This window comes from Zootoca vivipara, chromosome 1, assembly GCF_963506605.1.
Source record: "Zootoca vivipara chromosome 1, rZooViv1.1, whole genome shotgun sequence".
NCBI lineage: Eukaryota > Metazoa > Chordata > Lepidosauria > Squamata > Lacertidae > Zootoca > Zootoca vivipara.
The window spans coordinates 18751058-19039415 of NC_083276.1; the positions used below are offsets into that span (position 1 = coordinate 18751058).

General features: G+C 43.3%; 5 protein-coding genes across 10 annotated transcripts; 1 reads left to right on the forward strand and 4 right to left on the reverse strand.

The window, feature by feature from the left end:
- Positions 1–76241: 76241 nt before the first annotated feature.
- On the reverse strand, positions 76242–121651 carry PAPOLA (poly(A) polymerase alpha). Of its 2 annotated transcripts, none has more exons than XM_035106498.2 (22): positions 121411–121651; positions 108589–108762; positions 106480–106546; positions 105908–105989; positions 104224–104333; positions 103878–103931; positions 102439–102550; positions 101342–101431; positions 101106–101244; positions 99564–99636; positions 97828–97948; positions 96720–96804; positions 92012–92065; positions 90465–90584; positions 89212–89321; positions 87208–87329; positions 85594–85736; positions 84356–84453; positions 82699–82919; positions 80715–80777; positions 79139–79216; positions 76242–78492 (listed from the first exon to the last, which is right to left on the reverse strand). In XM_035106498.2, exons 1-22 carry the CDS (start codon positions 121416–121418, stop codon positions 78397–78399), a joined length of 2220 nt encoding a protein of 739 aa, XP_034962389.1. In that variant the 5' UTR covers positions 121419–121651; the 3' UTR covers positions 76242–78396. The 2 variants fall into 2 exon arrangements, with proteins under 2 accessions (XP_034962389.1, XP_034962381.1); XM_035106490.2 differs by having other exon boundaries at positions 84356–84456; positions 121411–121650.
- Positions 121652–124368: 2717 nt separating this feature from the next.
- Positions 124369–146581, reverse strand: AK7 (adenylate kinase 7). The gene is made up of 18 exons (XM_035106554.2): positions 146312–146581; positions 144454–144639; positions 143328–143436; positions 142402–142496; positions 141930–142040; positions 141144–141227; positions 138729–138817; positions 137044–137134; positions 135640–135717; positions 135111–135260; positions 134091–134219; positions 131844–131994; positions 131474–131602; positions 129143–129211; positions 128708–128905; positions 126881–127101; positions 125265–125423; positions 124369–124512 (listed from the first exon to the last, which is right to left on the reverse strand). Exons 1-18 carry the CDS (start codon positions 146414–146416, stop codon positions 124474–124476), a joined length of 2193 nt encoding a protein of 730 aa, XP_034962445.2. The 5' UTR covers positions 146417–146581; the 3' UTR covers positions 124369–124473.
- A 13-nt stretch (positions 146582–146594) lies between these two features.
- On the reverse strand, positions 146595–154037 carry GSKIP (GSK3B interacting protein). Of its 3 annotated transcripts, XM_035106582.2 has the most exons (4): positions 153861–154037; positions 152870–152897; positions 150403–150661; positions 146595–148570 (listed from the first exon to the last, which is right to left on the reverse strand). In XM_035106582.2, the coding sequence occupies exons 3-4, from the start codon at positions 150658–150660 to the stop codon at positions 148409–148411; spliced, it is 420 nt and encodes a 139-aa protein (XP_034962473.1). In that variant the 5' UTR covers position 150661; positions 152870–152897; positions 153861–154037; the 3' UTR covers positions 146595–148408. The 3 variants fall into 3 exon arrangements, with proteins under 3 accessions (XP_034962473.1, XP_034962464.1, XP_034962458.1); XM_035106573.2 differs by lacking the exon at positions 152870–152897 and having other exon boundaries at positions 153861–154036; XM_035106567.2 differs by lacking the exon at positions 153861–154037 and having other exon boundaries at positions 152870–153715.
- Positions 154038–155008: 971 nt separating this feature from the next.
- ATG2B (autophagy related 2B) lies at positions 155009–197044 on the forward strand. Of its 3 annotated transcripts, XM_035106531.2 has the most exons (43): positions 155696–155828; positions 158465–158494; positions 160507–160669; positions 161018–161170; positions 162069–162171; positions 162854–163016; positions 164012–164191; positions 165455–165551; positions 166597–166779; positions 167106–167260; positions 168802–168913; positions 169934–170195; positions 171989–172139; positions 173662–173757; positions 173906–174094; positions 174666–174939; positions 175640–175742; positions 176893–177088; positions 177428–177570; positions 178907–179058; positions 179327–179499; positions 179715–179865; positions 180822–181021; positions 181116–181196; positions 181504–181610; positions 181780–181872; positions 182359–182426; positions 182969–183045; positions 183329–183499; positions 185307–185448; positions 185839–186041; positions 186729–186955; positions 188082–188190; positions 188568–188762; positions 189119–189220; positions 189698–189776; positions 189912–190116; positions 191292–191361; positions 193077–193159; positions 193784–193905; positions 194021–194175; positions 195226–195375; positions 196088–197044. In XM_035106531.2, the coding sequence occupies exons 3-43, from the start codon at positions 160642–160644 to the stop codon at positions 196316–196318; spliced, it is 5934 nt and encodes a 1977-aa protein (XP_034962422.2). In that variant the 5' UTR covers positions 155696–155828; positions 158465–158494; positions 160507–160641; the 3' UTR covers positions 196319–197044. The 3 variants fall into 3 exon arrangements, with proteins under 3 accessions (XP_034962412.2, XP_034962402.2, XP_034962422.2); XM_035106521.2 differs by lacking the exon at positions 158465–158494 and having other exon boundaries at positions 155009–155828; positions 168805–168913; XM_035106511.2 differs by lacking the exon at positions 158465–158494 and having other exon boundaries at positions 155010–155828.
- Positions 197045–217248: 20204 nt separating this feature from the next.
- On the reverse strand, positions 217249–240836 carry BDKRB2 (bradykinin receptor B2). Its single transcript, XM_035106595.2, has 2 exons — positions 240723–240836; positions 217249–218793 (listed from the first exon to the last, which is right to left on the reverse strand). Exon 2 carries the CDS (start codon positions 218771–218773, stop codon positions 217655–217657), a length of 1119 nt encoding a protein of 372 aa, XP_034962486.1. The 5' UTR covers positions 218774–218793; positions 240723–240836; the 3' UTR covers positions 217249–217654.
- Between the last annotated feature and the right edge of the window lie 47522 nt (positions 240837–288358).

Sequence of the window (288358 nt, forward strand, 5' to 3'; positions counted from 1 at the left end):
TATGTTACTTAATTTCCGGTTGGCTATGGAGGCATACAGTTAAAAACATTTAGGGATGGGAGGAAGACAGGATGGACTGTAGTGGGTCATACTCTACAGAGTTCGTTCAGCCGATAGGTATAATTTATTTGCATGCATTCATTTGCTTACTTACATTCTCCTCTGTATAGAACTTGGGCACTGAAGTAGGGCGATTCACACATTTTCTGTGCCTGCAAACACACTCTAATTGCTTTCATTAAATATCTAGCCACATGGCCAGACTCCAAATGTCAAACTGGGAGGGGGTTAGGTACGCAATGATGCACAAATCAGGTGGCTGGTACTAAGGCACCCTAGTATCCTGTGTCTGGAACAGAGGGCTTTTGCAAGACAGCATAGCTGCAGACCATCAGACTTGTTAGGAGACACCCCTTGCCCCATTCCGCTACCAAAATGACAATGGTTTAGCAATCAATCCCTCTTCAAATGGAACTGTGGGAATCATAGCTCTGGGAAGGGAAAAGGGAGCTACTAACAACTCTCAGCACTTGTTATTTTTTAAAATCAAACTATGCCTCCTAGAATTGGGGGGGGGAGGCACACCTGTTTAAAAGGGGTGTCATGGCACTTTAAAAGTAGGGTGCAATGTGGCCTGAGCCTGTACCTTTAAGCATCTGTGCTACCAAGGACTCAGTGCGGACTGTCTATATCTTGTCTATATCTTGAGTGGGAAGTTGGGTCGCCTGAGGCCCAGAGATACCCCTGATCTGCCTCATGGTCCCGCAGCAGAGATTGTGATGCTTGGCTCAGGGAGCTCCCTCCAGGTCATTCTCCGAAGAGGACTCCTTCAGAGGGGAAATGACAAAAACATCTGGGGGCCACCAGGTTGTTGAAGGCTGTCCCAGAAGTTCAAGGGAAGCCACTACACATTTAAGGTGGGAAACCAAAGTGCAAGAAAAAGCAAGGAAGCAACTTTTGACCTCAACATTTGACCTTTTTTTTTTACCTGGGGCTTTTAGCATGCAGATCATGTGTTCTACCACTGAGCTGTGATACTTCCACTTCTCCTTACTCCTTCTTTCATTGAAGCCTCTTGGACTAGGCATGACAAGTTCATGCCACCAAATTCGCTGTCAATTTCCTAAGTCTTCTGTTCTCCCTCTTCTCATCCCCAATGGACATGTACTGGCAGGTGCTGAACGAAGAAAAGCCAATGGGTGTCGCGTGACAAGCCTATCTTGATTGTTAGTTCACACCAACACCACCATCATCCAAGCACCTTTTCTCTTGGCTTTTCAGCCTGAATGAAACTCTTTAAAGCTGCTGCCGAAAGAGATCAGCTTTGGAACAAGAAGTTGGAATGTGGGCTGTTTGTCTAGGCAGCTGAGCAGAAACATCTCAAAGAACTTCCGAGAGAAGCCAAGTGGCTGACAAAGGAGGAATGTGTGCCATTCCGTTGACTCGAGAAGGGGAAAAAAAATAAAAATATTGGCTACCCCTGAAGGCTGCATACATGAAAAGTGGGGAACCAAAGCCAGATATAATAAAGGGAAAGTGTTATGTCAATGTGATCCAGGGATCAGCTGGAATCTTCATGCCCAGTCTTACAATACCATAATGGAAAATCTGAAATGTAGCATAACAATTAAAAGAATTACAGTGCAACTCAACCAGTTCAGAAATAGGCCCTGCTGAATGCAATGGGGGCTTATTTTCAGGATTACAGCCTAGGTTTTGGTTCAAAATTCACTTTAGTGCTGAGTTTACTGTCTTAGGCAAACCACCACCTCTCAGTGCAGCCTTCCATCTGTCATATAGAGATGGTAATCACATTGGCCTGCTTTGCAGGATGGTTATACAGGTTGTAGAAATAATGTATGTGAAGGATTTATTTATTTAATGCCTCTGGATATCCTGATTTTAATAGCCCATCGTTTTGTACCCCAACATTTCGTTTACCCTTCTGTTTCTGGGAATGTAAGTGAAGGGATGGGGTTCGAATTTTAATATGAACCTATCTAATTTGCATTTCCCAAAATTGTATGTGAACCACAACTGCTGTCCTTTGAGATTAGTACTTCTCTGGATTTGTGATACATTCCTCCAACCAAACAGAACAGCACCCAGTAGTTCCTTAAGCTTTTTGAAACCAGCCTTCTTAAAGTCTGGGGTGCACGTCCAACTACACTCAGCTTTCCCTTGCCTCTGTATCATGAAACCCAAGAGGACATGATCACTTTCCCCAAGGTTCCCTGCACTTTCACTTCGTCAACCAGTTCTTCCATGTTGGTGAGGACCAGGTCCAAGAGAGGTGCTCCCCTTATTGCTTCTTCTACCTTCTGGGAAATGAAATTGTCAGCGAGGCAATGGAGGAATTTGTTGGACCTTACATTCTTGGCAGAGTTTGATGTACCTTCAGATATTGCTGGACTACAATCTTAGACCTTTGGGTCTGCTGGCTGGGGCTGATAGGAGTTGGAAGGCAACCACACCTGAAGGCCACAGGTCTCCCATCCCTGGGCTAAATAGTAGTCTGCAGAACAAGGCTATTAATGGCTGCTAGCCATTGTATGCTATGTTCTGCCTCCACTTTTGGAGGCATTATGCATCTGTCAGGTTGTTGGACAAGATGGGCCTTTGGCCCGATTCAGCAGAGCTCTTCTGAAGTTCTTATACTCCAGCAGCTTCAAATAGAGTGGTGCATGCTCTAGTTATCTCTCGCTTGGACTACTGCAATGCGCTCTATCTGGGGCTACCTTTGAAGGTGACCCGGAAACTACAATTAACCCAGAATGCGGCAGCTAGACTGGTGACTGGGAGCGGCCGCCGAGACCACGCAACACCGGTCCTGAAAGACCTACATTGGCTCCCAGTACGTTTCCGAGCACAATTCAAAGTGTTGGTGCTGACCTTTAAAGCCCTAAACAGCCTCAGTCCAGTATACCTAAAGGAGCGTCTCCACCCCCATCGTTCTGCCCGGTCACTGAGGTCCAGAGCCGAGGGCCTTCTGGCCATAGCTGCCAAGTTATCCCTTATTTTAAGGGATTTTCCCTTATGCTGAATAGGCTTCCTCGTGAGAAAAGGGAAAACTTGGCAGCTATGCTTCTGGCGGTTCCCTCGCTACGAGAAGCCAAGTTACAGGGAACCAGGCAGAGGGCCTTCTCAGTATTGGCACCCACCCTGTGGAACGCCCTCCCACCAGAGGTCAAAGAGAACAACAATTACCAGACCTTTAGAAGGCATCTTAAGGCAGCCCTGTTTAGGAAAGCTTTTAATGTTTGATGGATTTCTGTATTTTAATATTTTGTTGGAAGCATAGCTGCCAAGTTTTCCCTTTTCTCACGAGGAAGCCTATTCAGCATAAGGGAAAATCCCTTAAAAAAAAAGGGGATAACTTGGCAGCTATGGTTGGAAGCCGCCCAGAGTGGCTGGGGGATACACTCTTTGTATCTCAGCCATTGCCCTCATCTGTGAACAAAATTGCTTTTCCTCGAGTGGAAGAAGAAGAAGAAGAAGAAGAAGAAGAAGAAGAAGAAGAAGAAGAAGAAGAAGAAGAAGAAGAAGAAGAAGAAGAAGAAGAAGAAGAAGAAGAAGAAGAAGAAGAAGAAGAAGAAGAAGAAGAAAGTATAAGGCACTGGGACCTAATAACATGTATTAGCAGTCTCTGATATTAATAGCGCAGGTTGTCACATGATGCGACAGTGATTAAAGTGGGCATGGACGGAGGTCTCCCCTTCTCCTGGGAGTCTCTCTTCCCCCCTGCAAACAGAAAATAAACACAGCCCTTCCAGAAGCTTAAATGCCAATAACTGTGAAATTTTGATTAAATAATAGATATGTGTTCTGAGGCACTTCTTTATAGCATGTGATTAAGAAAGATAACTAGACATCCTTACAGCTATAATGATAATAATTACCACAACACATAAAGTGTAGAATATGACACTAGAAAGGCCATCATTAACCTTTCCAAGGGTTATTTTTTTGGTGTGCTTTTTGACACTACGGACAGGAGCTTCAATAGAGCTAAAAGCAACTTATAGCCATGGTTATATATATATATATATATATATATATATATATATATATATATATATATATATATGGGGGGTGAAAAAGCCCAGCCTCCTCTCTAATACTTTAAGGGCAGGAGATGAATCTTCCCTTTCAAGCAGATGTTTGTTAAAGATAAGACATAGCGCTTTATATCATCTAATATAAAGCGGATTGTGGTAGGGCTGTTAAGAAATTTAGCTTAGGGTTTGGTTTGTGTAAGGCCACAGCTCATGCTGAGTAATGGGGGGCGTGTGTATGCAAATTCCTTGGATCTGATTGGTTGTTGGGGCCTCTCTTAAAGCTGCGTCCACCATTTTCTGGTCACATTTTTGCCTGGCGTTTGAACCCCTCCCACCCGCCCTTTCTTTCTTGCAGGTTAGCACGACATTGCTATTGCCTTCGGGGCCGCCTGTATTCAGGGGTCAGTAGGAATTTTTCCAATTGGCTGATTGGCTGTGCCTCTTGGTTTTCGCCTACTGCGCTAGCAAATTGTCACAACTTGTTAGGTTGGCGGTTAGGCTTTTGGTTGGTTAATCGGTTGGTAGAGGGGGTGGCACACGGATGCCTACCCTCACCTCCGTTTGCTCCATATAGAAGTATTCCGTTAAAGGAATCTCAGGGCTTACACTCTTGTCCTTACCATCCCGCCATTGGCGGGAATGGTGGGCCCAATTTTAAGAGCAAGAGCCTTGAGGAACATTCTTGGTGAAGGTGAGGAGGGAATGACTGGGCGCAGCCACCTCCTCACTCCCAGGTATGTTTACTTGACTTCCATGCGGAAGTCGGAGCAGGAACTGTCCAAGCGGACAGTGGTGAGTCCTGTCCTATGGTGACAGCTGATGTGAGTCCTGCCACGTGGGCAGATGAGGTGAGTCCTGTCCAATGGTGACAGCTGATGTGAGTCCTGCCACGTGGGGCAGATGAGGTGAGTCCTGTCCTAAGGGGACAGCTGATTGAGTCCTGTCCTGGATGGACAGATGGGGATAGTCCTTCTTTAGGAAGGACGAGTGAATAACCAAAAGCCTAAGCCAACACTCGGATTAAAATTGTGTATTTAATAAAGTTGTGGCCCTAAATTATTTGCCAAAAACCAAACCATAATTCTGTTGTCAGTTGTGAGTTATTTAAGGTAATTTTCTGGGAAGCCTCGACACACAAATGGGCAGTTCTTATAAAGCATTCTTTTTATTAAGATTTCTGCAACTGTTGGTAATTAAGAGAACTGACACAATTCTTCCTTCTCTTTAAATGTTAGCTCTGAAAAACAGGCCTGTGTCCCAGAAGCAGGACTTTTAGACTCGCAACGAGCAAGGAAGTTATTGGGGCCAAATATAGCAATTTTGTGTGCATGTATGCCTGTGATTTTATTTTAAATGCATGCCTTGGAATGCGCAGTGATAATTGAGATAAAGACATTTTTACATAACAATAATAATTTTTAAAAGCCCACATATATAATTAGACTCATCAGAGGTTGGTTGGACTTCTGTGCCAGATTTTCAGTGCCAAAACAGAGTTGACTGCCATAGGGTGCAGGAAAAAAGAACAAGTGTGGTATATTGGTTAGGGCAGGGGGTCAGCAAACTTTTTCAGCAGGGGGCTGGTCCACTGTCCCTCAGACCTTGTGGGGGGCCGGACTATATTTTGGGGGAAAAAATGAACGAATTCCTATGCCCCACCACCAATAACCCAGAGATGCATTTTAAATAAAAGCACACATTCTACTCATGTAAAAACACACTGATTCCCGGACCGCCCGCAGGCCGGATTTAGAAGGCTATTGGGCCGGATCCGGCTTCCGGGCCTAAGTTTGCCTACCCATGGGTTAGGGTGCCAAGTTCACAGTGGAAAAAAACTCGGGTTCAAATCCCTTCTCAGCCATGGAGATTGCTGTTAATCTTGGGCCCCCAGTCACTATCTCGTGGCTTAATCTACCTCACAGGGTTGTAGGGAGGGGGGAAAAACAGGGTAAGAGGAAGGACTGCATGTGCCCTGAATTCCTTGGAGGAAGATATCTTTGAACAGCCCACATAGCCCAAATATCTTTGAAAGTGGGAGGGATACAACTAATCTCTTTCACGTTATTATATTAATTGAATGTGGCAATTAGGGGAAAGGGGTCTTGGTATATCCCTGGCAGTGGCCTGCTTTTGGCACATCTCAAATCAGATTACCAGAAAAGCCATCCCAAGAGAGAATCTCAATGATAACAAAGGGAGCATCCCTCAGAATAGTTCCGTTAAAATCAAATCTGCAAAGCTGATATTGTGGTTTAAAGGTAAAGGGACCATGGGCGTAGGCAGGGGGGGCAGGAGGGGGCCTTTGCCCCCCCCCTAGAAGCAGGGCCACTGGTGGCCAGCCTGCCCCGCTGCCCGCCGCCGCCCAGTGCCATCTCCCTTCTCCCTTGCTGGCTGTGGGGTGGGTGGAGGGAAAGCCCCAGAGCGGCTGGCTTCCCCTCCGCCCGCCCCACAGCCAGCCAGGGAGAAGGGAGACGTCCCTTATAGCCAGCTGGCTGTGGGGCGGGTGGAGGGAAAGCCAGCCAAATGCTTTGCGCGGCTCTGGGGCTTTCCCTCCACCCACCCCACAGCCAGCTGGCCACAGCCAGCTGGCTAGAAGGTACGTCTCCCTTCTCCCTTGCTGGCTGTGGGGTGGGTGGAGGGAAAGCCAGAGGGGGAGGAGGGGATCGGAATAGCCCGATTTTGGGCTGATCCTGGCGCTCCCTCGCCCCTGCCGATCGCGGAGGGGGAGGAGGGGGTCGGAGCAGCCCGATTTTGGGCTGATCCTGGTGCCTCCTCGCCCCTGCCGATCATGGCTTTCCTTGCCCCACTGTGGCCCCTCCCCCGTGCCTTGGCCCCTGCCCCTTGCCCCCCAATTTTGATCCTGGCTACGTCTGTGAAAGGAACCCCTGACCAGTCATGACCGACTCTGGGGTTGCGGCACTCATCTCGCGTTATTGGCCAAGGGAGCCGGCGTACAGCTTCCAGGTCATGTGGCCAGCATGACAAAGCCGCTTCTGGCGAACCAGAGCAGCACACGGAAACGCCGTTTACCTTCCCACTATAACAGTACCTATTTATCTACTTGCACTTTTGACGTGCTTTCGAACTGCTAGTTTGGCAGGAGCAGGGACTGAGCAACGGGAGCTCACCCCGTCGCGGGGATTCGAACCGCTGACCTTCTGATCGGCAAGCCCTAGGCTCTGTGGTTTAACCCACAACGCCACCCACAGCTAAACTGCACATTTAGAGCACTATGAAACCACTTTAGAATCATAGAATTGTAGTGTTCGAAGGGATGCCAAGAGTCATGTATTCCAACCCCCTGCAGTGCAGAAATCTCAACTAGATTATACATAAAGAATCATGGACACTGTAGTTTGTTAAAGGTGTTGAGAGTTCTTTGAAGACCCACTGTTCGCTTCCCAGAGCTCTAGGTTTGCCAGGGAAGAGGGGCTGATTGTTGACCCAGTGTGAGTCAGTTGTGAAAAAGTAAAATTCCATTCTAGGAATCATTAGGAAAGGAACTTTAAATTAAAACAGCCAATAATCACAATGCCATTATACAAATCGGTGGTGATACTCTATAGAGTTCTGGTCATATCATCTCAAAAATGATGTTGTGGAGTTTGAAAAGGTTCGTTAAAGGCAGTGCTTTTTTTCTTTAAATTTTTTTAGGGGTATTCTCATTTTGACTCAAGAAAATAACCATTTTATAGTTCAAATCTGGAAAAATAAATACAGTAAATGCAACAAAACTGACCAATCACCATGCTAGATTCCAACTCCTGCTTCACACATTAAACGCTCACTTCTGTTTGATACTCAGGAAACACTGTGACAGGGAATGAGGCCACTATCGGGGGTAACAACAGAACTGATGATTCACTGTGCTAGAGAAGAAACCATTCCCCCCCCCCCCACGTTAAATTTACAAAATGTTTAGGGTATGTGTACCCCTGCGTCCCACCAGAAAAAAGCACTGGGTAAAGGGCAGCCGAAATGATCAAGGGAATTGGAGTTATTCCCCTATAAGGAAAGGTTTCATCATTTGGGACTTTTTAGTTGAGAAAAAATGGTGAGCAAGACATGACTGGGCATGGCATGGGTAAAGTAGATAAATGAATATTCTCTTTCTCTCTCATGACACTAGAACTCATGGCCATTCAATGAAGCTGAATGTTAGAAGGTTCAGGACAGATAAAATGAAGTACTTCTTCATGCAGCGCATAGGTAGACTATGATCGCTCTCACAGGAGGTAGTTCACCAACATAGACGGCATTAAAAGAGGATTAGCCAAATTCATGGAGGAGAAAGCTATCAATGGCTACTAGCCAGGATGGCTATGTTCTGCCTCCATAGAAATGCTACTGAATACCAGTTGCTGGGAAACAAGAGTGCTCTTGTGCCCTGGTTCTGTGCGCAGTTTCCCCACAGGCATTTAGTTGGCAACTATGAGAACAGGATGCTGGAGTAGATGGACCATTGGGCTGACCCAGCAGGCTCTTATGTCTAAACATGATTTCAAATTACACTGCCGTGGCCATAGATCAACCAACCAATCATTTTATATGGGCTTTAAAAGGTTGTGGAGTAGGAGAGACCACCAACGCACGCTATGACCACAAAACAATGCAGCCAAGAGAGAGAGAGAGAGAGCGGCAAATGATTTCAAAATCTCAGTCATAAATCATTGTAGCACATCTATATTCCTTTGGTAAATCCACTGGTAGGTAACCTCAGTCCCTGTAAATCAGGATTTGGTAGCTCACCACTACAAATTAAGAGGCCCTTTGTGCACCCAGGGATGCTTTTGATACACTAGAAGAGTCTCTCTTGCATGGGTAGAAATCTTTTGGCACGAAAACATGGAAATGCTCTTCCCCTCCGTTACGGCCTGACAGCATGATGTACAGCATGTGGGGAAGCCATAAATCGTAGGTCGGGCCTGTGTGGCAACGTCCTCTTGTAAATAACGTAAGAGAGCCAATAATGTGTGTGGCAGAGAATAGCACTTTTAAAATTCCCTAATTAAGGCAGATCGAAGTAAACCCAACTAAGCCAAGGTTTCTTCAACAGTTTATTATTGAAAACACAATTAGCTGCAGGCACTCTGAGGAGCTTTGTGAAAATCAAAGGCTGTGCTATAACTTGAAGTAAGTTTTCAAGTCACCGACTCATTAATACTAGAGGAGGTCTGCATGGCTGCAAGGCACTGAGTCAGAAGGGGGGGGGGGACACACAGAATGGCTGCTACAGTATTTGGGCCAAAATACAAATGATGAAATAATCATGCATCTAGCATTTGGCAGGCTACTGCCGTCTCTAACCTCCTTCTTGGCTTACATACAGTTGTGAGACTTACTGGTATGTATCAGCACAGAAAGGTTATTATGGGTTTTTTTTGCCGAAGCCCAAAACCATTCCCTAAAAACAACTCCCTGCTCCCGTACACATTCATTTCATGAGCCTAGTATGGGGTAGACTGCCACTGGCTACGTACGTGGCTAGGAACCAGGTTCTGCTCCGCTAAAGCAAAGGCGAAGAATCTGCACTCCTCTAGGTGTTGCTGAATGGCAGCTCCCATCATCCCGTTGACCATGCTGGCTGGGGCTAATATTGGTCCAACAACATCTGGAAGACCACAGGTTAGCCATTCCTGCACTACAGCTGTAAGAGGGGACGACAGGTAAGCCTCCGGGGAGGTTGTTCTGCTTCCAGGCAGGGCTAGGACAGTTCCAATATAACAGCTGTTTGTAGTGCTGCCCAGAAAAGAGACCCAACTCCAACTCAAGCTTGAGTCCCCAGATACAAGGCCCATCATCCTTGATCTCCAGTCCTGCAAGCTAGAGATGATGGACGTTGTAGTCAGTCCAACAACAGCTGGGAGCCCAAGTTTGAGAAACACTGATAATCGCTTTGAGGGCAGGAAGGTTGGAAGTTCTTAGTGAGCAGAGGTGGTCCTGTGAGCTTGCAGAACAAATTAGGTTTGACAACTTCCAGGTTCAGAAGCAGTTGGAGTTCCAGGTGCCCGGGAGCAATTATAGGAAAAGTCTTTAGTCATCTGATCCCAATATGTAGAACGTTGTTATGTGTTTTAATCTGCTTTTTGTTCACTGCTTATCTTTCTATTTTTAAAATGTTTTAAATGGTGGTTTCTAACTGTTTTCATTGAATATTTTATTATTATTTTCTCTTTGTAAACTGCTTTGAGGGCATTTTAAAAACAATCCAGCGGTGTATAAATCTACGGAATAACTAACTAAATAGAAATAATCCAACAGTGTAGGGTCAAACTTTCAGCTCAGAATTGCGGAGGGGAGAAAGTGGTAGCACAGTCACTCTTCTGTACACAAAACACACACACCCATCAGCTAAAGGTGTGGAGGAAAAGGATGCTGGAGAGGAGTGGGCAGCAGCGGGTGCAGGTGGCTACGGGCAGGTGGTGCACTCATCAGAGACTGGGTCTCCTCCCTGAGGTGACCATCTCACCTGATGTCATCTCACCTGGGCAGAGGAGGAATGGTGGAGACCTCCTCCCCAGCCTGACCATTCCAGAGAAGAAGGAGGCAGTTCAGAATTACAACAGGGGTTCAGAGGCAGATGAGGGGGAAAGCTGGGAAATAATGGGAGAGGAGGAGGAAGAAGAAGAAGCACCAGGGGAGGTACAGCTGACAGACACAGTGTTTTTTGAAAGCATTCCAGCACACCCCACTCTCCCAGAAAATGGCGAGCCTTGAAAGTAGGAGAGCAAAGAGCTCAAAGGCAGAGGGCACGTAGCAGCAGCTGTAGAGGAGACGATGAGAATAATGAATGAGGAAATGGGAGAGATGGAGGGGGTGGGGTTTTGCTCAGAGCAACGCCATTATTCTGAGAGGCCGCATTCCTAAGCCTTTCTCTGTGAATATTGAATAAAGCAGATGGTAAGAACTTTTCCTTGTCTTGTCCGTTCCTGGCAACCTGCCGTGGGGGTTGGTTTCTCTGCTGCCTGACACCTCATGGGCAGGCCAGCCTTGGGGGGGAATAATCAAATGACAGAACAGGACGTCACTGTTATTGAAGGCAAAACCACATGCCCTGGTACTCCTCCTCTTAGGTGTTCCATATGTGCGAGGAGCCAAAATGTTACAAAACTTCAAATTGCCTCTATCAGGAAATATGACAACTCCCATATTGGAAGCTTCTTCTTCTCTTTTTTTTTTAGTTATATTCCCTCCCCACCCCTCTTCTAAGCAGAAACATCCTTGCCATAACAACAAATCTTCTAGGGGGGGGGGGGAGTCTTGCAGGGATGACTAAGTTGCATCCGTTCTCCCAGAGGTATAATGTATACAAATCAAATCAAAATATAAATCATTCCACCCTGTTGTGGTTTATGCACAGTTTCTTTTAATAAAATATGCAAATATTTTGCAGTAAATTGATTTCCCAGTTTCAGTTCTCTTATCTCCGTATTTATTATTCATGATCTCTCTTCTACTCCCCTACTTGAGCAGAAGGGGGGAAATGAGGTGGGTGGAGGGGGTGGAGGGAGGAAATCTGCACAGAGTTTGCTAAGCTTTTAGGAACTAGCTTTATTATTGTTATTATTAGCACAATTTTATACTCCTAGGAATGAAAGATAAATGTAGATATTACTTCTAATTTCAGCCAAAGCTACGAGGTAATACAATGACACCCTCTTTTAATGCAAATCGCTGCAATAAATGGCTTTGTAGCCCATGCACTTGGCTGCCTGGCAAATTGCAATGGAAGTTTGAATTGCTGAGCAAAATGACTGTTGTTTAACCTGTGAACAAGCTGGATATTATTAGTACTGTTGCTCAAGGTGTATATACATCAGTGCTGCAGAGAAAGAAACAATCTGTGAACCTACAATTGTTATGGTAAAATACTGGGCTGTGTATATACGTGTGTGTGTGTGTGTGTGTGTGTGTGTGTGTGTGTGTGTTTTTTTGCTTATCTGCTTTTCTATAAGATGTCTAAGGGAGATAAGAGTGGCCACATGTCTGGTTTTACAAAGGATAGTGTCTCCACTAAAGGGATGTCAGAGGACAGGCGGTAAGTGCATTTGAACCTGGCTGGGTTCAAGTGAGCAGATAACAAGGTTTAAGGTTTTTACTGTGTCCAGTTCTGTGCGCCACAATTTAAGAAGGATATTGACAAGCTGGAACATGTGCAGAGGAGGGCAACCAAGATGATTGAAGGTCTGGAAACCAAACCTTATGAGGAACGGTTGAAGGAGCTGGGTATGTTTAGCCTGGAAAAGAGGAGATATGATAGTCATATCCAAATATCAGCCCTGAGTGCTCACTGGAAGGACAGATCGTGAAGCTGAGGCTCCAATACTTTGGCCACCTCATGAGAAGAGAAGATTCCCTGGAAAAGACCCTGATGTTGGGAAAGATGGAGGGCACAAGGAGAAGGGGACGACAGAGGACGAGATGGTTGGACAGTGTTCTCGAAGCTACCAACATAAGTCTGACCAAACTGCGGGAGGCAGTGGAAGACAGGAGTGCCTGGCGTGCTATGGTCCATGGGGTCACGAAGAGTCGGACACGATTAAACAACTAAACAACAACAACATCCAAATATATCAAGGTCTGTCACGGGGAAGCTGGAGTTTCCTCCTGCTCTGGAGGGTAGGACCCAAACCAATGGCTTCAAGTTACAAGGAAGGAGATTCCAGCTAATTCATCAGGAATAACTTTCTAACAGTAAGAGCTGTTCAACAGCGGAGTGGTCCCCCTTGGGAGGTTGTGGACTCTCCTTCCTTGGAGGTTTTTAAGTGGAGGGTAGATGGCCATCTGTCATGGGTGCTTTAGCTGAGATTCCTGAATTTCAGGGGGTTATATCAGATGACCCTTGGGGTCACTTCCAGCTCTATAATTCTAGGATTCTAAGAGTGCGGGAAAGTTTTAAGCCTAAGGGCTGCATTCCCTTGGGTGTAACCTGCCATGGTCCATGTGCCAGACTAGGCAGGGCCAAAGGCAAAATGTGAGCAAGACCAAGGATGAAAGGAATGTTTGCACAATTGGCTGCCTTCATCCTCCATCCCGACAAGACCTCACCTGGAGTACTATGTCCAGTTCTGGGCACCACAGTTCAAGAAGGATACTGACAAGCTGGAACGTGTCCAGAAGAGGGCAACCAAAATGGTCAAAGGCCTGGAAACGATGCCTTATGAGGAACGGCTTGGGGAGCTAGGTATGTTTAGCCTGGAGAAGAGAAAGTTAAGGGGTGATATGATAGCCATGTTCAAATATATAAAAGGATGTCATATAGAGGAGGGAGAAAGGTTGTTTTCTGCTGTTCCAGAGAAGCGGACACGGAGCAATGGACTCAAACTACAAGAAAGAAGATTCCACCTAAACATTAGGAAGAACTTCCTGACAGTAAGAGCTGTTCGGCAGTGGAATTTGCTACCAAGGAGTGTGGTGGAGTCTCCTTCTTTGGAGGTCTTTAAGCGGAGGCTTGACAGGCATATGTCAAGAATGCTTTGATGGTGTTTCCTGCTTGACAGGGGGTTGGGCTGGATGGCCCTTGTGGTCTCTTCCAACTCTACGATTCTATTATTCTATGATTCTAAGTAACAGCCATCATCACCATTAAAGAGCATCTTGAAAGTCATAAAGACAGGCCCAGCTCAATGCAAGTTGCAATCACTTATTCACTTATTCATTGCATTTTTAGACACTTTATACCAAAAAAGAGTCTCCAGGTGACCCAATTTCCAGGTAAACCAGAACATTTAAAACAATGTATAATGATACGTCATATGCACTCCACTAAAAGTTAAGCACTGCCCAAGAGGCCAGCTTAGTTACCAAAGGTGTTACTGAATTAAAAGGTCTTAGCGTGACACTTAAAAACTTATCATGTTTCTAAGGTTATGCCCAAATCTGCTTTCTTGCAATTTCAACTCCCTGGGCCTTCCATTTCTACCAGCTCTGGTGAGCTTGCTGTGGTAAAGGCTCATTTCAGCTGGGCATTGGTGCATTACGGTCGATGCAGTAATCCCTGGGTCAGGAACATTTTCTCCTTGGGAATTTTGATGTCACAGCTAGAGGGAAGAGCTTGGAAGCTGGACTATAACAGCACTTCGCAGGCACAAAAACAGACTGCCAGAAACACCTGCAGCATCCCCTACTAAATGAAAGCAGGACGGGGACTTTTTGGTGGCAGCACCCTAAAGTGTGAAACTACCTCCCAAGAGAGGTTAGACCCTTCACTTCTCTGATGTTATTTAGGCAGGTGGCTAAGACATTTAAAAAAAAATCTGTCAAGCTGTTAAGGTATTTCAATCTTGATAACAGTAATGTTGCTAGTTGTGTGTTCAGACTCAGAGACATCCCTCCTAAATAAACACACATTTGACAAAAAATTTAGTTTTGGTTTTTGGCAGAATTTAGGCCATAACTTTATTGATTACAGGAAAGTGAGTGGTTGCATAGGTTCTGGTTCGACTAGCTCCCTACACCGTTGCAGGTAGCGCTGACCCAGAGCTCTATCATAGGTCAGCCAAGGGTGAACACCTGAGATAGATGAAAATCCCGGGAAGAGACTCTGTTCACCCCCCAGATGCTCCCCTGGATTCAGGCATGGGCACAACCCCCTCTCGGGGGTTGACCAAACCAAGTTGAGTCCCTGGATTCCTTTAACGGAATACCCTTCACAAAGGGATGGTGAGACCGTTCTCCCATCCTTATCACCTGAACCAGTGCCTATCCGCAACCTTACTGTTGGGTTTTTTGAGTAATCAAATTGCACCTGAGCCAGTCTGATGTCAGTACTGTCAGTTTAAGAAACAGGTGCCGGTGTTTTGTTCTTAATTGCTCCTAAGCGTGGGCGTACTCTGTGTGTATAAGGCTCTGTTGCGAAGCAGTTTCTGGTTGGGAGTTTGGGGAGTATTGGAGGTTGGGAGTGTGAGTTCACTGATAAAGCATGTTTGGAATTAGTTTAAAAGGTCTCTGGGGGAAGATTAGTTAATAACCGAGAGTTCTGAGTTTGTTTGCTTAAAATTAAAGTTTAGGTTAGAAAAGCCTTTTGTCTCCTGGTGACCTGCTTCAGCCAAGTCAGTTTTTGTTGCGCATTTTTCTTTGGACTCTGCAGGAAGCATACTTTCATGGGTCATTGATAATTGGGGTGTGAGTTTTTCTTTTGCACCTTTTTTCAGTTTCAATACTCAGTTATTTCTCAATACTTACAAGTTGTGACGATTTGCTACGCGGCAAGCAAATGGCAACAGACAATCAGCCAAGTGGGGAAAATTCCTGCTGTGCCCCTGTCCCAATGACAGATGACACATGACAGCGTAGCAAGGTCAATTGCAAAATACCCTAAAAGTAGGGAGAGGTGGGTGGGTGTTCCGATGCACGAGCCGAAAGAGGAAGCTCTGGGTCACGTGCAAAGGTATATATAGGTTCCTTGATCCATTTAGCCTGCGTCCCATTGGCCTGATTGAACCCAGCAACTGTCAGGGAAAGGTCCTACTCACAAGTACACCCCTGGCAGAGACACATGCCCGACTGGCATGTTCCCTGTTTCCTGGGCGATCGTTCAGGGGCTTCCAAGCCTTCCTCAGCCCTCGGACTTCCAGTGATTGATGTGGGAGTACATCAACACACTCTTAGCATCTGCAGATACTTGCACAGTTGCGTAACAGACCACAGCAACTCAGCAGTCTGGCTAAGCTAGTTTATTTACACATAAACAGGCATGGAACATGGCTCCCTCACTCTCTAGTATCACCCAGCAGAGAGAAGAAACAAAGGAACAATAGTTCCACTTCAGGAACACGTGAGACAAACATCCTGTCTACGTCACTTCCACTCTGTGGAATGAAAACACATACTCAGTCATGTGATACACAATAAACCCATGACTGCACATGGGGAATGACTCTCCCAACAGCAACACCTACCAATCGGCTGTTGTGGCTATCCAATAGACCCACCCACAACCAGGAGGTCAGTCTCCAGGTCTCAACGCAACACATGCCCTCTTTTAGGGAGGGCACGCTCTATTCCATGTCTTTACTCTGTAATTGTACTGAAATTTAATGTGTTGCTAGTACAGAAACAGTTTGTGTAAATAAAATTAAAATAAATTGTAACTTTGTTTGGATTTAAATTGAAAGTTGCTTTTGGTGCCAATCATGGCTGAAAAGCAGGGCATTTATTTATTTATTTATTTGATTGATTGATGAGATTTATTATGTGCCCTTCACCATAAGGTCCCAGGATGTCCATATACAACCATATAATCATTACAACACTAAAATCCAATAAAACAATCTAAAACAAACCAAATAATACACAGTAATACACAGGGTTCAGGAACCATGCACAAATGCAAAAAGTCAGGAAGGCCCTTTAAACAATTTGTAAAAAAACACCAAAGCTGTTCCCCTCACTCTCAGACCACCTCCACGTGCTCAGATCACCTTCTTCTTGCTTTCAGACCATGTTCAGTCTCCAAGTCTTTTGACTCTCTGACAAAGCCTGAACACCCTCCCAGGGTGAGTACAATGGCTGGCAGGATTGCCAACTGTTGTTTCCCTCTCTCCCTCCTCCTCCTCGCATTCTTCCACTGCATATTTTGATTTCCTCCATTCCCCCCCCCAATTTATATACAGTGGTGCCTCGACTTACGAATTTACTCCGTTCCGAAGGCACCTTCGTAGGTCGAAAAATTCCTAAGTCGAAAAGCGCCATTGGAAACGCAATTTCCCATAGGAATGCATTGGAAACGGAAAAATTCGTAAGTTGAAAAATCCCTATCTAAAACCGCCACGGTTTCCGTTTGGATGTCGAGAAATTCGTAAGCGTGCGGTCATTTGCCCCACTCATAAGTCGAAAAATTCGGTTGTCGAGTCGTTCGTAAGTCAATGTACCACTGTATTTGTTTTTCCACTGGCTGCATAAGGTTGCATGATCGTGTAAGAAATGCGAGCATGTGTTGCAGGCTTACTGTACATCGAGCAATAGAGGTCACACACAAATTAAATGTCAAAAGACTAGAATAAAGACAATATAATATACAGCAGGGCATTTTTCAGGGGGGAGACAGTTCCAGCACCTCTCAGGAGGGCACCATTGCAATTCTAAGAGAATGAGGGAGGTGTTCATGGTGAGTTCCCGCACCTCTTTTTCTAGAAAAATAGCACTGATATACAGTACGGTAATAATAACCCTCTTCAGAGCAGAAGCTGTCCATGCAGGGCTGGAAAAATACTTCAAGTTCCTTAAGTGCTGGAATCAAATGTAGAAAGGGGACGCTTGATGGAGCTGGTAAAGTATTTACATCCTGAGATGTCCGCATGAAATTATCAGGATGCCAGGTAAGCAAATATAGAAATATTGGCATCAGCCTATACCATCACTATTCAAAGCAGCAAACAGTCAGTGCTGTCTGCTTTGACAGCAACCACCTGACTTCTTAGAGATGTGTGTGTTCGTTTCAGATTCATTCTCCCCATCAGTGTTGACCATCTTTGTCAGTAGATGACCAGTGGTGAAGCAATAAAACTGCTAGCCCATTTGCCAAGCTAAGCAGGATCCGGCATGGTTTCATATTGGATGGAAGACCACGTGTTGAGATCCCTGCATTGAAAGGGTTGGGTCAGATGGACCCTCGGGAATACTTTCCAACTCTATGAGTCAATGTGAATCTGACCCACCACTGATCTCAGAATACAAAGCCCAGGGGGTACCTCTGTGAGGGCCACTACAAAATACAGCGATGGCTTGTCAGCTTGCATGGCTATACAAGAGGATTAGCCAGTGTGGCATAATGGTTAGAGTGTTGGACAGGGACCTGGGAGAGCAGGGTTCAAATCCCCACTCAGCCGTGATGCTCACTTTGGGCCAGTCACCATCTCTTAGCCTAACCCAGGGGTCAGCAGACTTTTTCAGCAGTCCACTGTCCCTCAGACCTTGTGGGGGGCCGGACTATATTTTGAAAAAAAATATGAACGCATTCCTATGCCCCACAAATAACCCAGAGATGCATTTTAAATAAAAGGACTCATCTACTCATGTAAAAACATGCTGATTCCCGGACCGTCCGTGGGCCGGATTTAGAAGGTGATTGGGCCGCATCTGGCCCCCGGGTCTTAATTTGGGAACCCCTGGCCTAACCTACCTCACAGAGTTGTTGTGAGGATGAAATACAACGGGGAGAAGAACCATGAACACCAGGGGTCAGTAAACTTTTTCAGGGGGGGTGGTCCACTGTCCCTCAGAACTTGTGGGGGGCTGGACCCACCCCCTCCGAAAAACACCCCCCACCTCCACTCACGACGACGACGTAGCCACCTCGTCTTCAGCAGCGTCGCTGTCTTCCTTTGCCTCAGCCAGGGGTCCGCAGGGAGCTTCCTGCAGCTAATCCAAAGCCTTGTCAGTGTCACGGAAGTCAGTCCCCACGCGGCGCGGCCTCTACGCCGCGCCAGTTTAATGCAGGTGGCAGAGTCCGCAAGGTTCACAGGCCGGATTAACGAGCCCAGTGGGCCACATCCAACCCGTGATGTACACCATCTTGGAATATAAAGGTGGTATATAAATGAAAAGACCCTGGTGTCGGGAAAGATTGAGGGCACTAGGAGAAGGGGACAACAGAGGACGAGATGGTTTGACAGTGTTCTCGAAGCTACGAACATGAGTTTGACCAAACTGTGGGAGGCAGTGCAAGACAGGAGTGCCTGGCGTGCTATGGTCCATGGGGTCACGAAGAGTCGGACACGACTAAACAACTAAACAACAACATATAAATGAAATAAATAAATAACATTCATAGAGGATGAGGCTATTAGTCAGTGGCTATTACTCGTGATGGCTATACAGGCAATCCTTGTTTTGCGTGGTGGTTACATTCCAGACCCCTGCTCTCATCAGTGGGGCCCCATGTAAAGTGTTCCACCCTGCCCCCTTTCCACCCTTTCAGTAACATTTTTGTGATGTTTTTTGAGGTCACTTCCAGGTTCGGCGCCATGAGTACACGCACGGTCCCGCGCCATTTGGATGTGAGTAAATGGGTCCTTGCCTGTACTGCCTCTGGCATTACACATATCATGTCTCCAAATACCAGTTGCCGGCAACTACAAGCACTCTCATTTTACTTGTGGGATCTCACAGGTATCTAGCTGTCCCAGTGCTGGTGCCAGGCTATTTTGTGCCCTAGGCAGGGCTACCTACTTGCACCCCTGAGTTTTTTTAAAAACTTGAAGATCAAAAACAGATGCCTTGCAGAAAGAAGAAGAAAAAGGAAAAAACTTCGAGGCTGCTAAATTTATTCAAGAATAAGTAACGCAACCATATTTGATTATCTTTCTCAAATGCAAAAGAAAACGTTTTAGCAAGCAAACTGTTTTAAACAGTGCTATTTTTCTAGAAGAAAATAGAATTGATCGCCGAAGAATTGATACTTTTGAATTATGGTGTTGTAGGAGACTCTTGAGAGTCCCACGGACTGCAAGAAGATCAAACCTATCCATTCTGAAGGAAATCAGCCCTGAGTGCTCACTGGAAGGACAGATTGTGAAGCTGAGGCTCCAATACTTTGGCCACCTCATGAGAAGAGAAGACTCCCTGGAAAAGATCCTGATGTTGGGAAAGATGGAGGGCACAAGGAGAAGGGGACGACAGAGGATGAGATGGTTGGACAGTGTTCTCGAAGCTACCAACATGAGTCTGACCAAACTGTGGGAAGCAGTGGAAGACAGGAGTGCCGGCGTGCTCTGATCCATGGGGTCACGAAGAGTTGGACACGACTAAACGACTAAACAACAATTTTTCTAGAAAAAGAGGTGCCGGCACTCACCATGAATGCCTCCCTTGTTCTCTTATAATGGCAACAGCGCCCACCTGAGAGGTGCTGGAACTGAGTTCCTGTGAATTCCAGCTGGGGAAAAAGCCCTGATTTTGAATAAAATCTGCCCCATAGGCAACCTAATGATAGCACCAGGCCTGGGTTGACCACTATGAAAGTAGGATGTTGGATTAGATGGGTCTTTTGTATGATCTTCATATGTTCCTCATTGTGATGGGGGAGACCCAGCTGTCAGGCTCTTTACCTATCCAGATGTATTTATTTTCCCTTCAGCTTTGGTATCACTGTATTTTGAAAAATAAGCCAATTATTTATTTTTCTGCTACCAGTACACCTTGATTTACTAGGCACCACCCTCAAACTCCATGAGGCTCCACCTTCTGACCTGCAAAGAAATCATCAGACTCTTCCTCTGGCCAATCGAAATCCACATTTTAATCCACTGATCCACCCAATTTTGCCCACTGACCAAATGTTTTTAGAATTGCAAGTCAGTGGCCCTGATTAGAATTAAGGAGTGTTTTCCAAATGTTGCTCAGCAATCTTGGACATACAACCCTCATTGGATTATATTGATCATGTTTTAAATATATATTCTGCTGGGTTGGGTAGTCAGGATGAATTGCCACACTGAAAGGAAGATGAACAGATTATTCTGCACGATATTAACACTTTTGCAAAATTGAGGGGTTTTTTTGTTATTGTTTTAAAAAATCTACCTTTATCTTCATATGCACCCAGTAGAATTACCAATGCTGTCTTTTGACAGGGCATCTGTGCTTCAGCAGGCAGAAATCCAACAGATAAAACTTTTAGCATGGAGATGAAATGGTAGGTAAGGATTCGCCTGCTAAATTTTTGCATGCTTCTATAGTTACTTGAATCCTAACCCTCCCTGAAATAGGCAACCCTCGCACCTCGTGATTTAAGCTTTGTCAATATACAGCTAATAACAAAGTCCATCTTGAGCCTCAGAGTCAGCTATTGTTTCTTCGTTTCACCAACTAGTGGTAGTGTATGGGGTTTATTTCCCCCCTCCAAAAGATGCAGATTAAACTTTAAAAAAAATCTCTCCCAAGAAAAAGTCTGCTTTAAAAAAAATAAAAGTTTGCTCATGTTGCAAAGCACTATCTGTTAAGTCCTCCAGCTAGGCTAAAAGCCTATCCCACTGCTCCTTGGGATTCCTAGTGAATTAATAATGCTGCTGATGAATATTCAAAAGTAGGCAGCTATTGTGCCTCCAAGCACATAATTAATTATTCATTACACATTTTTATTCACTGAATTAAAAAACACAGGGTGCTCTGGGAAATGAAGTGTACTTCACTGCGGGGGCATGAAATTCTACACTGTCCCTTTAAGGATTATTACTCTGTATTTATGGTTGCCAGGCAACATAAATGCTGGGCAATTAGATCATGTGTTGTCCCTGAAGACTGATGGGATAATAAGCAGTAGTCAAGTATTAAGTTGACCTAGTAAAGGTCCCACGCGAATAAACCTGGGGCCAGGACCACAGCTGGCATCTTTCAAATAAAACTTTTGCATTGGTACGGTACGGTGGGGTTGTGGTTGTTGTTGTTAAGTGCATTTGGACAGGAATGTCACATCTGGGAGGGAACAGGGCAGCTGCAGGTTTCGGATTAACAGGGCTGCACCCCAGTGCAGTAGACACCTGGTCACCTTCCAGCCCAACGAACGTGACACCTTCCAGTGCTGGGTCAGGCGAATTATGACTTTTTAGAAACTGTGACTGGAAAGAGATCAATTTTCTGGGTTCCCCTTTCTTCTCTCTCTTCCCTTCCTTGTTGTTGTTGTTTAGTCGTTTAGTCATGTCCGACTCTTTGTGACCCCATGGACCAGAGCACACCAGGCACTCCTGTCTTCCACTGCCTCCCGCAGTTTTGTCAAACTCATGTTCATAGCTTCAAGAACACTGTCCAGCCATCTCGTCCTCTGTCGTCCCCTTCTCCTAGCACCCTTCCTTAGCATCCTTTTATTTATTCTCTTGCTGTCTACCCAATGGCGCAATGAGTCCGTGCGCCTGGCTATTAACCAGAAGGTTGGTAGATCAAGCCCACCCAGGGATCGGGCAACCGTGGTGTGTGGTCAGTGCACTGGGGGGGGACTAGGCTCGTCCCCTAAATGTTCCCCTGGTGCCTCCTTCTCGAAGCCTGGGAGGCATGTGCCTGGCTTAGGGTGGGAGGCACAATGCTCAAGCGCTCAACAACACGCGTGCAACCTGTCCTCCCCCTTGCCCTCAGAAGCTGGTGCCTCTGACCCCAAATGTTCCCCTAACTGGTGGGCAGTATTCCAGCATTGCAGGGGTTCCGACTAGATGACCCTCCAGCTCTGCAATTCTTTGTTTCCAGCACTCCCTTTGTTCCCAACATATAAATGAAACAGTGTGTTGAAGATAAGATCTCTCCACCCTGCAGCCAGGCCCATGGCAAATCTAAAAAAATGTCGTATAAACACTGACAACTGGGAAACACTGGCCTGCGAGCGCTCCAGTTGGAGAACGGCCTTTACCAAAGGTGTCGTGGACTTTGAAGGTGCTCAAACACAGGACGCAAGGGAGAAATGTGCTAAGAGGAAGGCACGCTTGGCAAATCCACACCGTGATCAACTCCTGCCCGGAAACCAATGTCCCCACTGTGGAAGGACGTGTGGATCCAGAATTGGCCTCCACAGTCACTTATGGACCCATTGTTTAAGTGTTTAAGGAAGACAATCTTACTTGGATACGAGTGATAGAAGAAGAAGAAGAAGAAGAAGAAGAAGAAGAAGAAGAAGAAGAAGAAGAAGAAGAAGAAGAAGAAGAAGAAGAAGAAGAAGAAGAAGAAGAAGAAGACGACAGTTTGGGGCATGTCCAGTGAGAAAGAAGACATGCCTTCTGCACCTTTGATAATAATGTAGAATGAACACTTCTAGTAGGTGTAGCTCAGGCTTGGGGCACCTTTCTCAGCCTGAGGGCCATGTTGCCTTCTATGAAACCCTCCAGGGGCCGCATGCCCGCGGTTGGCTGGGCCTGAGGCAAAAGTGAGCAGAGCAGCAAGTGCCATTTTTAGCTTTCTACAGCAGGCTACACACACTCAGACATCCCTTCCTGTCCTCTCCTCATACAAGCAAGAGGCAGCTGGGGGTGGGGTGGGGGTGGACTCTAGCAGGTCTGGTAGAGGTTGTGACTGGGGAGGAGATGGAGAGAGTCCAAAGAGGGCAGGTAGAAAGGTGTGTGGGGCCGCATCTGGCCCCTGGGCTTGAGGTTCCCCATCCCTCTTTTAGCTCCCACCTGCAAGGTTAGGAGGCTAACAGTGTCTATTTACCAAGACGCTGCTGTAGAGGTGGCATTGGGGGGGCGAGCTACCAAGGAGGCAGCAGATCTGTTCTCCAAGGAGTGCCTCACAGCTGTCATTGCCACCACAACAGCCTTAGTGGGTGATGGAAGCTGGATCTGCAGGATCTGCTGCCCCTGTGGATCCTACGCAGGGTTGCCCTTAAAGCTGACCCAGAAACTCCAGCGGGTGCAGAATGCCGCGGTGAGGCTCCTTACAGGGTCCCGGCCGCGGGATCACATTCATCCAGTGCTTTACCAGCTGCACTGGCTCCCGGTGGAGTACAGGATCAGGTTTAAGGTGCTGGTTTTGACCTTTAAAGCCCTATGCGACTTGGGACCCTCGTACCTACGGGACCGCCTCTCCTGGTAGGCCCCGCGGAGGACATTAAGGTCCACAAATAATAATATTCTAGAGATCCCGAGTTATAGATGGCTAGATTGGCCTCTACTAGAGCCAGGGCCTTTTCAGTACTGGCCCCAACCTGGTGGAACGCTCTTTCCCAGGAGACCAGGGCCCTGCGGGATTTGTCATCTTTCCGCAGGGCCTGCAAGACAGAGCTGTTCCGCCTGGCCTTTGGGTTAGACTCAGCCTGACCCCTGTGTTTTCCTCCCTCATGGCTTGGATTTATGGACTACTTGAAATGAGGCTGCACTTTAAATTTTAATACTGTATTTTAATCTGTATTTTAATTAATTGTTTTTATGTTTTATTGTAATTCTGTTGGTGTCAGCCGCCCTGAGCCCGGTTTTTGACTGGGGAGGGCGGGGTATAAATAAAAATTTATTATTATTATTACCACCAAGATGGTGGCCTCAACTTGCCCCATGGGTGGGCCATCCCTGGAAGAAATGCACTGTGCGCTGAGGTCACAGCAGTGGGTAAATCACCCCCCTACATGTTCTAGGGAGAGAGGGGAAGAATGTGACATGGGAATGCCATTTTTGGAAGCATCTTCATCCTTCATCAGGTGAGTTTTACCGGGAGAAAGCGGTTTGCTTGCTCCCTCCTCCTTCCCAGCAATACTTTTTGCCAGTCCTTTCTCCTTAATTTCAGGTCTATCTCTTTCCTCCCCTAACTATTTGCAAGTTCAAGCACATTCACGTTACTCTATTCCTCCCACCCCACCCCCAACGAAGAAAGCTAAAGTCAGTTCCAGTATCCCCACTGGTGACATGAGATGATAGTTTTATTGTACTTTTAGATCATTAATTTTGCAGAGGAAAATGGGAAACGGGGCCTTATCTCTGTCTGCAGACACTTTGCTATGCTAGAGCATGAAATAGTTCACAGTTGGAGATACAGTGATGCTTTCTATAGTTTTGTAATATGAGGCAATAATAATAATAACAATACAATTCCCAGGAAGTATTATATATCCCTTAGCGTGAGAGGAAACAGAGGTCTTATCAGAGAAAATGCTTGTGCTTGTAGATGTAGGCTGACATGAATTCAATGGCAAGAACAGGGGGGGGGGGGGAGAGAGAGACTCCAAAAGGCAAGAAGGTACAGCCATTCTGATTTCACCAGCCTGCTAGTAAGTTCAGCTCTTTGCTGCAAAGAGGGGGGGGGCAATATATTTTGAATGTGCATAATGTATTCTGAGTTCTTTTGCCTCCTGAAAAATAATAATAATTGAATGGGTGATTTCCATACGGTTTTTTTGTCCCTTGTGGTTGCTAGGCAGGTGTTCTTTATTAATTTGAAGTGGCCATGATTACTTTTGCCACTTCATATGGCAACACAGCATTGCAAAGCCAAGCGACAAGATTAGAAGAACCATCCGCTGTAGCTGTGGCTGGACTGTTTCACTTCTGATCACAGGTGATGGAGGGATCACACATTTGAATGCATCCCTTATGGGGTTTTTTTAAAAAAAAAATATTGAATTTTGCGTTTTGTCATAATAACTTCAAATCAAATAACCAAAGAAAAACAACCCCCCAATTTCCCCCTCCTGCCACAACTTCCCTCAACTTCCTCCTCTGGTTTTTTTTTAAAAAAAAACATACCATCTTTTCCTGCTTGTTTTGTTATCTCTTAATATAAAGTTCTTTAGATTCAGTGTTGTTTTGCTCTTATCATCATAACATCATCTTTGTAATTTCTATATTCATTTCGATAATAGTAAGTGTTTACTCAAATCCTGCTAGTGAGTCCAACATAAATGGCTCCCAGTCTTTTTTAAATTCTCTACTGTCCCTTATCACAGGTGGCGCTGTGGGTTAAACCACTGAGCCTAGGGCTTGCTGATCAGAAGGTCGGCAATTCGAATCCTTTGCTCGGTCCCAGCCTCCTGCCAACCTGGCAGTTCGAAAGCACGTCAAAGTGCAAGTAGATAAATAGGTACTGCTCCGGTGGGAAGGTAAACGGCGTTTCCGTGCACTGCTCTGGTTCTCCAGAAATGGATTGGTCATGCTGGCCACATGACCTGGAAGCTGTACGCCGGCTCCCTCGGCCAGTAAAGCGAGATGAGCCGTCTGTGACTAGACCTAATGGTCAGGGGTCCCTTACCTTTACCTCTATTGCCCCTTATGTGACGACAAAACACAAAAAACCCCACACTTTATGGGTTTTCTTTTAAAGTCCCTGTACTTAGAAAACAAGCATATCTACCATATTTTTCACTCCATAAGACGCACTTTTTTCCTCCTAAAAAGTAAGGGGCAATGTCTGTGCGTCTTATGGAGCTGATCCTTTAAAAAATGGGGCTTTCCCCCTTTCCTCCTCTGAAAAACAAGTGCGTCTTATGGTCAGGTGCGTAGTATGAGGCGAAAAATATGGTATTCCCTTGACAGAGCTGTTTTTTTGTAATCTTAATAAATCCATTCCTGTAATACCTAATAGGAAAGCTTCTGCTTTTTTGGCAAATGTTATTTTAAACATCTTCTTCATTTCATTATAAATCATTTTCCAATAATTCTTAACAATTTTGCAATCCTACCAAATATGAAAAAATGTACCTTCTATTGTTTTACATTTCCAATACTTATTTTCTTTAGTTTTGGACATTTTTGCTAATTCAACCTGCATTAGATGCCATCTACACATCATTTTCATATAGTTATCTTTAATCGCCACACACCGAAGCATTTCTTCCTGTGCCAAACAACTTTGGAAACCCTGACCATCTCAATAATTTTCTGCAGCAGCATCTTTTCCCTTGACAGAGCTCGGAGAAATGGAACACCATAGCAGTGCTAGAGAACAAGGCCTTTTATCAATATCTCTAGATCTTTTGTGCTATTGTGCCCGACACACACACACACACACACACACACACACACACACACGGGGGGGGGGTGTCCTGCAAGTGAGATGAAGCGTCTGAGAATGAAGGGCAGACAAATTACCTACATCATGTGTGAGATCCAGTTCATGTCTTTGTATTCCCGTTAGAGGGCAGTCTCCAATAACCTCACTTCCGTTTGTTCCTCAGGCAACAAGGCCAGGTCCAAGCAGACCTGTCTGGCAAGACCTTAGGAAAAGTGTGTGAGGAAACAGAGCTCCAAGGAGATGTAGCATGTCAAGAGATAATCACGAAAGGATCAGGGGGCAGTCAGCTCCCCCTCTCCCTGTGTAAGGGATACTTCTCAAGAGCCAAGGTAATGGATTCCGTACCATTCGTAGGCTGGTATTTCAGCGCCGTAACCTGCCCTCTCCACACTGCTCAGCATGGGGCTCTGAGCGTTAGTCTCTCACTTTTGACCCTGTGGGTATTGTTCTACAGAGAATAGAGTTATAGGAAAGAAAGGTTGCGTGTTCATTGGTGGCAATAATTTGCTGCTATAAAACTGAGGCAATCTGCCTCGTGATTCTTGCACACATATAAGCATTAAGGAACGCAGTAGACAGAATGCATTTGCGCTGGTGCAATTGACGCAGCGGGTTCTACTGCTGCAATCCAGTGGCTTTTGTTTTTTCAAGCTTCTGGTTTTAGGTGGACATTGAGATAAGGTGCGAATGGAAGTGAATTTCTTTCCGCTTTCCCTCATGCTCATTTTCACATAAAGAACTGAGACACATACAGACATTATATGTGAATGGCAAAGACATATGGATAGCTGCCCTTCATGAAAGGTTTGAGAGAACCTGCATGTGTAACGATACAAACTCAATAAAAAAATTCCTTCAGTAGCACCTTAAAGACCAACTAAGTTTTTATTTTGGTATGAGCTTTCGTGTGCATGCACACTTCTTCAGATACACTTGAAACAGAAGTGTCAGACCCTTATATATATCTCAAAGCAGCTATTTTATTACAGAGAAATTTCAGGAACAGAGTGGAAAGAGAAGTTGCTGAATTGGAACTCATTACCAAGCTTAAAACCATGGATCCACCTGGGATGAATAAAGACATCGGATTCTTATCTCATTATGCATGATCAAGCTTTCTTTAGCGCCTCAGCTCTTGCTCCCCTCCCCAGGACTAATTGCAGTCATCAGCAGTCGTTAACAGCCATCTACAGGTTTACCACTCCCATCAGTCCATCACCCATTCCCACCCACCCCCACCACCCTCTGTATATATATAAGGGTCTGACACTTCTGTTTCAAGTGTATCTGAAGAAGTGTGCATGCACACGAAAGCTCATACTAAAGGAATTTTTTTTATTTTGCTTTGACTCAGACCAACACGGCTACCTACCTGTAACTAGATACCAACTCAAGTGTGTGATATCCGATTTTCTATCTCTGAAGAGAAAGATAGAATGGCCACTACAGGCAAATCTATTTAGAAATACATTTATTTAGCAATATAAGCTGACTTGCTTAAGCCCTGCAGTTCCCTTCATTGCTTTCATGGGTGTGCTTGAGAAAACCTTACAGGCCTCAGACATCCCTGGAAGAAGAAGAAGAAAACAACAAGGAGAATAAGTGGGGTGGCTGCCATCCGGCAGAATCACACAGGCACTTCCATTGGCTTCAGCCTGGCAGCTTCACCTGCTAACTTCAACTTGCCAACTTCTGCAGGTTTCATCTACTCATGAATATCCACCATTCACACCACACATTCCCACACAAACACACAATTTCACCCTTCACACATCGCAATTTCCTTTCGCACACCAGATTCACGCGCCATTTTGCTTTTCGCACATCACGTTCATGTGCATGCAAGCATCATTTTGCTTCAGCCACATTCAAAACCTTCCCGTTTCTCACACAAGCATAGGCCAGCCAACATCCATACAGAACACTAGCAGACACATTCACTCTTTTGTGGGTGCTAGAGGACCCAGGGCCCCATGGACCTATGATATATGATATGCAACCTAACATTCCTCCGCCACCAGAGGACAGCTGAAGGCAACCAGCCCTTTATACAAGCCCTAATAATTTATTACAATTCCAGGACCAAGTGGACAAACAAGACAGAGAACAGAGCGAGGGAGATCAAAGAGGCATGTGCGTGTTCAAAGTGAGCATAATTAGCTGTTATTCCCTCAATCTCTGAAAAGTTCAGAGTTTCACAACCGACAGAATTGATCTGCTGTGTGTGTGTATATATATAGTTTAACTTCACTGGAGGCTACAGGAGACTCTCAGCATCTGACACACAAGAAAGTTGCTCTGAATTCCTTCAGGCATGTTGGAAAGCTGTGCTGATTTGAATTATGTGAGGGGCCTGTGGAGCATACATATGCCTTCTTTTGTGGAAACGTACGGTATTTCTTGGAAATCTAACTTTACCTTCCCAACCTGGATTTTGCAAGTAGGACCAGAATCTAGGCATTCCAGTACAGACTGTTTCGGTTCATTTGTAGGAATGGAGATTTATAAATTTCCCATGCATGGGAATGGAATTGTTTATTGCAAGTGGGACCTCCAACCAAATGTTGCAGTGCGAAGACTTCAAGATTTCAGCCCAGCCAGCCATGCCCTCTTCCAGAATACCATTTCATTCTCACTCCCCTTGCTTCCCACCCCAACAATACTCAGCCTTCATTCCATGATCACTGATGCTCAGTCTTCACTGGGCTGTTGTTGTTGTCTTTGCTGGGGGTGGGGTGGGCTTCTTCCATGCTGAGGGTGTCTCTTTTACCAGGTATTTCTTGGGTTTCTGCAAGTCTTTGTCTGTAGAGTTGGAACAGATGCAGCTGTAACGTAGGGCCTGGCTGTATATAATGGGTTGTTTGGGATGGTAGCTAGAAGCATGTAGATATGTTTGTCGTCAGTTGGCTTACGGTATAAGGTGGTGTCTATATGCCCATTCTGTATTTTTATACCCTGTTCCCCCCCCCAAAAAAAAGCCGTAGCAGGATTTCTAAGCATTTGCGCAATATAAGCCATACCCCGAAAAGAAGACATAGTGATCGGCGCAGTTCTGGAGGGCGCCAAGGAAGAGGCGAGGCTGGACGCGTAATAAAAAAAGAAGACATCCCCTGAATATAAGCCATAGTGTGTCTTCTTGAGGAAAAATAAATATAAGACAGTGTCTTATTTTCGGGAAAACATGGTAGTAGTGTCCAAAAAAATGCATTTCTTGCATAGATTGGTTCATTGTACCAAACAATCCATTGTATATAGCCAGGCCCTACGTTACAGCCGCATCTGTTCCAACTCTACAGACAGAGACTCTCACCTAAGAGATCTTCAGCAACCCTTTTTAGAACTAAAATATCCGCCTGATGAAGTTAAACAACAGATCAACAGAGCCAGACTGATACCCAGAGAGAACTTGCTGCAAGACAGACCCCCAAAAAGAAAATAACAGACCACCACTAGTTATCACATACAGCTCCCAAGTTAAAACAGTACAGCGCATCATCAGAGATCTACAACCTCTCCTAGACAATGACAGTTCTCTTTCTCAAGCTCTGGGAGGAAGACTACCTACATTGCCTACAGACAGCCACCAAATCTTAAACAACTCCTCACCCACAATAATACCACCACCAGACTTAACATGGACACTGGTACCAGAGCCTGCAATAAACCCAGATGCCAACTTTGCTGCCACATACACTCAGACAACACCATTACTGGCCCCAACAACATCAAACATACCATCTCTGGACTATTTAATTGCTGGATGGCCCTTGTGGTCTCTTCCAACTCTATGATTCTATGATCAAATGCCAACAGTGCCCTTCAGCTCTCTATATTGGACAAACAGGCCAAACCTTATGCCAAAAAATAAATGAACATAAATCTGACATCAGGAATCACAAGACAGAGAAACCAGTAGGGGAATACTTCAATCTCCCAGGACATTATATACAAGATCTCAAAGTAGCTGTCTTATTACAAAAGAATTTTAGAAATAGACTGGAAAGAGAAGTTGATGAATTGCAACTTATTACACTACTTAAAACCTGGTCTGAATAGAGACATTGGACTATTATCTCATTATACACGATAAAGCTATTTTTAGCCATCTCACCCCTTGCTTTTCCTGTAAGACCAATTGCAGTCGTCCACAGGTTTACCACACCTATCAGCCAATCACCCATTCCCACCACCCTTCTGAGTAATACCCCTCTCCACTCTCCCACTATATATAAGGGTCTGGTGACTTCTGTTTCAGTATATCTGAAGAAGTGTGTGTGCACACGAAAGCTCATACCAATGACAAACTTAGTCAGTCTCTAAAGTGCTACTGGAAGGATTTTTTCTATTTTATTTTTATTTTGTTTTGACTGCAGACCAACACAGCTAGCTACCTGTAACTACTTCAGTACTCTCATTTTTTCCTATCTTAAATTCTGTCCTCCGTATTTCTGCACGCTCACTTTCTTTTTGTAAAACTCCTGAAATTTCACCAACATTTCAGTGAAAGTTTCTCCTACTAAACATATTTTTGTGTACAGTTTTGACAAATATACACAGTTTGGCCAGCAATTTCCCTCAATATAATGCATGCTATTTCCCCATGTTTTTATACACATGACTCGACTGGAGAGCTGCATTGCAGAATTCAGAGAAATGCGAATTTTGCACCATTGCTGCATCTCAGTTTGCATATCGTTTCAGAAAATGTGGATTTGAACAGGTCCACCTTTAATTGCAAATGGAATCCAATTTCTCCCACATCCCTAGGAAAGCATTATGTTTAGAAACTCCATTGCCAAACTTGCAAGCTATTCTAACTGGATTCATGGTACATTGCATATTTCCTGTTGCTGGCATTGCCAGAAAACTACTATGGTATAACTTTGCAGCTGCAGGTAGAATGGAGGGCCGACTCTATCGTCATCTTAATATGTCCATATTTTCTTTGGAGCAATAATTAAAATAACATATTCACCAGCTGGTTTTTTCCCCTAGATTTAATCTGCTCAGGCTCTGATTTGCATATTAAAAGCACTAATTAGCCCCTCAGAGTGTCTGAGCACGAATAGTGCAATAACTGGTCATGTAGTCACTAGAGACCACCTTTTCTCCACCCCCCTCCCTGAAACTCCCCTCCTCCTTCTCCCTGTTCTTTTGGGACAAACTCATGTATACACAGCCTCGGTCTCTGGATGGTAGTAATGGCCGTGTGTAGGGGGTTGTCAGCTTTGTTTTCCAGCATTGAGGGAGTGTAATGCCGGATTGCTTCATTCTTGTCTTTCTTCTTCCCTTTGATGTGTCGTGTTTGATCTGTTGGCTTGTCTGTCAGTCCGACACATACACAAACATTCTCCATTGACTCAGACGCGTGAGAACTGCAGAGCGAAGGAAACAGCCATTGGCCAATGGGAGCAGTTGAAACTCCCTCCCACCTGTCCAGTCCAATGCTCATTGGATATCCCTCTCCCAGTTTTGATACAGCATTCATTAATGTGTGTGTGTGTGTGTGTGTGTGTGTGTGTGTGTGTGTGTGTGTGTGGCTATAGGGGGCAATAACTTCATCTTCTCAGCTATTCTTCTTGCTAAGGTTAAAAACAGGTAAAGGACCTCTGACAGTTAAGTCCAGTCATAGACGACTCTGGGGTGCTCATCTCGCTTTACAGGCCGAGGGAGCCGGCATTTGTCCGCAGACTGTTTTTTTCCGGGTCATGTGGCCAACACGACTAAGCCGCTTCTGGCGCAACGGAACACCAAAACCAGAGTAGCGAATGGAAACGCTGTTTACCTTCCCGCCGGAGCGGTACCTATTTATCTACTTGCACTTTGACGTGCTTTCGAACTGCTAGGTTGACAGGAGCTGGGACCGAGCAATTGGAGCTCACCCCATTGCGGGGATTCGAACAGCCAACCTTCTGATTGGCGAGCCCAAGAGGCTCAGTGGTTTAGACCACAGCGCCACCTGTGTCCTTGCTAAGGTTATCCCTAGCTTATTTTAGGGATAGTTTAATTGTCTATGTACGTCAACTTGGAAACCACAACGCTTCCCCTAATCCCCAGTGGCCTCCTGGACCGTTGGAAAAATTGATGCAGTCAACACTGAAGTGAGACGCTGGTGACTTTTGCTTCCTTTCATTAGACAGCTCCCTGATACAACGTTTTGACTGCACTCCTGAAAACCATTCAGATGCTATTCTGGATCGTGGATCCATGTTTTTTCTTTTTGGGAAGGTGTGAGATGTAACCTTAGAGCATCGTGTAAAATGTGAGCTGATCTTGGCGAAAGCAGTTTCTGCGATCTTTCTCAGAAGCGACATCTGGATGTTACTAGCGTTCATGCTAGATGGCTTTTGTGAATGCTAAGAAAAGGACAGCCTTTGAGCTGTAGAAACCTGCCAGACATATCCCCAGCCCTAAGTCTTTGCTTGCCTGTAGATAGGAAGAAGGAACGGAAGCTGAGAGACTTCACACACCGTACCTTTTCACACAAGGCATAGTCAAAGTATGGAACTTGCTCCCACAGCAGGCAGTGGTGGCTTCGGAGAGGATTTGACAAATTTGTGGAGGGGAAGGCTATCAATGGCTGCTAGCCACTATGGTTGTGCTCTGCCTCCACAGTTGGAAGCAGTGATGCTTCTAAATACAGTAAGTGTTTTGCTAAGAGGCTTTTGCCTCTTGGAACTGAGACCCTGACCACTGAGGGAACCCCTGGAGCACGACAAAATGAAAGCCATACATTGAACAGATATAAAGTCCTTATATGGTTCCCCGCAGTGTTTATTTCTAGACAAAGAGGGGTTGGAACTGACCCCTTCCCTTGTTCTCTTAGAATGGCAAGGGCGCCCACCTGAGAGGTGCCAGAACTAAGTTCCAGAGAGTTCCAGCTGGGGAAAAAAGCCCTGATTCCTAGTATCTCCAATTAAATCTCTCAGGTAACAGATCTGTGCAAAACTCCTGCTTGCAGAACTGATTCTGCAAGGGATCCACGGCCATTCTATTCCTCCTCCTGCTGCTGCTCATCCTCCTTGTTGTCACTGCCTGTTTACCTGCTCTCCCCAAGCACCCTAGCAATGACTAGTGTGATACATCTGAGCAGTGGGTGTCTAGCCCACGTCCCGTTGGTCAGTTATATGGATTGGGCCCAGAGGAAAGGGGAAAGCAAGTGGATAGTGGCGCCATCAAGAGAGGGAAGGCTCACTGAGTGCAACTTGTACAGACACACACACACACACACACACACACACACACACACCAAAAACCTTGGAGCTCTCTCTGCCTGCTTGTGACCCTAGATAGCCAACACTTACTAGCAATGGCTGAGTTAAATGGCACATCCGACTTCCTTGGAATTGTCAGATCCTTTGATCTTTCCACGGCAATCTCAAGAGCTGACCTCAAAAGTGTATGCAAAGGTTTCATTAAGTTGTCGTCCTGCACCTAACTCGCTTTTACCTTCTGCAAGCTGCTGATTTCTTGGTGCAATTAAGATGTTGCTTGAAGGGGCCACAGCGCCTTGGGGAGGGAGGGGGTACGGTACCATAGAGGAAAATGCCAGATGGCAGCTATGGAGGCACTACTGGGGGTTGGCCAAAAGCTGGGAAGGGAATTGTCTTGGCTTCCACTCCATCTTTGCCAGCTCCTTTCTGACTCACACTCTCGTGTTGCTCTTTCCAAGAAGTCTTCCCTGGGGATTCCAGCACGTTACCTAGACGTCTGCAAAGATGCAGGGAAGGATCCAGGGGGAGACAATCTGCCCATAATGCTCCTAAAGGTGCTTCCGGGGAAAGTGTTTTGAGATCGGGCGGACATACTGCAGGGCACAGAGTCCTGCTGTTGTGATATTAGCACCGGGGGGGGGGGGAGGCTTTCTGGCAAAACGAAGGCCTCAGCTAAAACAAGTTCTTGAAAAAGTAAGGTGTTCCTCCGGAAACATGAGATTAGCAATCAAACTGAACCAGAAAGAGAAGCGTGCTTTGTAATAAATCAGATGGTGGGCTGTCAGGTTTGAGAGATTTGGGAGGGATGGCGGTTTCTTATTCTTTCCTCATCCGCACACCTATCCAACACAGAGGCAAGGGCACCCGAGGGAGCAATATACCTTGTTCCACAGAACTCAATGGGGAGCCTTCAAGGACTGCAACATGAAATGTAAAAACCCATGCCCTGCCTCTCAGCCCAACTTGCAAAATATAATAAACTAATATTAATATATCAGTGGTGCCCATAGCTGCCAAGTTATCCCTTTTTTTTAAGGGATTTTCCCTTATGCTGAATAGGCTTCCTCGCGAGAAAAGGGAAAACTTGGCAGCTATGGTGGTGCCACCACCTGGGAAACTATGCATAGGGCAAAAGTAGCAAGCAGTTGAAAAAGGAAGTATAGTTAAACTAGGGTATGCTACTTGGAAGCCAGATCTGCTGCCTCCTCTACACACACACACACACACACACACACACACACACACACACACACACAAACATTGGGACCTCGACAGTGGACTCTGGCAAATAGGGGTGGCAGGTCTCCTCCTACCCCTAGGGAGGAAATAGCAGTGGCTGCCCTCTGGGGTCTCCAGTGGTCTGCAACTGCCCAGCATGATTTAGAGCAGGCATCCCCAAACTGCGGCCCTCCATATGTTTCGGCCTACAACTCCCATGATCCCTAGCTTAGAGGACCAGTGGTCAGGGATGATGGGAATTGTACTCCAAAACATCTGGAGGGCCAAAGTTTGGGGATGCCTGATTTAGAGCAAGCCCCCCCCCCCATGGTTCCCACTTCAACCACTAGGTAAGGTTGATTTGATTCCCCTCCCTTTATCCCTGATGCAGATATTCACTGACCCCCTTATTCCTGACGTAGCTCTTCACTCATCTCTTCTTCCCTGGCCACTGTAGGTGTGGTAGAGAGTGGTGGAAGTGCCATTTTGTGGTTCGCCTCGGGTGCCAAAATGCCTTGGGTCACCTCTGCAGTCCAAACCTCTCACCTTCCTGTGTCTGTTCCCCACCCTCTGCCCCCTAGAATGAAAGAAATCAAATCATACATCTCCAATAATTCATTTGCTCCTATGCGCTTGTTCCCGAATGTATGGTTCCTTATTCATGTCATGCGAATGAGTCGCTGCAGATCATTGGGTGGCGCAGGTGCTTTTTTCCAACAGTCTCAGTTCACATATTCAGCTGCAAGAAACCAGCTACTATTATCCACACAAGTTACTCAGCCAAATTATTCCACTTTTTTTGTGTTCGAGCATTCCCTGAAACCCCACCGTCGTGTTTTGGCAGTATCTTACTCTGGGGCAACTGCATTGTACCTCGTAAGCTAGATTCTTCCTCTCAGATTTGTTGGCATAAATCTACTGTCATTCCATTAACTCCCAATGGAGTCACCCACACAGATGTAAGAACTGAAGAGAATATAGACTACGATGCATCATTACGCTGTAGTATTTTTCCGCTGCGGCTTTTAATCTTTGTAGAACTGACAGCTTCTCTTTCACTCTCATTCTCTGGAGTGGAAGCAACCAGTTGTGCTACATTGTGCGCTGGGCTTTAGAATTGCTGCAGCTGCTAAGTACAGGTTAAGAAGGTGTCTCGGAGTGTAATAGGCAGGGCATCTTTTATCTCTTGTGCATTGGGGCCCTGGCTCAGCAGCTTACATTAGGAACCATGACAATTTTAGCAAGCTTTGAAAGCCATGCCATACTTTACCAAGCAGGCCAAAACTCAACTGCTCTGCATTTCAGTAGCGGGGAAAAGATGTTTGCTGAAAATAATTGGGCCTGGCAGCTTTGCGTTTGTTTCCAAAAATAAAACCAGTAGTTCCAAGACTCCCTGAATATTTGGTTGCTCAATAAACCAGTCACATGCCTGGATCTTGTGCCCAGTAAATCTGGGATGAGATTTCTGTCTATGTAATAAAAAAAACTACTGCATCAAGGTGCATTATTATTATTATTATTATTATTATTATTACAAATTATTCTAGCCTTTATTTTATTAGGTATTTATTAATTAACACCGTTTGTTGCCTAGGCAAGCCCAATCTACGTTACCCTATGCATGCTGTCCTCCAGACTACAATCCCCATCTACCCCAAACAGTGTGTGCTAACTGGGGCTGGTAGGAGTTGTACTTCCAAACATCTGGAGGACATCAGGTTGGCAGAGACTGGCTTACACTACTCCTATGTGGATAATGTCATTATATTGTTTCGCCATTAGGTGGCCCTGGACATAGTTGTATGTAGGCGGAGTCTGCTGGGTCTGGTCTTCTTGGAGAGAGGCATTAAAGTTCTTGTTTAGTTTCCTGACTGGTGTGCCCACTAAGCCAGGGGTAGGGAACCAGAGTTTGCCTTCTCCTAGATGGGCTACCTTCCCAGGTTGATGAGCAGAGGCTTGGCAGGCTTGTGATATGCTGAGACTGTGACAAACCTACTAAGGATTGTCTTCCTACTGTGGATTGAAAGCAAGTCTTACCATCTGCTCAATACCTTCTAAAATATTGTTGGAGACGCCATACTAAAAAGCATAGATTTGCCAAGTAGGATAAAGAAAATGGTAAGTACAGAATAAAATACGTCGGAGACACACTATCGTACATCAATGCATCATAATTGCAATTTGAAACTCTAAATAGAATCAGACAATAAGATGTTATACCTGTGAGGCAAGAAATGTATATTTAAGAGATAATACATGCTGGAGGAAATAAGGTTTTGCTAAAACACTTCTTGAAAAAGCACTTTCCAGTGTTACTCTTTGTGTTTGTCCCAAAATTATGGTCATTGTAGTTGACTAGGCTGCCACAATAAGATTCTCATAATAACCTTCTCTAATATTCTCTCATAATAACCTTCTCTAACCTTCTCTTCTGTTTCTAGTGTATCTGAAGAAGTGTGCATGCACACGAAAGCTCATACCAAAATATAAACTTAGTTGGTCTTTAAGGTGCTACTGAAGGAATTTTTTTATTTTGCTTCTCTAATATGCTTCTTGCTTCTGGACTTAATGTTTGAGAGACAGAACCATTCCCAATGTTACTTTCCTGAAATCATTCCTTTATAAAGAAGCCTGCTGGGAGGTAGGCAGAAAATGTCCAAAGTGGAAGGTTTTTCAGTAAGAGTTCTCAGATACACACAACTGGCAGACTAAATAGTTATGAGGAGTAGACCTTTCTGACCTTAAAAGGACTCATTTTTTTGTCCATTTTCTTTCCCAGTTCCCAGCACATGTTAATTTATGATATTTTGAGATCACCCACAAGGTTACTGGGTTGTTGTTTAGCACAACAGTAGTGTAGTGAATATTTCATTTTAATAAGACCTTATATGTTGAGGTCTTTTGTGATGTGATTACTACCTCGGGATAAATGTACCTAATTTCATCAGATGAAGTCACATTCAAATAAGATGCTAAACTTACCACACAGAGGCCTTAGCATATAAAAAAGGAACATGAAAATCAGACCTTGAAGATTCAAGTAGGGGAAAATATTGTTGAGGGGCATATCTTTATAAACCTGTTTAACAGTTGTTCCCTCTCTTCAGGGATTCCGGATGCCGTAGTTTCTATTAGCTGGGTGAGAAATTAATTTTGATTTGAACAAAAAATTTAAAAAATGTCATGCTACAATCCCCCAACATTCTTTGAGGGAAGCCATATCTGTTTAAAATATGAAACCATACCTGAGAAACACACTGGTAAGTGTAAATGATAAGTTAAAAGTTTACATAGTGGGTTTGGGGAGAAATAAATGATATCACAAAGAGTTATTATCCTTTGCCTCGAGGGGAAATGGCAATTTTTTAAAGTAATGTGCAAAGTGCCTTCTCCTGCTAGTTAATTTGTTTGAAAGAGAGGCCTGCATGGAAGCAATTGTCCAAGCGCAGACAGCCAAGTTTCATCTTTGGAACGGTACCACCCTCCTTTCGCGTGCCACATTTAAAAGCTTTCGCTAGGCCTAGTCTTCTTTCCAACTCCTTTTTTCTCACTCCTCCACCCCACCCCACTTCCAAGAGAGACAAAATCTGGAGCGGTGGGTTTGCGTCTGTCTTTTGGCTCCAACCCCAGATAATGTGGAGCTCCTGCCGCAGACAGCATCGCTAGGTGTCATCTCCGTGTGGATTGAGACCAAACGGGAACAAAAAGGCACTTGGGCTTCTTCCTACGGTTTTTTTTTAGAGATCACACACGTCCCCCACCCCTTACTTTAAAAAAGAAAGAGAGAGAGAGGTGCATATGTGCTCATAGAACTATCTGCACAGGGCCTGTGCCGCTCCTCTTCACACGAACCCTTTGCCCTCTCCACGCCCCACTTTGCAACAACAACAGCAACAATCAACCCCCAAGGATAGCTCACATTTCTGACCAGATTGTGCGTAAAGGTTCCAACAGGCGCCTAGAAAGTCATTCCAGCAATTAAGTGTTGGTAGCGATTCCCCCCCTTCTTCTCCCCCTTTATGAAGGATATGCCCCACTGTGCAGGGTATTGCAGCCACCCTCCCTGTCAGGCCGTTTCACAGTAGCATTGTGGCGCCATGGAGAGGAGCTAATTGGATTTGTTGTCACCTCCCGAAGCTGCCAGGAGCTCACGTCTGCTCTGGTTACAGATGAAGACATCACGGTGACAGGCTTAGAGATGGCTCAGCTGGCATCCTACGGACACTAATAGAGCCATGTTGATTTAATGTCCGAGCGGAGAGGTGCGGACAAGCTGTTCAAGTTTTCCATTCCAAACAAAGCAAAGATCTGTTATATCAGTCATTTGAGGATCAGTAAATAAACTTCCATGCGTGCGCCTCTCAGTTCCCAGGCACCTAACAGCACTCCGCAGGATGACAAAGTATTTTAAACATTGAGACTGTACTTCCTTCCTCTTCTCCTTGTCCTCCCCCCACCGCCCAGCACTCAGTAACCAGAGTGCTGTCTCTATGGTTTATATTGCCCTGAGGGAAATCAGTTAATTCCTCCATACATAAATTTTACTTAACTATGTAATTATGGATGAATCCTATTAGTCTTTAAATTGCTCACTAGTTAAAAGGTGTGTGTTTCTCTCTCTCTCTCTCTCTCTCTCTCTCTCTCTCTCTCTCTCTCTCTCTCTGTGTGTGTGTGTGTGTGTGTGTGTGTGTGTGTTTTCTCATATGGAATTTACAGATCATCTTCACTTAAGAAAGAATTAAAAGCCAACTTGTGGTTTTATCATCCCCCCACACACAAGAAAACAGTACAGAAAAGAAAGCTGTCACCTGAACATTTTAATATATTCCACATGCACAAAGTCAGGAGGTTGGTGGTTCGAATCCCCACAACGGGGTGAGCTCCCGTTGCTCAGTCCCAACTCCTGCCAACCTAACAGTTCGAAAGCACGTCAAAGTGCAAGTAGATAAATAGCGGGAAGGTAAACAGAGTTTCCGTGTGCTGCTCTGGTTCGCCAGAAGCGGCTTTGTCATGCTGGCCACATGACCTGGAAGCTGTACGCCGGCTCCCTCGGCCAATAACACGAGATGAGTGCCGCAAGCCCAGAGTCGGTCACGACTGGACCTAATGGTCAGGGGTCCCTTTACAAAACATCTCTGAAGTGGTGGGTTCCTCTTGTTCCCATTTTTATAGGCTGTGGTGTTATGAGTTCTGGACCAGGATTCAGAGCTGCCTGTGCATGGTCGTAATGTACTTCTATGTGCACACAGAGGTAAGAGTGGAGAGGAAAGGGGGCGATCTCCTTTTCCTTTCCAATGGCAGCCCCTTATGCAACATGTTTGAGAGCAGGAGTGCTAGCTTGGCCCCACGACTCTGGACGTCCAGGACAGTGGGTGTGTCAGGAGTATGGGCAGGAGTCAGGCTCTGGGGCCTGTAGTGCTTTGCAGGACTGGGGCCTGCCTCAGCTTGTGCTGGAGAAGCAAGGAGTGGTCACTCAGGTGAGGTCTCAGCTTGTGCTGGAGAGGCAAGGAGTGGTCACTCAGGTGAGGCCACTTGATACCTCACTGCACCTGGTGGCAGGAGCTGGGAGGGATAAAAGCTCTGCATTTCCCTTCAGCTCTTTGTCACAGCAACACTATCCCTGCCTGGTTGCCTCTGGCCTCTTGCTCCTTGCTCCTTGGACCCTTGCCTTGTCGACGCCTTGCTCCTCGGCCCTTGGACCTTTGCCTTGCCGATGCCTTGCTCCTTGACTCCCAGGCCTTCGCCTCTGCCTTGCTCCTTGACCCTGCGACTGCCTGCTGCTGGACCCTCAGCCCTGCACCTGCTTCTACATGGTGATCTTGCCTCTGGTCCTGACGTCCCCAGTCAGGGCTTCAACCGCCCGCTGACCGAACCGTGACAGGGTGCCATGCAGCATACATGGCCCTGGCACCAAAAATTGTGGGTGCCCAGCCCCTTCACGGGGAATTTTGTGGATGCTTGGGCACCCAAGGCCCTGGGGAGTTGGCACCTATATTTGAGAGGATCACTTGATTTTGGGGACCACAGGTTGCTACCAGAAGGAGAAAGCTGAAAAGCCTTCATGTACATGTGAAACACTACTTGTGTAATGCAAAGGGAAGTAAATGGCTCAGGAGCACAATACCTCAAGGAGTACCTCTCTCCATATGAACCTACCTGGACCCTGAGATCATCCTCTGAGGCCCTCCTCCTCATGAGGTCCGCAGGGTGGCAACACAAGAACAGGCTTTCGCTGCAGTGGCTTCCCATTTGTGGAATGCTCTCCCCAAGGAGGTTCTTCTGGCACCTTTGTTATATATCTTTAGGTGCCAGGCAAAAACGTTCCTCTTCAACTGAGCCCTTAGCTGATTAATATTCTATGGCCTTTTAAATGTGTTGGGGGGTATTGGTTTGTTGTTTCTGTTTTAACTACAGTCATACCTCGGTTTACAACCACCTCGGTTTACAAACACTGCAGACCCATCTGGAACGGATTAATTCACTTTCCATTACTTTCAATGGGAAAGTTCGCTTCAGGTTAAGTTCACTTCAGTTTAAGTACAGACTTCCAGAACCAATTACACTCATACTTCAGGTTAAGTATGCTTCAGGTTGAGTACTCCACGGACCCGTCTGGAACGGATTAATCCACTTTCCATTACTTTCAATGGGAAAGTTCGCTTCAGGTTAAGTACGCTTCAGGTTAAGTACAGACTTCCGGAACCAATTGTGGTTGTAAACTGAGGTACCACTGTATTTATTTCTGCTCTTATCTCATGTTTTTATCCTGTGAACCACCCTGAGATCTTTTGACAAATGGTGGTATATAAATCTAATAAATAAATAAGTAAATGAGAAGGCATAATTTTCTGCCCTGCATTCATCACAGGCAGCACTGCTTTTGTTCCACTGCATTTCACCTATCACCAGAAATGACGTTATTTATTTCAATATCCACTGTGATGAAATTATGTATGTCATTAACTTCATAAAGTACAATTTCATTAAGTTATTCAACTCTATCCAAGTCAGTGCCAAGGAAATTCAATGCAAATGGAGGGGGTCGGAATGTAATCAATTACGTATCATCTGTGGAGGGAAAGCAACAACAGCAAATACTGAGCCTATTTGCCAGAATGAGTTCCAATCCAGACAAGGGACATATGCAACATTGGTTCTGAGTCACAGGGCCAGCCCAAGACATAGTACCTAAGGCTTGTCAAGTTATTTTGACAGCCGAAGCACAAAATCCCACAAGCACCTTTTTCTGGGAATTGAAATATAATAATAATATACTAGCAATTTGCTGCCCTTTCATGACACTAAAAATTTGCTGCCTGAGAACTCTGCTTCACTCTGCCTAATGATGGGGCTGGCCTTGCTAACACATGGTGTCAATACCAGTTCGGCCACTTATACAGGTTAATGATCAATAAAGGTCAGCTGGAAATGTAGGTAACACTAATTGAGACTAGTGTTCTACCTGGGAGGCAAAAAAGAGGGGGAAGGAGAAGCAGCTTGGGGCACAGAGGATGGGAAATATGTTGTAGTTCAGTAGCAATAAGTAGTCATGGCCGCTGCTGTTGTTTTAGGGAACCAGTGTATCACACGCTAACACCTTTTTCTCCGTCAAAGGTTGCCTTCAGATGTCAGTATTTTGAAGGAGAAATTCAAGCACATAACAGATATTTAAAGGTAAAGGTACCCCTGACTGTTAGGTCCAGTTGCGGATGACTCTGGGGTTGCAGCGCTCATCTCGCTTTACTGGCCGAGGGAGCCGGCATACAGCTTCCGGGTCATGTGGCCAGCATGACTAAGCCACTTCTGGTGAACCAGAGCAGCACACGGAAACACTTTGACAATGACACTCACACAACCTTGCAAGTGGCAAGGTTTTTAATCTCTGTTCTCTCCCAAATGCGACGAAATGGATTATTGCACGACTAGTGAAGGTTTATAATATTTTATTTTACTGTAAATTTATGTTTATTTTAAAACCATTTGCAATGACTGTGGTATGCAATATGATATTCTGTTGATGTATCTATTTTGTAAAAGTTGTCATTTATGTGTTTTATTTGTATGGGCCTATGGCCGTAAATAAATATCTGAATCTGAATCTTGCACTTTGACGTGCTTTCGAACTGCTAGGTTGGCAGGGACTGGGACCGAGCAACAGGAGCTCACCCCGTTGTGGGGATTTGAACTGCCGACCTTCTGATCGGCAAGCCCTAGGCTCAGTGGTTTAGACCACAGCGCCACCTGCACTTTAATTTACCTTTCTGCAATTAAAGTGGATTAAAGCACTCTGTTGCCCTACTGTAACAAATCCTCATATTTGCGACTGGGAGCGGCCGCCGAGACCACATAACACCGGTCTTGAAAGATCTACATTGGCACCCAGTATGTTTCCGAGCACAATTCAAAGTGTTGGTGCTGACCTTTAAAGCCCTAAACGGCCTCAGTCCAGTATACCTGAAGGAGCGTCTCCACCTCCATCATTCTGCCCAGACACTGAGGTCCAGCACTGAGGGCCTTCTGGCGGTTCCCTCGTTGCGAGAAGCCAAGTTGCAGGGAACTAGGCAGAGGGCCTTCTCGGTGGTGGCGCCTGCCCTGTGGAACGCCCTCCCAACAGATGTCAAAAAGGAAAACAACTACCAGACTTTTAGAAGACATCTGAAGGCAGCCCTGTTCAGGGAGGCTTTTAATGTTTAATCAATTATTGTATTTTATTTTTCTGTTGGAAGCCGCCCAGAGTGGCTGGGGAGACCCAGCCAGATGGGTGGGGTATAAATAATAAATTATTATTATTATTATTATTATTATTATTATTATTATTATTAATGTGTATGGTGTGGGTAGGTGGGGGCAGGTGTGAATGTGTGTAACTTTTTGTAGTTTGGAGTGACAGAGAAATGTACTGAAAAGTGTGGGGTGGCTGAATAATTACTGGGAAGGCCTATAACCAACATGCAAACAAATCTAGGTGAATGCTCATTTTCATTTAACTTCCTTGCAAACAGATCAAAATTAACACACAACAAAGACGTCACATAGTCTAACCTCCACATAAGCTTTGTGCAAGAAAATCAAGACAAATGCTCAATAAGCAAGTGATCTGGAAGAGACCAGTTGGGGAGGGAAGGAGAGAGGTAATCCTAAAGCCCCAAACCCTTGGAGAGGTTCAACCACATCAAATGCCTAGTGAAAGAAAGAAGGTTTTGTTTTTTTCATTCATCTTGAAACCACAAGCGAAGGGTCTGAACAAACCTTGCTAGGGAATAAATTCCACAGCATTTGCACCACAACCAAAAGGGCATCCCAGGCAGTCATAGGTCTGAAGATGGCAACACGAAGAGCATGACCTCAGATGATGAGTATAATGACAATTGCAAGTGCACCAACCAGAAGATTCAATTTAGACTTTGATTTGAATTTTGCAAAAAATAAAATAGTCCCCTTTGGTGCTTCAGAAGCTGTCTGGTTTGGCTTGGGGTCTGAGGTCAAGCCTACATTCCCTACCACAGTCACAAGTAGAAAATCTAAGAATGACTATGACTTGTTTTCTTTTTGACAGAAGCGGATGAACCTTTCAGACAAGATGAGCTATCTAGAGTGAATGAGTCAACAGTGTGATGCAGCAGCTAAAAAAGCCAATGCATTTCTGGGCTGCATCAATAGGAGTATAGCATCTAGATCAAGGGAAGTAATAGTAGCACTGTATTCCGCTCTGGTCAGACCTCACCTGGAGTACTGTGTCCAGTTGTGGGCACCACAGTTCAAGAAGGATACTGACAAGCTGGAACGTGTCCAGAAGAGGGCAACCAAAATGGTCAAAGGCCTGGAAACGATGCCTTATGAGGAATGGCTTAGGGAGCTGGGAATGTTTAGCTTGGAGAAGAGAAGGTTAAGGGGTGATATGATAGCCATGTTCAAATATATAAAAGGATGTCATATAGAGGAGGGAGAAAGGTTGTTTTCTGCTGCTCCAGAGAAGCGGACACGGAGCAATGGATTCAAACTACAAGAAAGAAGATTCCACCTAAACATTAGGAAGAACTTCCTGACAGTAAGAGCTGTTCGGCAGTGGAATTTGCTACCAAGGAGTGAGGTGGAGTCTCCTTCTTTGGAGGTCTTTAAGCAGAGGCTTGACAAGCATATGTCAAGAATGCTTTGATGGTGTTTCCTGCTTGGCAGGGGGTTGGACTGGATGGCCCTTGTGGTCTCTTCCAACTCTAGAATTCTATGATTCTATGAAATTACAGCCAAATAGTTCAATATATTTTCATGTAATTATAGTTGCAGTGATTTTTCTGCAAGGAAAGGGTGGGTAAAGAAGGAGTCACTTCATCTTACCCGGTGTTTTGTGGATGATTGGTCTGTAAAAAAAACAGGCATGAGAGAGGTGCTCCTTAGTGAGAAACAAGCAAAATTTCAGACAAATTGTTCTAGGGGCTTTTGGGCTAGGCACTTTTAAAGTAGGTTGGGAGCAAGAGAGAACTAAAAGGTGCTTGCTTTTCTGGATTGGAGAACCCAGGTTAAAAAAAATCCCCTCTGATTACAAGCTTTACCTGTCAGTTGTAATGGACCATACCCTCCTCCTGCTCCCCACTCTGGGATTCGTTCTACCTCACTGACACTATTGAGAACAGAAAATCAGATGACCACTGCACAGCTCTGGCAGATGACAACCAAACCATCTCTCATCAGCAACTGGCCAAATCTGTTTAGTGAATTTCCTCCTCTCAGAGGGATCTTTGACAGAACTATCATAACCCTATCATTAGGCACTGTGGGGCAACCAGCTCAAACAGGATATGCAGTGGGAACGCAGCAGCAGATCCTGTCAGTTGCTCCTGAGCGGCCAGCTAGACCTTTCTGTTGGATGGAAGAGCAGTGTGTGTCTTGTGGTCTGCTCTGCACCTAGGGTTTGATTCGGTTTGCATTTAAAGGCAAATCTACCATAGAAACACTTTCCAGAAGAATATGAGAACTGAAACACAACCACCTTTCAGAATTCCACTCACCCAATTTTTGCAATGCCGTTCTCCATTTATAAAAAGTGCATATATTAGGGGAAAGTGCGCACAAAAATGAACAGATTAGTGAAAATAACATGCAGAAATGTATTATTTTAGAAAAATCGCTTGCAAAAATGTGCAGTCAAAACCGCATGCAAATTGGGAGAAATCTGCACTAAAAAATAATAATCACAGATTGCTGCAGAAATGTCGAGAGCTGAATTTAAGGTTGGAAAAACAAGAAACTAAGAGAACAGAAATTGACAGATCCTTTCATCCCTTAGCCTACTGCACTCAGGCATGGCAGAGGACAAGCCCCTGTAAGAAAGAATATGAGCCAGCAAACAGGGAAATGATTTGCTTGCCAAGGCTGACTGCCTCTTGCTCTACCTTCCTACACTAGGGCAATGAGAAATTCAGAAAAAAGGAAAGGGGAAATATTAAACGCAGACAATATTTCTTGGCTGCCTAATTGAGAATCAACAAGTCAGCACCCAAAAGAGCTACCTGTGAAATCCTGTTGAAGGTATTTGCCAATTTGCAGTCAATCATTTGGCTATATATTTTGGTAAGTTGCTTGGGCACCTATGTGTTTGAACATCTTATATGATATTGCAACCAAATTCTGCATGGCACTCCTGATATCAAGGAGCACATTTTCCCCCCTATGTTTGGATAGAACCGGATGTCATTTTTAACCAAGTTGGCAGACTGAACCTTCCAAAACTGCACTGCTTAAAACCAGTCAGTTTTGAAAGGCTCAGTCTCCCATCTTGATTCAAAATCGCACCTAATTGCATCCAAAACCTGTTCCTTGATCTCAGGAACCATGACACCAAATTTGGTTATGATATCTTAAGAGGAGTCGAAATGCATAGTGAGCAGCTTTCCAAAATACTGTTACAAAAGTTGGATACCACCTACAGTTGCTTCCACGTTGTGGCAAGATTCCAGGAGGTTCCAGTCACACACCCAGGGTCTGTGTTCCTTTGGAATCAAGACATGCTGGAGACTATCGTACCTTTAAGAAACATTAATGATTCACATATTTACACCTTCAATCTGCACAGAGGCAGTCCAGATCTTACAACATGGTCATCTCAATCAGAGCTTGTTCCACACAGCAGTGCAGCACTGGAGTCCAAGGAATCTCTCCCAGCCAGCCTTCAGCCAGCCTGCCCAAGATGGATCTCAGTCTTTTCCCCCTCCCTTCTTCTCCCCAGCACACCTTGCTAAAGACATTCTTTTCCTGTCACCTCACACCCAATTACCCTGGCAACCTTCTGCCTGCCCAGGCCCAAGATTCCTCTTAAAGGGGCCATCAACACCTTTTGTCATGTTATCCCAGGTGAGGCCCTGGCTTGGAAAGAAAGCTTAGCTTGTATTTTTCTGCCGGCCTGCAATCTTCCCTCCAATACAAACAATCAAATTCCTACTATTTATTAATTTTTAGGGTTTAGGGGTCCTCCCCAGGCTATAACAATACATAGCAGACTTGTTCCATTGCCTTCAACAGGACTGAAGATAGCCAACTTTCTCTTGGTTGGGCTCATTTTCAGTCACCAGCCCAAGGTGGTAGAAGGAATCCCTTTTAAGATACATTCATCTTCTTTGAAACCATATGGCTGGCCTCCCCTCCATTGCACTCCACTGCAGAGTCGCTACAGAGACCCTTTTCCCCCACTCCAAGACATCACACAAGCCTTCTCAATTGTACAGAATTGAACACACAAGGAATAAGACTGCTAACCAGCCATGTATGCCTTTTGTTTCCTTTGCTTTCAGCAGTTCTGCAGAAACCAGCCAAAATCTTCCCTGGCCTTCTGTGTTGGCCTAGCGTCTGTAGCACCAGAGAGTTGGCAAGGCAGCCCTAGCAGTATGGCCTGTGTGCCCTCTCTGCAGAAGCAAGCGGTTTGAGTCCAGAACGAGACTGGCATGCCTCAAGCCTACACAGTTTGCTCCTGATGGGCAGGAATCGCTGAAGAATCGCTATTAGAATGGCTGCCTCAAGAATGAAAAGACACAAAGACAGTCCTTTTTCTCTCTTTTTGGTTGGGTGCGGGATAAAGTTGTCTTTTTGAACTCTTTTCTTTCACGGGGCCTCCTAAAAAGCACTGGAGGGTGCAACCTTCTCAGACTAGATTCTGAGCCTACATACAAGCCAATCTAATTGGCTTGTCAATAATTCCAGGTACAGTGGTACCTCGGTTTTCGAACATAATCCGTTCCAGAAGACCGTTCGAGTTCCGAAACATTTGAAAGCTGAAAACTCAATACGGAAGCCTCAATACGGAAAACTCAATACGGAAGCCACGTGGCATGTTTGACTTCCAAAAAGTGTTTGAAAACCGAAGCATTTACTTCCAGGTTTACAGCGTCCAAAAACCGAAACATTCTTCAATGGAGACGTTCAAAAACCAAGGTTCCACTGTATAAGTAGGCAACATTTTAGTCACAGTTCCTTAGTACGTTGGTTCTCAAACTTTTTTCCCAGGGACCACTTGAAAATTGTTGAGAGTCTTGGCAGACCCCCTTCATGATTTTTCAGCCTGCTGTAGCAACTGTAATGCACTTTGCTGGGTGCTGTACGATTTTTAATTATATTTTTATTGCCTCTTTTATTTCCTACATTGTATTTTATGGTATTACAATCTGCATGCTGTAGAATTCAAATCGTAATGCCATAAAATACAATGTAACAAATAATAGAATCGTAGAAACGCAGGATTGGTCATTTAGTCCAACAACCTGTAGTGCAGAATCACAGCTAAACCATCCCTGACAGATGGCTGTCCAGCCTCTGTTTAAAGAGAGTCTCGCACCTTCCAAAAACGCCCGTTCCACTGTCAAACAGCTCTTACTGTCTGAAAGTTCTTCCTAATTGGAACCTCCTTTCTTGTAACTTGAAGCTATTGGTTCGAGTCCTGCCCTGCCCTCGAGAGCTGCAGAAAATGAGCTTGCTCCTCCTTCCAAGTGACAGCCCTTGAGATATTTGAAGATGACTGTAAATAAAGGAAGAAATAAAATAAAGAAAAGAAGAACTAAGGATGCAATTGAAAATCAACAACAATATTTAACGTGGACATGCCACGCGCCACCAAAATGAATCTTGTGGACCACTGGTGTCGGCAGACAATAGTTTGGGAGCTCATGCTACAGTACAAACTGGTTGGTGTCATCTCAGATGTCTACAGTTTTCTCTATGCCAGGGTGGCCCTTAGCATATTTTTCTTGTTTGTGTGTGGCCTTCATCCTAACTTCAAAATCACTTTGCAAGTCAGTTTTCTGGTAAGAGGAACCTGCCCTTTCACTGGAAGGAATAGGAAGCAGGGAGAGGGGAACAGAGAGAGAAAAAATAGAGTGCCACCTACTTTTAACCCTCATCTTGCCTGCTGGTGGCTTTGGTCCTGCCCACATTCAGTATGTGGCCCCTAACAGATTATCCTGAGGAAATGTGGCCCTTAGCAGAAAAGGGGTTGCCCACACCCCTGCTCCAGGTGATACAGATTTGAAGGGGACCCCTCTAAACTCTAGAAATTGATAAATGGTAGGATTTTGATTAACTGGGATATGGAGGAAAGTACAGTGGTACCTTGGTTCTCAAACTTAATCCATTCCGGGAGTCTGTTTGACTCCTGAAACCTTTCGAAAACCAAGGCACAGCTTCCGATTGGCTGCAGGAGCTTCCTGCACTCAAGCGGAAGCCTCATTGGATGTTCGGCTTCCAAAAAATGTCCGCAAACTGGAACACTTACTTCCGGGTTTGCGGTGTTTGAGAGCCAATTTGTTTGGCAACTGAGCCATTTGAGAAACAGGGTACAACTGTACAAGCTGCAGAACTGTCCCAGACAAGGAATCCCTGGGCTGCCTTATGCAAACCAGTCTGGCTGGCCTAGCAAAGGGCAAATCTGTTGACAAGATAAAAAAAGGTTGATGGGTCATCTGAGAGGAATCCTTTAGCTTGGGGAGACAGATGTTGCCAAGGTGATGGGTGTGTGTGTTTGAAATGACGGGAAAAGAGAGTTTTTGAGCAAGGGTTGCTAGGAAGAAGGGAGAAGAAAGACTGGCATCCATCTTGGGCAGGTTGGCTGAAGGCTGGCTGGGAGAGTTACCTTGGACTCCATAGCTGCATTGCCATGGGGTACAAGCCCCTCTTGAAATTTCCATGCTGTAAGATCTGGACTCCCTCCACGCAGACGGAAGGTGTAAATAGGTGAATAAACCATATTTCTTAAAGCTATGACAGCCTCTGCCATGTCTCAGCTCTCCAAAGGAACACAGATCCTGGGTGAGTGCCTGTAACTTCCTAAAATCTTGCTACTGCTCGGCAGAGAGAGAGAGAGGGAGGCACCCAACTTTTGTGACAATATGTTCAGTCACTGGAGGTGCATTAATATGGAAATCTAACCTGTATGGCTGGTTCCTCCAAGAATGCAGAGCATCGTGGCAGCAATTTCATGGCAGCTGAAAAGGGAGCTACCATATTGAAGAAAATCCACTCCTATGAAGCTTGGTCTTTGTGGAGCACATTGTAGTGGCTTGAGTGGCCCATGTGGTTAGAGTATTGGGGTAGGACAACCCAGAGACACCCAGAATCAAATCCACACTCAGCTCTGAAGCTGACTGCTCCCTCGCTCCCTCCCCCTCTCTTCCTAATCCACCTCACAGGGTTGTTGTGAGAATAAAAAACAGGAGGAAAGAGAGCTGTATGTGCCCCTTGGAGGAACGGCACCTATTAGCTCCTTAAGTCATTTTGGCAAGCCACCACATCTGCAATATGGAGTGTACTGGCCTGCCTCAGAATCCCATTGTAAGGATTAATGATATAATGTATGTCAATAGTCTCCTAATCATCTATAGACGGGACAAGACACAGGCTACTTTCTCTTCTCCAATGCATCCTTGTGAACAGCTGGGATACGGTTAGCACAGAGTGAATCTTAAATGTGAAGCAGCCAGTGTCTCTTAAACAAGTGAGTCTGGAACGGGGAGGGAAGATTCTCCCAAGTTAAATTTACTAATGGACAACTAAAAACTATACAGTGGTACCTTGGGTTACAAATGCTTCAGGTTACAAACGCTTCAGGTTACAGACTCCGCTAACCCAGAAATAGTACCTTGGGTTAAGAACTTTGCTTCAGGGTGAGAACAGAAATCGTGCTCCGGCGGCGCGACTGCAGCAGGAGGCCCCATTAGCTGAAGTGGTACCTCAGGTTAAGAACGGTTTCAGGTTAAGAACGGACCTCCGGAACTAATTAAGTTCTTAACCAGAGGTACCACTGTACTGCTTATGAAATTTCAACGACAAACGATACCGTCAAAAACATGATAAGCTTCCAAATTGCAAAAGCTGTTCCATTCCTTTGATAAGATGTCTTATTTCACCTCATTATTTCATTACATTTTCTTTTTCTGTTGTTATGCAAGGGTCATCTTGCAGGGTGGAATGATGACTATTATTTTTCAAAAAAAAAAAAGGAAAAAAGCACCAAACCTCAAATGTACATTAGGGCTGGCCTTTAATTGACAAGAAATTGTTGCCATTTAGTCCTAGAGGGGAGTTCCTAAACTGAGCAGTACAAAGACAACCTCAGCGACTTCTCCATAATTATAGACTCAGTTCCCCTTGTAGACTTGTTAATTAAATATCCACTCCTGATCATCAGAAGCACTCCATGTGCGTGACCTTCATAGGAGAGTTTGGGGAGTGCTGCTGAGTGGTATGTCCGTCACCTGTCTGAGCCAAACTTAGCCTTTGCCTCTGAGCTGCTCCAACACCCTCAGACATTCACCAGCGTTCTAACCGCTAAGAGGACAGAGGCAGTCAACCAATGTTAACAAACAGTACAACTGATAGTGAAAGGTGAGGTTGACAGGAATGGGGGCAGGGAAATGTGGCACTTGGGACTGGGTGGCCTCTGTGCACATGTAGTTTTGGACATGGGAGGGTAGCAGAGTCCATGACACAGGGGAGCTAAGGAGACAAGAGGGAAATAGAGAGGGCATCTAAAGAGGAAATGTTATATTGGTGCAAATGAAAACAAAGAGAGGAAGAGGAGCTCTGGTGACCTCTAGGTTGGATTCCTGCAGTGTGTTACACGTAGAGCTGGCTCTGAAGACTGTTTAGAAACATCAGCTGGGTGCAGAAGCCAGAAGTCAGGATGCTTCCTGGAGCAAGACGACGAAGGGCGGTAATAGTTTAAATAAATAAATGCATAAAACATTGCACAGGGTCAGGGAGCCAAAGAGGGGTTTTCAGCATTCTGCTTTCAGTAACAGTCCCCCACACCACCCAGAAAGTCTCTGTGGGGCCTGAGTTAAGCGACCTCAGTCAAACCAAGAGGAAGTTTTTGCCCATGTTTCTGTGCATGCTGTAACCTAGCATATGATTTTTGTACACAACTTGCCTGGAGAACTTGCGACGTCCTATGGAAAAGAGGGACATTCTGGGATCAAATCAGAAACTGGGATGGCGTCTGTAAATCTGGGACTGACCTGGAGAGAGAGAGAGAGAGAGAGAGAGAGAGAGAGAGAGAGAGAGAGAGAGAGAGAGAGAGAGAGTGTCTGGATAGAAACCAATGAAGTGTTAAACTGATCATGCCTATGAAAGTAAACTACAATAGGTGGCAAAAAACAACCCAACCCTCTCTTACTTTAACTTGTTTGTTCCTCTGTTGGTTTCTGTTGGCTTGAGTGGAGAGCATTTCTGCTTTCCGAAGTGCACAGGCGCTTGGCAAACCTCTGCTCTCTATGCTTTGCTGAACTCCTGAACACAGATGTCCCATTTGTGTTTCATTAGTGCATCAGTCTCTCGGAGGCTTCCGATCTCTGCACCAGGCGATAATTACCTGGCTCCAGCCCATAGCCTCACCAGCTGGCCGGGGAGCTGCTCTGCTCAGGCCAGGGCCCTCTCTGCTGTCAGCCCTTTCCAGTCAACTGGACAGCTCAATCAGCAGAAAAGATCAAATATGGCTCCCCCCCCCGCCCCACTTCAAGCTCAGCCAGCATCATTTTGGTCTGATCTGACAACGCATCTCTCAAAAGACACACACAATTCCTAAAGAGATATTGGGGATGCATTTATATGGATATGGCAACCTTATTATTATTATTATTATTATTATTATTATTATTATTATTATTTAAAAAACCTGTGTTGGAAGGAACTCCATTTATTACCCTTGAAGCATCTGACATGAGCAAAATGAATGGGAAAGGGCTATTCATTCGCACATCTCACAGCTAAACTATGGAACTCACTGCCACAGGATAGCCACCAACGTGGAGGGCTTTAAAAGAAGGCTGGACAAATTCGTGGAGGAAAAAGCTATCAATGGCTGCTGGCCATTGTAGTTGTGCTCTGTCTAACCACAGAGGCAGTAGTGCTTCTGAATACCAGTTGCTGGAAGCCATTGGGGATGGAGGGCTGCTCTCGTCCTTGGGTCCTGCTTGCCGGTTTCCCATGGAGGCATCTGGCTGGTCACTGTGCGAACAGGAAGCTGGACTGGAGGAGCCATTGGCCTGATCCAGCAAGCTCGTCTTATGTACATTTATTGACCTCACAGTTAATTAAAGTCTTCCGGGCTGCTCACACTGAGTTTGAATAATGTACAATGAATACATCAATATATTAAAATATTATTTTGAAACATTACCAGCCAGTCAGTTCCATTTATTGGCACCCACTGGAAATAATTTGCTATTTTCTAAGGCTTTGTTTGCACCAGAACCAGTCTGATTTGGCAGGGTGGGGTGGGCACGGGGACCAGAAAGGTCTGAGGTGGGGAGGGTGGGGTCTGGGCACCCCAATATTAATGGGGAGACATGCCAGTGTGAATCCACATTTTGCTCCATTGTGGACAAGCCTTAAGGCTAATTCTAAGGGTAATTTCTTTTAGGGTAGTGACTGGGAGGGAAGGGTTAAATACCCCCTGGTCATGCACTGTGATTGTTCTGTGCACTGCCCCACACACTATTTAAAATATATATTTAAAATCTCCGGCTGCAGTTGCTATTCCCATAATAGAAGCAAGATCTTCGCTTCTTTGCTACTAAACTTGAAAATTTCTTGGACATGTTCCCCAGTGGGAGCTACCATTTAAATTTCCCACAATGCCCTGGAGTTAGGAGCATCATAGGAAATGTAAACAGCAGCCCACTGCCCACTGAGTAAGCCCATCAGGGGCTGCATTGGCATAGGATAGAGACCACCAGGAAGCAGTTTGCTAACGGCTGACCTCTGGCTCCTTCCTACGCCTCCTTGCTGTGATGTGTCTTCCCGAAACACTCAAGACTATTGACCTTGGACCTCTGCTTGATCTTGGCTTGCTGAGACTACGCTGAACCTTGAACCCTGCTCTCTTGGGTAAGTGCTTTGCTAAAAGGCTTTAACATCTTGGGACTGAGAGCACAGGGACACCCTCTAGAGCAGACATCCCCAAACTGCGGCCCTCCAGATGTTTTGGCCTACAGCTCCCATGATCCCTAGCTAACAGGACCAGTGGTCAGGGAAGATGTCCAAAACATCTGGAGGGCCGAAGTTTGGGGATGCCTGCTCTAGAGCATGGCAAAATAGAACCCATACAATCCTGGAAATGGCCCTGACCATTGGCAGAGGTGGCTTTAGGAGGACACTGCAACAATGATGTAGAATGGAGCATGAGAGGCGGGGGGGGGGACCAAATTTAGCATCTCATAGGATGCCACTGAAATTTGAGAGCCCCAAATCTGCCACTGCCACTGGCAACCAATTTCTTAGCTACGGTGGTACCTCGGTTTAAGAACAGCCCTGTTTACGAACTATTCGGTTTACGAACTCCACAAAACCGGAAGTAGCGTCCCGGTTTGCAAACTTTACCTCGGTCTAAGAATCGAAGCCGAAGGGTGGAAGGGCACCAGCGTCGGGAGACCTCATTAGGGAAAGCGCGCCTCCAATTAAGAACGGTTTCGGTTTAAGAACAGTAATGGATTAAGTTCGTAAACCGAAGTACCACTGTGTATGGTCCTTTGATCTGATCCAGCAGAGCATTTCTTGCATTCTTACGGCCTAATGGAATATATATATTTCCCCCTGCAAATGCATTCTGGCAAATATAAGTACAGTGGAACCTCGGTTTATGAACACCTTGGTTTATGAATTTTCGGTTTATGAACACCGTGGACCCATCTGGAACGGATTAATTCATTTTCCATTACTTTCAATGGGAAAGTTCGCTTCAGTTTATGAACGCTTCAGTTTATGAACAGACTTCCGGAACCAATTACACCCATGCTTCAGTTTATGAACGCTTCAGTTTAAGTACTCCGCGAACCCGTCTGGAACGGATTAATCCACTTTCCATTACTTTCAATGGGAAAGTTCGCTTCAGTTTATGAACGCTTCAGTTTAAGTACTCTGCGGACCGTCTGGAACAGATTAATCCACTTTCCATTACTTTCAATGGAAAAGTTTGCTTCAGATTATGAACGCTTCAGTTTATGAACAGACTTCTGGAACCAATTGTGTTCATAAACCAAGGTACCACTGTATATCCATTGCTGATATGTGCTGAAGACTTCAGACAGATCCATCTGACACCCTAAAATTCCCTAAAGGGAACATGCTTTGATGTCAACATATTTCAGTAATCTAGGGAAGCAATATGTGCAAGAACTAGACCAGAACTTAATTTGACACCAATCCTGTGGCAGTGTTGGCTGCTGAAGAGACAAGCCACTATTAATAATAATAATAATAATAATAATAATAATAATAATAATAATAAATTTATACCCCGCCCATCTGGCTGGGTTTCCCCAGCCACTCTGGGCGGCTTCCAACAGAAACATTAAAATACACTAATTTCTTAAACATTAAAAGCCTCCCTAAACAGGGCTGCCTTCAGATGTCTTCTAAAAATCTGGTAGCTGTTTTCCTTTTTGACATCTGATGGGAGGGTGTTCCACAGGGCAGGCGCCACCACCGAGAAGGCCCTCTGCCTGGTTCCCTGCAACTTGGCTTCTCGCAATGAGGGAACCGCAAGAAGGCCCTCGGAGCTGGACCTTAGTGTACGGGCAGAATGATGGGGATTATGTTTTTAAATTATGTTTTTTTTAAAAACAGCTTGTCTCTTCAGCATTAGGAACTGGGTTCTGTTAAAATTAAAGAAGCTTCAGGCAGCCAAGAGCACAAAACGGAGTGCAAATAGTAGGGGCCAGTGTTGTGCAATTCTATTGCTCCCTCTAATAGAGTCTTCATGCAAAACAGAAGTTTTAGCATGTTTTGATGAACTTCAATATTTGCAAACTTTTTTTTTTTAAAAAAAGGATGGTGGCCAAACCCAAGGCATGCCAGGGGCCTGCTTGTGAGCAAAGACAAATGTCTGCCACTCCTCTAAACGATAAACTTTGCATGAACTGGCCAGGCTGCCAAAGAAGCGGAGGTTAGGCAGGAAGCTATTTTTGTGCCTCGCGCCATAATTTATTTAGCGAGACAGGCTGCATTTCAGATCACATGAAAGCAGGTCTGCGTATCTATTCTGCATGAGAAACAGCAAATGAAGAATACAATAAAAAAATGGAATTCTGCTTTAGGATGTTCCAAATCCTGTGAATCACAGATTTGCCCGTTTGGCTCAAGGCCAAGGGGAATTCGCTGGGGGGGGGCTGTGTCCTAGTACAGCCCACAGTTGGATGCTGCCCTTGGCTCTCCACTGGGGGGCGGGGATTGGTCCAGCACCCTGAGTAGCTCCAGGTGGCTAGATTTAGGAAGGTTTTTAACTTCCCACGCTGCCCCTGACCTAGCAGGATTTTTAGGATGTGTCCCTATATTACACAGGATAGTCCTCTATTTCAGAGATAGGCAGGCTACTCTCAAGAACTGGAAGATCCACCATCCAGGACCTCATGCAAAAGACATGCGCCTATAATTAAAGACTTCTGAGCCCAGGGGTTTGTTCGGAGTATTAGGGTTGAACAGAATTCACAGTGCTTCTCCCCCCCTGCTCCCCATTATGATGAGATGCGCGGTAATCCTATTTACATTACAGTTATTATTTCTAAAATTGCATCTGTACATATAAATTAGCATGTGCAAATCTGTGTGTCCTTTTCCAAATGCGTTGCAGCTGCCCATCGTAATGGCTTGAGACCTTTGGCCGCATGCAAAGTAGGGCTCAAAATAATATTTCATTGACCCATGGATTTCTCCTTGCTGAATGGAAATGTTCTCTCCCTCTCCTCCATCCTGCACATTCCTTAAATCTGTTCTCGGTTTCCCCCCAACCCTCCAAGCAGATTTAGGAACATTGTGAGGGATGACCAGGGAGTGAACTGTGTTGCACTAGTGCTAATTCTTGCAGTGGTACAACAATTTAGGTGCCTACCAGCCTTCATCTGATACAGAACGCAGCCAGCAGGATGCTGGTGAGATCCAGGCATTCAGAGCATACTGTTATCGGCTGCATTGGTTGCACGTTCATTTCCATGCTCAATTGACAGTGTAGGTGCTAACCTTTAAAGCTCTAAATGGCTTGAGGGCAGCTTACCTGTCTGAAGGACAACCTGCACCCATACAAACCTGCCTGGGCCTTGAGATCAGCATCAGAGAACCTGGAGAGCAGACCCACACCAATGGCTTCAAGTTACAAGAAAGGAGATTCTAACTAAACATCAGGAAGAACTTTCTGACAGCAAGAGCTGTTCGACAATGGGATGGCCTCACATGGGAGGTTGTGGACTCTCCTTCTCTGGAGGTTTTCAAGCAGATGTTGGTTGGCCATCTGTCATGGATGCTTTAGCTGAGATTCCTGCATTGCAGAGAATTGGGCTAGATGACCCTTGGGGTCCCTTCCAACTCTATAATTCTATGATTCTAAGATCTGTCAGACTGGCTGGCAATAGTTGTTGTTTAGTTGTTTAGTCGTGTCCGACTCTTCGTGACCCCATGGACCATAGCACGCCAGGCACTCCTGTCTTGCACTGCCTCCCGCAGTTTGGTCAAACTCATGTTCGCAGCTTCGAGAACACTGTCCAACCATCTCGTCCTCTGTCGTCCCCTTCTCCTAGTGCCCTCAATCTTTCCCAACATCAGGGTCTTTTCCAAGGATTCTTCTCTTCTCATGAGGTGGCCAAAGTATTGGAGCCTCAGCTTCACGATCTGTCCTTCCAGTGAGCACTCAGGGCTGATTTCCTTAAGAATGGATAGGTTTGATCTTCTTGCAGTCCATGGGACTCTCAAGAGTCTCCTCCAGCACCATAATTCAAAAGCATCAATTCTTCGGCGATCAGCCTTCTTTATGGTCCAGCTCTCACTTCCATACATCACTACTGGGAAAACCATAGCTTTAACTATACGGACCTTTGTAGGCAAGGTGATGTCTCTGATTTTTAAGATGCTGTCTAGGTTTGTCATTGCTTTTCTCCCAAGAAGCAGGCGTCTTTTAATTTCGTGACTGCTGTCACCATCTCCAGTGATCAAGGAGCCCAAGAAAGTAAAATCTCTCACTGCCTCCATTTCTTCCCCTTCTATTTGCCAGGAGGTGATGGGACCAGTGGCCATGATCTTGGTTTTTTTGATGTTGAGCTTCAGACCATATTTTGCGCTCTCCTCTTTCACCCTCATTAAAAGGTTCTTTAATTCCTCCTCACTTTCTGCCATCAAGGTTGTGTCAATAGAGAAAGCGCCTTTTTCAATAGTGGCCCCATTTCTTTGGAACTCTCCCCAAGAAGAAGTGTACACCTTTGTTCATTAGCAATGAATTTGCTTCAAACTGTGTTCTATTAAAAGTGATGTAACTTGTGTTTTTAAGCTACTTTAAATTGCTGCCGTTTTTGCTTTTGTGATTGGCTGTTGTTGTTGTTGTTGTTTTACTGTCTTTCAAAAAAGAAAAAAAATATTGCTTTACGGTTTCTTTCGTAACCCACCTTTGGAAGATTTTGCCCAGAAAGGTGATGTATGAGTGATTTAAACGCACAAATAAATAAATACATTTCCTCTTGCTGTCCTGCTCCATCCCTCAAACTGCCAAGAGGTGCTGTTGCCAAGGCACCTTTAGAACTTAGAGAATCTCACCAGATATTGTAGACTCACCTTCAAACCTGTCACTGCAGCCACATAGGTTTTTAAGAGAGAGAGAGAGAGAGAGAGAGAGAGAGAGGAGCAATGTTGAGATATTCATTGATCATTTCAGATTTCAAGTACTGAATTACCAAGGCAAGGAAAAGATGGTTGTAGCTGTGTGGCTGGGTTATTTTAGGGAGGTTCTGTCATTGGTGTAAGTTGCTTCGAGTTTCTATTTTGGAAAAATAATTGTGAGGATGATGATGGTGATGGTGATATATGGCTCAAGGAGGTGGAGGGGGACCAAGGAGCAGAATACAACCTTTTCCTCATGCTCATTAATCGAGATCTGTGTCCGAGCAGCGTGCTGACATGTAGTCAAGAGAGAAAGGAATGCATAATTTCTTTCTTGCCGAAAAAAACGCATTGAGGAACCTTGTGAAGGTTGATCTGAATAATCTCGCTCAAAGACAAAATAGAGAATCGGTACTATGGGAGCGTAAGCTCTTGTGCTATTCAAAAGCTCGGAGAGAAAAAGAAGGGCGAGGGTGAAGTTCAAGGCAAGAACGGAGTAGAGTCATTTCTCCCTGCACAATCGCAAATAAAATGAGTCTCGACTTGGCAGGATTAAATTAAAGATGGATCTTGTGCTTGATGATAGTTTGATAGAACCAGGGTTTGTAGTGCTTGTATCATGAACAGAAGTGGGTCTCTCTAGTGGCCAGCTAGTATTTTCTTTATACTCAAGCGTTTACTACGGCACACAAATGTTAACTGGTTTTTTATCACATGTTCATTACCATATCTTCCTCTGTTACTTTTTAAATGCTATTCAGGTAAGCCTTGCCAGAAGAGGGTAATTCAAGCGTCACCTAACGACTGCGCGTTGCCTTCAAAGGGGATGGCGTTTCCTGAAAGCGCCTGTTCAACTTTTGATAATGCATTCTATAGAATATCGAGATGCTTTAAAAAAAGAAATAAACATTTTTTTAAAAGAAAAAAAGAAGGATTTGATATCTCTTTTTAAACAGCACGGCAGATTGGAATGTAATGCCAGGGGCACAAGTGAAAGTTTAGAAAGGCAATTGAAACTACCTGCCACATAATGCAAGCTAAAGAAAAGCTTTTTAAAAATGTGTCCTCTTTACTAGTGCTGTTGACACCATATCCTTTGCTATAAATAAAGGGTTGTCCCCGTCCCCCGTCCCCCCCCCCCCCCGGCACCATGAAGCAAGTTAAGGATTCTTGAACATGGAGATTTTGTACAAACACAAATAAATATGTTTTAACCTTTAGGGCCACCTCTCTATTCATTTAATGATTTGAAGAGAAAACTAAATTTTGATTTATTTATTTTTTTGCCAATTAAGAAGGGACTTCAAGAGCCAAACGTTTTAGTAAATAACACCAAGTTTGCAATGCTATATTCATTCACCTGAGTGACGATTCCCGCTGAAAAACAATGGGGTTTACTTCTGAGTAGGTTGCGCTGTGGGGGATTTTGGCATTTGGGAGGTTAATTTTTCATATTTAAAGTGTACAAAAATCCTAAGTCTGCATAGAAGCAATTTGGAGAGGGGGGGGGAATCAGCAATTGGGGAGGGGGTGGTATTGGTTATGCTGCACTAGACATTCCGTACTCAGGGGATCAATTATAAAAACACTCGTTCAGCTATTTCTATTCAAATGAACACCTGAAGAGAAGGTCTCAAATGGTTTTAAAAGTGTGTGGATATTACTGGATAAATGTTAGCCCAATAAAAGAGATCATCATCTGCTATTTGTGTGCATTTAAGTTGACACTAAAAAGATCTTTGTGGAAGAGTACAGTTTCTCTCTCTCTCTCTCTCTCTCTTTTTGTGAGCGTGCATCTTTTATCTTCTATTCCCTTAACAATTTGGGAATTGAAGAAAACGTAGCAGATGAGCCGTTCTTTAAGATTAAAGGGGCAGCGTTTAGCTGAACACACCTGAACGAGGAAGGAGTCGATTTCCTTCGACACTTATAAATATGGAATGATGCGCTAGGAGGCAAAGTCACGAACCCCTAATAAGAATTCACAAGCCTGTGTTTTGAAAACAGAGATTTGCATTTACCCTGAGGTCACAGAACACAGGCCATTCAGAGTCAAAAAATTTTACAGGCCTGCTCTTCCCATCCCCATTGGCCCTCTCCAACCCGCTTCGAAATATTTTCTTGCTTTGTGGGTAAAATATCCAAAACAAAAAACAAACCCAGAACAAAACAGGAGGAGGAGGAGGACAGTCCTACAGTACCTTCTGCCTTCAGTTAGGAACAATTATGGGATGTAACATACCAGCGTAATGTATGTTGCATTGTTCGCTCGAAATGAGAAAGTCGCGGTGTGTCAAATGAATATACCACTAAGATCCTGGAACGCAGGCGTGAAAGTGGGCCACAATGTAAAAATAAACAATTATTTGGCACTCGGGAGGAACTAATAGAAATCAATTGAAAAGACGTCATTTAAAAAACAACAACACACCAGTAAGTATGTTGGGAGCAGTGCTACAAACTGGGAAGGCAGGGGAATAAACGCACCAACTACAGTCTCGAAAACATTAAGGCCGAATACTGATCCGTCATATAATCGTCACAGGATAACTGGAAGAGTTATGCAGGTTTGCATGCTCAGAGACAGCGGAGAAAGGGGGATACACAGGCTCCACCCAGTATTATTAACAAAAAAATAATCTAGCATTTAAGCCTTTGCTTCATCGTGTGAAAGTATGCCCATTAAAATTGTTAGGCTGCAGTCCACTGTGCCAACATTACTGGGTGTTTCATTCCAAGTAGACATGTACAGGATTGCACCGTACAACTGCTTGCTACATCACAGCCACACTACCAGAAAATAAGCCAGCATTGTGGATTCGAGACTTTATGTAAAGAATCAGAAGATTTATTTACAGGTTTTCCTGGAGAACGGCATACCTTTTCAACTCACACCTGGAGAAAATAAAGTAAAATATTCCCATCCCAACCCTCTCTTTTTAAATCTCAGATCTCTCCACACTGGCTTAGCCCCACACAAGAAAAGCCAGCCCAAGCTGAGCAAGCCTTCTAGTGATTTCACTCCCTGCTTGTCTATTCGATCTATTTCTTACACAGGTGTCTTTTGGGTGCATAGCTGCCAAGTTTTCCCTTTTCTCGCGAGGAAGCCTATTCAGCATAAGGGAAAATCCCTTAAAATAAGGGATAACTTGGCAGCTATGTTTGGGTGTATGCTATAAAAAAAGAAGAGGAGGAGAGAGGAGACTTCAGTACAGAATAAAAATGGATTTGTACATACTGTGTCTGCAAATTCTGGGTTTCTTAAAAGACCAGAAAGCCCCCCCCCCCGGTGCTACAGCATCAAAGATGCATTTTTAAAAATTGCTTTTTCTTAATCCCACAATATCATCACTTTACAAACTGGGGTTTTGGGGGGTGGGTGGGGTGGGGTGGAGATCAGGTGTTGTTGTTGTGGTTGTTTAGTTGTTTAGTCGTGTCCGACTCTTCGTGACCCCATGGACCATTCCTTAAATAGTACCACTCCTTAAATAGTATTTTGAAATAATAATTAAAAAAAACACCCTAAAAGCAATCAGCAATCTTCGTTTCCCCCCACTCTGGTATAGAAATTGTGAATGTAAAAGCACTGACGTAGTGACCAAGATGTTTTTATGTATGTATATCATGCATACGCAGACCTATACAGGGAGAGGAGGACACACACACACACACAAATACACTGCCCCTTCCTTCACCCCCCCCCCTTTTTCCATTGCTTTCACAGTTGTGATGTGAGGAAGGGAACAAAAAAATTACTCCAAATGATAGCAGCCGTCAAAGAGCAAGCTCTGATTTCAGATGTAACAGTGACACCTGCAGTCGAATCATATTCATTGATGCTCAGATATTGATGCTGAAGCCCGTGCCATTGCATTCAGCAGGGCACTGCTGCAGAGAGGATTGTGCTGAAACATCGAGGTTCCTAAACTCTGCTGAAGAGGTGGGCAAGGTGTGAGCATACTCCCTGCATCAATGCCTCAGCTTGATCTACTCGCTGCCCCCAACTTTCTCAAGTTGTTTCTAGAAAGGCACAGGCTGTAGGTTGGTTCTCTTAAAACATAAAACTAGTGGTATCAGAAAACGAGAGGGTCACCACCTATGGTGGAAGAACAGCAGCCTCTTCTTACAAAATACATTTTACCTACACTACCCAACCACAATGCTCCATAGATCAGGACCAGTCTGGACAATTGGCAATTCTGTAAATGTGTGTGTATGTGTTTAAAGTAAACTGCATTTGCAGGAGTTGCTTCAGCTCAGGACCCTGGCATGGTAGGGACCTTTAAAGCCCTAAACGGCCTCGGTCCAGTATACCTGAAGGAGTGTTTCCACCCCCATCGTTCTGCCCGGACACTGAGGTCCAGTGCCGAGGGCCTTCTGGCAGTTCCCTCGCTGCGAGAAGGCAAGTTACAGGGAACCAGGCAGAGGGCCTTCTCAGTAGTGGCACCCGCCCTGTGGAACGCCCTCCCACCAGATGTCAAAGAGAAAAACAACTACCAGACTTTTAGAAGACATCTGAAGGCAGCCCTGTTTAGGGAAGCTTTTAATGTTTAATAGATTATTGTATTTTAATATTCTGCTGGAAGCCGCCCAGAGTGGCTGGGGGAACCCAGCCAGATGGGCGGGGTATAAATAATAAATTATTATTATTATTATTAGGAGTATTTCGGGGGAGGCCCTAGAGGGACTTGATCCCTTTGCTGCCTACTGTGGTCCCAGTGTTGACCAGGGCTGGATCTACACAGAGAAGAGAAAAAAACCACCCTATAAATAAGTCAGAAATTTGATCGTTATAGCAGCAACAAAAACACCTATGGAAAAACGCATATAAAAATTTCCTGCTCTCTATCGCCATCTGGCGTCGCATGTTTATAATGCATTCAAATCATTGTTTCTTTATTTCTGCATTGTTTCTGCAGATTACTTGTAAAAAGCAATTGACAAAATTGGCATCGCATCTAGTTTTGGCCCACAGAGGCAGGACACAGGATTTGCACTCAGAAGGGCTCGGGTTCCAGTTCCTCGGTCCTCCAGCTCAAAGGATCTCAGACAGCAAGGCTGGACACGACCTAAGAACTTGGTGATTTTCTACCAAGCCGAGTTTTAAAAAAAAGGACTGGTGTAGATGGCACGACTCAGCAGAGCAGAGCATTGGTGGGGATCCTGCAGGCAGCAGGCCTAATCCAGCCCGTTGCATCCCTCAAATGACTCACCGGGCCTGTCTCGGTGAGCCCCACCTGCTTGCCAGTCATTCTACATCCTCTTTATGAAGACTGGGGATAAGACCTTGAAGAGCAGGTGGAGGGGGTCTCTTTATCTCAGGTCTTAGCTCTAAGCACGGCATTACTAAGATGGGAGATAAGAGCAAAAGGCAGCACCTCCACCTTCCCCAGTGCTGGAGTGGGGATAGGGAAAAATGCAGCCTTTAACTCTTACCTCCAATCTTAGCGCTGTAGGGCTTTGCGCTAAGATCTGGAGATTAAACCCCTCCTAAAGAGCAGGCAGAGCCATCTTTCCAGTCACACCTGCCACAGTGCTGGAGGGGAGAGGGCTGGAAATGCGGTGTTGCTTTTTGTTTTATTTTATTCCGCCTTGCCCCACCCCACCGCATTGGAATGTGACCCCCATCCAGTAGACCCATCACGTTCAAATCCTGAAGTAGCCCCCCCCCCCACCTGAGCTAAATGCAGTGGTACCTCGGTTTGCAAACGCAATCCGTTCCGCGGAGGCGTTCGCTGGCCGTGGTATTCGCTCGACGAAGGCACGCTTCTGTGCGTGCGCAAAGCGCCGATAGAGCACTTCTGCGCACGTGCTGCGCAGATCGCGTCTGCGCATCCAACGCCGCAGAATCCAGATGTAAACACTTCTGGGTCCGCGGCATTTGTAAACGGAGGTTTTCGTAAACGGAGGTAGTCGTAAACCGAGGTTCCACTGTATTAGGACAGCGATGAAGACATAGGGTTGAGCTGCATAGTTCTTGTTTTTGCATTTTGGGTAATGTGTGTTTCTTGGTGTTATCGTGGCAAGTATGTAACTCTTTAATTCGCTGCAATTGATGGGGCGGGAAGGATTTTGTTTTTAATTGTTTGCGTATATTTTGCTGATATGATCTCATGGTGTTCTACCTGAAATGGATTCAGTTTGTGGAGGCAATTCCTTAAAACTACAGGAGGGGTAAGAGCTGCTACTCTCGGGTCCTTTTTGTGGGCTTCCCACAGGAATCTGGTTGACCACAATAAGAACAGGATGCTGGACTAGATGAGTTTTAGTGGCTATTTGTTTCTAGTCTGTTGTGATAAAGAACTGAACAACAACAAAAAATCAAGTACTGGAGATTGCCTTTGCTTCTAATAAGGACTTTTGTCAAATAAATTTTCAGTCATCAGAAACTCCCTCTAGGATATCAGAAATGCACCTATGAAGTTTTTGCAACTTTCTAAATTCATTTAAATTTAATTGGTTGATTAAGGAACAGATGATTCACCAAATGAAAGCCCATTAACTGGTTGCCAAACTCACTCTCTCTCTCTCTCTCTCTCTCTCTCTCTCTCTCTCTCTCTCTGTGTGTGTGTGTGTGTGTGTGTGTGAATGGCAGCTTTCCCCTTCAAAATGCACACAGGGTGAACGGCTGGAAAACGTTCCGCATTTTCAAATGGGAAAGCCATGGCTTATATACCAATGCCCCCTTTTGCTACCAGATCTGCCAACTTTTGGACTGCGCCATTCTCAGCTGCTCCCTCTACAACCGTTTGTGGGTGATAATGTTCATCTGCAGGCTGCGTGCAGCATTTCGGCAAAAGAGCGTGTCCCACAACAGCGGGCAGTTAACAGCGCAAGAGAAAGCCAGGCCAGTTGTTCTTCTTGTTGTTGTTGTTTTCCTGGTCAGCTGGTGGTTGTATTCATGAAAGATGCTATGCCTGGATTTTGTACTCAGGTATTGGAACACCTAGTACAAAATGGCTTGTACAAAGTGGCTCTCAGGAGAGTCCAGGACCAAAGGGTTTATTGTAGTTCTTTCCCTTTCTGCATTACTATAAAGGCCATTGCTAGGGGTCCTCTGCATCATCTGAATACGAACTAACCAGGGAAGAGAGGGGCGGGGGGAACCCTTGATCTATTATTTGTCTTCCCCTTCCCCTATTACTATTCTGCTTCATCACACAGCCTGCAAAACAGAATAAGCCGCCTGCCATGGTATTACAAAGGAAACCCTAGATCGCCGCCCCCCTCCAAGAAATATGCATATTATTGCGTTGCTGCTGCTGCTGTTGTTGTTGTTGCCATCCATCTTACTGACCCACTTTCCTGAAAAGAAAGTTCAAATATAATCTCTCTCTCCCCTCCTCCTGCCACAACCTGCCCCCCCCCCCCCGGCGCTTCTCCTCCTGAAAACTTTATGAATTTGGTGCTCTCCTTGTGGATTTGAGCTGCAGTGCTCTGATCTGATTCCTCCTGTATGCAAATGTCCCCCGCTCCGTGTGTGTGTGTGTGTGAGAGAGAGAGAGAGAGAGAGAGAATGTACAAAAAGATTTCTTTATAACTTTTCTCAATATTCTGCTGATTGCCAGCTCAGTAGCAGATGTGCTGTGCTTAATGGTGCATAGACAAGAAGCATTCCCTAATCCCTAAATGAACTTCTTATCTCTAAATATATACAAGATAAGCTATATAAACTCCATTTAGCTACTATGCTATTAAATCTACCAGAACTGAAAAGAGAACGAATATTGTTAAACCAAGCACCTGTTAGCAGAAAGGCATTAAAACAAAAATCCTCCAAATACAAAAACAAAAAACCCAACCGAATAACAATGCCAACAAATCGAAATTATTTAAAAGAAGTCAATGCAGATAGGATTGTTGATGCTCTGTGGGCATGTTTTGCACTTCAGCTAATGGAGAGAGTGAACACAGGCTTGTCTTTCCAAGCACAGGAATGAGGCTCATTGGCCCATTGTGAGATCCTAGAACAGTTCTAGAACAGTTTGTTTGCAGCCCAGAACAGTGGATGGAACCAATGCACTCAGGATAAAAGCAAAGCTGTGTTCCTATTCCCTTAACAAATCTTGAGAAAGTATCACCCATGATGGGTACTTGCCCAGTCGTCAATGGGTATTATTTATTTCCTTACACCCACAATTCCGCTTTCCTTTCATAATGGAACCCAGGCTGCATTCATAAGGCAGCCTCTTCCATTTCGTCGGCGTTTCCCTGACGCTTTGTTTCTGCATCGTATTTGAGCTTCCACATGGCAATAAAACAAACCTTTGGAATGCTAATTTCGCTGTGGTTCCTGCATTGCAAGGGGTTGGACTAAATGATCCATCCGATTCTACAATTCTATGATTAGGAAATACAGCACTCATTTTCACCTTATTTGATGCCCTGGAAAATCATGGGAGTACAGTGACAAAATTTGGGTATGAAGTTCTTTCCAAAAGAACTGAACTAAAGCACCAATCCCCATGTCTGAATGCAAGTCCAGTTTGACATGCATGTAGCTCTCCAGGCACTGATGAAACTCAAACCAGCTGAGGTTCAGCAAAGTGGTAGCTTCACACATCTTCAGAAATTCCCCTGCGTATCTCACTGTAACACTCCAGGATACCGGCCAACCAGTGGTTGGAGGTGCATGTTCCAGAAAAGGTGGGGCAGCCAAGAGACAGAGGAAGCTAGTTGCCTGATACTGATAGAAGGCCATTGATCCATAGAGTATTGTCTAGATCAGGAATGGGGAACTTGTGGTTCTGCAGATGCTATTGGACTCCCATCTCCCACCTCATCTCTATCCATTGGCTATGCCGACTGGGCCTGGTGGAAGCTGGAGCTCCACAAGATCTGAAGAGCCAGTTTCCACATCCCTGATCTACTCACCATTTCAGACAGGAAATGTCAAGGGTTGAACCTGGGAGCTTCTGTTTGGAAGCCGTGTGCTTTTACTGCTGAGCGATGGTCTGTAAAATGCTGAGATGTCTTTATGACCTGAAAACAGGGACGATGCATGTACAGGACTTTTGTAACCCAAGAATTTTTTTTAAAAAAACACATTTTTTAAAAATGCTGAGATGTGACAGAGAATGGCCAGTTCCAAGTATAAACACATGAATATTTTTTTAATTAAAAGAGAGAGAGTTGATAGCTCAGACTCCAGCACTCTGGTCTTATACTCTTTCATTTCTTATTAGGAATACTCTTACTACTGCTATTTCCGCTATGTACTGTACTTAGAAACCCAGTTCAAATTACCACAGTTATCCTTAGGAAGGAGCTATGTGTCCTCAGTTTTAAGCTCCCCCAGAGCACATGCACACAAATCTCTCTCCCTCTCCACTTCCCTCTGGAGCCATCTCGAGCAAGAATGCAGCCCTAAACATTGTTATTAAAATCACTTTCATTATTAATTGCTATAATTTATATTCCACTTTTCTTTCAGAGATATTAAAGATTATGAACAACAAAAAGCTTATTTTAATATTATTATTATTATTATTATTAATTATTATTATTTGTTAGAATCCATGGACAAGATGAATCTGAGAACAAGAATTAACCTACTCAAGAAAGAAGAGGAAAAGGAAAAGCTGCAGAAACACCAGCTGTCAACTAGTAGGAGGCAAAGTCTTATTTATTATAGCAAAATAATAATAAATAAATAAAAAGAAAAATGTGCACCCCACCCTCCAAGGCGAGTCCACTGTAACTTTCCAACCTCCCAAAATTTCAGCCTCTCTTGTGATGGTTTGACCCCTTTCCTTTTTAACAGTACAATTTCTACAAATACCTTCCATATATCCTCAAAATCATTTCTCCTGCATATTCCCCATCTTACCTTAATAACACATGTTAATTTATCATTAATAACTATATCCCAGGAAAATCTTATTTATTTTGTGTGTGCGTGCGTGTTTTTTTTTAAAGTGTGGATCACACACACACACACACACACACACACACACCATATCTTGAAATCGTTCTTACGCTACTTCAACAGCCATAGCTTCCCCAAAGAATGCTGGGCAATGTAGTTTGTAGGGTGATGACCTCACAGTACTGCAATTCCCAGCACCCTTCTCAAGCTGCAGTTCCCAGGGAGTCTCCATGATGATTAAAGTGGTTTAAGAATGTGGTTAAAAGTGGTTTAAATGTATGGTGTGGTTGTGACCTTAGCCAAAAGGTGAGCAGTGACAGGGCCAGGCCTCTTTCAGGACGTGGGAGGTCTCCCCCCCCCTGCCCACCGCCCACTCCTGCCTCAGAATCTCCTATGAAGTACACATGCAGTTTTTGTTCCAGTTTCGAACACTTCCCCCCTGCTCCAGAAATTAGTGAACGGGAAGACAGAGCACGGTGGGTTGAGAAAACACCCATTGCTTTCTTCTCTATCTAGGGCAGCCTGGTGACTCTTGAATTCTGACACACTGGACTTTGCTCTCCTCCTTGGTCATCCTGCAGGGAAGGGAGATGCCTCTGCTCAGCTCAGCCAACAGGATGAAGTCCATCTGCTCCTTTCTTTATGGGGAGAAATGGCTTCCCTGCTTTCTGCCCCAGAAGTCCCAATGGGCCACTATTGGATAGAAATATGATACAAGTGCCCGGGTCCTTATTTTCATCTCTACAAGGCTGCAACCTATGAAGTTCCTCTTTGAATTATAACCTGGACCGCCATGTCAAGGATGAGCAATGGGAACATAATGAAGTGAATCCTGAATTGAATTGCATTCTACTCAAGAGGAGACCTTCCTTCAGACTGGAATGGGATTCTCCACCAACAGGAGGTAGTGATAGCCAGCAATTTGGGATTGGACACATTCGTGGACAGAAGAGGATTGGACAAATTCATGGAGAAGAAAGCTCTCAGCCAGGGAATGTTCTACCTTCAAGGCTGGAGGCAACATGCTTTTGAAACCCATTTGCTTGAAACTACAGGAAGGGAGAGCGCAGCTGTGCTCAGATCCTGCTTGTGGCCTTTCTACAGGCATCTGGTTGGGAATTTTGAGAACAGAATGCTGGATTATATGGGCCACCGGCCTGATCCAGCAGGCTCTTCCTATGTTCTCATGAGCAAAAAAGATGGAGGTTAGCAAAGACTGCACAGAGGTGCAGGTTTCAGCGTTTAGCAGCGAAACCTGCCGCACACCTGCCCACATTATGCTCGGCTTGCGTCTGGGCTATTGTATTGTCACCTTGGATAAACATTTTTAAAATGTGCCGTGTTTATGAGGGGAAGGGGAGGGGAAAATTCCCCTCCCCAAACAAAGAAAAGCCAACATTTTAAAAGAAGCAGCTTATCCATATGCAAATGTTTTGCGATTACTCCATAGAAAAGCTGTGTCCTAGTTTTTGAAATATATATTTCACTTTATGTCGCACAGCTGGGTTTATATTGGCACTTGTGCTAATATGCAAAATACAAGTCTCTTGCAATTCAGAAATGACTCTCTTTATGAAATGCCAGGAGGGCACCTGCTTTCTTTTGAAGGCTCGATCGTGCCAAACGTTGAGCAGCCATTTGTGGCCAACTTCCAGCTCTGACCACATAGCTTTAGCGGCGGTGCGCCAGCTCGAGACCAAAGAATGTTTACTTCCATTGCGATGGCCTGGTCAAAAAGTTTCACACATTCCGCGGAAAGCCTTCGATAATTAGACATGGCGTATTGAAGAGAGAAGGGTGTCGGAGTCGATTGTGTGTGGAGTAATTACAGAGAAGCGCCAATGCGCCTCTTGCATGCATGCACACACAGTGTCCCCCATCTACAAAATGCAAAATGGTCCTCACAGACAGCGTGTCAAGCAATTTCTGCAGGCCACCCCAGACAAGAAAGACCACCAGATTCGCTTTTATGTCTAGACGGAGGAGTAGGAAGCTCCCTACACTGAGCAGAGACTCTCCAGGATTTCTGGCAATACCCAGAGACGCCAGAGATTGAACCAAGGTGATTTGCTCTTACTGAGCCACAACCTCTTCCTGTGGCTTGGCTGCACTTTGGGATATGCCTTGGTACTCGTTCTCAGCTTTCAGAAGTGAAGAGAGATGCCCCCTCATCGCTTGGAAAGTGAATACTGCTACAGCCCTCACATACCGTCCAACGTTTGGAAACCACAAACCGGGAGGTACATTTTCTGACACACTCTCCCGAGCAAGTAATGGGATCCACGTCTCGATATCGCCGCCCCCCCCAAGCTTTCTTTTGAAATGAGAGAGCAGTGTGACATTGCCGCACTCAAAATGGCCACAGGATTCTCACATGAAAAACCGGTATGTCCCGTTTCCCCCCTTGGCAGGTATGCACTCACTCTGCCTGGACCAGGCATGTCCAAGTCTGTTTCGGGGGCCTAATCCGGCCCGCCGGTTGGTTTAATCCGGCCCCTGTGGCAGTAAAATCCAAAAAAAAAAAAACTCAACAACTCCAAAAAAAAAGCTCAAGAACTTCCATCCTAAAAAAGTCAACAACTTTGGCCGGCCCCCACAGCCCTTCACTTCATCAAATCTGGCCCTCTTTGAAAAAGTTTGGACACCACCGGCCTAGACCTATGTTGTTCATTAATGCAACAGCCTGCGGAATCAGACCAATGGCCCACCAGGTCCAGCATTCTGCTCTCACCGTTTTGTTTTATTTTATATTAATTTTTATTAGTTTCCTTTATCAGTCCTGCATCTCCCAACATCTGGCTTCATTGGATATCCATGGGTTCTAGAGTTATGAGGGAGAAAATCTTTATCTATCTGCTTTCTCCATGCACACTTTTTATAAACTTCCAGTGTGTCTTGTCTGCTCTTATTGACCTTTTCTTTATAGAAAAAGTCACAAATCCTGCACTTTCCTCACAGGGGAGTTGGGTAACTACTCTGTGCCCCCCATGCGGTCAGACTACAACTCCCATCACCCCATGCTAACATGTGGAGGGTCACAGATTCTATATCTATCTATAAATATATTGGTATTCTATTCTGAAAACACCAGGTTTGCCCAGAATCTGTTGGGTAGAGGTGATGTGGTTCTGGCTACATAAATGTGAGGATAGGAATTAGTATATAAGATCTGATAAAACACCCGGACTTTTGAGTGCCAGGTGCACTCATGAGAGCTAGAAACTGGATAATAATGATCATCTCAGGCTTGGAAGTGTTTTGCAGAACACCTGGGGAATGCCACCTCTCTCACTTCAAAACCCACTTTTATTTGTGAAACCTTTTGCTCAGTTCCCAAATTCTATTACAACTCAGCCTGTGCATATTGCTTCCCCACTTGCTCATGCCTCCTTTCCCCTCCACTTCTTCCGTTATTTCCCTTGTGTTGAATTTTAGATTGTAAGCTCCTAGGGGGCGGGGCCCTGTCCACTTTTACACCGTGAAGCGCACGGTGATCATGCAACCACAGTATCAGGAAGCCGAATTCCATGTTGCCCATGGCTTTCTGCATGCAGAGAGCCCTCCTCATTCATATGCACGGAGTGATAAACTAGCAACTTTCAAGGAGGGAGGGAAAGAAGGGAGAGAATTAGGGATTCCACGTCCATTTCGGTGCACTTTCCTGCCGCTGACTCCCTGGGTGACCTTGGTCAAATTGCAACCTCTCGTATCTTCCTTTACCCATCTAATATGCATCTAACTCCAATGGTCCAATATTTGTTTAGCTCCTGGGGCTGTTGTGAAGCTTAATTAATGTTTGCCGAAAGCTTTGAGATCAGATGATGGAAGGTGCTTATATAAAGTTCAAAATATGACAAAGACAATGGAGGGGTTTGTGTATGTGTACCAGTGTGAAGGCGGGCGAGTAGGAATGGCGAAGTGCCAGAACAGTCGCTCGGACAAAACCGCTGCTCATATCAGGGTTGTCCATATTTCGGCACCTAGTTTTATCAGTAAAACATATACAAAGTTGTTTAAATAAAGACTCATACATATTCAGCTGTGTACAGAATCAGGCATTTATAGATTTTGGGACAGGAAGATACGGGAAGAAGCTGGGGACAAACCTACAGTTGCAAATACCAGCAAATATGTAAAATGTCAAGGAGGGAAATGAGGTTCCAAAGAGTTAATGGCAGCAGGCTGAATCTTCATTGCTTGATCTCTTTTCTTCTTTAGCAGAAACCTGGGATAGACTGGTATGTCAGGAACATCCAAAGAAGCACTTTGTAAAAGGTAGCAAAAATGTAAATATATATTACAATGCCCTGGCGTTTGCATCTTTGAAAATTCACGACTTACCTCAGTGGTGTGGAACCTGTTCATTTCCAGATGTTGTAGATTCCCATCAACCCTGACCATTGGGCATGCTGGCTGGAGATGCACTTCATTGGCTGCCCAATTCAAAGTGCTGGTTTTGAGCTATAAAGCCTTAAACAAACAGCTCAGGGCTGCAATACCTCCAGGACTGCCTCTCCCCATATGAACTTACCAGATCTCTGTGGTCATCTTCTAAGGGCCTTCTTCGCGTGCCTCCTCCACGAGTTGTCCAGAGTGGCAACACGAGAACAGGCCTTTTCTGCAGTGGCTCCCCTTTGTGAAATGCTCTCCAGGCAAAAACGTACCTCTTCAACCAGGCCTTGGGGTGATTAATATTCTATACCCTTTAAAATTTGTTTGTGGGAGGGGTGCAGGGGGTTATTGGTTTGTTTTGATCATTTTTATGGTGCATTTTGTGTTTTTATTTTGTATTCTTATGCTGTGAACCAACCTGCAGTAAAAATTGTTAATAAATGCTAATCTTCTCTGTATTGTTCCAATTTTTAGTATATGTGCTGTCGAAATGAGCGCTCCAAATTTAATCAATAAAATAATAATAATAACAATAATAATAATGGGAATTGGGAATCCAGATTCCTAATCCCTGTTACAAATGGATTTCAACTTGGTCAGTAACACCTGTGTTGCTTTTTAACCTGCGGATCTCATAGAATCCTAAAATTGTAGTTGCAAGGTACCGCAAGGGTCATCTGCTCCAACCCCCTGCAATGTAGGAATCTTTCGCCCAATGTGGTCTCGAACCCACAACCCTGAGAATTAATTAACAGTCCCATGCTCTCCTGGACTGAGCTATATCCCTGTTCTTTCAAATCAGGCTTGGGGAACCTCTGTGGCCCTCCCTGTTGCTGGACTCCCAACTCCCATCAGTCCCAATGCAGAGTTGGAAGGGGCCACAACTCTGCACCCCCCTCACCCCCTAGCTATACCTCTGGATTTATGTGCACAGATGCACTGCCAATTAGCTACATTTAAGTAGTAAACTGCCTACTTAAACACCTCTTTTGACCTCTCCCCTTCCATCAGCCCTTTAATATCTGTTTGTAAAGTGTACTTGGTGTAAAGTTCCACATCTTTACCATTCCTTAATTTTTCTCTTTCCTAATTACAGCTAAAAACTCTTCTCCCGGTACAAATTCTTTCATTATTTTTTTAAAAACAACAATTTGCTAGATGTTATGTCTCCACAGACTAATTAATGCACAGCTTTTGCATCCGTCACAAAACAATTTTACTTGAATTCAGCTTCTTCTCAGTTTGCCTTTAAAGTTCATTTTGTTATATATTTATTGAAACAGACAGGGAATTCCTAATGTACTTAAAAGCAAATTAAAATCATTTCCCTGTAGTACCGAATGCTTGGAGAGTATGATGCACGGATAGAAAAAGGAAAGCAGCCAGCTCTGCCACGACCTAACCTTCATCTAAGTGTGAGCACCAAACATGGCGGAATTTAGTATCAACAAACTGACATGCCTAAACTTCATTAAGGGTTTAAATATCAACCAAAACAGATGGGACATCCAGCAGTGGTTCACTGTGTTATCTTTTTATAACAAGGCATAGACTCTGAAGTTTGATATCAAAGTTGGCACTATTCTTTTGGTGATGATAGTGACAGATGTTTGATGCGTATAGATTTCAAATACTAGTTTGAACCTTCTCAAATTGCATCTGCTTCAATCAACAAACTTGTGATAATGTTGTTTCTGCTGAATACCAAACTAATGCTTTAAAGATGATTAAAGCAAAACTAAAATAATTGTTAATAGAGGAGGTATTCTATAACAGGAAGAACAGAGTGACTTTAAATCTTTGAATAATTTGCCTGATTTGGTAAGAAAGCCAAGAAAGAAGCATGCTTCAAGGTAATTCAGTTTTTGGAGATTTTTACACACATAAACTCTCCAAATGTACACTTAAAGAGAGATATGTGGTTTTTAAATATGTATACACCCAGTGTAAAAGATGGAATTTTTCCACTGGTACTAGTCAGGAGTAAATGAAAAATGCACTGGAACTTGGTAGTTCCCCTAAATAAATATATTTAAAATCAAAATTGAATCAGATACAAAGAACTACAGGTGGTGCTTTTTTGTGCAACTGTGTTCATAGGTTTCTCAAGGCGACCCGTCTCAACTCCCATTCACCCAGCTTTCAGAGACATTCTCGTGTAGCTTCTGATGCTGCACAAAAGAACTAATTTTTTTTTGGGGGGGGGGGGGAATCCTGGAACAGGGCAACTCGGTTCTGTGCGGCTTTTATAAATTTACCCAAGAATGGCCAGCTAATTTCAGGTGCAACCATACAGTTGATGGGATATTTCGATGAAATACTGTTTGAGGTTTACATTAACACAGCTTGTTACTTAAAGTGATTGCACAACAATTAAAAAAAATCACCTGTTTTATTCTGGCCTAGAGGCCAATGGGCAATTTAAGTTAAGTGAGGCACTGTTTGTAGCAGTTCTTTGTTATCATTTTGAGTTTTAAACCACTGAAACAAAAGAAAACACTGCCATCTGCTGGTAATAAAGCAATTAACAATGCTTCTCCCACAGAAGTACAGTACAAAGCTACATTACTGATTGGTTCAAATACAAAAAAAGAAAGCAAGCTTTTTCAAGCTTAAAATTAAATCCCCCCCTTCAATTGTTTGTATTCATGTGCTTTCCCCCTACTCTACCATGCAAGGTTAAGTTGGACACTATGTGATAATATGTGGTAAGTACCCTATTGTTTGTCTTTTGAAAAACTAAGTAGGCCGGAAAATAGCAATTTACCCCCCCTCCCGCCTTAACAGACTCAAACTGAGCACACTGTTAATTGATGGTTTTAAAACCGGCTTCTATTTACTGAATACTTTTCTCGGCATCGTTCTTTTCACATAGTTTTCCAACTAGCAAGAGACAATTAAGTCAATTTGACCATTTTGAGACACCACTATTTTACACGTTCGGAAGAAACCAAGCCACGGTGGGATTGTGCTGTTTTTTTATTGTTTTCCATGGAGAAATACATCATCTGTTTACAAAATAGCTCTTGAAAAATACAAGGAGTACAGATACTATAAAACAAAGCAACTCCAGTCATGAGACACCTACGTACATCATGCGAAAGCAACAGTCTGATCTCCAGGTTATGAAAACTAGAATTAAAAAGTCACTATACAGAAAAGATTCCAAGTTCCCAGCTTGGCAAAACTTGGGTGCAGATACATGAAACGTTTAATAAAATGAAAAGGAAAAAAAAAAACCTCATGTGTAAACAAAACGAGACTAAATTTGTGCCTGGCAAGTTCGATCTAAACTCCATAGCTACACAAAATACACAGACAGTTTGTACACTTCAACTGTTAGTTAAACCTTTTGGACTGGGTCCCAGGGGAGAGGGAGGGTGCAAGGTAATATTACGGGAGCAAAGGTTAGGTCACAGGAGGCTGTACAGGGCGATGGCAAAAATTTTGTATACTAGGTATCGTAGACAAAAGGGCAGAAAATAAAATCTTGGTTACTGCACAACTGGGGAGGTCGGGAGAGTAAGCTGCAATCTCTTGGCTTTGGAAAATTAACTTATGGGGGGGGGGAAGGGGAAGAGCAAGTAATTTTACTTTAACATGGAAATGCACATGTAGGAGGATTGAGCACAATGCAGGGAAGGAAGTCATTAAACATGCTGATCAGAAAATATGGGAAGAGCAATTTAACCATCCCCACTTAATTTTGATTGAATCAAAAGTTATATATAGCTTGTTATCTCCATCTGATAATCACTGGCATTCCTCACTTTCTGCTGCTTAGTCACGTGAGATTTTCATACCTTTTTAAACAAAGTTGCCGCTAGTCATTTTTTTATAGCTCTACAGAACAAAACGAAGACAACTGGGCAAGGAGAGCTTTATCAGGTTTTCAAGTGTCTGCTAGAATTGTGATTTAAAAGAAAACGCTTAGAATGTAAAAACTACTTTCAGGTGAGCTATCTAAAAATAAAATAAAATAAACTTAAAATCCTATAGGGTAAGAAAGATCTGCCTTCATATATATATATATATATATATATATTTAAAATTTGAGATGTTTGTAATGCAGACAGGACTTTTATGGAGTGTACAAAACTCTTATATTTAGTGATGAAAAGGCCATCAAGACAGAGTTAAATGCTTCACAGGCACACTTTATTTACTCCATTTCAGTCACGGGGGGCGGGAGGCGGGGCACTCGTGCCTGAAGGGCTACAGAGTTATAGAGCTTTTGTAACCACCATCATGACCAGTTAAAAGAAATACCAGCATTTGACGGATGACATTAGTCCAAATTTAGGCATACAAACTGAAACACAAGTTAAATGCAAAAGCTTTTCTCTCCCCCCCTCCAAGAAATATGATGACAGGTACAGGAAGAGAATAGGAGGGGATCTGATTAGCTGAATGAAAAATTGTTTGCTTTTTGATAGCTGATTTGTATGCACCATAAAATAATCCTATAAATAAAAAATAGACCACTTCTTAATCATGCCCCACCAAATACCCAATTCTTGTTTTCTCAAACTTATAACCTCAAGATTTGACATTTTCTTTTAAAGTTTTACTCTGGGTTATTGGTAACAGAGCTAGATACAGCGCATACTTCGGTACACAATGTAATCGGGCCATTCTCTAATTTGAAGGTTGTAGATATTGAATAATATCTTCAATAAAAAATAAAAAACTATCAAGCTGAAACGCTAAAATTAGTCATATTTCAATAAAAAAGTACATAAAAGTGCATTTTAAGGGATTCGTTTGCCAGTTTAAGCTCTATTTGTGTGTGTGTGTGTTCCAAACAATGCATCAACATAAATCCAATCAGTGTCAAATATGGCTAGAAATAGTATTCCCATTCCTTTTGAAAGGCAGTAATCCTTTGAAGTATTCAATGTAACTGTTGCTAACACATTTAATAGTACTCCTGACTTCACATACTAACCTGGACTTCCAGATCAAGTGATTATAGCCCAGCAAGGGAAGTGCAGAAAACACACCTCAATCCATCTGTGTTCACATTCTCGTCTTGCACTCTCTGTTCTCCATTTCAGCATTTAGAAGACAATAGGTTGAATTGGCAGATACTGTTTATGGACCCCTGAGGTTGGTTTTATCGATTCAATCTTAGTTTTATTGAATTTTTGATAACCGGAATAGGGTTTGCAGGGAGAGCAGGAATATCTGAAAGGTCTGTACTGGGCATTTTCTGATGGAGTGGAAAAGTGAGAAAAAAGTGTTAATTTCAAGCACAAATGGAATTAGGAACATGCCCAACAATGCCAAGTGTGTTGCATTATTAAATTCTCCCACTACCATAGTGGTTTCAGTCAGGCAATACACCCAACCTCTTTATTTTGGCTTTGTAGGTAATAAAAATAAGGAGGATTACATAAAATTTACATGTCAATGTCTGGGTCTTAAACTCGTGGTCCTTCACCCTTCCTCTCTTTGCCATTTGGGTGGGCAGGGGATCCTGGCACAATGAGGAATGCCGTCAATCTACCCTTCTGCTAGGATGTCTACAAAGGCTTGAGACGTCAACTGACATGCTATGGGGAATGCATGAATGCTTGCAGGTGGAGCCATAGAGCTGTAGGGTTGGAAGGGGCCATGAGGGTCATCTAGTCAAATCCCCTGCAATGCAGGACTCTTCTGCTTGAACTCATGGCCCTGAGATTAAGAGTCTCGTGCTCTACCAACTGAGCTATCCAGGAGGATAGCAAACAACAGCTTCTCATCCGTGGCGGTGTGGAACAGGTCTCTGGACCACTTGTAGTATCCCCAAAACTCTACCTATCATGGAGTTATTAATGCCTTGTGCGATTTATTACTATGAAACGAAACTCGAGTACCTGAGGGGCTTGCAGTGATACTGTTGTCTGAAGGGTTTCTGGTTGAGAGGCCATCTCTGAATCTGCATCAAGTGCTTCCTGAAAAAGGCAGAAACAAAAATGGTATGAGCAAGATCCAGCACTAGACGTTTTAAGAGTTGATGCTGTAGCACAGCTGGTAGCACACAAGCTTAATTATCACACAGTATAATAATAACAGTGGTAACGCAGCATCTTCCACAAGCACTTTCCTTCGTTAGAGGCTTTTAAGCAGAAGTTGGAGGGCCGTCTATCATGGATTCTTTATTTCAGATTCCTGCATTGCAAGTGGTTGGGCTACATGACCCTAGGGGTACCTTCCAACTCTACTGTTATTCACTTAAAATGCAGAACATGCTCAAACCTAAGTTTGGAAATAATAGTATTCCCCCCCCCTACACTTACTGCTGTATTTTACTCTGTGTCCTGTTTATACACTACTATTTCACCCCGTTTAATCTGCAGGGTGAAGGGGAAAACAGTGATTCTCTCATATTCCCTGGCACTGTGTGTGGGGAGGATGGTGCCTTTGAAAAGGGCAATGCAGTGGTACCTCAGGTTACAAACACTTCAGGTTACAGACTCCGCTAACCCGGAAGTAGTACCTCGAGTTAAGAACTTTGCCCCAGGATGAGAACAGAAATTGTGTGTTGGCGGCGCGGCGGCAGCAGGAGGCCCCCATTAGCTAAAGTGGTACCTTAGGTTAAGAATGGTTTCAGGTTAAGAATGGACCTCCAGAACGAATTAAGTTTGTAACCAGAGGTACCACTGCATGAACTATTAATGCCAAGGAGGATAGAAATAGTTACACACTATTCCGGGGATTTTCCATACCACCTATTTTAAGCATTCTGGGGTAAGTACTGTAAACTCCTGCCTCTCAGAAGTCTTCCAGGATTAGGTTCAACAACCTATTGCTGGCCAAGTGCAAAACAACAGGCAACAATTCAGCAGTAAAATGTCAGTATCTACACAACACGGGTGCTCCAAACAATCAAAAGCTTCGCGTTGCATCTTAATGACCAACAAATTTATCATGGCACAAGATTTCACGTTGAGAGATGCATGAAGTGAAATCTTAGTTGGCAGGTATATAAAGAACAAAATTTTACGGTGGGAGTTGGATGACAAAAATGATTACAGCTTAAATTTATATTAAACAGGCACACTTTTAACAGCAGAAGATTGGTGATAATTGCTGAGATGACTGTATTAATATCTGGAGGGGGCAGCGAACCATTTGCAAGAAACAATCAGAGATAGCACAGAAACCACAGAATCAGAGTACTGTATAGTGGTACCTTGATTTAAGAACAGCTTAGTTTATGAACAACTTGGATTAAGAACGCTGCAAACCTGGAAGTGGTGTCTTGGTTTGTGAACTTTGCCTTGGAAGCAGAACATGTTCCACTTCCTCTTGAGTGTAATTTGAGTGCCCCACTGCTATGGGAAAGCACGCCTTGGTTGAAGAACACCTTGGTTGAAGAACAGACTTCCGGAATGGATTAAGTTCATAAACCAAGGTACCACTGTACTACAGTTGTTATGAGAAGTTTACCTTAGTTTCTGTTTTATCTTGATCACTCGTATCAAGACAGCTAGCATCTTCATTCACTTCCTCCTGTCAGAAAATAGAACAAAAATTAACATCTTGAAAAAAGGACAGCGGGCCATGATGCAAGACTAACCTACATGGTTGGAATTGGAGAAATGTCAACTGAAGAGGATGAATGGGAGGCAACTTTCCTGTCCCCCTCCTGAGAAGCCGCTCCCAAGGCATAAGGATGTGGATTCCCTGAATCGGATGGAAAGTACCGCATACAAGATGACTGGGCGTATAAGACGACCCCCAACTTTTCCAGTCAAAATAAAGAGTTTGGGATATACTCGCCATATAAGAAATACAACCCGGCATATAAGACGACCCTCGACTTTTGAGAAGATTTTCCTGGGTTAAAAAGTAGTCTTATACGCAGGAATATACAGTATTTCTGATCTTAATTGCTAAAAATCTGGGAGAAGTGCTTTCCATTAACTAAGCTGTGGGAAGTTCCTCCACCTGATTTTTCTCTGATCTCTCACTGCTCCCTGTGCCTGTGTGCACCCTCTGACTTTTGGGAGGGGCTTCTTGAGGACAGCTGGTGGCAGTAAAGTACCCCTCTGCAAACATTTTTCCATTACTGACTGGAACTTTGTCAAAATATAGCTTTACATATAGAGACATAATTGGAAATAATAATAATAATAATAATAATAATAATAATAATAATAATAATAATTTATTTATACCCCGCCCATCTGGCTGGGTTTCCCCAGCCACTCTGGGCGGCTTCCAACAGAAAAATGAAATAAAATAATCTATTAAACATTAAAAGCCTCCCTAAACAGGGCTGCCTTCAGATGTCTTCTAAAAATCTGGTAGCTGTTTTTCTCTTTGACATCTGATGAGAGGGCGTTCCACAGGGCGGGCGCCGCCACTGAGAAGGCCCTCTGCCTGGTTCCCTGCAACTTGGCTTCTCGCAATGAGGGAACAGCCAGAAGGCCCTTGGTACTGGACCTCAGTGTCCGGGCAGAACAATGGGGGTGGAGACGCTCCTTTAGGTATACTGGACCGAGGCCATTTAGGGCTTTAAAGGTCAGCACCAGCACTTTGAACTGTGCTCGAAAACGTACTGGGAGCCAATGTAGATCTTTCAAGACCGGTGTTATGTGGTCTCAAGTAGATTCAAATATTTTGTTGGAGTCCAAGAACAATATGCTGAAGGAAAATAGTTGGTAGCAGTATTTCATACAGGGAAGGCTTGCAAAGAAGGATTTTGACAGATGGGCAGCCCTGCTACTGTCAAACATTCAGCATCTTAATGATGGCATTTGAGTGACAAGTACATGATCCCACATACCTGTAGGATTTGGCCTGCAAGGCTGGTCCTGATTAGGATCTGCCACCCAAAAGGTTCCCCACCCTTGCCCTAAATCCAGACTAAAGCCAAGCAAGTTCTTTCATCTCAGCAAGAGGCCACCCCCCAATCAAATACAGGTTTCATAAAATGAGCGAGTCTGACCGGAAGTGTTTGACAGACAGAAACATCCAGAACTGTTTTACTGAAACCTTATCTTCTGCAACAGTAAACTATTCAGATGTTAAGCTGTGTGTTGACTGGAACTGGGAGCAACTTTTGCTACATGGGTATCTCCCAACACAAGTTGTGTGCAGATAACACACACATCCCTCTCACTAACCCTGCTAACTCTGGAATCACCTAGGAATCTTCCACAGGATGTCTAAAATAACTGGAAAAAGCAACTTGTAGTGAGAAGGCTGAACTGTGTAAAACCTTTTGCTTGCATTGCATGCTAATTCCTATGTTATTTTCACTTGCATTGAATTGTTCAGAGAAATCTCATTGGCTGTCACAGGCAACCAATGAATTCACCACCTATTAACAACTCTGGTCCCAGCACCGAGGAATTAATCCTATAGTTCTGGTACCACTTCTTGGCAGCATACACAAAAAACTCAAATCAATAGTAAATAAAATTACCTCTTCAGTCTTTATTTTTTTGGGAGACTCTTCTGTATTGGGGGATGATGTCCTCTTCACACCTGCTACAGGGCTAGTTACTTTCGTTGTGGTGTTTCCTGAAGGTCTCTGTGGTTGGTTGACAAGACGGGTTGAAGAAACTACTCTAGAGATGGTAGGCTTTGGTGGTGTAGAGATGGCTGGCTGTGTGGCAGTTTGAGGAATGCTTTCACTTGAAGAACCTTGGGAAATATATTGTAATGATTACCATGAAATCAAATATTCAGCATGTAATCCCGTGAGCAGGGCTGTACATTTAGAACTAAAAATAAATAAATCAAGAGTTCTGTGCCTAAGCAATTCAAGTCCTACACTGAGGAATTTTGTGGCCTGGATAACTTTCTCCATAGTTTTCATATTGTATGTTATTTGTTACCCAAATTTGCTATTTTATACAATTTATTCCAGCTTTCCAAATCATGAGGCTGAGGGACACTATGGGTCATCCTCAATCACCGATAAACTTATTCAACATACCTCTCTGGCACCTGAGATTTCAACAAGCATTGCTTGCACACTTTAAAACATATCTTTATGTCTCAAAAGGCTACCAGCTCTCTTTAAAAACAAAAGAGTCCAGTTTCTCAGGAATCAACATTTTATACTTCTTTTGCACTCCCACAGAATCACCAACATATGTACAGCTCTGCTCAAAGACATTTCAGTTTTCAAGGTCAAACTGCATTCAACACGAACAATAAATGGCTACTTGGAGGAATCAAGTGTTTATGTAATAATACTACAAAACAAGTGTTTATGTTTATCAAGTGTTTATGTAATAATACTACAAAACATGGGTTTCAGTACTTAATCTTGCCCTTGGGAAATCTGGTATTGCATTAAAAACGGTTCTAAGCTTCTTTATTACTGAGCTTTAATCAATGACTGAAGGCTCAATGGCCATGAGTTCTGTCTTTCAGTGCTCAGAGCTCCACAGCAGGAAATACTGCCATCTGAAGGCATGCAATACATTGATTTTATAATTCACAGTATTTATGCTGAGTTTCAAATTTGGGGGTCCTTGGCAGAGCTCTCAATGCCATGACAGAGAATTCCTAATATTGATGACCTGACATTATCAAAAGAATAACTTTGTTTATGTTACTGTCTAAAACAACTACCATATCACATTCCCTAGCATTAAGATACTGACCAGCACTGGACAGCTGGTTAAATAATGGATTATTATTCACATGTTTTATTACATGCACACTCTAGGGCAGGTTAAGATTTTCTGTTTCCATATTGCCAAACTATTTTGGGGGGTGGGAGGGGGGGGCAACAAGGACAATAAAGCTGGGAAATAACTTCAATATTGTCAGAGGAACAATGCCGCTTAGCTGCAGTGCAAACATTGTGTAACCATATTGTGAAGAGCACAAACACCATTTTAAAAGATTCTGAATTTCCAAGAGTAATTCTGCTGTTTGAATTTTGGCTGCTTTATTAGCATGTAATTTCACAATACAAGTTGCAAAGTATATGACAATATTTGTACTGCAAGTAAGTTTCTGCTGAATGGCAAATCACCAACAATTTTAAAGAGAGGAAAAAATGACTTAATGGACAACCAACTTAGAAAGGTAATATTTGCATAGTATTATTATTATGTTCCTACCCCCTGAGCTTTCACTGGAATTTGTTTGTGGCACAGTGACTTCAGAAGCCTGTATGTTGGTCACAGATGCTGCCGTCACAGCTGGAGGAGGACTGCTTCTGCTAAAATATTTTTTTTGAAAAAGCACAACACATTCATGAATTAAAGACAGCCTACACAACTTGCAACTCACCAAGTCAAATAGTTCACCAGCACCTAGAGAGCCTTGATAAGCCTCCTGGATTTACTATCTCCCTAGGGGTGTACCAACAGGGTAGCTGAACCTGGCAAGCCAGAATACATGGCTGAGGGGCTGCATTCAGCTTGGTGGGCCACAATCTGTACATGCTCGAATCACAATTATCAGTATCTAAGTTTCAATCCATCAGAAAGCTTCAACGTGGTGAAACTGTTCACATACACCATAGCGCCTCCACCTGTGAGACAAGGACCTGGACTTCAAAAGCCTAGGCACGCTGTTGCAGCAGAATCCACGCAGCTTGAGTGACCACAGAGAGAGAGAGACATGTTGGCATATTTACAGGCTTTATTAAGCATATCTCAGGTGTGAGAAAAAGATGTCTCCTCTCCTTCGTGATCAGGGCAGAAGGCAAAAGCGAAAGCTATACACAAATGGAAGTGCACAGACATGTGACGTACAACAGCTATATGTCTGTACCTTAAGGTGGAACTGAATTCTCAACAGAAACACCCTCATTGGCAATTCTGCACACAGTGTTAGAAGAGACAGGCCATCAATGATAGAAGACAAAACATAACATAGGGAAATAATGCTTGCTTTTGTCTGAATAAAATACTACTCTAGCACCAGGAAGTTCTTGTAAAAGCACTATGGTTGTGATGGCTGAAACAGCAGCATGGGAAGAAGGAGCAATGATGCTTAATTAATACACCTTGAAAGTAGGGATGGATGTTCTGCATAGGTGCAGAACCCCTATGTGGAAATGTACCGAGACAAAGAAGAATAACAAACCCAGCAAGCATTTCTTTCCTTTTACTTTGAGATAAATACTGTATATTCCTGTGTGTAAGACTACTTTTTAACCCAGGAAAATCTTCTCAAAAGTCGGGGGTTGTCTTATAGGCCGGGTCGTATTTCTTATATGGCAAATATATCCCAAAACTCTATATTTTAACTGGAAACGTTGGGGGTCGTCTTATACGCCCAGTCGTCTTATACACCGGAATATACAGTGTGTGGTTTAGAGAATGTTGTCATCAGATAGCCGAATTCTTACCCCTGAGAGCTTCCAGAACTGTTCAATGGACTTGTCTTCATAGCACTAGTAGGAGAAGGCACAGATGTGCTGTTATCACTATCCATAGATAAGTCGAGGCTGCTGTCGTTCAGTGCTGTCAACTTGACCCCTTCTGTCGAATGCTGAAATCGGTGAGACCATAAATCACAAATGTTATTCAGCAGTAGTAAGAAACTCTACTGTGATTTGGCAGAAAGACAGTGACATCCTATGTGGCCACCTGTCAGCAGGACAGACTTACGATGGTGCAACAGGAATCCCCACCCCGCACTGCCAAAATCAGCCCTGGAAGTGGGAGATCCTCCAGGGCAGATTTGGGAAGGGGATGGGTGAAAGAGAAAGAGAAGTCCGCTCATGCCATGCCAGTTATCTTTAATTCACTCTCTCCTATTTATCAACACAAAAGCTTTGTACATGTGCAAATCTCTCCCCTCACAGAGAAGAGTAATGCCTGATGTGGGCTGTATTGTGCTTGAGTCATAGAATCATAGAGTTGGAAGAGACCACAAGGGCCATCCAGTCCAACCCCCTGCCAAGCAGGAAACACCATCAAAGCATTCCTGACAGATGGGTGTCAAGCCTCTGCTTAAAGACCTCCAAAGAAGGAGACTCCACCACACTCCTTGGCAGCAAATTCCACTGCCGAACAGCTCTTACTGTCAGGAAGTTCTTCCTAATGTTTAGGTGGAATTTTCTTTCTTGTAGTTGAATCCGTTGCTCCGTGTCCGCTTCTCTGGAGCAGCAGAAACAACCTTTCTCCCTCCTCTATATGACATCCTTTTATATATTTGAACATGGTTATCATATCACCCCTTAACCTTCTCTTCTCCAGGCTAAACATGTCTAACTGACACCACATCAGAGAATTCTCCATTATTTCCTAAAACTGACCTTTTTGGAGGGGTAAAAAAGCAAGCTAGCAACTTTGTACAAACTGGATCAGATGCTGCTTTCTTATCACTATGAGGAGGAGTAGAAAAGACCAAGTGTCTTATTACAAACTTGAGTTTGCTTCATATGCAACATTTGAATAGGGACGTAGATGCTTCCATACACCCAACTTTGCAGTAGGTCAGTGATTCCCTCCTCTTTGCCTTTTCTTATGCAATGCCCATCTCTGGACTTTATGTGAAAGGGTATTCCAGATGAGCTGGTACTTTAATACTTGGGGTAACTTCATTTTCTCACAAGTTCAACAGACCTGCTACAGCAAGTCTGAGAATTGCTGCATAAGGCTGAAATCACTGTTGACAGATATCAAAGCAGTATCTCTGCGAATGCCTCTGAGGATTTTTTTTAAAACATTGTTCCTTTTAATCCTTGCCCACTGTTTAAAAAATGAGCAAGTTTCACTAACTTGAAATGCTCCAGGAATTCTGAGCAGTTACCACCCAAACTACAAGTCAAAGATAATCCCAGAATCATGTCAGAGAAGACAAGAAGAGTAGGTTGCCTACAGAGAATTTGGGCATTCTTTAGTTATGACTACAAATATTTTATGACAAGTTAGTATCATCAGAAATCTAGGATACTAGAATATGCTTGTATTAAGAGCATACACACATATATTTGCCAGTTCATTTGAAGTGTTACCTTTTTCTTTTTCTGAAGCACATGACTAGGTAGCAATTGATGAAGTTGCTTCCTTTTAACATGCATTGCAGCAATTTTCATATCCATCTCAAACATCTTGCTGTTTATTGCTTGCCTATAAACTATAGAACGAGAAGACCGTTAAGATGTTTTACATGTGGAGAAAGCCCATTACTTGCCTGCCCTGAAAGAAATTTGCATTCCTGAAAATTCTGCTTTTGGAATGAAAAACAGTACTTTCTTCAATCCTGAGAAAAAGGAATATGCAGAGTGTCGCATCATCATGCCAAATGCCTTTCTCCTAACTTTTCAAAAGGCATTATGTGATTATTACTATTTTTGCCTCAAAGTTTCTCCCAAGGTGGCAAAGGGAATGAGTTGTTACATCTTGTATAGCACCTCCTCTTGGCTGCAGGCAGGGTCACACTGCTCAGACGCTAAGGGACGGGGTTATCCACCTTCCCAGACTGAACTCTCATGGCTAGCAAGTTAACAGGGTTTCGCAGCATCTCATAGTTCAAAAAGCTGCACCTACCCAATCACAACTGGGGGAACAGAGATAACAACCAAGGTGGTGTAAGTAATTCTGCAGAAAAGTTGAATGAAGCCTCTCTTCCTTCTCGCCTTCTTTAAACTTCAACACTGCTACCAGCAATGTTGTTGTTCCTGTAAATCTTTTTTCCTCTCTTGACACCACCAAGTCACAGGACACATTGCAGCTCCCCCTGCTCGTTCTAAGCCCCCTCTCTGGTTCCCCGAAAACCTGGCCTTGAGTATCAACTGAAATTCTCTGCAACAGCATTTCACTAGGGCTTTATGCAAAACAAAATCATCATATGGACACCGTTAAAGAAACACTTTTTTCCTGCAAAATTATGGGCCTGATACAACAATTTATGGCTTAGCAAGGCACTCCCAAAGAGCTGCTCTTAGCCACTTTGCTACTCCCTGCCAGACCTTTTTACTGCCACACTAAGCCAAGGTTTGGCTTGGCATGTTGTCTGAATTTGGTCTTGTGGTTACGATCTCTCCTCATTAACCACAAGCTATAGCCAAGAACAAACCATGGCTTAGTTGGGCAGCTATAAAGACTGTGGGGGAGCTGCAAATTCCTCTTTGGGAATTCATATGTTTGCAGTGTGAACTGGCATTGGAAGTGGGAGTTGGCATTAACAGCAAGATGAGAGACAGGTGTTCCACTATGAAAACATGACCCCTCCAATGCAATACGAAAGTTGGAAAGAAGTAAGTGCAGTGTTAGTGAACCTTAACAAAGGGATGCTAGCGTAAGCTGTACTGCCTTAGTATGATAAACAATGCTTCAGAAGTGGAATCTTTCTCAAGAGAATCCTGAATTTTAGAGCTCTTTCTATCCAGGCTGCCTCTTTATTGTCTTTTTTTTTTTTTGCTTCACAATTCTCCATTTCTTTCTTTTAAAGAAAAGCTTCTTCGCAAGTTAACACTTTTTTGCAGTGTCGAAAAGTGGAGAGCATTCTGCCTTTTCAGCCCTCACTAACTGCCACTATCATGATCACAGAAAACCAACGAGTTTTAATATTGCTAAGTGACTATTCTGCATGTTATGATTCAGATGGGATACAGACAACTGGTCCACTGTGGAAGCTGCAGCACAGGGCGAGACCAACTTTGCTACAATGGTTACTACTGGCCCTGGTCATAGGATCAGACTACAGTGGTACCTCTACTTACAAATTTAATGCGTTCCGAACGCACATTCGTAAGTCAAAAAAATTCATACGTCGAAGCAACCCTATCTAAACAGCATCCAAGATGGCGGACAGAGCTCCATTCGTAAGTCGAGTCATTCATAAGTAGAGGTACCACTGTATTTATACCAACAAATGTTGAAATAATTGTTACGAAGGAAAATATTTTACTAGCAGTTGTCAATAACTGCAAGGACATCTGTGATCCAAGGCAAATCACAATTAACTTAGCTGTCATATTTTTAGAGATAGAATGATTTCCATGAGTCAACCTTACCAGTGTCAGTAAAAGACTGAATGTCATATGTAAGATCAACACTCAGATTTTCAGAGTTCTCAGTTTTCTTAAACACTAACCCAATCACCCACATTGTACGAAACTCTTCCCTGCAAAAAAATGAAATAAAAACCACAATCACAAATGAAAACAGCAGAAAATTCTAAATATACACCTTTCAGTAACCAACCATTTCCAAATAGTATTAATTAATTACTGCTACTCTTCAGTGGCAAACCACAGAAAAAATCATATTGGATGCTATAAAACAGTCACAAAAAACCTGAATAACTTGAGAAATGTCTTCGGAATATTTCACTTTAAGTCATAATAGATCTACTGATTTACAAAAGAGAATCTGCTAAATGTCACTTTCAATACGTAATTTGCAACAAGCAACGCCTCTCTAAAAATAGATACACAGCAGCATTTGACTGTTTTGACGACAATCAAGTTTTCAGGTGGGACTGTCTGGTGCCTGATCTATAACAGTACAGGTGAAAATCGGAAAATTAGAATATCGTCAAAAAGTGCATTTATTTCAGTAATGCAACTTAAAAGGTGAAACCAATATACGAGATAGATGCATGACATGCAAAGCAAGATATGCCAAGCCTTTATTTGTTGTCATTGTAATTATTTGTTGTTAGTTGGGTCAATTATAAATGGAATGTAATTAATAAAATGTAATAGCGATGTTTATTTTTGTATTTTTGTAACTATTTGTTTTATTACTGTGGAATTTCCAAAAGAAAGCATTTGTAAAAATTATAAGAAAAATAAAAAGTAATAAGTTGCATTACTGAAATAAATGCACTTTTCGACGATATTATGATTTTCACCTGTAAGGCAGAACCAGAGGTGTCCTTCTGACAAGGCCTAGAAAGTTTAGTTTACCATTATGTGCAAATGTGGTCAGTGTCTTCAAGCTAGTTCTTGTGCAACAGTTCATGTAAACAGCACAACTGTTACATATTTTTTTCTACTAGTACATTTCTGGATCTAAACTAGCACTTATAACACAGTAGATGTACATATTGTTTAATGTGCACAGCATCAATCTTTCTAATGGTTTCCATTTCCTGTATTTATTGACAAAGAACATGAGAGTTGCTCTTCCGAATGACGTTTTAATATTAGAAAGAAGTGTAAATCTTGGTAAAGCATTTGGCAATACTAACAGGTAAACCTGATTCCCACCCCTTCACTTTCAGTAAGAAGTTTCTGCCCACAGTCTTATTAAGGAGCCTTACTTGTCAGGATTTTCCTTGGGTGCTGGGAATGACTGAGGATTTACATGAGCCAGTGTAATGAATTCATTCTTCTCCAAGCTTCCAACCAAAATACGGATTTTTGACTCTACCAAGCCAACCCTGGATAAAAGTAAACTTGTTAATACTGAATACTGCAAGTAAAGATATTCGTTTTCTAGTTGAGAAAAGGAAGCTCCAATTCAACTAGTACTGGAAACACACAAAATCTGGAAGGTAAGTACACATGTAATGAAATAATTTTTACTATGTGTACTATGTGTTAGTATCCAGAGATGCCATGAACAGAGTTCCGTTACAACTCAAGGAGGTTGGGGAAACCCTTCAAACAGTGTGGGAGGTGGCAAAAAAGGATGTAGGGGGAATGGGCAAAAAATGCTTATTTCTCCTTCTATCAAAAGGATCAAAAGTCCTTCTGTAAACTGTAAACTGTATACTCCTAAATAAAACTTTCCACCTACAATTTGTTTCTGGATTTTGACCCCTGCCCCACTGCCGGCCATCCCATTAATATTAAACATTTTGGCATGCAGAAATGAGAACTCTCAAAATAGCCCCAAAAGTGCTCATTACTGAATGAACTGCTTATATTAGAAAGAGATTTTTTTTTTGGGGGGGGGGGTGCTGCAACATAAGACTCTTCCCCATAATCCTAATACTACAATACTATACACAGGTATCTAGGAGTTAACTCAAGGTTATAGGGATTGAGATCTCTGCGTCCCTTAATATTAAGGAAGCCTATGCAGTAGCAGCAGGTTCAACAATGGCTTAGCAAAGTCTGTAAACTATAACACAGCTTTTGCATTTCTAGTGAGCTACAAATCAAACCCTAAGGACCACAATCATTTTAAAATATTTGCTCTACTTAAAAGTTTTACAGTATACTACTTTTTTTTGGAGTAAAATAGCATTAAAAAAAGAGAGTTAAAATATCGTGGCCTTCATGGCACTTTCCCTCATTCCTTGGTTTGCAAGGCTTTCAAGTCACAGATTAGACCAGGCATCCCCAAACTGCAGCCCTCCAGATGTTTTGGCCTACAACTCCCATGATCCCTAGCTAACAGGACCAGTGGTCGGGGAAGATGGGAATTGTAGTCCAAAACATCTGGAGGGCCGAAGTTTGGGGAAGCCTGGATTAGACTGAGAAAACACTTAATTGCTAGCCTGAACTGTGAGTAACTCAGAAAAAGTGCTTCATCAAGCTGAGCCTACCATCTCCTTCCCGTTCCATTATATTTTAAGGCAGGAGTTCCTGATAGCTCTAATTGGCAGGTGCACCCAACTGCTCCTTCAGAGTTACTTGTGCAGCCTGAAACATCTTCACATCCTTAGAATATGCACTAATTATTATTATTATTTAAATTTATATACCGCCCTAAGACCCTCAGGTCTCAGGGCAGTTCACAGGATAAAATCACAATATAAAAACACAAAACATATAATCAAAACAAAAACAAGAACAATGATCCAAATGAAATGTTAACTTTAAAAGGGGAAGGAGGCAAAGGGAGTGGTCATGTACTCACCACTCTAGTCGCTGTTTTTCTGTTGGTGCACTTGCTAGGAGTACAATATAATGCCTTTGAAGATAAAAAAAAACCAACATACTATATGATCTTGATTCTGAAAGTTCAGATTATAACTGGTATATTTTCAACACCTCATGAATTCCCAATAAACTAAATCTCATTCTAAGATTAACAATGCCTTCATAGCTTCAGTCAATGGGAAGTAAATATTAATTATGTCTAAGCTACAATTAAAATTCAGTTGACCTTTATTAAGTTGTTAACATTTATCTGAAAGAGTTGTATTTGTCAAAAATGGGTTAACTAATAACATTAGTAGAATCAGCAGAAATACACTCACCAGCCATGCAACTGTAACTGAGGGCAAACAGGGATAAATCTTAACGGGGGGTGGGACTTTATTGGGAAGGGTAACATAAATGTATTTTTAATCAAAGGAAGCGGGCAGGTGTTATTTTTACAGTGCACTGTTAAGAAATGCTCTTCTAAATATTAGACATCCCCATGATCCATACCAAGAACTGTGACAAGACTGGTAAAGAATCAATCCGGAATACCAAATGTGTTTTGCTGTGTATGCAGGGGTGGTATCCTTCAATTGTGTGCCAACAATGCTATGCTTTTTCTATTGAAATAAAATACTGCATTTGTGGGCACATGATTTCTACATGGTCTATGAGAACACCTGTGGCAAGATGCAGTAGTGCAATGCAGAAAGCAGAACTTAGCAAACTGTCCGCATGTACTGCTGAGACTTTAATATACCTGTAGACAGAAGAGCCGCAGCTCAGTATTTATTTTTCTATCCAATTCATATACCACCTTTCCTCCCTTGCAAAACTGCCAGATCAAGGGAGATTTTCAGGGGAGAATGAGGTGGAAGAATTCAACATCACCAACTGCCCCAGCATATACTGCCCCCACATCAGAATTACAAAGCAAACAGCAGTTCGATCTAGATCTGCTGTTGCACCCACTTTTGTGAGTTCGATCCAGCAGAGGCTCTTGCTCCACAAACTGGATGCTCCCATGGGCAGAAGGTGGCAGTTTTTGCCTTTTTCCACGAGGCCCTCAGCTGTTACAACAACACTTGGGGTGCTGCAACACTTGGGAGCAGATTTTTGTGGACATAGAGGGCTATCAGAATAAAGGGGGAACTGGCCTCTATTGAGCAAACATGATTTACTTGATATGTGAGAATATTGTCTCTCTTCCTTCTGCTGGAGCACCCATTTTTGTAGAGTCCTGCTCCATGCCAATCCTGAACACACCCCAGGACTGGGAATATTGATTTGCAAATGTGGGCCTGTTGGGCATGTTAAAAAGAATAAGGCTTGTGTTTTTCAGAAAGGTTCTTTGTAAGATAGCAGAATCTTATCAGAACCTGTAACTCCATTCTTAGAAACTGGTGCAAAAACATGCACATTAACAACTGATTGTTGTAAGTAGCAATTTAAGCAAGTCCCAGTTTACAGCTCTTAGGGTTAGTTTTAAAATAAAAATGGAAAATAGGGGGAAATTGCCAAAGGTCTGCAATCTTTTCATATACTCAAATTATAAAGAAGAGGCTTGAGCATCTTGGTGCCAATATGTACAGGTTATTTTCTGAGTGAGCGGATATCATCAAGTCGCTCTTCTTCCCGCAGTGGCAGTCTAGTTTTTTGGGTTTTTTTTTACAGGAAGAATATATAACAACTCATAATATACCAGCAGAATATAATAAATATAAATATAATTTTTAAAAATGCTAGAAGCAGGGTTTTTTTTTTGCAAAATAATTTGCAATGCTACCTGAAGGGCAAAGGACACTTTCTGAAAATCATTTTACAATATGAATACTGGTGGAATTAATATTATGGTGATTCTTAAGAGTGTGTTTTTTGTTCCGAGATGCCATGACTGCAACTTTACATACCAGTCTCCTAAATATGCCAATCAAACTATTACATTTGGAGTTAAGCTTTAGCTGGTTTCTGTAAGCGCACAGATGAGAAACTGGCATTCGGAGAACAAACATGGTTTACTTAGCTCCATGTGTAGCTACCAAACACCTTGATAAAAAAAAAATCTGATCTAGATAAATTATGGCTCTAGTAGGCACAACAGTTTATTGAAGAGGACTGTTAGATTGCAAGTCAGCATAATTTGTAAAAGTGCAGACAACTCTGACAAGCAATACAGTTGGATTTCTTATTAGTTGGCATGTAGGTTTTTAAGCTGGAGTCCAACAGTGTAGTCAGGGCTGGGGCTTCAAATTTTTATAACTAGCCCTCAAAGAGCTGTTTGACAGAGGAACAGACTCCCATGAGAGGTGGTGAACTCTCCTTCCTTGGAGGTTTTAAAGCAAAGGTTGGATGGTCACCTGCCATGTATGACCTAGTTGAGATTCCTGCATTGCTGGGGGTTGGACTTAATGACCCTCAGGGTCCCCTTCCAACTTTACAGTCCAAGATTTATCAAACCATTATCCAAGACTGTGAACATTATCCCTCTGAACTGATATTAGACAGGCTACCCTCCATGCTGAACTTGAGAGAGCATGACTTAAGACTTTCTTGTTCCAGCAGAGAAATTCCTATTCTGAATTTTTTGGTGAATCAATTGAGGAAAAGCAGGCTAGTTCGTGTTCATCCTTTACTGCTAGGGGAGCTGTTGTCCAGAACACCACTGGTATAAACAAGCTCTTATACATAAAGGAACCCTCTGGATTCTGACCATTTGAATAGTGTCAAGAGCCTGGGACACGGATATATCATATCATATATCATATGTCATTACAAACATTTTCCTTGATGGAAATTGTTAGCTGGTCTGCTTCGGCCCTCCAGATGTTTTGGACTACAATCCCCATCTTCCCCAACCACTGGTCCTGTTAGGTAGCGATCATGGGAGTTGTAGGCCAAAACATCTGGAGGGCTGCAGTTTGGGGATGCCTGCTCCAGATGTTCTTAAGACCGCAATTCCCATTAGTTCCAGCCTCCATTGCTAATTATCAGGGATGATGGGAGCTATAGGCTAGCAATCTCTGGAATGCCACAGGCTTCCCTTTCCTGATTGAATGCCTAGTCATCAAGATTTTGCATTTGACTCATTAGCCTTCTTTTTACAGCCACTAATCATATTGATCTGGCAACAAGATCTCTGTTTTTAACCCCCAAACATGCTGAGAGGCTACTTTATTTCATTTTCTCACAATATGGTTTTTTTACCAAAGGAAATTAATATTAAATCATGTGTGTATGCTAATGAAACGGCTGGAAGACAAAAAGGTGATTTAGCACTGGCAGGAGGATCCTAAAACATCTTCTCAAATTAATCATGGGTTTTAACATAACTTCTTTCACATATACCCATATCGTAATGAAATCTCTGCTTATATTGCTATGTAAGTGACAACACATACAGGAACCAGACAGGGAGAAGACTGAACATTATGTTTCGGGCAAGTATTGATGACCTAGTTATCCAACTTTTCAATTTCAAAAACTGGCTAATACTAAATGTATACCAAATCCAGTTTTCTTCCTTGATGGTCAGAAAACCTACTGCAATTACTTATTTTTTATTTTAAAAAAAAATCTATGTAGCACCTGAATTAAGAAACCTAGGGCAATTGAGACACTGATATCATTTATAACTGATGGATAAGAAAGGTTTACTTCATGATAAATTAGTCCTAGCATTCCTTCCACTTTGTCAAAATGAGGTGTTAAGCGGAACATCTTCAATATTCCTTGAAATACCAGGTGTGCACGGTCATTTTCCATTTTGACACAAAGTGGATTAGCCTTCCAAAATTCTGAAGAAGTGTGCATGCACACGAAAGCTCATACCAAAATAAAAACTTAGTTGGTCTTTAAGGTGCTACTGAAGGAATTTTTTTTTATTTTCCTTCCAAAATTGTTTAAGATTCTAGCATTTGTAATGCAGAGTTAGAGGAATCAAAACACAGACGCATTATCATGATCACCAGTCTTTTTTTAATGGGTGAAAAGCTGCATTGTCATTTTGTTTAGATTAATACATAACCACCCAATACAGAAAATGTTTAAATTTCAGCTTGGAGTGGGCATCTGACCAGTTTTAACCAAGGGCAAATAAAATAAACTATGTTACAACTTTCACCCAAATACAAGAAACAGTCAAGAAACTTTCTTATTAGGAAACCTTTAAATACAGTGGTACCTCTACTTACGAATTTCGTTCCGAACACACATTTGTAAGTCGAAAAAATTCGTAATTCAAATCCCATAGGAATGCATAGGGAGAAAATATTCGTAAGTCAAAGCAACCCTATCTAAAAATTTGTAAGTAGAAAAAAATCCTATCTAAACCGCATCCAAGATGGCAGACGGAGCTCCGTTCGTAAGTAGAAACATTCGTAAGTAGAGTTATTCGCAAGTAGAGGTGCCACTGTACCTGGCAAGTCTCAAGAAATCCTCCAGAAGAGAGTGCTTGCATTGCTTGCTTTTAGCGGGTAACTTTTAAAATGTGTTTTACTAGTAAATGATTAGAAGCCACAAATATCTTACATTCAACTGAAATGCATACATGTCCCATCATATTTGGGTAAAATTTTGATCAATGTCATGCAAAACAGGGTCATCACATCTGTTCACTATAACTATTGCTAGTCATGTTAGCCAGTTTAGTGTGAAAGTGTTAAAATACTCATAAAACATCTTTCATGCCATAAAATACATACTTGTATTTTTGAAAGAAGTTTGGAGCTTCAAAAAGTTTGGACCACTCTGCCTTACTCAGCAAAATTTCATCTGTGATAGCAAGACCTGAATTATAAAAACACATTTCAGCCTTTTCATATATTATTTTCTTCATCGGAACAACAGTTTACTGAACACAAGGAGTTAAGAGCATATAAATGAAAATATAGCTACCCAAATGAAAGCCAAATGAGTCAGACCATTAGCCTACCCAGGTCAGCTATGTCACCTTCGACTGCCTAGTGGCCCTCAAAGCTTTCTAGCCCTACCTGGAAATGATAGATCCTGACCTTGGAACCTTTTACATGCAAAGAAAGTGCTCTATCCCTGAGCTATCAGCCTGCCCCATAAGGAGATAATTTTGAAAGTTTGTTCATAATTTAAGTTAGATGGTGTACAACTCTGTACTAAGAAATAACCAACTACAGTTTATCTAAAGTTTCCGACCAAAGCTTCTTTCTGCCTTATCTTTCCAAATGGAAAAAAAAAACTTTAAATAGGAAGTGGTGGGAATTGAACCCGTGACATTATGAATGCTATCACTGAACTATTTACTTATTTATTCAAATTATTACCAGCCCCTTCCATCCAAAGGAGCCAAAAAAACCCAAACCCAAACTAATTTATATAGGCTATGTACAAATGGTTATTAAACGACAATTGTCCATATCATGTTCAATTGTGGCTAAAATAATTACGATAGAACACCATCTTTTCAGGTACTAAAACTGTCTTAAGCGTCCTTTCTGACCAGCATTTTACAGGTGGAACAAGTTTCTAAGAACCCATTTTTTTCTGTATATCCAAACTACCATATATTTCTTCCCAGCTGCTGTAAGCAAAGAGTACTGGGCTACTGGAATACCCAGAAAAGCTGAAGCTGGACAAGAAGCCACACTTAAGAATTGCTGCTTTCCAATTAGTTTGGAAATGCCATTTCTAAAAGCCTTTACAATTAGAAAAAGTGTCAGATTCATATGATGCTACTAGATAAGTATTAGCACAATGCCTGGATCCAAACTATCAACACACACAATCTAAGGAGGGTTATTTTCAATCTTTCGGGAATAGATGTTCAGATTTCCTTACCTTGCTTAAATTCTTCAACCATGACCATACGTGTAGAAACGGACACATTGTAGGTAGAGTTCTGCTGGGGGTATGCTGGTGTAATTATAGGCATAAGATGGTACCTATCACTGGGGTTTACCTACATATAACAACAGCCAATCAGTTTTCTTCAATCACATTTAAGTTAAAAAATGTGGATCTGTCCATTGAAAAAAAAAATCCCTATGTTATATACCACTAGTGACAATGTCAGTGAGGTAATTAATACTGGCAGCACTACTTCAAACTCGGGAAAAGTGACATATTTTTAAGAGCAGATTAAACTTAATTATCCGTTTTCCAATTGCACCTGTACTGAATGCTAGCCTGCCTATAATTATGAAACTGGAGTGATACCCGACTGATACATGAAGAACTTTATTGCCAGGCACACTACTGTCTGCAACCCTTTTGAAATATGTAGTGCATTTCCCCCCTGTAGTATATTAATTGTCATTAAGAGGCCAATTCAAAAAAGTAAAACATAAAAAACTAAGCACCCAACAGGATCAAATGTGTTTAACATATCCTTTATTTAGAACAGTATGTTTGATGAAGGAAACGTGCAGATGCATGTCAATACTTTAAGTTGTAATTATTTTAAGTTGAAACCCTACCATTTCCTTACATGGTTTTCTTTAGCTACTGGAGTACAAAGGACTTGTATTACATACTGCTCATATGCCCAAAGGATAACAAGGCAAAAAACAATCATAACATCTGATGTGGGCTTTTATTAAAGTAAACTTTTTATTGAAAACGAATTGTACAGTCTTCATATACACCAATTTTTGCTTGTGTTGGTCAACCAACAGGCTCCGATTCCACGCACTGTGTAGTCACAATTCTGATATCCAACTGGGTTTCAACAAGCCCATAACTTGATTGTGATAGCCACATTCAATAGGGAGAAAAATACCCTATTTTATAATACATGACGTGTAATTCTTGCAGGAGCCCAGGGACAAGTAATCCTATAGTACTGCTGAAATTAAGGAGATGTGGCCCTAATCAGTGCCTGATAGAAGATTACTGGGAGTCCCGTGAAAGTAACTTGAGTTTTCTAAAGGAAAAATGGGGAAAACTCATGGAGAAAAGTTACTTCCTATTCTTGGTTTAGTATAAACACCTGCCTACAGAATAGACACCTATGGCATAAGTGTACAGTACTGGCCCAACTTTCTATGGTTATCACAGAAATAAATGTTGCAAAGAAATAATATAGGGAATAAATGGATGCAATCCCCAATTTAAGTATACAGTCGAACCTCCGTTTATGTAACCCTCTGGTTACATAAACTTCAGGATGCATGCGTGGCAAACCCGGAAATATTTTACTGGGTTTCACCGCGCACGCATGCGCAGAAGCAGTCCTCATGTTGCGGAAACCTCGAGACCTGACCGGACCTCCGGAACGAATCCCACCCAAAACCGGAAGTATCACTGCATTCCCATTTTTAAGACTGTGCATCTGAGGAATTTTACAGCAAAAAAGAGAAATTCACAGGCCAAAAGCCAGGGTGGGGTGGGAGGAGGCGGCTTCAAGTAAAAACTTGGGACAAAATTAAGTGACAGCCTACATTTTACAGAGAAAGTATAGAAGTGCTGTAATACTAACCAGTATTTGTAATTTGTAACAAAGGTAGATTCCCTAGGGCTTAAGCAATTTCTTTTAAGCAGTTTGATCTTATAGGGGGAAAAAATAATACACTAACCCTTGGGTCCCATACAGGCAAATTAAGATTGCATTCTTCTGGCTGTTTCAATAGCACTGGATTTGGCCATTCCCTGTTTAGAGAGATTGTAGCACTGAGTAAGAAAAGCACTTATTTATAACAAGCAAGCAAGCATGTTTGAATGTGAGCCTTCATTTTCTACACCAGGCGCAGCGTCAGACGAAGCTTCTTTCAAAGAAGAAAACTGCCTACACAGCTTTCTTAAGGAATGAATTTTGTTTTATTCCCTTCAATCCAAACATCTTTCATAGCACTTAACTGACAAATGCTTAAGGTTTGGTTTTTAGCCATTCATCTTCAAATGGATACACCTTTAGAGTGCACTTGTTATGCTAGAAATATTTATGGGGAACATTATTTTAACATTTGGAATCCATCTCATTCCTCATGTCCAGGATGGGTAAGAACAGACAGCAGCAAGATACCAATAGTATGGACACTCCACATAATTTGGCAAATGCATGTAGAATGTCTTCCTATGAATTGTGTCTTTGCTTAAGAGATCCTCTGCCACTTAGACACTGGTGTCATGTGCAAACTGACCCCTAGGACTGATAGGAAGTATTAATTTTTTTAAAAAAGGTATCTTCAATGCGTCAGCTATTCTGCCCATAAAAAGTTATTCCTTCTAAGAAGCTAACCTTATTGCAAGTTTGAACTGCCACTCTAGATTATACTCCGCACACACTATGCTACCCATTTGTCTTATGCCTTAGAAGAATTTGGAACAGGTTAAACAATGGATTATTTATGGAATCCTTGTGTACCAATAGTGCATTGGTGCAATGTACATTTTAAATTTAGTAATCTAAGACACAACTCCCCCAAACATGTCAGTTTTTCCTAGAGAAACCATGCAGCAGCACATGAGCCAAGGTGCTACTATCAATTCAATTCAGCAAATTAACATTAGAAAAATCAAATCTTCAAAGGTTCCAAGGAGGTTTCAGATGATGGGCAGCTAGCATGTGTTGTGCAATGAACTCTGCACTTTTAAATTGAAATCTCATCTCTATATGAGAGCACATGCAGAAATTTGTTAATTCTTGTATATGAAAATACTTCCAGTTATGCAAAATATTTTTGTGCTTTGGAAGATAGGCAGTTCACTTATCCCAGATATTCCCCTAAACATGTAGCACAATCACATCATACATGAACTGGCAAATGCTGTTCACCTTAAAGGGTTCCCATTTTAATACACCAACCCGTTCAGACTAGGTATGAATGCCGTCTGCGGCCCTTTGCTCAATTAGCCCTAAAATGGATAGAGCCACACAAAAAGGCCAGAGCTCCACAAGAGCTCATGTGTTTAAGTGCCTCACATAATGTAAGTAGATGTTTTGCACCGAGGACTATAAAAGAAAACTTGACAGTGTCTTGCAATTTCTTGGAAGGGTGATTAATATTCCTATGAGTACACTTGTTAACCTGACACCATCTGAAGGAATGTCATAGAAACAACACTAAAATTCAGGGTCTATAATAAATTTTATTTTAGTGTAATCTAAAAAGACATACCATTTAGAAAATACCAAGAAAAATTTATGTACAAGAGTTGATGCTATTGCATTTGGATAAAGCTGGCAAGTTCTTGCTACTAGCATAGCCCAGGAAACTCCACCAAGGAAACCTAGTATATTGGAATAGATGTTGTGCCCTGTTGTTGTAGAGATAAAAACAAGACAACTTTAGTCACTTTCATTCAACTGGAAATAAGCATTTTTTAAAAATCCATTTTGTAAAACCCCACTTACGTTTAGCCCATAGTTTGATAGCTCTCAGTGTTAATCTGAAATTGTCAATATTTGGTACTAGATGGAGAATTTCATCGGTTACTCTGCAACCTAGAAAACAGAAACCATGTTTTCATCATGAATATTAAAGAAAAGACATTAGACAAAACTGGAGAGTTTTGGGGTTACTTTGCTATTTTTAGAAGGGGGGGTCTTTTTTAGCCTAATTATTTTTTAGCCTAAACAATACAAAACTATGCACAATAAGGGTTCTTTCTCCAACAAGCACAACACAAACTAAGATCACTATACCCTGAAAGATGGTAATTCAGCATATACAATTGTCACACTAAGGCATGGTTACAGCCAATTTTGCATCAAGCATAGTGGAGACACTTCCACCATTCCATATCAATGAGAATTTGTGCCTTTGTTAAGCCCTTGCTTGACTCCCATTGCAAATTATTGCACTACTTTATGTTATCTCAAATTGTTTGCGGGACTGGGATACACAGGGTTATATCTAACCGTTTTTGCTTAGCTGATAGTAAGGCTTCCATCAGTGGAACCAGGAGGGACACAGATATAAGAAGAGGGAGTTGCAGGGGATCCCCAAGATTGCTTTCCTCTCAATTTATCTGACAGCTAAGTGACAACTCTTAAATACAACCCAAACAGATTAAATGAACTGTCTGATTTAAGAACAAATTCAGATACTTTGTAACTGAACAAAATTAAGAGCTGAAATTGCATAGATTGATATGTATGTTTGCCTCAAGCCATATTAAGGAATGGGAAAACACACACTTTTACATCAATCTACCTTTATTCTGTCTATGGTTAACATTGAACAGACTAATTATCTTTGCAAAGGAAGGTCAGCAGAATTCAGATTCTTGCCGTGTGCAACAATGTCATTAAAACTACCTCTAAACAGTGTTTTGACAGCCACTTATACAATTATTACACTTTTAATCAATGTATACTGAATGACTATTATGCAATACTGAAATATGCAGTATCTTCTGTTGCCACAGAATATATTTGTATGAAGTTTCAAAAAAGCTATCTTCTCAATTATAAAAAAGAATACCAAATGAAATTATAATATAACTTACCATTAAGACTTCGTATGCATCTAATGTCTAAATTTTTAAGAAGACTATCATCTCGAAGGTCTAGGTCTTCAGGAATAGTCTGAAGTGCTAATCGGGCAAACAATATATCAATCTAAAATAAGCAAGAACAAAGAAGGGAAGTATGTTCTCATTCCATTGTTATGCTAGTCATTAAATCTATGAACTGTTTTTTGTTTTTTTAAAAAAGTCCACAAAATGTACTTTGTAGAGACAGTGCTACTTAAGTTTCTCAGTTTCTATAGCCAGTGATTTCAGGATGACCTGCTTCTCTGGACACTGGATGCAAGTTTAAACTGCTGCATCATCGCTGCTTTATAATTAATTATGAGCAAACACCTCCGCAGAACGGATTGCGGTCGCAAACCGAGGTACCACTGTACATTTCACCTGCCAAGCTGCCAGCTCCTTCAAACCCCACCCCTTGCCTACCCATTATTCCCACCATTGCCCAATCCTCATGCCTTCACTGCTTACCCCAAACTTCCCCTCCTCTAGCAGCTCACCCAAATCCTAAGATCCTGCTGCTGTCATTACTCATAGAGAAAAAAAGGGGAAAGAAGAGGAAAGCCTTTTGCTCCTTCACCATGCTCTGCTACCAACAGTCATGCATTTTGAAATGCACGCTTCCTACTGGTGGCTATGGACTAAGCAGAGAAAGACTGTCACCCTCTATCGCGGTAACAGTAACAGGGAGTGTGTGAATGCCGGCCTGCTCACTTGCTCTACTTAACCACCTGCCTGTTGGCTCACTTGGCCAAGCTGCCCACTTGAACCCTGGAGTTCCCTTGAGCTGTTGTACATGCATGAGACTAATGGTGGGGGGCAGCAGCAGCAGTAGTAACAACACCACAAAAGGCAGCCACTAACTGCAGCATGACCTTTTTCTTACAAAGGTATTACATAGCATGTAAGACATATTGTTGACAAATTGGGGGAGCATTTTAGTACGCAGCAACGGGAAGAATGCATTTAGTCAGTAACATTCTCTCACTTCACACTTGACAATAGACCCCATGCAAACATTTTGGGACTGCAATGAACTGTGAATGAGCTGCTACAGGCAGCAGCATCTTTCTGTGTGTGCTGGGGACTGTATATGTGGATGGGTCTGGACACTTTTTATTCCAAGTGAGGTCAATTTTTATGCACCCTACTGCTTCAAGCTGCACAATGTTAATATCTGAAACAGAATCTGAAATGGATGCTACAATTTTCATAACTAAAGTAGCATTTTTTGAGCTGTCACTAAGTTACCGTTGCAAGGTGTATGACCCTTAAAAGGAAACAACTGTTCATACAAATAACTTCCATGTGAGGATGGCCTGTACACTCAGTGTAGGCTATGTGACTAGATGTTTCATTTCTTGCAAAGAATATACAACAGATGGTGGTGCAAAAGCTGTCTTAATTACTCTTACCTCTATTCCATCAAAACAGAGTTTGATAACAGGAACAAATGCTTCTTCAACAGCCTGAAAAATAAATATTTTACAATGACTAGTACTCATACCTGATCTTCAACAGGAACTATTTAAGGGCGTGGCTAGGATAGCTTTTTGATTCCATTCAACTCTAATTCTACATCAGCAAGCAATTCTGTCAGAAATTGGATTCCAATATAGAAACATATATTACAATAACCTTCCAACATCAATGAAACATTATGCTTATTTAAAGCATTATGCTTATCTATAATTCTTAATGTACAATTATTGTAACATTTTGGGGACTTATGTCTTTCTTTAGATAGAGTAATTCACACACCCGTAGGTCTTTTACTTCTTCCTGTAGTTTCAGTTTTTCATAAAACGAGGTGAAAAAATCACTCCTGTCAACATGCCTCGGTGCAACACACAATGCATCAATATCAGCACCTAAAAGAAGTGTGAATAAACAGAGTTAGTTACCACATAAAGCCTACCAGAAAGAGGCAACAGTGCAATGGTACCGTTTTGAACAGAAATTATTGCAGCACAGGCTTCTTTCAAATACTGCACTTAAAAATTGTAATATCTTATTCAAATACAGTCATACCTTGGTTGAGGAATGCCTCGCGACTCGAACGTTTTGGCTCCCGAATGCTGCAAACCTGCGAGTGAGTGTTCTGGTTTGCGAACGTTCTTTGGAACCCAACGTCTGATGCAGCTTCTGGTTGAGTGCAGGAAGCTCCTGCAGCCAATCAGAAGCCGCACCTTGGTTTTCGAACGGTTTCAGAAGTTGAATGGACTTCCAGAATGGATTCCGTTCGTCAACCAAGGTACGACTGTACATTCTTTCACTCAGTATGTACAGCAACTTCCACTTCAAGAAATCTACCATTTGAAATCAACCACCACAAGTATGATCCTCAACTTACAAAGATATAATTCAGGCATCCCCAAACTTCGGCCCTCCAGATGTTTTGGACTACAATTCCCATCTTCCCCGACCACTGGTCCTGTTAGCTAGGGATCATGGGAGTTGTAGTCCCAAAACATCTGGAGGGCTGCAGTTTGGGGACACCTGATATAATTGATAATGGAAATATAAGTTAAAACGAGGCTCAATTTATGTTAGTTAACTTATTGTTTTGCACTGGAACTACTTTTGGAAAGCAGGTTTTTTTTAATATAAGCAAATATAGTTCACATTTTTCAATAGTTTATTTGAAACTAAAATGAAGCTTCAATGCTAGGCTTCTTATCTATACCAGAGGTAGCACAGCGCGAGAGTTAAAAACTCGTATCTCCTCACTCTTAATCTATTACCTGCCTGCAGCAGACACTGGTTGAGGTTGTTTTTTTTAATGGAGTGGCAATTAGGCCGTATTGCATGAAACATTAATGCAAATAAATTCATTAGTGTACCAGACAACTAAAGATGACATAAAGTATACAATGGCCACCAAGAAAAGGCAGCCCCAACTCTACTCCTGACAAGCAATAACATATAATGAAGGACAGGACCACTCTCTGTAGTTCTGATTGACCTGAACTACACAAGGCATAAATATACGGTACTTTTAATCTCATTGCCTTGAATGTATAGATAAGAAGCCTAGCATTGAAGCTTCATTCAGCATTCTACTGAACTGTGGTGGTGCAAAAATCATAATTTATTTCAATGTAATCACATTAAAATAATTAATTTTAATGGAATCACATTAAATGGCGTAGTCAGAACTACCTATGATGCCGTTGTGCTTTGGAGCTATGGCTAATCACAGAAACCAGTTATTGCTATGACTGCTATGGTGCAGCCCTTAGCGATCATCCTTTCCTTATCACATGTTTATGTGAGGGCAAGTCTCCTGTCCAAGCAAGTCATCAATTTCACATGCAGCAGAATCGTAAAAGGTTTTATAGGCTCTTTAGTGAATTATTATACTTCTATTGGCTACCAACTAGGCACTAAGCAAACATATTTTATAAATGTATAAAATATTAGGTACATATCAGGGACACATTACCTTTTGTATGTACACCTAATCTGTATGATCCGAATGTAAAAATTTTCCCTCCAACGTTTTCTATTACAGACTGTGGAAGATTCTAAAAGGGAGCAAACACAGGATTTGAATTTTTATAAGCAATGCAGAATCAGTGAAATAGCAGCACACTTCAAACCCTAGACGCTGGCTTCATGCTTACTGATAGGAGCTTATTTCAGTTGTGGCACACTGATAAGAGGTAAGGGCAAAAAGGTAGCTAGTTATCATTGCTAAGCCACTATGAGAATTTGCTGTCACACCATTTGCAATAGCATCCTGCTAGTTTTATCAACAGAAACAGTCAGTTGCTTAAGCTTGATGCAGCAGACATTCATTAAACTGCATATGCTACAAATCTAATTAAACATCGTATCTGGCTGCTTAACAGCTAAGTATCAATGTATGCAAGACTGAGTTAAAGGATCACAAATAAAATAATCTTTTTCCCACTGATGTCAATTGCTAAATGTTAAATGCAGTGGCTTTAACATTCTGCTGCAGCTAAAGATACAAGTCTTAATGCACATCTACATGAATAAAGAAATTCATACCTTAATTTCACTGATTTCCCGTATCCATTCCTTTACTAGGTTATTTAGTTTCCCCAAAATTAGAATTCTGTTGATGGAACACATTAATAAATTACACAGAATGAAGAAATTGGGTTAAGGCACTTAAACCCCCTATCACAGAAAAGGAAACTAAAAGTGTAGCAGAGGAGCTGGAGAATGTTTCAAGTAATTTGTCAAAGCTAGTCCAGAAATTATTGATTTTATTTATATCCCACCATTTATCAAAGGAATAGGGTGAGGCATACATGATCACATACATTCCTCACACCAGCTGCCCAACAAGGATGGCAACTAACCAGAAAAAAATGGCATAACCTGCTCTTGTGCCTTTCACAGCAGCTTGAGCTGCAGAAACCCACCAGTGAAGCTTTCCAAGAAATGGAGATAACCACCAGCAGCTAACAGATGCAGAACAAACTGAGTTAAAGACACAATAACAGGGGCCTTTTGACATTGTACTTGCAAAGCAGATTAGCTGAGATGAGTGGCCCAGGGTCAACAAAAGTGTGTCATAGTTGAGCTAGTATTTGAACCAGGTCTTTAAAAACTTTATCAATTAAACCACTATTTCAAATTATAATTTAATAGATATTTGGAGGGACGTATTTTCATCCGTGGAATTTTTGGCACCTACTTTTATAGCCGGGTTCCATGCACAAATCCAAGAAACTAAAGGCACTGCCTACACAAGCTTAGTGGCTACAGTAAGCTACAATACTGGCCAAATAGTATTTGGAAGACAAGGGTTCCAAATTACTAAGGCTTCCTTTTCTCCCCCATCATATGCTGGCAGAGTAGGCAGGCGGGGGGACAGGGACGGGGAAGGGGACGGGACATACCTGATATGGTCTGTTCACAAAATAGTGCCTTCCTCCAAACATTAACTTAAGCAGCAAAATTCAGAACCTTATACAGCTCAAAGTCTTGCAGTATTTTATCTTTACTGTAAAGATAAAACACCTATCTGGAATTTTGATAAATCCTCAGCATTCCCCCAATTTTGTAACTGCTACTGAGTGAGAAGAGCATACAAGAACCCCCAAACCAAAATTACGGGATACAGTTGAAATTTCATTTACAAAATTATACACAACTGCATCATTTTTAATGCTCTATTCTTTCCCATTCCCAAGCCAATATATGTCTATTATTTCTTTTACTAGTAAACTCAGGTGGTGAACACTGTTAGAATTGTAACCAAACACCGAGAAACAAGAGGGAAATGAAAGCATGCTTGGGTAATTGAGACTTTCTGAAGTACAATCTATATGGGAAAAAATGTCAGGGTCACCCTTTTTCAACAATCCAATGAGGACTAAACATGCTAAGTCATCACAGAATGTAGAGTGTCTGAGGGAAAATAAACATGGAACAGTAAATGGGAGGGGGAGAGGGGGGGCATGTGGAGAAGAAAGGTGGAATGTCCCTGGCATAGGGGCAATGATTGACTGGAACTCAGAACAGGAGCACTGCTTTCAGGAGGGACGATATGCTGCATCATTCTGTTGCAGTCCCACTTGTTGAAAATATTACGTACTACTATTTCTATGATACCCTTTCACACAAATATTTGTGAGTACAAATCCCCCCCCCCAATTTTGTTAGTGGCTTAGGAATTTCCACAGGAAGGAAAGGGAGGTTCCAAGCAGTAAGTAAAACTAAAACATTTCAGGAGTGGTTTACAAAAATGAATGCAATTCCCACACTGCATACAGCTTGGAATAGATTCTTGTGTTATTGACACATTGCTGACACAGACGGTAATCATGTCATTCACCTGTGCTATGCAATTCCTGGATGTTACCAGCATGACATGGGAGTTGGCTGTGCAGAAACAACAACTATGCTGCAACAATAACCCAAGAACCAATCAATGAACACTAGACATTCCAGAAACTTGGATACATGCACAAATTAAAAGACACACTTTAATGGAATATCGAGCTATTGTTCAGAATTGTATAGCATTTCTATTAATGGGACCAGAAATAATTTGAAAATCTATTTTCAATGTTTTATGATTCCATAACCCAGTATGGATTGTCATCTCTCCACAGTATATTATATATCAATAAATGTCTTATTTACCTGCGTTGCAGTTCCTCCTCCTCTTCGAAGACACCAAAGGGTTTTAGGGTTTCAATTAATTTCTGAGTAAGAACACAGTCAATCTCCTTGGGGGCAGCTAAACTGATAGGTGAGGTAATGCCATAATGCTTCTGTGGTTGCTGTGTCTGTTGTGATCCCTGGGTTGTAACTGGACTAATAAAGGTAAGTAAGACAAAATTAAGAAAGATGCCACATCAACAAATCCATTTATTGCAGTAAAAGAAAAAATACAAAAAATGAAAGCGTTTACTTGGGCACATGTTTGGCTGTTTCTATACTATAAAAACGGTTACTTAAATTGGTTTAACAACCTCTTAACAATAGTCAACAACTCTGCTTTGTTCATAATCAGAGTAGTTAAAATATGGTAAATAAGCAAACCTTCCAGATTAGTGAACATAGTACAAGAGTGTGGTCCTTTATATTGAGATCTTTGACCACTATATGGAATTAAACTGACCTACTTTGTACAGTAACTGCAAACTCAGTCATACATTACCATCACATGTTGTATGCATTTCACTCATGCAATTTCAACCATATGTAATTGAAGGTCAGCTGGTTGAAATTCTGTAAGTTAAATCCAAACAAGACAGAGAACTTAAACGCACTTTCTGTATTATTTCTACTTGGGAGACAAGGCCCTTTCTGTGTTCACACAGAGATGGTTTCAAGTAGGCAGTTTTAGTACACCCATTTTTGTGTATACACCCCATCCCCAGAACATAACCCCAGTGTAAGATGTGATCACACTGTAACTGCAAACTGTTTAGAAAAACATGAAGCCTTAGTACATCAGAGTACCAAGCTGGATCTGGCCAATGGTCCATCTAGTCCAGCATCCTGTTCTCACAGTGGCCAACCTGATGCCTGTAGGAAACCTGCAAGCAGGAACTGAATACAAAACACTTTCCCCTCCTCAGTTTCCAGCAACTGGCACTCAGCCTATCTAGTCCTGCATCCTGGTTCCCCAGAGACCACCCAGATGCCTTGTCTACAAACAGAACACAAGGGCAGTAATCCTCTCCTGCACTGCTTCCCAAAAACTGAAATTAGAAGGCATGCTTCCTCTGAACCTGGAGGTAGAAGTTAACTCTCATGACTAGCCAGTAGTGGCAGCAGCCAGGAGGAGATTGACAGCGGCGAATGGGTGTGTGATTGGTTGCTGCAGCAAGGCCTGCTCACGATTGGCTGCAACAATTGGGCAGTGTATTTACGGCAGCAGTGAGGCGTGTGTTCAATGTGCTGTGTTTGCATCAAGTGGTAAGGTAGGCTTTTGGTGGCGAGCGTGCAGCGAATTGGTGGTGTTGGTGATGCGTGCTATTTGCAGTGGCGGGCAGGTTGTAGAGCGATTTACGGCGGTGACCCCCAAAAAAAGCTCTTTAACTTTGGGCAATCCCCAATTTTTTGCGGTCCAAAAAGGGGGGGTCGTCTTATACATGGGGGGATAATACAAGAAAAAATAAGGTACTTTTGTATGTCCTGTTTTTCTCACCAGTCAGTCATTGGATGAGCCAGTGTTCTGGTTTAGTGATGAAGAAAATTCTAGTATCAACTGCTCTGTGGGAAATATTATAGGTAAAAGAGGAAGGCAGCTGAAGACTATCTTAAGGCATGACACAGATGGACCTTCGCTCCACCACTCACAGGACCATGCACTTCAACTGCCCTGTGATAGATACCAGTAGCGAGGCAAAGAAGACTGAGCTCAAGGTAGCTTAGCTATGAACTGTATCCTCACCTTTACACATATAAGGCTAGTCTACCTGCCCTGTGAGAAAGATTCTGACAACTTTTTATATGCAGATATTGCTTTCCGTGATTTGTAAAAAGGTACTTTAATGTAACTTATAAGTCACCTTAGAAGGACCTGTATCTTGAAAGGCAATATATAACGAATTGTAATGAACACTCTATCCACTTTCTCCATTCCATACATAGTTCTATAAATCTCAATCATATTCCCACTTTCTCTAAAGTAATAAGTCCCATAGGTTAATTGCTCCACTCCGCTGGTAACTTTGTCTGCCCCTTTCAACACCTTCTTGAAATGCGGCAACCGGAACTGTACACAGTATTCCAAACATGCTTACACCAGTATTTTTCAACCACTAGTGTGCCGCGAGATGTTGCCTGGTGTGCCGTGGGAAGGCGACATATAAATTCAATAAAAAATAAATTTAATTAAAATACATTTGTCACTAGGTGCACGATAACTGGCGGGTCTGCGCAACTTCACAACTGCCAAGATCTTAAGTGGCGCCCTTAAAGCTCTACCGCACTCACGGCCCCGCCGCTCTTTACTCCAAACGCCTGCGTCTCGGTGGTTCCCCGAGCACTCGCGCAGCGGCTGCTCTAGGCTTCAGGGAAGGCGGCGGCTCTATCGTCAAAGGCTGCAGCCCTCTCTAGCTCTGGCCTCCGGTGCACTCTATCGTCGCAACCCGCCCACCCCGAGCTCTAGAGCGAGAGTATGCGTGTCCGAGGGAGTGCGTGCTCTTCTCTCTGGTGGGGCCTATTCCCGACAATGCTGGCGGCGGCTCTGGCTTCCCTGAGGCGTTAGGGCGGTGGCGGCGTCTCCGCCGCTTTCCGCCCCCCCCTCACGGGCGCCGCGTAAGACCAAGGCGAAGCCGGCGGCGGTGTCATCTCTCTGAGGTAAAAGCGGGCGCGACTGGCCGCGACTCAATCAGGGCGCGAGGCGAGGCGGACGAATCAACGAGCGCGAGGGAAGGGAAGGAGGGCGGGCAAGAGAGCGAGCGGGTCGGGAAACGCCTTGGGAGGAGGGAGAGGCGGCTCGCGGAAGCAAACAAACAAAATAATAATAATCAGAAGTTGGGAAGCAACCAAAACCTTCGCACAGGTCGCGAGCGAGCTTTCGAGTTGCAGGAGTTTGGGTTGCACTTTGATAAAATATGCATTTGCCGTCTTATTTCCAGCCAGGTTTGCCCACTTGAATAAAAGCGCAGTAAGTACTGACAGTGAGATACTGCAGTGATGGACAAGTTTTTGAAAAGGAAAGAACTGGATATATATACTATATATATATACACTTTATATATAGTCAATATAGGCACAGAGTTAATTTTTTTAACATTTTCTAATTGGTGGTGTGCCTCGTGATTTTTTTCATGAAACAAGTGTGCCTTTGCCCCAAAAAGGTTGAAAAACACTGGCTTACACTATAATTTTGTATAAAGGCATACATATGTAGTTAATTTCCACCCCTTTCTCAATAATCCCTAGCAGACAATATTTTCAATAATTCAACTGAAAAACACTTGAAGAGAAAGTTAGCAGGAACAGGCTTCAGGAATGAGCACTCCTTGCTTTCTTCTCCTTTCCTCTCTTCTTAACAGAGATTTTCCATCACTATTTCTAACAACACTGGAATCCAGCGTAGACAATGCAAGCTCATTTTATTTCTATTCAAGAATAGCTGAGATTTTCATTGTTTCTATATTTATATCATTCGTTAAGGTGTTAGTGCTAAAGTAGGGACTAAAGTGTTTCTCCGAAAATAAGACACCGTCTTATTAAGACACACACCAAAAAACCCACTATGGCTTATTTTCAGGGGATGTCTTATTTTTTCCTCCTCCTCCTGCCGCGGCCGGCATTGCTGCTGCGCCTATCACTATGGGCTCCCAGTACGTTTCCGAGCACAATTCAAAGTGTTGGTGTTGACCTTTAAAGCCCTAAATGGCCTTGGTCCAGTATACCTGAAGGAGCGTCTCCACCCCCATCGGTCTGCCCGGACACTGAGGTCCAGCGCCGAGGGCCTTCTGGCGGTTCCCTCGCTACGAGAAGCCAAGTTACAGGGAACCAGGCAGAGGGCCTTCTCGGTAGTGGCACCCACCCTGTGGAATGCCCTCCCACTAGAGGTCAAAGAGAACAACAATTACCAGACCTTTAGAAGGCATCTCAAGGCAGCCCTGTTTAGGGAAGCTTTTAATGTTTGATGGATTTCTGTATTTTAGCATTTTGTTGGAAGCCGCCCAGAGTGGCTGGGGGAACCCGGCCAGATGGGCGGGGTATAAATAATAAATTATTATTATTATATTATTTTTATTATGTCTTATTTTCGGGGTGTGGCTTATATTCCTTGAATGCTTAAAACTCCTGTTATGGCTTATTTTATGACTATGTCTTAAAATAGGGGAAACAGTGTATTTACTTATCTAGATACATCCAGCTCAAAACAACATGTCTGCAGCATTGTGCCAAGTAGCCTGAGTGTAAGTGAAATCACATATATTGGGAGCACCCTGGAGAGTCCTAGTGGCCTGCAAAGAGACCTACCCCAGAGTCCAAACAGGAGGGGCAGTGGGGCTTTCTTGGGGCTGCTCAGCCTCCCTGCCTAATAGATGGTGTGTGGGGTAGCGCAGCAGCAGTTGCCGCTTCCCTGTGCATCAGCTGAGCAGCCTCAACAATCCTCTGGCTCACACAGAGGTTCTCTTCGGGTTCTGAGGAGGGTCACCTCACAAGCCAGGACTCCTCTCCAGGGTGCTCTCCATTTCCATGTTCCACTTTCAAGTTCCTGGCACCATGTGTGTATGTGCGGTCGCACACAAACAGACCGTGCATAAATGGAGAGTTGCCTGTACTTGTTTTTGCTTCAAGGGACTAACATGGCTTCACCTCTGGAAAGCATTATCTAAAGTTCTATGCTACCATATCCTGAATTACCAACACTGATGCTCCATAAGAATACTGGAAGCTGCCTTATACAGAGACAGATCATTTGTCTATCTAGCTCAGTACAGTACTGTCTACAATGACTCCTACCAGCTCCCCAAGTTTTCAAACTGAGGGCTCTAAGCTCTTTCTGGAAGTGCTGATGATTGAACCTGGGATCTCCTGCATGCAAGGCTATGACCCTTCTTCAGTCATCATTATCAGTGTAGTGTTAACACAAGAAAAGTATCAACCAATGCAAAAATAAAAACAATCTGGACATTAGGCCATAATGAGAAGTATGTGATCAAACCAAGCATACCAACACATAGTTGACTAATTTTTACTCAGAGTAAACCCACTGAAACTTAGTCCTGCTGATTCATTTCAGATGGTAACCTCTTTAGTAAATGTATAGTAAAACATGTGCATCTAGCCTGAAAACTATCACCTCTGCGCTCATTTTTATAAAGAAATATTGGACATTTAATACTTTCATTTTGATTACATTTTTTAAAAAATGCCAATTATCCAGATTAGCCATGGTAAATGACAAACCATCAGGGATCACTGATATTGGCTAACCGTTTTAATGCTCAAGGACCTCTACTGACTTACAGAACAATCTAAAGCCAGTTTAACCTAGAAGTACACCCTACTGACTTCAATGAGATTTGCTCAACAGTAACTGTGCTCAGGATTGCAGCCTAAGATCCATTATTTCAATGTAAAATATCTTTGGGAATCAAATCCTTTTTCCGTATTGCAACTCAATACTATGGCTTAGGGCCCTCGTATTTATGGGACCGCCTCTCCTGGTATGCCCCGCAGAGCACCTTAAGGTCCATGAATAACCAGTTTAGAGGTCCCAGGCCCTAAGGAAATCAGACTATCATCCACCAGGGCCAGGGCCTTTTCAGTGATGGCTCTGACCTGGTGGAATGCTCTGTCCCCCGAGACTAGGGCCCTACAGGATTTAACCTCCTTCCACAGGGCCTGCAAGACAGAGCTGTTCCGCCTGGCCTTCAATTTAAATTTAACCTGATCTTTTATTCCCATTCTCTTCCAACCCCCTCCCCTTTTATAAAGATTACCTGCTCTGGGACCCCACAGGTAACTTTCCCCTGGCCTCCTCGCTGGCCCAAGTACGACTAATTTAGCCAGCTAGCCCAGGTGACCACCTAATGTTTATTGGATGGGTTTTCCTCCAATTTATTTTTGAACTTTGAATTTTATTGTTATTCATGCTTTTATACTGTATTTTATGCTGTTTTTTATGTTGTATCATAATTACGTGTTTTAAATTTGTTGTTAGCTGCCCTGAGCCCGGTTTCTGAACCGAGACGGGTGGGGTATAAATAAAAATTTATTATTACATTATTATTATTATTACCATATCTTTTTTTCTCTATAGTCTCTACCACAAGTTTATGATCATGCCTGCTTACTAGTTCCTAGTTCTTTGCCCAGCTCCCACAAAGGTTGGAAACAGAGCAATCTGAGAATCCTTAATAAGAAGCTATACTGTGTATCTGAAGAAGTGTGCATGCACACGAAAGCTCATACCAAAATATAAACTTAGTTGGTCTTTAAGGTGCTACCATAGCTGCCAAGTTATCCCTTTTTTACAGGGATTTTCCCTTATGCTGAATAGGCTTCCTCGCGAGAAAAGGGAAAACTTGGCAGCTATGGGTGCTACTGAAGGAATTTTTTTTAAGAAGCTATACTGTAAAATAAACTTTGGGCTACTCCATATAATAATTCTCTTGGATCAAAAATATAGGAACTAGAGGGATATGGAGCCAGGAACTAAACTAAACTCAGCTTCATGTGCCTATCGGGAACTAAACTGGAAAAGAAAAACAACCATGTAATAACAATTATAATATACAGTGGAATCTTAGGTTGCGGATGGAATCCGTGACGAAGGCACGTCCGCAACCCACAGCTTTCGCAAGCTGAAGTGCCACATCTCCGCAGGCGCGATTTGGAGCTTCTGCACATGCAGCGAAACCCGGAAGAAACCCGTCCCGGTACTTCCGGGTTTCCTGCGGTCCGCAACCAGAAAACACGTAACCTGAAGCAAACGTAACATGAGGTATGACTGTAGTTACTAAGACTGTGGGGATTTGGGTGAAAATTTCCAGTTTGCATTTGTGATGCCCCCAAAGTGATCTAATTTAGCAAGTTTATTTTACTTGCAGTCAGGAAACAAAGCTAAAAACTTTGAAACTGTCAAACATGTCTAATACTGCATCTGCAACTAGCACCCACTCATTGTTATTAATTAACATATGTTAATGAAAAAACTCTGCAAAAAAGGCCTGGAAAATTTTCTGTTCTCATTGTTAGTTGCACAACAGGCACATACATTGTTGACTTGAATTGTATTTATGAAGCTCTGCCCCACAAGATATTCAAAAGGGCTTAAATTCCATTGCAAGCTACAAATGAAGAATTTATTTTCCATATAATTCAGTAATAAAAAACACTATAACCTTCACTATACTTGTGTATTTGTGTGACAAGACAAAAATAAGCCAGTTGGTCTATCATATGTTTTCAAAGCTCCATCTTCATTAGAACTAAAATGATACTGCTATGAAGAGACGTAAACCAAGTGGGCCCAGCCTGATTTCTGTCATTTTCAGCAAACAAACACATCCTAAATAAGCCTTTCCTGAGAGGCCGCAATTCTCAGGAGAGGCTTTTATTATGAAGATTAAATGATTTTTATCCAGCCCTGTCGCTAAAAGAAGCAAAGGGTGGAAAACAAGGATGCATTAAAAACAACAACCCCAAAGCCAATCATTATTACAACTAATATTTTCAAAGCTTCCAGAAATAAAATATTTGTCTTTGGGAGTTACATGGCAATGGAAAACCCCTATTCTACATATGACCATACTTTCATACTAAATATGAATTAAACACACTTTAATCACCAACAAGTTTTATAGTAGAAAACAAATTAAACCACTCTCATCTGTGATCCAATTTTTTTCACTCGAGTCTACAACTTGTAGCAAACCAAAAAACTTATGGTTGTCAAGCCCCCAACCCTCCCACAAAGGGAGGAGCTCAGGCTAAGGCTACAGTAAAACTACAGTAATTATAATATGGTTAGATCAATTCCACGAACAATACAAAGACAGTCAAATCAGATGATTAAGCACCATGCAGAAACTATGGATTCTGCCTTCAAAATACATAAATAAATTGTGTAAGGTAAAGGTAAAGGGGCCCCTGACCATCAGGTCCAGTCGTGTCCGACTCTGGGGTTGCGGCGCTCATCTCGCTCTATAGGCCGAGGGAGCCGGCGTTTGTCCGCAGACAGCTTCTGGGTCATGTGGCCAGCATGACAAAGCTGCTTCTGGCGAACCAGAGCAGTGCACAGAAACGCCGTTTACCTTCCCGCCAGAGCGGTCCCTATTTATCTACTTGCACTTTGATGTGCTTTCGAACTGCTAGGTGGGCAGGAGCTGGGACCAAGCAACGGGAGCTCACCCCGTTGCAGGGATTTGAACCGCCGACCTTCTGATCAGCAAGCCCTAGACTCTGTGATTTAACCCACAGCGCCACCCGGGTCCCTAAATAAATTGTGTACTACCCCTTTAATCAGTTGCATTTGATTCTAAAATTCAAACCAAACAATTAAACTAAAATTTCCCCAAAAGATTCTAAGTCTGCAATACACTTCCACAAAGTGCAAAGCTTACTTACTGAGGGAGAAGGGAGCTAATCACTGTTACAACCCAAACAACCTTTCCTCCAGTTCCAGTGCAGAAGAAACAGACAGCAATAGTTTATCTTTTCTGATGCTTATGATTTTATTAATCAAGGACACAACCATAATGAAAGCTTTCCATCCTACCTCCCTTTTATGTATTCTGTCAGTACTGGGAAAACAGTTTTAAAGTTCGTTCACCCCATGTTGCCTTGTTATGGCACTCAAAGATCTAAATAAAACATTGAAAAGCACCACTATGCTCCATTCCAAAGAGACTTCAACCTGGCTTCAAAGAAAATTCAACATTGGCTGCTGGGGAACACCACCTTCACAGCAAAAAGAAGGCACGGGAAAACACTTTTGTTACAGTGGAACCTCTACTTACGAATAACCCTACTTACGAAAAATTCTACTTACGAACGATGTGAATTGGGGCCCGCTTACGAATTTCTTCGCCATCCGAGGGCCGGATCGGGCCCCGCCTCCGCCACGGGCGCCCGGCCCACTGCCGGATCGGGCCCGCCGACGCCGCTAGCGGCCTACCGCCGCCTCGGGCACCCGGCCCACTGCCGGATTGGGCCCCGCCAACGCCGCTAGCGGCCTCCCCCACTTGGCCTACGGCCAGATTGTCACCTCCCCCACTTGGCCTACGGCCGGATCAGGCCCCCCCGCCACCACTAACCTGTCGCCTTGCTGCCACCCGCCCGCGCTCACTGCACTGAAAGGTACAGTAATGTTTTTGTGCATGACTTTAAAGTCTCTTTTAAAGGGTCTTTTTCCTAGGCTCCGGAACGAATTAATCCATTCCCAATGCATTCCTATGGGAAACATCGTTTCGACTTACTAATGTTTCTACTTACGAATGTGCATTCGGAACGGATTAAATTCGTAAGTAGAGGTTCCACTGTATATTAAATTTCGTCTTCCGAGGCACCCTATGGGACGAAAAAAAATCGTCTTGCGAAGCGCGCCATAGGAAACTCTGTCTTGCGAGTCTTCATTGAAATTGCAAAACGCTTTCGTTTTGTGAGTTTTTCGTCTTGTGAGGCATTCGTCTAGCGAGGTACCACTGTACTGGATCCAAGTCCATCAACCAGTCCTCTTAGAGCAGATGGGGGGAGGGAGGAGAAGAGAGGGAGGGGAAATTCCATAGTGTAAGCAGAAGTCCTCTTGGAAACTCAAGACACTAAAAAGGTCCTGTGGGGGAATACAGAAACAGGAAAGCCCAGGTAGATCAGCGTGCTCCGGAGTAAGGCTCCATGTGGTTAGGAGGTAGCCTTGCAGTACCAAGAGTTACTTTTACTTTATTGAATTGTATTATTTTGATGAATTTGTTTTTCTTTGCTTTATTTATACGCTATTGTGTTTGATATTAGGGACCACAATGTTGGTTTTTTAAATGCTATTGTGATTATTGTGAGCCACTTTGAGCTCAACATTTGTTGATGGAAAAGCGGAATACAAATATTATATCAAATTAAAAACCAGTCTCCATATTTATATCATGTATTAAACTGCTAAGTTGTTGAAAGAACCCTCAATTTCTCTCACTTAACTGAGCTCATAAGGGTTTGGATATAGCCTGATCCTCAAAAGTATGTGTGAGGGACAGGGGATATCGTGAAGTCCCTCCCCTCCTGAGTTCAAGCCCATCCCCGAGCACAGGGGGAAGCAGAGAGAGTTCCGATTCCAGTGGGGAAGCAGGAAGTCGTGTCCGAGGCTCAGGCAAGGTAGCGGAGCCAGGGTCCCAGGTGGGACAGGAAGGGGCAAATAAGGGGGGGAGACCCATCCCCCCAACTCCGGAATTGCGCAGAAAGAGGAGAGGAAAGAGGATGGGTCTACCCAGGCTTTTGTGTTGGAGAAAGACGCGCCAAAAGCCATTCGGAGGTTCTGAACCCGACTGAACACATAGCTCCGTGTAAATAGCAATGACTTCAGCACTGTAAATACGCAGCACCAATAAAAGAATAAAATGCAGAGCTGTGTAGAGTCGTTACTCTGAAGTAGCCCGCTCCGGCCACTGTGACAGTATGTATAGCTCTTTATTTTTCTAAAGCGGTCCTCTCAAATACTATTATGATGTTGGCAAACAGGCAGATCAAACTTTACAATATTTCATTGTAAGTTATTCATCTGCTGCAGGCAATGTTCAAATTTAGCCAGGCACATTTTGGAACTGGCTATCAACCACTTGTGACCAAGTAAAGATGCCTGGGTACCTGGAGGTGCACGCCTGGGCATCACTGGATCTTGACTGATTTCACACACCAAGACCCCATCCTATAGAATTCAATTATATTTTATCTGCACAATCAGAATGAATTCCGGAACCAAAATGCTTTCTCTGTGCAGGCTGAGCAGGAGCAGGAGCAGTCACAATTAAGAAAAAGAGGTAGAAATAGGTCAATATGTATGTGGACTGTCCCTGCATCAAGTGACTTTTCTTCTTTAAGTTCTCAAAGTTCTTAAATTAGCTCAAGGTTGTCAGATGTTTAATTGATAATCACAGTCAATCAATCATTTGAAAAATAAGACTTTAGAGGCAACTAGACATTCCATTTTGGTTTAAAGAGCCATTTGGCACCTAGCTTATATACAGTATCTGAGTTTCTAACACAGGCTGTAGGGCAGGCATCCCCAAACTGCGGCCCTTCAGATGTTTTGGCCTACAACTCCCATGATCCCTAGCTAACAGGACCAGTGGTCAGGGATGATGGGAATTGTAGTCCAAAACATCTGGAGGGCCGAAGTCTGGGGATGCCTTCTGTAGGGGATAGTGTCTTAAATTCTTCAAAAGTAAATGTTAATGAAAAATACTTGAAACAAATCCGTATTAGAAAAGAGGGAATGTGCTCATTATCATCACCTCAAGTCACTAACTAGTTTTTCATTCAGGATCTTACAACTTTGTTAAACTTTGCAAAACATTCAGAAAGGAATCTGAAACAACTTTTCCCAAAAACAATGAAAAAACCTATCACATACATTTCACAAACGTATGCCCACTATTAAGAATTGTCAAGGATTATTTACCCAACATATCCAGCACACAACTATGGCAAAGTTCACACAATGAACAACACAATGAACGTTTATTTTGTAGACTCTCCAGGGGTTTCTACAGTAGAATGCAACTAGAACACACAGTTCAACCCCCAGCAAACATTGTGAATCAGAAAAGAGCTGTACACAAAATTATAAATGTAGACTTGGGCTGTGCACATACCATGCATTTAAAAAATACACTCCCACCTACATCCTGGGAACTGCAATTTGTTCAGCATGCTGGGAATTGCAGCTCTGGGACTGGGAGCAGAACTACAGTTCCCAGAATTCTTTTCTGGGGTGTGTGTGTTGTACTTTGAATGGGTTTTAAATATATGGTGTGCACACAGTGCCAGTTACACCAAATACAATTTGTTTTAATTTAAAAAATGCGTTCACGAGCATGACAATGCCTCACAAGGTGTAACCAAACGAGTGCCAACATTTACATAGAACTGTATAGCGAGATGTTAAGCGGCCAACATAAAACCTCTAGTTGGAGAGAAAACAAAACAAAGGAGGACTGGGGGGGGGGAACGCTAAGGCCACAAAATAAGCTGGCTCTCTCCAGTTATTACTCAACAGAGGCGTGCAACTTTAAAAAGCTGCAGGTGTGCTTCAGGCAAGATCTAAGCTGCACAGGATTTTTCGTTCGCGTTCCTTTTCCCGCCCGCCCACCCCCCTTCAAATAACGTGTGGCGGGGATGCGGGGAGGAAGGTGGGCAGGGATTTCGCAACACCGGCGGGAGGGAGCCGGCGATGGCGCTCCCAGCAGTTGGCAGACTTTTGCCACCATCCGGCTGATTCCGGCGCGCGGCAGGGCCTGCGCACCTCCCCAGATAGGCCTCGGCGCCCGCGAGACGCTGCACATGCGTCCTCTCCCTCCCCCACAAAACACCCACCCCCACAAGGCCTGAGAAAGCGGCAATAGGGCCGAGTGTGAGGCGAGGCGTGAAATGCCCGTCGCCACTTGTTGTGGGGCTACGGCTGAGGGTCGTAAGCGCCGCCGCCCCCCTCCTCCCCCGAAGTTCTGCGCCAGGGCAAAAAAAGGGGGAGCGAGAGGAACGAGGCCCTCAGGCGCCGACACACACACACACACACTCTCTCTCTCTCTCTCACACACACACACACAGAGACACAGAGCGTGCGAAGGGAGAGGACTCGTGCGCCAAGCGAAATGAGGGCCGACGAGGCGGGTTCAAACAGAGGGGCTACACGGCGAGGAGGGGAAGCCGTGGGTCCCGGAAGCGCTCGCTCAGGTTGCCTCCGAAGTCCCCTGCGAGGCTTCCCGGGGCTTCTTCTACCCGCCTTCCCGCCCGCCCCCCCCCCTCACGCCAGACCCGGCCTCCACTTACAACGGCATCGTCTCTCCGGCTGTGGGTTAAGCGCCGCCACCTCTTCCCCGGAACAGTCACTCTTCCTGCCCCTGGGAAGCGGGCGACGCGAGCATGATATGGGCCTGGCTCGGGCCCTCTGGGCGAGGGGGGAGAGCCGCTTGCTAGGCCTGGTGGCCGCCGCCGCCGCCGCTGTTGTTGCTGCTGCCGCCGCCGCTTCCTCTAGTCCTTCCTCTTCCCCTCCGGCCTCCTAACATGGCGCCCAGGCGCTACCACAGCAACGTTCTGGGGCGAGGGAGGGGAGGGGGCAGAGGCGTGTGGGGCCAGTTGGCGCGCTGACGCAACGGCGGCGCCCGCCCTGCATCGAGAGACGTGCGCTTCCACGCATGCGCCACTCCTTTGCGTTGGCTGGCGGGAAGTGTAGTCCTCGCAGGCTGGCGAGTTCGAACTTTTGAAAGCTGCTAACGGCTGGCTCGGCTGCTGCGCAGGCGCCAGAGGAAACGACTCGCTTGGTGGCGCACAGTTCGCAATTAACCCGTGCTTTGTTGTTTGCCTTTCCTACGCGGCAAACAGGAGGCGATCCATCTAATACGCGCTCGCAGACGTTGTTTGCATTCTGGTGTAATTCATTGGGAGCCACTACGGCTTCGCGCATAATTTTCACTCATTTAATCCACTTCATAGGAGGACCGTTAAAAGTTTGTAAACGATAGGATTGTTGCAGTGCCGGATTTATTTATAAACTAAACAAGCTATAGCTTAGGGCCCCACTCTCTTGGGCCACCCCCCCCGCCCCAAATTTCACTATTAATATACTTCTTCTTAATTGTTTTCAGTTCAACAATTACTTTGATAAAATACATATTTTGTTATGTGCAAATGGCTTTAGATACCTATTTGGTCCATAATTACCATATAGCCTATATTCAACACAAAAACAGTGACAATTTGTTGTTGACAAAGGACAGCTGGACATATAAAGGGCCCCATTACCTTCAGTAGCTTAGGGCCCCATCATCAAACCTAAATCCGGCCCTGGATTGTTGCCTGCTGAAGACAAAACCATGAAATACAGGGTCACATCCACTCTACATTCACAGCACCTGGATCCCCCCCCAAAAAATTCTGGGAACTCTAGCCCTTACAGAGACAGTTCCCAGCACCATTAAGCTACAGTTCCCAGGAGTTCACATTCCCAGGAGACGTGATTTAAATGTACAGTGTGCAAGTGCTATTTTTCTATAAAAAAAGGTACCGGGCGCACCCTGAACACTTCATTCTCTTAGAACAGCAATGGCGCCCAACTGAGAGGTGCTAGAACTGAGTTCCAGTGGGTTCCAGCTGAAAAAAAGCCCCGAGAATGTGGATGGGCATAGTAGCTAGATGTTGGCATCTGTCCGGCTTGAGAGACAATGGTAGAGTGCGCCTTCAACAGTTGGAGAGTTGCAGTACCTGCTGTGCCTATAGAAACTGATTGAGAGAGATGTTTCCTTGCAGTTGGGGCAGGTGAAGCCTCAGTATTTAGAGACAGCATGTCTTCCAACAGTATCTGGAGGACAAGGAAGAGCAGGTGGCCACTGGCATTACTTACGGGTAGGCTTTCCAGAGGCATCTGGCTGGCCACTGTTAGAAATCAGCTGTTGGTGGATCTTTGGAATGATTCAGCTGTTCAGCATGGCTTGGGCAAGCCAGGTTAAGAAATCCCTCAAGCGCCATCTTTTAAAGCGGCTTCCTCTCTCACACCTATCCCTAAGTGTAACCATAGAATATGAAGGAATGGAAGCTCAGTTGTGCTTTGTATGCACAAGGTCCCAGGTTCAGTCTCTGGCATGGGGGGGGGGGGAAGACCCTAGAGATTTCTTGCCAGTCGGTGGATGGCCACTAATAAGGTATTTATGTTCTCTTTATGCTTTCCTGTCATCTAGCTTGATGGGCCAATTGGTCTGACACAGTAAAAGGTAATTTCTGTGTTCCATAAACTAACACATGATGTTGCCATAACAAGTCAAACCACTGGTCCAGAAATGTGAAATCATGAAGAGAAGTGTCATATGGTGTGTATAAAACTGCCTGGAGTTAAGAGGGCTCCAGCCTTTCCAATATCTAGCTCAAATAGAGAATGAAGGGGTAAGCTGTATGCAACCAGATCATACTTAGACTCACTAAAACTGATGACCATTGAAATTAATGGGTCTACTTTTAGTATGACTTGGCCAGATACAACTCTCTGTGGCAATTGTCCAAGATCATAGATGGTTTAAGCATTGAGTTAAGTTCTTCTGACCAGTGAGAAATACTGCTGAATAAAGTCACATAGGATTGTACTGTATTGTAAAAAGAACTCTTAGTACGATATGAAAGGGAATTGCAAAGTCTTCATGCCCACTCCTTTTGGAGCTTAAGTACATGCTACATATAAGCTTGTGCAACCAAACCTTGATTGTTCTTTTCAGGAAAAGGGACTTTCAGATTTAGAGCAAATAAATGGTGTGGAGGGGCCCAGGTGGCGCTGTGGGTTAAACTACAGAGTCTAGGGCTTGCTGATCAGAAGGTCGGCGGTTCGAATCCCTGCAACGGGGTGAGCTCCCGTTGTTCGGTCCCAGCTCCTGCCAACCTAGCAGTTCGAAAGCACATCAAAGTGCAAGTAGATAAATAGGGACCGCTCCAGTGGGAAGGTAAACGGCGTTTCCGTGCACTGCTCTGGTTCTCCAGAAGCAGCTTTGTCATGCTGGCCACATGACCCGGAAGCTGTCTGCGGACAAATGCTGGCTCCCTTGGCCTATAGAGCGAGATGAGCGCCGCAACCCCAGAGTCGGACACGACTGGACCTAATGGTCAGGGGTCCCTTTACCTTTACCTTTAAATGGTGTGGAGACAGTGCTTAACACTTTATTGCATGTGGCTTCTTATGCTATCAGTTGTCAGAGCACTTTTGAGGGTAAGAGGATAATATGAAACAAACCACAAATTACAGGTATCTTGAACAATCATGGAACTTTTTATTCCAGTATTATTTTACAGTGATAAAGGGGATACATAATAATCTGTAACTACACCTGATAGTGCAATGAGGTTGTATACTTCTTAGTCAAATTCAGGATTATTCTTGAAGAGATATTCTGCCTGTTGATTTAAAATTCACACAAAAAAGTTACAAATTTTTCATACTGTAATATAGCTTTGTTTCTGTACATATAGCACTGAATAGTGGCTTATACTAACATCATTGTATTTATTGAAACCCTCCAAAATTGTGTGATTGTTCACCATTTTCCATTCCTGTGCACTGCTTCTTGACCGCTGGACTCATTATTGGTCTCACCCACTCAATCCGCCAGAGTGGGGACCAAAATAATAATAATAATAATAATAATAATAATAATAATAATAAAATAATAATAATATAATAATAATAATATCAGCAAACTACCCCAGGACTACAACATGTTCCTCTCCAGAAGTAGTACCCCTCGCCTAAAACCCATAATTAGAATGATATTGCAACACTATGCAGCCAGTTAGATTTGGCTATGTGACAGCGCTATTGGGGGCAAAGAAAACTGTTTGGAGGGTGAGCCAAAAAGAAGCAACTTGGAATCAACTGTAGCGCACAGTTTGATTTTTCACAGTTGAACAAATGAAGCAAATTTCAAAATCCAAGTATTTGGGCTTCAAATACTTACTGGTGAAACTGTAGGTTGCCCACAGTGACTGATGGAATAAAGGCAGGACAGTACAAAAATCTTTGTTGGGTTTATGACAACAATGTAGCATGCCTAGAATTCACAAGTATGTAATAAAAAATGGGACGTACATTTTTTTACTGTAATTGAAAAAGACAGACAGACAAATACTGGGAAAATGCATTTCCTTACCAGAAAGTCAACAGGGTCATCTGGCCTGACCATGCAGCAGTGATTCAAGCCTTGCATAAGTGTTGGCATGACATGCTTCATTAAGTAGTTTCTCAACGGAATGGACTGAGCTTCCAGAAGCTCTTGTTCTTGCCGCTTCACTTCCTCCAAACGTTTATTCTTAAAAAATGCAGAGATAAATATATATTTAGGTTATGCTTAGACAGAATACAAAACCCAAAACAAATGTAGGTCCAGGAATTTGACTTTATAAAATGCATTCCATTTTGTATTACTGGTTCTTAGTTCTTAAATTCTAAATAGATCTAAATACACATTTCTGAAATTTAACACTGCACATGCCTCAAAGAGAATGTTAACACAATAACAAATGATTGAGGTCTGCTGTGATGTTTTCTACACAAATGCCATTCCATGTGGAAAATTCCATGCCAACTGTAAGCGGATTGTTCCATGTAGCAATCACACATATATGTGGCATTCTGTGTTCTTCGTAAAAACAACAACAGATAAATGTATAATCAATCCTCATGTGTGATGAGATGGGACACACAGTTTGCATGGACTTCTGCATATGAACTTGCTGTGTGTGTAAAATGTTTGGTATGCACAACCATTGAGCTATAGTTCCTTCCCATATTCAACTATTATTTATTAGTAGCTTAATCTAAAATTTTTAAGTACTTGGAAATATATTCCAAGTACTATGGTGTACACCACAGACTGAGGTAAGTAGACACAATATTGAGAACTTTTAAAGCCCGGGGGGCAGGGTTTGAATTTTTTTGCTCCAGAAATGCCACATGAAATTTAGAATTTTATACCCCATTATTCAGCCATTCCCAGTGTGACTTACATATACAGTGGTACCTCGCTAGACGAATGCCTCACAAGATGAATTTTTCGCAAGACGAATGCGTTTTTCGATTTCAATGGAGACTTGCAAGACAAAGTTTCCTATGGTGCGCTTCACAAGACGTTTTTTTTTCATCCCATAGGGTGCCTCGCAAGACGATTTTTTTTATTCGTCTTGCAAGGCACCCTATGGGAAACCGCACTTCAATGCGTTCCTATGGGAGCCACTTCGCAAAACGAATTTTTCGCTATACGAAGCGACTCACGGGACAAATTAGTTTTGCGAGGCACCACTGTAATCAATTGTAACAAAAATAGAAGGGTACATAAGAAGGAATTGGAGACATACCTATGAGAAACAGGGTAGATATGAGGCTGCTATTTAGACCAAACCTATTCATCTCAAAATGAACTTCTGCTCTAACTTTAAATAGGAACAATCAATATAGTTATGCAATCCCGGTGCACCCCATTCATTGTGTTGCCATTGCTGCTCTTGAGTATATTTACTAGATATGCAGAAGAAAACCATCTAAAATCTTTCAGTAATCTATTACTGTTACAGTATCTCTTTGCCTGTAAAGTTACATGAGAAAAGCAGTGGCCAGTGCCTCATGTAAAGAATTCTCTCCCTCTCCTATTTTCTTCCCACCTGCAATGTGTGAATAGCCATTTGTGTGTGCCATGTTATTTTTTGGCAGAGGGTGTGTGTGTGTGAATCTCTCTATGTTAGACTTATCTAGTATCTGGGATTAATTTACCCATTCTTCCCAGTTTGCCAATTTCTGAGCCCTTTCCTCAGCTTCTTTTTGTTCCAAATCAGCCTTTTCTTTAGCTTCTCTTGCAAGGCGTTCTTCAGCTTGTTTTCGCTCAAATTCTTCCAGCTCTTCATCTGTCAAACCATAATTTCGAGGCTCGCCAATAGTTTTGATGATTTCTTTCGCTATAACTCTGTTCTCCAGACCTTCAAACTTTGATACATCTTTCAAGTATGGAGAGAGAAAATGAGGAAACTTATTAGTTACACCACAGACACAAGTTTATTTAGTTAAAATCGTTGTCCTACATTATTATCTTAAATACTGTATGACAGTAATTGGAGTTGTGATGATTCAAAGCTGGGCATTTTTTGGAAAATTGAGGCTGTTTGGAACCCTGAGTAACAGCTAGCACCTTGGGATTTACAGTCCTTATCTTGAGGCGGGTACTGAAGTCCCAGGGACACACTGCATTCTTAAGCCATGAGAGACATCTTGCGGATGAGCCTGTCATAAGGGTCCATCTCCTGATTAGTTTCTGGAAAGTTCCAACAAACCTTGAGATTGGTTGAAGAGCAAAAAGTATTCCAACCTAAACTGAACTATTATTTTCTTATTATCTTGGTGTGTGCACTACCGGTAAAATTATTGACTTATCTGAAAACAAAAAAACCCCTCTGCATTGGGTTAGAGCAGGCATGTCAAACCTGCGGCCCTCCAGATGTTTTGGCCTACAACTCCCATGATCCCTAGCTAGCAGGACCAGTGGTTGGGGAAGATGGGAATTGTAGTCCAAAACATCTGGAGGGCCGCAGGTTTGACATGCCTGGGTTAGAGGATCTTTGAATTGGTCCTCTTTTTACTATCTCAAATAAATATTGCTCCTATAGAATTCAGTGTGAGTTGTCAGAAAATTGCCCTGATTATTAGTTGCAGTACTTTGGCCTCTTGGTTCACTGAAGCTACCTTTTCAGAGATTCCCCCCTCCCTTTATCAGTGAGGGATTTCAGAAGAGAGAGAGAGAGCTATGGTGCCTCTCGTCTCTTGGTAGTTCCTTGAAGCTGGTTTCTCAAAGGTGGACTCCTGTTGCTCCAGTAATCTCAGCAGGTGGTTTAGAGAAGTTTTTGGGGACCTCCCTATCATGACAATCATGATAATAATAATAAAAATAATAGTCGTAAGACCCGAAAGAGAAAGCATGGGTGATTATCATGGCAAAAAACACTGTCTTCATATGGAGCTCACACATTCACCTCATAAGCCCATTCATCAGACAGCACGTTATATAAATCACAGTGCTCCCAAATGGCCTAAAGCTACCTCTAAGTGATTTACTTAGCCAAAAAGTATAGTCTCTTTGCTTCACATTACAGGTGTTTTATGCTTGCCAGACAGACACATCCTGGATTTTGTAGAGGGCCTGATTCAGTTTATTACCTCACAACACAGCTGAGGTTCCAGGCTGACTATAGAGGATGATATATCCTTCCTTTAATTATCTCTTGTAAACTCTCACCTGTCTAGAAAAGTGGTTCAAGAAATGGGGAACAAATAATGATCTTCCACTTGTAACTGGTATTATATAAAAGTCTAATTAAACTGACTATGACACATCTAGTTCTCTGCCCTCTTTCACTGTTAAGTTTGGTCTAAAAAAACCCCTAAAGGCATATAGCATTTTCAAAAATCAACACAAATGCATGGCCTGGCTTAAATTTCTTGGCATCTATGACGGCTGAATGATACTAGACTAATACAAAAGGTTAAATCATTGCATTGGTTATTGTAAGAGGAGGGAGATTAAGAAATTAAATGCACTTTCAACTATACCAATATACTGTGGATGTATTTCTATTTCATCAAAATAGTTGAGAACAGTTTCATCTTCTGTGTTTAACTCCCTGAAAAGATTCAGGGATCTCAAATACCGGTCCTGAGCATAATGAGTTCCAGCGACAACAGATTCAGGGAGATTCATGATTCGATTCTTCAGGAATTCATCCGAAGCATTCAAGGAAATTACATAGTCTGTGGAGGAAAACATATATGAGAATTAATCTTCTGAGAATACCACACAGTTAGTTAAGTTAGGTAGAAAACCTGCAGAAAGGGGGCTGTACTTTCAATCGGTGTCCCTTCTTTTGTTGTTAAAAATGGGATACTTTCAACCACCCTCTTATATAACCAGGACATATTTTGGTTTAAATACTTGGAACTGCCACCATCACATCTAGTTTGGCCTTAAGCAAAACAAAGCAAACTTACCAGAAATTATTATTTTGTCATAGTGATGAATTTTGCCTTTTAGATCATCCTCTTCCTCCTCATCTTCAACTTTTAAAAAAAATGCAATTAAGATGTCATGAATAGAAACTTGCACACTAAAGATTACTAAAAATGTCTAGTATCAGTCAGCAGAAATATGACTCTTCTCTTATGTTCTCTAACCATGCCTCAAACACATCCTACCCTGCAGGCTCATGGCATTTTCACAAACCATGGCATTTCCACAAGTTCGAGATATCTCTCAACCAGTTTGCTACCATGTTTATCTTAAATGAGGTCTGATCTGTTGTGTGTCGAGGCTTACCAGAAATTTACCTGAAATAACTCACAACTGACACCAGAATTATGGTTTGGTTTTTGGCAATTAATTTAGGCCACAACTTTATTTAATTACACCAATTAATCCGAGTGTTGGCTTAGGCTTTTGGTTATCCACTCGTCCTTTCTTAAGAAGGACTATCACCATCTGTCCACTGAGGACAGGACTCAACTCATCTGTCCACTTGGGACAGGACTCAATCACCTGTCCCCTTCGGACAGGACTCACCTCATCTGCCCATTTGGGGCAGGACTCACTTCAGCTGTCACCATGGGACAGGACTCACCACTGTCCGCTTGGACAGTACCCGCTCCGACTTCCTGAAGGGAAGTCAAGTGAACATACCTGGGAGAGGAGGTGGCTGAGCCCAGACATTCCCTCCTCTCTTTGCCCAAGAATGTTCCCCAAGGCTCTTACTCTTATAATTGGGCCCACCATCCCCGCCAATGGCGGGATGGTAAGGACAAGAGCGTAAGCCCCGAGATTCCTTTAACGGAATACTTCTATATGGAGCAAACGGTGGGGGGCGTAGGCATCTGGATGCCACACCCCTCTACCAACCGCTTGACCAACCAAAAGCCTAACCGCCAACCTAACAAGTTGTGACAATTTGCTAACGCAGTAGGCGAAAAACCAAGAGGCAAAGCCAATCAGCCAATTGGAAAAATTCCTACTGGCCCCTGAATACAGGCGGCCCCGAAGGCAATAGCAATGTCGTGCTAACCTGCAAGAAAAAAGGGCGGGTGGGAGGGGATTCAAACGCCAAGGCAAAGTGATTCCAAAATGGAGGGCAAGATCTTTAAAAGGGGGACCCTTCAACCAATTAAAACTTCCATATTTGCATACCCACTCCCCCATTACTCAGCATGGCCTGTGGCCTATACAAGGACCCAAACCCTATATTAAATTTCCTAGCAGCCCTACCACAATCCGCTTTATATTGGATGATATAAAGCGCTTTATGATTTTCCTCATACAAGCAGACACTCAACCACCCAAGATCCTCAGGGAGGCTCTGCAGATTCTCCCAACAAGGGTTTGTGTATATACAGCACAATAGTGCCCTCAATGCATTATAATACATTTTGGGGGTGGGGGTGGGAATCTCTGTCAGAAGGCAAAACAGAACAAGATGAGGGAGATCCATGACTGACTCTCCTGCTTCTTTAAATTTTGGCAAAAAAAATTGTAGGACGTACCATATTTTTCTGTCTATAAGACACTCCCATGTATAAGATGCCCCCTATTTTGGGGACTCAGATTTAAGAATGGGGGGGAGAGATATCCGTGTATAAGACACCCCCTAATTTTTGACATTATTTTTTAGGGGTGAAACCTAGGCTTATACATGGAAGAATACAGTAAGTTGTGAGATGACCGTTTTTGCCAAAATTTAATGAGATGGAAAATGTACTCACAGATCTCTTATTTGTTCTCGCCCTTCCTGCCCCTAGGAATAATCTTTTATTTATTTTTCATAATTTATCTCAGAGCGGGAAACAGCAGCACAGTATAAGAAACAGTCAAAATAATCAATTTAGGAGAGGGGGAACAGCAAAATAGTCTTAAATTGTTTACGCTCCCCACCTCAGAGTTGCACTTTTTGATTATATTTTCAAATATCATGATTTCTAAATCCACTTGCAAGCTACGACACTAGAGAACGGGGAAACAAAGGCGAACAATAAAAGATGTAACATAATTGCAACTCTCCAGTGTTTCCAGTGTTGCCCTTAGTGCAGAATCAGTTGTCTGTCTTGATCTTCTGGATTTTCCTAACCCTCGTATCTCTGATATATGAGCTGCTAGTAACTTAAATCCCTAGTGGTCATCAATGGAGAATAGATATTTCAAGTTATAATCATGAACACACTTGTTTCAGCATAATTCCAGTTATGATAAAAACTACTTTATTGTAAATGTGGCCACCAGCACTTGTTACATAGTGCAATGTACAGTAATGACAAATACAGTAGAGGACTCTTACTTACGATTAAAAAGATCCTTTGCCAAGTCGTAGGTCTTTGGAAACCCATCCAAAACATATCCTTGGTTCTTACAAGGCATAGACATTAGCTTTTCTTTCATGAACCTAACCACATAGCTATCATCCAGACGACCTAGATTTACAGGGAAACATTCATTATTAAATTTGCATAATCTTTTATAATTGGGAAGGTGCGACATCCTGTTTTTTTCTCCCCTCTCCCCGAATTCAGTAACAGGACACTGTATCTCATGCTGAATATTGCACTGGAAATCTCATGGACTAGGTTTAACAAGATTCAGAAGGCACGCATGCATTTCACATAAGCTGCATGCAAATAACTAGACTATCTTTTCATCGCAAACAAGATTCACCTGCATTTTGCTCCATGTTTTCTTTAACTGAATCTAATAACTCCTGGGCTTCTTCTATGTTCTCCCCTTCTTCTTCTGCCTCTTCCTCCTCTTCTTCCTCCTCTTCCACCACTTCAGGCTCTACTATCTCTTTAGGAGCAACAATTTTCTCCTAGGGATGTAATAGGAAAGAAAATGCCAGTCAAATTCTGGACTAATTTTGCCTCAGTTACATGAAAATTACAGCAACTAAGCTGAGCCACTCTGAATGGAACCGCAAACCTGCCAAAGTTATTCTAAAGCAACTTCAGCTTCGATTTCTCTTTCCTCCTATCCCATTGCACGACATTGGTTTTTTAGCTTATGGTTTCTATACCCTGTTATGTATTTGAGTTAATGAATTAATCTAAGTACTTATTGTAAACAAAAATAGGAATGGGCAAATCTGTCAATGCTAGTTTCTCTCAGTTTCTCATTGTTCTGGCCTTAACTCAGTTCTTAGGTTGTTGTTTTTTTGTTAGAACAACTCGGCAAAATAAAATTCCAGTTTATTGTTGGACAACACTGTTTTCACACATACATCAAACAGGCAAAAAAATAAAATATATATTTTTTATTGCAGCTTTGTAGACAGAAGAACAAAAAAAAGAGAAAGAAATGAAAGAAAAGCCCTTTTATCTTTGACCTTGCCATCTCATACAAACCCACTAGTTATGGTACAGCTGAAGTAGATACACAGAAAAGAAAGAGAAAGAGTTACTGGAATGCTCAGAATAAAGACTGGACTTCTTTGCACTTTCTATTTTTCATTTTTACAAGGTTGTGTTCCCCCCCCTCTCCTTTTGAGATAAATGTTTTTGACATGGTCACACCACAAGTCAAGAAATATTTCAATTTTTGCTTTTTGCTTTTTTGTTTTGTTTTTGAGGAACAGAGGGAGAGAAAGAGATTTTTTTTAAAAAAAACCCACCACACTTCAAAGCTTCATTATGGAGATCGTAATAAAATTGGTTGGCCTCGTCACAATATATACAAAAATAAAAAACTGCAAATTAAAAATACAAATTATCTTTTAAAGTTACTTTTAAGAATGCAAGCTGGGCCTTGAAGTTTTTCATGGGGGAGGAAAAGAGGCACAGTGGGGGGCAGGACCTTAACTTCTCTGCGCCCCCACCCCATCCCCAAGTGGCATAATGGGTAAAGAAGGTGGAGACCTTTCCCCACTTTCATTCCACTCAGAATTGGGAGAAGGGTTGCCCCCCGCTCTACTTGATAACAAGTGACCACAGCAAAAAGGGGGAGGGGGGAGGAAGAGGAGGGAGACATTTGGCAACAGGAGCTTCAAAGGTGAACTGGTCATGCTGGCCTTAAAAAAAATCCTTCTAAGTTTTTTGAAAAATGTGTTTTTAAAAAATTGTCTCCTAATCGTCTTCATCGGTTTTCTGCTTTTTGGGATCGCCGTCATCATCCTCAGCTGCCTGTTTCGCTGTGGGTCCCTCAGCCTCATCGTCCTCATTGCCATCTTCTTCTTCACCTTCTTCTTCATCCTCGCCAACTTCTTCTTCCTCATCTACCTCACTGTTTGCTTTCTGCTAGCTACATCTGTAATCAGTACAGTTGTTTTTAAACTAGGCTTTCACTCCTTGGGGTGGGGTCACTGCAAGTGGGTCCACAACGTCCCAAACTTTTTTTCTTTGATTTGTGCTAGGGGGCAAGGCAGAAAGGAGGAGTTTCCCAGTTCAATAACAGCACCATCATCCATATATTATACTCAAAAGCACATCTCACTAAATTCAACTACTCTCAGGTAAGTGTGCAAAGGGTTTAAGCCTAAGTTGGAAATTGATGACAGAATCAAGTCAAAATGAAGCCTGTTTCAGCACAACTAAGTTAACTTTTGGTGGACCAGGTTCATAATTGTCTATAAGGTATCTGAAATTGGATCAATATATTATCTTAAATCTACGATCCTTGTATTGATAAGGCTAAGAGCGGCACTATAGTGAAGTTCATTATTTGACAATAGGTCTGTAAATATTCTAATATTTCTACTGAAATAGTGCAGCAGAATACCATGAGTCGTTTGCTGGAGGAATAGATTATAGCAAGCATCAGAACGAGAAAGATAAAATGCACAGTCTGGAGCTATATAATGAACCGTAAACAACTTATTTTTAACTGCATCCAATGGTAATTATGTCTCCTGCCCACATTTTCCTAACAACTTTTCAGTTTATTTCCAAAACAATGAAACAGTGACCTGCTTACCAAATTTTCTATGGCTTTAGCAATTACGTCCTTTATTTTAATATGGTGCACCTTGTAATGTTTACACAGTTCTTCTGCAATGGAAGTTTTTCCTACCCCAGGAGGGCCAAGAATACAAATCTTGACGGGCTGAAAGACATGGAAATGTGTTTATTAAAATAGCTAGTCTTTGCATCCTGTGGCCAGAAGTAAAACGAATGGCAAAGGGTACAACCCTATACTCAAATATGGCCAGCTGGTGAAACGGAATATATAGTGCCACCACAACAAATATGCCAGTGGAACTGTTAATGGAAAACAATGCTGGTGTCACAAGCAGAGATATGGCAGTGGAATGGTTAAAGCGCAGGGAAAGAGGACACTAAATTGTACCTTATTCTCCTAGACTACAACCACCCTCCCTTCCATCAACAGCACTACATTAGCCTAAGACCTGGCACAAAGTATCTCTCCGCCCCCCCTCCCGATTTTAATGAAAGGAAATAGCCACTCTGCTCAGTAAGCCCTACTGAGTCCAATGAAACTTACTCCCTGCTAGCAACATCTTACAATATATAAATAAATATTAAAGGTAAAGGTAAAGGAACCCTGGATGGTTAAGTCCAGTAGAATTTGACTAGGGTAGGGGTGTGGCACTCATATCCGCTTTCAGGCCAAGGAAGCCAGTATTTGTCCACAGATGGCTTTTCTGGGTCATGACGATTGCCAGAGTGCACAGAAACGTTTAACTTCCCGCCACAGTAGTACCTATTTATCCACTCAAGCTGGCATGCTTTCAAACTGCTAGGTTGGCAGGAACTGGGACAAAGCAACGGGGAGCTCACCCCGTCACACAGATTCAAGCTGCCAACCTAACAACTGGCAAGCCCAAGAGGCTTGGTGGCTTAGACCGCAGTGCCACCCACGTCCCTCTAAAAAATAAATACTATGGTTTCCTGGGAAAGTTCACGTTTCCACTTGTAAAAGCATATATTGCACCACCTATGGATTATAAAATAACATAAAACATTATGTATTTACCAGTAAGCCTCGACTTTGCTTGTATTCCTTCACTACTTGATCAATATGCTCCACTATTCCTGCTTGAGCAACCCACTTAATGTTGAAATTCTCCTTCAAATATACAGCTTCCATTCGCAAGTTCACAAGTAATTCATCCAACTGTTCTTGCTAAAGGAAGTGCAATAATTTATTATAATGATGCACTCATCATTAGTATTTACAAATGACTTTTCAACAGAGCATTGATGAAAACAATATAAAGTGTAACACCACAATTGTAAAACTAATTAAAAATAGTAAAATATACATTAAGAGAAATGGAAAATCTCAGTTTTGAACTGCTTGGCAGAATACTTATTTATGAGTATAAAACTAGCAGTTGTTGTGACTCCCAATCCTGACCCAGTCCTGTAAACCCCTCCCCGTAAAAAAGAAAAGCAGTACAAGGCAGTCACCACAAAAGTCATATCAGGGTTCTTTAATCCATTAGCATTAAAGGATGCTGTTATCTTCTCTGGCAGAAAATATTGGAAGAATAAACAAATACCATTAAATCTTTGTTTAGGAAAGCATTTTCTCTTGGAACCTTCTGTGTTTTTCCTGGGCCAACATTTCTGCTGATGCACTGTTAAAGAAAAATACTGGGTAAGTTTTAAACACAGCAGTAATAAATATCACACATACAGGAATAAGAATAAAAATAGCTTATTAATTGTTTTAAGCCATAAGGCCATAACAATAACAACCAATTATCGAGTAGTCAGGTGCCAACAAAAAAAGCACAGTACACCAAAAATTAATATTTGTTCAGAACTTATCCTGCAACACCGCATCGTATTCCTTTGCACAAAATTGCTGCAAATTTTGGAAGCTGTCATAGTAGACTGAGCCACCTGCTTTGCAGTTAACATATTTTTCCTATTCAGCAATGCTGCAATGGTGTAGCCCTGAGGGGGCAAGAGGATCCATTGTAGTTCCTTTTCTGTAGGTGGAGAAAGAGGTCCACATTAAGCAGAAATCTAACTTTGAATGCATCTTATGAGAGGCTGCAGAACGGTTTGTAGGTGGTTCTTCTCTAACACCAGGGCTTCAAGGTCATCAATGGAAGGTACAACTGTTAATAATAATAATAATAATAATAATAATAATAATAATAATAGTAATAATAATATAAACAAACCATAGAAAGAGGAAAAATGCAGACACTCCTTTCACTCTGCTGCATGAAACTGCCACAGGAAAACACTGTTCACCCACCTTCAGTTTTCCTTTCCCCTCCCTTTCAGATTGCTCTCCATGTCAACTTTGTATTACAAAGGCCAATACGAAACATTTTTAGAATAATCTCCAACAGCCCTTCTCTGACAGTTTTGTATAAGGGGTATTCACTGCCCACAAATATTGACCTGCAAATAATGATTTTTCATATAAAACTGCTTTTAGGAATTATTTCAACATAGCTTGGGAAGCTTGGTGCTCATTGCAGACCGTTAAGTTAATCGAGTAATTCATACCATAATGAAGGTGTTACACATATTCTAGTGATCAGTGTTTATCCCCAGGAATTCAGGGCTCTGCTGAATTTTGTTATGCATCCACAGCAGATTAGCCTTAATGGGGCTGGATGTGACCCACCACTCAATCCTATGCACACAGACTGATCAAGGACTAGGGCTGTATTTGTTAAATATGTCGCAGCCCTAGGTTAAGGAGACAATTAGGCAGTGTAGATGTGAGTACTGTTCTTCCTTCGATACATATTATATGGCACAAACTGGCAAGCAGTTGTTCCTGGATGGTTGGTCATAAGGGCATGTGGCTTTCAGTCTGGAAAAGGTTTCCTGCCTCTGATTTAGGACTGCAGTCCTCAATATCTGTTCCAGAGGTTCTAAGTCTTTAAGAAAGTATAATAGAGAGACACATGACAGTCAAAAGTCTTAAACTGCTTTACCTTCACTATTTCACTAAATGTTTGTATGGATTCGTCCACTGCAATAAGGTAATGAGTTCTTGGCCTATGATCTGCTATATTCTGTAACACTCTGCAGGGGAGGAATCAAAATATACAGTTGTCAGTCACTTCACTCACTCTTTAACATTAATATACAGTGGGACCTCGACTTACGAGCTCCTCAACATCCGATGTTTTTGACTTATGAGTGGAAAAAGTGGTCGCGCACTTACAATTTTCTCGACATCCGAACAGAAAACCTGTTCACGGCTAGATGCGGTTTCCTCGACTTATGAGTTTTTAGATGCGGTTTCCTCGTCTTACGATTTTTCCCCATTTCCAATGCATTCCTATGGTAAACCTATGGGAAACTCGACTTACGAAGTTTTTGACCTACGAGTGTGCATTCGGAATGGATTAAATTCATAAGTCAAGGTCCCACTGTAGAATAAATACACAGAATACAAGTACTATAATTCTTCAAACTCGGGAAGACAAGTTTAGATGATGCCTCCTTCCTTCTGCAGCTCCCTAAAAATCTGCTCTAGAGGGTTAGCATGGGAGGGGGCTACAGGAGAAAAAAGTTGGCAAAAGTTGCCTTTCCCTTAAATTTCTGGAAGCCTCCCCTGGACCTAAGTCCATTCTGTGAACGGAATGACTCCTGCAATTTGCAGAAGGGCATTTTGGATCCAACCCAGTCAGTCTAAACTAGCTGGTATTAAATGAAGATGTCCCTCACATGTCACGGCTGAGACATACCCATGCAACTGGAATATCAGGATGGCTCAACCCTTTCAAATGGAAGTTTTGCCGAGGATCTGGTTGGACTCTGCCGCAAGGGATTTGGAAGGAGCACAAATGTACAAAGGTACTCCCCCAAGCCCTCCTTAAAATGTAAGGCAGGAGACTTAAAATACAAATTATGTTGAAGGAACACAAATCAGTGGGTGTAGTTGTAGTCAGATAGCAGCTGGAGGCGGGGTATTGTATTGTTTTTATTATGTATTCCGTGTTTCTATCTTGTATTTTTATGCTGTGAACCACCCCAAGATCTTCAGATGAAGGGTGGTATGCAAATTTAATAAATGACAATAATGGCTTCTATCTCATTTTTAAGAAATTTCTCTTGCTCCATAGTGACTAACTGCAACTACCGTATTATACGTGTATGGAAGAGCCATAGTTCAATGGTGTACATGTTTTTTCATGCAAAAGGTCCCCAATTCAACACCTATTTTCTCCAGGTATGGCTGGGAAAAACTCCTGGAAAGTTATTGCCAGTCAGTGTTGACAATATTGAATAGAGGGGCCAAGGGACTGTTTAGATATATGGAAGCTTCCATGAACTTATTATTAAAAACATTAAATGAGAAAGGTAATAATACAATTTATGCAAGTTTGCCTATTGCTAAGGAAAATGAAGTCTTAGTTTATTTTACAATATTAAGCATGATTCCTTTTTAGGATGTCTCTAAAAATGAAATTAATATTTAAAAGTCATCCTTCTTGGAAACCTGAACAGACAGGCATACGTTTGGGTAACACTGATTTTCATTAAGGAAGAAGATGGAAGCTGAGATTCCTGCATTGCAGGGGGTTGGACCAGAGGACCCTTGTGTCCCTTCCCACTCTACGATACTATGATTCTAACCCTGAAGTGAAGCATGGCTAAGAAGTATACGTACGCTGCTAAGTCAACAATGTGAATGGTTGGAATAGCATTTCGTCCATCACCAAAAATTGGTATTGCTGGAGTCTCACCAAGCCAAGATAACTGAAAAAATAATTGCAGAGTATCACAAGTTGGTAACTTTAGTATTTATTATTATTATTTATTATTTATATCCCGCCCATCTGGCTGGGTTTCCCCCACCACTCTGGGCGGCTTCCAACAAAGATTAAAATACATTAAAATATCACAGATTAAAAACTTCCCTAAATAGGGCTGCCTTTAGGTGTTTTATAAATGTCAGGTAGTTGTTTATCTCCTTGACCTCCAATGGGAGGGCGTTCCACAGGGCGGGCGCCACTACCGAAAAGGCCCTCTGCCTGGTTCCCTGTAGCTTTGCTTCTCGCAGTGAGGGAACCGCCAGAAGGCCCTCGGCGCTGGATCTCAGTGTCTGGGCTAAACGATGGGGGTGGAGACACTCCTTCAGGTATACAGGACCGAGGCCGTTTAGGGCTTTAAAGGTCAGCACCAACACTTTGAATTGTGCTCGGAAATGTACTGGGAGCCAATGTAGGTCTCTTAGGACCGGTGTTATGTGGTCTCGGCGGCCACTCCCAGTCACCAGTCTAGCTGCCGCATTCTGGATTAATTGCAGTTTCCGGGTATATGCGAATGAGGAATCACTCGCTCCAGTTGCTACCTCATCAGCTAGAGGAGTCAAATTAACAACATGTTTTATAGGATCTGAGTTCTACAGCTTTGCAAGTTTTAATATACTTGCAAAAGAAAATGCAAATGAAGGTGAAAGAGTTCAACTTGATGCCTAATGACAAAGCACATGCTCCAGTGACCTGTCACCATTGATGCATCTTCACCAACACAACAGGCCACACATTTCACTGCATTTTTAGGATGCAGAACACATATATGCTAATTAACACTGAACAAATTATTTTGCAAATCTCCTTAAGCCCAGTTTGAGGGGGCCCTGAAGGACCTCTTCCTCAGTTGCTAAGCTCTGCTAAGTAGCAGTAGTCCAATTATTTGAGTCTAGCTGCCATTATAATTCCCCCAGTGCCTCTGGTGGTGTAGTGTCACTTAAGGGCACTATAGAAAATTACAATGGCAGCTAGACTCAGGTACCCAGTAGTGCTTGAAGCCAGAATATTTTAAAGGAGGGAATCAGTAATGGCTCCTGCTGGGGCCCTGGCCTTGTTTAGGGCTACTCATTGCTCCTTCATTCCGATGCTGTTTATAGTGTTTTTCCACACCTGCCATATTTTATATTTTACAGGAGGCAGATTTAGGCCATGCCACACTTGGTCACAGAAAGTCAACTTGTGAGACATGGGTACAAGTTCTGCCTCTACCATGGAGTTATTGTGTGGCACAGGGCAAGTCTCCCAAGTGCTCCATTGCAGTCCTCCTTCATAAACTAGGAATAGCAGCACACCCTCAATATTTCAAAGAAGAAAATAGGACACTCTTGGGGCACTCTTAACACCCAAATATCTGAGAATGGCAATTCCAATAACTCAGATTAAAGACGTTCTTAGAAGGCGTAACTCAAAAGTCCCCTTGGAAGACAAAATAGGGACTATTCCTGTATAAGAAGAATTGGAACATACATAATAGTGGTGGTCTACATAAGATTTGCTGACAGAGGAACACAGTAAGAATTGCAAATTAAAAATGCTCAATAAGAATAGCATAGATTCCATACAGCAACTCACTTAAATTTCCCAGCTCGAACACAGTGCTTGCCACAACATTCTCCTCTCCCTCTTATCTCTTCCCATATTTCCATGTCTACCTTTATTTCTTCCTGGGCTGGCTGTGCCTTCTTTAGTGACTGATAAGCTGGAGAACAGCCTTAATGTACCCAGTAGCAGCAACAGGAAAAGCTGATATCTACAACTCAACCATTTCAGTTCTTATGCTGTTCCTCCATCTGTTACACAGAGGGGAGAACACTGTGGGTGCATACACACCATACATTTAAAGCACATTCCCTCACCCCAGCATCCTGGGAACTGTGGTTTGTTATGAGTGCTGGGAACTGTAGCTCTGTGAGGGGCAAACCACAGTTCCTAGTTCCTTTTCTTTCTTCCAGATGCAATATGGTCAACACTGGTGTCCAGGCAGCTGGAAATCTGCACCCTGCTATATTTTAAGGAATTCTAATATCAGTGCATGGTTTTCTGAACCAGAAGCAAATCCTCTGCTAAACCTGTAAAGACCTAATGCCATTTCATTTTACTGCATAAGAACAATTTTGCTGGATCAAATCAAACATCCATCTAGTCTAGCATCTAATTCCAATAGAGGACATCTTTCCGCATGCTCACAGATTTAAGAATGTATTAAATCCACTTTTTGACAAGTCCTGCAATATTAACTCTCATCATATATTACCTTGAAATATATCTACCTTAAAGAAGTAGTGTAAAAGTTTTTCTTCAGCTCCATACTGAACACCGGAAGCAACAACATACGTATTAAATTTGCTTTTTGCCTGTTGGTAAGAATAAAAGTTATTGTTTTTTAAAAAATGAAAAACATTTTACAAACCTAAGTTAAGGGAAGTTATTGACTTTCTTATTTATTTAAACCATTTATACCCAGCCCTTCCACAACAAGTTCAAGATGACAAATAGCATAAGTCAGGAGTAAACTCTACACAAATCTGGAATGGAGTCACTAAGGTGATTGGAAGGCATCTTGTACGCCTCCTTCCAGCAACTCCTGCAACCAAGCTGGTGTCAAAATATTGCTCTGCTTTCCTTTGGTCCACATCAGTAAGGCTGAGAGTGGGGGACCTTGACATCTGGACAGCCCAGGATCTCCACACACGGCTTGCGCCCCAGGAAGGTAACTTCAGTGCTAACACAGCAGTTTCACTTCATCCCTGGGGCATACTCCATTGTCTCTCAAGGCAGACAGATGCCAACAAACCTAGGTTACAACTGCTCGGCCACCATGCAATAGTCCACTGTTAACACTGCAGGTCATAGGATTAGGTGCCAAGGATTAGGTGTTTTGCCTCCTTTCCTTATGCAGAGATGGAGATAATTCGGATTGTGGTGTTCAGAAACTGGCTGGTGCCCCCTCCAAGTCTCATAATCCATCATAAAATTTATATAATTTTGTAGCGTAGATACACTCTCCATCTTTCTTTCTAGAAACCATATAGAATTTATTTTCCATTAACACTTACAATTTTGCCAAGTTTGGTAATAGTTTTTTCAGCATTAGTGTGTTCTATAAAATTAGGATGGGGTTTTCTTCGACGATAGTCTTCTTCAGTGAAAGGTATTTCTGGATCTTCCTGGGTGGAGAGGAGTAGACACCAGAAATAAAAAGATTTCTAAAACTCTATCCTTTGATATCATTCAATTTTTATTTTGACAAAGCAAAATGATTTTTTAAAGTAAATAATTGCATTCCTAATATTAGTTAATTGAACAGTCATTGTATGGAATAGTAAGAATTAATCCCTGCTTCTTGTGCTAGAAACTATAAAAAAATGGAAATGCAGTTCAAATGGAACTGTGCTAGGCAAGTTTGAGAAATGAGCCTGCACCATACATTCTGTCAGTAAAATTTATGGAAGGCAAATAATTCAAGTGCAGGTTTACCTGCTGAGGTCAATAAATGTCAGAGGTTCCTTGACTTTTTCTACCACTCACCGGATCAAGAGGTTTGCTTCTTGCCCAGGTCATTATTGTTGAAAGCAGAATGAACACTTTCTGCTTCTCAAACTTTGATGATTCCGCTTGTATTGCTGTGTAATTACATTATAGTGTATATGTTACTTAATGTTTTTTTTAATCCTCTTACATTTTATGACAATGTTCTGCAGGCAAAATGTTTTCTTCCCCCAAATTAGGGTCAATGCTGTTGCATGCACATATCAAGACTTCTCACTTTCACCCCTGACAGCAATCCATTGTTATGCATCCAAAGATATTTCAGAAGCTATCTGAAGTTGGGGAAATGGCTTCACGGATGGTGCAAGGCTGCCTGTGAGTGGAGGAGGCTCAGAATGGGAGGTCTTACACACAATTTTGATCCAGCTTGATGGTTCAGCATGTGGATCACTATCTAAATGAATGGTTTTCAGAAAGTCTGAGATTGGTCCACACACAGCCATTTCCCATCCAATGGGAATTGCCCATGTTTACCAGGGCTCTACACCTTGGTTGATGGGATATACACAGTATATCCCAGGCAGAGTCTTTTGGATTAGGCCACAGAGATGGGCATAAACTGCATCAGAAATAGGCAAATCATCTAATTTCAAATTCAGATATTGTGCACCTGTTCAACTTGACCACACCATTTAAACCAGCACAGTCATTTGGGTGAACAGCCACCCAACATGCATGATTAAATTTGTATGTGTGAGCTAAGTCAAACTATGCTCTTCTAACAAGAGGATAAGAAACTGAGATTCCCCCAATACCACCTGGTAAGTCCAAGGCTGAGGGATTTAAACTCAGGTAGTGCCAATTTGAAGACTCAGTCTGCTGAAGCACACTAGATCTACTGCTTCACTTCCCAAAGCTGATAAATGTGCCATACCCATTTCAGATAAAGAACAAATTGTACTAACCAGTAGCTGCCCAGGTTGCTTCCTCAATCTGTTTTACATCTTCAGTGATGTTATAAATAATAATGTCACACTCTAACAGGCGAGCTAGCAGCTCTTCTCGATCAGATGTCTAAAAACAAACAAAAGCTATAAGAAGGAATTATTGTATTTCCCTCTATTTAGTAATAACTTTTATCAATCAATCCTTCATTTTTAAAGAAGAAAATCCTCTATTTTTTATCCTCTAACAATTTTAAAAGAGTGAAAGTTGGGGTTGGGGTGATGAGGATTTTTGTTTATTTGATTTATTAAAAAGGTAAAGGTAAAGGACCCCTGACCTGGACAGTTAAATCCAGTCAAAGGCAACTATGGGGTGCAGCGCTCGTTTTGCTTCAAGCCAAGGGAGCTGGCATTTGTCCACAGACTAAATCGCTTCTGGCACAACGGAACATGATGGAAACCAGAGCGCACGGAAACGCTGTTTACCTTCCCGCTGCAGCGGTACCTATTTATCTACTTGTACTGGCATGCTTTCGAACTGCTAGGTTGGTTTAGAACTACCTTTCACTCCAGGAGGATCCTGAAGGGACCTTACAGTATAATTAGATACGGCCTGCTTTTACTCCCTCCAGTATATATATTCCGTCAAAAATTCAATTTCTTATTACATCATTGTGGCTTTTATCCCCATTGCCATTTCATCCCATCTAACTTCCCTGACTGCTGGCACTTGGATATTGCACTGACTGGGTAAACTTAAGCAGTGAATAAAGGAGAGAGATAAGCAGGGTTAAGCAATAGATATAGCTGAAGGTGGCTGAGGGCTCTTCTTTTACAGTGTGAGAGATTGTAATTCACTCTAGTGATCTGACTGCTGTCTTAACCATGTTTGGAATTCTCAAAAGGTAGACTCAGGCTGTTCTCACATGGCAAATGTCAAAGCCAGGCTCTCAGTCATGATGACTGCCTTAAGTCTCATTGCTTAGCCCTAACAAACTTTAGCTAGACCTGTAGCTTTTATGTTTTACAGAATTATAGTTATCAAATGTTTACATAGCTATACAATATACTACCTTCTTTTGATTTATTGATTTCAATTCCTACCTATATCCCCAATTTTAGTAAATTAAAGAAGTGTAATACTCACTCCATATGCTTCCACAGCAAAATCTGGTTTTGTACTAGTCTCCTGTGAAAGAGTTCCCACTACTTGGTATATTCCTTCCTTTGGTTTCGGAGGTAAAAGTTCAGCAGCTGATCTACCTTCATCTTCCTCTTCCTCTTCCTCTGGTACTTCTTCCAGAGAGGCTCCAACAGTACAGCTCGCTAGATACTTGAAGTATACAAGAAATGACCAGTGAGATAGTGTGAGAGAATTCCATTCATAGTGATTTGGTAATCAGTTTCCTGTTTCATAATTGTTCTCATTTGGACATGGCTGTGAGGGCAAAATTAGGGAAGGGAGAAGAATCATGAAAGTTGCCAGAAGCTCTGTAGAAGAATGAAGGCTGGGATAGAAATGTAATAAATGTATATATTTTAAATAATCTTTAAAGTCACTCTGAGGATAGACATTTTGAAACTTCAACATGTGCAGCTGGACAATACTTTCATTAACAGGACTAAAAGGTAAAAGGTAAAGGTAAAGGACTCCTGGACGGTTAAAGGTAAAAGGGTAAAGGGACCCCTGACCATTAGGTCCAGTCGTGACCGACTCTGGGGTTGCGCGCTCATCTCGCATTATTGGCCGAGAGAGCCGGCGTATAGCTTCCAGGTCATGTGGCCAGCATGACAAAGCCACTTCTGGCGAACCAGAGCAGCACACGGAAACGCTGTTTACCTTCCCTCTGTAGCGGTCCCTATTTATCTACTTGCATTTTGACGTGCTTTCGAACTGCTAGGTTGGCAGGAGCTGGGACCAAGCAACGGGAACTCACCCCGTCACAGGGATTCGAACCGCCGACCTTCTGATCAGCAAGCCCTAGGCTCAGTGGTTTAACCCACAGCGCCACCTGGGTCCCGGACGGCGTATAGCTTCCAGGTCATGTGGCCAGCATGACAAAGCCAATAATTGTGCGGATTCAAACCGCCAACCTTCTGGATCGGCAAGCCCAAGAGGCTCAGTGGTTTAGACCACAGCACCACCCACATCTACAAAACAGCACACACGGTTTCATGTTCTTCAGCTGTGGGCTATGGGATCTGCCCACCCTCTTTCTTTTACGAACCAACGTGTTTCACGTGTGTTGCGTTTTATTTTAAACGACCAGGCATACACCTCACGTTCACTTTTTCTTACCTCCCCAAAAGCAGTTGGAAAACACACACAGGTTCTTTTTGTGTGTGTGGAGGGGAGGAAGTATTAAAAGATAAAAAATGGTTTCTTCACACATTAGATCAGCCTTTCTCAACCTTGCCCCCCCCCCCCAGTGTAGTTGGGAGTACAATCCCCAATGCCTCTGAATGAATACCAGCTGTTGGAAACCACAGGTGGCGAGAGCACTCCTGCTTGCATCTGGTTTGAGTGCCAACTTGGCCCCACAACCATGGGTGCCCTGGGGGCTGTGGGTGCATGCAGTGTGCAAGCACCGAAATGTGTGGGTGCCTGGCCCCGGGGAATTTTGTGGGTGCTCTAGCACCCAGGGCCCCAGGGAGTTGGCACCTATGTTGGCCACTACGAGAACAGGATTGACCAGGTGGGCCACTGGCAGGGCCGGCCCCAAGACATTTTGACACCTGAGGCAAACCACAAAAGGGTGCCCTTCCAGGGAAGAAGGGGGTGAGTGAAGATATATATGAAGGAAGGGGGTGGGGAATAAAGAGCTACATCAGGAACTGCCGAGAACCTGCTACCCCTGGGGGTCCTGCACGCCCGAAGCGGTTGCCTCAGCTTGCCTCCTGGAGGGGGAGGCGGCCCTGTCTACCGGGGTGATCCCCTCACCGCCTTCGCTCCTCCTGTGCGCCAACCCACGGACGCTCCGCGACTATCCGCCTCCGGCCCTCACCCTCCCAATGTTCCTGCCGCCGTAGGTGTCCAAGTGGTTCAGGAAGATCCTCTGGCTCCGAATAATCTCCTCCGCCTCCGCCACTGCCTCCTCTTCCTCCGACATGGCTGCGGTTGAGAGGGAAGCACAGGGGTTGCTAGGCAACCCGGGCGCGCGCGCCGGGAAAGGGATGAAGAGGCGGGGCCTTGAGGAGAAAACAGAACGCAGAACACGAGACGGACAGGAGAGTGGGAAGCTCGGGGCGGGGCGGGAGAAAACTGGGCGTGGCTTCCTCCTCGAGGAGAGGGGGCGTGGCCAATGGAATAATGTGAAAACAAAGGCACAAATAAAGCGGACTAGCGCTTGAATGCCCAGATTGCGCGTTAACTTTTTTTCTCCCCCCCCCCTCCGTGGGTGCAGTCTCTACCGCTGCTTTAGGTTTTAGTTAGTCAGCGAAATCTGCGAGTTTAGTGCAGAAATCTAAAAACCCCTCTGTCCATTGTTTTATCTTATTCTTTATTTTAAGAAGCAAACTCACTATGCAGACCACTTTTCTTCTTTTATTTCAAGTGTATAACTGCTAAAATAAACACGGCTGCCTTAGTCAAGGAAGTACAGATAAAATGGACAGAGCACATTTTCTTCATGTATTTTCCTCGTTTTCTTAACTTCCATGCTATAAACCCAGATTGTAAGTGCACATGTACTCAGTTTTCTTAGAAAATGAAATGCACATTAGTCTAATTTTCTATATATGGATAAAGCTAGACATTTCAGCGTTTCAAACAGTAAGAAACGGTCAATGTTTCGTAACACGTTTTACTATAGATTCTTAGTTATTCTATAATTAGCTGAAATAAGACAAAGCTGTAATAAATGCTTCAACTAAGCTGGTACTCCTTCAGTTCCTAGATCAGGTTCTCAGCAAGGTTAAAAAGCATCACTCATGTTTGCAAGTTATAAATTTACATCCATCAAAGAGCTGATGATTGTGTAAATTCACTTTGAGAATTAAAACATCTGTTAGTATTATCTATCACAATGCACAATTACGATAGCTTTGTGGGTGGTTTTTTTGTTTTTTTAACCACCTTTATCCCAAGAAAATATACTGAGATTACAGCACTGGAAAGTAACTACTGTAGTAGTGTACTTAAGACCACCTATTCTTCTCCCAATTCAAATACCAATTTCCTTCTTTGGTTTGAATCAATGCAATGAACCATTGTAAGCTACAGCATTGTTGGGGCTTTGCAGAAATACTCAGTAACTGTAATATAGTAAATATTCAAAAATACTTTTAGATATACTGTACATTATGTAAACAGTCAAAGCAATGCAAATAGTTCTCTTTACACAGTATTAATAGTTTAACAAAAGCAATGCAGGATTGGGCTTTATGCAGAATGTGGCTTTTTATTTTTTCATTACTGTGCTTATTTGTATTTCAGCTGATGAATACATTCATTATGCCAACACTATATCTATTGTTTAGCATTGCCGGTAGCTACCCTCAAGACTACACCAAATACTGCACACTGTTGTTCGGTTACTGAAAAGTACTGGCATAACGTTTTAGTGGATCATACCCTAAGAGATGTTTTATTTAATAATGTTTCGTCTTACCACTCTAATGAATGAGCTAGAGAATGTCTAAATCCACATACAAGAAGTTGAGCTAAATACAAAACTTTTCAATGAAACAAAATCAATTTCCTTAAATTAGCTATGGCAAATATTTGGTTTTCTTAAAACCAAGTTATTTGTGAAGCACACTACTGAACAAATACAAAGGTTGTTAGAAGAATTTTGAAGCTAAAAGTTAAATATCAGAGACCAAAACTATAGACTGTTACATTGTAACTATCTAAAGGAAAGTTTAACAGTAACTATATATGTGACTATGTTACCTTAAAAATAAATTGGGTAACCAACTCCGAACAACAGTATCAAGGACATAGTTTACAACTTGGTGTCACTGGAAGTCATGGAACAAGGGATTTTTTGAAAGCAAAGAGTTCGGGTTAATAATATTCCCCCTCCGCCACCAGGCCTCAGAACAAACTATTTAGATCCAGCAGCAACTTTTGTTGAAGCCCACTTTGATTGCAAATTCTATCATGATTGTCCATCACTTTTCAAAGCCTCTAGTCTTTGTAGCAAAGCATTTCCAAATGCTTCTCGATACGCTGGGCTAACAGAGTCCAACAGAGAGTAGACAGTCTCATGATAGGGATTTTGCACGCTGTCATCCACCTGGTCGAAAGCATAGCCAACCACCTGCAAAGAGAAAATAACATACTTAAGAAATTAAGTGACCAAGTGCACACACACACAAATGCTGATAAAGAAACCAAACCAGCTGTTATGTGAGAAACAGTTCTACTGAGTTGCCCTTCTGTGGGGCTCATAAAGTTTATCAATATCTTATAATCCCAAAAAACTATTTACAAATGGAACTGAAGACATTATATCTGAAAGTTATCGAGTAAAACTTGTGTAGTAAAACTTGTGTAGTAATATTGATACATCGCCCAGGACCAGTCTGAGGGCCAGAGCACGATGGCGGCTTCTCCCAGCAGTATAACACGAGGAAACCCACCACCACTCCTGAATCCCTCCACTGGGCACTGGGGGCGGAGGGACTCCCCAGCACTTGGTGGGAGGAACAAGCTACCTTAGCCCTGCCCCCGTGGGTTGAAAACGCCTCACATCCCTCGGCAGAAGGGGCAGTGTTTTCACCCCAGCGCCCTGCAGCTTGTTCCTTCCTCCATTTCAACATCGCAATGTATCACCTAATCGTGATGTTTGGCTGGTGATACATTGCGATGTTGAAAAGCTGACACCTCCCAGCCCTATTTTGATATTATTATTGGGGGGAAACTGAGTCAAAAAGGAAACAAGAACTCCATATGTATTATTTCAGTTAGAGTAACCGTGACAGTTGAGATGCACACTAATTGTATATGATTATAGTACCGTACTACAGAGCGATTAGTTGGGAAAATATTTGTATTATGACTGCAAGTTCAATTCGTACAGTTCACAGTTAATACTTACTGTACGCAAACAGGTACACACAAGACTTCAGTTGCATTCCTAATAAAAACTTTCATGGAGAAAAAGCTGTCTACAGTGTTGGATATGTGTGGAAAATATGTGTTTTCTTTCACGGGTGATCATCATGCAGTTTGTTTTCAATGGTTTAAAGCTGTGGATCACCAGAGAAGGAAGACTTCATTTCTTTAATCAGAGATGGTTACCTCCTGTGGTCCTCTAGATGCTATGGTCCTCATTGGCTATGTTGTCAGGGCCTGATGGTGTTGGAAGACCAACATCTACAGGGCCACAAGTTCACCACCCCTGTTTTAATTCATGGATGGCTAGCTTTCAACATGGAAGTTCATGTACATTTAAATGTATTCTGGCAGGTGCAGATGCTCGTGCTCCTTGCAGACCCCATGACAAGTAGCACCTGCTAATATTTTCCCTTCCTGTATAATTAGATGTTGAAAGACTGTTATCCATAATTAAAAGATGAAGTAAAGTATTAAATGCAGAATCTTTCAATACATTAGTCATGAAAAGAAAACGGAAGTTTTATTTAGGCAAACTATAGATAGCACCTTTTAGTGAAAAGGCATCTGGGACAAAAAAGCTGCCTAGTAATCAGAACTTCAAAATTTAGGGCCTTCCTACCATGAACCAAGCGACATGGAACACCTTATCTGATGCATTTCTGCTAGTCAGGATCCCTGCAAAGTTAAAAAAAGAAATTGTATAGAAACCCTACTGCAGAAGACTGGAGGGCCAAAACTGGTAACTCCAAACATCTTTTTTCTTAATTAGAAATAGCACTGTGTGTTCTTTACATTCTGCTGGAAGATGCCCAGAGTAGCTGCGGAAACCCAGTCAGATGGGCAAGGTACAAGTAATTAACTGTTGTTGTTATAGTAGGTTTGTTAGCATCTTCTACATAAATATAAACATTCTGAAACACTCGGTACAAAAAATAAAAATTGAAGAGGGCTGCTTTTGTGATAAAGTAGATTGCTAAATAGCCTTTGGCTAACATTTCTTTTATAACTAATCTTCACAAAAGGAAAAATTACCCTAAGTCCTGCTTCTGTGAGCTCTAGGCAATATCTGTTCCTTTCCCTAGTTTCCACGTTGATGTACGCCACATCTTCTGCGCATGGGAGGCTTTTAGAGACAAACATGTTGCTCACAGCAAACAACACATCATTCACAACAGCTTCCGCTTCTAATCTCATGTCCTTCACGTCTGTTCCTTCAAAATCCTTGAATTCAGAATTGTCTTCAACCCCTGTGTTATTGGATAGGTCCATGGAATTGTAGTCCATCTCCATTCTGCACACACAACACAATTCAGACTTTTAAAAAAATGCAAGGTAAAAGATTCTACAATACAGCAATGAAAATGGGATTATGGAATTCCAAGATATATCTAGAAGATCAGCATACAGACCCCTCAAAAACATGGGTTCTTTAAATACAGTATTAATAATCCAAATCAATGATCAAGCCTAAGAAGTCCAAATGGCTAACACTGCATTTCATGCAGCTGTCATTTTACTTATACTCTGTTTTTCTTCTTTAACCAAAGGGCTGCAAAGTATTTTTAACAAAATACTGTACCGAATTGCAATATAATTTTTCAAGTTAATATAATTAAAACCAGCAAACTCCATAGTTGAGAAGTCCTAGTGGGAAAAGAAAACTTTTCAGACATCATTTTAAATGCTTTATTTGGGGAGCTATTGGATCTCATTGGGGAGGGAGTGCCATAGCAGAAGTGCAAACACTGAAAAATTATCTGTTCCTGGTAAATGACACACTCAGCTGCTGATACTAGTGACACCACAAAAATCCAATTTTTCAAATGATCTTTAGTGTGAATTATGTGTGTAAATCCCACCCATGTAGATTTGTGTTAATAAAATGTGGATAAACACAAGCAATCATTAAAAAGGGCTAGATAACAGAAGTGTTAATTTTATTTTATTCAATTTGTATTCTGCTGTTCCTCCAGAAATAGTCCAGGACAGCAGACACAGCAATGATAAAACACAAAAAACCAACTAAAAACTAAAAATGGTTTAAAAACATTATTTAAAAGTTAAAAACATTCTCAACCAGTGATCTAAGGGTTGCCAGAATAGTGTCTTTCAGCCATCAAATGCCTGGGCAAACTGAAATGTTTTTAATTTCCCCCCTGAAAGTCAGAGTAATGAAGGAGAAAGAAGCATCTTGCTATGATGAAGAGGAACCAACACTGAAAAGGCCCTATCACAACTGATACCCAGTGGCGGAGGCAGCACTTGCAGATCATAGAGTGCAAGATTATCAATAATGAGGATGGTGCTCTTTTAGATACTTGGATTCCAAGCCATTAGGAGCTTTAGATGCTAGTACCAACATATTGAATTTGGCCAGTGCAGAGCTTTCCGGACAGGTGACACATGGTCCCATTGAGCTGCCCTACTTACCAGCCTAGCAGGAGCATTCTGCACTAGCCACTGCCCCCTGCAGCCTGCATTACAGTAGTTAATGTTAAAGCAATGTCAGCAGGAAATAGGTTATGATCCAAACAGTATTGACAAGCTGCAATACATTGGTCTAGAAACCGACTTTTTTAAAACTTAGAAGATGAATACACATCTCTGATTGTTAGCCATTTTGCCTAAAATGAGAGAGCAAAATGCCCAGAAGTTCTGCACTCTGTCATGCTCAGCGCCATTGATGCATGAAGAAGAGTTTGGATTTGATATCCCGCTTTATCACTACCCGAAGGAGTCTCAAAGCGGCTAACAATCTCCTTTCCCTTCATCTCCCACAACAAACACCCTGTGAGGTAAGTGGGGCTGAGAGACTTCGAAGAAGTGTGACTAGCCCAAGGTCACCCAGCAGCTGCATGTGGAGGAGCGGAGACAGGAACCCTGTTCCCCAGATTACGAGTCTACTGCTCTTAACTACACCACACTGGCATGCTATGATAAGGTTACCAGGTTTTTTTCAAGGAATCCGGGGACACTTTTCAACTTCAATGGATTTAATACATATATTTATATTATATATTATTTAATATATTTGTATTGAGAAATGTTTTTCTATCGGTTGAATAAAGTATATTGTATTGTATTGTACTTCAATGGATTTTGTATGGGGACTGATTTGTAAATCCGGGGACTGTCGCCGGGAAACAGGGACGTCTGGTAACCTTATGCTATAATTCTCCCCTTTCTGCCTTACACTATTTCACACATCTCTACCATATCCTTTCTCCTTGTTCCCCCCCCCCTCCTCCTCTGGTCGCTCTGCCAGGCATTGGTAGTTACAAACCACCATCACTCCAAAAAGCATAATGGAACATTACTTGAAGAAATGAACAGCTTGGTACCTGTTCTGATTCTGAGAAAGCTGATTTGGCAACTTTCTACTCAGTGCCTCTTCCTCCAGCTCAAAATTATCTTCTACCATCAGTATGCATTTCCACCTATGCATGTCAGAAACATCTCCCCCAGCCCCCCTAAAATCAGTAGGTGTTGTTAGCCATACCGTTTCTTAGGTTGGATAAGACAGACATCTGATTCGGGTGGCGTAGAAATAAATGGTGATGAAGATTCCTTGTTGTACAGTCCATTCCACCTGCTTTCCAGCTTTACCCCGTAGACATACATCTCCTGCCCACCCACCCCCATCTCAAAACAGGATTTATTTTTGTTCACTTTGTTCAAGTTTATGCCTGATGAGTTGCCTAAGTGACTATACACAGGAACAGGACCAACTCTCGCGGGTTCAGGCAAGCACCCACCCGCGCACCCAGGGGTGCCATCTCGAAAAAAATATCGTGTGGGGGGAGCAGGGAAGCACCACATAACCGATCAAAAGATGTGACAATTCAAATGGCAATGCCTATCAACTTTGGGGTGGGGAGTGCGGCTCCTCAAATATTTTATTGGCGGTGGGGATAGGGAACCGAAGGGACCTCAGCCCTAAGAAGTTGGCTCCTACTCACCCACCCACAGAGCACTGAACTGTACAAAAAGAAATAAAAGACCCAGGATTGCCGCCCCTCTCAAAACACCCACTCGCTGCTCGCTTGCTTCCCTCCCTCCTTCCCTTCCCCACACTTAAGGTTACCGCAATCCCACGAAATGCAGAGAAGCACGTCCCCGTTAAACAAGAGCAGGCCCTAGCTCCGAAAGGAGAAGGGCTGCCAACTTCCCAGCCGGCCTCTTTTAAACAGAAGGAAAAGGACCGTGCTCACTTCCACGTGGCAAAGAGCTTCGCCCGCTGCTGGTTTTATTTTTTTAAATATTTTTTCCGCCTTAGTAAGCTGTCGCCTGACAGGCACAGGCACAGGCTGGTATGAGGGTCAGTTGGCAACCTTCACCCAGCACCCCCCCCGCTTTCTCGCCGCCCCCCCCCCCCGCGAGTCTTTCAGAAGCTTTTCTCCCACACAACCCGAGGCACGCGCACAGAGCTCCACCTGCCAATCTAACAAAACGGAAGAGAGAGAGAGAAACAACAGACGCCGAGGACGTACCTGCCCCTACTCCATCCCGTCTCTACTCTCCGGCTCTTTGCTACCCGCGAGCCGCTCTATCCCGTCCTTAAATTCTCGCGAGACGAGAGGCTGTACAGGCAGCCCTATTCCTCCCTCTCTCAGCTGTTTTGCGCCCGGCCACTCTCGCTCTCTTTTCCCTCCTCCCACTCGCGGCATTTTCTCTCCCAGTCACGTGCTGGGATCGACGGAGAAAAAAAGCGCCGAGAGAGTCGGTTGAAAGCAACATCGACACTTCCGACTCTCGACTGAGCGTGCGGGGGCGAGGCAGAAGGACGCACGGCGGCAGGGGGAGGGGGCGGGGGAGTAGGGGAACCCTCACATTTACTGTTGTTGTTTTACATACCGTAGATCAAATAAACAAATGTTTCTCATTGCAACATGCGCTGATGCTTCTGAATGCCGGTTGCTGGAAACTTCAGGAGGGAAGTGTTGTTCTGCTGCTTGCATGTTTCACCCAGGCAGGACCTGGCCCACGTATTAGACAAATTGAGGCGACTGCCTCAAGCAGCAGGATCCACAGGGCAGAGGATCCCGATGTAGAGCTAATGGCATGGCTCTCCCAACTTGAACTTGCCTGGACCCTGAGTTCATCTTCTGAAATCTTCCGCCATGTATCCTCCTCTTTGGAGATGACGAGAGGGCTTTTTTGTCGTCGTCCTCGCCCCAATGCTCTCCCCAACGAAGCTCACCCGGTGCCAATAGCAGCTTCCTTTCAGCACCAGATTGAGGGTTTTTGAGGAAATATAACACCGCTGCTTCTGCGTGTGTATATGAAGGGCGATGGATCTTGTTTTATTGTTATATTTCATTACTTTTTATTGTGCACGTAAGCCCCATGGATAGGTTTTGTGTTGGGCGGCAAATAAATATTGATGATGATAATAATAATAATGCTAGCACGTTATTTAATTTACTACTGTTTATGCAAATGATTTAATGATAGAAGTCTGAAAATTCTATTTCAAACCACAAAAAAGCCAAACAGCGAGACAAGCAGATTGTAATGAAACGCGGAAATGTTTTTATACAGAACTAGCTTGTTTTTATACAGAAAGGTAGGGCGACCCAAGCGCAGGCTCCCCAGCTTCGCTCAGAGGAGGATACGTACCCTCGCGTCATTTCCGCCTCCTTCGCCCCGCCCTCCCTGACGTTACCGTCCCCCCAGCGCCGGGACGGATGACGACGCTCTCCCGTGGGTGAGACGTCTAGCCGAGCGTGCTTACGGTCCCGTGGGCGGGGCCAAATGAGCACAACAACAAGCCAAGCTCCAATCTGCGCGCTGATAGGGAGGCGAAGTGCGAGTGGGCGGGGCGAGAAGCGGGCCCCTTGACGGGGTCTCCCGAGCTCAGTCGGAGGAGACTGTGAGGGCAGCGAATAAGGAGGGAGAGAGACCCTCGTGGCTGTTGTGCCGCCGTAAGCCCCGCCCCTTCCCTCCCTCACTCGGGAGGCGGGGTTGCGGTGACAAGATGGCGGCTGCGGCTGCTGCTGCGTGAGGAGGCGGTGGCGATGGAGCCTCTTGTTATCGCTCGCGCGGGAATTCCCTCAGGACTTGGCGCTTTCCTGGACGGCGCTGAATAGGAATTGTGGGGAGAGGAGCCTGGCTCACCGCGGGCTGGGCCTCCCCTCATTCTTCCCAGCCCTCATAACCAGCCTTTTCTTTTCTGAGGAGGGCAGCCCCTTCCTCGTCTTCAGGGCGAGTTCGCCCAGCCGGTGGCTCCTTCCCTGTGAATCCTGCAGCTCCATCCCCTCGCCTGCCAGTCCGTGGGGTCTGGGATCGCAGCCGCCATGCCTTGGCCCTTCTCGGAGTCCATCAAGAAGAGGGCCTGCAGGTACCTGCTGCAGAGGTACCTGGGCCACTTCCTCCAGGAGAAGCTCAGCTTGGAGCAGCTCACCCTGGATCTCTACCAAGGCACCGGCTCCTTGGCACAGGTGCCCCTAGACAAGTGGGTAAGTGGCGCTTCACGCGTCTCTTAGGAGCAGTGGGATCGTAGAGTTGGAAGGGACCCTGAGGGTCATATGCTCCGGCCCCCTGCAATGCAGAAATCTTGGCTTAAGCATCCATGACAGGTGGGCCACCCAACCTCTGCTTAAAAATCTCGAAGGAAGGAGAGCCCACCACCTCTCATGGGAGTCTATTCTACTGCCCAACAGCTCGTCCTGTCAGAAAGTTTTTTCTATATGTTTAGTCGGAATCTCCTTTCTCGTATCTTGAATCCATTGGTTCAGGTCCCACTCTCCGGAGCAGGAGAAAAGAAGCTTGCTCTGTCTTCCATGTGACAGCTCTTGAGATATTTGAAGATGACTATCATATCTCCTCTCTTAACCTGACTAAACATGCCCAGCTCCCTCAACTGTGTGCCTTATAAGGCTTGGCTTCCAGACCCTTGATCATCCTCCTCTGCACACATCCCAGATTATCAATATTATTCTTAAATTGTGGTTCCCAGAACTGGACACAGTACTCCCAAGTGTTGTCAGACTAAAGCAGCATAGAGTGGATCTGGACGCTATACTTCTGATGATGCAACCTGGAATAGAATTAGCTTTTCTTTCTTTCTTTCTTTCTTTCTTTCTTTCTTTCTTTCTTTCTTTCTTGCTATGGCATGACATCTGTCAAGTGTCAAGAGCTGTATTTTCACTTTGACAGACATGCCCTAGCCAACTGTTTAAACTTCCTGTATCCTGATTCTGTCATGGTTACTGCTGCAATAATTGAGCAATTTTCAATGCATGGGGGTTATCTGGGGTGATCCAAAGTTGACAAGCAGTCATATTTTTTTTCTATGTGAACACTGCATTTCTCTTCCAAGCACTTGGACTTGTAACCTAAATGTTTCTCCCTACCCAATCCAATAACAATAATGAAATTCCCATTGATGTGAATAGATCGTCTGCGGCAGCATTCCCCATCCTGATGTCCTCTGGATGTTGTTGCATGTCAAATCTCATCAGCTCTGTCCATTGGCCATGCATGCTGGAGCTTATGGGAGTTAAACAACACATGGAGGGCTTTGATCAGATTTTTTTTGAGGGAAAGGGAAAATTTGGGGTCTGTATGTGTCAGCAATTAACATCTAGTTAAGTGGCTATTGGGGTGTGGAGTGCTATTTGTACAAACTAGCTTGTCTACTGCACTGAAAAGTGTCAGGAAGCACATTACAGTATTTTGGTTATGTGGTTGCTTTCATCTTGGTATTGGTCAACTCAGTTTTCTATGTCACTCCTACCCCCCCAATATTTTTTGTTGTACAGTACTCCCAAAGTTTATACTGTATGTATGTGTATAAATATACAGTAGGTAGGTAGCCGTGTTGGTCTGCTGTAGTCGAAGCAAAAAAAAAAATCCTTCCAGTAGCACCTTAGAGACCAACTAAATTTGTTATTGGTATGAGGTTTCGTGCTACTGGAAGGAATTTTTTATTTTGTATAAATATGTATAAATATATGTTTGTGGGAGGGTGTAGTCTGCTCTATTTCTCTCCAGGTGATCTGGAGACCAAATTTAAACATTTTTTCTTTACCATTTGAAGATGCTTAATTTTATGATGTTTATCTATGTTCATTTTTAAAATGCTGGCTAGCTGTGAATCCTGAAAACAATTTTTGTATGATATGTTCAGCATTTGTGTAAACAGTTCGAGTGCAGTTATTTGGATGTAATTGACTTCGTAAGCATAAAGGTTATTCTCATATGACCCTGTGGCACAGTTCAGTTTTTATAGCCAATAGGTAGGCTCTGAATGTTTTGTTTTAAATATCCTCTAGTCTAGTGGACACCCCAGTGACCTTTGCTCCCTTCAGCAAGCTATGCTAGAAAGAATAAGTAAATTAGTAACTGCCTTTTTATATATGCTGATTCTTCAGTTTTGAGTTGACTATTTTGCATGCCTCCTAGATAGATAGTACATATGTTTCTCTTTATAATGTATAAATGCATCTCATAAAGTTTTAAAAACCAGAAGTCAGCCCCAACTGTGAGGAAAAGCCCCCACTGAAGTAGAGGCATGTGAATCAGGGCACAATAGATTACTCACCCGTTACCTTCCATATCATCTGGGGCATCTCTGTCTGTTTCTCTACAGTTACTGTCTGTCATGTCTGCTGTGATAGTTTAGCTGGATAATTTCATTGTGATAATAGAGAGCTGCACCTGAATGCTACAGTCTTGAAATGTGTATGCTGTGGTGGGGGGTATTTTTAATTATGTCTCTCTCCATTGTTTTGTTTCGTCTTCTAGAATGTATAGGATTATGTGGCACACTTGGTTAGCGATGTAGTATAGTTCTATGTTGGGGGAGAGGTGTAGATATTTGAGGTTTATTGATTGTGATCACATTTGACCCAGACTACTCAAAGAGATCATTGGTAGGAGCAGCCAACAATAGGTTGTCTCTTAAGCATTTCTTCCACTGTAGTGTAAAGCAGTACTTAGGAAACCAACACATTGGAACCTCCCTATTCAGTATTTTAACAGATGTTACCTAGTTTCTTTCCTGAAAATGTACAGCTGCACTAAATGGGAAAGGCCTTTTAAAGAAAAATTAATTGAATTAAAATCTAATATTTTCTGCATTTTGATACAGATGTGAAACTGAATGGGGACATATTGACAGGTACCAGTTGTGTTCAAGTTTGTTCATAATCCATGTCACTGAGAATTAAATAATATTACTGCTCATTTAATAGTGCTCTCTGGAACTTTATGCATGGTGAGATAAGGAGCAGGCTTCAGATTTATATATAGTTCCCTTAATTTTGGTTTAGCTAACATTCTCTGGATATTGTGGACTAAAACTCTCATTCTTGCTGGGGCTGATGGAGTTAAAGTGCAGAATGCTGGAGGGGACTGTTTTTGGCTACCTGTGCATTAACTTTCCCCAACCTGATGGCATTCAGATCATTTTGACCTACAACTCTCAGCATCCTTGGCCATTGAACATTATGGTTGGGGCTGATTGGAATTGTAGAAAATAATAATAATCTGGAGGCCACCAGCTTGGCCTGTTGGCTTATTCCTACCCTGTCATAGCATGTGCAGCAGGATTGACTAACTTGTGGTCCTTCAGCTGTTGTTGGACTCCAACTCCTATGAAGCTCAGCCAGCATGGGCAAGCTTCAGGGATGATAGGAGTTGTAGTGTGGCAACATCTGAAGAGCCATTCCTGATTTCAAATGTGAACTTTATTAATGGAAGCATATTTCAGTGAGGATGCTATCGAGCCCAAAACTCATCCCAATCTTGCAACACTTAAAGGTTCTGCGGTTAAAGTATTAGCAGATCTGTAGTCAGTATAGTTTAGTGAAGTGTCATCATTGTCATATGGAGGATGTTCCTACCTATGTCAGTGTTGTTTAGATGAGCGAGGGGATATTGGTCTCTGTCTCCCCCAACAGTGCCCAAGTGGGTTTGTAATTTGGCATCAGCATAGACTTGATAGCCAGGGAGCCAGATTTCTGATAGTTTATCAGGGTAGCATCCTCTCTTTCTGTGTTCTCTGGATAGATACTTGAATTCTGTTACTTTGTATTGTCTATCTACCCCGCTTACTAACATAACTTTCCTGACTGGTAGAGGTGGTCTTGGACTTGATGGCTCCAAATTTTTTAGGTCGTGGGAGATTCCAGCATCCACAGAGGAGCAGTTCAAGCCTTAATGACTGCCATGAGGCGATCCCAAAACATTTTGGACCCAACACATGTAGCTGTGTGTATGCCCAGTCTGATGCCATAGAGTCTGCCTTAGATCTAGATTACTACTGGTAAAGTTGAGGCTGTTAGCAGCTCTTAATGCTTGGTGGGGACAATTCAATTGGTCCTCTTGGGGAGGCTTATGGTTTTGGATGGTTTCCTAGTGTCTCTGCAATAAGACAACTGCATGCGTGAATCATTGCTTCTAGGTGTCCTTTCACACTGACAAGGGCTAAATTGGCAGCATGGTATTTTGGAGTGCTGAAATAGTTGAGGTGATAACTTGAAGGCAAATGAAGGAAAAGATGGGAGAAAACTGCCAGAAGTAACCCGGGGAGTGCAGATTGCACACTTCTGAACAAGAAATAGGAAAAAGGTAGTGTTTCCTGAAGACTATGCATACTGACTGGAGAATGTGCATATTGCCAGAGAATGTACAAAATGCAGCCAAGGTATGTACATGCCCCAAAGCCTGTTGTGGATTATGCACAATGGCTGGAAAATGTACAAAGTTCATCTGAGATATGCACTTCCCCTAAGGCTTGTAGGGGATTATGTATAGTGACCAGGAATTGTGCGCAGTACATGGAAGGCTTATGTGCATGTTTCCCATGAAGCCTGGGGAATATGCACATTGGCCAGTTATTATGCACATTAATTACTCAAAATACATTCCTCTCTCTCTCTCTCTCTCTCTCTCTCTCTCTCTCTCTCTCTCTCTCACACACACACACACACACACACACATACACACAATATATGACATACAACCCATTTTCACCAAAACCATGGATCCACAATTCACTTTAATATTTAATGCTAAAGAGAACTTACATTATTTTTGATATAAAATGTCATAGGCATCAACAAAAATTGATCATATTCTGCTTATGTAATATGCAAAGTAATTCTTGATTCTTTTTTCTCTTTGTTTCAGAGTCTTAATGAGATTCTTGAATCAGCAGATGCTCCTCTGGAAGTCACTGAGGGATTTATTCAGTCAATTTCTCTTTCTGTGCCCTGGGGTTCGTTACTTCAAGATAACTGTGCACTTGAAGTGAAGGGCTTAGAGATGGTCTTCAAGCCAAGACCCCGACTAAGTAAGTTAAGAAGGATCATTGACAAAAACAAGTCATGCCTATTTAATTTTCTGAATAGTGGACTATTTGGACATCCCACAGTGAGTACTGATTTCTCTGAAGCAGCAGGGTGACCCCAACTTCAGCACGTTATAGAGAAGCAGATACTACTTTTTTTCCTGGGGAGGCTGATACTTCCGTTGTGAGTGTCACCCACAGCTCAGAGGTACCATTCACATAATTTCTCATTCTTGTATACAGAAGCTGTGCTTCTAATTTATCCCTGTATGCGTGTGCTTTGGTTATGGTTGAACAGTTGCTGAAGGCCATTTATGACAAAGCACCTGAGGCTTATCTCTTCTTTTCTAGCTTCTGGTTCAGAGCCCATGTATTGGTCAAGCTTCATGACTAGTAGTATGCAGCTTGCAAAAGAATGTCTTAGCCAGAAACTGACAGATGAACAAGGAGAAGGTTCCCAGCCTTTTGAAGGGCTTGAAAAGTTTGCTGAAACAATTGAAACAGGTACGACAGACTCTTTGAGCTTACAAAACACTATTCAGTGGTCCCTCGACTTACGAATTACTCAACATCCGAAGTTTTCGACTTACGAACGAGACAAATGGCCGCAAGCTTACGATTTTTTCTACATCCGAACGGAAACCGTTGGCGGTTTTAAATGCAATTTCATCGGCTCACGAATTTTAAATACGGTTTTTTCGGCTTACGAATTTTTCCGAATATTTTTTTTCCTATGGGAAACCACTTTTCAACCTACAAATGTGCATTCAGAATGGATTAAGTTCATAAGTTGAGGGACCACTGTATCAAGATGTGCTACGTAAAGCTGAGGGATCTTTTGCCAGCTGAGTTGACCTTGATAATTTATTTCATGTGCAAAACATAGCAGTTTGCTCAGGTTAGAATATGTTCCCTGTTTGATGGTAACAGCAGTCAACTTTAAAATTTGGGCCATGATGTACCAGTATGCAAATCTTGCTGTGTTCGCAGTGGAAATTGCTGCCGGATACAGTGAGGCCTCTTCCCCCATGTCTGCATGCATGGACCAAAATGCATCAGTCATTATCTAAAAAGGAAAACCAGCTTGTGTGTTCCCTGCAATGTTTCAGCAGTTCTTTCTCTCCCCAGCACCGTAGTCCCAAGTTACTCCTGCCCTGGGAAGGAAAAGAAGAGCTGGGTAGTTTCAGGGCTGCACATACCAGCTGCTCCTTCTTGCATATGTGAGGAGGGGAAGAGGGTTCATAGTACTTTATGTTAATTTCTCTTTATTAGTAGTTCATAGTATTTTATGTTAATTTCTCTTGATTAGTATAGCCAACAGATATCTGCACAGCTGAAATAATACTTTATATTCATGTTTCTATATGACACGTCCCCCTCCATTTTGCTTTCTTCACTATAGTTTTAAGGAGAGTGAAAGTCACCTTTTTAGACACTGTTCTGCGAATTGAACATGTGCCAGATAACTCAAAAAGTGGGACAGCACTTGAAATCCGCATTGAGAAGTAAGTAGTATTGTTCTTCTAAGCAAAGTCTAGAATGTTATCTTGTCCTTCTGTGTGAGAATTTATTTTTTTATTTATTTGATATCTGTCCGGCCCTTTCTCTCTAAGGAGTCTAAGTTGGCGAACAGTAAAGCATTTTAAAACGGCCAAATCTCCTCATTCATGGTTGCTAGGAGCAGTATATTTCAGCCACCAAATATGTGGGTGAACAGGAATGTTTGTAACCTCACCAGGTAGGGCATTCCATAAATGAGGAGCTGCTACTGGGGAATGCATGTGAAGAAACGGGCTTTTGGATGCACATCAGATCAGGTTCTGAATGGACAATAGCTACAGCATGAGTGAAATAGGTTTCCAGCACTCAATTCTCCATGCGGGGTGCTGAGTGCTTGGGTCAGGGTGCTGCAATGGATTTTAAGACTGCAATTCCAATTAGAGAGCAAGGCTCAGTGAACTTATTTTTAAGTAAACAGGCTTAGGATCATGCTGTACATACTCTCACTGTGGGTTTTAAAATTAAAAATTTACTTTTAAATAATTGAAGTAATTATTGATCAACCAAATTATTAAAAGGTAATTATTCCTTCTATACTTACTAGTGCCTCTTTTAAGAAAATCAAGAATGAAACGCTGTTCATCATGGCTGTAGAAGTATTTCATTATTTTATTTCCACTCTTCTAGAACGATGTACTACGATGAAACCGCCGATGAATGCTCTGGAATTAATGTGCATCAGCCCACAGCTTTTGCTCACAAATTGTTACACCTCACAGGTGTTTCTTTCTTCTGGGATGAATTTAGGGCCTCAGCAAAATCCTCTCCAGTGTGTTCAGCTACACAATTGGTAAAAAAAATTACATCTACTTATATGCATATGTATAGTTAATGAAACGTAGAATATATTTTATGGGACGCGGGTGGCGCTGTGGTTTAAACCACTATGCCGCTTGAACTTACAAATCGGAGCTCCCGTTGCTTTGTTCCTGCTCCTGCCAACCTAGCAGTTCGAAAGCACACAGTGCAAGTAGAAAAATAGGTACCACTCCAGCACGAAGGTAAACGGCGTTTCTGTGCTCTGCTCTGGCTTTGCCAGAAGCAGATTAGTCATGCTGGCCACATGACCCGGAAAAACTTGTCAGCAGAAGCGGACTAATGGCGGCTCCCTTGGCCTGTAAAGCGAGATGAGCGCCGCAACCCCAGAGTCCTTTGCTACTGGACTTAACGGTCAGGGGTCCCTTTACCTTTACTAGAATATTTTTTTGCTATGTGAAAAGTTGCTTCCATGCATTTCTTCTAGCTATCTCTTGGACGTATGAACGCAGAAAGTCACCCTGTGCCCAGCTGTTCTTTACTCTCAGATTTATTTTGCTCCTTGCAGTGTTGGGTGTCTCTGCTTCTGCTGCTGCGAGGGCTAAATTGAGCAAGGTTTATAGCTTTGGGTTAATTCCATTTATACATTATGCCCTACAATTTTATAGGAAATGAATTCTGAATGAGGATACCCATCATGATTTTAGTGGCCAGAATGTTCTCTTGACTGTGGGAATTCAGGTTCAAATCACTAGTCTGTCAAGGCTGCTCAGTGAGCAACATTGCTATTTTTAAGTGTAGCCTAATCTAAAATTGCTACTTGGAGGTCTTTAGAGGAAAGAAGAGACTGTACAGATGTAACAAAGTTATGCTAGGAGTTCATCAGGTGCAGTTTGACAATCAGTATGTTCATTAAAATGAGGTGCCATATTTAAGAGTATAAAATGGTCAGTTTGTGTTCTGTACTGGCATACACAGTGATCTTAAAAGCTTATGGAATTAATGCCTTTCCTTGTATTTCTTTTAAAGGCAACAGAACCAAAGCTCTCACCTAGCTGGAACCCAAAAATTGTGTATGAACCACACCCACAATTAGCAAGAAACTTGCCAGAGGTTTCTCCATCTGATCCTGTGCAAATATGTAAGCTGATTGGAAGGATGGAACTGAGCCTTACGTTAAAGCAAAATGAAGTGCTTCCAGGAGCAAAGGTTAGTTGTAGCTTCATGTATTACAGGTAAAAGACTTGTGTTCAGATAGCCAGGGCAGGAGTTCAGTTGTAGACAAAAATTGCAGTCATGCACTTCCCCCCTTGTTATGTGTTACTCCAAGGCTTGAGGTTGATACCTTGCTTTATTCCCTATTCCTTTTTTTCCTTGATACACACAGCTGAGCTCTCCTGGCCAATTTGGTGGGCCTGAAAAAAGGAGAAGAGTAGGCATGTTTAGATCTCCAGGCAATTGCACAACTGACATTTATAAGCATCTAGAAAATTTCCAGAGCATGCAAGCATGCTAGTTTTTGCTTCCTCTCTCCTGGATTCAGCATAAAGGCCAGTCCAGGACAGAAGCAAGGTTAACTGTAGTTTGGGCACCTGGAAGCTGACAGTAGTGTGAGCACCTGGAAGCTGACACCCTGCCACTCTTTCTGCAGGTGCTCCTGCTGCTACTGAATGTTCCTTTTAGTCAGTGGGTGGCCAGGCACAGATTGTATTCCCCCTGTGACCTTTGTTTTTTTTTATTTCCTAATACATCAGTGGCTGCATTCTGATAGAAAGCTAAGTCATACTTTGTTTTGGCCATGATACACTGAAGAGGCTGGAATCCAGCTCACATGCAAGCAAACCTAATATACAGCTGTCGCCTTAGGTGGTTGGTTGTCTTCCACCCAACCCTGCACTGCCTCTGTGAATGGATAGCTGCTATATGAAAGTATTTTATGGGGTCCAAAGGATCACCAGTTCTCTAACCATTGGCCACCTGCAAAAACAGGGGGAGGGGGTGTAAAAAACTCGTCTCCTCCGAAATCCTTGGCGGCTTGCAGCATGACCCTGAGCCAAAACAAAGTGAAGAAATGACATTCTCTTCCCCATTCCTAGGTACCTCCTTATGAAGGATTACTAGCTTTTTGTATTAGTCCTTTCCCTCTTTCTCACATTCCATTTTTGTAGAGTTCAGTTCCCCACACAGTAATGAAGCTCACTTGGTGACCTTGTCCAGTCACTATCTCTCAGTTTCTCACAGGGCTGTTATGAGGATAAACAATTTAAATGCTGTGTTAAATGCTGTGTTGTGATACCCTATCCATCCTTTGGGTGAATATAGTGTGTATGCAGACCAATAATAAGAAGGAATTAAAGCTGGAAATGAAATGTCTGTTTTGGTTCAATGGTGAGACAGTACATAATCTGAGAATTGGAAAGAAAGAATTCTTTTGATCCGTATTTCTTGAATATATTCTTTATTCTTCTTAAGTTGGATGTAGATGGAGAGATAGATTCGATACACCTATTCCTGTCACCCAGACAGGTACATCTTCTGCTGGATATGTTAGCAGCTATCGCTGGACCAGGTGAGCCAAAGTTGCATTGCCTTGTGTGGTTAGAAAGTGTATGAGCACTGCATTATACATGTTGCACTATTTGCAAGGTTTTGAATAATCTCTAGACTAAGGGCAATATCAAAAGTGCACCTTTAAAGTTAAACACTCTTAAATCCCATATGTTGAACTTCAGAGGAAAGCACATGCTTAGAACTCTTCCTTTGAAACCCAAGGGATTTTAAAACACTTTGACTAGATTGGCCCTAAGTTACTGAAGCTTTACTTGTATTTCAAAAAGTCTAAAGAAAATCTTACGTTAGGGGGGAACTTTCTCATAAGTAGATTTGTATTGTTCCTCCTCCTGAAAGCAGCTATTAAGAATTGGAAATAGCCAACAGGATCTGAAACCAGTTTAGTAGCTCCATAGTTGTGATTAATATTAGTAACATATTTTTCTCATGCAGACTTTATCTAGTCTTCATCAGTTAGTGTTGTGATTTTTTTGAAAGCCCATAAGGGATGATAAATGTTAGTTTCCCTTTCTCCTTCCTCCTACACTTCCATGCAGAGGACTAGTTGTTTAGGCAAAAAAAGAAGATTCAAGATCTCTGGCCAAAAAGTAAATAGTGTATTTTAAAGTAATGCTTGATAGATTTTTCTTAAACAGAGGAATTCTCAAATCAGGAAAGTTTAATTCCCTCCTTATATGCCAGAATATTCCTTTTGTACACAAATTTCTAACATATTTCTTTCTGTCTTCTAAAAAAAATCCAAACAAACCCCAAAATTGCCCTCCTGCTAATTTAAGGCAAGCCTGAAATTGGGAGAAAAACATTTCAACCTAAAGTGCTGAAAATATTCATACAAATTCTGTTGAGTGCCCTTCTTTGTGAAGGGAAAATGTTGCTGGGAGTTAGTTTTCTTTTAGGTAACATTTTTAAAAAAGTGTGATTTTTATTACAGCTAAACGAGGTGTTGTTTGGGGAATTTTTTTTTTTTTTTTGGTGTTTGGATATCTCTGGGGCTTGGGAATTGAATCGGAGGTCAAGTTGCCACATCCTGCTTTCAATTACAGAGAATCCTAGCAGAATCGAATTGTGCAATAAAGATAGGAGAAACCGGCCAATGCAGCAGGAAGATGAATATCGGATTCAGATGGAGCTCAACCGCTACTTAAGAAAAGACACATTGCCAACAGCAGCACAGTCTGATCCGAGTTTCTATGAGACGGAGGCAGCCAGAACTCCTTCAAGCCGGGGTGAGCAATTGAACACCTTTGGGTGCTTTTTGGTTTCCTCTTTGCTTTGGAGCAAGACTTGCTCTTGGTTGCAGTACTGCTCAACTTAGAGGATGGAGCAGGTAGGTGATGGTCACAGATTCTCCCTTCTCGCTGCAGCACCCTGTAAATTTGCTCTGGAGAGTCGGGGGGCAGAATGAAAGGTGATGCAGGCACCTTCCAGGGAAAGGTGGGATAGGCGAAAGAAGCATTTACCATCTCATTCATGCTTTGGTGTGCTGTAGTTGACCTAAATGTTTTTCATTGTGAACAAATCACTCAAGATGATATCTTTTCCCCCCAATTAGAAGAAGAAGTGTTTTTCTCGATGGCTGACATGGAGATGTCTCACAGTCTTTCCTCTCTGCCCCCTCTTGGAGACCCGCCAACTATGGACTTAGACCTTTCTTTAACTAGTACATACACCACTACTCCTGCAGGATCTCCCCGTGGTGCTGCGGTGGTAGGTTGTCTTTAATTGTTTGTCTTTGAGCAAATGAAGAGGGGAAGGGCCATAGCTCAGTGGTAGAGCAGTTTGCTTGTATGCAGAAAGGCCCAGGTTCAGTACCTAGGATGTGCAGGAAGGGAGGGGAATGTGCTGTGTCTGAAACCCTGGAGAGCAGCTACCACTCAGTGTACTGAGCTAGATGCACTTTTGTCCAGGCTCTGTATAAGGTAGCTTTCAACGTTCCTATGATTTTTTTATCATATGTCCTTTTTACAACGGTGGCACTAATCTCTGTTGTGCAAGGCTGCCTGCCTGCCAGTTTCATACCCTTACAGCCAACATCCCAAAGAGTGTCTGCTGCAGGATGGTTATTATTTTTAACAGCATCTCAGTGAAGGCACTATAGCTACATTGAAACCTCACATCTTTCCCCTAATTCACCATGACACTATGATGTCATGTGTGACATCATTCGCTGTGATGTCAATAGGTCCAGTGCCGGTGGGTGAGATAATTTGACAATGCAACCAAGAAATGCTTCAGTTTAAAGCTCTGTGAAATTCGATGTATTGACTATATTTGACAAAATGAAAAGTAGCATCACACTAAGTCAGGCTATTGGTTCATTTAGTTTAGTATTGTTTACACTGACTGGCAGAGGCTGTAGAATGTGTCAGGCAGGAATCTTTCCCAGTCCTGATAGAGATATCAGGGATTAAACTTAGGACCATTTGCATGCAGAGCCTGTTTTCTACCACTGAGTTTTGACCCTTCCCCTTTAGATGCACATATCATAGCTGCCAAGTTCTCCCTTTTTTTAAGGGAAATTCCCTCATGCTGAATAGGCTTCCTCGCGAGAAAAGGGAAAACTTGGCAGCTATGGCACATATTTGATCTCATGGTGGCAACTAGTATCCTACACCCTCCCACAGTTGTAAAGCTACTTTTCCTATGAAGCCTTTGGCACAGCCTCCCAATTCCCATGTCCTACTGAAACTATTTCTAAGTACATATTACTGAATTAACTAAGTATTCTGCCCCTTCTTTCCTTTCTCTAGACCCAGGGGGAAGCCATGTTAGGGTACAAGCTTCTCAGGGCAAGAACTTGTCCTCTGCAAATTGCTGTGCACATCTATGGCACTAGGTAAAGAGGACCACTGATCGTCCCCTGTAGGCAACATGTAGCAACCGTTGAGTGGGTTTTTTAAAGTATGGAAACAGCGGAACTACAAAATGGACATGTCATAACAATAATATACAGTGGTGCCTCTGGTTACGAACTTAATTCATTCTGGTGGTCTGTTCTTATCCTGAAACTGTTCTTAGCATGAGGCACCATTAGTGAAAGCGGTGCACTTCCTGCTTGGATCCCGGGGCAAAGTTCACATCCGGAAGCAACTACTTCCGGGTTAGCGCAGCTCATAACCTGACACATGCGCAACCAGAAGCGTTCATATCCAGAAGTATCACTGTATGTTGAGGTTCATTTTCTGTTACATTAATTCAGCTGAGGTGATGTACAGGTGTAACTACCAGCTCTCTCTTTTTCCTTTTAGCAGCAGCCAGCCTGGGGAGATTGTTTTGATCAAAACAAACAGGAACCGCCACACGTAAGAGGTTCATCCTTTACACCTAGTGTCATCCACTCAGCTCCACTGCGGAGGACTTGTAAGTAAATAAGTCAAGGTGGTTGGGGCCGGAAGCGAAAGTGGGCAGAGCAATTAATGTGACTTTTACCTTAGTATAATAAGACTGCTTTCCAGGAATGAATGTCAGTGGTTACCACTCAATCCAGGCAACCAAGAGACATTATCAGTTCAAGGACACACTTCAGGAGGCTGTAGAGCAAGAAGTATGTCCTTATTGAAACAAAGGATAAAAGGAAAGTTTTGCTAACCCAGAGAGGTGACAAGCGATCAGCCAGTCCTTTCTCACCAAATGCTTCTCAGTCTCAGTCCTTTCGCCCTTTTCGAACCCAAAGTAGACAAGGGGACTTTAGATCTCAGCCCTTTCATTGATGTTTTAAAGGGAGGCAAGGGTTCCAGCAGTTCCAGGCTTTCTCAAATGCAAAGACAACCAAACAACGAAACCAATCCGCATCCCGGGTGGGGTGGGGGCCGTCTCTCCAGCTTTCTTCCTGCCTGGCAAAAATCTGCAGAACCAGTAAGGGTGTGGCAGACCCAAGGGCCAGAAAGAGATGTCCATTTTTGGCCCCTGGGCCTGAGAGTCTCCAGTACTTTCTGTGGCTTTGGTTTAAAAGGAGAGTATTACTTTTGTGGGAATACATTCAGAACAGAATGTTAAGCAAGAAGTCGGAGTTAATTTTGCATGTTTTGTTATCTGTAATCTGTAAGGAGATCTGAGCCTATTGAAATCCACCATATGTTGGAAAGTGTTGTTTTTATTTGCAATTTGTGCCAAAATACATTTCTGCAAATCAGAGCAATTTATTATTTAAAATGGTGAGGTTTTTTTAAAATTTGTTTCTTTGTAGCAAATTTAATACTTAACGACTTTTGTACTAGTCAGAGATAAAATCCTTCATACACTTACCTGAAAATTAGTCCTATTGATCTCATTGAGACTGTGCTATAAAAAAGTGTGTTTATGCACATACTGTACATACACAACACATACACAGAGACCTACTGTATATTACCTTTAAACATTCTTTTCTTCTCATCTTAGCTCTTCCATCCAGATCTGTCTCAGTGGATGAATCTAGGCCTGAACTTCTTTTTCGACTATCAGTGGGTGCTTTCTCAGTATCGGTACTTCATATTGATCCTTTGCCACCCCCTGAAACGTCGCTGAACGCCAGTCCACTTACACCAATGGCACAGGATTTTTTTACCCGCATAGAAAAGGTTGATCCAGTTAAGTTTCCAACAGAAGATTTTCTGTCCCTTCGAGAAGTATTTGCAAAGGCTTGTTCACATGATCACCTAAGGTACAACTTTGCTTATTCATCTGCTAACATAGCAAACAATATGAGGCATTATGCACAAATTCTGTGTCAACTTGAGCTTGCTCAGTAAATATTTGATATGAGTGTTGTTGGAACATACTTGAGAGGCTAAGGCAGGGGTCCCCAGACTTACCGTGCGGCGGGCCGGTGCCCGCCGCGCCGACCGCGCGGCAGGCCGGAGGGCAGGGGAGTGCGCGCGCAGCGGGCCGGAGGGCGGGGGAGTGCGCGCCCGTGCGCATGCGCACACGCACACGGGCGGGGGAAAAATCGCCGAAAATCGCTTGTGCGCATGCGTATGGGCCTCCCCCGACCCGGAAGTGCACCAGAAATGACCTCTTCTGGGTCGGGAGAGGCCCATACGCATGCGCACAAAGGATTTTCGGTGATTTTTTGCCGATTTTTTAGATCGCCGCTGCGCCGCGCGCCGTGAGAGCGGGCGGCGGCAGCATCCGGCCCGGGGGCCGTAGTTTGGGGACCCCTGGGCTAAGGTATACCTGGTAGATAAAAGGATAGTTCTCCCTGCCCCTTAATTATTGCAGAAGCAGACACTGTAGGTTGGTGGGGTTGTGCCTGGTGCACATCAAGTCACCACCACAACATAATTTAGATTTTTTTTTCTCTGTATGTGTGTATGCAGGATTAATTATTTATTTTAAAGCATTTATAAAGCACTTAATATTTGTAAAATCTTTAAGCGGCGTACAATATAAGGACAATTAGTGTCATTCTAACACAAATACAACCTAAACCAATAAGACAGCAGCAGAAAAGCAAATGAAATTTAATTATATAGGAATTCAGGAAATTTACACACATTAAACAGAGTCCGATCTTATGGGTCAGGGAAAGGATGAGTCTTTGCAAGATGTCTGAGTTAACTGATGGTTGCTGCTTTGTGTAAGCACAGCTGTTATTTCGCTATACAGTCATACCTTGGCTGATGAACACCTTGGAACTCATATGTTTCGGCTCCCAAATGATCGAAAACCGGAAGTGAGTGTTCTGGTTTTCAAATGATTTTTGGAAGCTGAATGTCCAGCGCAGCTCCCGCGGCTTCCAATTGGCTGCAGGACACTCCTGTAGCCAATCAGAAGTGGCGTCTTGGTTTTCGAACAGTTCCAGGAGTTGCTCTGGAATGCATTCTGTTCAAGAACCAAGGTGTGACTGTATAGGCTTCTATATAGGCATTAGAAGATAGGCACTGAACCGTGCAAAATATAGATCGGTGTAATCATGAGTAGATCTCTTTCTTGAATAAACTCAGATTCAGAAATTCATTTGCCCTCCAGTGTGCACACAACTCCTACAAGAAGTGAGGTTCCCCATTGATTTTAGTAGAGGGTTCAGCATCCTGTAGCATTCTCAGAACTTCTCTCTTGAGTGAAATTTATGAATAACCTTTGTGTGTGCATCAGCTGCCAGAAAGCTGGTTTAGGGCAATGTTGTATTAGAAATCACTGCATTTAATTTCAAAAGTCTTCTACAGTGGAGGAAGGGCGTGGATGTCACTGGTGGGGGGAGGTTTTACATGAATAACTACTTTTCATTATTTATCTTCTGCCTTGCAGTTTTAACCTCTGTATGTTTTGCAAGAAATTAAGCATTAGCATGTGTTGGGAAAAGATCACAAAATTGCATCTTTCTCCTTGTTTTATTTCAGTGACATTGACAATTTAATGACTGATGCATTTTTATGATAGTTTAAATAATTTTCAATGCAGAATGACTATAGGTGTTCAGTTTATGCAGTTTTATACCGTTGTTTCTTGCCATAGGTTTATAGGCACAGACATCAAAGTGTCCCATGAACAAAGACAGAGATCGGCTTCCCGTTGTTTGAGTACAGATTTATATATTGGACAGATGGAACTTCTGGAGTGCCTCTTTTCCATGGACTCTCATTCTGACATACCTCACTATACAGAGGTAGAAATCCGTATGGCTTAACACAAACTATTGAAATGCATTGCAAAGACTCTTAATGCTCCAATAGTACTGTCCTTTGAAAATTTGCTTTCAAGTAAACTGAGTTCAGTGGCCAAGTGTTCCATAGGAACGCTTATTTGGGGAGGAATTAAATGTCACACTTTTCCAGATGTTCCATCAGCACAAGCATTTCATCTTGACTGGCAGAATGAATCCCCCTCCCCTCCCCTCCCCTCACATGCTGTTCTAGCGGTCCTTCTGACACCTCCACACTGGGCCAATTTTGCAGGAGTGGCGACGGACCACATTGCACTAGTGGCAATCCTTGCATGGGCTTCCACTAGTGAGACCACTTTGTTGAACCTGGCACTTTGTGCTACAACTGGAATTTTTCAATAACCTGAGCCGTTCGATTGGAAATTTCACTTTAAATTAGGCTCGGAGATTAAATATCTCTTACTACATGTGGGTTATGTGGGAAGGATCTCACATATTGCAAGCTTTTGTACTATGTGCCGTAGGTACTGTTTGTGGAATTGGGGTCACTCCACGTTCTGGTATTAAGGGAGCAGTTGGATAGCCTGAGTGCATGTTTCATCAACACTGTAGCTCAGCAAGAGTTTCCCTCCCTTGTCAGCTGCCAATCATGTATTTTCACCCCCAAGGCTGTGTCCAGTGTTCTTGCCTGTGCTGACAGAAGATTCTTTGCCTCCAGCAGAGGCTTCTGCCAACAGAATGGAGAGAGGTGATTTTTGCTGAGTCTTCCTCCGCCCTCCCCCTCTGTGTGTCCCCAAAATCTGCTCCAGAGTGTTGGGGGGCTATTTACAACAGTGTGGCAGGTGGCACAGCACTGCAGGTGAAGAGGGAATCAGTAAAAATGGTTAACCTCCCATTTCTGCTGGCAGAAGCCTCCGTTGGATCAAAGGGCCTGCTGTCAGTGCAAGGCTACAGATACTAGAATATAGAAAAGTTGGCTCCAGGTAAAGGTCATTTTTGTTGACCCCGGTGATGGGGATTAGGGATGCCCCTGGTGCACAATACTCCAGAATTGCTCCATCCCTTCCAGGGCACTCTTGACATCACTGACCAGAGCACGATAAGAAGACCCCCTGGTTCTGCTGGACTACTTCTCCTTTGTCTTTTAAATTTCCCAAAGCTCCATATTCTCTCTTTACACATCCAGCTTGTAGTGTAAAGAGAGATGGCATCTGGGCAATACAATTGTTGCGTCGCTGCAAGTTTCTCTAGACGACTCATAAAATGTAAAAAAAAAAACCAAAAGCTCTGTTTAATGGATTAGACCACAGCAGATCATCTGGTAGAGAAACAAATTGAACGAGGTGGCCGCCTAGTAGATAATTTTGTTTTCTTCCCTAATCAATGTATTTGCTTTTTGTAGAATTGTAGAGTTGGAAGGGACCCTGAGGGTCATCTAGTCCAACTCCCTGCAATGCAGGGATTTTAATTACATGTACTTGTGAAATATACTTGCATTTCATCCCTGCCTTTTATTTTGCTATAGCTGCTAATGTTTAACTCTGAAAGACAAGGAAACAAGCTGCACCCTCTCTCCTGCCTCCAGCTCCATTACAAGCACTCGGATAACAGAGGGCCTCAGGTAGATTAGAAAATATGATTTCCTCTTATCTTTTGACTAAAAACAATTGAAATCTTTATACCAAGTTGTGCATAGCTCTGTAGAAAATTTTGTATTTTGCCACTAAGACTATTTATTTTATTTTATTTTTTATTTTATTTTGTAACAGGGTAGCCAAGGGAGATTGAGCTCTGTCCCCCAGAAAGCAGATTTACAAATCAAGTTGAGTCCAGCTTTCTGTGAATTAGATATCAGCATTGTGGACAGACTAAATTCACTGCTTCAGCCGCAGAAGTTAACCACAGTGGAGATGATGGCATCACACATGTACACCTCCTACAACAAACACATTAGCCTGGTAAAGTAATTGTACTCTGGTTACATTTTTGTCACAGATAAAAGGCAAACAACAAGATGGCATGTGGCAGCTTTTCTCTACTGATAACTGTCGGGTTCACACTTCCATGTAAATAATTTAGTAAATAATTGTACAGTGTGTGGTTTTGTCCCACTCAGAAATTGATTACTTGCAACTCAGTGTGTGAACTTCATTGAAAAGTTTGGGGAGGCGAGATGGAACAAAAGTTATACCAGTGGTATTTGATCTATGATGAACCTTTTTTTTTTGCAGTAGGACAGCTATTTGGCTTAGACCTTTGTTAATTGACTTTAGCCAATGTTCCTACATTAAACAACAAACACTGTTAAGAATGCTTGAAATGTACAATGAAGCATTAAAAATGACTATGACGTTCTATAATTTCGACTAAATTGTACATGTTTGCTGTGGACATAGCTGCTTTTGACTGCTGTGCTTGAACCCCATAAAAGCTTCTGTAGAAGGTTGGGAGGGGATCCAAAACCTTGTGAAATTAAGAATTGTTTTAAAAATATTTCTTTGCCCTCCCCTTATTTTGCGATGGTTTCAGCACAAGGCATTTGCTGAAGTTTTTCTGGATGATTCCCGTACTCCTGCAAATTGCAAAGTGTCGTTACAAGTGACTGCACCAGCTTTGAAGCTCTCCGTTCGCTTCCCAATTCCTGACCTGCGGTCAGACCCAGAACGAGGACCTTGGTTCAAGAAATCACTTCAGAAAGAAATTCTTCATTTAGAATTTGCAGATATGGAACTTAAAACTGAGTTTACAGGAGGACCAACTCCAGAGCAAGTTAAATTAGAGCTCACTTTTAAAGAGCTAACTGGTAAGTGAAGGGATCTCTATTGGTTGCAATAGATGGTTGTAGCCAGTGCTTTTCATTTGAGGTGCCATAAAAAAAGTTTTTTAAAAAATTGCGGTGGATGCCAGCACAAAATGGCTGGCATGGGAAGCAAAAAACAGGGGTGCTGGTACTCAGCACCACTGAGTACTGTTGCACTTACCCACCCAAAATCCTGGTTGTAGCTATGTTGTTCCTGGGAAATATGAGGGACCTATTAGTAAGATGATACTTATTTATTGTTCCAGTTTCTATTATTATAGGAATATGCAGACTTTCTTCAGAGAGAATGGAAAGGAAGACAGTTTTCATATATATAGCATATGAGATTGTAGGGAAATTTGCTTGTTACTTCTCTCTTTTTTTGCAATTTTAGACAAAGCCCAATAAATCTTTGGCATTTGAGACACAACTGTTACACGATAGTTAGAGATATTTGGTCTTGAGTAATCATAGTACGTAGTCTGCACTCCTCTTTTGATGCCAGAGGAGTTCACTACCTAAATTATTTTCAGAGCTAACAAGGAGCTACTTTTTCATTCTTTATGATGGAAAAGGGAAAATTGTTTCAAAAAGGCTGGTTTTGTGTCACTGCTAAATGAAGAAGCTAATCTCTTCATAATTAAATGGCTATGCAGTTAATCCTAGGCATGCACAACATAATCTTCTCCGGTTTCAACCATAGCATCATTTGAAGAAGGCAAAGAGGAATCAGCTGTACAATTTTTTCAAGTTTCCAGTGGTGTAGTTGGAGAGATGATCTCATCAGACAACTTTGACTGGCCACGGTAAAACAAAATACTATTTGTTCTCTGTGTAAATCCTAACCGCTTATGATGTGCTGCTGCTGAAAAAACTGTAACTGTTTAGAGCAGAGTTAAATCAAATCTAGGTTGTGTTGGTCTGGGAATTAAGTAGTCTTGATGTTGGAATGGTGTTTTCACCCATCAGTGATTATGGCTTGATTAAGAGCAAGATTAAGGCCATCATAACCACTACTAAAAACATCTATAATATGTAGACATTTTTAAAACTATTTTTTACAGTACTTAGCAAAACAGCAGAAGTAACAGAACTACAGGTGAAACTCGGGAAAATTAGAATATTGTCGAAAAGTGCATTTATTTCAGTAATGCAACTTAAGAGGTGAAACCAATATATGGGATAGATGCATGACATGCAAAGCAAGATATGTCAAGCCTTTATTTGTTGTAATTGTAATTATTTGTCATTAGGCGGGTCAATTGTAAATGGAATGTAATTAATGAAATGTAATAGCAATGTTTATTTTTGTTTATTTTTGTATTATTGTAACTATTTGTTTTATTACTATGGAATTTCCAAAAGAAAGCATTTGTAAAAAATAAATAAATAATAATAAGTTGCATTACTGAAATAAATGTACTTTTCGACGATATTCTAATTTTCCGAGTTTCACCTGTGTAATCAAAAGACGGCAGTGTGGGTCTCATTTGGAAAATGTATTAAATGTCTGAGATAAAATGAGAACACTCAGCAGTCCCAAAGGAGGAGGTTTTATTAATCCAGCATAAACCCATGCTTGTCTCTTTCTACTGTAGTGCTAAGGGTTACTAAAGGTACTCTTATTTCCACCATTATAAGCATGTCCAGTTTCTTAATATCAGTTAATATAGTCACTTCTAGTGTTTCAGTGCTGCCCAGGAGACTGGTCTTCCTCCCTCTTAATACACAGGGTTCGGAACTGCAGAAAGCTGAGAAACTATTCATGCTTGACACATATTCCACTTAGGGGAAGTACGTTTATATAAACATACATAGTACAGTATTAACATGGAAATAGATTTTGTGTGTGTCGGAAATAGCTGTAGAAACTTTTATGAGAACCTTTTCATTGCCACAAAACATCTAACTATTTCTGGAATTAGTCACAGTTTCCTCCTCTTATTTGATTATTAGGATTGTACTTAAAATAAACCCACTGGCTGTGCACTCCATTCTGGAAAGGATAGCTCCTGAGGATGAAGAGGAGGTTGATGGTCATTTTCAAGAAGAGGAAGAAGGAGGATCTCACTCCCTGAAGGATGTGTGTGACCTTAGAAGACCAAAGCCATCTCCCTTTTCCTCTCGCCGAGTCATGTTTGAGAATGAAGAAGTAAGCACAAAGGGCTTATCCATATGGCGTTTTTTTGCATCCAGTTGCTGTATTCAGTTTCAACAAATAATTAGCCATCCTAAATTGCTCAACTTACGCTGTTTGATTCGTTAGCATGGTCTCAACAAATCACTGCAAACCATTTCCCCAAGGCAAGCCTGTGTAACTTACATGAGCATCTAAAAACAATATGAAGTAATATGCTGTTATTTATTCTGTTGCTATTTCTCGTGTTGTTTTTAGCTGCTCTGTCATTGCATTTTGTACATTGCACTGATACATATTTGAGGACGGCTAATAATAGCCACAGATTATACCTGAAATGATTTTTTTTTCTAGATGGTGATGCCAGGAGACGCATTGGAGATGACTGAGTTTCAGGATAAAGCAATCAGCAATTCTCATTATGTACTGGAGCTCATGTTACCAAATGTGTATTTAACATTCCCAAACAAGACCTTTTATGAAAAGCTATATAATCGGTAAGTATAAGCACTAGCTTTCATGGTTTGCGTGACCCATGATTTGGATCCAGAGGAGGCCTTTTTTGAGCAGAAGGCAGGGGAAAGCTTTTTCCATCACTTTCACCCTACAGCTAATGCCACCCTTCCCTTTCCTGCTTTGGGCTACGATCACCTTTCCTAGCCCCTTTTCAGGTTCCACGTAATACCTGTTCCATAGTTGTAATAAATCCATACAGTCAAACCTCGGTTGTCAAATGCAATCTGTTCTGGAAGACCGTTCGACTTCCAAAACCTTCGACAACCGAGGCACGGCTTCCGATTGGTTCCAAGAGCTTCTTGCACTCGAGCGGAAGCCATGTATGGCGTTCAGGTTCCAAAAAACGTTTGAAAACCAGAACATTTACTTCAGGGTTTTCGGCATTCGGGAGCCAAAATGTTCAAAAAGGGAGCCATTCAAGAACCGAGGTTTGACTATATTCTGGTGTGCCCAGCCTGTTGACATCAGGCAAGTGCTTTCAAGTCTTTTTGGTGCCTGCTTAAGATATTTTTGCTTAGGCAAGCCCATCCAGATACATAGTAGTTGAGGTGCTTCAATCTTTTCCTGTTACTTTTAATTCTTAAATGTTTTTAAGTACAGTGGTACCTTTGGTTACAGATTTAATTTGTTTCGGGGTGCCGTGCACACCCTAAAAAATCCATAACTAGAGGCACTGCTTCTGCGCGCACGTGTGGCGTGATAGAGTGCTTCTGTGCATACGGCACGCAGAGTACTTCTGCACATGCGTGAGCGGCGAAACCCGGAAGTGTACACTTCTGGGGTTGCCGCAGCCGTAATCTGAAGATTCCGTAACCTAAAGGTTACGCAACACGAGGTACCACTGTACAGTGGGACCTCGACTTACGAGCTAGTCGACATCAAAGTTTTCGAGTTGCGAGCGGAAAAAGTGGCTGCGCGCTTACGATTTTTTCGACATCCAAACGAAAAACCTGTTCGCGGCTAGATGCGGTTTCCTCGACTTATGATTTTTTTTCGTTTCCAATGCATCCCTATAGGAAACTGCTTTTCCTATAGGAAACTCGACTTACGAAGTTTTCGACCTACGAGTGTGCATTCGGAACGGATTAAATTCGTAAGTCGAGGTCCCACTGTATTTGTTTTCAGCTTTGCATAGGTAATTTTAATATTGCTTGTAAACCACTTAAGTGTTTTACTGTAATCAAGTGTTATTTACATTTCGTTAAGTTAAATAAAACAAACCCATTATCAGTTCATTTTTCCAGATCACAGACCTGCCTTTGTTCAAGTTCTTCCAGGGTCAGATTAATATATGCCTGTATTTTCCCCCCTTTCTAGGATCAGTAATGATTTATTATTGTGGGAACCCACAGCTCCATCTCCTGTGGAAACATTTGAAAATATTTCTTATGGTGTTGGACTTTCAGTGGCCAGCCAGCTGATCAACACATTCAGTAAAGACAGTCAGTTCAAATCTACTATTCACTATGGTAATATACTATACACATCTTACCAGATTATTATGTTTAAGCATATAAAAGTCCAAGTGTATCTCTAATGCAGCTGAATCTACTGAATTGATAAGAGGGAGAAACTATACATAAAGGGGTTACTTGCTGTTCCTGAGGGAAAATTTAAAATCTGCTTATTTTTTAACCTTATTTTTTTTTTTAAAAAAAAAGTAGTTTGGATTTCTATGATAATCTGTTTATTGTGCATGGTTAAAGATTCACTTTTTTTTTGCTTTGCCTTTTATAGATGATGATAGTGGGTCTGAGGAGGAAACACTCCAATATTTTTCCACCGTTGATCCAAACTACTGTTCCCGGAGAAAGAAAAAAACTGAATCCCAGAACAGGAACACACAGAGCTTTCTGTCAGTTCTTTTGAACATTAACCATGGATTAGTGTCAATATTCACTGATGTCAAGGTATGACTTCTAGGGTGAAAGGACCCATAACAGCTTGGCTAGAGTTGTTATTTTGACTATACTGCATAAACCACTATGGTAACACGTTGATCGTTCATAGTATGTTAGGGATGATGTTGGTTTTTGTTTTAAAGGATGGGATTGCTTCAGATAAAGTGTGGACTAAGCAGAGGAATCTTTTCAGACAACCTATAATACTCTGATTCTTTCTCCAGCAGGACGATGGCAGTGTATGTGAAGACAAACATGGAGAGTTTTGGTTTGAGTTCAGTAGTGGTTCGCTGTTCTGTGTGACAAAGTATGAAGGCTTTGAAGACCAGCATTACATCTGTCTCCATTCTAGTAGCCTCAGCTTATATCATCAAGGTATGAAATGTCAGTGTAGAAATAATGTTTGTGTTCCAAACTGTAAAAAGGTGAGGGGTTGAGTAAAGGAGAAAATGAGGGATTGTCATCTAGCAAGTTATACAAAACCTTGACAGCTAGGGTTTGTGGGCTTTACAATTTGAAGATCAGTGAGGAGCAACTCCTCCTTCCAATATATGTTTCTTAAATAATTTTGAATTGATTTGATTTAATATTCTACAGCACCTGCCTTTCAGTCCCCCCCCCCCCAGTACAAATATATGAATCCAAATTGGGAATTATTACTGCAGTCCAATTTATCCACCACAACTGCATTCCATAAGCAAATAATATTAATACCAATACTAATAATAGTAATACTAATAATATATTATTTATACCCCACCCATCTGGCTGGGTTTCCCCAGCCACTCTGGGCGGCTTCCAATGAAATATTAAAATACAGAAATCCATCAAACATTAAAAGTTTCCCTAAACATGGAAAGAAATGTATTCATGGTACAGAGCTAGTCATGGTGCTTATGTGAAACACAGGAGGGTGAATTGCTAATAACCAATTCAGAACTGGCATATAGAAAGTTTTTTCTAAGTACTGTACGCCTATGGTTGTGAAGCCATCTCTTCATACAGTAAGAAAGTTGTGTTGGATGTCTGCAGGTATTACTGCAGAATTTCTGAAGGCCTCCTTTCCTAGAAGAAAACTACTCCTAAATGCATTGTTCTATTTTTGAAATAAGTATAATATTTCTGTTTGCCAGTATACATAACAAAACAAATTGCTGACGATTGACAAGCTTTTAGAAATCTTCCCTGCAATTTTACTTAACAAAGTTTGGGTGTTTAGAACATCAGCCAGATGTTACCAAGCTTTAGAGTAATATATGTGGTTTTTTTTTTATACCTCAATTCAAGATGTCTTTGAAGGACCATCTAACCACAAAGCTGTCTTTCTGCAGGTGTGGTGGATGGAGTTGTCTGTCCATCTGAAGTAAGGCTGCCAAGTGCAACGCCACCCCATTGGTTAGAGCCTACTATTTACTTTTCGGAAGAAGAAGGTCTCAGTAAGGCTTCCTCAGATGGTGTGGGAGTGGACTCCTTAAGTATGTTGTCTGTTGCAGTTAAGATACAATCAAATAAGTTGGAGACCAATACAAAGGTTTGTCTTTAGAAATTCATATCTACATATCTATAGATCTGTATATACCCTGAAAGTATTTACATGAATACTTTGGATGAACTTGTTTTTGTAGGAGTTTTTAGTTGCTGTTGGACTAAGAGGAGCCACTCTTCAGCACAGAGTACTTCCTTCAGGTTTAAGCTGGCATGAACAGGTATGTTAATTTGCTAAATTTTCTGTGCTATATGTATAGGGAGATATTTCTCTTGGGGGATGGGGCTATGTTCTAACAAGGAGAAAGATGCCTACTGAGTATTGGAGTTCCTGTAAGATTGCTTTGTGTGACTTAGTCCTGTATAACTAGGAACTCCTCTCCTTCTGAGTAAAAGATACCTTTACAATAAATATATTATCCATCTCTTCTCCTTTTTATATATTCTGCAAAATCTTTCAGTGACAGCTAATGTTATCTTACTTGATTAGAATACAGTGGGCCTATCTTTACACTTTTGTAATTGTAGATTTTGTATTTTTTGAACATTTCTGATGAGCCTGTGTTGGGATATAATCCTCCAGCTTCTGTTACAACTTTTCACGTCCATCTCTGGAGTTGTGCCCTCAATTATAGGTAAGCTAAACAAATAAAGTGTTTGAATCACCCTATTAAGTCAATTGTTGTCCTGAACCAGTTGTTTAATGTTCAGTTTGTCAAGTTTATTTATGGTCACTTGAAGTTCTGAACTACTTGCTTTTCAAATACGTTTCAAATAATTTTTTATTTTTTTATTTTTGCGTAGGCCTCTGTTTTTGCCAACTAGATCACTTCTTACCGTTGAAACATTTAGCATTTCAAGTAGTGTGGCACTGGATAAATCATCTTCTACTCTCAGGTAAAGTTTGTTAAGAACTTTAACAAATCCCACATTTAACTTAGGGACCCAGGTGGCGCTGTGGGTTAAACCACAGAGTCAAGGGCTTGCTGATCAGAAAGTCGGCGGTTCGAATCCCTGCAACCGGGTGAGCTCCCGTTGCTCGGTCCCAGCTCCTGCCCACCTAGCAGTTCGAAAGCACACCAAAGTGCAAGTAGACAAATAGGGATCGCTCCGGCGGGAAGGTAAACGGCGTTTCCGTGCGCTGCTCTGGTTTGCCAGAAGCAGCTTTGTCATGCTGGCCACATGACCCGCAAGCTGTCTGCGGACAAATGCCGGCTCCCTCGGCCTATAGAGCGAGATGAGTGCCACAACCCCAGAGTCAGACACGACTGGACCTGATGGTCAGGGGCCCCTTTACCTTTTACATTTAACTTAGATTTCTTTCAACACTTACAAAATTGTTGGAAAATGCAATTCCTTAAAAAAACCACCTTTTTGTTATAGAATAATCTTGGATGAGGCTGCTTTGCATCTGTCTGACAAGTGTAATGTTACAGTGAATCTCCAAAGAGGTAAGTGCATTTCAGCTTTTAAAGGGATTCATACAATTCTAAGTAACTAGTAAGGATATTAAAAGGTGCTTTTACGTTAAGCAACTGTTAGTTGAGCTGGACATGATTGTCTGATGTAGCGTGATGGAGGGAAGAAGCTTTGTCATTCTGAATTTCCCATGCATGTGATTCTTGTTTAGTTATGGTCAACATATTAGAATCAAATAGCCAACCTGCATCCCAGTATATTAATGAATTCTGGATTTATTACTAAACAACTGTAAAGTTGTCCATGGAAGCTCAAGACAAAATTGGCCACTAAAATAGTCATTCTAAAATCATTCCCATTCATAAGACAAATAAAAGCAGTTACAATCATAGCCCGGTGTGTGTGTGTGTGTGTGTGTGTGTGTGTGTGTGTGCTGTCTGATCGTTTTCTGTAGTTTGGAAAGGGCTTGAGTTTCAGTCATAAAACAATCCATCAACATCAGGGCATTTGAGGTCTTAAATATGTGGCATAAGCAGCAATTCAGGATAACAGATAATTATTTTGTTTTCTTCAGATTATGTTCGAGTTATGGACATGGGACTCTTAGAACTGACTATAAGGGCAATGAAACCTGGATCTGATGGAGAGAGAGTAAGGAATTGAGTTAAAATATAAAAGCTAAATTATGTGTGGTTTAAGTTTTGGATTTTGTGTGTGTGGTTTTTTTTTAAAGGAATAGTATAATAATGCTTTGGACTTGAGATACTTGTTGGGGGGGGAGAAATGTCATGATTGAAATTGACTTTGGCTCTTAAACATACTGGGTCATTTTCTAAACACATGTCTGGTTCCTTGGTCGTACATTCAGGACTGACTTAAGAAAAGTGCATCTTCTGCTGGTGTCAGACATGATTTTGAATTATTGTCTGTTTAGAGTAAGCCACGTTTTGAACTCCATTGTTCCAGTGATGTGATCCACATTAGAACGTGCTCAGATTCCTGTGCTGCGTTAATGAATCTTATCCAGTATATTGCAAGTTACGGTGATCTGAACCCGCCTGCGAAGATGGAGAATACTTGTGGAGCAACCAAGCAAAATGTTAAGGTATGAAAAGGCATATCTCTCTCTCTCTCTCTCTCTCTCTCTCTCTCTCTCTCTCTCTCTCTCTCTCTCTCTCTCCCCTGTTTCCAGTCACCATAACTTTTTATGGCTTAGCTTTGTCCACAATTGTGAAAACTTAATTACACAGAGCTTTTTGGGGGGGAAAGGTTATTATCCCTACTAATTCACAATAGGCTATGTCTTACCTTGCATGGACTGGGCTGGCTTTCAGATGTCATTATGCCCTCACCAAATTCGCATTCGTAGCCAGCAGTGGTTTTGATAATATTCTGAAATCTGTCATATAGGGGTGGCAATCACAATTTCAGTTAATTTGTTTAGCTTGGAAAGAAATAACCTAACATTGGTTCCCAAGTGGAGGGGTTGGTACCTTCAACAGAGAGCACTGGCTACTACAAGGGTTAATTATTAATAGCTAACCTCTGGACCAGAGCATTGAATCAACATTTTTACTGTCTAGATCCGTGGTGGTGAACCTATGGCACGTGTGAACCCTCTCTGTGGGCACGTGCGCCGTCGTCCCAGCAGGGCCGTAGCTTCCGTGCTGGGGGGAGGAAAGGAGGGCTCGCGGGATCTTTCAGAAGTGGACTAGAGGCTTAACATTGAGAGATCCCCACCTCCACTGCTGTTTGCACGCAAGTAGGGACGGGATTGGGCAGCTCAGCTGAGGAGTGCCTAGCTGCCTTCAGGTGGTGCAGGGGCTCTCAGATGCAGCTTCCGGGCTGTCTCCACCTTCCCAAACCCCAACAGCTATTCAGCCTGGCTGCCTTCATGGGGTTGCAGGGGATCTAATGTGGAGGTGAAGGCTCCTTTAAACTTCTACCTTTAGGGGAGTGCAGCCGCGGACCCCTCAATGGAAAGTGTCATGGAGCCTGCACCTCCCCAGCTGAGCAGCCCCGATCCAGCTCCTGTTCCAATGCAAGCAGCAACACTGCCTAGCGGAGCTGGGGGTGGGGTGGGGCGTGATGGCGACATCCCTTGCCTGCTCGCTTGCCGCCCTGGCCCAGCCTTCCCTCACTCAGCGCCGGGGCTGCCAGAGCTGGAGGAGGGGGTGGTTGCTGTTGTGGTGGCGGCAGAGGGACCCAGCGCTGGAGGGTGGCAGGTGCTTGCTCGCTTGCCGCCTAGCCCGCCTTCCCTCACTAGAAAAACGGAAGTGTGGCACTCAAAACGGAAGTTATACTCAGAACAGGGCACATTCAGCTTCCCAAAAAAGTTCCAAAACGAGAACACTCGGTTTGAAATGTTCAGGTTCCAAGTAGTTCGAGAACTAAGCTGTTCAAAAACCGAGGTACCACTGTATTTATTTTTCCCAATTTGAACTGTTATTTATTTCCCTCCCAGTGGTGATTTTCTTGAGTCAAAATGAGAGTACCCCTAAACATTTTAGGGGGGGGGGAGAGAGCACTGAATTATATCATAAAATTATATATCAATGGAAAGATAATTTAATGAAAAATGTAATGCAAAAACTTTTATGAAGGATTATTTATTACAACAGCAATCATAAAGTAGAAATGTGAAACACACAGGAAAAAATAGAGATATACAGAGATATACAGGTTAAATTGCCGTGTTGGCACTTTGTGATAAATAAGTGGGTTTTGGGTTGCAGTTTGGGCACACGGTCTCTAAAAGGTTCACCATCCCTGATCTAGATCACGTTTGCAAAGTTGAGAAACAACACTCTTGTAACAAACTAAGCTAGCATGCAGCATAGATACAGATATTTATCAAGAACTGTACTGTATTTCCTTTATAAGTTTAGATTGGTGTATTTATTATCTTCTAGGCAGATGCCTCTAGCCGGCCATCATCCCAAGGTCCAATCCTGGCAGAAGCTGACCAACAGATTTTACGGGATTTAATGAGTGATGCTATGGAAGAGATTGAAACCCAGCAATTTACTTCCCCCTCTAAGCCACAAGCTAATGGTAGATCTTTCCAGGTTTCTTCTGTTTTTAAAGAGATGCCGTTTAAATACAGTATTTCAAATGAATCCTGTTAAATTAGAGTTGCCATACATCTGGAATTTCCAAGACATATCCAGAATACTGCTATCTCTAGCAGTGTTTGGGTGGAAATCAGAAATATGTCCATGAAAATCTGTCAGCAGTGCTGTTTTCGCCTACCGGTATTTTTCCTAAAAGTAGCTCAAAAACAGTTTTTGCGGATTTGCAAAAAAAAAAGCTGAACAACTTTGGGCAAAACTTTTTCTGTCCTGATTTTCACTGTTTAAAATCTGGCAACCCTGTGTTAAATGCCTTCTGCTCATACTTCACCTGCTTAATCTTGATAGAAGTGTCTTGTTTCTCTTCTCCCAGGCATTTTGGATGAAAAGACACAAACGCCAGCACCAACCTGCTCAGATCTCTTCCTGTTTCCTGATGAAAGTGGGAACCTCTCTCAGGAGCCAAGTCCTACCTATGCTTCATTCACTCCCCATCTGATTAATGAAGCAATAGGAGACGTGCCTTCCGAAAACGATGACTTCTGTATTCTTTTTGCACCGAAAGCTGTTGTCTCTGTAAGAAAAACCTAATATTAATAAGAAATAATCAAATGTGAGGGGGAAAAAATACCATTAAAAACTCATAGGTTAACTGATTTGGTTAACAGCTGTTGCATGATGACAATCTGTGTTGGATCTGGAGAGCTTCTCACTGGGTCATCCTTTTGGAATGTGACATGACAGATCTATGCAGAGCAGGTTGATAACGCAATTGCTAAATGACCTTAAAGGCAGTTGCTGAAATTGGGCAATAACTCCAGCATGCTGTGGAGAGAAATGGGTAGTTGCTATTTTGTGCAAAATATAGCATGAAGTCTGCTGCTATGTATTATATATGCATTAGAAGTGCCTTTTTCAGTATTTTTAATGTTAGAATTAGAAGTTATATTTGGGCAAAGGAAAGGAGCCCTTCTGTTTGATTAAAGCAGAGTCAAGCTAAATCAATAGAAAATGCTAGCCACCAAATTTTACCTATGATAGTCTCCAGCTACCTTCTGATTAGCAGAATTGGTCGTTTTGAAGGCCGTTCTTTCTTGTCACTGGCTACAGGCAAGTGCCTATTTACAAACGTCCAGTAAACGTAACAACTCGGAACCAAGCAATATTTATAGTTTTGCCACAGAAAAACAACAACAAATGGATGATTTTTTTTAAAAAAATAGCATTTAATGTGCATGCACTTAATATCCTGTAACCTTTTAGGATAAAGTAGAAGAGCCAGTAGTGAAAACTATGGTTGACGATGCGATCCTGATAAAAGAGAACCATTTCAGTCTGCCGGTAAAAAAGGCAGACACAAACAAAGGTCCATTGAGATTTCCTATCCCATTGGTGCGCTACGTTGTGAAAGAAATCTCACTCATTTGGCACCTTTATGGGGGAAAGGACTTTGGAAATGTACCCCCTACATCTCCAGCTAAGAGTTACATGTAAGTACTTCTGGTATTAGTTTATTAACTTCATACCATAGGGAAAAGATGCATTTGTCTTCAAAACATAAAACTGAACCCTGTGTCCTGGTGAGGGGTTGTTTTGCCCTTTCTCATTTACTCTCCCTCAGAATAGTCCATTGCTTTCCTCTGCATTCCACTTCTTAACTTCCTTTATGTAGGAAAAGGATGCATTTGTCTTCAGAACATAAAACTCGCTGGGCTAGTGCATTAAGGGTAGAAAAATGCTCTAGCTTAGTTCCAGCTAGACTTTCCCCTCCTCTACCTTCAGACAGGGTGTTCTGCGAGGAACTAGATATATTTTTTTAAAAATGATACTGTTTATTGCAGCTTTTATTCTCTCCCCTGCCCCCAACATGGTTTACTATTTCTTATATGCTGTCTTAGGAGATCTTGTATCCTAAAAGCAGGATATTAATAATTGTAATACATAAAATGGCTATTATTTATCTGTGTAAGGACATATCTCATTCAGTTTCCCCTGGAGATCCATCTGAGCGAGTGGAAGTGTTTTTTTCTTGCTGGCTGGCATTCCCTGGCTGGCATTGTTGGTCAAAACTAAGGTGGTAAAAGCAGGCAATGTACTTTCAGTGAGTCTGTTCTGAAAAGGGTTTTTTAAAAGCCACTTTACATTTTCCTAATACTTATAGAATGCTTGTCCGTCAAGTTCTTTTGAAGAGGAAAATGCAGTCTGGTTAACAGTGGCAGCTAGTTGATTCCCCCCCCTTTTTTTTACTCTTCAGTTTGTTTACTTTTTATAGAAACATTTATAAAACTGTTTGCCTTATAAAATGTCAGCGTAGTGTTGAGAATACACTGAGAATAAATGTTATAATAATACAGTCATACCTCGGCTCCCAAACGCCTTGGGAGTCAAACGTTCTGGCTCCCAAGCGATCAAAAACCAGAAGATTTTCTTTTGGAAGCTTCTTCCCACGGGGCTTCCGCAGCTTCCGATTGGCTGCAGGAGCTTCCAGAACGGATTCTGTTTGACCTCCAAAGTACGACTGTAATACAGTTGAGATGGCCAGTTGAGCCCTGAAATAGTTGTTGCAAGCCAAACTTAAAGTTTAAATGAAAAATAATACCCTTTCTCCTATTCCAGTAGTCCTCAGAGCTCTCCTTCTCACACACCAACAAGGCATGGGCGCAACACAGTCTGTGGTGGAAGAGGAAGGAACCCAGATTTCTTGATGGAAATACAGTTAAGTAAGGTAAGAATAACTGAAATGGCTACAGTTGTTCTTTATTGCTGGGAAGTTCTCGACAACTCATGCGGACCATATTTGCCCATTTGTTTGGCATGCATAGGATATGAAGCACTACAAAAATACAATGTGGCCTTTTCCTCAGGCTCTAAAATCTGAGGACCTTTTTGTGAGCCATAGCAGTATATACTTGGACCTTTTGAACTTAGAAAGGGCAGAGAGTGGAATGGCCATAGCTGGTGTATGGGCCACAGCTGTAAACAGGCACTCCTTGCCACTGAAGCCACCTGAACTTGTAAGTGACAACTCTGTATCAAGAAGCATTGCAAATGCTACAGGGGGTCTTAATAGAGTTCTTGCCTTTTCCCTTTCCTGGTTATAAGGTCAAATTCCAGCATGAGGTATATCCATCTGGGGAAGCAGAGTGTGAGGTCAACCTGCTGGAGCAACCCGTGTCTCGTCAAGTGTTTGTGGTTCAAGATCTTGAGATCAGAGACCGCTTGGCTACATCGCAGATGAATAAATTTCTCTACCCCTATTGCAGTAAGGAGATGCCTAGGAAGGCACATTCTAATATGGTAAGGCTGTGTAACAACTTGCTAAATGTGGAAGTGATGGGGCTGAGAATAGATGTGGCATCCACATACAGCGTAGAAGTATGTGTTCCACTAAAGTTGTGTCTGACCTCCACTGGGACTTGAATAACAGTCCATAGAAATTCACATACACAATGGCTGCAGCTTTTACTGCATGTTGCATTGAATTTGAGTGACAGCAATTTTGACACAAGTTCAAAACACCCAGTAATAAACATATCAGTAATGATGATTCTGCTGTAAAGATTCTTTATCTTTTATACATGCTCTCAGAGCAATTCACAAATATACGTTCATTTTTATTCAGCTTTTCTTTCTCTCTTCGCTTGTTACTTCAGTTGACGGTCAAAGCTTTACATGTTCGTCCAGAGTCGGGCAGATCGCCCCAGGAGTGTTGTTTGCGAGTGTCATTGATGCCACTTCGTCTCAACATTGACCAGGTTAGTTTAGCAAGCTAGTGTGTGTGTGTGTGTGTGTGTGTGTGTGTGTGTGTGTGTGTGTGTGTGTTATAATAATAATTTATGCATTGTAATGATTCCTTAATCACTTGTTCTTATAATCTGTAGTAAACATTTTGGGTCAGAGTAATCCATTCCTTTTCTCTGCATTCCCCTTTTTTATCATGGCAGAAGATTGGCTTATTATAGGCAGGTGTGATGTATATAAAAATGCGAAAGCACTTTCTCTTATCCCTTCCTTCTGTTTAATTCAAGGAAGTGTCTAACAGGGATGGTCAAGATGTTTCTATCCCACTGTTGCTGAACTACAACTCTCATCAGTCTTAGGCAGCATAGCCAATCACCCAAAGGAAGTGGGAGTTGTATTTCAGTAACATCTGGAGAGCCACAGTTTATCCACCCCTGGTATATAAGGCGCTTTCACTTGTTTGTGATTTATATGCTACTTTTATGTTTCAGGATGCCCTGTTTTTCTTGAAGGATTTTTTCACTAGCCTGTCTACAGAAGTAGAAGTCCTAATGACTCCAGATCCTGAGGGTAAATAATTTGTCTTTTATTTTATTTTTGGTAATGAATTCATAGAAACATATACATGGACAGCAGAGCTACAAGCAAATAACTCTTTCATTGGCAGCCTTAGTTTTCAGCATTCATTTATTTATCTGTTTGCAGTTAAGAAGCCTCCTGGTGCAGATGTGACATGTACCTTGCCCAGGCACCACAGCAGCTTCAAAGAGCCAAGTCCAGTCATTTCTTTCTCCTTACACAAGCGAGCGAGCCAGAACGGAAGTGTCGATTCTGTGGATATGCTCAATGGGGATGACCATAACTTTGCACACGAAGAGGCATCATTCAGTGACCAGCCAATCTTTTTCAGGTACCTTGAGACATAGATCACAGGTGATCGTCAGGTGTTGTTGGACTCTGGCTCCCATCAACCACAGCATGCATGACCAATGGGCAAGAATGATGGGAGCTGTAGTTGAGCAGCATCTGGAGGTCCACAGATTCCTCCCCTACCACCACCTTAGATCCATGAGATGCTCTAGAGGAATTACAGTCATCTCTTATTTGACTCCTTTGGTAATATCTACAGTCCAGAAGCATATATTTTATAATCAGTGGACTTATTCCATCTGTAGCCCAAGTCCAGAACCCTATATGTGTAGCAAAGCATATATACATGTATATGCATATGCAGGAACCTCCTGCATATGTAAGGCTCTCCATGGGCAGTGGGGTAAAGATCACGGTCCTTGTTAATAGCATCCCTGATCTTGACTGCATTGATAGTGAGTGGTTAGTGTGTGTTTGTGGGTGAAAAAGAGAGAAATGGGAAGACTGTGTGTGTGTGTGTGTAAATGCACCTGCATGTAAGGGGGCAGTTGTTTGTCTTTGTGCCTTCTGTGTAAGGTTGGGAAGGATGTGTGTATTAAAAAAACACTCATTAACGTAAAAAGTGGTGCGGGGGATTTCAGCCTTAGCCACACTCACTACTGAGTCTGGTCCCATCCACTGGAAAGTAAATCCTAAGGGTAAAAAGGTTGCCTATCTGATGTTTAAGCCCATCATATTCATACTTCCCCCACAGTGTATATTATGTGACTGTTTTCATCTGATGTTAAACTAAAAAGATAGTAGGAAATACAAGTTTACTTCACAGGACCAAGCCTTGCTTGCATGTAGTACAGTTGTACCTTGGAAGTCGAACAGAATCCATTCCAAAATGTAACTGCACTTTAATTTTCCTAAAAGTGACTTTTCTGAATATAAACATTATCAAAAAGAATAGAAGTATGAGCAAGATTAAGATTAAGTAGGTCTGGCAACTTTAAAATCCCCTAGAAAGTTGGGGATTTAGCAAATATCGGTGGAGGGTTAGTGATTTTTATATATATATATATATATATATATATATATATATATATATATATATATATATATGGGATGTTAGTTTTACTTTTTACCATCTTAGGTTTTATCTGTTGATCCTAATCTTCCAGCTGTGTTTTTGTTTCTGTGTAGCATGTTATCACATATTTTTCCTTTTAGAGAATTTCGATTTACATCAGAAGTTCCAATACGTCTTGATTACCACGGCAAGCATGTTTCTATGGATCAGGTTTGTTGACTTGTTGATAAAATTAGCCTTTTGGAGTGTCATATTCAATAGTTCTTTCTTTAATTTGGAAAGATGAAAAATTTATACGCAAAATCTTCAAATAAATCAAAAGATTTTGAGGGTCATTTGTGGTTTAAAAGAAAAAATCACCAACTTTCTGCTTTGTCACCCGGAGGAGATTCTTGTTCACTGCAGGCAACTTGCAGGTGAGGGGACCTCCAACTTTTATTAATGCAGCTAGAACTCAATATGCCATCAACTTTCAGGTGGCATTCTGCAGTAAGTAGAAGTGAAAGACATTTTGGTAAAACTTACATAAAGGTAAAGGTAAAGGGACCCCTGACCATTAGGTCCAGTCGTGACCGACTCTGGGGTTGCGCGCTCATCTCGCATTATTGGCCGAGGGAGCCGGCGTACAGCTTCCAGGTTATGTGGCCAGCATGACAAAGCCGCTTCTGGCAAACCAGAGCAGCACATGGAAACGCCGTTTACCTTCCCGCTGTAGCAGTTCCTATTTATCTACTTGCATTTTGACGTGCTTTCGAACTGCTAGGTTGGCAGGAGCTGGGACCAAGCAACGGGAGCTCACCCCGTCACAGGGATTCGAACCGCCGACCTTCTGATCAGCAAGCCCTAGGCTCAGTGGTTTAACCACAGCGCCACCTGGGTCCCAAAAAACTTACATACCTAACCACAAAACAGACATAATTTCATTGATGGCCCCTCATAGTGATGGCTGTGGAATACTTACTCTAGGAAAGCTAATGCTGTCCTTTCAGTGCTAGGCCTAGACTGCCTTTGTTCTCCCAGGCTATTTAAGATCTTGTACCTGTACTTTAGTCCCTGTTGTGGTTGGTGGCTTCTAACCTCCTGTAACTTGATGGTGATGCCAGCTTCTATGCTTTTGGTTGTATTTTATTCCGTTTTTATTATATTTTGTGTTTGACTTTTGCACCAATCGACTTTCTAAAGCTTTTTGGGGGTGGACTGGTTCACCGCACCACAAACCTCCTGGTGGGCCGGAGTGTGTGTGTGTGTGCAAATGGCAGAGGGGGCTTCTCTCTCTCCCCCCTCTTCCCCAGCCCCTCCAGTCCCCCTGCCTACCTAGGGTGCTGCCGAGAGGCAGAGGCTGGCGGTGGCAAAGGCGGAGGAGGAACGAGCAGCCCAAAAGCTTTTGGGCTGCTCGTTCCACCGCTGACAGCCTCTGCTGCTCGCAAGGGCAGGCACAGGAGCAACGCTTGGCAGAGCGGCAGCACGGGTGGTGGCACAAGCAGCGGCAACAAACAGCTTGCTCCGACGAGGGGCTGCTGGAAATGCGCTCGGCCAGCTCAGCCCAGCTCCCTTCCTCCTATCAGCCACGCGCAGCCGCCAGTTGCCCATTGGCCAGGGCCTCAAACCTTAGCAGGCAAATGGCCGGCGATTTGCTGCACCAGGAGGTTCCGCTGCTGTGGGGGGGATGTTGGGGGGGGGAATAGTGCCCACACCGCGAGAAACAAACCCCACACCGATCCACGGAACCGGCCATGGGCCTTAGGTTGCCGACCTCTGTTCTTAAGCTAGCATTTCCTTTATTTTCTATACAGCACCCAGGGACTTTTATTTTGGGAGGCCACTTATAAATACAGTTAATTTAGTAAAGAAATAATGGAAAGCAGTCAAGAATACTGTGGTGTTTAATTGTTGCTTATGAACCCCTTGACCCTTTTAACTTTCAGGGTACATTAGCTGGGATTCTGATTGGGCTTGCTCAGTTAAACTGCTCAGAATTGAAACTGAAGAGGCTTTGCTATAGACATGGGTAAGTTTCTCCAGTTGTTCTAATGGGGTTTCTGCGTTAGGCTGTCCATTCCATGAAAACTAACACTGAGCTTTGTAATTGTGGGTGGAATTTAGTGTTGCACTCTTCCAGTGGTTCCATCTGTACAAGCATTGCAACTTGCCATACAGAACTATTCTCCATCTCCCCCCCCCCCTGTGGGTCCTCTTGACCCCACTAAGACAATTGGGGGGGGTGCACAGGGGGAGGAAACCAAGAGGGTAGAGGTCCTTGTGCAGGACTTCTGTTGATGGGGCTGGTGAGGTGACTCCTGCCCTGTGTTCGCTGTGAAGGAAAGACAAACAGAACAATTCCACTTTGGGCTGCATAGCTGAACTTTCCCTCCCTCTCCTGTCTCTATGAAACCCCTGTGTGCCCCCTAAATTGCCCCAGAGTGTTGGGAGAACCCCAAAACATATTTAGAGGTACACATGGAGAGGGAAGGAAGTTCCATAGTGCAGCCAACGGTGCTTGCTCTAGCAGAACTGTTTGGTTGGTAACTGGCCAAAGTAATTCAGATCTTAATAGCAATAAGTGATGTAGTCTCTCCATCATACCTTCCTATCATTCTTTAGGTAACAAAATGTTACTTTTGTACACACACAGGTTGCTAGGTGTGGATAAACTTTTCTCTTACGCCATCTCAGAATGGATTAACGACATCAAGAAAAACCAGCTACCAGGTATTCTAGGAGGAGTCGGGCCAATGCATTCATTAGTTCAATTAGGTAAGTTCCTGCAGCATTTTTAAGCCTCTCAGTTTTTTTATTCTACGCGCATGCATTCATATGAATGAATATTTTTCTTGAGCAATTATCCATGGCATGCTGTCTTTAATTACAGTGCAGGGTCTAAAAGACTTGGTGTGGTTACCAATAGAACAATACCGAAAAGACGGTCGCATTGTAAGAGGCTTTCAGAGAGGTGCAGCTTCTTTTGGTACATCTACTGCAATGGCAGCATTGGAACTGACAAACAGAATGGTTCAGACCATACAGGTATGTTTTCCCTTTATCGATGGGTATAGGCAGAGGAGGCCTAATCTTATATGAAGCAACAAGATTTTGGGAAATGGTTTCAGAAGAAGAAGAGTTTGGATTTGATATCCCGCTTTATCACTACCCGAAGGAGTCTCAAAGTGGCTAACAATCTCCTTTCCCTTCCTCCCCCACAACAAACACTCTGTGAGGTGAGTGGGGCTGAGACACTTCAAAGAAGTGTGACTAGCCCAAGGTTACCCAGCAGCTGCATGTGGAGGAGTGGATATGCGAACCCGCTTCCCCAGATTACAAGTCTACTGCTCTTAACCACTACACCACACTGGCTCTCTCAGAAGTCAGCTAAAGCCTACAATTACATAGCCAACTGAGATCTCTCTTTTTTCATCCTTAATGAGGAGAAGGGAAGGTGTGGCCTGTGATGTTTCTATAGCTTGGTATTTGGAATAGCATTTTAAAGAGTTAGGCATGAATGCTGAAATCTGAACACTCTGGGTTTTTTCTTTTTGAAGTCATGTCTATTCATTGCTGGCAAAATATCTGTAGATGCAGCAGGCGTTGTGTGAGAGAGGAGCGGTTATATACTGTAAGGAGACTGTGGGCCTGCGTATTGCAGCTCCCCGTGGGAATCATGTCAGCAGAGCCCAGGTAGCGTAGGGTTGGAGATGAAAGACTGATTTTATCCACACCACAGTAATAGCCCCAAGAAATATTATATACCCACAGAAGTGAATGTCAATAATTAACTTAGTTGGGAGAAAATGAAGGTGTGCTCTAATTGGTCCCCTTGGAATGCCATAATTTGCTCTTTTTTGGACCATGCCCTAGTGTATGTTGGGAACCGGCAGGAGTGGATAGATAGATTACATGGAGCCCTGGGAGAGGAGAATGCATTCTTAATATTTAGCATCGGCTTGTGTTTTAAAAAGCTAGGAGGCTTATCACAATGTACAGATAATTGGATATTATGGACATATCTAGGTTTTTACTGGTTCACCACACGTGGTAAGAGAATGCGTTTTTGATTTATTTATTGAAACTGATACTTAGGCAGCTGCAGAAACAGCTTATGACATGGTTTCCCCCGGACCTGGTTTAATTGAGACAAAGAAGATCAAACGACTTTCTCGCTACCGCCTGGCTCATCAGCCTGTGGACCTTCGTGAAGGTGTGGCCAAAGCATACAGCGTTGTAAAAGAGGTAAGGAGCGTTACCATTGCCTTCTGGCCATCTGCATTGCATTCACAGAGGCAGGGAGAGATGCCTTTGGAATGTGTATTGAGCGCCCTTTTTAGGATATTGCTTTGGCTTTAATGAGGCTGTATATCCTTCATTTTTCTGCACAATAGTTTTATTTCTCCTTAGGGGAGTGGTATTTTATCCAAGTTGGTTTCTCAGGTGGACACCCAAGAGAGGGTTGCGGTTGCTTGGTGTCTGTGCAGGTGTGGCATTTCAGCTATCCTTTGTGACGTGCTGAAACCCCTAACCACTGCTGGCTCTGATTGCTGTATCGTTGGTTTCTTTCCAATGACTAGGAACAGATTTAAATCCATGCTTGACATTTTTTTTTCCTCTGCCCAATGTGCGGCCCAGCAGGCCACACACTGCATTTCACTACGGGTTGTACCCACTCGCTTTGAAACCAGCTTCTAGAGCTTAGGCCACTCACGTGGGCATCAAGCTTATTTAGCCAGTGCAGCTCTGCAAGAACTGGGTTCACCATTTTGCTGCTGTGCGGGAGGGGCTTCCCTGTTTCATTGCAGTGAATAATGGGATGCAATTGAGAGGGATTCTGGGGCTTACAAAGACTGATGACCCAAGCCACCGCCACCGCCCCCCAGCAGTTTACTTCACTAAAGGGAGATGGTGCAGTTCTTAACACTCTGTTTTGTGTGTCTGGGACTCTCTTAAGGGGATTACAGATACGGCACATACCATCTATGAAACTGCTGCTCGAGAACATGAGAACAGAGGAGTCACTGGAGCGGTGGGAGGTGTCCTCCGCCAGATCCCGCCAACTGTGGTGAAACCTCTCATAGTGGCAACGGAGGCGACGTCAAATGTGTTGGGCGGCATGAGAAACCAAATCAGGCCCGACGTGCGTCAGGAAGAGTCCCAGAAGTGGCGCCTTGGAGAGGACTGATACAGTAGCTTTAAGCATGTTTGACGTACAGAGACTGGGAAACTGGAAGCATAAATCGTTTATCCTCATGGCAGCTTTAGATGGGACGTATCCTTTTAATACGCTTATCTCAGGAACACAAGAGATTGGAAAGCAATTGGATGGCAAAACCTGAAAGCAAGTTTGGTCAGTGCCAAATGGAGTGGCACCTTTCAAAAACAATTACGGCCAAATCCAGGAAAATGCTGGCTTTAGACTGGGCACTATGTCCTCCTTGGTATCTTGATATTTGTTGTTTTTTTGTCCTTCTTTTGAAGCAACTGCACTTCCCATACTTATCAGTCTACATGTATATAAAGGGGTTCCCCAACCATGGTTGAAATACGTTTAAAAAAGCAAAGGGTTACATTAGTGCCCTTCTGTAACAGGGTTGATGTCTGGTGTGAGATATGGACACTACAGGATACTAAAAGGAAGAGGGGATTTCAATTATTTTGCTAATTGTGAGTGTCTCACATGTGGCACTTGGCAACAAGGACAATCTGTCTTGATACCTGGTCAGAAAATTGTTTTCAGGCGACTGTGGACACTAATTGTTTCCCCTACATAATGAATTCCTCCTTTTGTGGAGATTTGAGCAATCTGAATGTTGCAGACATGTTCTGTTGTGTTGCACTTTAAAGAATTTTGCCTGTAAATTGCCTTTTTAAAATAGTTGTTAATAAATGTGCATTTTGTCCTTGCGTAGTTTTAAAACTTATGCAAATCACTTAAAGGGGCAGAACACTACAAGATCATCAGTGACATTAAAAATGGATTGCAGTGCTTACAGTTATTCAGATTGCTGCATAGGAAAAAGGTGTCTAATGAGCGGTTGGTTCTGAATACACACAGAGGGAATATAGTTTGTGGGGAAAGGTGTCTTGTGAAAGGAATATCGGGACTTGTATATGTCGACATGAGTTCATGATTCACTTTAAATGCAATGCAAGTTACAGCTTGTTAGTCTTTTTTTCAATTTTCACAGCAAAGAGTTATTTAAAACTTGTTCAGATATCAGAATATTTTTTGAGTAATTTGACAAGCTGCTGTTCTACTGTGATCCTAATTTTCTTAATTGATTCCAAATCCTAATTTGTGTGCACTTTTTCATTGGAAACAGAGCTCAGAAGTATTGTACCCTGAGAGGGTATGCAGATTCATATTAAGCTTCTCTTCTGACACACAGTGGTATCTGAAGAAGTGTGCATGCACACAAAAGCTCATACCAATGACAAACTTAGTTGGTCTCTAAGGTGCTACTGGAAGGGAAAAAAATTGTTTTGTAGTGGCAACTGCAGTGAATCTTCTTTAGCAGTTTCTTCAAAATAAACTGCATTTAGGGGTTCTTCATGGAGACATTCAGTAATGAATTCAGTTGCTGTCATTTAGAAGCTGCTTTCTTAACATAGTTAAGAAGCAATGCATACATTTGAATAAAGGTCCTCTTGGCAGAGGTAGCCAGCTAGTGTTTGAGTGAATGAGTGAGACTATATTTGGATATAGGTGCTAACAGAGCAAAGAACAAGCATCAGTACGCTAAGCAATAACATTACCAGCAGCTGCCTCTAAACCAGGGGTAGGGAATCTTTGACCCTCCAGATATTTTGGTTCCTCACCCCTGCTCTAATGCACAAGGGAAATTGCAATCTACCCCACTCTTCTGAGGCTAGTACTTTTATTTCTGACATTGGCTACAAGTGTTTACAACATTCATTCTCCATCTTTCTTTCCTTTGGGATACCGTGGCCAATAAAACAGCCACGGCTTCCTGCAGTATTTTCTCCTGCATTCATGTCTCTGTATGCATGCCATTTGACACTATGACCCTGGATTATTTATTTTTGGTTCAAAATATTGCCCATCCCTAACCTAAGTTACTTACGAACTTCACCAAACTATTAGGATGGATGTTCTGGTCTAACAGCACTTAATACAAAGTAATCTTTCTCCACTTCACATTGCTGATTGCTATGTTAACATGATGACAATGAGTTGAGAAGAAGTAAAGTCAATACATTTACTGATGTGCTGGGAATAAACACAGTTTCACTTGTCCTGAGTGCACTGTTGGCAGTATTTTGCAGCTTAAATAATGGTAGTAATTGATACAGATGGCTGGATCTAGAACAACTTAAAGATTAGACCCACAGTGCATAAGAAGAATCAGACTGCCTGCCTTGTTTGGAGTGCTTCCATTAACAAGCAGACATTACTACAAAGGACTTAAATCAAAATGCTAATCGATATTTATTGCAGAAATAGCACGTTGGTGTGTTGCTGCCTTTTTTGCAAAACAAATTCAATACCTTGCTTTGCAAATACAGTCATCACAATACACAAAGCACAACAGGCGGAATAATAATAACTACCGGTAAACATTTTATTGTATATACCATACATATGAACTGTATATGTTGCATATACTGGGCTAGACTTTACATTAGGAAATAACCAAAAAATGTTTACAGTTATTATTATTCAGCCTGTTGCGCATTGTGTATTGTGATGCCTTTTTTGCAAAGGCAAAGCAATCCTGTTTCTCATTTGCCAGTTTCCCTTTAGGTCATGGGTAGGCAAACTAAGGCCCAGGGGCCGGATGCGGCCCAATCGCCTTCTAAATCCAGCCCGCGGACGGTTCGGGAATCAGCGTGTTTTTACATGAGTAGAATGTGTCCTTTTATTAAAAATGCATCTCTGGGTTATTTGTGGGGCATAGGAATTTGTTCACACACACCCCAAATATAGTCCACCCCCCCCTACAAGGTCTGAGGGACAGTGGACCGGCCCCCGGCTGAAAAAGTTTGCTGATCCCTGCAGGTGTTTAATCTGCTCTTCCATCACATGCACCGAAGATAAAGGGGCAGTGGCATTTACAGGCTTCTCGTGCAGTAAACAGGCAGACCAAACCACCCCATCATAAACCTCCTTTAACATGTCCAGCCAATACAAATACCCCACATTTCTCAATACAGTGCTGTGCAGAAAAGGAAAAAGAAGGTGCATTAATATATGTTGCCTGTAAAGTACACATTTTAAATAAGTGATGCCACTTGGTCTAGATCTGTCCTTAATCTCTAGACTGCGTGACACAAATGGTCAAAGGCAGAAGAACTAGGGTTGAAAGCTCATTTGTGCCGATTCAACTCAAGAAGCTTTCCATCGGCGCTCCTTTGTTAGCCTCTAGCCAACTTCCTTTGTGGTAGTCTAATGTCTGCAAGATGAGAAGGAAAGCTGGTCATGGGTCGATGAGATTTTAGCATGCTCCATAGGTAATGGCCCATTGGATGCTAGTACCAGACCGCCGATCTAGGTGTAGAAACAGATTTTGAACCAACTTTTGAAAACTTCTCTAGAGGAAAAGAAGCTACAAGCAAGCCCTTGCATTTAGATCCCAATGCAGCTGGTTTGGAGTGCTTAACCATTGTTGTGTATTCAGTGTCCTGATTCAGGCAGGTTGCAATATATGTCTACGTACTTCTGGCAGATGCTGATACCTTGTCTGTTTCCCTTGATCAGCAGAAGGAAGTGTCTACATTATTTTTTCTGGAACATATCAGAACCAAATTACTAACGTTTTGCAACTTGCTACTTTGCAGAAGGCAAGGTATTCTATGTCGGTGTAAAATAATATGTACAATTAAACCCAGTTGGTTCACATAGATGATCTGTGGGAGCGTCTGTTTCGCAATGGCAGAGGAACATAGGAAGCTGCCTCATACCAAGTCTGGCTAGCTTTTGAAGAGTGGCAATGCCAGTAACTGAAACTGGGACCTTCTGCATGTGAAGCAGATGTTCTTATGCTAAGCTATGGCTCTTCTCCAATGAGTTCACATCAAAAGTCTTGCACAGTCGTCCCAGTTTTGCTCAGGCATCATTTGCACATAGTTGTGGTATCCTGTGAACATGCTTTGCTAGCTAGATCTCCCACCTTTCCTTCTAAAAACCAACTGCCACCACAGTCCTCCTTGACTATGAGAAAGGTGGCACAGAAAAGGTTTCCCTTTGGCTTGCAGGGCTGGTAGAATGGGTTACGGCTCCACGTTCAGCCCAAGGCAGGAATTAACCCTTTGAAAGTGGGCCACTATCATGACGCTCTAGTTTGCTTCCTGCCTTCGACACTTTCAGTCAACCACCCCTTCAGCTTCTTCAACTACTACTCAGGCTGCTAGTTCTTTGCTATTTTCCCTCCCTCTCTGCTTAACGCGCTATCTTTCTTGCCTGTCCCTAATGCTTTGCTGTGGGCTGGTGTTCTTTTGATTTTGGGCTAATAATACGGTGCATTCACCACCGTTTAGTGAACTTTATAAACCAAAAGCTGCATCCTTGAAGCTCCATAAATCAGCAGCAGACGATGTAAAAGAAGCCGAATCTCTTGGAAACTGAGCTAGATAACCTGCCGGTGGGACACCTCATTCTTTTTCTACGTACTGTATTTGTAAAATAGCAAGACACAGTTAATTTAGTAGAAATTTGTTTTAAATGTGAAACATGCCAGGCCTCGTAGCAATAGAGTCTTTTTCAACAGTGACAAACATGCGGGTATACGTTCTCTTGGATTGCTGTTGTTTATAACCTTGCCTCGTCCATCACCAGCCTTTCACAACTTATGATTTTGACAGGAAATGGAACTTTTTGCAAATGCTGGTTCCTGTTTACATTTTGAAAGCAAGTTAGTACACATGTACTTTACTTTGTGTGGTATAATTTTGTATATAGCCTGATGTTGTAAAAAAAAAAAGCAAAACCAAACTGTAGAATCATATGAAAACTAGAAGCTACTCTGGAAGAGAGCTGCTGTAGTTCTTTTTTCCTTATTTGGCTTCAAACACTGTAGTTCACCCCACCCCCAGCTATGCTTCCAGCATAGTTTCTTGGTACCAGTATTGATGTATATCGACTAGTAAAGGCCTTACACAAATACGGTGTTCTGTTCGATGCAATTAATTCATGATTTTGTCAGCTGCTGTCATTATCAAAATAAACAGTCTAAACTGATGTTTTGTGTGGGTTTCCTTGTGTTGACTTGTCGTTAGAACTGTAAAAAGGTCTGATGCACATGGCCAAGGGGGTTTTTTTGCGTTTTTTTTTTTGTAGCGTCCAAATTGGCAGGAATGCTACAATTATATGATAAGGGAACCAAAACCAGCCCTTTGACTCTTAGCAAAAGTCACCCCAAATACCAGGTTCCCATATATACTGTGAATTCCAGGACCACAACGTGCCCAAAGGAAAGGAATAGCAAACTACAGTATTGGCTGGATCCCACATGTGTGCCTTGGTCCAGGACTGCACAATCAGATGGTGACAGGATTGTGTAAACAAGACATTGTAAAACACCATTGAGTTTCCACCTTTAATTGAGAAATTAAAGGGCTATTGTAGACATGTCTGAACCAGTTTAGTTAACTGCACTCAAGCGACCAAGCCGATCACCCTTAAGTCACTTGATTTTTTAATATTTTTTTGGAGGGGGGGTGCACACAACATGACAATATCATTAACTGAGAGTGCGAAGCTTCATCGCTGCGCTTACTTATGGCCTCCCATGGCTCACCTAAAAACAGGCACTACAAATTTACACCTTTCGGGGATAACCAGTTTTCATTGCCTGAAGGCAGCCACTAAAATGCTAAAGCAGTTATCCAGAGTGCTGAACTTCAGGGTAAGTTAAAGTGTGTTGATAGATACTGTTTTGATTTGTATATATTTTGTGTTTTTATATTGTGGTTCTATTCTGTGAACCGCCCTGAGACCTGTGGGTATTTATTAAATTTATATACCACCTGAGGGTGGTATAATAAATAATAATGATGCTGATGTGAAAAGGATCTAGGAGTTTTGGTTGACCACAAACTTGACATGAGTCAGCAGTGTGATGCAGCAGCTAAAAAAGCCAATGCAATTCTGGGCTGCATCAATAGGAGTATAGCATCTAGATCAAGGGAAGTAATAGTACCACTGTATTCTGCTCTGGTCAGACCTCACCTGGAGTATTGTGTCCAGTTCTGGGCACCACAGTTCAAGAAGGATACTGATAAGCTGGAACGTGTCCAGAAGAGGGCAACCAAAATGGTCAAAGGCCTGGAAACGATGCCTTATGAGGAACGGCTTAGGGAGCTGGGTATGTTTAGCCTGGAGAAGAGAAGGTTAAGGGGTGATATGATAACCATGTTCAAATATATAAAAGGATGTCATATAAAGGAGGGAGAAAGGTTGTTTTCTGCTGCTCCAGAGAAGCAGACACGGAGCAACGGATTCAAACTACAAGAAAGAAAATTCCACCTAAACATTAGGAAGAACTTCCTGACAGTAAGAGCTGTTCGGCAGTGGAATTTGCTGCCAAGGAGTGTGGTGGAGTCTCCTTCTTTGGAGGTCTTTAAGCAGAGGCTTGACAGCCATCTGTCAGGAATGCTTTGATGGTGTTTCCTGCTTGGCAGGGGGTTGGACTGGATGGCCCTTGTGGTCTCTTCCAACTCTATGATTCTATGATTCTATGATAATAGATACTAGCCAGTGGATTAGAGTTGGGCTTTATTATTATTATTATTCTCCATGAAAGCCCCCATGTCCCCCAAAAGCTTTTTTGGGGGAACCTTCAGGCCTTGGATGTGATGGGGAATTTGTGAAAATCAGAAGGAGACACTTTGCATATAAGGGGTGGGAGTCTACGATACAGAGGAGTTGGTGTGTAAGCCTCGTTGGTGTGAGCAGACTAACTTTTGCTCGGGCAACTGATCCGAACCGAAAGAATTCCTAAGTTTGTATCCTACAACTTCTTCTCCAAGAATGGGACCACCGAGGTGGCGGATTCCAACTCGTTTTAAAAAGGGCAATGCAAGCCACAAGGAAATGATTGCAAAAAGCGGTCATTTTTGGGGGGGGGGGGAGTTTCCTCGGCATTGCAGCTTGAGCTGGGCCCTGTCTGTTTGGCCTAAGCCCTGTGCCCAGTAAAGTGCTGGGATGACAGGAGGCCATTGTGGTGGATCATGTTTCCCTGCATCCCCTAGTGCAGTCCGCACAGCATTTCCTCAAGCTCCATGTACCATTTAATATGACGATCCGTGCTGACATCCAGAGAGTGGGCCTTCAAAGGCAATTTGCTTCAGAATCGTTCAGGTCGTCATCCGAGCCGAGGTTTGTTCGTCGATGCGGCTTCTTGTGAAGTGTAAGCTCCAAACGCCTCAGAATTGCTGCAGAAGCACATTGGGGGTTGGAAGCAGAAAGACCGGTTCAGCTCTGACAGTAAGAGCTGTTCGACAGTGGAATTTGCTGCCAAGGAGTGTGGTGGAGTCTCCTTCTTGGGAGTTCTTTAAGCAGAGGCTTGACAGGCATATGTCAAGAATGCTTTGATGGTGTTTCCTGCTCGGCAGGGGGTTGGACAGGATGGCCCTTGTGGTCTCTTCCAACTCTACGATTCTATGATTTAGCTAAAGAGCCCCCCCCCCTGCACACACACACCACCTCCCTCTCTTGTCTGTCTGTGCTATTTGATCCTTGCTCGGTCACTACAGCATGAGATTCCAACTCTTCTCAATTTGCTGTTTTTTGTTTGTTTGGGTTTTTTTTTTAACGTAAAAGTTATTTTACGATGCTTTCAATACACTTCCGTAAACCACCTTGATCATGTGTACGAAGAGCAGGCTGGAAGTTCAAATAAGGAAAGGAAATGAAGATACTGTACCAACCTTTGTATCCTAACTTTGAGGAGTTCTTTGTAGCTCTTGTACATGTCTTGCACAACAATTTCCCTGCGGAATCCCTACAATTTCCACAACCCTAAAGTGGCAAGGTTTCTAGAGCAAACAGCCCTCAGATCTCTGGCACCTGTCGTGCCGCTAAGAAACTTTGATTTCCATTTTTCCCCCCTTGACAGCTAATGGTTCTAGTCAGTAGAGGGCGCTCAGTAACCGTCTCCTTGGCTCAAGCCTCCCTATACTCAAACCGACTTCTGGAACCCTCTCCAACAACAATATGAAGAAACATTAAAGTTAAATTAAAACGATCTCCATCACACAGCAGTGATAAGCAGACGGAAAGCGTAACTCTGAAGCTGCAAAGGTCATGGTTGCTGAACTCATAGAATCACAGAAAGGGGCCCCAAGGGTCATCTAGTCCAACCCCCTGCAATGCAGGAATCTCAGCTAAAGCATCCATGACAGGGGACCATCCAACCTCTGCTAAAATCCTCCAAGGTTGGAGAATCCACCACCTCTCGTGGGAGTACGTTCCACTGCCAAACAGCTCTTACTGTCAGAAAGTTTTCCCGAATGTTTAGTCGGAATCTCCTTTCTTGTAACTTGAAGCCATTTGTTTGTCTCCTACCCTCCAGACCAGGAGAAAACAAGCATGTTCCTTCTTCCATGTGACAGCCCTTAAGATATTGGACGATGGCTATCACATATCCTTTTTTCTAGGCTAAACATACCCAGCTCCTTCAAGCGTTCCTTATAAGGCTTAGTTTCCACTTTCCAGACCCTTGACCATCTTGGTTGCCCACCTCTGCACATATCCCAGCTTTTCAATATCCTTCTTAAATTGTGGTGCCCAGAATTGGACACAAGATTCCAGGTGTGGTCTGACCAAGGCAGAATAGAGTGGTACTATTACTTCCCTTGATCTGAACCGTTGTTTGCATTTGAGAGCAGTCCGTTCCTCATTGGAGGTCCTCAAGGTTGGCTTTATTCTGGTTGGAGCCTCTTCGCAGAGCCACAACACTGGCTGTTTTCCCATGAGTCTCTGCTTGCATTGCAACAATGCATGTGTAATTCATTCTATGAGCACTTCTTGTGGTGAGCCAATCATTCTGTGCTTGGCATTCCCGCTGATGAACCAACCTTGTGTAGATTTATTTCCTTGACTTGAATATGTTGGGACACTTACTGCCATATTTTTGGGGGGGCAAAGGACATTTGCTTATTTATTTTAGTCTGCTATATGAGTGGTTATGTCAAAGCAGGAGTCTGCAGAGTGAAATGACAGCTACGTGTACAGAGCATTTTTAATTACGTTTGTCAAAACAGGGCTGGCTTGCTTCCCTGTACAAGAACATCCTATCCTTCCTTTCCAAGCCATATTCTTCTGGCAGAGTGGGCCAACTTTCTTGACTCAGTTTAATCTGCAGATGTTAGCGGATAACCTCCCTGTGAGAGTTTTCAAAGAACTCAAATGTGAACAAACGAAAACAAAAAACGTAACTTGTTCATGAGCTTCCATACCTGAGAACTGGAAAATAGCCTATGTAACACAATTTTTGAAAAGAGATCCCAGGAGATTCCTGCAAGGTACAGGCCTGTTGGTCAGGTGAGAGGTGGCACCCCATCATGCCATCCACTGCAGATTAGTGTTCCACCATTTATATCAGGCATCCCCAAACTTCGGCCCTCCAGATGTTTTGGACTACAATTCCCATCTTCCCCAACCACTGGTCCTGTTAGCTAGGGATCATGGGAGTTGTAGGCCAAAACATCTGGAGGGCCGCAGTTTCCGGGTGCCTGATTTATATCAAGCATGGAGAGCTGAACTCCAACTCCCATCAACCACATGGCTCATGGCTAGGGATGATGGGAGTTGTAGTTCAGCAACGATCTGGAGTGCCCAAAGGTTTTTTTCCACACCTGAGACTCAGCTATACAGCTGTAAATAAAACATTTACAAGTGTACAGTGCAGTCTACAAACATGACACTAGATGGCAGTGGTGAGCTATGGCAAATTCAATATATTTTTCAAAACGGGGTTGTTGTTTTTAAAAAAAGCATTTTCAAAGCATTTTTATATGTGTGTAGATTCCACCCTGGTCTACATCAGACTCTCTTACTACTTTACCAACACTGGCATTATGAGCTCTGCAAAGAAACGATCTCTGCCTCTTTTTCTATTTCATCACAGTTCCTTTTGATTTGACTCGGGGGTGGGTGGGTGGGGGAAAGGCTCAAATTATTCTTTGTTGCAGCAGTAAACACCCATCGCTTCTTTATTCAGCTTCAATGGTTGTTTCTCAGAAACACACAGTTCGTCCAGGACACAACAAGAAGCCAAAGCAATGATGGAAAATGCTAGGTAACAGGGACTCTTTCCAAACTGATTTCATGCTTGGTCCAACTAGCCCTTTTCAAATCAGACGGCTGCCTTAAAACACTAATGAACTAAAGTATGGAGTGCATTGCTGCCTCTGCTCTTTGACAGAGTCTCTGCCAGTACATGCAAGCCTAGCTCCGCCGACTTCAATTTGTGTGAACTTTCAGTGACTGACATGCCGATGCTAAACCTTTTATTATCTGAGGATTTGTGGCAGCGAGAGGAGCAGGTGACCCACTAGCTTGGAAACGGGTGCTCACAAGCCGTGATGCCGGCAGGACCACTCTGCGCACTAGGCAGAATGCCAAAATCTTAGAGGGATAATAATAATATAAGGAGGCTGGGGAGAATATTTGCATTTACTTTTGGACAGAGGCACATGAAAGTAGCTTTGCTGGCCGGCTGATTCACCACTGCATCCCAGAGAACGTGGCTGAGAGCCCTCTCATCTTGTATTGTATGTTAAGGGCACAGACACAGTTGTATACCTGCCAAGTTGCTGTCAGAGAAATAAGGGACCGGGCTGGAAATAGCAGTCCGGAAGTAGTGCTGCTGCCATTTTGGAACTGGGTGGAGCATGCTCAGAAGTGACTTTTGATGCTGCTTTGCCCAGTTCCAAAAGGCCGTCGCGCCAGAAGTCGCACTGCAGCCATTTTGGAACTGAGCAGAGCAGCATCAAAAGTCGCTTCTGAGCATGCTCCGCCCAGTTCCAAAATGGTCGCCGCGCCAGAATAAACCGGGGGGGGGGGATCCATTTTTTCAGCTAGGAACAGCTGGAAAAATGGGGATTTCCCGGGGAAAACGGGAGACTTGGCAGCTATGCACAGTTGTAAAGTGGAGAAAGGAAATGAGGAACAGTCCTTATAAATGAGTGTGAGAACTGCTATTCATTTATAAATCCAACTACACGTTTCCAAGCAGCTGTACAAAGATTAAAAGGTAGTTCCTGCCCGTGGAATTGCAATGCAAAAGACACAACACAAAATGGGATGGGGAAAGAGGAAGAAAGCAGAGAGAATCTAAGATGGCTACAAAATCCACTCGAATTTTTCTGTTTTAACATGTTTCCTGATCAAACCATTTTCAGACGTGTTATGATCTTGCCTGCTTCTTGGTTTTCAGGGCAAGGAAACTTTCTCTTAATCTTTCGGGGCTCACTCTATGGAGGCTGCCAACTTGTACCCCCTTGCCTCACACACAGAAACACAAGTATGCATAGGAAAGCAGCAAAATAATATTAGTCTAACTAATAATCCCTTTTGTTAGTCTTTGGTTATTAAAAGACTAAGGATTATATTGTTAGTCTTGGATTATCAAAAGACTAACAATTATTTTGTTAGTCATTTGATAATAATAGATTGACACATTTATTATTTAGTGTACTACGGTACACTTCATCGGATGCAATGACACATTATCCTGAGTTGTAGGCATACATACATGTGGCTGGGGCTGGAAATACTGAGGTCAGAAGGAAACAAAATGCAAAAAATAAGCACACACAGTGATAATTTTATTAGGTAGTAGCAATTGCTATTCACCCAAACAAAACACAGTTGTTGATAACAGGGACATTCTAGCATTGGTGAGCCAATGAGCACATGAAGTGTTATTTTAACATTTAAATGAAAGCTTTGAGCTGTTTCAGTCTGTCAGTAATAACACTGAGTCCTTTGATGAATTGTAATGCAGCAGTTTCATGTTACAGTCTCCCTTTGAAGTTTATTGTTCCAGTATGGCTGCCTTAAGGTCAAAGAGAAAGAGAGAAATGAGCACCAACACAGGCAAGGGGTCCAGAGAGGAAAGGAAGTTTCAGGATAGCCTGATGGTGGCTGCAAGTTTTCCCATTGCAGCTTTATATGGAAAGACTCTTCAGTCAGCCTGTGCGAGAGTTGATTTTCAGATCCCAGTGCAGAAGAATGCCAGAAACTGGAGAAGGATTCATTTATCTACTCCATATAAAATATATATATTCCAGTCTTGCAACTCCTTTTCCTTCTGTCTTTGTGCTTTTTTATTTTATTTTTAAAGAAATGGAATGAGAATTGTGGATTCATTCATCATGGTCACAGACAGAAGCATTCTAGCTGAGCAGGGCAGGTTGTTGCTCACAGATGACTCACTAGAATGAGTTTCACACATCAGAGGGATTTTCTGCTCACATTCCTCAATTCCGTCCAAAAGGGTTTTCCATGTGCAAGTCGCAAAAGACTTTAACTTCAGCACTCTGTGTCTCATTTCCTCCATGTCTCAGTGACTCTGATCTTAGGGCAAAAATAAAATAAAATCCAGGCAGAACATCAGGAGATCTAGCGTTCATTATTTTGCAGGTCGGACAGCAGTATATGTGTGTGCTGAATCATATCAGGATCACAGTGCTAGATGATCAAAATGTCACCCCTTGTAGTCGCTATTTACCCTTTGAGGGAAAGCATATAGTACTGCTATGGGTTTGCAGCCAGCCAGGGTCCCCTAAAATTCTTAGGTGCCAGGTTCTGCCCATAATTTCTGAAACTAGTGAACGTGGGGTTTGATGTCAAGCCAGCTGGACAAAAGGTGAGACATTCAGCATCAGACAAAAAAGGGGGAGGCTGCCAAGATTGCAGGGTGTGTGAAACAAGTGCCTTTGCCAGGATGCTTTTGAAATGGAGGCCACAGAGGGACGGGGGAATGCTGGATGTCAGTGGTGTCCAAACTTTTTTCAAAGAGGGCCAGATTTGGTGAAGTGAAAAGCTGTGAGGGCCAACCAAAGGACCAAAGTTGTTGACCTTTTTTGGACATGCCTGCTGGATGTGAAAGGCTTCCGAGAAGATGATGGAGGAAATAGATAGAACATCTGGCAGAGGCCATGAGAGGCAGAACCATCTTGGTGCTGGCTGGAGGAAGATGCACTGAGAGAATGGAAGCCATGATTGACTGCTGCTTCAGACCCAAGCTTCCTGAAGCTATGAGAGGGGTCATCAGGGAGGGAGGGAATGTCTGAAGAGCCATCATAGAAACATTTCCACCTTGATTTTTGCTCTAGGGCAGGGGTCAGCAGACTTTTTCAGCAGGGGGCCAGTCCACTGTCACTCAGACTTTGTGGGGGGCCGGACTATATTTTGAAAAAAAAAAAATGAACGAATTCCTATGCCCCACAAATAACCCGGAGATGCATTTGAAATAAAAGCACACATTCTACTCATGTGAAAACACCAGGCAGGCCCCACAAATAACCCAGAGATGCATTTTAAATAAAGGCACACATTCTATTCATGTGAAAACACCAGGCAGGCCCCACAAATAACCCAGAGATGCATTTTAAATAAAAGCACACATTCTACTCATGTCACACATGCTGATTTCTGGACCGTCCGCGGGCCGGATTTAGAAGGCGATTGCGCCGCATCCGGCCCCCGGGCCTTAGTTTGGGGACCCCTGGAATAGAACCTCTAAATGTCTTAATCCAGCCCGGAGGATGCGTCAGATTTGCCCAAGAAAAACTCAGCTGTTTTAGGAGGGAGCCTGTAACTGTGTAATGAAGTAGCTGATAACCCTAATCTATGGAATGCACATTCAGTGTGCTGCATTTCCCAGAAACTTGGGTAACAACTTGGATTATGTAAAAAAAAGATGTTTTACAGCTGAAGAGCTTTGGTGTAAGGGTTAAATAAAATGGTAATCCCAAAATTTGTTGCCTTCCATAGAACACATGCCACTTAATCTAATTTGGGCAGCATTAATAAAAAAAGCTGCTATCAAATGGTTATGATAACTTTCGTTTGTGCTATTTTTTAAAGTGATCTTGCAGTCAGGGCTGAGTGCCAGAATATGTTTTTCATAATGTTGGTGCAGCCATGGAATACATGAAATAATAATGGGCAGATTGCCCTTACATATGTTGTCATAAATAACCTTCCTCGCTACTGATTCCCAGATGCATCTGGATTTGGAGAGGGGTTTCCAGGTATGTAGGATGAGATACCTAGACATATTTTAGCCCCAGTATCTTTTATTATGGAAAGTAATTACTGTGTACATCTTATTAACAAATCACAATTACATCCATTTCTATTCTAAAAGCATGTTAACTCAAAAGTCAGTCCCACTGAGTGCACAAGTTCTTTCCCTCTCCCTCCCTCTCCCTCACACGGCGGCACTTTTCTCCTCAGGGATGGAGCAATCGTGTCCCACCCCGGGTGCCGTCAACAGCGGGAGTCGGCTCGCCCGCCTGCCCAACTCAGCAGAGCAGTGCTGTGAAGGGGGTGTTGTAGAAGAGTGCGCACCATACACTACAACCATGGGTCCACAAATATACAGAGAGGGGAACGATGCCTTGATTTAACAGGAGCCATTTTTCCTTGCCAGAGGCATAGGTCAAGACAGGGTTATCCCTTGCGCAATAGGTGAATTAATCCCCGCTTGACCGCTTGACCCCAGAGCATTACCGGAATACGCCTCGCCTCTTTTGCATAGCTATCGCCTAAGCTCTTTTACAAACTCCTCCAGGAACATACATAATAATGCCTTAACTCAGGAAGGTCTGGCGCAACAGCAATTGCGCATTTCGCACCAACCCCCCCTTCTTTATCTCTGCCCCAAGCATTTTTCCTCCCAGGAAGGAGACTTGCTGAATCTAAAATCCTTCTTTAATTCTGTCTGAATAAAGCTATGTTCTTGTATGAATTTATCTATTTCATTATATTAAGGGAACAGGGGTTTCTTTTAAATTTATCCTCCTATATGTGCTTCTGTAAAACTCAGACTTTCAAGTTGCTTAAACGTCATTCTAAACTGTATATATTAATATTGCTAAAGTGTAACCTTTCCCATGTCACTACTTATTGTATCTCTGTATTCCTATTATGTAACCATTAGATGTTCTTGTTTCTTTACCAAGTATCAAACCCTGTGTATTAATCTATATTATATCTTCGCATTCACCCAAGTTTCCCCATGTTAAAAGATCCTTGCAGTATCCTGTGTTTTCCCCACGCTGTGACAGTTTACCACAGTGCCATCTAGCTTGTCTAATAATAACGACACCAATACACAACTCAGTGGCACCTCTGGGAATCCCATCCTGTGAACAAATAAAATGTATGCATACTCATTATCAGGACCATCACCCCAATTGTCCTGCTAAGGTCCCCACATCGAAAAACCTATCAAACCTTTGTACTTACCTGATTACCCAACTGTCTCCCGCCTTTTTCTTGTAATTGAGTAACATTGGGAAGGAATATTATATAAAGTTGGAAGCTCCCTTTGTTCTGGGTTCTTCGCTCCATCCTGCTACATGGGTGAGGGACCCTGTTGCAACAGTTTCTTTTGTTTGGAAATAAACTGCCTTGCTTTCTAAACGTTCTGGTGTGGTCCCTGTCATTTTCCTCCGACAAGGAGCTCCATAAATTGGTCTCCTTGTCAGGTTCTCGGACTCTTCCTGGGTCAGAACCTAGTTGTTTTCTGGGTCACCCGACCCCAAAATTTCTACAACAGCAGTTTTTGTAGAAGCAAGAAATCCAGGGGAAAGAACAGACGGAAGGGATCTCAGCACGGCAGGAATGTAAGCAACTCAATGAAGGAGATAAACAGCGAAGTGGCACCAGGCTCTGGGATTGTGTGACTTCTGAGCACTTCAACTTTACTTGAACTCTGAGAGACTGAATGGTGCAACCATGAAAGATGACAACTCCCGCAAATGGCAAAGCAAATCTGGTGATGGCGAATGGGAGGTCATCGGTCCTTGGGGAGCAGGCTTGTATGCAAGGAGAGAGATGCAAGTTTGACAGGTCTTCTACAGGTTGGAAGGAAAGTTTGCTCTGAGTTTCCCTTGTAGCCCCAGTTAGGGATGATTTCCTGTGCAAAGGAGAGCTCCAGTCACATCCCTTATCTACACCTCAAAGCATTCCTCTAAACAGGAAAACAGGAAGAGGGGAATGGTAGGGGTATGCAGATATGTAATTCCTGGGATCTGCAGAGAACAAAAGATGAGAGATAAAACTGGAATTCTACACCAAAGGCACTGCCAGGAGTCTGGCAGTGGGGTTGACAAAATAGGAAAACAAATTGTTTCTGCATCACTTTACGTGACCCTTCACTCTCACAGAATGGAGAAACATCTCCTCTGCAGACAAAGGTATCCCAAGATCATTCAGTCTGACCCAGCCAACTCTCTAAGCTACGACTCCCACCAAGTGCACCTTGGTCAAGCTTCACCGATCATCGACACAACTGATCAGACTGAATCATAGGAATACATTGTCCAGGATATAATACTACACTTAGGTGACGCCATGTCAAAGCAAGTGTTAACCCACACATTTACCTGTAATTTTCCTTATCGCATAAAGTCCGAAGTCCTGAAGAGGTGGAGTTTTACAGGGGAAGCACAAGACTTCCCAACCAACTATAATTGCCCAACCTGAATTTGCTGGCACGTAACTAAATCCCACCTGCAGAATTGTGACAGCACTTAAAGTGATGGAGAGCAGAGAAAGGAGCTTCCTTCTCAGTTTCCCTACATACAGTGGTGCATTGAGTGTTGAGAAGTTTGTCCTTAGTGGCACCCAGTAATTGAAGGAAGAGGTAGAAGGAGGAAGAGAGCCTGAAAACAGGAATGTGACTGGAGGTAATCAACAAAGCCCTCTTTAAGGATTGTTAGAATATTTTTCTTCTGCCTGAAGGGGTAAATGCAAAAGGAGTCCTTCCCAGTCTTACATGGTGATGTCAGGGGCTTATTCTCAGACCTTCTGCTTGCAAATCGTGTTCTCTGCCATCCAGCTGCCATCTTCCGGTAAGTACTGGATGTGCTCTTGAATGTCAGTTCATACAATGCAATGATGAGGATCAAAATGATGAGGGCCAGTGTGGTGTAGTGGTTAAGAGCAGTAGACTCGTAATCTGGTGAACCGGGTTTGCTTCCCCGCTCCTCCACATGCAGCTGCTGGGTGACCTTGGGCTAGTCACACTTCTTTGAAGTCTCCCAGCCCCACTCACCTCACAGAGTGTTTGTTGTGGGGGAGGAAGGGAAAGGAGAATGTTAGCCGCTTTGAGACTCCTTCAGGTAGTGATAAAGCGGGATATTAAATCCAAACTTCTCTTCTTCTTCTACATGAAATGTGTGCAGCCTATGGATCTGGGACAGGTTCCTTTAAAACTTTAGAAAAACACTTGTTCTGAAGCGATTTCTGTCGTGCATCATGGAAACCTCCAGCACAAGGTGACTGACTACCACAACACAAGCAACAGCTTTGACTATGGGAAAAACCCAACTCACCTTTTCAGTTCTCAGTTCTCAGAGTGATGTGTTTCCTCAAGAGCTATGGTGGCAGTACCACTGTGTTCTGGTCATAGGTCTTTTGGCTGCAGGATGGATTTGTGATTGACGCAATCGCTTCATCCCACTTAACAACTCATACAAGGCAAGCCTGGCTGAAGAGGAGGCCTTTGTCAGAAGGCTTGCCATGTCTCCCCATCGCCAACACTGACTGTTAACATTCCTGTGTTTAGCAGTTATTCCGGGTTCAAAGATATTTCCATAAAAACAACCTGTCTTAGTTGAGAAGACTTCTTGCCTCCTTTGGAATAAAGCATTCCCAGCCGGGAACATTCACTGCATAAGAATCGTGGCTGAAATATTTCAGCCGTGCCTGGGGTTTTCATGAGGGAAGGGAGGAATTTCGGGAAATATTTTCCACTATAAAACTCACATAATGCCTGATGCTGGGCCAAAGAAACAACGGCTGCAAAATCTGGCCTTCTATGGTGCAGAGGCTCCTATCCTTCTCGTTTTATGTGACTAGGTCAGCTCTGTATTTACACTCATGCAGCTGCCGCCGTCCTGTCTCGTTTGGTTCCCAGGTAGCACATGATTCAAGCTATTAGTGTGTAGCACAACCTCTATCCTGATAATAGCCAATGGCCATTGTGGTGGTGAGTGGTGAGTGCCAATGGCCTAACCTCCAACATTCCTCAGATGAAAATAGGGACATTTCTCACTCCTCAACTGACCCTCCTCAAAGCCCATTTTTTTGTCCCATCATGCTCAGGGGGAGACACCTGAGGTTTGCAATAAATCAGGTAAGGAACACCCTAAGTAAGCAATGCCTCCCTCTCTCACATCCCAGTGAGGACTGAGCATGCTCAGTAGTGATGGTTGTCAGTTGTGAGCACAAAGATGGAAACCTGAAGTGAGGTGAAATTTCCTAGGAGAAGGTGCGGCTGGTGGCTCCTGAACAAGAGCACACCTGTGAGGAAATGAGGAAAACAGCAGCACTCTTCTGCAGGTTTCCCTTTGCATTTCACTGCTGAACTAACTGCCTTTTCTCCAATCTGCTGCAGTAACAAAATAAATGCTGGACTTCCAGTTTAAGCTGCACAAGAGTTTTATTTTGTAGAAGAACATATTTTACAATACCATACAACAAATGTCCTGATGATATATTCGTACATATGCACATTTTGGAGAACATTTCGATTATTTTGAAGTTCAGCTTGTGTCTAAAATCCTATGCAATTTAAAAAAGCACTTTCCCTGTTTTGTTTTGTTTTGTTTTGTTTTGTTTTGTTTTGTTTTGAAGAGCCAGAGTTGTGGCTGAGCTGAGCTGAGAGCAGGCTGCAGGCTGAGAAACTGAGCCAGAGCCATGCTTGATTTGTGTTTAATTCCTAGGCTTTGACTATGGGAGAAGCAAAACCTTTTGGGGAGTTAATGTTGTGATGATGATGATAATAATAATAATAATGACAACAACAACAACAACAATTTATTATTTATACCCCGCCCATCTGGCTGGGTTTCCCCAGCCACTCTGGGCGGCTTCCAACCGAATATAAAAATACAACAATCTATTAAACATTAAAAGCTTCCTGATACAGGGCTGCCTTCAGATGTCTTCTCAAAGTCTGGTAGTTGTTTTTCTCTTTGACATCTGGTGGGAGGGCGTTCCACAGGGCAGGTGCTACTACCGAGAAGGCCCTCTGCCTGGTTCCCTGTAACTTGGCTTCTCGCAACGAGGGAACCGCCAGAAGGCCTTCGGCGCTGGACCTCAGTGTCTGGGCAGAATGATGTGTGTAAATAAATCATATATATCCTAAATACACCACAATGTCCGTTATCCCTCATTACAAGGAAACTCAACTCTGGCTAATCCCTGGCCTGGAACCTGTGGGAGCTCTCGCCGCCCAAAGACTGGGGTGGCATGTGACAATTGCCATTTACATAGCACTTCAGAAACGGCAAAGCATTTCCCATACATTCTCTCAGATCATCCCTGTAAGACAGGACAGCTTATTATCCTCATATTTTAGATGGGGTGGGTGGGGGACAGGACTACGACGAAGAGAATTGTGGCTTGCCTAATGCCACGCTGTCAGTGGGTGCAATATTTTAATCAGTTGACTCTCTTATCCCCTACTCTATACCCCTTTCCCCCATGTCAAGGAACTTACAGAGGAGAAACTGGTCTTGATGCACTGGTGCATTTCTGTGAGCTCAGCTTTCCATCCGTATAGAAGGGGCAATCTTTTGTGGTTGTTGAACTACAACATCCCTGACCATTGCCTATGCTAGCTGGGACTAAGGGGTTTTTGAATCCAACAATATAATAAATGCTGTAGATTCCCCCCCCCACTCCTGCAGTGGTCAATGGCTGCTGTGTCCATGGCACAAATGTGCAAATGTCCCAGGACAAAAGCGTGGGGTGCACCAGGACAGAATGTCCTAACTTTGTACCAAGACACACTTCTGGGGCTTTTTGCTGTGTATAACTCTCCCAGCCAGGAGCAATGGGGTGCTGTTCTTTGGATGAGCCCCAGAATCTCATTCCAATAACAGACATGCATATTTTCCCCTGCACAAATATATCATCTGAATCAGGTCTCTGTGTTGCAGATCTGAGTAGCGTAGGTACCAAGAGAAGCAAGATAGAACCAAGGACCAAGATCTGGATCAATGACACACCGGAACCACTCCTTTAGCTTGAGCTAGAAGAAGGCCCAAGACAGATCGCTCATGGAAGTGCAAATGTATACAGAATTCAGTCCTAAAAATAAAAATAGCATTCATTCATTGGGAAGAAGAAGAAGAAGAAGAAGAAGAAGAAGAAGAAGAAGAAGAAGAAGAAGAAGAAGAGGTGGAGGAGTTTGGATTTGATATCCCACTTTATCACTACAGGGGCGTACCCAGGATCAAAACTAGGGGGGGGCAAGGGGCGGGGCCAAGGCACGGGAGGGGAGGGGCCACAAAGTGGGAATGTGGGCGGGGCTACAGAGCCCAGGTGAAATCAAAATAAACCTGAAGCGACGGCGGCGAAGGGGAGAAAACCAGCGGCCGCCTAGAGGAGAAGAGGGAAGTCTGGGGGTGGGCGGGGGGGGGGAGAGAAGGGAACCAGGCTTGGATCGGGGCCTCCGCGGAGGTCTGGAGCAAAGCCCCGGCCTCCGCGAAGCTATCCGAGGCTCCGTTGCTGCAGCGGTCTCAGGCGCTGAACGACTCCCGACGTTCGGGAGACCTTTGAGCACAGCCGCGCTGTGCGCATGCGCCCTGCACGGCGGCCGCCGGAGTCCACAGCCGCGCTGTGCGCATGCGCCCCGCTTTGCGCATGCGCAAAGGTCTCCCGAACGTCGGGAGCGTCAGCCCTTGCCCCCTCCCACACAGCGCGGCTGTGTGGACTCCGCACGGCTCGGGCGCAAGAGACTGCTGCGGGCGCCGAACTCGCGCTCCGCTGGGCTGTCCTCCGCCTCTGCCCACCAGCCCCGCCGGCAGCGCCACTCTTGCCCGCAGCTGCCCGACCGGCCCTGCCTCTAGAGTAGGGCAGCGGCCCCTCCCTGCCCCGCGGTGGGTACGCCCTTGTATCACTACCCTAAGGAGTCTCAAAGCGGCTAACATTCTCCTTTCCCTTCCTCCCCCACAACAAACACTCTGTGAGGTGAGTGGGGCTGAGAGACTTCAGAGAAGTGTGACTAGTCCAAGGTCACCCAGCAGCTGCATGTGGAGGAGCAGAGATGCGAACCCGGTTCCCCAGATTACGAGTCTACCGCTCTTAACCACTACACCACTCTTAACCACTACACCACACTGGCTCTCACTGGAGCAGGTGGTCAATGCAAACTTTACAGCTGATATCTGTTTTCTCCAAAGTTTCATCAGCAATGAATTAATCCACCTGGTTCAAAATATGGGCACCATATCAAACCCTCTGCTTAAGCCTGCTACATTCAACACTTTATGTAAGCTTTTTCCTTATGGTAACAAGCAAGTGGCGCTATCGCAAATTAACGGCGGACTTTTTCCGGTGGTTTTCGACTGAAAAGGATGTCCGGAGAGTTTCCAGGGTTGTCACTATCTGGATGGATGGTGCTGCGCTAGGTCTTCTGCGGAGCATCCAACAGTAGACCTCCTTGGATTTCCTTCGGAAGTGTTTGCCTACCAGGACAAACACAATTGGGTTAAGGCAGCTGTTGCTGAAGCTGCAATAGGTGGCAATCTGGGTAGCCACATCAATGGCTTGTTCAGTCTCACAACCATGAATAACCCCGGTGCGAAACAGCGTTTCCAAGAACGTGGTGATCTGGAAAGGAAGCCAGCAGACAACGAAGAGAAGAAGGACGGAGAGAACCAAGGCGGTGGCTTTTTTCTCTGTCTGCATAGCTCTGATCTTTTGAAATGTGCTGTTTTGTAAAGTATGGATGATTTGCGCTGTGCAGTAGGTTATGACGCAGAGAGGCATCAAAAAGCCCACTGTGTTCAGCAAAGTGTTTGTGATCACTGTCCATTGCACAACTGACGGATACTGCAGAATGCAGGCGGTGATATTGTTTCCTTCGTCATTATCAAACGATCGAAAGAGGAGAGTAGGAGAGCTCAAGAACAGTGCAGAGACCCAAATGGCAAGGCAGTTCCACTTTGCACAAGAAGGCCGGCGCAGGCGTCCCAGAGACATCGTTTTCACCAAGGCCAGGTAGCGATCAATGCTCACCATCACCAGAAAGTAAATGCTGGAATACAAGTTCATGTAAACGATGGCATTGATGGCTTTGCAGAGGGGGAGCCCAAACACCCAATGGAAGTTATTGCTTATCGTGATCGCCCAGAAAGGCAAACCACAGAGGAGGAGGAGGTCAGCGGCTGCTAAGTTTGCCAGGTAAACTTCGGCCACCGTGCAGCGGCTCTTATGGAAGCAAAAGACACTGAGGACAAAGATGTTCTCCACAACTCCCACGGTGGCAAGAAACCAGAGGAACACTGGCTGGATATCAAGCAGCCATTCCCATTCCTGTGGCCAGGTGCAGGAGGAGTTGTCTGTCGTGTTGTGAGCAGACTGGCTCACCCCAGAGTTCCAGGCAGCTGTGACACCATAAAGAGCTGTGTTGTTTTCGGCCATGACGGTGGTCCACGTGGGGGCTGGAAAACAGGAAGGTAAATTTAGACCGGCCTTTGGCACAATATGCAGAAGCTCAATATGCAATTAAGAACTAAGGGCCAGATTTTTGGGGTGCATAATCAACTAGCAGAATCCAGTGCAAGGATTTCCACCAGTGCAACAGGAGTCCTCCACACACCCTGCACCACCCCCAATCTGCTGTGGAAGGCTAGGGGACCCCATCAAAACAGGTGGAGGAGGGAATGCATAAGAGAAGCTGGGAGAAGGTTCAGCCATGTAAGGAAAGCGTTGCATTACAGCCAGGCTGGGCAGCTCATTAAAAAGATGAAAAACTGCTGCTAAGATGAAAGATGCATTTTGTTGCGGGACTGCTAGCGCCGAGACATTTGAGATTGATCAGGGTTTGTAGGCTAGGTCCCCACACGGCGATGTGTTGTGCATAGGTGACACACTCCCAGCTGGCTGTCAGTGTCAGAAAGGGACAGGCATCTATCAAAAAGAGAACACTGTGAACAAGCCTTGAGACAACCTTTTTAAATGTACTGCAATGGCCTTCCCTAAGCAGGCTGGCTGGGGCTGATGGAAGCAGCGGTTAACCCAGGGGTGGGAGAAACTGGACCCTGCTGGCAGTGCAGGCCGGGGGGGGGGGGGGAAGAGACAGCGACACACAAATCATCTATGAGACTAATGGGGTGTATGATGTGTGGTGACGCACCACCACCGCTGCCACGGCGAGATCAAACGCAGGAGTTTCCTTTACCTCTCATGGTAAAGATGTGCTGTAAAGTGGTTCTTTTTTCCCCCAGGGGGAGGGTAGCAATACAGCTCCTTGCCAAGGGCACAAGGGACCCTAGGTATGTCTCTAGATGGGAGTTGCGTGTGGAGTGGAGACCCTTTAACTTAGGCCTAGAATTCAGACATGACTCAGATTTTTGGTTTGGTTTTTGGCAGAATTTAGGCCACAACTTTATTGATTACAAATCAAGTGAGTGGTTGCATAGGCTCTGGTTCCAAAAGCTACCTAGCATAGCACTGACTCAGGGCACACCATGAGTCAGCAGTCGGGTCCACACCTGGGACGGGGAACCTTACTAGCGCCAGGCCTGATTCCCCCATGTGTGCCCAGAACTCTGGAGAGGGCACAACCCCGCTTGGGGGAATACCAACCAGAAGTCCAATGGATTCCTTTAAGAGGAATACCTGTGGATAGGGTGGTAAGGGATCATTCCACCCCTATCAGCATGAACCAGAGCCTATCCGCCAACCTTACAAGTTGTGACGAATTGCTACGCGGTAGGCGAAACCCAAGTGGCAACAGCCAATCAGCCAAGTGGGGAAAATTCCTGCCGTGCCCCTGTCCCAATGACAGATGACGCACGACAGCATAGCAAAGTCAAGCGAAAGCCCTAAAATTAGGGAGCGGAGGGCGGGTGTTCCGATGCACGAAGCCAGAGGAGAAGGCTCTCTATGGACATGTGCAGCGTTTAAATAGTGGTCCACCTGACTCTTTGATTGGCATGCCCTCAGCCCAATTGCACCCTGTCAGATGGACCACCAATAGGGTGTTTTGGCTGCTCCAATTGTCCCCGCCCCAACACCTAGACATGGTTGTCGGGCCCACCACAATGCGTGCTCTCTCTTGCAGGGAGGACCCAACTTGTAGAACAAAACATATGGAAGGCACCATTTTCAGGAAGGCACGCCTGCACATAGCTGTGAATCAAAAGCTGCTGTGCTGCAGCCATTTAGCTAACTATGCTGTCACTACTTCCTCCTTCTCTTGGGGCATGAAACATCCCCCGGATGCTTGCTTTAGTGGGAGAATGTTAAGTGGCCTTGAAGGCACTTCCTTTCCCAGAAGCCAGAAAGAGAGAGGCATTGCCAGGAAAAGTGAATAGCAGGCAGCCAAGTTTTGTGCCCAATTTTGGGTGCAATTCAGAGTTCTGGCCTTAAGCTTTAAAGCCCCAAACAACTGGGGTCCAGATTACCAGTGGGCCAATTCCACCCATTTGCTCTTCTTGAGTGTTCACCATCAGTTAGGTTGGAACACAAAATGGGCAGGGCCTTATTGATGGTGGCCCCAAAGCCACATAAGTCCTTTCCAGTGGACTTCTGGTTTGCGCCTTCGATTATGGCATTTAGAAGTCTCTCCTCTTCACAACTGCGCAGAACTGACAATGTAAATAATTTCATACCTGCAAAGTGCCCCAGAAAAAACGGGACATCCTGTTTTTCCCACAAAGGATCACTGCAGCCATTTTGGGTGCCACGATTTTGGGCTGCACTTTCACTCCAAAAAAGTGCTCCTGGTCAAAAGAGTATAGCAAGTTTCCATTTGCTACCATGCTGCAGTCACATGTGCCTTAAAAAGTGGTATCAAAGTGCATTCACAGCACCTTGAACCTATTATTGATATAAGTCTGTCTCTGCCATTAACCAGACAGAAAAGAAAGTACGAGCAGACATTTTGGGGAATCACACAGGCTATAAAAGAAACCAGAGAGGACAGATGCAAAGCAGGCAGTTCTGCTGCTGTTCATTATTGCATGGAAGAGAGAATTACAATAATTGCAGCATTCCTTGGCCTTATTTGACAAGTTTCCCCTGCTGAAATTCTGTCTTCTGCACAAATATTAAATGCACAAGATCCCTTTGCATCTTGTCTCCTTCTAAAACAAACAGATTTACCGAAGCACGTAAACAGTCCTAGCAGCTTGCAACCCCCCTTCCCCCCTCCTAGTCAAATATTTCAATTTAATTCCTTTTGGTAACTGGAAAAACTTTGAGGATTTTAAACAGTACATAAAACTAAGTGGCACATACTTTTTTGAAAAAAAATGCTGCTTACTAAAACTAAATCCAAAGAAACACATTGCATGCGATCACTATTGATTTGGGGGCAACTAACGCTGGACAAATTTATTAGTAGCAAAAGAAAGACAGCTGTCGTGTGCACGAGAGGCTCTCCTCTCTTGCCTATTTATGGCAACATAACAATGACAAAGGAAATGGAAGGAGAATCCTTTGACAGTTCCGTGCAGCGCAACTGCATCAACCACGTAATAATGGCAGGATGCTTTCACACACTAAATATACCAAGGATTGGGCGTGGGATGCAGTCCAGTATTTCCTGGACAGAAAACTGAGAATTTTGCCTGGACAGAAAACTGAAAATTCTTCACTGGATTGTTTTTGGTACCTGAGGGATTTTCTCCCCTAAGTACCTTTAGTTCTTCTGAACACCTCAGGGTTCTACCTGATAGTTTATTTGTATGCAAAGTGTGTTGGGTTCAACAAATGTATCCCGTCAGTGCAAAGATTTCCACTTGCATAACGGTGCTCTCTCCAGAGGCGGAGCTAGCTGCTATGCACCCGGGGGGCATGGGGGTGGGGGCGAGCATCCCATGGGGACAGGGTGAGTGTCCCAGGGGGACGTTGTGGCAAGCATCCCAGGGGGCGAGACACCCATGGGGGCAGAGAGAGCCGCCCATGGCGGGCTGCTTCCTGGGTGGCAGAGTGGGAGGGAGCCACACCGCTTTGTCAGCAGCCTTCCTCCCCTTTTCCTTTTGATAGCTCTTGGGAGGCTCCCCCCCCCGGAAGCAGTGCAGGAGCAGGGGGCAATGGCGCGCCGCCTGCCCGTGACTCCCAAGCCTCCCTTGAGCTGTCAAAATGAAGGGGGAAGGGGGGGAAGGCCGCTGGCAAAGTGGCCCTCGACGGCTCGGGATAGGCTTGGGAGTCGCGGGCGGGCGGAGCACCAAATGTCACCCCCCTCGGTGATGACCTCTTCCCCAGGTCTCTCCCTCCCCCATGCTCTCTCCCTCCCCCAATCTGCTCCAGAGAGTTGGGGCAACAGATTTAGGGGACATGTGGGGGGAGAAGAGGAGGGGGCAGCATCCTGTTGCACAAGCAGAAATCCTTGCGCTGATTGAACATTCATGTACATGGGATACAACCCAAGTTTTGGGGAGTGTAAGAATTGGTGCCCCAAGAATGAGTTTTTAATTCATAAGTATCGGATTAACCACATGTGTTCCATTTCGTTACTAATATAAGATGACAAATCACTTCTCAGTTTCTATTATCTGTTGTTTCAACACGAGGATGGCTGAAGTGAATTAAGGAGCAACCAGTTTCCACACCAGCAAACAGACAATGCTTTTCTCATTAATTGTTTTCTCTCGTGTCTTCATGCCTTTCCCCTGTATGTGTTTATATTAAAATTGACAAACACAACCCCCAAAGAAGCAGCTAGAATATAAAAAAGCAAAACAAAACAAGCTCTCAGGGAAGGACTCCCAGTCTAACCCCTGTTTACTCAGCTCCAGCTGAGTTGTGAGGTTAGTTTTGTTCAGGGCAACCCAAAAAAGTTGCTTGCAATGTTAAGTGGAGTGTTCCTGCCATTGCATCATTTTAAGTGTAGTGAGTCTATAAAAAGCCTGTCCTTTCAACCTTTTGGCAGGGACTGGTTGCTTTTAGTAACAAGTTTCACATGCCCGGGGGCCAAGGGCCCGCCTCCCTGACAAGACCACACAAGACAACATTCTCCGGTTCAAATTAGGCCACCATTTTATTGATTACAGATGCAAGGGGTTTATGCCCAGGGATTGCAAAGAGCCCGAAAGAGGAAGCTCAGAGCACGTGCATCGGGTTATATTGTGGTCCCTTGAACTGCTTTGACTGGCATCTCCCTCTGAAAAATGCGGGATCAGCGGCGGTGCGGCACCGGGGCCACTCTGACCATGTGTGGGCACTGGAAATAGGGCAGAGCGGCACCGGAAGTCACTTCTGCGCATGCCTGGCGGCCATCTTGGTGGTGGCCGCATGGCGGCGGCAAGCTTAGTGAAGGCCGCCACCATGCGGCCACAAGCAAGATGGCTGCTGGGCATGCGTAGAAGCGACTTCTGGTGCCGCTCTGCCCTATTTCCGGTGCCCACACATGGGCAAAGCAGCACCCAAAATGGAGGCTCCCTGGCAGGTAGGAAATCTGGGGGTTTTCCGGGATTTTTCTCCATTCGGGAGAACAGCGGGAAATGGATTGAAATCCGGGGATTTCCCACAAAAAACGGGGTACTTTGCAGCTAAGCCTGCTAGCCCAATTGCTCCCAGGTTTGAGGGACCACCAATAGAGTGTTGTGGCTGCTCCAATGATGCCACCCACAACACGAGGCCTGATTGCTGGGTCCCACCGCAACACGTGCCCTCTGTTAGGGAGGACCCGATTTGGCCCAGAATACAGCGACAGGCAGAAGCATAGCAAGGTGGTGGAGTTGAATGTGGCAGGAGTGCAACTTAAACAGCTCCTCCTGTCTCGCACTCGGCCTCCTCCTGCCACTGCCACCAGCCAGTGGATGCTTCTCCCATCTTTCCCTTAGGTGACAGCAGCAGGAGGAGGAACCGCTGACTGTTGAAGCCACGCTCAGCTCCGCAATCGGCCTCCTCTTTTTCCTACTGCTGCCGCCACTGGCTGGGGGCTGCTTCCTCGCACTTTCCCCTCCACGGCAAAAGGAGGAGGAGCCGGCCACTGAAGGCCCTCCATGCTCAGCCTTCTCTGCCTCCTGATCATTCTATACATTAGGCGCATAGCTGCCAAGTTATCCCTTTTTTACAGGGATTTTCCCTTATGCTGAATGGGCTTCCTCGCGAGAAAAGGGAAAACTTGGCAGCTATGAATTAGGTGGTGGGGAATGAGCTGGGTTCCTGGGAGTTGGCACCTATGGATGCCTATAGGAGGGGGTTAGACAGATTCATGGAGGATAAGATAATGGCTGCTTGCCAAGATAGCTATGTGGTACCTGCAGAGACATCACCTTGCCGACAAAGGTCCGTATAGTTAAAGCTATGGTTTTCCCAGTAGTGATGTATGGAAGTGAGAGCTGGACCATAAAGAAGGCTGATCGCCGAAGAATTGATGCTTTTGAATTATGGTGCTGGAGGAGACTCTTGAGAGTCCCATGGACTGCAAGAAGATCAAACCTATCCATTCTTAAGGAAATCAGCCCTGAGTGCTCCCTGGAAGGACAGATCGTGAAGCTGAGGCTCCAATACTTTGGCCACCTCATGAGAAGAGAAGAATCCTTGGAAAAGACCCTGATGTTGGGAAAGATTGAGGGCACTAGGAGAAGGGGACGACAGAGGACGAGATGGTTGGACAGTGTTCTCGAAGCTACGAACATGAGTTTGACCAAACTGCGGGAGGCAGTGCAAGACAGGAGTGCCTGGCGTGCTATGGTCCATGGGGTCACGAAGAGTCGGACACGACTAAACGACTAAACAACAACCTGCAGTATCTCCATCTGGGAATTGAAAATGCTGCTTATGAGCTTCTCGGAGGCATTCGGCTGGCCACTCTGAAAACAGGATGTCGGTCTAGATGGGCTTTTGGCTTCATCCCACAAGGCTCTCATGATGTTCTTATAAATACTTAGCAAAGAATCCCAATAAAACTAGAGGGATGCATGAGAAGAATGTCTCTGACCCTGTGAGGTTAGCCCTCATTGATCTCATCTCATCCTGGTGATTCCTTGTGAAAATAAATACTATTGCAGCTTTAATGAGAAGCAAAAACTTCACCCGCTTCACACCTGGCAAGTGCGGGAGGATGTCATAGCCGTTGTTTTCTCTTGCTTTCTCAAGGATGCACCTGCTATATATGCACCAAATATATGCACCAAAAAGGCTAGCCCCTAAACAAGGGTGAGAGTTAATGCTAAAGTACAGACCATGATTTATTTGTATGAGTATTCATGAATCACTTAGACCAGAGGTAGCTAACACATGGTCATGCTTCAGATCTTGCTGAATTCCTAACTCCCACCTGCCCCAGTGTACAAATCCAGCTTTGCTATGCTAATTTTAGGCTAGGAATGGTGCCGAGTCTTAAACCCATGGACTCAAACTGACAGATAAAAGTCTTGTTCAGGTGTCTGCTTACCCTAACCAGTCAGGCGGCATTGTGGGACAGCGTGGACACCTAAAATGGTCCTCACGCTGGCCAGGGAAGTGGATTGCAGCCTGCCCCCCAATTGGCCAATTGCAGGAGGGCTACTTGACTGGCTCCGCCCCTGGGGGTGCACCAGACTGAGCCTGTAGGCCTCACTCTGGTCCACCTCTTGGGTATTTAAATCAGGCCAGTTTCCACCTTCCCTCACAGCTTCTCATCCCGTCATCCCTGGCCATTGGCCAAGCTTGCTGGGGCTGATGGGAATTGTAGTTCAGCAACATCTGGAGGGCCAAAGGTTCCCAACCTTGTCGTAAGGTTTAATCCTAGTAGTTCCTTAAAGGCTGCATGCATGTCTTGCATCCTGCCTTCACAGACCTTGCTAGCACAGATCCAGTCTGTATGTAATTAGCAGGCTTCGCCTCACTGTTTTGTTTTGTTTTTTTGTTTCCTGGAGCCTTGCCTAGCCATATGGGAGTCCCATTTATCATCACAACAGTTCTGAAAGCTGTTGTGGGGGAGGCAAAGGTCAGTGCACAATTGCATGCCGACGGCAACTCAGCCCATCAATACGCAGCACTTCCTGGCATCAGCTAACTGTGGATGGGATTTCTTTCTGTCCACCTACATTTTTTTTTTTTGGTGGCCCGGATCACCAGAAGGGAAGCAAGATTTAAAAACTGATCGAAGCGTTCAGGCCAAACTGGACATTATGGGATATATCTGATAGTAGTTACCGGTCCATTGATTTTTAAAAAAAGGAGTAACAGGAAACGGTCACCCTGATTCTGAAATAAGACCATAATACAGGAGAAAATGGATCCAATCCCTTTCCCCTCCTGCCATTTCCCCTAAGAAGATGCCCCCTAAGCTGCTTCAAAGCCAAGAAGAAAACTGCTACTTGCACCCACAACAGCCTCCTTTCCAGGGCAAATAGCAGGCTAGAGTGAGGAGGAGGTAAAATTTATTAGAGGAGTCCAAGAGCTTCGGATGAAGTGGGAGTACAGTGGTACACAATTGGTTCTGGAAGTCTGTACTTAACCTGAAGCGTACTTAACCTGAAGTGAACTTTCCCATTGAAAGTAATGGAAAGTGGATTAATCCATTCCAGATGGGTCCGCGGAGTACTCCACCTGAAGCGTACTTAACCCTAGGTACCGGTATGAGTGTAATTGGTTCTGGAAGTCCGTACTTAACCTGAAGCGTACTTAACCTGAAGCGAACTTTCCCATTGAAAGTAATGCAAAGTGGATTAATCTGTTCCAGACGGGTCCGTGGAGTACTTAAACTGAAAATACTCAAACTGAGGCATACTTAAACCGAGGTATGACTGTAATGAGGTGACGTTGGTACATTTGCTGTGATGCTTTGCCACAGCAAGGTGGGGGAGGGTGGTATCACAAGCTTGGAATATTACAACTTAAAAGGAGGTTTGTGCTGACCCATCTCTCTCAGTTCTGTCTGCTCTGACTGGCAGCAACTCTCCGGGGAACTGAGCAGAGTCCTTTCCCAGCTCAGCTACCCAGGCTACTTTTCAGCTGGAGATGCCAGAGGCTGAACCAGGCATGCTCTGGATTCCTTGCATAGCTTTGCCATTGCACTGTGGCTTCCTGTCAAATGCTACCTGTTGTTTATTATCTGACGAGTGTTATTATGGTGTGGAATCAGATCCCCCTCACCTTCTCAAAAAAATTTTTTTTTAAAAAAAATGCAATTTTGTTCATTCTAATCAGGCCACTGAATGGAATGGATTTTGTTGACTTTCTTTCAGTGCATTTTTCTGGGAGCAATCTCATGATTTGGTGCTTCCAATTTTCAGCTCCATTGCCTGTGCTTTTCTCTCAGCCACCTGCAGAGACTTGAAGCCACAGGGTTACCCTCCGCCAGTTTGAACGATAGATATCAGGATGTTTTCACTCGTTGATGATCATTCTTTGGGGGCTAAGTAACATGGATATAACTATAAATATAACAGTGTGAGACGTATCACTCTTCTTCCTCCCGCCTCACTTACAAAAGGGCTAACAAGGAATCGGAAGCATCGTGACGATCAGATTACCCAATATCTGTCTGAGAACAGGTCAAATCTTCTCATGCCAATTCCATTAAATTTAGCAACGTATTCCTAGGAGCTGTGTATATTTCCCCATAGTTCAGGCTGGTCCAGGGAATTAATCCACAGCAGGTATCCCTAAGGTAGGATGGCCCCACAGAAAGCATCAAGTAAGTAACTCAGACAAAGTTTGGCAGTAAAAACCTGGTCTTATCTATTATTACTTGATTAGGAAGCCTCTTTATTGACCCACAACAAACATGTCTGACACACAGAGACCTTGAGATACCAAACATGTTAGCCTACTATGCTACTGGATTGAACCCAGTGCTAGATTTAAAGGTAAAGGGACCCCTGACCATTAGGTCCAGTCGTGACCGACTCTGGGGTTGCGGTGCTCATCTCGTGTTATTGGCCGAGGGAGCCAGCGTACACCTTCCAGGTCATGTGGCCAGCATGACAAACCCGCTTCTGGCGAACCAGAGCAGCACACGGAAATGCCGTTTACCTTCCCGCTGTAGCGGTACCTATTTATCTACTTGCACTTTGACGTGCTTTTGAACTGCTAGGTTGGCAGGAGCTGGGATTGAGCAAAGGGAGCTCACCCCGTAGCGGGGATTCGAACTGCTGACCTTCTGATCGGCAAGCCCTAGGCTCTGTGGTTTAACCCACAGCGCCACCCGTGTCCCATAGTGCTAGATTTACATATAAGCTAAACAAGCTATAGCTTAGGGCCCCACTCTCTTGGAGGCCCCCCAAAAAAATTAAAGGGAAAAAATCCAGGATGTACATTTCCAAAATATAAGATAAAAAACAAATAAAACCTACATGCAACAACAGTGTTTTGTGTTGTGTAGGCTTTTATGGTGTAAGTAATGGGCCCTGCCTGCTAGCCTGCTCCCAAAAATATCACTGGTAATTATTTCACTATTAATATACTTCTTCTTAATTGTATTTCACTATTAATATACTTCTTCTTAATTGTATTTCACTATTAATATACTTCTTAACTGTATATCAGTTCAACAATTACTTTGATAAAATACATATTTTGTTATGTGCAAATGGCTTTAGATACCTATTAGGTCCATAAATTACCATATAGCATATATTGAACACAAAAAACAGCGACAATTTGTTGTTGACAAAGGACAGCTGGACATATAAAGGGCCCCATTACCTCCAGTAGCTTAGGGCCTCATCAAAGCTAAATCCGGCCCTGATTGAACCTTAAGAGCATTATTTAGACAAAATAAGGAAGGCAGAGCAGAGCTACTGTGGGGAAAACAGCTGGGACTCCCTGGACGGGGGGGAAACAGAATTGGATCATATGTCCTAGGTGGATAAGAACTGATGTTGCAATTGAAACATTAAAGCTGTGACAGGCCTTGACTGTAGAAGAATAGAAGAAGAAGAAGAAGAAGAAGAAGAAGAAGAAGAAGAAGAAGAAGAAGAAGAAGAAGAAGAAGAAGAAGAAGAAGAGGAGTAGTAGTTTGGATTTGATATCCTGCTTTATCACTACCCTAAGGAGTCTCAAAGCGGCTAACATTCTCCTTTCCCTTCCTCCCCCACAGCAAACACTCTGTGAGGTGGGTGGGGCTGAGAGACTTCAAAGAAGTGTGACTAGTCGAAGGTCACCCAGCAGCTGCATGTGGAGGAGCGGAGACACAAACCCGGTTCCCCAGATTACGAGTCTACCACTTATGAAGGAATTAAAGAATTAAAGAAAGTTGAAATGCGCATGAAAAAGAATGAGCAAGTGACGGTTGGAATTTGAAGATTATGTTTGCAAGATAACCGTGAGAAAAGACCAAACAACATTGCTTTAAGAGTTAAGGGCAAGGGAAGGCAGTAAAGATAAGAAAGTAGAAGCTAGCTAGTTATGAGGAGATAAGGGAGTTATTAACAGATTGGTTACAGTTTCACCAATTAAATGATATTTTTAAGATGGATAACGAGAAAGGCTTTAGTTATGAGATATCAAGTTTTCAAAAAGAGTTGTTAGAAAATAACATTAAATTGTTGTCAAAAATGTACAGTTTGCTCTTGGAGTGGCATACAAAAGATGAACAGGTTAAATTTGTAATGATGATACACTGGGCAAAGAATTTGGGACAAAATATCCAGATGGCAGACTGGGAAAGGTTATGGAAAACAGATTTGAAATTCACGGCATGTTGCACGCTGAAAGAAAATTATATGAAAATGATGTACTGGTGGTATTTGACTCCTAGCAAGTTAGCAAAAATGTATAAAACTAGTACAAATACATGCTGGAAATGTAAAGAAAGAGAAGATACTTTTTGATCACATGTGGTTGTCGTGTAAGGTAATGAAAGCTTTCTGGGAAATGATATATAATGAAATGAAAAAAATGTTTAAAATAACTTTTGTTAAAAGAACAGAAGCCTTGGGCCCAGTCTTGTCTTGGGCCCAGTCTTATTCAACATCTTTATCAATGACTTGGATGATGGGCTTGAGGGCACCCTGATCAAGTTTGCACATGACACCAAATTGGGAGGGGTGGCTAATACCCCAGAGGACAGGATCACACTTCAAAATGACCTTAACAGATTAGACAACTGGGCCAAAGCAAACAAGATGAATTTTTTTTTAAACATACTTTTTATTAATTTTACAAACAGCAAAAAAAGGAAACGGTACATACATAAACACCTTTTCCACCTCCTTCCCACCCACCCACATGGATCCTCCCCTGCCACAGAAGTATCTCATGTAGGTGAACAGTCAGAGATGGTCCATTTTATGCTTGGATTTCTGTCCTCCTCCCCCTCCCCTGACCCCAAAGCCCCCCCTGCCACCAGGGAGCTCCAGCAAACCAGGGCAGTACGCAGGAGGACATCCATCCAACCATCTATTGTCATACCAAAAAAAGAAAAAAATTAAAATAGGAAAAAAGAGAAAAAAGAAAGAGCAAAAAAAGAGAAAAAGAACAGTACAAAACAGAAATTTTTTTTCTTACATTCATAATTGTAAAACCATATTTTGTGGGCTTCCCCTCCCCCCCCTTCCCCGGTTTTCATCCCTTTTTTTATCATCTTTAACAGTTTCTTACTTTATAAAAATACACCTTTATATCTTATACAACTTATAAATCAATTATTATCATTTTCACCTAATGTTCAAATCACTGAAAAATCAAACTCCCATTTTATCTTCCCGTGCCTAATTTTTACTCCCTCTATAAGCCTCCATATTTTCACATTTTTCCAAAATCCATTCACTTTTAAAACTATAACTATTCTCAATTTAACCTTACATCCCCGATTACCGGCTCCACCCCCCCAATCCAGCAAATTCCATAATCAGCAGACCAGTTATAAACCTGTTAATCCATCCTTATAATCACAACATCACTTTCCCTTCACCCCACCCCCTGTTTATAGTCTTTTGCCATCCAGGCCACCATACAAGACCCCTGAATTTCTTCTCTTCTCTGCATATTTTTTCCTTCTTCCCTGTGGGTGTTCTGGAGTTCCAGTAATACCAATCGTGCCCCCCTCAAATGCAGGGCACTCCATCCAACTTTTTGTAGAGTAAAGTCATCATTTTTTTCGTGGTGTGCTTCATTTTGTGTTGAATCATCACAGTCCTCATCTTCATCTTTTTCTTCCAAATCACAGTCACCATCATTGTCATTCTCACATTCATCTTTTTCAGTTTCAAAAGCTTCATCTTCTAGAAAATCATATTCTGCCATCACCATCTGAAATTGTTGCTGTAACTCTTGCCGTTTTGTCTCCTCTTGACATAGTTCTATTCTTGTTTCCCACATTAAGGTCAAAACAGACCGCTGGAACTCAGGGGAACACTTTTTTGTTGACATAGTTCAATCCTGCCAAGGTCAAAACTTGTCACGTGGGGTGGAATATGATCACAGTTTATTTTCTCGACTCCATTTTAACAAGCTGGCTGCATTCTTCAAGTCTTATTGACAATAAAGTTCGAACTCACATTTCACAAACATTTAAACCAAAAAAGAGATGCCTTTGAGGGATCCTTTTAAGTTAAGATCTTCTGTTTACGGCTTCGGGTTTCTGTTTACTGCCTCTTATGTTACCGTGGGGGGGGGGTGGCTTCCTCTTTCCCCCCTCTCTCCCAAATCCAAATTGCCTTAATTTAAATTCCAAACAATCCAAATTACTCACAGTCTATTCATTTGCTAATTATTCTTGGAAGAATTGGCCGCCTCCACTTCCCAGACTCGCAGCTTCGCGCTCTCAGAGCAGCAGTGTCAGCCTGTCCGCCGCGGTTCACCTCCTCGCTCTCGGGGGCTTAAACAAAGCCGATCCGGGGAGGAGAGAGCCCGCTTTTGGCGCCGCCAGGCAAAATCCGTCCCCAAAAAGCTCGATTTGGGGCTTTTAAGGAGGTTTTGCTTCGCTGGAGCAATTCCCTCCACCTCTGAAGCGCCGAGGTCCGCTCCGCTGATCGGACCCCCGTCTGAGCAAAGATGGCGCAGTCAACCGGAAGCCGCAAACAAGATGAATTTTAACAGGGAGGAATGTAAAGTACTACACTTGGGCAAAAAAAATTGAAAGGCACAAATACAGGATGGGTGACACCTGGCTTGAGAGCAGTACATGTGAAAAGGATCTAGGAATCTTGGTAGACCACAAACTTGACATGAGTCAACAGTGTGATGCAGCAGCTAAAAAAGCCAATGCAATTCTGGGCTGCATCAATAGGAGTATAGCATCTAGATCAAGGGAAGTAATAGTACCACTGTATTATGCTCTGGTTAGACCTCACCTGGAATACTGTGTCCAGTTCTGGGCACCACAGTTCAAGAAGGATACTGAAAAGCTGGAATGTGTCCAGAAGAGGGCAACCAAAATGGTCAAAGGCCTGGAAACGATGCCTTATGAGGAACGGCTTAGGGAGCTGGGTATGTTTAGCCTGAAGAAGAGAAGGTTAAGGGGTGACTGGAAAGCTCAGGAACCAAGAGGACAAAAACTTTGAAAAAAAATGGGGAAAATTCATAATATACTTAGGACACCATTGCAAGCAGATGGAAACATTAGCAGGATTTTAATCTCATTTGTAATGTAACAAATCTTATGGATGATATGGATTGATATAAAATATAGATTAAGGAATAATATGCAGTTTCAAATGTTGGGAATAGGGCCCATGAAGGGGATTGGGGGGGGGGGAGAGTATCGAGATTCAGAAAATCTCTATATATGGATATGTACGTATATGGATTGTTATAAAATTATATTTGTAAAACCAAATAAAAATGTTTAAAAAAGAAAGAAAGTAGAAGCTAGCAGAAGGAAGTATAACTATATATGGACAAAGCTGCCCCCTTTGCTTCCCTATGCTTGTAAATGCCTGTGCCTTTTCATATTTGGTGAGTTTGAAGATGAGTTATAGTTAAGGTTTAACCACATTGTCCATGTTTGGACGACACAACAGACTGCAGTTGATCTAAAACAGAAGCAAAAGCATCCAAACTTGGCCTCATGTCCATGTCAGGGGAGAGGGTATGAGCTTGGGGCAAGACTAGGCTCATTCTCATGATGTTGAATCATGGTTTAGATCAGGCATAGGCAAGCACGGCCCTCCAGATGTTTTGGGACTACAACTCCCATGATCCCTAGCTAACCGGACTGGTGGTCAGGGTTGATGGGAATTGTAGTCCCAAAACATCTGGAGGGCCGAGTTTGCCTATGCCTGCTTTAGATAATCTTAAGCAGGCTTCCTCAACCTCGGCCCTCCAAATGTTTTTGACCTACAACTCCCATGATCCCTAGCTAGCAGGACCAGTGGTCAGGGATGCTGGGAATTGTAGTCTCAAAACATCTGGAGGGCTGAGGTTGAGGAAGCCTGATCTTAAGGGTTGACGAGATTCATAGTCCTCCTAAGCTGCCATTTCTTAGCACAATGCCTTCCAGGTGTTGTTGGGCAACACCTGCCACCACCCCTGGCCACTGGCCACGCTTGCTGAGGCTCTGCCGTCCTGATGTAGACAATATTGGACTACATGTACCACTGGATTTATTCAGTATAAAGGCAATCCTACAATCAGGTTATTGAAGGCCTGTAGGTCAGAACGCAACACCATTCACTATTTCGCAGCAAGGATTTCAGAAACCTCTAAGAAAAATAAAGGAGCCTATGCCTCAAACTAGGTTGTTTATGTTTCTGGGTCTTTTCCGGGGTTGTTTTTTTTTTAAAGAATAAAACAGTCTTGATCCTAATGGAAAGCAACGTCAGCTTCATCTGATGAAAATAATTCCTGATCTCTTTTTAACAAGCAGAATAGTTTTTGCCTGCGTCAGGAAAGAAGCAGTAAACTGCAGAGATGCCACTGGCATTGTCTGACGGAGCTGCCATGCAACTAGCTCAAAAGATAAATTGAATACTGTAGGCAGTGGATTTCTTGTACAATACAATTACGTGGCCATCCAAATGACCACATAACGTACCTTTCTGACAGTGTGCCAGAAAAATGTCTGTCTGCACCGGAGATCTTTATCAAAGAGGGCAATTTCCCCTGTGACTTGTAGGACTTGTCTGCCTGCCATTTTGCTTCCCTTCATGTCATCCAATTTAATATATTTCTAATGTCTGGAGGAGGGGGGGGGGAGTGTCCAAAGGCAGAGGCAGTTCACTCACCCTTTGCAGATACCAAGATAAGGAGAGTCCTGCTGGATTAGACCAAAGGCCTGCCCAGCATCCTCTTTTCTGCAGTGGCCAACCAGATGCCTCTCACAAAGATGATGGGAAGACAACAGCCCTCTCCTGCTGTTGTTCCCCAGCAGGCTGCCTCTGATACTTCAGGAAGTACATAGTCATCCTTATAACCTTGCCCTCCATACATTTGTTTCATCGCCTAGTGAACCCATATACTGTATTTTTTTCCATCTATAAGACACCCCCATGTATAAGACACCCCCTATTTGGGGGCACTCAGATTTAAGAAAATGGGGGGAGATGGCACAGAGTATAAGACATCCCCCAATTTTTGACTTTTTTTGGGGGGGGTCCTAGTCTTATACACGAAAAAATATGGTAACTTGGTGGCTTCACTTGATAGGGCTGGATTTGACCCCTGCCCTAATACAAATGAGAATGAATGAATGAATGAATGAGTGAGTGTTTGTGTGCGTATCTTCCTATATACATAAAAATGTAAGGCTGTCATCACACATGCCCCATTGGAGGCTTTGTAGTGCCACATCACAATCCTGGATTTGCTTGAAGAAATCAGACTGGGAAATCAGGTTGGGAAGTGGGAAGGGAAAGTTCTAGGGATTTAATGTTGGGGGGGGGAAGTGGCAGGAGAGTTGGTGAATGGAATGAGCTCCCAGTTTCAAAGATAGATAGGTTATAGTTGCCAAGTCTCCCATTTTTCACGGGAAACTCCTGTATTTTGTTACCGTTTCCCACTGTTATCCTGAATTGATTATATCCCATAAATATCCCATAAAGCTCCTGCCGGTGGCCATGTCCTGGCTCCTGGCTGTCTGCACATGTCTGGACATACTTAGAAGTGACTTCTGGTGCTGCACCGCTGCGTAGAAGCGACTTCCGGTGCCGCGCCGCCGCTGATCCCGGATTTTTCAATCCGGGAGTTGGAGGGTATGAGATAGATAGATATGTGTCCTGACTGCATGTAACACTAAACCAAGCCACTGCCATTCTCCTTAAGTCTCAATTTTTCTCAAATGTCAGGGCCTACTATAGTTACCCTGCAGTTTTTTTAATCAACAGGAGGTGCAGATAATTATCAAGAGTCTATAGCAGAGAAAAACAGTTACCAGATTTTTAGAAGACATCTGAAGGCAGCCCTGTTTAGGGAGGCTTTTAAATCTTTAATCAATTATTTTATTTTTCTGTTGGAAGCCGCCCAGAGTGGCTGGGGAAACCCAGCCAGATGGGCGGGGTATAAAGAATAAATTATTATTTTTATTATAGCAGATGAGGAGTGAGATTTACCTCTTTCCTCCTGAGCAAAACCCCTTCTCTGATTGCATTGGCAATAAATACAAGCCACCATCCCTGTAAAGGAGGCTGGAAAGAAACAAGGACTGTAAAGCACTTTTTACAGTAAAACATGCTCTAGAAACAGTCCATGATAAAAAGACACGTTCTGAAGGTTTAAAAAAACATGCTTTTCAAGAGTGAGCTGAGTAAAAAAGAATGGAAAAAAGCAACTTGGGGCTTTGTTTTTTAATACTTAGAACCAGTGATATTTTTCTAGGAAAAGAGGTGCCGGAACTAACCATGAACACCTCTCTCATTCTCCCTCATCTCTTAGAATGGCCATGGTGCCCACATGAGAGGTGCCAGAACTGAGTGAAGCAATTTATGGATGGTGCTTCACATATTAGGCTTCTCATCACAAGCTAAGCTGTTAATCCCCAGCTTCATAGGGGGGATGAGCTATGCCAAGGTTAAGGAGAACTCATCTTTATCTCTTTTGCAGGATATGACCTACACCACTTTATTGCCTGAAATTGGCAAGGAGCATGCCCCTTCTCAGTGCAGCTTTGCGTGCATCTCCCCCAGTGTGGCAGGCTGCCCCTCCCCAAATAAGTGCTACTTGATAAGTCATCACATGAAATTAAAAGCCAGAGACAGGAAACCCTCCTTCAGGAGGTGGAGAATGGAGTGGTCAGGTAGAGAAAGCAGAATTTTCTGGTTTCAAACTTGCATTCTTCTGCCAGAGAAATGCAGCTTGTGGCAAAAAGCAGGACAAACATCTGCCTCTTGTTTCCTGCCTAAAGCCACACACGCCAGCCTGTTAAAGTCTCTAAGAGAAAGAATGTTGTCTGTCCTTTGACATCTTCCACTGGCCAGCATTAACCAGAGGGTCTCTATTGTATTCAGCTCCCATTAGTAATCTCAAAAAGAAAGTTACGTTCATTGGTTTACACAGGTGTGAAGCCTGGTTATGGCCCAGAGGTTTCAGCCCTGGAAGCCACCTCAACTCCAAAACAAACTTTCCGAGCAAGACTCCCAATGTTTTCTGCTAAAGAGCCAAGACAACGGTTCTGGTTCTACACTTAGATAATATTACATTGCCTCCCATTAGCAGCCCACACTTCCCAAAGAATCAAGGGAAAGTATTTGGACACATCTGCCAAGGGGTGGTGTTGACATCAGGAATCACAAGACGGAGAAACCAGTAGGAGAACACTTCAATCTCCCAGGACATTCTATACAAGATCTCAAAGTAGCTGTCTTATTACAAAAGAATTTCAGAAATAGACTGGAAAGAGAAGTTGCGGAATTGCAACTTATTACAGTACCAAACTTAAAACCATGGAGAGACCTGGTCTGAATAGAGACAATGGATTCTTATCTCATTATACATGCTAAAGCTGTTTTTAGCCATCTCACCCCTTGCTTTTTTCTGTAAGACCAATTGCAGTCGTTAACAGTCGTCAACAGGTTTACCACACCTATCAGCCAATCACCCATTCCCACCACCCTTCTGAGTAATACCCCTCCCCACCCTCTCACTATATACAAGGGTCTGGTGACTTCTGTTTCAGTGTATCTGAAGAAGTGTGCATGCACACGAAAGCTCATACCAATGACAAACTTAGTTAGTCTCTAAGGTGCTACTGGAAGGAATTTTTCTATTTTGTTTCGACTACGGCAGACCAACCCGGCTACCTACCTGTAATTCATTCAATCAATGGAAGAGTTTCCACTTGTACAATGGAACTTCCCCCACTCGTCTCTCTGCCCTCTGCTGTAGAAGGTTGGAGGAACTCACAGAACAAATGTTGTTCTGTTGTGCAAGTTGAAATGCCTGCATTGATGGAATGACTTAGGTGGATACCACCTAATCTCCTAACTTCACTGCCCTGGCATCTTCAACTAGGACAATGAAAGTCCCTTTTGAAGCCCTGGAGAACCACAGCCAATCAATGCAGACAATGTAGTGTTAGGTGCGCCAATGTTCTAAGGCTGCCTCTTGTATTCCAGTGAGAGTTGAGGTCAATTGAAACAGTCCTTCTTCTCATCAACTGTCTGATTCCAGAATCTCCCAGTTGGGACCAGTAGAATGGACCACCTCGGAAGGTGCTGAACCCTCCACCACTGGAGGTTTTAAGCAGAGGTTGGATTTTAAACAGGGAATTCTTTAGCTGTGATTGTTGCTTTTCAGGGGATTGGACTAACTCTACAGTTCTATGATCCTTTTAGTAATCAAGCTTGAGCACATATCCCATACTCCCTATAGCAGACAAAGCTGCCAGGAAAACAAACCCTATCTGTTTCTTCCTGCAGATTCCCTCAGGAAAGAGAAGCTTTTATGTAGGAGTTTCCCCCTTACATAAAAGGTTATTTGCAGCTTAATAGGTTATTTGCAGCTGAACATGCATTAGAGATTTAATGGGGTATTTATGCCCACCCCCACCGGGCCAGCCGAAGACATTGCAGTACCTGAGGCGGACCTTCAAAATGGTGCCTCCCCACCAAAGAACATGGGGGGCAGGGAATATCTACATCAGGAACAGAGACGAGATTGACATCAGGATCTGCTGCCCACAGTGGACCCTGCCACCTGAGGTAGTTGCTTCATCTTGTCTCATGGGCCCTGTGTCCCCCTCTTTCCATTTCTTTATATCAGTGTGGGATTTTTGTTCGTTTGATTTTGTTTTTCCTTCTATCAATTAAAAATTGGAGTAGAGAACCTCTGTTGGACTGCAACACCTACCATCCTGACAATTGACTATGCAGGGGTGGCCAACTCTCAAGAGACTGTGATCTACTCACAGAGTTAAAGACTGGCAGTGATCTACCCCCTTTTTGGGCATTCAGGTCAAAGTTGTTGAGCTTTTTTAGGGAAGAGGGAAGCCCATTTCTTGGGTGTTCAGCTCAAATCTTTTGAGCTTCTTTTAGGGAGGAGGGGGGTGAAGAGCCAAAATGATGAGCTTTTTTTAGGGGAGCCAAAGTTGTTCAGCTTTTTGGGGAGAGCCAGTGATCTACCACAGACGTCCAGTGATCTACTGGTAGATCACGATCTACCTGTTGGATGTGCCTGGACTATGTTGATGGGAGCTGGAGTTCAACAACACAGGTTCTCCATCTTTTAAGTAAATGCTATTTTTCCATCACATTTCATGGCCTTTCCAGATTAGCACTTCTGCAGGTGAGCAGCTACCTGCAAGCCACACTGAGGATTTTATGACCTCATATTGATGGCTACCAATTCAAAGTGACTTGTATGATCAGCATTGGGTAGCATCTCCTTCCCTAGAACTATCTTCTTCTAGACTGCTACTATCATCACCGCTGGGAACTCTGCTTGGAGACAGCTTAACATTGCAATAGTTTTCTGCATTCAGAAGCAGGAGTCCCAACACAGGTGCAACAGGGAAGGGGAATTATGAGTTAAGGAATGGGACTTGGGGGGAGAGCTCACAGGACACCTAATGCCCTGAGACCAGGTAGGACCAGTTTCTGCAGATTGCATTGGGGAGCAAGCACCACTGTAATTTGTCACACAGCTGCACTGCACAAAACATGTATGCTGCAGGCAAATAGTCACTTGGAAAATGGTAACAATGAAATGGTGGTCTGGAGCTCCAGTGCTATTGCTACTGCCCCTGCCGTTAATACTACTACAACTGCAAACTCTACAAAATTTATTAGCCCATCTACTACTAGTAGTACTGCTGCTACTACTACAAACTAGCAAATATATCCATGAAATTTAGTTGCCCACCTGCTCAGACACATGTACTAGTGCTATTGCCAACTTGCAAATATACTTTATTAATAAAACATATTAGTCCACCAGCCCAGAGACATTTATGTATGCATATACATAAATTGTATGCATAAGTATGCATATACCTAGTTGTCACGTTGTTTCATAACATGAACTTTTGCATTTTTATTCAGAGCTAAGTTCCAGTGAGGTCAACGAGACTTACTCCCAAGTATTTCTGCTCCTATCTATTCCCTATGTCATATTTCCTACAGCAAGGCAATTGCACTAGGAACCAGATAAGTGTTGTTTCTTTTCATAACCATAACTGTCTTCTGCAGCCTTTTCAAAACTAGGATCCATCTTTCCAGCCTGCAACTTGGGAGCCACTTCAATTATTTTTACACTTTTATCTCTCTGTTTTCCTTCTCTTGTCGCTCTCATTTGAAAAAAATGAAAAACCTAAAGCACAACAAAAGGAAACGGTCCTGGCAATGCTGCAGGCCCAACCCATATGGGTCCTGATCCAACAGTTAAAGATCATTATTCTACATGCATCACCCCAAAGATGAAGGGTCCACAACTCCTTGAAACTGGCTGCCATCACCAGCCAATCACCCATTAGTAACTTGCAGAGCAATCCTGTGCATGCTTACTCAGAAGCAAGTCCCCCTGTGTTCAGCGGGCCTCATTGCCTTTTGCAATCGCGTTTAGGACTGTAACTTTAGTGACCCGTGCCTCTGACATTTATGTAACCCACTGGCAAGTCCTGCCTTGGCACCCTAACTTTAATACTTTCAAAATCATCTGTGTGTGCACATCCATTGTGTCAGAGGCAAAGGGACTGTGTGTGCATTTGTGAGCATGTTGACTCCCAACAAGTAATTGCATTCATCGATAAAACCTGTCACTGCAGTGCAGTAAGTAGAAATAACAAGCCCTTTGGGAACAAAGGGACATGCTGAGGAAAGGCTGTAGCTCAGTGGTACAGCACCTGCTTTGCATGCGCAAGGTCTCCAGTTTGATTCCCGCCATCTCCAGGTAGAATGTAGAGTGTTCCCTGTCTGAAACCTTCATGGACCCATGGTCTAACTTGGGATGAGGCAGCTTCCAATGTTTCTAAATAAAGCAGAATTTTTTTGTAACACAGAAAAAGAAGTGGAGAATGCCTTCATCAGTAACTGCAACTGGGAGCTAAGAAAACTTTTGGGGAAATTCCAGCATTAACAGAGTTATGAAGTCAGAGAGAAGCAGAAGTACGTACCTTTCTAGCAAAGACTTGCGTAGCTCTGGGAGCACTGGGGCTGGCTGAGGAGTGCCTTTGTGAATGATTCTGAAGAGTTTTCTTGTGGTTTCCAAAGAGTGCTGAAGCAGCTCCTCCCTCTGTCGTTGAGACTGATACACGCTTCCACACCCACCTCTTTTAACGCAGCTGCTTTTGGCATGATGAAGTCACCGGCATTTGACTTCATAGCAGGAATAAATAACACCCAAATCACTCCTGGGATGTTGATAATCTGAGAAATAAAACTAATTTGGCAGTCCAGTGTGGTCACTGCACTGTGCTGGACTGAGTATGCTCCGATGTGATTTGTGTATTTTGTATTTTTTTTTTAAAGCAGAAGATAAATATATTTTTATTATCTTCTGCTTTAAAAAAAATACAAAATTTATGCAAGCGTCTTTTTCACTGTGGTTTTCCAGACAGACTTAAACGTAACTCTTTTTCTTTTCTCAGGGGAAACATAAAGGTGGCTGATTTCCCTTTTTAGACAATGCCCATAGAAAATCAGTGATACCCAGGTCAGTAGAACAATATAAAGTTTGCAGTTGGTGTGTGTGTGTCTGTTAAAGGGAGGGTTTATTTTTAGGAGTTTGTCCACAGACAGCTTTCCAGGTCATGTGGCCAGCATGACTGATGAGTGCTGCACCCCATAGTCGCCTTTGACTGGACTTAACTGTCCAGGGGTCCTTTACAAATTACCTTTTACCTTTCCAGGAGTAGGGCCAGCCTAAGGCATTTTGGTCAAGATACCCCCTGCCACTCCCAGTAGATGTACAGAAGCGAATTGGACAGTCAGCTAATTCTCACTTCAGTTTTGGCAATAGGGCAGTGAGCTGTGAACGGCAACTGGTTTAGGAAACCTGGGGCAGACTGCACAGCACACATGGCTCCATCCTTCAGTACCTCATTGCTGCTCCTTGACCCCCAGCATTTGCTGCCTGAAGCAGCTGCCTCACATTATCTAATGACAGGGCTGGCCCTGGTCAGGTGTTCAACTCCCTCCCTTGACTGCTGAACTTTAATATGCTGTTCACTAACCCTCAGTACTTGCTTTGACACCGTTGTTGTTGTTTTTAAAACTGCATCTTCCTTCTACAGATAGTATTCCCAGACTGTCAGGGATCACACGGTCAGTATAAGGTTGCTTATTCTTATTTGTAAGAACACTTATAAATTCTTAAGAACTGGTGGGCAGTGGTGCAACAAGATCCATTTCCCCTTATTTAATGTTGACTCATCTCTCTACTTTTTGCCTATAAATAGCAAAACACCCGTGTGCTTGTTTCAGTACACCTAGACGTCCTGCTAGACTCAAAAAAACAACAACATTGGATTTGAAGAAACCTGAATTGCTTTAGAGCGAGCTGTGTTTGCTATTGGACTCTTGACATTTCTGTTCTCAATCTGTCCGTTTGCAGAGATAGACAGGTTATTATTAAGACAACAAACATCTCCACAGTGCTTTCCTCCATAGGAAACAAACTCTTGCCAAAGTTGCCTTCAACTTCCCACTCCTCTGGCAAGCATCATAGAAATGTTTCAAATATGTTGATAATTGAGAAAGGGAATAGTTTCCAAATAGCAACCTTTCTGTGGAAGCATCATGGATTAGTGGTTTGGATTACTGATTGCAACAAGCAAAAGGCCCCAATTCAGCTATATGCATCTGCAGCCCTGAATTAATGTTTCCCTGTATGAGAGAGAGAAATGTCTGTGCTAAATTACCAAAATTAAATACAGTCTTTCTGTAGGCCAACTGGCACCCAGTTCTAGGGGCAAAACTGAATGCAGCTGTCATTTCTAGATATTTGGCGCATCCTAGATATGCATTGCATTGCTCTATGCTATATCTCCGACAAGGTGATGGCAGCTGTTGATTATGGTGGACTGAATCCCTATAGTTAAGCTAGAGAAACTAGACAAATTCATTTACAACTGAGCCAAGAAGAGTAAGGACTCTCCAAAGGACTCTGGGAATGTCTCAAGTTAATGTGGAAAGATGCCACTGAGAGAAAGAGCGGTATTGTGGTTAGTGTTGGACTAGGGCCTAGGAGACCAGGATTCAAATCTGCACCCGGCCATGAAGCTCATGGGGTGACCTTGGGCTATTCATTATCTCTCAGCTTAACCTGCCTCACAGGGTTGTTGTGGAGATTGAACAAGGAGAGGGAGAACCATGTAGGCCACCTTGGAGCTCCTTGGAGAAAAAGGTGGGATATGAAAATATATATGATTAAACAATTGTATCCATGTAAGAGACAGGATATTGTCTCCCTGCTTATTTAACTTATATGCAGAATTCATCATGAGAAAGGCTGGACTGGATGAATCCCAAGCCTAAGTTTGCCGGAAGAAATATCAACAACCTCAGATATGCTGATGACACAACCTTGATGGCAGAAAGTGAGGAAGAATTAAAGAACCTTTTAATGAGGGTGAAAGAGGAGAGCGCAAAATATGGTCTGAAGCTCAACATAAAAAAAACAACTAAGATCATGGCCACTGGTCCCATCACCTCCTGACAAATAGAAGGGGAAGAAATGGAGGCAGTGAGAGATTTTACTTTCTTGGGTTCCATGATCACTGCAGATGGTGACAGCAGTCACGAAATTAAAAGATGCCTGCTTCTTGGGAGAAAAGCAATGACAAACCTAGACAGCATCTTAAAAAGCAGAGACATCACCTTGCCTACAAAGGTCTGTATAGTTAAAGCTATGGTTTTCCAGTAGTGATGTATTGAAGTGAGAGCTGGACCATATATCGCCGAAGAATTGATGCTTTTGAATTATGGTGCTGGAGGAGACTCTTGAGAGTCCCATGGACTTCAAGAAGATCAAACCTATCCATTCTGAAGGAAATCAGCCCTGAGTGCTCACTGGAAGGACAGATCCTGAAGCTGAGGCTCCAATACTTTGGTCATATCATGAGAAGAGAAGACTCCCTGGAAAAGACCCTGATGTTGGGAAAGATGGAGGGCACATGGAGAAGGGGACGACAGAGGATGAGATGGTTGGATAGTGTTCTCGAAGCCACCAACATGAGTCTGACCAAACTGTGGGAGGCAGTGGAAGACAGGAGTGCCTGGCGTGCTCTGGTCCATGGGGTCACGAAGAGTCGGACACGACTGAACGACTAAACAGCAACAACAAGAGATGGGAGAAACTTTTTTTATGTATGGTGAATATCTTTTATCAATGATTGGTGCAAATAGAGTTAGTTTGTTGAATATCTTCATTTGTACAGATCATAATCTGTAGATCTATTACCAAGCAATTAATTAATTAATTAATTAATTAACAGCCCTTCACTGTATGGTCCCAGGGTGGGATACATCATTAAAAAGAATATTAAAAACAATTCTAAGCAACTCACAACCACAAAAAGGAGGCGGGTGGGTCTTAGAAACATACAGAATAAAAAGGTGTGTCTTCAGCATTTGCTAAAAACTGTATGATGAAGGCACCAGATGCACCTCTGTACTGATGCATTGTTCTTTTTTCTTCTTTCTTTCTAAACCAAGTATCAAAAAAATGGGGAAATTGCACCCTCACCCCTTTGGAATATCCCACTTGCTTGTTTAGCCAAAGGGTCTAATCCTTTCGGAATTTGATAACTGTTCCATTCCGTGCCAGGAAGGTAAACCAACTGTGCAATCCCCGGCCCTCGATCACTGCAATCTCAGTTATTCAGACACATCTTTCCTCTGACTGGTTCTACCTTTCTCTACACTCCACAAGTTTTTTTAAAAAAGGACAGCTTGCCTTTCTAAGAGCTTCGAGAGGCTGTCATGGCAGATCCATTAATTCCTTTTGGCATTGCGAAAGTAGGTTTCACAGCTTATTAAGTGTGGGAACACACGGCGGACGACTTCAGAGTCCATTTGTCCCATATTGATAGGGCTATTAGGATTCTCCTGGGGGTACAAAGGACATCTGTGACATCCGGAGATGCATATCTGATGGGCTGTAAGATGAATTTCAGCACTGGTCCCTAACACACACTTCCCAATTGTTAGTAAGCCTTATGAATTATTAGTAGAATATCCAGGGCCGTCTCAAGCCGGTCGGGCGCCCTGGCACGGAGATCGCTCCGGCGCCCCTGCCCTAGGGGGCGGGTGCAGCACGCAGCACGACTTCTGCGCTGCTTTGCCGCGCAACGCCCTCCTGTCGGCCTGGCGCCCTGGCGCCCCGTGCCACTGAGACTACCCCTAGAGCCGGGCCTGAGAATATCAACCACTATTTGTCTAACAGCAATGGATGCGGCAATATTTTCTATGAGAGATTATCTCATCATAGCCAGTGCTGTGCACTTTGGACCTTAAAAATAATAATAAAGGAATAAGAAGTATGCATAAAGAAGCAAAAGCAACCAAGAGACTTATGTCACCTTAAAGATGAGCACATTTATCTCCCATGGCACAGGATTTCATGGAATCATAAAACATAGGACGAACTTGCTGGATCTGACCAATGATCTATCTAGTTAAGCATCTTGTCCTCACAGTGGCTGGCCAAATGTCTGGGGGAAGCCTTCATGCTGGACCTGAGCACAACTGCTGAGAAAAGGAGGCAACACGTCGACCAGTTCTTGGGCAAATTATAACTGTTTTAATCTGTAGTAAACCATAAACCAGACAGTGATCCAGGATAATCATCTGTTTCGGTTAATGCTTCTTCAGTTTTATAACTAAAAGAAATATAAGTCAATAATCATGTCATACATACTATTAAATAATACATTATAATCAGGTCAATAGCCGGCATGGACACGAATCTATACAGTCCATATTATTTTCACAATGCAAAAATACAGGAAGATACAACAATAAAACAAAAATACAACATACCTAGTACTTGCGTGTACTCTGCGGAACAGGGGTCATACTCATATGTAACCCCTGCTGCCCTCGGGTGGGGCAGAGGCTATCCACCTGAGGTAATTGAGAAGGCTAGAGTCAAATCTGGTGCCAAACAACGCTCTACTCTTTTACACCAGCTTGCCCCACCCGAGCCTTCTAACAGAGTTACAGTTTCATTAGAGTATTCTCCTTATACTGACAAAATCATTAAGTTGATACGGAAACACTGGCACATCCTTTGGAATGTGCCAGGTTGCTTGGATTTCCCTTTGATAGGACTTAAACAGACTAATTGTCTTAAAAACTTCTTAGTGCATACAGATGTTAACAGACTATCTTGCACCCGCATCTCTGGGGGTCCTGTGGGTCATTTTAGATGTGGGAGGTGTCCCGCTTGTCCTCTGGCCTTGCAAACTAAGGTGATTTATAATGAAAAGACAAAATTCAAGTTTGTTATTAACCATTTCAGCACATGCCAAACTAAAGTGGTAGTATACTTAATCAGATGCCCATGTAACTTATTTTATATAGGTTCAACTACTCGGGCGGTGGGAATACGAATTGGTGAACACCGATCCCGCATTAGGAATGCAGTCCTGGAAGCACCCTTGGTCGAGCATTTTTTAGCCAACAATCATTCAGACTTGGACTTGCTGTACACTGTCTTGTGGATTAATAGGAGGAAGGGGAATGCTAAATGAGATTATGTTAGATTATATTATTAAGACAGAAAGAATCACAGTTTATTTTCATGTTTAAAACGCTCTATCCAGAAGGATTGAACTCTGAGTTTGATTTGAGTTGTTTTATTTAATTAGATTACTTTCAGGATCTTGAGGTGCATGTTACTTTAAAATTTCATTAGCCTTGGTTGACTAGGGTGTGACCTGTGGTGTTATTGTATATTAAGCCCTTTATTCCTGGCATCAGGCAGAGGGCCTTCTTGGTGGTGGCGCCTGCCCTGTGGAACACCCTCCCATCAGATGTCAAAGAAAAAAAACAGCTACCAGATTTTTAGAAGAAATCTGAAGGCAGCCCTGTTTAGGGAGGCTTTTAATGTTTAATAGATTATTTTATTCATTTTTCTGTTGTAAGCCGCCCAGAGTGGCTGGGGAAACCCAGCCAGATGGGCGGGGTATAAATAATAATAATAATATATTATTATTATTATTATTATTATTATTATTATTGAAAAATAGGATGTCCCAGTTTTTCCAGGGCAGTTGACGGGAATGGATATGGCTAGAAGCAGTCCATCCTTCAAGCGGTGAAAACTTGGATTCAGAGCAGCTATGCTAACTATTCCTCACTTTCCTCAGTTTCTAGCCAATTGCTTTCCATAGAGAGATCCACCCAGAAGAAACTCTTGTTTCTTGTCACTTTTGAATCTTATTATTTATAATCGCCCAGATGAGCAAATTTAAATGTGTGTGTTGCTCTAGGAATGGGGGGAGTTGGGGAAAGGAGGCAAAAATGAGTGTGTGCCCTTCCTTGCCAAAAAATGGTTAGCTGATGACACTGGAAGGTACGTAAAACAAGAGAATCAGATCAGCCTAGGGCATGTCTCATGTCTGCAGTGTCTTTCATCATTTCCTTGAGAAAGTTCAGTGGAAAGAACCCTTACCCACGCCTCTTGCTTCCTGATATTTACTGTGTGTTTTAAAAGTCAACAAGACTTTAATTATACACCTGAGTCTAAGTCCATGCCAGCTTTGGGACGACTCTGAAACTCTTGGATTGCCCATCAAGCAGAGGAAGCATCCTTCATTTCCTTCCTTCTTGGTCTTCAACAAGAATTTCAAATCAGGAAACAACCCCCCCTCCCTTTCATGGCCCCTCCAGGCAAAGAGTATTCCAAGCAGCCTCTGGGTGATTTTGTTTCCCCCATCACTGTTGCCAGGGGAGATGAGAGAGAAGGCAGCTGAAAACAGCCTGAAAATGGTGTGCTTCTTTGAAAACCTGCCAAAGGAAAGAGGTTGTTTTCCGAATCCTGCTGGAACACTTACGGCGGGTCGACTGCTTCCGCTGCTTCCGAGAGGTTGAATGCCTTGCACTTAGCTGTGGCAAACCAGCCTGAGGGAGTGATTCTTCGGTTTGTATCCAGGGCCTTCCATTCTTCACTCAAAATGCTTCTCAGACTTCTTGAATAGGATGAGCCAGAAACACTGGGCTGCAAGACTCAGATGACATAGATGTAGGGCAGTGATGGCGAACCTATGACACGCGCTGCTGTTGTCCCCCCCATTTGTTCTCCCACTCCTCCTACAGCTTGTCTCCACTACAGCTTGTCTCCGCTACAGCTTGTCTCCACTGTTAAAACCCGGATCCTTTTTTTGTTGTTGCTGCTGGTAGCCAGAGATTGTTTTTTAACCCTTTCTCTGCTGTTTTTCTGGCGCTTTGGCAGACTATGATTGGGTGTAACAGCGTTTGTTTTTTAATCCATTCTGTGCTGGTTTTTTTGGCGCTTTGGCAGACTATGTCGGTGCTGCGTGTTAGTTCCAGCGAAGGTATTATCCGTCATTTATTTATGTTCTCTCCCTCCCCCAAAAGCACAGCAGCTTTGGGGCACCCCCCCCAAAAAGAAAATCAACTTTTCCACCCCCCCCAAAAAAACCCTCCAAAACTTTGGTCAGCGGCTCCCCCCCAAAAGCTCAACAACTATGGGCACTTTGTGATAAATAAGGGGTTTTTGTTTTGTTTTGTTTAAATAATTAGTTTTTGGTTTATTAAATACAGTTATATATTACAATTATACATTTTTGGTACCGTATTTAAACTATAAATATCACAAAATTATGGTTTTTGTCTCGAAGTGACACACCACCCGAGTTATGCTCAGTTTTTTGGCAAATTTTGAGACACCAAGCTCAAAAGGTTGCCCATCACTGATGTAGGGAGACATTTACTGTATTATTGCCAGGCCAAAGTCAAGGGGTCTCGACCATGTAATACATTATAAGTGAATTCATTCATGGGTCTCAGCACTGAGAATTATGGGGAAATTTGGACATCAAACACATTGTCACTTTAGCTCCACACACATGATGGTGAAACTGTCTGCTGTTATTAGAGTTGGGCAGATCTGTTGACTTTTACTTCTCTCTGTTCCTCACTTTTCCAATCTTCAGTTCATTACATTTCCACATCAGTTTGTGATTTTCTTTAAGAAGTCCCCTCGCAAAATATGCATTTTGGTGCATATTTCCCCCAATACACACATTTCTACAATCAATTTCCCCGTGTATTTTTGAACGTTACTTTCACTAAGGTATGAATTTTCTGCATGTGCCCCCCAAATACATACATTTTCCTATACTGAATTACAGGATTCAGAGAAATGGGAATTTCGAGAGACGGGTGTGTTTCAATTCACATATTTTAATTGCATTAAAATCTTAATGGAACCACTCCAACTCTTAATTATTATTATTATTTGAATATTTTATTTGTTGAATATAAGAACATGGGATGTGTTGAAGGCAAGGTTCCTGTATTGCAAAGGGAAGGCTGTTGAGGAGACTTCTGTGTAGGCAACAGTCAAAAATAAGGTCAAGAAGAATGGCAGGCTTCCTTTTTTTATCTCCAAAAATAATAGAGCACAGGGGATTGGAAAATAGAGTACAGTACTCCCCCAGGCAAGCCTCATGTTTATTCTGCTCATACAGGTCAAGATACCATCTTCCATATCCCATTTAGATAAATGGCAATGCACAACAGCAACAGGCTCTAGATAATGAAGGGCTAGGAAGCAAATCTTTTTTTTAACCAGAGGCCCTAAATAAAGGAAAAGGAAATAAATTCAATTATTGCTGTACTTGTTCAACATCTGTTTTTACACATGCAGGACCCTTGTTTTCCGGTTAAAGGCTTCCTGAGTGAATCAAATTGCGGTGATCTTTTTAGCCTGAACACAGAAAAGGTTTCAGTGGGTAAATGGAGAATCCTAGAATTGTAGAGTTGGAAGGGATCCCGAGGGAACATCTAGTCCACCCCTCGCAATGCAGGAATCTCAATAAAGAAATTTTAAAAATTTAAAAATTGTCCAGTAGCACCTTAGAGACCAACTTAGTTTGTTCTGGGTATTCAGCAACTTCTCTTTCAAGTCTATATAAGAGAAGTTGCTGAATTACAACTTATTACTAAACTAAAAACTATAGAGAGACCAGGCCTGAATAGAGATATTGGATTATTGTCTCATTACATATGCTAAATCTATTTTTTGTTATCTGCATACTATCCCTTGCTTTTTCCTGTAGGACTAATTCAGTCATTAACAGTCCTCAACAGGTTTACCATACCCATTGAGTCAATCACCCATCTCCTACTAACCTCCTGAGAAAAACCCTACCCCACCCTCCCACTGAAGAAGTGTGCATGCACACGAAAGCTTATACACAGAACAAACTTAGTTAGTCTCTCAGGTGTTATTGGACAATTTCCCCCCTGACTGCGTCAGACCAACACAGCTACCCCCCTGAATAAAGGAATGAAGATGTTATTATGCATGTTGTTCCATCAACCATGAACCAAACCAATCTTTGGGATGAAGCCCCACCCCCCACCCCCCCGAATAGGAGAATGTCTTAGTTTTAAAACAACCACCATACCCTGTCAACGCTGTCCCAAACTTGTTCCACCGCAGTGGAAGAGGAGAAGGAAACTAAGCCTTATGAGGATTGGTTGAAGGAATTGGATATGTTTATAGCTTGGAGAAGAAGGAGACAGAAGTGATATGATGTTGTTGTTTAGTTGTGTCCGACTCTTCATGAACCCATGGACCAGAGCGAGCCAGGCACTCCTGTCTTGCACTGTCTCCTGCAGTTTCGTCAGGCTCATGTTCGTAGCTTCAAGAACACTATCTAACCATCTCATCCTCTGTCGTCCCCTTCTCCTTGTGCCCTCCATCTTTCCCAACATCAGGGTCTTTTCCAGGGAGTCTTCTCTTCTCATGATGTGGCCAAAGTATTGGAGCCTCAGCTTCAGGATCTGTCCTTCCAGGGAGCACTCAGGGCTGATTTCCTTCAGAATGGATAGGTTTGGTCTTCTTGCAGTCCATGGGACTCTCAAGAGTCTCCTCCAGCACCATAATTCAAAATGGAGTTTTCTTGGCAGGGATACTGGAGTGGGTTGCCAGTTCCTGCTCCAGGTGGATATGATAGCCATCTTCAAATATCTGAATGGATGTCACGTGGAAGATGGAGCAAGTTTTTCCCCTCCTGCTCCAGAGGGTGGGACCTGAACCAATGGATTCAAATGATAAGAAAGGTGATTCTGACAAAACATTCAGAAAAACTTTCTGATGGTGAGAGCTGTTTGACAGTGGAACGGACTCCCTCAGAAGGTGGTAGACTCTCCTTCACTGGAGGTTATTAAGCAAAGGTTGGATGTCTGTCTTGCTTTAGTTGAGATTCCTGAATTGCAAGGAGCTGGACTAGATAATTCCTTGGGTCCCTTCCAACTCTAATTCTGTGATTCTATGATATTGTGGAAGCCATAGATTCTGAATATGTTAAGCAAGTACTCTGTAACCATAACACAGCCCAGTATGTGGGAAGCAGGGCTTTCTTTCAGCTGGAACTCACCAGAACTCAGTTCTGGCATCTCTCAGGTGGCCACCATGGCCATTCTAAGAGAACGAAGGAGGCATTCATGATGAGTTCTGGCCCCTCTTTTCCTAGAGAAATACACTGGTGGGAACCATTACAGGACATGACCCAAACAGTCTCCTTTGAAATGTTCTGTATATATTTGGCAGCAAGCTTGCACGCAAGTAGCTGATGGGCCCTTGCCTGTCGAGAAATTGTTGCTGCATTATTTATCCTTCCCAATGCATCACCAAATATGGAAATTTTAGCCACCACTGGATGATTTAATGAGTTTACTAAAAGCTCATCTTTAAGGGGCATTTGAGTGTTGTTGTTGTTGTTGTTGTTGAAATCCACAGTTATGATTAATAACTGGAGCCAACTATTCTACTGGCCTTGAGAAAACGTACCACCCACTTGCAGAGTACAGAAACAGTGGGCACCATGAAAATTCAGCGCTGGCAGAATCCAGGAGGAATTGGGTAGCAGTGGGATTAGTGTCGCTCCCACTCACTAGCAGGCTTCAGTCTCAGTTTGATTTTCTTCCTGCTTTTCCCTGTGGGGAAACTGACAGACTATATAGCACAGAGAGAGTGCTAACTAGCAAGGGAGGCAGCCTACATTGAAGGGGAACTGACACAAGGCAGAAAGTGAAGGTTTCAGTAACATTTCTTTCCTGTTGCTCAGCCTGAATAATAAAATGGTGGGTGATGGTATTATATAGCCCAGGGATGTCCAACTTCAAAGAGAGTGCAATCTACTCCCACAAAAAAAAAAACCACTGGCAGAGATACCCATTCTATTGACCAAGGTTGTTGAGCTCTTTTGGGGAAGAGAGACCCAAGGTTGTTGATGCTTTTTTTGGGGGGGGGATCAATCAGGATCACACGATTGAGCAGGACTTCCCTGATACAGGCTATCTGTGTCTGTTTTTCCCCTGCATCTGAATATAGTTGAACCAAGTGGAAAGGGTACATCAACTCCTTTCAGACACGTCTGATGGAAGGCCAGTCCTTTCTCCAGGGCTTCCTTCACATCCCCTGAAGCTGGGCAAGTGTGAGCAGTGGCAACTGGCCACATCTGTTGCTTTAAATGTGCATGGTTTGTGCACAGTGAGACTAATTTACTAATTTATTATTTACCACAGCTGCTTATATACTGCTTGATTGTGGAAGTTTCTAAGCTGTGTATTAAAAGCCGGCTCCTGTGGTACTTCTTCATCAAGAAAAATCGTAAGTATTGCAGGGGGTTGGGCTAGATGATCCTTGGGGTCCCTTCCAAGTCTACTGATCTGTGGTTCTATGATTCTAGGCAGATCAGAACTGTTTCCATCAACATCACACTACTTTTAAGTAATGACACAGAACTGGGTACTCTGTGTGTGTGTGTGCACGCGCTTCCACTTTAAGAGCAGGGTAGGTTTTAGGCTAAATATGGTGCAGGAAGGGAAATGCATAATGGGAGTGGAAGAAGCACTGTCTGCCTTTAGCACAAGCTGGAAAATTAAAAATGGAGTAAGAAAAAAAAAGCAGATAGCTTCTCTGTGTGGTACAGATTGGTACAATCAGGATCCATTTCAATCAGGTTTAAGGCCCACTTGTGAAATGCCTTCACTGTGGGGAGGCCCAACAAGGCCTGGCCCCTCAATATTGGGGGGGGCTGAGGGGTCCTCAGCTCCATAGATTTGGTTATCTGTCTGTCTGTCTATCTATCTATCTATCTATCTATCTATCTATCTATCTATCTATCTATCATCTATCTATCTATCTATCTATCTATCTATCTATCTATCTATCATCTATCATATCTTCTGGGACGCAGGTGGCACTGTGGGTTAAACCACGGAGCCTAGGGCTTGCCGATCAGAAGGTCAGCGGTTCGAATCCCTCCGATGGGGTGAGCTCCCATTGCTCGGTCCCAGCTCCTGCCAACCTAGCAGTTCGAAAGCACGTCAAAGTACAAGTAGATAAATAGGTACCGCTACAGCGGGAAGGTAAGCGGAGTTTCCGTGTGCTGCTCTGGTTCGCCAGAAGTGGCTTAGTCATGCTGGCCACATGACCTGGAAGCTGTACGCCGTATCCCTCGGCCAATAATGCGAGATGAGCGCCGCAACCCCAGAGTCGGTCATGACTGGACCTAATGGTCAGGGGTCCCTTTTTACCTTTATCATATCTTCTACCTTTCTATCATCCATCCATCCTTCCATCTCCTTCACTTCCTTTCCTCTGCAGGAAATTCTGTGGCCTTTTTGAAAACTTCTTTCAATCCCTCTCCTTGAATCACACACCCAGAGACCGGTTGAGGGTGGGGGTGGGGGGCATGCATGGCATCAGTGTAACTCACCAGGGCCAATTTGACTGCAGAACGAGGACTTCAGTTAGAAGCTACAAGCCCAGCAGCCATAGCTATCTCATCACTTGTGCCATTGATTCCTTTTAGAGATAAATGCACATTATTTTTTCATTTAGTTTGCAACCTGCCAACCATACAGGAAAGACTAGGAAACTATTCAGGCAGATCAGGACACATTAATTCAGAAACACAAGGGGATTTAGACATACAAGTTGGAAGGTCATGGACTTGGGGACATTCTTGGCTTAAGGCAAGTTAGTTCTGTTTAATGGTTGAGGGGAAAGGGGAGTGGATGCCCCATTCTTGTGCCTTAGCAAAAAAAATACTTCAGTCCCTTCCTATTTCATTTTCCTGTGAAACCTCACCGCAGCAGAAAGAGACCCGTTTGCACAAGCTGAGATTCTCCCCTACTGTTCAACCCAGGAAAGAGAAATTCTTAATGAGGAATGGTTGTTAACAGGCCTGATTTTCCTCTCCATTGGATCAATTTTACACTGGCATAGCTCAGATGAATTCCACCGAGCTGTGCAGCGTAATGGAGTGTGGAGTGTCTGGCCCGAAGCCCTTTAAACAAGCTCAGTGCCATTTCTTTCGCTTGTATCCGATAGAATTAGTAAGATTTAAATCTGTGTCGGGGGGAAATTCCTCAAGCAAAGAACACTGTGAGATGTTCGTCGCTTGGCTCATGGTTGCACCCAATAAATAAATGTTGCCTTACTTGGTCCTGCCAATATTTCTGAGCTACAGTGGAAAGGCAAGGCTGGCTTGGTTATCAAGTTATTAATGGTCAAACGCTCATCTGGGTTTGCGACAGAGTGATGCAGGAGGCTGCCTAAGATGACAACACTTTATAAGGAAGAGAGCTCTTGTGCTCTGTTATCAGGCGGAAGGAATGCCCTGCTGCCTTGTTGCATCTGCTTTCATGGCTCAAAACCAGCATAAGAGAAAGAAAGACAGAGAATCAGAGAGATGCTTCATGTGTACCAGTTGTATGTGGGAACTGATTTATCAGTATACAGTTTTGTGCACAGCATTGCTTATAAATAGGACGCATGTGTCTGAAATAGGAGAACCTGTGGTTCTCCTGATGTTGATGGATTCCATCTCCTTTCACCCCTGGTCACGGGACATGATGGTTGGGTCTCATAGGAATTGGCATTCATTAACATCTGGAAGGCCACAAATTCCCCAGATCTGCTGTATGTACAGGTAATACGCAAAAAATTAATATCTCTGGTTGGAATTTTCATGGAAAGCTTGGAGGACATGCCAGTCAGGAAGCTAAGTAAGAAGGGGAAGGGCTGCTCAGTGGCAGAATGCTCCCCCAGGTAGGGCTAAGTAAGATGTCCTGACTGATAACCTAGAGAACCACTGCTGACCATGTTGACAATACTGAGTGAGATGAACCAATGGTCTGAATTGGTATATGGCAGCTTCCTGTGTTCCACGAGCTCTTACTCATATTGCCTCTCTTAAACAAGACTATTTGACGCAGGAAACTCCCAACTCCACTCAGATGCAATTACAGTCATACCTCGACATCTGAAGGCTTCGACTTCCGAAGATTTCGACTTACAAAGTTGAAGCCTCCGGAAGTCCTCCCAGCGCGCGCAGTCGGTGTGTGCGTTCTGCGCATGCGCAGAGCGGCGCAGTTAGCGCATGCACAGAAGCGTGAAATCGTGCTTTGTGCATGCGCCGTAGCGGTGCTTCGACTACCGAAGACTTCGACTTACAAAGACGACCACGGAACGGATCATCTTCGTAAGTCGAAGTACCACTGTAGGTCCAATGGCATGTTGATGGCATCCATCTGTCTCAAGAGACAATGGAGTGCACCTCCGGGGGGAGAAGTCAAACTGCTGGGTTAGCAGCACCAAAGTGAGCTCCCCGGGGCACAAGCCTGGGCATTGTGTATGGGGTTCCTGGGCTGCCCAAATGACAAGCCCCCCCCCCCTCGGCCTCACTGATGCGGTCCCAAGGAAAGCAGAGAAATATGTTTGCCACCAGCTTGGCTGGCAGTGAAAAACATTACATGTGGACTAACCATTTGTTGCCCTTGCATGAAACTCAAAAGCAGCTGCCTGGGGTGAACAGCCAACTCTGCCAAATGGTAGGGCCGGTCCTGGGCTGCTTTGAGACAAAGGGCAGGATGTAAATTTAATAAATAAATGAGAAACAAAAGAAATCACCATACACTAGAGAGGGTAAAGAAGCAAGCTCTTGAGCACACACTTGAAATATGAAATAAATATATTTTTGCAAAAATGGCCACCTTCAGTGGCTCTGAAGAGCTAGAAAGTGAAAGGTTGATGATTTCAAGGGAATTTAGGCCAAGCAATTAAGTTGCAATCCTTTCAGCCCTGAGAGGCATTTTTGTTATAAAAAAAGACTATCGGAAAATGACAAGTGGCATTTTAATTGTGTGGCAGCCAGCAGGGTTGACATACTAATAGGTATTATTCTGGGGAGAATAAAGTGAAGTCAAGGGAACGTTGCCTGCAAACGGGGCTGTTTAGACAGCTGTTAAATTCAGCTGCTGACATCTTCTCTGAGCTTTGCAGGTTTCAACTACATGGGGATTTTATGACACAGCTGATAGGTCTGAGGAGTCCCTCTGTGCTCAGGCGCTCTTTGAGGGAGTTCTGTTGGGTACACAGTCTAACTCTGAAGTTCACGGCACTTCATCTAAGCTCCGCTGTTCATAAAGGTGTGAAGAGAAAATAAGGGTCCTGTGGGCACATCAATGGCACAGTATCTGCCTTGCATGCAGAAATCCCAGGTTCAGTCCATGGCATCTTCAGTTAGGGTTGGGAGAGACGTCTGTCTGAAACCCTGGAGAACTGCGGCTAGTCAGAGCTAAACAAATCAGTGGTCTGACTCTGTAGATGACTGCTTCCTGTCTAATTACTTTTACAGTCTTGCTGAAACAAAAATAGAACAGACACAGGAAACTCCTGGTTCCACTCAGATGCAATTGAGTCCAGTGCCCTCTAGTGGCTAAACTGTATAATGACACTATCCACCCAATCCCCATCAACAAAAAACACACACCCAGAGGCGCCAGCTTGCGAGGGTGATTGGGGGATCTGACGTCGCGCATGTGTGAAGTCACCTGTGACATCACACACATGCAACATCAGGATGACAGGAGGAGTCGGGGGCAGAGCCAAATGCCGTGGCAGCACGGCTGCAACGGCCAGTGGCTCCTCCTCCTGCCACCATCACCAGCAGAGGGCTGCTTTGACCCTCTTTCCCCTCCCTGACAGGAGGAGAAGGAGCTGACCACTGAAGCCATGCCATGCTTGGCTCTCCGCTAAGCTTCCTCCAGCCCTGATTTTTTGGGACATTGGGGGTCACGACCCCCCCAAAAGGGCTTGGACCCCAGGAGTTGGCAACCCTGCACACACCTATTTCATTGGAGCCCAGGTGAGCATCAGAATGTAAACACACAGTTAACATAGATAAGGGGCAGGCAACCTTTCTGGCTCTGTGGGCCAGATCCTTATCAGGATCAGCCTTGCAAGTCACATTTGACAGGTGGGTAGTGCTGCCTACCTTTCTGTCTCCATGGCATCAGAATGATGTCACATGCTATGTGCTTTGAAGTCCTGCAACAGGTTCATGGCCTTCTTCATGTCCACTGTGATAGACAAGCGAAACTCCATCCAGACCAATTATTCCAAGTTGCACAATGAAACAAAACTGACACGCATTAGAATTCTAGGGGTATCACGGAAGACTAGGTGGGGAAAACAGGTCTACAATTTTTTAAATAGAATCATGCAGCAAATTGCAGGCAATTGAATTTAAGACTGGGAAAATGAGGAAGGGAGAGTACTGAAAATGACAAATCCTGCCACCCTGAGCTTCCTGTTTTACCCCATCCTAATTAGTTGTTCTTTCCCTTTTATTCCCTCTGCCTGCTCCGGCTTCCACTGAATTATAAGCAAGAAATGAAAATCCCAGAACCACTTTTACTTGTCAAGCTGAGAGGCCCCGGTCATCCATTAAAAGCTGTCTTCTCAATGTCAAGAAATGAAAGTTTTAGGTGTTCCGATGGTCATTATGGTCCTTGGCTCTAATGAATTGGAATGGCAACTTTGCAGCGAACTCTCCAAAATACTTTGCAGTGATGAGTGCTGTTTTCACCAAAACATCCCTGTGGTAGGGTGCATCCTGTAGCTTGCATAAGTAAAGCATTAACACATTTCAAAAATAAGAGAGGAGAACATAAAACATCCATTAACAAGGAAATCTTGAAGATGCTAGCTTTTTATAAGTGCTGAGCATCACATTAAAATTCATGTGGCTGGGAGCATAAAAGGAGGAAAGTGGAGTGCTATTGGACAATGTAATTGTCTGCAGAAATGCGTATTGTAAAGGAGGCTAATGAGATCTCAAAGATTAAGCCAGTGGTGTCCCCAGTTTTTGTAAGGTTCAATATTTGTGTTTGAGATGCCCAACAATAATTAGGATGGTTAGTCCTCCTTTTCTTTTATTTTTACACTACAGTTCCCATAGTGCTCCTAGTTTTGGCAGAATGATTTCATTACTGGGATATCACTTGACATCATTTATTTAAAGGTGTGCAGTCCAAGGTATTCTCTTTTCTTCTTGCTGAGAGCTACATTGGGCATAGTATTTGTTAGGGGTGTGCATCAGCTCTGTGATGTAACCCTAATAACTAGGCAAATTGGGGCAATTCTGGGCAAACTCGCATGTTCCTCAGCTGGGCCACTCCATTAACAAGGCATCTCAAACTGGGCGAGGAAGCCCCCAACTTTTCAAGTCACTCAGTTGCCTTGGTTTTTCTAAGAAGTCAAATGGTTGGCTGAGCTCATGTTTTTGGTTTAAGTGTTAGTTGAGTTTTGTTACTGGTTAGAATTTGCTTATTGTACTGGCATTTTTATCTATTACATTATATGGTTTTAGGATGTTGTTATATGCCACTCTGGGTACACTTTGTAGAAGAGTGGGGTATCATTTTGATTGATACTGTTGTCATGGTGGTGACCCACAGAGTACTGGGCTGAGTAGGTAAAGTTTCCTGAGTGTTAGGGCTCATCCACACTTACATTTTGCCCCACACTTTCTAGGCACAGGTCTGGGTTTTTCTGGTCTGGGTCTGAGTGCTCTGTTTTTTGCCCTGCCACTTTCCCCAGGAAAACCCATTCTTTGCCACTGAATTGGAACAAACAGCAATTCAGGTTTTCAGCAGATTGCTGCTTAGAATCATAGAATCATAGAATCATAGAATCATAGAATCATAGAGTTGGAAGAGACCACAAGGGCCATCCAGTCCAACCCCCTGCCAAGCAGGAAACACCATCAAAGCATTCCTGACAGATGGCTGTCAAGCCTCTGCTTAAAGACCTCCAAAGAAGGAGACTCCACCACACTCCTTGGCAGCAAATTCCACTGCCGAACAGCTCTTACTGTCAGGAAGTTCTTCCTAATGTTTAGGTGGAATTTTCTTTCTTGTAGTTTGAATCCGTTGCTCCGTGTCCGCTTCTCTGGAGCAGCAGAAAACAACCTTTCTCCCTCCTTTATATGACATCCTTTTATATATTTGAACATGGTTATCATATCACCCCTTAACCTTCTCTTCTCCAGGCTAAACATACCCAGCTCCCTAAGCCGTTCCTCATAAGGCATCGTTTCCAGGCCTTTGACCATTTTGGTTGCCCTCTTCTGGACACGTTCCAGCTTATCAGTATCCTTCTTGAACTGTGGTGCCCAGAACTGGACACAATACTCCAGGTGAGGTCTGACCAGAGCAGAATACAGTGGTACTATTACTTCCCTTGATCTAGATGCTATACTCCTATTGATGCAGCCCAGAATTGCATTGGCTTTTTTAGCTGCTGCATCACACTGCTGACTCATGTCAAGTTTGTGGTCAACCAAAACTCCTAGATCCTTTTCACATGTACTGCTCTCAAGCCAGGTGTCTCCCATCCTGTATCTGTGCCTTTCATTTTTTTTGCCCAAGTGTAGCACTTTACATTTCTCCTTGTTAAAATTCATCTTGTTTGCTTTGGCCCAGTTGTCTAATCTGTTAAGGTCATTCTGAAGTGTGATCCTGTCCTCTGGGGTGTTAGCCACCCCTCCCAACTTGGTGTCATCTGCAAACTTGCTCAGGATTCCCTCAAGCCCATCATCCAAGTCATTGATAAAGATGTTGAACAAGACTGGGCCCAAGACAGAACCCTGTGGCACCCCACTAGTCACTACTCTCCAGGATGAGGAGGAGCCATTGATGAGCACCCTTTGGGTTCGGTCAGTAATCCAGCTACAAATCCACTGAATGGTAGCATTGTCTAGCCCACATTTTACCAGCTTCTTTACAAGAATATCATGGGGCACCTTGTCAAAGGCCTTGCTGAAATCAAGATAGGCTACATCCACAGCGTTCCCTTCATCTACCAGGCTTGTAATTCTGTCAAAAAATGAGATCAGATTAGTCTGACATGACTTATTTTTCAGGAACCCATGCTGACTTTTAGTGATCACAGAGTTTCTTTCTAGGTGCTCACAGACTGTTTGCTTAATGATCTGCTCTAGAATCTTTCCTGGTATTGATGTCAGGCTGACTGGGCGGTAATTGTTTGGGTCCTCTCTTTTCCCCTTTTTGAAAATAGGGACAACATTTGCCCTCCTCCAGTCTGCTGGAACTTCGCCTGTTCTCCAGGAATTTTCAAAGATTATTGCCAGTGGTTCTGAAATCACCTCTGCCAGTTCTTTTAATACTCTTGGATGTAGTTCATCTGGCCCTGGAGACTTGAATACATCTAAACTAGCCAAGTATTCTTGTACTACCTCCTTACTTATTCTGGGCTGTGTTTCCCCTGCTGAATCATCTGCTCCATATTCTTCAGGTCGGGCGTTGTTTTCTTTCTTGGAGAAGACTGAGGCAAAGAAGGCATTGAGGAGTTCTGCCCTTTCTCTGTCCCCTGTTTGCATTTCACCATCTTCTCCTCTGAGTGACCCCACTGTTTCCTTGTTTTTCCTTTTGCTACGGACATACCCATAAAAGCCCTTTTTGTTGCTTTTAACCTCTCTGGCGAGCCTGAGTTCATTCTGTGCTTTAGCTTTTCTGACTTTGTCTCTACACGTGCTGGCTATATGTTTGAATTCCTCTCTGGAGATTTCCCCCCTTTTCCATTTTTTGTACATATCCCTTTTAAATCTTAACTCAGTCAAAAGTTCTTTAGATAGCCAGCCTGGCTTCTTTAGGCACCTTCCATGTTTCCGTCTCATTGGTATTGCCTGAAGTTGTGCTTTTAATATCTCCCTTTTAACAAACTCCCAACCATCATGAACTCCCTTCCCTTTTAGTATTACTGTCCATGGGATTTCACCCAGCGTTTCCCTAAGTTTTCTGAAGTCGGCTTTCTTAAAGTCTAGAATTTGGACCTTAGTATGCTTGGTTGCTCCTTTCCGCTGGATAATAAACTCCAGAAGAGCATGGTCACTCCCACCTAATGATCCTGCCACTTCTACCCCACTAACCAAGTCATCACTATTGGTTAGGACCAGATCTAAAATGGCTGATCCTCTTGTTGCTTCTCCCACTTTCTGGACAATGAAGTTGTCTGCAAGGCCAGTGAGGAATCTGTTCGACCTTATGCTCTTGGCTGAGTTTGACATCCAACAAATATCAGGATAGTTGAAATCCCCCATTACTACTATCTCACTTCCTTTGGAATGCTTGGCCATCTGTTCCAGGAAGGCATCATCTGTGTCCTCAGTTTGGCTTGGGGATCTATAGTAAACTCCCACAATGAGATCACTGTTGTTTTTCTCTCCCTTAATTTTGACCCAGATACTCTCAATTTGGCTTTGAAGTTTTAAATCCTGGATCTCTTCACAGGTATACATATCCCTAACATATAAAGCTACTCCTCCTCCTTTCCTGTTTGGTCTATTTCTCTTAAATAGATTGTATCCCTCTATTACTACATTCCAGTCATGAGACTCATCCCACCAGGTTTCAGTGATGCCTATTATGTCATATTTAGTTTGCTGTACCAAGAGCTCAAGTTCATCTTGTTTATTTCCCATGCTCTGTGCATTAGTATACAGACATTGAAGACCGTTGATCATTCCCCCATGTCTCTTATTTAAGGATATTTTCGTCCCACCACTAGGTCTGCATGCTGCTTGCTCCATTTGGTCCTTGACATTTGGATGATCATCTTCAGCATTTGATAGACTCCTACCTTCAGGACCACTGTCTCCCTCCCCCACATAAGTCAGTTTAAAGCCCTCCTGATGAGGTTTTTGAGTTTTGTGGCAAAAACATTCCTCCCAACTTTTGTGAGGTGCAGTCCATCACTTGCCAGAAGTCCATCATCAAGAAACTGCAGACCGTGATCTAGGAATCCAAACCGTTCCTGTTTGCACCATTTGCGAAGCCAGTTGTTCACTTCCCCTATTTTTCCCTCTCTCCCTGGGCCATGTCGTTCAACTGGGAGGACAGAAGAGATGACAATTTGTGCATCTAATTGCTTCAACTTCCTGCCCAGAGCCTCATAATCATTTTTGATCTTCTGTAAGCTATGGCTTGCAGTGTCATTGGTTCCCACATGCACCAAAAGGAAGGGGTATTTGTCGGTGGGTTTTATTATTCCTTGCAGCCGTTCTGTTACATCTTTGATCTTGGCCCCAGGTAGACAGCACACCTCTCGAGACATCTTGTCAGGCCCACAGATCACTGCTTCTGTACCCCTCAGTAGGGAATCCCCAATCACCACTACACGCCTCTTCAGAGGCTTGGTTGGGATTCTTCTATGTGCTGTCCCTTCCAAGGTTACCTGCATATTTCCAGAGGACTGACTTGGTTGCTCGTCTTCATATTCCTCATCAACTGTGATGAGGGAGAGATCCTCAGGTGGAGTCTGTTCCTCGTCTTCCATGAGCACTTCAAAACGGTTGTTTAATTCTAAGCACTCAGAGCGATCCCTGGGCCTTCTACTTCTATGAGTCACGTTCCTCCATACATCTGGCTGCTGTGTTGGGGAACTGACCTCCTCCTCAGGGAGATCCCCTGTCTCCTCCTTGGTGCAGACAGTGTGCTCTGCTGCATCCAAGAAAAGCTCCAGCTCTTTAATTCTCTGGAGCGTAGATACACGCCCCTGAAGCTGCTGCACCTTCTCTTCCAGAAGGGCAACCTTGTTTTCTAGTAGGGCAACCAACTTGCAATTGTTGCAAGTGTAGCTACCCACATCCTTTGGCAAGAAAACAAACATTGCACAGGAATTGCAGGTGACAATGGTTGTTCCCTCCACCTCCATCTTGAAAACCTTGAGGTCAAGGGGGAAAGAGGAAGAGGCCTAGGTCCCCCCTAACAAACGTATGAGACTTGCTGCCCTAGGTCAAAAAGATGGGTAAAGCGCGCCGCTGCACTCCAAGCTCTGACTAGCTCCGCCCACAGCTAATCACCTGAACTTCCTGACTCACACTTCTAGGTGAAAGGTCACAGCCAGAAACAAACAAGGTCACAGCCAGAAACAAACACCCACACAAGCCTGGACAGTCACCCAAATCCAAGAGGCAGCAGCCCTAGAAAACCAGCACAAGCACACAAACAAGTAAGAAAACAAATAAGCACACAAACTTACTCACACACAGCCCCAAAAGACAAAACCACAAAACCTACAGAGTGTCTCCCAAGCTCAGCTCACCTTCTGCTCCTTCCTCAGTCACTGCACTCCAAGCTCACTGCTTGCTCTGCACTGCTTGCTCTGGTTCAACTATAATGAGAGGGTTTTCATGAACCTGGAAAGCCCAAACCTGCGCTGAGAAATGCAGAGGAAAGGTAAGTGTGGATCCCTTAGATCAGGCATCCCCAAACTCAGCCCTCCAGATGTTTTGGGACTACAAACTCCCATCATCCCTAGCTAACAGGACCAGTGGTCAGGGATGATGGGAATTGCAGTCCCCAAACATCTGGCGGGCCGAGTTTGGGGATGCCTGATCTAAGGGATCCACACTTACCTTTCCTCTGCATTTCTCAGCACAGGTTTGGGCTTTCCAGGTTCATGAAAACCCGCTCATTATATGCCTTAGATGAACACCAGTTTGTGGTTTGCAAAAGCAGAGCCGGCCGACCCTGCCAAACAGCTCCCACCATTCCCTTGGATCCCATCAGTTAGCCTGTTGCCCTTGGTTACCTTAAGCAAAGTTATCTCATTGCCACTGTTGAGGTAAGGTTGGATTCTGCCAGGCTGGGTACATCCTGAATGGGTGTGTGTGCATGGCACCCTGTGCTTTGCAAAATGTCTTAGGCTTGTGCAAAAGGTATGGCAGAAATTTCAGGCTGCCCTTGGCCTGAAAGCGAGATGAGCGCCGCAACCCCATAATCACCTTTGACTGGACTTAACCATCCAGGGGTCTTTTACCATTTTTTACCTTACAGCAGAAATTATTGTGCCTGAGACCATATTCAGGGAGACCACAAGAAGCTGTTCACAGAGTTGGCCTGCAGGCCGTAAAGGTCACTGCCTTCAGTGCAACATTTCTGTCCAATGTCTACTGGCAGCACCTGAAACCAGAGGGATAAAACTCACCACAGGAGTTTCAAGTGCACTTGAATCTTAAATGCGTTTGAAATGTTGAGAAAATGCTTCACTTCATTCTCTTTCAATCACCAGCAACTTGATACAAGTTCAGGTAAGTGGAACTGGTGTTCTCCAACTCAGACTCCTTGAGAAAAATGAGCAACAGAGAGAAACGGAAACATTGGTTTCCTTCTGTGCTTGACAAGGGGTTTCAGAACCAAGCATAAACAGTATATGGAAGTATAGATCCCTGCTTCACACCACAGGGATCCTGATTCAAGCCCCTAGAACAGTGGTCGGGAATTTGTGGCTGTCCATATGTTGTTGGACTCCAACAACTATAATCCCTGATTATTGATCATGCTGGGTGGGAGCTGATGGGAGATGGACTCAAACAACATAAGAATGGCCATAGGTTTGTCCCTAACTAATATAATTGTTTAATGTACATTGAAATGGGAATTACATAATGTGCTTGCATTACATACTGTGAAGCATGGCTGGAAGTTCCCATGAAGTTGAAGAAGAGCCTAGCAGCTCAATCAGTAATGGAGCTGTGTAACAGAACTGTATCTTTGTGGCTCTGTCACAAGGTCATTAGCTCACAGTCACATGAAAAATTGTATTTCAGATCTATGCATATGCTAATCTGGTAGGCATCCATGTTGGGTGTGGTGCTCTTTTTGTTCTAAGCTACCAAAGAGAATGGATGTGCGACTCCCTGTCTCCAGCAAACAGCCTGAGGCTAAGAGAGGCTGCAATGGAGAAGAGAGAGAGAGAGCTTTGATTTTTAGCACAGAATCCAACATATATTGAATGCAGCATGCCTTATGCTGGGATCAGTATCAGAAATATGAAACTAACTGGTTGCAGTTTTTATTGTTTAAAGTTATTTTGAAATTAAGTTCTGTTAGTAAAACTTTTGAACCATATTTTTGGACGGGATAATTTTTATTTCAGCATGAGACTCAGTATTTATTCACCCAGTAGCTTCCACAAGTCCAACATTAATAATCTCAATACCTACTGCCCTCAAGGCCCTTGCTGACACCATTCTGTGCTGCTGAATGTGGGTCTGAATGTGGAACTCAGCACCCCGAGGTCAGCCAGACTTCATAAGGCATCTTGTCAAGGTAGGAATCTACAGCTCTTCCAATCTGCAGGCAAAGAAGAATCCACCAATCTGAAGCACTTCTTGCACACAATATGTTATGGTTGAACAACAACAACAAAAAAGGCCTGACCTTTTAAAGATGGCAAGTCACCGATCGTTACTCCATGGAAGTGGACTTTTTTGCTTCTTACTCATTGGTTCCCAAGCGACATACCTCTCTGGACGAAGAACAAGCTGGTCCTCACATGTATTATTTTGTAGTGGGGGATAGAAGTTCTTGAAGGAATGTGAACAGACAGCTCTCTCCGGAGGCAAGTGCTGGAAAGGCCACTGCTGAGGTGAGCCCATAATGCACAGCGCCACTTAGCGAGGATGCAGAACTAGAAATGGAATTTCCACGCTTTCTGCCATCATATATAGCAACCCTACACCATGCTGTCTGGGGCTGATGGGAGTTGTAGTTCAAAACCTTTGGCGGGCACCAGGTTGGCGAAGGCTACTATATGATCTAACAGTGAACTCAGTTCTCCAAGTGTTCCACATTTAGAATCATAGAATCATAGAGTTGACCACAAGGGCCATCCAGTCCAACCCCCTGCCAAGCAGGAAACACCATCAAAGCATTCTTGACATATGCCTGTCAAGCCTCTGCTTAAAGGCCTCCAAAGAAGGAGACTCCACCACACTCCTTGGTAGCAAATTCCACTGCCGAACAGCTCTTACTGTCAGGAAGTTCTTCCTAATGTTCAGGTGGAATCTTCTTTCTTGTAGTTTGAATCCATTGCTCCGTGTCCGCTTCGCTGGAGCAGCAGAAAACAACCTTTCTCCCTCCTCTATATGTCATCCTTTTATATATTTGAACATGGCTATCATATCACCCCTTAACCTTCTCTTCTCCAAGCTAAACATACCCAGCTCCCTAAGCCATTCCTCATAAGGCATCGTTTCCAGGCCTTTGACCATTTTGGTTGCCCTCTTCTGGACACGTTCCAGCTCGTCAGTATCCTGCTTGAACTGTGGTGCCCAGAACTGGACACAGTATTCCAGGTGAGGTCTGACCAGAGCAGAATACAGTGGTACTAGCACTTCCCTTGATCTAGATGCTATACTTCTATTGATGCAGCCCATAATTGCATTGGCTTTCTTTATGAAGCTAAGAGGCACTACTCACATACAAAAGAGAAGTGTCAACAGGACTGGAGAAAATCTACATTTTTGCAAAAGTGCAAATATTGTTTAGTGGGGGAAATGCCAAGAGGGGGATCTACAAACTGTCCAATGGGAACTGAGCATCCTCAGGATGACTGGCTGTTGGGGAGGCATGAAGAAAAAAAGTAGGGATTAAGATGGAGTACTCTGAAGAGGAGCCTTCCACATGGCAACATTTTGGTAATAACTAGAGACGAAGGCCAGAATCCTGCACCCTGATGAGTGACAGCTCACAAGGTTGTGGCAGCCAGCCTTAGAACTGCATGCATGGATCTCTTATATAGCCAAAGCATGCACTAAATAAACATACTCCTGCTTTCTTTGAAAATTCTGGCAAAGGTTGTGTTTTGCAGAGAACCCTACATCCTGCAACAAGCGCAGAAGCTAAAAAGGGTGGGCAGGTCCCCCCCCTCCTATTTGGAAATCTTTGAGTCAATCCCAGTTCTCTGGCTGCTGTGATGTTTGCAGGAAAAAACACAATTGCATTAGGAGTTGGAGGAACCCTCCCCTGACCTTAGTTATCATCCGGTAACTAACAGAAAACGATAACAGAATCAGTCGTAAATCACAAATAGATGCAAAGTGAATGAAGGTCAAAAAGCCAGTCACATCTTAAGCTGCCCAGAAGAGACATGTAAACATGCTGTCACAGCTTCATGAATACAATATGAATGGATATCGCAGCACAAAATAATGGGCCTTGTGACTATGCACAGAATCACCAACCACTTTCATTAAATACTTTTTATGATGCTTCCTTTCTCTACTTCCTCCTGATTAACCCGAACATAATCTAAAAACTAAAAATAAGGGCAAGGTATACTCATGCAGCCTTTCGTGATCTATTATACTGCCCAGATAGAATTGTATAATATAACAATACTGAAGTTATAATCAGTTCTGGCCCTGTTTGTTGTATGGATGCAGGAAACAGGAAGGCCAGTGAGCCAGAGGCAGAAGAGTGGTTTGAATGAACCGATATGGCAGGGGGATGTGTGCCAGACGCACTGAGGGGAAGGCTGATGAGTCAAGGCCCACCCAGGATTGATCCCAAAGCTCCATGTTGGATTAGGGTTGCCAGACTCAATAGAGGACAGGACTTCTGTGCCTTTAATTGCCCTGCTCTCTTTTGAGTCTGGAAACCTTAAAGAGAAACCAGCAGACCCTTTGTTTAATTTCCAAGCAAAGGGTCTGCTGGTTTCTCTTTAAGGTTTCCAGACTCAAAAGAGAGCAGGGCAATTAAAGGCACAGAAGTCCTGCCCTCTATTGAGTCTGGCAACCCTATGTTGGATTAGTCAACAGCAAAGTTCATGAATCAATAAGTGGTTACAAGGCTGTACGTAATCTGCGTTAAGGAAATGGATCAAAATTCTCCACCCAGAAGCTTGTGCCTTGCATATTGTTTGCTTAGTTTTTCATCATTCTTTCTTTCCTGAAATACAACTGTGCAGATGAAATGTGCAGGGTGTGTGTGTGTGTGTGTGTGTGTGTGTGTGAGAGAGAGAGAGAGAGAGAGAGAGAGGTGTCTTCTGTGGTGCAACCCCCCCCCAACCATTCCATAAAGATATTTTTACTATTTATACCCTACACATCTTACTGGGTTGCCCCAGCCACTCTGGGCCAGCTTCCAACATATATAAAAACATAATAAAACATTAAACATTAAAAAAAACTTCCTTAGAGGGTTGCCATATTTTGATGAGGACACGCTTGCCGACTTCTGCTTTTAACTATGGATCGCTATGATGACTCTACCCACGAAAAAGAGGACATGCCCTGGGAAAAGAGGACACATGGCAACCCTACTATACAGGATTGCCTTCAGACGGCTCGGGGGTCAGATAACTCCATAGCCTCCAACATTATTCCAATGAAAATAGGGACATCCTAAGGAAAAGTGGGGCATTCCGGGATCAAATCAGAAACCAGGGCACCTTCTCTAAATTAGGGATGTCCCTGGAAAATAGGGACACTTGGAGGGTCTGTATTTCCCCCATTCGAACAGTAAAGACCAGCTGGAGCTGGAGGGATTTTTTAACAGGGAAACAGTGTGAGGGAAATGGATAAAATGTCTCCTTCCTCCAAGATTAACAACAGCAACCACCACCACCACCCAGTATCCCTCCGTGGCTGCATTTCAGTTATTTTCAAAAAGTAAGGCAGTCAAGTCACAGATCTTCTACCTAATGTGTAGTCTGGCCCTGAGCGAATTCCACTTACGAAATCCATGTGTCTGACTCCTCATGTAACATCTGGATGGGATGCAGTATTTGTCACATTCTTGCAGTTATATTTTCATCTCATTTTTCAGCTGAACACTGTCTTCTCCCAAAGTGGCTCACGTCAATTCTAAGGGCAGGAGAGAGAAGCTCTGCCCCCCAGGCTCACACAATAAAAAGAAGAGAAGGGCAGTGGTGGGAAAAGTTAGAGGGGGGAGACCAGTTTGACAGCACCAGAACAATGTAGTGAGTTGTCAGCAGGCCTTTGTGGAGGTCCATTTAGGGCCAGGCTTCCCTTCCCTTGATGGTGGTCTGGCTTGAACTGAGCTGCTGCAGCTGACCCAACAGACCCTTGTTCCTCTAGCTGGAAGCTGAGATGGACTTCCCCACACTTCTTCAGTCGCAGGACAACAGGCAGTTCAGTTGAAGTAGAGCATTCTATTCTCTCCGTCATGAAGTGGGGAAGCAAGCACCTTCGGTTGATGTGTGGGCCCAGGTTCTGTCTTCTTCTTGATGTGAGGCAGGAGGTGCAAACTCCCAGTGGTCCACAATCTCTTGACTACAGAGACCAGAGTGTGCATTTCTTCTGCTCTGCAGCCAGAAGTGGCTTGAGGATGGGGCAGAGTTTCCCAGATGCCTGTTTCCCAGTTGGTGGGTCACTGTTGCTTATCAGGAGTTAGAAGGTTAGTGGGGAGATTGGCTTGGTGCAAACCCAGTAGCAGGAGGACTGGGCGAACTCCACTGATACATTTGCACCTTGCCAACTTCCCCTTGCCCCTCTCCCATCTGGAAAACATCAGGGACCCACCGGGCAACCAATTCTGACTGCTGCCCCAGGGCGAATGAGATTTGGCGAAAAGGTGAGGCAAGAAGAAGAAGAAGAAGAAGAGGAGGAGGAGGAGGAGGAGGAGGAGGAGGAGGAGGAGGAGGAGGAGTTGAGAGTGCAATCAGAGAATGTTTTGAACGACACAGATTATGGAGCTGTTAATTGGCCCAAACTCATATCATAAGAGCCTGTTGAATCAGGCCAATGGACCATTTAGTCCAGCATCCTGTTCTCACAGTGGCCAAGCAGATGCCTCAGTGGGAAACCAGCAAGCAGGATCTGAGCACAAGAGCACTCTCCCTTCTTGTGGTTTCCAGCAACTGATATTAAGAAGCATTGCTGCTTCCAACCATGAGGCAGAGCATAGCCATCATGGTTAATAGCCATTGATGGCCTTCTCCTTCATGAATGTGTCAAATCCTCTTTTAAAGTCATCCAAGTTGGTGGCACTCACTGCTTCCAGTGAGAGCGAGTTCCATCGTTTATGCACAGTGTGGAGAAGTACTTTCCTTTATCTGTCCCGAATCTTCCAACCTTCACCTTCATTGGTTATGAGGGAGCAAAACCTTTCTCTATTCCACTTTCTTGCACAATTTTATAAACTTCTATCATGGTATCTCTTACTTGCCTTTTCTCTAAACTAAAAAGCACTGAGTGCTACAACCCTTCCTCGTATTGGCACAAAAATATTGTTGTTTAATTCTTCTCCATCTTGCATGAAGTGTTAAGTACTGAGAAAATCTCTTTCTGCAATTGATTTGCTTCTGTTTTGGTTCTATGGTTAACTGTATTGACACTGTTTTAATATGTACATTTTCTCTTCCTGGGACCTTTGGGCAAAGGGCAGGTTCTAAATGTTCTATATAAATAAATAAATACTGCTTTCTGAAAAAGCCCCTCTCTTAGTAAAACAACAGCAGTAACAATAAAATAAATTACTCTGCAGCAGACTCATGCATGTAGTTGGGACTGCCTTTAAACACATTCTTGAATTTCAACCTGCAGTTTGTACTCCAGATATCACTTGTCTTTTTGATTCCTTTCTCTATGTTCAGCTAAAATGGAACATTTCTACAAATTGGAAATTCCATCTCTCTCTCTCTCTCTCTCTCTCTCTCTCTCTCTCTCTCTCTGTGTGTGTGTGTGTGTGTGTGTGTGTGTGTGTTGTCTAAGTGGCTGCATCACTGACCTAAACCAATGACTAATGCTGACGGAGAAGGAAAACTGGAAGCAAGTGATTTCCAAATATTTAGTATTGTATTATGAAATCCACCCACTGGTTGGCTCAAAACTCCATATGTGTGTTTACTTGGCCGACAATATATTTATTCAGGAAACTTTCTGTTCACCAGCTAGGAATAACAAGTTGTATATATTATTATTAATAATTTTAAAAAGTAGAGTTGCAATCTGCCTGTCAGGGCGGGAGCCAGGAGCAAGTCAACAACAACTCACACAGAGTCAGTGAAATAAACATGCTATTGGTGCAAACCCAGTAGCAGGAGTATTCAAAGCTAGGGAGCCCAGGCCTAGTGAACACAGCAACTCTTCCTGGTAGATATAGCACCTATGAGGCAGTTATATGAGGACTGAAGGTCCCTGCCTTGCCAAAGCTCCCTAAATCTCCTCCCCTGGTCCATTTCCAAGGAATCTGAGGCTCCCTTCACCTTGTCTGCCTTTGCTCTGCTCTCTTCATACCTCTTTGGGTGCTGGGAGACTGGGAGGTGGGGAGCAGGTTACCACAGCCAGACTCTTGTAGCAGTAGAATACTGCTAGGTTTATTGGGGGGGGGGCTGGACATAGTGCCCTCCAGGGACCCCTATGTCATCCTGGCCACTCCACCCACACTCTCTTTGTATTGTTGCTAGCGTTGCTTTCCTGCTCCATTGGTTTCTATCCCCACCCAGTGCAACCACCCTGCCCAGTCTACTAGACCGCAGTGGGTGCTGGGAAGGGGTCTATTTAAATTCTATAACAGTTCTTTATAACCAGTTTATAACAGGTGGCTGAGCAGACTGTGCAGAGAAGAATTGGCAGAGAAGAACTTTCCTTTCCCTTGGGAAATGAAGATGGGGTGTGTGCCTGGAGCACTGTGCCCCTCGGAGTCCAGCTGCCCCACCTCTCTAGCCGGTTTTTTGTTTTTGTTTTTAAGAAGCAGCAAATGCACAACAATACAATGAAATCAAAAGAAAAACATGAAGCAGGGAGATATGGAGAAAGCATTTGTTTTGTTTTGTTTTCTAGTGTTCCTATATTGCACAAATCCGGTTTGGGGGGAAGGACAACAGGCTCTGTGGAAATATTGGGGGGGGGGGGGCTGGATGGGAGAAAGGAAGTGTATGAGGTGTTGGAGTAGAATGGGAGGTATAGTATTAGGTGAGTATCAGCTTCTGACACCTCCTCCTCCCAGTCTGCTCCCTCTTCTACTTCTGACTACTCATCAGTGATCTCACCACCGATCCCCTGGCTCTGAGGCTTCTTCCCCTGGGGGTTCCCTTGGGGGTTCCCCAGCCGGTGCCTCCCACCACTCCTCTGTATCCAGCCAGTCTGTGACAACAGGCTTACTTGCCTGTAAGTGCAGACCCTCCAAGCCTCCCTATTTTCCAGGGACAGTCCCAGATTTAGAGAAGCCGTCCTGGTTTCTGATTTGATCCCGGAATGTCCCGCTTTTCCTTACGATGTCCCACTTTTCATTGGAGAAATATGGGAGGGTATGGAGTTATGCGACCCCTGAGCCAAGGAGATAAGTAACTAGGCAATCTTTAGAAGACATCTGAAGGCCGTCCTGTAGAGGGGGGTTTGGAATGTTCAATGTTATTATGTTTTCATATATGCTAGAAGCTGCCCAGTGTGGTTGGGGCAGCCCAGTCAAATGGGTGGGGATATATGATGATGATGGTGATGATGAAATAGGATGCCCCTATTTTCATTGGAGAAATGTTAGAGGGTATGTAAGAGTGCACAGAATTGTGCTGCTAGTATGTAAAAGGAAACAAGAATTGGTGACCAACTTGTATATTACAGCTAGAATAGTAGCGGCTTTTGTCAGGCTACTGAGAAAAAAAATCGGTGAGTAAGATTTGGGTGCTACAATCCATATCGTTAAAACTTGTGTATTCATTTTGATTCTGACAAGGGAGAGAAAGGCAACTTAATAAAGTTGGAACTCATTGGTTGACAGTTCCAGAAACAAAGAGCACGACGAATTAGTACACATACTGGACATCCTATTTATATACAAGAAACCTGAAGGCCGCACTGGTTTCTGCCCCGTTGCTAAGCAACGTCTGCCCTTTGCAGTCAGGGTTCTTTGGATGAAAGCAGAACTGTTAATTATCCTTGCACCTTGAGTGACCCCTGATATTACACCCACTAACTGAATTAAAAACCTCAAGTAGAAATAATTAACCCTTAGCTTTGCTCTTATGATGCCTAACAGATTTATAATGGAAGGCTGAAACACCCACCATCTCTCACCTAGTGATCTGAAGATCTCACTGCCCTTTCTATGTTTGAACATATGGCTGCCTCTTCTTCTTCTTCTTCTTCTTCTTCTTCTTCTTCTTCTTCTTCTTCTTCTTCTTCTTCTTCTTCTTCTTCTTCTTCTTCTTCTTCTTCTTCTTCTGTCTCCTACGCAAGCGTGTTAAGGCGATTTACAATAAAAACAGCAAACAAACAGTTAAAACCACAAAAAGCAGCAGATGCATTTAAAACAAAACTAAAAGAATACAAAACAGAGACTCATTGCAAAGACTCATTTATTCAGCAAGACTGCAGTTGTTTCAGGAAAGTGCAGATAGTGGGCACTTGTTGCAGGAATGCTCTTTTATAGAGGAAGCCATACTAAAGTCCCAGCTCCAAGTTACTGCAGACCGAGCTTCTGAGATCTTTGGGACTTGCAGAATAAGCTTTCCTGCTGACCCACTGGGAACTACTGGGTATATAAGCGACAAGGCAAACTCTCATGTAACCTGCTGTGTAGGGTCTTATGTGTTAGTACCAACACCTTGAACTTGGCCCGGTAGCAGAGTGGCAGCCAGTGCAAATCCCACAAGCAAGATACAGTGGTACCTCAGGTTACTTATGCTTCAGGTTACAAACGCTTCAGGTTACAGACTCTGCTAACCCAGAAATAGTACCTCGGGTTAAGAACTTTGCTTCAGGATGAGAACAGAAATTGTGTTCCGGCGGCGCGGCGGCAGCAGGAGGCCCCATTAGCTAAAGTGGTGTCTCAGGTTAAGAACAGTTTCAGGTTAAGAACGGACCTCTGGAACGAATTAAGTTCTTAACCCGAGGTACCACTGTATAATATTGCCAGTGATAGTTTGTCTCCACATGCCACCCAGCTGCTGTGTTCTGCACTAGTAGCAGAACTGGACTGGACTGACCTCGTGGTCCATGTAGAATGCATTGCAGTAGTCCAGCCATGAGGTTACCAATGCACACAATCAGTTTTATTTAGGCACCTATTTGGACACTTGGATTGCAGGTTGAATGTGAGTTGGAAGAACTTTAAATGAATGGTGTGGATCTGCCCAAGCTCTGTCTTTTGCTGAGCTATGGGATGCCAGAAGGGCCCTCCCCAAGGATGCCCCTGAGCCCCACCTACATCTGGTGCCATATCTGAGAAGTTAGGCACATACTGTAGCTAAGGTCCTAGATGCAATCCCTGACATCCCAAGCTATAAAAAAAAAGGGACCAGTTTCCCTTGGGCGGTTGTGGACTCTCCTTCCTTGGAGGTTTTTAACCAGAGTTGGATGGCCATCCATCATGGATGCTTTAGTTGAGATGCCTGCATTGCAGGGGTTGGATTAGATGAATCTCTGGTCCCTTCCAACTCTACAGTTTTATGATTCTATGATTTAAATAGGTTGGGGCTAGTGAGGAAGACCCCTTGCTTCATATTCTGGAGAGCTGCTGCTACCGTGTTTCTCCGAAAATAAGACACCGTCTTATATTTATTTTTCCTCAAAACACACACACACTATGGCCTATTTTCAGGGGATGTCTTATTTCCCCCCTCCTCCTCCTGCCACAGCCGGCATTGCTGCTGTGCCTATCACTATGTCTTATTTTTGGGGTATGGCTTATATTCCTTGAATGCTTAAAAATCCTGCTATGGCAGGATTTTCAACAAAGCACGTGCCTTTGCTAGACTCTTCAGGCACCTGCTAAAAGCATTCTTCTTTAGGCAAGTATACCTAGATGCTTAGGAAGATGAAGTAATTTGAATCTTAGTATTTTAGCTTTTTTATCTTTTAAAGTAGGATTGTTAATTTTTCTTGATTTTACTGCTGTGGTGTTTTTTTGTTTTGGTAAACAGCTTTGCAGGTTTTTAAAAATAAGTTTTATTAAATAAATAAACAATAAATATAAATAAAACAACACAAACCAAAACACAATCCATCGTGTAGATTTAAGTATCAGTCCATAGCCGCCTACTTGTTATCAGAGGCTCAGAATCCACATTCCTTTGTAAGAAAATATGAAATAACATAAAACCATTTTTGCAGGCAATAAATAAATAAATAAATGTGTGTGTGTGTGTGGGGGGGGTGACAATAAATTTTCCGCACCGGGTACCACCTGACCTTCCTACGCCTCTGACTGTTGGACCAGTGTCTGGGAAAATTTATATGATGTTCTGCAATTATAAAAGTGACCCATCTTACCAGGAGGATATTGGGGCTAACTAAGGCCACGTATTATACCACTTTAAAAAGTATTATATCACTTTAAACAATCATGGCTTCCCCAAAAAATCATGGGAGCTGCAGTTTGCAGAGCTACAATTATCCATGATATAACAATCAACCCCTCTTCCCAGGGAACTCTGGGAATGCTAAATTTGTGAGGGGACCTTTTGCATGCACAGCATTGCTACACCACTGAGCTATGGCCCCTTCCATGGCTTAGAAAATACTGTAAAGGTATTTATTTCACCAATCCTTCATCAGTTAGTTTGAGGCGGTCCTTTTGGATTCCCTCCCTGGGATCATCAATAAATCACCTTACCCTCCACTCAGTTTGCAGCACTTAACAAAATGAATCGTAGCCAATGTTCCTTATAAGCTTCGCCTTCCAAATTCTTCATGTTTGTTTCTCAGTTCTGAGCCCTTTCCAATTTGGCGCTTCAATCATAAACATTGTGGAGGAATGTGACTGCGGGGTTTGGAAGGGACGCTTTCACTAATGGATTCTTCACATCACCTTTTAAAAAGTCCTATTTTGAGCCAAGTTCCAACTTTGCTGTTGTGTTCAGCAGAGTTCTTTGGCTTGTAGCCCACTTTCTTGGCTCTCTGGAATTCCTGGCTCGGTGTATCTTGAATCCGGCTGGCTTGCATATAAACGTGTGTCTAGTAGACCAAAAATGCTAGTGCAATAAGGCCTGGAACCAGCATGCAGGTTACGGCTCCATAGCCTGTCCAACATGTCAAAAACCAAGACGCCTGTCTTCTGGGCACGCTCCCGTGTCAAGTGACCTGCATTACACAGAGCCCCAAAACACATGCGTGAGAACATGGCCCTCAAAAATGGGACATCCCGGTTTAATCAGGACAGTTGAGAAGTATGGGCCTGCATGGCATCTCTCATGGCTACTGCTGCTGCTAGGCTACATAGCTGCCAAGTCTCCCGTATTCCCCGGGAAACCCCCGTTTTTCCAGCTGTTCCCAGCCGAAAAAAATGGTTTTTTTTGTTTTTTGGAACTGGGCAGAGCATGCTCAGAAGAGACTTTTGATGCTGCTTTGCCCAGTTCCAAAATGGCTGCAGCGCGACTTTTGGTGCGGCGGCCATTTTGGAACAGGGCAGAGCAGCATCAAAAGTCGCTTCTGAGCATGCTCTGCCCAGTTCCAAAATGGCGGCAGCGCTACTCCCGGTCTGCTACTTCCGGTCCAGTCCCTTATTTCTCAGGCAGGTATGCTAGGCTACCATCTAAGGGTGGCAAGCCCCACCATGGTTGATGTGGCTCAGTTGCCTGAAGACAGAAACTGGAGGGAAGGATGTCTGGGTTGGTAGTGTGTTTGTCCTTCTGAAGCCATTTTGTATTTTCTGGTTGTGTGTGCCCCCCCCCCAGCATGCACATAACATGATGCCACCATCCCTTCTAACCTGATCCAGATGTTTTTGATTATGACTCCCATCACCTCTATTAGCCATGCTGGCTGGGTAGTGGTGAGAGTGGTAGTTTAAAATATCTGGAGGGCACCAGGTCCGGGAAGATTTATATATATAGGGTTGCTTTGCCCAGATGTAATGTTATGTACACACACCTAGAAGTAAGCGCCAAAGGAAACAAAGGGAATTACTTCCAAGTCAATGTGCCTAGGATTTCATGATATGATGAGGTCCTACTTGGCAGAAACAGGCTATAAGAAACTGCCACCTTATTCTGTTTATTCTTTATGGGCAAATTAGACTTGACATTGGATAAATAATACAAAACAAATGGTTATGTGAATCTTATATTTTTCTCTTCCAAAAGCAAGTTGTAGGGAAATGGCATTTTGGTCTTCAAGTGGAAAGCTTTATGTTAAAATAAATGGCATCATTATTGACCTGTGAAAGGACTTTTAATATTTAAAAGCAAACCGTTTACTCTTTGTGTCTAAAAGGCTTTAAAAAAAGGTAGTTCTCTTTTCCAGCTGGGATGTTTGCCATGCTAACATCTACGATAAGAAAGCACAATGAATGGTTAAAAATAGAACTGTAAAACAGTAACTACATAAGCAAAATAATGCACAAAATGCATAACATTAGGGGGAACTGCTTTGCAAAAATGTGTATATTGGGAGAATGCTGGTGAATTTCATGAAGACTTTGAAAATGAATAATTTGCAAACTGATGTGGCAATGTGGAGAACTAAGTTTAAGATTTGTGGTGGGGTGCGCGGGGATCAACTAAAATTGACATATTTACTCACCTCTCTCCTTTCTCTCTAGCCCCCTCAGGTGAACTCCTGAACTCAGGAGTAAAACCCTGGAAACATATCATCCTTGCCTTGTGTTGTCAAATCTAGGTCCAAATGTGGACAGGAGGGAGATGATACATCCTCATTCCTTCAAACCAATTTTCCTGTTTTCTGTTTCATCCACACATTCTGAGCATACCAAAACACACAGAATGCTGGGTACTAGTTAATTGGTACAAGGAGGTCCTGCAACAAAAAATGCTGCAGTGTGGATTTCCATAATATTGGTGTCTCATAATGTTGATTATTTCCCAATCCTCCCCAAAGGTATCTCAACCTCCACTCCAATATGCTCAGGCATGATGGGAGTTGTAGTTCAGCAACATTTGAATGGCTACCGGTTCCCCAGCCCTGCCACAGGGCTCATTCTTTGCCAACATGCATCTGATCCAGCAGAGATCTTCTTCTGTTCTTGAGCAATTGTTGAAAAGCAAGTGATTTACATGGGGCTCTGGTGGCTGCCCATCCAGGGACTGATGCCTCCAGCTACACCATTCACTGGTTCTTCTGATTATATTGAGAGTGTGGAAACAGCTGCAGCCTTGAACATTCTGCAAATGCGCATCTGTGGATGGATGTGCAAGCAGTGATGACTCGCTTGGCATAACTTTTGGTGCTCAAGGCACCCTTGTTTCTGGATTTCAACCAAGGAACTAATGAAATCCAACGGGCACTTCAACCCAGGATAAATCAAGTTCTCTCCCTTCTGTGCAAGCCCTTCCATCTGCTTTAAATATTATTATCATGATTACCATGCTATATTTCAGAGGCAAAATGAAACAGCAAGTTTTGTTCTTCAGTGTTGATAAAATTGGTTTTCAGATTGCCATTAATTAGATCCATATACTGTATAAATAGGGACGCGGGTGGCGCTGTGGGTTAAACCACGAGCCTAGGGCTTGACGATCAGAAGGTCGGTGGTTCGAATCCCCGCGACGGGGTGAGCTCCCGTTGCTCAGTCCCAGCTCCTGCCAACCTAGCAGTTTGAAAGCACGTCAAAGTGCAAGTAGATAAATAGGTACCGCTACAGCGGGAAGGTAAATGGCGTTTCCGTGTGCTGCTCTGGTTCGCCAGAAGCGGCTTTCTCCCTCGGATCCACTAAAGGTGGAATGGAATTTCCCAACAAGTGGACTTTTCTTACAGATGTCTTATAGAAATCTGGTTGGCCAGCTCAGTCAGTAGAGCATGAGGCTCTTACTCTCAGGGTCATGGGTTCGAGCCCCACATAATAATAATAATAATAATAATAATAATAATAATAATAATTATTATTATTATTATTATTATTTATACCCCGCCCATCTGGCTGGGTTTCCCCAGCCACTCTGGACGGCTTCCAACAGAGATTAAAAATACATCAAAACATCAATCATTAAAAACGTCCCTAAACACTGGGCAAAAAGATTCCTGCATTGCAGGGGGTTGGACTAGATGACCCTGGTGATCCCTTCCAATTCTACAATTCTATGATTCTATGAACCATTGCTGGACTAGATGGGCCATTGGCCTGATTCAGAAGACTCTTCTTATGTTCTGAAGAAGCATTTCATGTATAAAATACAAATATATTTGCCTAAAATCCATTGTGTCCTTCTGAAAGACCAAATATATTATTTGAATAATGGATTACAGTTCTTCATGACTCCCAACAGAATTGTGTAGAAAAACTAGACTTCTCAATGAGTATCTGCTACTTCCTAAAGGAAGTTAAGAGTTCCAAATACTTCACTACCAGGAAATTCTTACACCAAGAGTAATTCTTTAACAATTACCAAAGCATAGCAGGAAATTTCATTGGGTGTTAATATTTAGTTGCCAGTTACAAATGCTTCCACTTGATTGTAATTTTTCAAAGATTACTATTCGAATGTAACTTGTTATTCATGCTTGCTTGCTGTAAAATAATCAAGGAAAAATAAACTTTGGATTGCCCCAGGATCCATTTTTAAAAGTATGCTGGGATGATGATGATGTGAGCAACAATTTCCTTTCCCAGAAAAGGGATGGAGGTACTTTGAATTGTCATACAAAATGACTCAAGGGTCACCATGAGGGAGTTGCACATTGAGGAAACTGTAGCTGAACGGAAGGACGAAAAGAAGATAAAGTGTTGGTATATACTTTGGAGCACTGGTGATACAACTGGGCCTGGGAAAGAGGCAAAAGGAACTCCTGCAAACAGCTAGTCCCTAAGGATGCTCTGCGGTTTTAAATGAACTTGCCTGGTTCAGACTTCCCAAACTAATTCAGAATGCAGCTATCCTTTACCTTTTACACTTTTACATTTTGTGATATTGTTCTCGGCTTGAAAATTTCATAAAAAATGCATATAAACATACATAGGAGGAACGCAAGAAACTGCATTAAAAAATTCCTTCAGTAGCACCTTAAAGACCAACTAAGTTTTTATTTTGGTATGAGCTTTCGTGTGCATGCACACTTCATCAGATACCTGTAAATGAAAGTACAGTCATGCCTCACTTAACGAATGCCCCGCTTAACGAATGCCCCGCTTAACGAAAGTTTTTTTCTAGCGGAGGTTGCCTCGCTAGACAAATTCGTTTTACGAAAAATTCATCTAGCGAATTGCGATTTCCCATAGGAATGCATTGAAATTCAATTAATGCGTTCCTATGGGCAATTTTTTTTAAAAAAATACAATGCATTCCTATGGGATTCGCTAGACGGATTTTTTGTTATAAGAAAAGACCCGTGGAACGAATTAAATTCGTCTACCGAGGCACCACTGTACTCCTTCAGGCGTAAACGGCGGAAAAATGCTTCCAGATCCCCGCATAAGAAACTGCCTTATACTAAATCAGACCATTAGCCCATCTAGACCAGTATTGTCTCCACTGACTGGCAGAAGGTGATGGAGGGGGCACAAAATTCCACAGGATGATGTGGAAATGCGAGGAAATGGACTTACGAATGAATGAACATACAGTATGTGAAACTGACATGAATCATACATAGACTGGTCCACCCATTCTTAGGTGTCTTGCAGTCCTAGCAGCCAGCTTCTGGAATCTTTCCTTCTGCTGAAGAGTGTTGCATTTTTATTAATGGTTGGTGTGTTTCGACTAGATTGGTCCTTCCACGAGGGCTTTTCTACAATAATAACAAAGGAAGAGTCTGATGGTATTTCAGTTGGTTTTGACTAAATAAGACTGGCACCCATCCTGGCTGCTAAGAGTGCAAGACACCTTAGAATGTATGGAACCGTCTATTTATGTTTCACTTCAGTTTCACATAAGTTCGTTCGCAAGTCACGTCATATGTTTGCACCGTGGGAGTGTCGCTGCTGCTGCAACCCACCTTAGTTCACACCGCGACCCAGCGGTGGGTCCCAGCCCATCAGTTGAAGACCAATGTTCTACCAGTTGCTGGGAACTTGCAGGAGGTGAGAATGGTCTTGTGCTTGGGTTCTGCTCAAGAGTTTCCCTCAGGCATCTGGGTAGCCACAGTGAGAACAGGATGCTGCACTGGATGGGCCATTGGCCTGATCTTATGTTCAAATGACTTCTCCGCTTCAACTGAGAGCTTTTACCTTCTGCTGGTCCTGCCCAGTCAATCCCAGCTCCGCCTCCTTGCTGACAAACAGAGAATCTCAAAGGGACTTGTCTTATCTTATCTTATCTATCTTATCTTATCTTATCTATCTTGTAGATGTAACAAGGTTGAGGTTACATTTTATTATATGTGGTGGACTTGTAAAAGGGTAAAAGGATATTGGGAAATGATATACAGTGGTGCCTCGACTTACGAATTTAATCCGTTCCGAAGGCACCTTCGTAGGTCAAAAAATCCGTAAGTCGAAAAGCGCCATTGGAAACACAATTTCCCCATAGGAATGCATTGGAAACGGATAAAATTCGTAAGTTGAAGCAACCCCATCTAAAAATTCTATCTAAAACCACCGCGGTTTCCGTTCGGATGTCGAGAAATTCGTAAGCGTGCGGCCATTTGCCCCACTCGTAAGACAAAAAATTCGGTTGTTGAGTCGTTTGTAAGTCGAGGTACCACTGTATATTGAATTGAAAAAAATGTTTAAAAGTGCCTTTCCAAAAAAAAACCAGAGTCCTTTTGGTTGGGGATACTTTACAGAGAAATTCCCAGGTGTCAAAAAAAGACTATTTATGTATGCTACTACTGCACCCAGTGTTTTGTTAGCCCCAAAATGGAAAACGAGCAAGGTCCCAACCAAAGAAGAATGGCAACTTAAACTGCTGGAATGTGCGCAGCTTGGAGATTTAACATATAGAATAAGAGAACAAGAAAAACATACATTTAAAGACGACTAGAAAATGTTTACTGAATATATTGGTGAAAATGGTGTTTATTTAAAAACACTGGTAGCATTAAGATAAATTCAGCTGTGTAAATAAGTTTTGGTGGATGTAACAATGGATTACTGAATGATTTAGTTCATGTAAAACATGCAGGGATGTGGGGTATGCAAAATGAGAAAGAAGGGAAAGAGAAGAAGGGAAGTCATTGACTTAAGGTTGTTTAAATGAATATTTTGAAATGTAGAACACACACACACAGGTGAAACTCGGAAAATTAGAATATCATCGAAAAGTGCATTTATTTCAGTAATGCAACTTAAAAGGTGAAACTAATATATGAGATAAATGCATTACGTGCAAAGCAAGGTATGTCAAGCTTTTATTTGTTGCAATTGTAATTATCTGCCGTTAGGCAGGTCAATTATAAATGGAATGGAATTAATGAAATGTAATAGCGATGTTTATTTTTGCATTATTGTAACTATTTGTTTTATTACTGTGGAATTTCCAAAAGAAAGCATTTATAAAAATAAAAATAAAAATAATAAGTTGAATTACTGAAATAAATGCCCTTTTCAACGATATTCTAATTTTCCAAGTTTCACCTGTATAAATATTATATATATATGCTCAGGCTGCAGCCGAGCACTTGATTGCCTCACCACCAATTCTTGCCTTTGTTGGTGAGCAGGCACTAAGAAGCGTGTAGCCATGGTTTAGAAGGACCCAGTCACCTGGGAGGTGGGAGTTGGCTCTGGTGGAACTATCTCTGGAGATCCTGATGTGTGACTCTCAGGCTCCAGCAGTTCCTAGCTGTTGAGGTCAAGCTTACTGTCCTAGATTCAGTACCTCCACAGCTGCCGCTGGCTCTCCTGTCCTGGTGGGCAGCTGCTTCTTCTCTGTGTGACGACCACAGTTTGAGATCGGGGTATCTCACTTTCCAAGTCACTCTCCATGCCTTATATACTTCTGCTCCTAGGGACATCATTGCAACTGTGCACTTTCAACTTTCTTCCAAAAGAAGCATAACGAGACCCCAGGCTTCTGGTCAGCATTTTGTGGGAGAGAGTCAAGCACATACCAGAACATTGAGAGTTGTGCAATTAAAGTGGATTAAAGTGCTCTGTATCCCTGGTGCAACAAATCCATGGTTTTTAAAAGAAAACAGACTTCTTGTGATAAGGAAAGTGAGGGCGGAATTGTACTGCAAAGTACGGGATGAAAGAAGAATGAGAGTATTATAACCATAACATAAGCAAATAAGGATGAATGCTCAATAAACAAGCAAGGAGATCCTACTTTGTAAAAATCCAGGCAAAAGTTGCACCCAAGACCATGGCCATGATCCAAGGGCCCTGTCCTTTGCACAAAAGAGTTTTCTCCCATTAAGTAACACCTCCCAGCAACCCCCTGAACTGCTTTTAAGGAAACCTGGCGTCCCCCGACCCCCATTTATCACTAAGCACATAGCTCAATTCTATCATTCAGAGATTTTCCTTATTTTTATTGATGTGTTGCATATGCAAGTATAATCTTTGCAGAGAGATCCTGGGCAAAGGATCAAAGCCGATTAAACCAGGCATGAAATTTGAGCCTGAAACAATTGGATCTAGAAACTTGAAAGAGAACAAATCCCAACATTTCTCTCTCATGCCTCCCCAGACACATTGGTTTGCTCACAGAAAACCAAAGCCATGGATCGTGTGCCTTGAGGAAAAGAACTTTAGGCAGAATGCAGACATCTGCTCAAAATCGGTGGAACACATTTCTTTAAGAAAAAACAATAAGTTCAAAGCATGCATTGAAGTTTGTTTGTTTTTAGTGTGCAATAGTTCCGCTGCACTTGTGAATTGTTATTTTCATTAATGTGCATGTCAAAATGACATGCCAAACAGCTGGGTATTTCATCGTTCAAAACCATTCTTTCGTAAAGCATTATGCAAGAGCAGATGAAGAGCTCCACTAGATCAAGCCAACTAGTGCAAAATCCTGTTTGCTACAGCGACCAGCCGAATCAATCTGAAAAGCCCACAAGTAGGTCATGAAGACAAGTAGGTCATGAAGGCAATAGCCCTTGAACACTGCTTCTGAACATCATCATCATAATTATCCTGAACATGGAGGTTTTACTAAGCCAGGTAGTAAAGGTAAAGGTACCCCTGACCATTAGGTCCAGTCGCGAATGACTCTGGGGTTGCGCGCTCATCTCGCATTATTGGCCGAGGGAGCCGGCATTTGTGTGCAGACAGCTTCTGGGTCATGTGGCCAGAATGACTAAGCCGCTTCTGGCGAACCAGAGCAGCGCATGGAAACGCTGTTTACAGGGCCGTCTCAAGGATATCTGGTGCCGTGGTTCAAAGATCCCTCCGGCGCCCCCCCACATTCAAAGATCCCCCCGGCACCCCCTCCCCCGTTTCACCTTTTTACAGCAGGGAAGACGCGGAGGCTCCGGGGCTCGCCCTCGGCGGCCGGCTGCTTCCTGTCAGCCCTCACGTGCTGCAAGGGTTTGGCAAAGCGTGCGTGCCGTCGTGGGCCTTGGCACTTTGGCAGCTCCCGCCGCCATGCCCTGAGGGCCCCTTCGCCAAGGGGGAGATTGGAAAGGCAAGAGGCAGCTCTCTGGGCAGGCAGCACTCCGACGGGACGGAGGCTCCGGGCGCCGCTCGGCATGGCGGAGGCGGGCGAGGGCGGTGAGCTGATGCAGGAAGGTGCTGCGTCCGGCCTCCTCCTTCTCCGTGGTGCCCTCCAGCACCCTCCAGAGCTTGGCGCCGTGGCTCCCCGTGCCACGAGCCTCTATGGCTAAGATGCCCCTGGCCATTTACCTTCCCGCCGGAGCAGTACCTATTTATCTACTTGCACTTTAACATGCTTTCGAACTGCTAGGTGGGCAGGAGCTGAGACCGAACAACGGGAGCTCACCCCATCACGGGGATTTGAACCGACGACCTTCTGATTGGCAAGCCCTAAGCTCTGTGGTTTAGACCACAGGGCCACCCGCGTCCCATGAATTTGCCTGATCCCCTTCTATGGCTATCATCAACCAACAAGTGTTGGTGCTGACCTTTAAAGCCCTAAACGGCCTCGGTCCAGTATACCTGAAGGAGCGTCTCCTCCCCCATCGTTCTGCCCGGACACTGAGATCTAGCGCCGAGGGCCTTCTGGCGGTTCCCTCGCTACGAGAAGCCAAGTTACAGGGAACCAGGCAGAGGGCCTTCTCGGTAGTGGCACCCACCCTGTGGAATGCCCTCCCACCAGAGGTCAAAGAGAATAACAATTACCAGACCTTTAGAAGGCATCTTAAGGCAGCCCTGTTTAGGGAAGCTTTTGATGTTTGATGGATTTCTGTATTTTAATGTTTTGTTGGAAGCCGCCCAGAGTGGCTGGGGGAACCCGGCCAGATGGGTGGGGTATAAATAATAAATTATTATTATTATTATTATTATTATTATTATTATTATTATTATTATTATTATTATCTTACAGCAGTGAATTCCATAAGATAATAATGTCCTGTATGGGATCTATCTACAGGTCAAGGGGCAATGTCTGCCCTAAATCTACTGCAAAAATAAAAATAAAAATGGGGGTGTGAGCTCTAATTTTAGTGTTATAGGAAAGGAGTAACACTTCTATCTATCCACTTTCTCCACCCTGTACATAAATTTACAATTCCACCCTTCTTTCGTTCTTTCGTAATGTTTTTATTTATACACCGGTTTTTCCCCTAACAGGAGTCAAGGAAACTTAGATTTTTTAAAAAAATCATTAAAAAAACATGGTGACCTCCAGATGTTGCTGAACTCCCATCAGCACCACCCAGCATGGCAAGGGCTAGGAATGATGGGAGATGTAGTTTAGCAACATCTGGAGGGCACCACATTCGCTATCCCTGCAGCAACCAGTAGCCTATCACAACCAACTGTGGAACCGTACAGGGTCGTTATATAATGCTGCTCTATATTATCACCCTGTCCAAGCCTAGAGATCCTAAGTCAAATGGTGTTCCAATTGTAGCCCTCCAAATGAGTGTTACTTCTTGAAGCTGCCGTCCCATTCTACAGTGAGCAGAAAGGAAGTCACTGGTGATGATATGCAGGCAGACGGGTGGAGAGAAAAGGAGAAATCTGAGCAATGTTGCTATAGCAACAGGTCCTATTAGTGTAATTTTTCATAGAACAGTCTTACGAATATTCACACCTCCTTGGTGTCCTACTTAACTCAGGTTTCCACTGCCCTGGGAACTGGTTTCCTGCCCTTTTAAGGCATACTTCATCCACTGGATTTTGCAACTTGATCGGGCAAAAATGTCATTTAGAGAGGATGGGAGTGTTCATTTCCCCGTCTTGAGTTTCACACACACACAAATATTCTTAACGAACGCCATTTTTTCATGCCGGTTCACCGAGTCAGCACATAGTATTTTCTTCATTTCATGTCCCTCTGACCTCACTGTTAACAATTACACACTCGCTCACCATGAATATCTATTTGCAACTGATGATAACACGGTGTGCTTCTGATGGAATGGACTCAAATTCTCAAAAGCTTATGGCATAAGAAGCATCCTTAGCCTGTAAAATGCCACAAGATTCTTTGTTTAGATTTGATTTAGGAGCATTGCAAAGACTCGTTATGAATAATGCAAATGACCCTACCTATGAATCATCCATTGAAGATTGCACAACAGTTCTAAAGCTGTTTTCTTTTTTTATGTTGACTTAACGTTCAGCTCTAATGCCATTATAATCTAATATTCTCCTTGGTCCGTATCGTCATCCAACCTGACTTCCCAAATAATGTAATTCTATCGCCTGGAGAAATAATTAGAAATCGCCCGATAGAAGATAAGATTTCCAGTGGAAGGCTACATTTATTTTTTGGGGTAGCACATCATCATTATTCCACATTAGATGTGTTTGCCTTTCTGGGTTGTAAATCAAGATAATTCACATCCTCTGGTTTTTTCATATGAATCTCAATGTAACCCACAGAAGACACTGCGGCCTTGTATCCAACTAAGTTCTGGTCAGAGAAGTTCACTGAAATCAATGTAAAGAAAAAGAAGGTACATTTAATCATATGTGGTGGTCATGTAAGCTAATAAAAGCTTTCTGGGAAATGATATATAATGAATTGGGGAAAAAAATGCTAAAACAAACTTTCGTAAAACAAAAAAAAAAAACAGAAGCTTTTTTTATTAGGAATTGTAGGCACCAATATCCCAAAGGATAAGAAAAGACTCTTTATGTATGCAACCACAGCTGCACGGATGTTACTAGCCCAGAGATGATGATAATAATAATAATAATAATAATAATAATAATAATAATAATAATATATTTATTCCCCACCCATCTGGCCGGGTTCCCCCAGCCACTCTGGGCGGCTTCCAACAAAACATTAAAATACAGAAATCAAACATTAAAAGCTTCCCTAAACAGGGCTGCCTTGAGGTGCCTTCTAAAGGTCTGGTAATTATTGTTCTTTTTGACCTCTGGTGGGAGGGCTTTCCACAGGGTGGGTGCCACTACCGAGAAGCCCCTCTGCCTGGTTCCCTGTAACTTGGCTTCTCGTAGCGAGCAGGTCCTTCTTAGGTTCTTTTGTTCCTTCTTTGCAAGTGGATTTCCAGAACTTGTTGGTTAACGGCTGCTCAGGAGTGATGAAAAAAGAGCACGCAAAACTTTAGAAGGTGGCAGTGAACAGGCAGAGAGCCCCCTGATGAGAGTGAGAAAATGAAGGGGATAATCGATAACAGACAAATGCTGCAGGGAATGTCCTGAAAGCAGTTGACAGTGCTCAGCAGTCTTCATGCAGTCTGCTTAAGCTCACCGAGCCACCTGCTGTTTACAAAATTCAGTAGCAATTACTGGGGAATTTATTATTACTACAGCTCATTTGCAGAGCTTACACGATCCCAACCCTGGGTTTACACTGCGATGGAATTGTTTGGGACAGAACAGTGCCGATGTGTCTGGCCAGTGTTGTTAAATTGTTTTAAATTGGTGGGTTCTTTCTCTGTGCCATGCCAGAAAGGACATTTTTAGGGTCAAGTCTGCAAATGACCTGGTTGGCTGTGTTGTATAAGCAACACTTGGTTTCGAGGGAATTAAAGGAGTCCTTTGTGCGCATTCAGTATTGGTTTTCCAACACAAATATTGCTTGAAAGGCAGCGAGCTAGCCCTTGACCCAAGAGCATGTCCCCTAAATGTCTCTTGTGGGGGGAGTTGTCTTGGATTTAGGTAACCAGAAGACTTTCCCCAGATACTACATTACTGGGCACTTTGGCATCTCTCTCAACAATGGGTGCAAGGGGTTGGGCTAGTTTTTGAATGGAAAGTTTGAAAAGGTGTACTGTATTATGTAACAAAAGTATCTCCAGCACCACCAGAGAAGACTGCTAAGTATACACAACAACAACAACAACAACAACAACAACAACAACAACAACAAGCAAAGTAGGGGCGAGAAAAGTTACACCAGGCCAGTCTCAAGTCAATGTGATTTGGTCTCAAGACAATGTGATCTTGTGCTGAATTCAGTACTGCACTCACCTTTAAAAATTTACAAGTTGGAACAGAAGGCGCCTGCTGAATCTTTATTGGAAGAAGATTCCCCAAGAATGGACCAATG

Coding starts and splice junctions, on each gene's coding strand:
- PAPOLA (XM_035106490.2), bottom strand. Junction 105,990..106,479: donor GGGAAATCAGTGAAATTAAG/GTATGAATTTCT, acceptor GCTCCCTTTTAG/AATCTTCCACAGTCTGTAAT. Junction 101,432..102,438: donor ATGCATACGAAGTCTTAATG/GTAAGTTATATT, acceptor TCTGTTTTCTAG/GTTGCAGAGTAACCGATGAA.
- AK7 (XM_035106554.2), bottom strand. CDS start 146,416: ATGTCGGAGGAAGAGGAGGCAGTGGCGGAGGCGGAGGAGATTATTCGG. Junction 144,640..146,311: donor GCGGCAGGAACATTGGGAGG/GTGAGGGCCGGA, acceptor GTATACTTCAAG/TATCTAGCGAGCTGTACTGT. Junction 142,041..142,401: donor GAAGCAAACCTCTTGATCCG/GTGAGTGGTAGA, acceptor CTCTCCACCCAG/GAAGATCCAGAAATACCTTT.
- GSKIP (XM_035106567.2), bottom strand. CDS start 153,189: ATGTGGTGCTTCCCTGCTCCCCCCACACGATATTTTTTTCGAGATGGC. Junction 150,662..152,869: donor CTTATCCAACCTAAGAAACG/GTATGGCTAACA, acceptor TTGTGTGTGCAG/AATGGAGATGGACTACAATT. Junction 148,571..150,402: donor TCACAGAAGCAGGACTTAGG/GTAATTTTTCCT, acceptor TTCTCTTTGCAG/GTGGTTGGCTATGCTTTCGA.
- ATG2B (XM_035106511.2), top strand. CDS start 155,667: ATGCCTTGGCCCTTCTCGGAGTCCATCAAGAAGAGGGCCTGCAGGTAC. Junction 183,046..183,328: donor CTGGATCTGATGGAGAGAGA/GTAAGGAATTGA, acceptor TTGTCTGTTTAG/AGTAAGCCACGTTTTGAACT. Junction 188,191..188,567: donor TGGAAATACAGTTAAGTAAG/GTAAGAATAACT, acceptor CCTGGTTATAAG/GTCAAATTCCAGCATGAGGT.
- BDKRB2 (XM_035106595.2), bottom strand. CDS start 218,773: ATGGCCGAAAACAACACAGCTCTTTATGGTGTCACAGCTGCCTGGAAC.